The sequence below is a fragment of the Spermophilus citellus genome (genome assembly GCF_964194105.1).
Source record: "Spermophilus citellus genome assembly, chromosome: 17".
NCBI lineage: Eukaryota > Metazoa > Chordata > Mammalia > Rodentia > Sciuridae > Spermophilus > Spermophilus citellus.
Window position 1 is genome coordinate 57,104,910 of NC_138199.1, and position 230,027 is coordinate 57,334,936.

The 230,027-nt window shown below is 45.3% G+C and overlaps 7 protein-coding genes and 3 long non-coding RNA genes across 23 annotated transcripts; 5 read left to right on the forward strand and 5 right to left on the reverse strand.

Annotated features, from left to right (window-relative positions):
* The first annotated feature begins 1,095 nt into the window (after positions 1 to 1,095).
* On the forward strand, positions 1,096 to 17,135 carry LOC308636192 (ATP-dependent RNA helicase DHX58-like). The gene is made up of 12 exons (XM_081271425.1): positions 1,096 to 1,431; positions 8,370 to 8,571; positions 8,895 to 9,085; positions 10,161 to 10,277; positions 10,853 to 10,979; positions 11,105 to 11,296; positions 12,126 to 12,379; positions 12,915 to 13,064; positions 13,690 to 13,851; positions 14,737 to 14,927; positions 16,295 to 16,391; positions 16,681 to 17,135. Exons 1-12 carry the CDS (start codon positions 1,264 to 1,266, stop codon positions 16,864 to 16,866), a joined length of 2,037 nt encoding a protein of 678 aa, XP_081127551.1. The 5' UTR covers positions 1,096 to 1,263; the 3' UTR covers positions 16,867 to 17,135.
* A 2,303-nt stretch (positions 17,136 to 19,438) lies between these two features.
* Positions 19,439 to 70,742, forward strand: ZNF385C (zinc finger protein 385C). Of its 12 annotated transcripts, none has more exons than XM_081271338.1 (10): positions 52,017 to 52,605; positions 56,979 to 57,709; positions 59,009 to 60,065; positions 62,180 to 62,328; positions 64,543 to 64,653; positions 66,243 to 66,408; positions 67,628 to 67,909; positions 68,521 to 68,717; positions 69,009 to 69,104; positions 69,621 to 70,742. In XM_081271338.1, exons 2-10 carry the CDS (start codon positions 57,167 to 57,169, stop codon positions 69,855 to 69,857), a joined length of 2,838 nt encoding a protein of 945 aa, XP_081127464.1. In that variant the 5' UTR covers positions 52,017 to 52,605; positions 56,979 to 57,166; the 3' UTR covers positions 69,858 to 70,742. The 12 variants fall into 12 exon arrangements, with proteins under 12 accessions (XP_081127466.1, XP_081127459.1, XP_081127460.1 ...); XM_081271337.1 differs by having other exon boundaries at positions 52,021 to 52,605; positions 62,183 to 62,328; positions 69,009 to 69,119; XM_081271332.1 differs by having other exon boundaries at positions 52,022 to 52,605; positions 69,009 to 69,119.
* On the reverse strand, positions 33,128 to 35,750 carry LOC308636197. The gene is made up of 3 exons (XR_014019369.1): positions 35,667 to 35,750; positions 34,446 to 34,575; positions 33,128 to 33,500 (listed from the first exon to the last, which is right to left on the reverse strand). It is a non-coding gene; the product is annotated as an uncharacterized lncRNA (long non-coding RNA).
* Positions 70,743 to 70,892: 150 nt separating the features above from the next.
* NKIRAS2 (NFKB inhibitor interacting Ras like 2) lies at positions 70,893 to 74,315 on the reverse strand. Its single transcript, XM_081271421.1, has 4 exons — positions 74,202 to 74,315; positions 73,604 to 73,711; positions 72,987 to 73,228; positions 70,893 to 72,613 (listed from the first exon to the last, which is right to left on the reverse strand). The coding sequence occupies exons 2-4, from the start codon at positions 73,695 to 73,697 to the stop codon at positions 72,374 to 72,376; spliced, it is 576 nt and encodes a 191-aa protein (XP_081127547.1). The 5' UTR covers positions 73,698 to 73,711; positions 74,202 to 74,315; the 3' UTR covers positions 70,893 to 72,373.
* A 6,121-nt stretch (positions 74,316 to 80,436) lies between these two features.
* DNAJC7 (DnaJ heat shock protein family (Hsp40) member C7) lies at positions 80,437 to 116,427 on the forward strand. Of its 2 annotated transcripts, none has more exons than XM_081271395.1 (14): positions 80,437 to 80,715; positions 92,882 to 92,970; positions 94,662 to 94,786; positions 95,127 to 95,240; positions 97,485 to 97,559; positions 103,168 to 103,286; positions 105,811 to 105,964; positions 106,703 to 106,867; positions 108,316 to 108,407; positions 112,376 to 112,449; positions 112,991 to 113,137; positions 113,348 to 113,500; positions 115,502 to 115,564; positions 116,100 to 116,427. In XM_081271395.1, the coding sequence occupies exons 1-14, from the start codon at positions 80,639 to 80,641 to the stop codon at positions 116,135 to 116,137; spliced, it is 1,485 nt and encodes a 494-aa protein (XP_081127521.1). In that variant the 5' UTR covers positions 80,437 to 80,638; the 3' UTR covers positions 116,138 to 116,427. The 2 variants fall into 2 exon arrangements, with proteins under 2 accessions (XP_081127521.1, XP_081127520.1); XM_081271394.1 differs by lacking the exon at positions 80,437 to 80,715 and adding an exon at positions 90,232 to 90,254.
* Positions 108,641 to 110,541, forward strand: LOC308636196. Its single transcript, XR_014019368.1, has 2 exons — positions 108,641 to 109,065; positions 109,116 to 110,541. It is a non-coding gene; the product is annotated as an uncharacterized lncRNA (long non-coding RNA).
* Positions 116,428 to 118,319: 1,892 nt separating the features above from the next.
* Positions 118,320 to 124,809, reverse strand: CNP (2'',3''-cyclic nucleotide 3'' phosphodiesterase). 2 transcript variants are annotated; one of them, XM_081271396.1, is made up of 4 exons: positions 124,652 to 124,809; positions 122,748 to 123,417; positions 120,484 to 120,623; positions 118,320 to 119,167 (listed from the first exon to the last, which is right to left on the reverse strand). In XM_081271396.1, the coding sequence occupies exons 1-4, from the start codon at positions 124,652 to 124,654 to the stop codon at positions 118,721 to 118,723; spliced, it is 1,260 nt and encodes a 419-aa protein (XP_081127522.1). In that variant the 5' UTR covers positions 124,655 to 124,809; the 3' UTR covers positions 118,320 to 118,720. The 2 variants fall into 2 exon arrangements, with proteins under 2 accessions (XP_081127522.1, XP_081127523.1); XM_081271397.1 differs by lacking the exon at positions 124,652 to 124,809 and adding an exon at positions 124,478 to 124,616.
* Positions 124,810 to 126,905: 2,096 nt separating this feature from the next.
* LOC308636357 (RAD52 motif-containing protein 1-like) lies at positions 126,906 to 131,109 on the forward strand (the record flags this gene model as incomplete). The annotated part of the gene is made up of 3 exons (XM_081271772.1): positions 126,906 to 127,121; positions 129,973 to 130,095; positions 130,772 to 131,109. The coding sequence occupies 3 exons, from the start codon at positions 126,906 to 126,908 to the stop codon at positions 130,988 to 130,990; spliced, it is 558 nt and encodes a 185-aa protein (XP_081127898.1). The 3' UTR covers positions 130,991 to 131,109.
* Positions 131,110 to 209,624: 78,515 nt separating this feature from the next.
* On the reverse strand, positions 209,625 to 210,649 carry LOC308636358 (leucine-rich repeat-containing protein 37A-like; the record flags this gene model as incomplete). Its single annotated transcript, XM_081271773.1, has 1 exon — positions 209,625 to 210,649. The coding sequence occupies one exon, from the start codon at positions 210,647 to 210,649 to the stop codon at positions 209,858 to 209,860; it is 792 nt and encodes a 263-aa protein (XP_081127899.1). The 3' UTR covers positions 209,625 to 209,857.
* A 1,009-nt stretch (positions 210,650 to 211,658) lies between these two features.
* Positions 211,659 to 215,795, reverse strand: LOC308636194. Its single transcript, XR_014019366.1, has 3 exons — positions 215,766 to 215,795; positions 214,350 to 214,468; positions 211,659 to 212,221 (listed from the first exon to the last, which is right to left on the reverse strand). It is a non-coding gene; the product is annotated as an uncharacterized lncRNA (long non-coding RNA).
* Positions 215,796 to 230,027: the final 14,232 nt, after the last annotated feature.

A 230,027-nucleotide genomic window follows, 5' to 3' on the forward strand; every position in this document is an offset into this window, starting at 1 on the left:
TCAGGTGTTGTCATTGATGGGTTAACTTGCCCAAACAGTGAAAGAAAAAGCTGCTTTTATGTGAACTTTTGCAGACTGAACTTCTGAGCCCCTCCCCTTACATGCTGGGTATAAAACTAAAACTACCTGGGGTTCAGGGGATTGATTGATTACAGCAAAAGCTGTGCCCTCTGAACCTGGCTGCAGCCAAATAAAACTGTTTCCTACTATCTTTGGTGCCTTGCCTCGTTTGTCCCTACAACACGTTAGTTCACAGGAGTGGGATGGGGATGTGGCTCAGTGGTAGAGCGCTCGCCTAGCATGTGTGAGGCATTGGGTTGGATCCTCAACACCTCATAAAGTAAAATAAAGACATTGTGTCCACCTATAACTAAAAATATACATATAAAAAAGTCACAGGAGTGGGGCTGGTGATGTGGCTCAAATGGAAGTGCGCTTGCCTGGCATGTGTGAGGCCCGGGTTCGATCCTCAGCATCACATACAAAACAAAGATGTTGTGTCTGCCGAAAACTAAAAAATAAATATTAAAAACTTCTCTCTCTCTCCAAAAAAAAAAAAAAAGTTAAAAAAAAAGTCACAGGAGCAATGAAAACGCCTTCCTGTTAGTAACATTTTTTTGGCGGGGGGTACCAGGGATTGAACACAAAGGCGCTTAATCACTAAGCCACATTCCCAGCCCCCCCCCCTTTTTTTTTGGTAGTAGGACACAACACATTTATTTTTGTGTGGTGCTGAGAATCAATCCAAGTGCCTTACACATGCCAGGCAAGTGCTCTACCACTGAGCCACAACCCCAGCACCCCCAACCCTTTTTATTTTAAAACCGTCTGGCTAAGTTGCTTAGAACCTCAATAAATTGCTGAGGCTGGCTTTGAACTCGAGATCCTCCTGCCTTAGCCTCCAGAGTTGCTGGGATTATAGGCATGGGCTTCGTTGCTCAGCTGTCAGTAACTTTTCTATCTCTGCCCCAGGTGCACCGAATTCTTTCCCCCGAGGTAGGGATTGGGCTGGGCTTCAAATGGTCTGGCTCCTCCCCTCAGTTTCAATTTCAGTTTCTCTGATTCTGAAAGGGGCTTTCCAGGGCTGCCCAGAGAACCAGGCTGGGCTGGGATCCCGGGTAGGCTGTGTTACTCTGGCCTTTCCCCTCTTGGCCAGAGCAGCTTCTAGGTGGGTCCTGAGGGTACCTTGCTCCACCTTCCACAAATGGAATAGAGTCCTGTGAGGTTGGGAGCCAGGGAATCTGAGCACCATTCCATTACAGAATGGAGCTGCGACCTTACCAGTGGGAGGTGATCAAGCCCGCTCTGGAGGGCAAGAACATCATCATATGGCTGCCCACTGGCTCCGGGAAGACCCGGGCAGCTGCTTATGTGGCCAAGAGGCATCTAGAGACTGTGGATGGAGCCAAGGTTGTGGTGCTAGTCAACAGGGTAAGTGATCCACCCTCCCTGCAGTGGGGTCTCAGGCAATTTGTGGTCCTCTCCAGAGCTGCTGTGGCCCCTAAACTCACCTGTTTTTTTCACCCTCGTCCAGGACCCAGCCATGTCATGAGGTGTGGGGAGCCATTCTGACACGTGATTGGGTGACTCTCGTTAAGGGCCTGAGGCACTCTGGCTGTGTCGGAGTTATCCCGACCCTTTCCTGATGAGAGAGCCCATCCGTGTGGGGGTGTGCCTGACCACTGACCCTGGAGACCCAATCACTGACCCTGACCTTGGAGTACAGCCCCCCTCAACCTTCATTGGATGGAATTCTCCCCTGAATCTCTTGTTCCCCCAAATAAAAGGCTGCTCCCAGGCGTGTTCGCTCTCTCTCTCTCCTGCTAGCCCAGAGTAATCCTCGCTGCCCTGCTGGGCCGCTGGAGGCTGGAACCAGGGAGGCGAGCCGTCTCGGACCTAGCAATGTAAAATAAGGTACTGTCTGTGTGTTTTATTTTGATCTCTTCTAACTAACTTAATGCCAGAACCTCATTAATGAAACCACTGCGCAGGCCGCGTGGTAGAATTGGCGCCCAAGAGGGGGGCATTCTGAATTAGTTAGATTGAGTGGGAGCGCGCGCTAAAAAGATTAAGGGAAAGAATAAAAAGGAAGATAAGGAAAAGAATAAAAATAAAGAGAAAATAAGGAATAAAGAAATAAAGAGGAAATAAGGAAGATAAAGAATAAAGATAAAGAAAAGGAAGAAGTGACATTTGGGTCACAAAAGTACCTGGAGATATTGAAGGAAAGAGACGTTAAATTACTTAAAATGGGAAATTCTACTTGTTCGGATAAGGAAATGTATCTGACTATTTTAGACAGTATAATTAATCAGAAAGGAAAACAGATAAAGAAAACTCAGTTATTACAATTCTTAAAGATTGTAGGTGAATATTGTCCTTGGTTTTGTGACCAAGAGTCTCCAAATTTACTTACTTGGGAGAAATTAGAAAGAAAAAAAGTTGGTCTTTTTAAATATACGGGCCAGAGTTCGCGACCCCCTGAAGACCTTTTAAAAGGCATTCAAAGAGCTGTTAGGTCTATTCAAATGGAAAATCAGCCTGAGGCTAAGTTAATTTCCTTTAGTTTAAAAACAAAAGCACTAGGGACCAAGGTTAGAAATGTGAACTTAAGGTCGCAGCCCCATGGGGAGGATTCAAATGGCGCGGATCAGCCCGCTTTCTCACCGCCGCAGGCATTTCCTCCTGGCGGGAGCCCGGGAATTCCAGGGAAGGTCGCACAGTGTGACATCATCGCGCCAACCATGGGGGCCGCCATCTTTAGATTTACCGGAGCAAAACAAACAGTTTCCATGCCAACCATGGGGGCCGCCATCTTTAATTTTACCGGAGCGGAACCACAGTTTCCGTACAAACCCCTAATGATTTTCAAGGCTTTTAAAAGAGATATATTAGCCAAAATGAGACTGTTATTAGTTACTCCAAATTCTGTAAGATCAGTTGAGGAAATTAATCAGAGGTATTTTCCTGGAGATGATAGGGAGACCTTTCAGGAAGAATATCTGTTTACAAGCCAGTCTCCACGACAAGGATTAGTAAATACTCCAGACCAAAATTTTTACTAGGGGCCCTGAGTACTTCCCCGATCCCTAAGACAGCTGAAAAAATCACGTGGCTCACAGAAGAGCCTATATGGATTTCTCAGTGGCCCATCTCAGGGGAAAAGCTTAAAATAATTCATAGATTAGTTGAGGAACAACTTCAGGCTGGTCATATTGAACCAACACTCAGTCCTTGGAATACACCTATTTTTGTTATTAAGAAAAAGTCAGGAAATTGGAGATTGCTACAAGATTTAAGGGCGATAAATCAGGCAATTCAGCCTATGGGATCATTACAGCCAGGGCTTCCCTCCCCCACAGCCATTCCTTTAGATTATACCTTAATGGTAATAGATTTAAAAGACTGTTTTTTCTCTATAAGGTTACATCCTGAAGATTGTGAAAGATTTGCTTTCACTGTCCCAGCAATTAATTTTAAGGAACCTGTTAAAAGATACTGCTGGAAGGTGCTTCTTCAGGGAATGCGTAATAGCCCTACACTGTGCCAAAAATATGTTGACCAGGCAATAGATCCCATTAGAAATAGCTTCCCTGATGCCTATATTATTCATTTTATGGATGATATATTACTGGCTCATGCTAATCCAGAAGTACTTTCAGAAATTTTTACTCAGTTAGAGACTTCACTTACAACAATGGGTTTATGTATAGCTCCTCAAAAAATTCAAAAGGTATCTCCTTTGCAATATCTAGGTCAGATAATTCAAGGGAGTACAATCCGTCCTCAAAATCTTCAGATAAGAATTAAGGAGTTACGTACCCTTAATGATTTTCAAAAACTATTAGGAGATATTAACTGGCTAAGACCATCCTTAAAGTTAACTACTTCTGAGTTAAGTCCTTTATTTCAGATATTACAAGGAAATCCTTCTCCAACCTCTCCACGTCAACTAACTTTGGAGGCCAAGGCAGCCTTAAGGAAAGTGGAAATTGCAATTAAAAATGCACAGCTTACTAGAATAGATCCTAAAGAAATAATGTATTTATTAATATTTCCAACTGAGCATACCCCAACAGGAGCCATATGGCAAAGATTAGGAGTTATTGAATGGATTTACTTATCTCACTCCCCTCAAAAAACATTAATTCCTTTTCATGATTCTATAGCTCAATTAGTAATTAAGGGTAGGACTAGGATTTTACAATTAATTGGATCTGAGCCTGATATCATAATTATTCCATTTTCTGTTCAACAGACTAATTGGCTTTTTCAAACTTCTAGTTCATGGCAGATAGCTTTTGCAGATTTTCCTGGCCAGATAGATAGCCATTATCCTCGTGATAAGATTGTACAATTTGCATCATTAACATCACTTATTTTTCCAAAGATTGTACGTTCTCATCCAATAGAGGAAGCTTTATCAGTGTTCACAGATGGTTCCAACTCTGGTAAGGCAGGTTTCTTCAGCCGTGTTCACACAGAGGTAATACAAACTTCTTATACTTCTGCTCAAAGGGCAGAGCTCCAAGCTCTGATTTGTGCCTTAGATTATTTTTCAAATGAGCCTATTAATATCTATTCTGACAGCTTATATGCAGTCGGAGTTACCAAAAATATTGAAACCTCAGTTATTGGGTTTACTTCATCACAGGAGTTATTTGAATTATTTCATAATTTACAAAAGACAGTGCTAATGAGGAAGTACCCATGTTTTATTGGACACATCCGAGCCCATACTAACCTCCCTGGACCTCTAATTGCAGGTAATGACAAAATTGATAAATTAGTAGCTTTTTGTCAACAGATGTCTTCGTATGACTGTGCACTAGCTTCCCATTCCTTACATCATCAAAATGCTTCTAGCTTACGTAAAAAATTTAGTATTACCAGAGAACAAGCTCGTCAGATTGTAAGCCAATGTCCTAAGTGTGTTATTCACACTCCATCTCTGCCATCAGGGGTAAATCCCCGTGGATTAAAACCAAATCAGATATGACAAATGGATGTAACTCATATTCCTCAATTTGGTAAGCAATGTTATGTGCATGTCATAGTGGACACTTATTCTAGATTTATTTTTGCAACAGCACGTACTAAGGAAAATACTCAACATGTAATTTCTCATTGCTTAGCAGCCTTTTCCGTTTTAGGGTGTCCTATGCAGATTAAAACAGATAATGCTCCAGCTTATGTAAGCTCTTCTTTTCAACAATTTTGCCAAGACTTTAAAATTAATCATAAAACAGGAATTCCTTATAACCCCCAAGGTCAAGCCATTGTAGAACGAGCTCATTTATCTATTAAGCTTCAATTACAAAAATTAAAAAGGGGGGATAAGATTGTGACTCCCCTTGGGCTGGGGATGTGGCTCAAGCGGTAGCGCGCTCGCCTGGCATGCATGCGGCCCGGGTTCGATCCTCAGCACCACATACCAACAAAGATGTTGTGTCCGCCGAGAACTAAAAAATAAATATTAAAAAAATTCTCTCTCTCTCTCTCTCTCTCTCTCTCTCTCTCTCTCCTCTCTCACTCTCTCTTTAAAAAAAAAAAAAAAAAAAAGATTGTGACTCCCCAAAATAGCCTTAATCATGCCTTGTTTGTTTTAAATTTTTTAAACTGTGACACAGAAGGTCACACAGCTGCTGAGAGGCAAATGTCTCCCTCAGTAACAGGCCCCTTAGGCAGAGTTCTGTGGAAAGATTTACAGACTGGTCAGTGGAAGGGGCCGGATCCGGTAATATCATGGGGCCGAGGGCATGCTTGTATTTTTCCAGAAGGTGCTTTCCGTCCTATTTGGGTGCCTGAACGTGCTATCAGACATGGAGGAAATAGAACCCAGACTCAAGCAACTGAGGATCAACCCGGAGGAGCCACTACCCAGAAGGAGGAAATATCGGAAAAAGATAAAGAAAGACCAGATTGAACCAGCCGAGAAGCTGATTTCGTGGAAAGATGTGAAGAAGCTGACAACCCAGGCCTCCCAAATACTTCGACGCCTAGGAAAGAACAGGACCCCAGTCTTGATGGTAGCAACAGTAATTGCCCTACTGGGCTGTCAGGTAAAAGGGAATCAAGTAGACACTTATTGGACATATTTCCCAGATCCACCCCTGGTACACCCAGCTGTGTGGACTGGAGAATCTATTCCAGTATTTACTAATGACTCATTCATGATGGGAGGATTTACTGATACTCATATTACTCCCAATCATGTGACTAGATTTAATTATTCTGGCTACAGTGCCCAATTGCCTTTATGTTGGTCACATGATAAACATGCTGGCTGTCTGAAAGTATCATTTGAAGAAAAGACAGCAATTGGTAAACCTAGACTGACAAATAATTCTATTTATGGGGACTTAAAACCTAATACTAGATCAGTAATTAAGATGGGACTTTCCCATAACAAGCCAGTCATTTCTGCAAAACCTCCACCGGTACCCCACTGTCCAAATAGTTCTATAATTGAAATTGGCACCTTTCCTAAATGGATGGATTGTGTAAATACCTTTCCTGTACAACATAAGGTGTCTAAAGCTAGTGGGTATATTTTAGACTGGTCTCCAAAAATTGATAAGAGACAATTACGAAGAAATTCTGCTATGACACCTGCAGGATTTGTTAGTAATATTTTGACTTATAGTGAAGGAGGTATTCAAAAAGATATTTGGCGTTTAATTGCTGCCTCAGAGTATTTACATTTTACAGATAAACCTTTACCAAAGTTTGTCGGCAAGAACTGTAAAGAGGGATCTTGCTATGGCCTAAGAGCCTGTGTCCAATCTCCTTATGTTTTAATTATTGGAAATGTAAAAGTTAGATGGATAGATGACAGATATATTGTTACTTGTAATAAGTGCAACCTAACCAATTGTATTTCTAGGTATAATGGAAGAAAAGGAGTGCTGATACTTCATCAGCCCTCTTTTGTTTTATTACCTGTTAATATTTCAGCGCCATGGTATGCTGATGCTGGTTTACAAGTTTTGCAACAAATTCATGCCCAGCTAACAAGACCTAAACGTGCTATTGGAGTCATAATTGTTGGTGTCTTGGCACTGGTCTCATTTATTGCCTCAACTGTCTCTGCATCTCTGACATTGTCTCAGAATATTCAGCATGCAAAATTTCTTAATAATTTAGCTCAAAATACTTCCAAGGCTCTGCGTAATCAAGTAAATATTGATGAAAGGATTGAAACTAAATTAAACGCCTTAGAGGCGACTGTTATAAACATTGGTAATGAACTTTCAGCCTTAAAATTTAAAGAAAGGCTTAAATGCCATGCTAATTATAAGTATGTATGTGTTACAGCTGCCAAGTACAATGCTTCTCTCTGGGATTGGGAGAAGGTTAAAAACCATTTATTAGGTATTTGGCAAAATAGTAATAATAGCTTGGATATTCTGGAACTACATCACCATATCCAAGACATTCAAAATAATAGAGCTGATTTTTCAGATCCTTCTTCTTTGGCTAACCAAATATTGAAGGAATTAAATGGATTCAACCCTGGAAATATTCTTAAACACTCCGCTTGGTACATTATTGGATTATTCTCTTTGCTGTTAATTCTCTTTTGTATTGTAACTATAGGATGGCGAGTCTTCCAATCAAGAATCCGGGGACTCCAGAGAGTGAACCGCCGCCTCATTGTTAAGAATAGAAAGGGGGGGGGCTGGGGATGTGGCTCAAGTGGTAGCGCGCTCGCCTGGCATGCGTGCGGCCCGGGTTCGATTCTCAGCACCACATACAAAACAAAGATGTTGTGCCCGCCGAAAACTAAAAAATAAAGATTAAAAAAATTAAAAAAAAAAAAAAATAGAAAGGGGGAATATGTGGGGAGCCATTCTGACACGTGATTGGGTGACTCCCGTTAAGGGCCTGAGGCACTCTGGCTGTGTCGGAGTTATCCCGACCCTTTCCTGATGAGAGAGCCCATCCGTGTGGGGGTGTGCCTGACCACTGACCCTGGAGACCCAATCACTGACCCTGACCTTGGAGTACAGCCCCCCCTCAACCTTCATTGGATGGAATTCTCCCCTGAATCTCTTGTTCCCCCAAATAAAAGGCTGCTCCCAGGCGTGTTCGCTCTCTCTCTCTCCTGCTAGCCCAGAGTAATCCTCGCTGCCCTGCTGGGCGGCTGGAGGCAGGAACCAGGGAGGCGAGCCGTCTCGGACCTAGCAATGTAAAATAAGGTAACTGGTTTGTGTGTTTTATTTTGATCTCTTCTAAGTAACTTAATGCCAGAACCTCATTAATGAAACCACTGCGCAGGCCGCGTGGTAGAATGAGGGTTACCTTTCCTCTCACCCACTCCCCAGGCTGCTGATCCACCTTTCTCTCTCTTTCTCCCCCACACCCAGGTGCATCTGGTAACCCAGCATGCTGAGGAGTTCAGTCGCATGCTAGATGGACGCTGGACCATGACAACCCTGAGTGGGGACATGGGGCCACGAGCTGGCTTTGGCCACATGGCCCGAAGCTATGACCTGGTCATCTGTACAGCTGAGCTGCTACAGATTGCACTGACCAGCCCTGAGGAGGAGGAGCACGTGGAACTCACAGGTAAGACTGTGGGCATGGGAAAGGGCATACACCTGAGCTGTTCTTGAGTCAGATACCGGGAGTTTTTTTAGGGGGGTGTAAGTTCGCATTCGCCAAACCCCACCTATACTAGTGGAAACAGACCTGGCTGCGTTGCAGGATCTTGGGCACGTTCCTTTCCCCAGCTGAGCCTTGGTTTACTAATCTGTAAATTGGGAGGTAAATTGGCTGCATGTTGTGAAGGGAAGGAGTTCTCAGATGGGTGGGGGAGCTTCATGAAACAAAGCTTATTGTAGGAAAGGTTGTGCAAACCTAAGTCCCAGCTTTCCCTCTTGTGCCCTCAGCCTTCTCCTTGATTGTGGTGGATGAGTGTCACCACACACACAAGGATACCATCTACAACAACATCCTCAGCCGGTACCTACAGCATAAGCTGCAGAGGGCACGGCCCCTACCCCAGGTGCTGGGTCTCACAGCCTCCCCAGGCACTGGTGGGGCCTCCAAGCTTAGCGGAGCCATTGACCACATCCTACAGGTCAGCTTGACCCCTGTGGCCCTCCCACCATCATACCCACCAAGGACCTCCTGCCTGCCTGTACCCCATGCCCAGCAGCTCTCCCAGGCTCTCTGTGGTGGGGTCCAGGCCAACTTCCTCACCCAAGGTCCAGCCTCTAATGACTTCTTATGACATTTAGATTAAGCTCACTTAGAAAGTCCCCTGTGCAGATCTAGCCCCTGCCTCTCCAACCTCAGTTCCCATGCTGTCCCCTGCATGCAATCTACAGCTACACTGACTTTTTTTTTCTTCTGTATCTTGAACATGTTGTATTCGGTCTCATCTCCAGACATCTGCACTTAACCATCCTTTTTTGCCAGGAATGGTGATCTCCTTAAACTGACCCCACCTGATTTCTTCTGATTCACCCAGCAACTTCCCCCACACCTATACCTCACCCCCACCCTGTCCTGGAGTTGACCTCTGGGGCACTCTGCCACTGAATCACAGCCCTTTTCATTTATTTATTTATTTTTTGGTGGTGCTGGGGATCGAACCTAGGACCTTGTGCATGTGAGGCAAGCACTCTACCAACTGAGCTATATCCCCAGCCCTATTTTCTTTTTATTTTGAGACAGAGTCTTGTTAAATTACTGAGGCTGGCCCCAAACTAGTGACTCTTCTGCCTCAGCCTTCCAGGTAGCTAGGATTACAGGTGTGTGCCACCATGCCTGGCCACTGGACACTTTAATGTCCTTCTTCATAGTTTTCCTTGGTCATCCCCATGCTCTCTATCACATCATCCAGCTTTAGTCTCTTCTGAGCTCATTAATACTGACACACTCTTATTTTAGTATTCTTTTGACTGTTTATTAACCATCTCTCCCATCCCAGCCTAAGTTCCTTTCTGTCCCCAGTGCCTAGAATATTAGCAATGCAGAGAGGGCAAGCAAAACATTTGTGGAAGTGAATCACATGTTGAAGAATGAAACTCCCCATGACCCTGCTTCAGGCTCTCCTATCTTCAGCTGGGACCCATCCTGCCTCAAAAGTTCGGCTCACTGCCCCCATAGAACCTTCCCTTTTCCAGTGAAGCCTTCTCTGTTGCCCCCAGCTCTGTGCTAACTTGGATACATGGCGCATCATGTCACCTGAGAAATACCACTCCCAGCTGCAAGAGCACAGTCCAAAGACATGCAAGCAGTACGACCTCTGCCACAGGCGCAGGCAGGTATGTGGGGGGAGGGGCACCAAGTGGGCATAGGGTCATGTGTGCTGTTAGGGAACCTGGGTTTGAGCATTATTGACTAGACCCTCACTAGCTCTGGGACTTCAGGTCTCTTATGAACCTCCACTTATCCTTTCTGTGCAATGAGGCATATACAGCCCATGGCCACAGAGGTGCGAGCAGCCGACTGTTTGGATTGGCTCAGATGGCACTGGGGCCATCATCAAAGCCCTACGCATGCTGTGGGTTGCTCTGCAAGCTGTGAAGCTGGAACACTTTGTGATGAGGTTGTATCAAGTTCTTTCTTTCATTAGAGACACTGTCTGGGTCTGCTATGATAGGGCTGGACGAGGACTAGGCATCACTGTGCCCAGACCAGGGGACAAGGGTACGTAGTAGGTAAAAGAGCAGGAGCTGGATCCAGAAACCTGGTCCCAGCCCCCAGCCAGGGCTCCACACTCTAGCCCCGCCCCCGACGCTGGAGCGCTCACCCCTCAGATGAAATCCAGGGGGATCCCCTAGTGGGTGCCCATCCAGTGTGTAAGGGGGTCCCTTCACTCACTCACTCCTCTTGCCAGGACCCATTTAGGGATTTGCTAAAGAAACTCATGGATCAAATCCACAACTACCTGGAGATGCCAGAGTTGAGCCGGGACTTTGGAACGCAGATGTATGAGCAGCAGGTGGTGGAGCTGAGCAAGTCTGGTGAGACCCGCAGCTGGAGGGAAGGGCTATGTTACTCAATTGGCCGGCTGGGGGGGTGGGGGGCTTGGGACGGAGCTTAGCCGCAGCCCTGACCCTGCGCCCGCCCTTGCACCGCTTCTCCCCAGCTGCCGAGGCGGGGCTCCAGCAGCGACGCGTGTATGCCCTTCACCTGCGGCGCTACAACGACGCACTGCTCATCCATGACACTGTCCGCGCAGTGGACGCCCTGACCTCTCTGCAGGATTTCTACCACAGGGAACGTGCCACCAAAACCCAGATCCTGCGTGCTGAGCGCTTGCTGCTGGCACTGTTCGATGGTGAGGCATGGAGATTCAAAACTGGACCAGGGGTCAGAGACCTGCCAGGGCCCAGGTGCCAACACGGGCTGGAAAGGTGCTGGGGGCCCTTCTTTTCGAACCAAAATCCAAGGCCATGGATAGGACAGGTCTATTTCCTCATTTATGAGAATTTACATAGTTTTTTTTAATTAATATTTTGAGACATTTTAAGAACCAGTTAGTTGGGAGTGGACCCGAAATTCTGGGGTGTGTGTTTCCTTTAGGCTGAGAAAGCAAACCATAGCATCAGAGTGAAATTTAAGGTTGGAAGCCTCAGCACAGTCTGGAGTCGAGAAACCCAAGGTCAAATCAATCTGGGTAGCAGAGGTCATCTTGAAAACCTCCATGGTGGGGCTCCAGCCACCAACTCTGTAGCTGAGTTTAGGAGGGCTGCTGGCCAGAGATCTGTGAGCAAAGGACTGGTCTCGAGAGTTGGGCCTGACAGCCACCTTTAAGTATGCAATGTGTAGGAACAAGTGTCCTTCCCTGTAGCCCCCCTGTGCTCTGCAGTCCTATCTCTGTGGGCACCCCCTTCCCCAGTCCCCCCTTCCCCAGTTCCTCACTCCCCCCTTCCCCAGTTCCTCACTCCCCCCTTCCCCAGTTCCTCACTCCCCCCTTCCCCAGTTCCTCACTCCCCCCTTCCCCATTTTCCTCACTCCCCCCTTCCCCAGTTCCTCAGTCCCTCCTTCCCCAGTTCCCCAACCCTCCCTTCCCCAGCTCCCCAACCCTCTCTTCCCCTATCCCCCCTTCCCCAATCCCCTTCTTCCCAGACTTGAGCCCTGTGTCCCTGTTTTGGGGTTTTCTGCAGGTCACAAGGATATGCTGACCCGATTGGCAACTCACGGCCCTAAGAACCCAAAACTAGAGATGCTCGAACAGATTCTGCTGAAGCAGTTCGGGAGCCCTGACAACCCCCGTGGCATCATCTTTACCCGAACCCGCCAGAGTGCTCACTCCCTCCTGCTCTGGCTCCAGCAGCAGCCGGGCCTGCAGTCAGTGGACATCAGGGCTCAGCTGCTGATTGGAGCTGGGAACAGCAGCCAGACCACCCACATGACCCAGGTGGGGGCTGTGGAGAATGATGCTGGGGCTGCAAGGGTTCCCTAGGGGAGAAGTGGGGCAGGGTCTTCAGCACAGAATAACGGGGGCAGGGTGACCGTCAGGGAAAGGGATCTCGAATATCTCCAGGCAGAGAGCTGCAGCCAACACTGAGATCCCTGGCACTGAAGGTACCCCCAATGTGGCAGTCCCTGGGGCAGGGAGAGGGGTTTAGGGGCATATGGGGAAACAGGTAGGTGATGTAGTTCCTTAGGGCAGGGGAACGGGAATCTGGGGGTTTCTTGTGGGAAAACAGTGCCTGGAGTTCTGGGGTAGAAGAACAGGGACCTTTAGGGGTTCTTAGGGGAGATAGAGATTGGATGGTTATCTGGAAAGGTAGGCAGGATCCTGGGGCATTGGGATAGAGGTGGGTCTCTAGATTCCTAGGGAAATAGAACAAGATAGTGAAAGGGCTGTACCCGGAGAGGCTGTACCCGGAGAGGCTGCTCTGGCAGGTAGCAGGGCCTAACCCCACTAGTCTTTGTCCTCCTTCCCACAGAGGGACCAGCAAGAAGTGATCCGGAAGTTCCGACTTGGCTCTCTGAACCTTCTGGTAGCCACAAGCGTGGCTGAGGAGGGATTGGACATAGCCCACTGCAATGTGGTTGTGCGTTATGGGCTCCTCACCAATGAAATCTCCATGGTCCAGGTGCTCAAAGCCCTCCCCCTCCACAGCCCTCAGAGGAGCCCCTCATCTTCCTCCCCCTCCTCCCCCTCCTTCCCATCATCTTCCTCTCCCTCCTCCCCATCATCTTCCTCCCCCTCCTCCCCGTCATCTTCCTCCCCCTCCTCCTCCTCCTCCTCCTCCCCCTTCTCCTCATCCTCCTCCTCCCCCTCCTCCTCATCCTCCTCCTCCCCCTGCTCACCCTCCTCCTCCTCCTCCCCATTTTCCTCCTCCCCCTCCTCCCCATTTTCCTCCTCCCCCTTCTCCCCCTCCTCCCCCTCCTCCCCCTCCTCTCCCTCCTCCCCCTCCTCCCCTCCTCCCCCTCTTCCCCCTCTTCCTCCTCTCCTCCTCCTCATCTTCCTCCTCCCCATCTTCCTCCTCCCCTCCTCCCCATCTTCCTCCTCCCCTCCTCCCCATCTTCCTCCTCCCCTCCTCCCCATCTTCCTCCTCCCCTCCTCCCCATCTTCCTCCTCCCCATCTTCCTCCTCCCCTCCTCCCCATCTTCCTCCTCCCCTCCTCCCCATCTTCCTCCTCCCCTCCTCCCCATCTTCCTCCTCCCCCCTCCTCATCTTCCTCCTCCCGATTTCTTCCTCATCTTCCTCCTCCCCAGGCAAGGGGCCGTGCCCGGGCTGGTCAGAGCTTGTACTCATTTGTGGCCACAGAGGGCAGTCGGGAACTGCGGAGGGAGCTGACCAATGAGGCGCTGGAGGCTCTGATGGAGCAGGCAGTGGCAGCTGTGCAGAGGATGGACCAGGCCGAGTACCAGGCCAAGGTCTGTGGGCTGTCTGGGGAGGGACAGGCTGTTTCTGAACCATCCAAACCTCCACCTGGCAGGTCTGTGTACCCACTCACGCTCCCCGTGTGTTCCTTTCCCTTGGCAGCTAGCCTTGCTCACCAGGGGGAGGTTTGGATCCTTTAGAAAAAGATAGGGGTCGGGGCAGGGCTGCTTAGGAAGGCAGTGCTTGTCTCCAAAGGGCCATGTCTGAGGCTTTTCATTTACCCTTACCACTAGACACTTTCTATATCTGAGTCCTTCTGGAACCAGGCGGGGTAGGGGAAGAGAAGGCACATGTGCAAGACAAGCCCAGAATCGGGACTGTGTCAGCTCTCCAGAGGCAAAATCACCCTCATCCAGCCTTGTCCAGAGTGGTCCTGCTTTGTGCCTGTTGTCCCAGCATAATTATTAATGATGCCCCCTGACAGATTCAAGAAGCAGCTTTGGCCAGGAGTGGTGGCACGTGCCTGTAATACCAGCTGCTCAGGAGGTTGAGGCAGGAAGATCACGAGTTCAAAGCCAGCCTCAGCAACTTAAGTGCCAAGCAACGCAGTGAGACCCTGTCTCTAAATAAGATACTAAATAGGGCTAGGGATGTGGCTCAGGGTTGAGTGCCCGAGTTCAATCCCTGGTACCCCAAAACCAAAACAAACAAAAAAACAGCTTTGCATGAAATCCTAGAAAGAGGGGACAGAGATTCAGTATGAAACCTACTCTTCCCCCATCCCCATAAAATTTTTCTCAAAGGGTTTCAAAACCTCCTGGGAAGATTAAGGAAAGTTCCTTCTGGGTATAAATTATCTGAGGAGTCCTTTGGCCCCTGGAGCATTCCTGGAGTCAGGTCTTATGGGCTCCAGCCATGCCCTGGTATCCCCTTCCCAGATCCGGGATCTGCAGCAGGCAGCCCTGATCAAACGAGCAGCCCGGGCCGCCCAACAGGAGAGTCAGAGGCGGCAGTTTTCAGCGGAGCATGTGCAACTACTCTGCATCAACTGTATGGTGGCAGTGGGCCATGGGAGTGACCTGCGGAAAGTAGAGGGCACCCACCACGTCAATGTGAACCCCAACTTCTCGTAAGACCTGTGGAAGGGGATGGGAGGGAGGGAGGGAGGGAGGTAGGATGGGGGACTGCCAATCTCTTCTATCCAGACAGTGCCTTGAGGAGTTAAAGAACATTTTAATCAGTACTGAATTGGTACTGATTTTGCATTTTCTTTTTTTAGCATATATGTGTGGTGATGGGGATCAAATCCAGGGGTGCTTTACCCCCATGAGATGCATTCCCAGACCTTTTTATTTTTGTAAAATTTTGAGGCAGGATCTTGCTAAATGGCTTAGGCTAGCCTCAAACATGCAATCCTCCTGCCTCCACCTCCCTTATAGCTAGGATTACAGGCATGCTGTACTGTTCCCTACTTAGTTTTGCGCTTTCACAGTACTCTGGTCAGACAGGTTTATCCTCACCCCATTTTACAAGTGAGAAAATTGAGACCAGAGAAACTGAACAACTCGCCCAGCTTCCATGGCCACTGTGATCAAGAATTGGAGTTTGGGATGCATGCCCCATGTTGACTGTCCACAAACTGGCCCCCTGGCCCTACCTACTCTGAGGACAACAAGAGAAGCTGGCTTCTCAGGCATGGCGGTGTGTACCGGTTGTCTCAGCTCCTCTGGAGGTTAAGGCAGGAGGAGCACTTAAGCCCAAGAGTTCAAGGCCAGCCTGGGCAACCAAGATCCAAGCTCAAAAAGAAGGAAAAAAAGGAAGGAGAGGCTCAGTTGTCCCTGAGTCATCCCACATCCTTTGTCTCCTAGGGGGTAACCTTGCCCCAGCCTCCATCCATTCATTAGGTGCCTGCTGTATGCCAGGACACTCTGCCAAGGATCTTCACACAGGTTCCCTCTTTGGAGGAGGTAGCCTTTCAAATGGGTTGGATTTGAATGTGGCAAGATCAGAGGGACAGAGCTGATGGGACACAGGATGGGAATAATTCCAGTTGACCTGAGTGGAAGGGAACATGAGTGATGAGGTTCAAAAAGCAGATGGACCAGCCCATGGTGGATGGATGTTGAAGGTGGGCCTGGACAGTCCAGGCTTTATCCAGGAGGCAGTGAGGAGTGTTGGATGGATTCTGAGCAAGGGAATGTCAGGGAAGATATTTCCTTGGGGGTCGGTGGGTTCGGGAATAAGGATTGAAGGAAGAGATCCGTCAGACTTTGAAATTTTCCAGGTAGGGGATGCTGAGGCCTGAACATGGGTGGAGGGGAATGGCATGAGGCCACACAGGCAGAGCTTATTGAAGATCAGATTTCCTGGCCCTGGGAATTCTGTGCCTCTGGATAGGCATGTCCAAGACCGAGGCAGAAGCTCAGCCAACTAGAGGGCATGAGGTCTGGGTAGAGTGGGTCCATAAGGGCTGTGGCCATTCCCATTCCCCTTCAGGATCTACTATAATGTCTCCCGGAAGCCCGTCGTCATTGACAGAGTCTTTAAGGACTGGAGACCAGGGGGTACCATTAGCTGCAGGAACTGTGGTGAGGTAAGTGCCTGGGCCATGTCCCAGTCCCCAGAGCTCTGAGCCCTTCTGCAAAAGCCCTCATGTGGGAGAAGGCCTAGGGTCTGCCCCCAGGGAACCTTCATTAGGAAGAGGGAGCCAGCCCTGCCCCAGAAGCTCCCAGTCTGAGGAAGGTGGTCTGGAGCCCACATTTTGATGAGGGTGCTAACTCCCAATCTCGAGTGGGAGGCAGGACTAACACAGAATTCTACCTTGAGGAGAGGAGCCCAATCTGAGGCAAGAGACCAGATCCTGCACTCTGTCCCACCCCCAGGTTTGGGGTCTGCAGATGATCTACAAGTCCGTGAATCTACCAGCACTCAGAATCCGCAGCATGCTGCTGGAGACCCCCCGAGGGCGGATCCAGGCCAAAAAATGGTCCCGAGTGCCCTTCCCAGTGGCTGACTTCAACATCCTGCAAGACTGTGCCCAGGGCCTGTCTGATCTTTCCCTGGAATGACTACCTCATCCTGCAATGTCTGACTCAAACTGCAGGGGGCAGTAGAGTCCACAACAGCCATCATCTTTCTCTGGGAAAACCCTTGGTCCAAGCCTCTCCTTCCTGAGTCACCAGCCCTAGGCACTGTGCTGACCAGCTACAAAAGAACCCTTGGGCACCCTTGTTGTCTTCAAATCCAATAAAGAAGCAACTGGAAGGCCACAGCTCAGCCCCAGGCCCATGGACCCACATATACTCGCCCTTTCTGTGTCTGTCTCTCTGTCTCTCTCTCTCTGTCTCTCTCTCCCCCCCCTCTTCCTCCCCCCCCCCACACTCTCACACATTTGCACTGGATGGAGTTGGGGAAATTGAGGCAGGAGAATTGCCATACTGTACTAGGAATAACTTTTCTTTCCTGCCAAAGCCATTTGTTTTCTTGGGGTTCCTCATAAAGTTAAAAATAAAATGGAAAAATGGGTAGAAATGTGTAGTATTTTATTTTGGTACCATGGATTGAATCCAGGGGTGCTTTACTACTAAGCCACATCCCCAGCCCTTTTTTATGTTTTAGAGTCAGAGTTTTGCTTAGTTGCTTAGGTCCTCACTAAGTTGCTGAGGCTGGCTTTGAACTCATGATCCTCCTGCCTCAGTATCTGAAGCTGCTAAGAATCCAGGTGGGCACCACTGCTCCCAGCCATGTGTGGATTTTAAAATTAACTTGGTTAAGGTATAATAGATAGGAAACAAACTGCATGTATTTAGAATATGCGATTTTCTGTTTTAACATGTTGCTCTACAATCAAGATAGGAACATAGCTGGGCATGGTGGTGCTTGGATGTAATCCTGATGACTTGGGAGACTGAGATAAGAGGATCACAAGTTGGAGGTCAGCCTCAGCAACTGAATGAGAACCTGTCTCAAAAAAATTAAGAGTTTGCCATGTTGCTCAGTGATAAAGCATCCCTGGGTTGGACCCCATTACCAAAAAAAAAAAAAAAAAAAAAAAAAATACTGAACATAGCTATCACCCTCAAAGTGTCCTCATTCCCCATTATAATGCTTCCTCCTACCCCCCCCCCCACACACACTGATCTGCTTGTTGGTAATGTTTAATGTTAAAAAGTCCTTTAATGGGTATCATATAGACTCATTCAGAACAGCATCAATTATCTAAATTTAAGGGCCTGGGGGTATAGGTCAATGGTGGAGCACTTGCCTAGCACATGCAAGGCCCTGAGTTGGATCCCCAGCTTTTGGGTGAAGGGGAGACAAAACAGTCTCAAGTCGAGGCCTATCAAGTAGGTGAGGCCTTCCTCCTCCTCCTCTAACCCCTAACAGATTCAACCCTAATACCCTCCTCCCTCCCTTAACCCTCAGGTCATCTTCCCCCTGACTGGGGAAAGGTAGAGATCCAGGATGTAAGAGGTGGGCTCAGGTAATTATGGGGGTGGGGGCAATTACAAAGACCTAAATTTTTTTGTTCTCATTTTAATAATAAGAAAAAAAAAAAGGCAAGATCTAGGTTGATTCTTCAGGGAAAGGGCTATTTCTGTAGTAAGAGGCCCAGCAGGCAGGAGTCACCTTCAGAGGAAGGGAGGAGACTAGAGCAGAGATGTGACAGCAGGATGATGGTCCTTCCTGCCATCTAACCTGATTCCCTCCTGCTTTTTCCTTGGTCTTGCCTCAGATGAAAAATAATGCACTCTTCCTCTCCTAACATTTTTTTTTTTTTTCTGATCGAGGACTGAAATTTCAGTCCCAGTCTTTTGGGCCTCCATCCACTCCAGAGAGTGTACCTCTCTTTCCCCGGGCCCCTCTTCCTCTCCAGGAGTCCCCCCTTCCTCCCTTCAGTCCCAACTCTGCCTCCTGGGTCCCTTCTGCCCATCCGCTCCCCACTGTGCCTTGAGTTATTATCCCCTGCCAGCAACGTGCCTTTTACAGGTCAATAAAATTAGCGACGGGGGGCAGAGGGAGGGAGGCAGGGGCAGCGAGGTGCTAAGCTCAGTGGCCTTGAATGTGGCTGGACTCACGAAGTCCGGACGCCTGTCATTCCAGGGCTAAACAGTGACAGCTGAGCGACCTGCGCTGGTGTTGGGGGGGCGGGTTGTGTTGCAGAGGCAGAGATGCGTGAGGATAAAGATGATCTGGGCACCTAATTGCCCTCTCAATGGCCTAAGTCCCCATACAGCTGACCCCTGATGGGGAGCCTACCTTTAGAGGAGGTGTCCCATCTCCCACCCACCCTGTAGGAAAACTTCCTAGAGTTCAGATGGGGCAGACTCAGGCAAGGAGAGTGTCCAGTCTCGCTGCATCATGGAAGGGGTCTTCATAGGGCGTCGCCGGGGCTCCAGGGCCTCTGGAAGACGCTGCCTGAAGCGGGGATTTCATGGGGTCCTCAGGATCCATGTGACCCAGCCCCTCGGTCCTCAGAAGAACCAGAGCTCCTGGCCCTCCCCAGCGGCCCGGACGCGCCCCCTTCCTCCCCACCCGAAAGTGGCTGCCCACCCCACCCCGCGGAGACGGGGGTGGGGCTGGGCCGACCCTCCTCGCCACGCCCCCAACCTGGCCACGCCCCCTCCTGCCGGCCCGAAGCCGCGGCGCTCTGAGCTAGGCGAGAGCAGGTGGCCGCTGCGGGCTGCGTCTCTGCGGCTCAGGTAAGACCGCGACGCGGGCTGGTCCACGCCGAGGACCTCGAGGGCAGCACGGTAGAAAAAGGCAGCTCCTTCCACCTGCCCCGTCCTCTCGTCTCGAACCTGGGGGACCTCAAGGGACAAGTGAGGACATCGCTGTCTGGGCTTAGTGCACGGACACTGAGCATCTATTGGGTGCTAGTGAACCCTGAGGAAGTTTGAGGGTCCCGGCTAGATCTCCTGATGCAGCGGGGGGCTCGGAGGGATTGAGAAAGGACTGAACTCGGCATTGGGCACCCCAGTTTTCTGGAAGAGAGCAGGTTATGGGGAGGGGGTGACTGTAGAGCTCCGGAGTGAGCAACCTTGTTGACCTAGGGTGCCCGGTGCCTCATCCAGGCTCAACCTCTTCCCCTGCGGTAGAGAGTGCGGGGTGACCAGGCAGGGTCTGTTCTGTGGGTAAGTGAGGTAGGAGCCACTGCACAGCTGAGCTGGGGCCTCGGTTTTCTTGTGAGCCCCAGGACACCTGCATCATTTATTTACATCTGCGTACAGATGTGTGTGTGTGAGAGAGAGAGGTGAACCCAGAGAGCCTGGCCTGGGATACGACTAAGTGGCCATCTACCAGAGCCAGGCAGTGGACTCAATCACAGATGGGGACCTTATTGCAAACAGGGTGTGCATCTGCACCCCCACTATTGAGATTTGGGCTTTTGGAAAAGGATCCTGCCTCCCAGGACCTCAAAGAAAGCTTCCTGGAAGAGGAGATCCCAGGCTGACAGCTTGGATGTGACACTTAGAGCTCTGAGCCACAAAGGAGAGGCAAACTTTGGGTCTTGATGAAGGGTTGGGGTGAAGCCGAGAGTCCTGGATTGCAGAACAGAGCAGAGGCAGTGCTGGTATGTGGTTCCAGGTGGGACTCCAGGGACCCTCCAGAGAACATCACAGCCTTTGGACAAAAACAGGTCACAATTGGGAGAAAGGGGCTTCCATGTCTATCTAGATTCCTCTATTTATTGTCTCCTCCCACACAAACCATCATTGTTAGGAAGTTCTTCCTCCTATCTGACCTTCATCCTTTCTGCTTTGGTGTCAATCCCTTGCTACTAAGAGGTAGTGTGCTATAGTGGAAAAAGTAGAGGTTGGAGGGTTCATTAAAGTTGAGTCCTATTGCCTTTACCTACTTTGACCTTGGGCAAGTTACTTAACCTTTGAGTTTGCTTCCTCACCTGTAAAATGGGGATAATAATAGAATCCACCTCATAGGGTGGTTGCAGGGATTAAAGGAGAATACGCATGTAAAATGCTTAGCAAGGTGCCTGGCGCCTGGTGAGGCTCAACAAGTGTCCCCTCATGTGTAGGACAGCAAAGCCGATCTGCAGGGGGTGGGGTGGGGTGGGGTGGACATTTTTTTTAAAGTTTGGCCAGAGGAGAATGATGGCCTTCATCATCACCCCCACTAGCCCCTGCCCCCTGCTGGTGTCTGGATCTCTGGCCATGTCTGGGCTACCCAGGGCCCCTCACCTCCTTGCTTAGTCACTCTGTTTGTGTTGCCTTTTATCTCCAGGGTGGGGAGAGGGCCCTGGCCAGGGCAGGGACCAGTAAGCAGCAGGAGCCCACTTGGGGCCGCGCCTCAGTGGAACAAGCTCTGGCTTGGAGACCCAACTTGAGAAAAAAGTGCCCAGTTGGCACTACCTCCCCACCCTCCCTGCCTCCAAAAATCCGAAAGTTGGGATCAAGCCGCACTAAATTTTTCCAGGAAGATAAATAATACGAGTGACTGAAAGTCCTGCCTGGGGATTGTCCAAGCTGCCCTCCAATGGAAAGACAGCTTCAGTCCCTGGCCAGAGCCCAGAGAAGGCTGGGTCCAGTAGCACCCTTAAACCTGGTGAAGGGAGGAGGTGCCCATGCCCTAGGCTGGACGCTTTCAAGGGCTCCACTCCAGTAAGGAGGCCCCAGGGTCCAGGGGGTGAATGTGTCTCAGGACTCCGCTCTCCAGACCTGCGGCTTGGGAGGGCTCTGCTGGGATGCTCTCGCTGGATCCCAGTCTGAGCCACTGTTCTCTGAATCCGTTCTCCTGAGGGCAGGTCGTGCCCCTAGAGAGTGCACCTGTAGGCCTGAGGGACAGATGAAAGGGTGGCTGATTGCAGGTGTGAATGGCACTAGGACGCAAGGCTGGGTGTCTGGTCCATGCATGGAAGTCCCTGGCTGCACAGAAAGGACCTGGCAGTGGGACCTGGCAGCGGGTAGGGAGTGGCTGGGGCTAGAGGGAGAAAGGAGCTGTCTCTCTTTACACCACAGTGTCATTCTGGAGCATAACTCCTAAGTGGCAGAGAAATCTGAATTTGAACTTGTTCTTCCAGGTTGTTAGGAAGGTACATTGGTTCTCTTGCCCCAGGCCCTGCAAATGTTGTAGGTGGCATGACGGGGTCGGTCTAGGACCACAAGTGCCATTTAGTTAATTCCCTCCCTGCTCTCCCTGACCCCCAATATAGTAGTGCCCCTCTAAAAGTGGGCTTGGGACAAGCTCACCTAGACCAGGAAGGAGTTTGAAGGTGAAATGAAGATTGTCAGTTGTCACCAACAAGCAGTTCCCCCTTGGGCCTCCTGACCTCATTCTCTACCCCAAAATTGGGACAATTTATAAAAATGTCCTGTGATGCTTGGGTGGGAAAGGATGGGGCGGAGCAGTGGCTTGTCTCCAGAGGATGGCGAGGGGACGGCCCTCACTGGCCCCAAGGAGTGAGGAGGGAGCCGAGGAGGGCTGCAGCAGTAGGAGGGATGGACACAGGACAGGGGACACCAGGCTGGACACCACCATCCCTGCTGCCCTCCCAGAGGAACTGCACCCACAGGCAGAGGAGGGCCGTGCGTTTTTAATGTGGGTTCCCGAGAGTTTGGATCTTGGGCTTTGGACAGAGACGAGCGTGGGGGCCAGCTGGCTGGGCAGCAGGGGTCATCCCTGGCGGGAACGAATGGCATGTTGATCCCAACTGGAGTTCAGTGCCCTGTGGCACCTGACATGCCGTCTGTTCAGAAGACAGACTCACGCTGCCTCTTTTGTGGCCGTCTCTGCTCACTCATTGATTCTGATTGGGCTGTTTGGGGACCAACCTGCCACCTTGGCCTCATTAGCTCTGTGAGATGCTCAGTGTTACTAGACGCATACACACTCACCTCGGCCCGCATGCCCACCTACACTGACTCACAGTCACCTACTCAAAACACCACTTCAAGTGCCATCTCCGACTTTCCCTTGTCACACACAGTGTGCAGACCCCCAGGCCCTCCGCACAGTCTGACTCTCCCTTATCAGTGACTTTTCATTCACCTCAGGTGACCCGCTAGCTCCAGTGGCTAAGGGTTGGCTTACTTGAGGGTGGCTGGGGGCCAGACGCCTGCAGTGATTCAGCTGGGGACAGGAGGCGGCGGCTCCGCCCTCCTGGGACTCCCCCCAAGTCCCACGAGGCCTGCTCTTCAGCACTTGAGCTCCCCCAATCTCCCAGGAACGCCTGCAGGTCCCGAAGCTCTCTGTCTGTCTGTTCTTGCGAGCCTCTTCCTGCCTCAGTCTGTGTGTCTGTCCCTGCCCCTTGTCCATCCTTCTGTCCTGGCTCCTCTACCTGTCCTCTCCAGTCTCTTCTCTCCTCTTCCTGTCTTTTTCTGTGTGTGTCTCTTATTCTCTCTCCCCCTTGCTTTTTCTCTTTCTCACATGTTTTCCGTCTTTCTGTCTCTCTGTCAGTCTCTCTCACACACACTTTCTCACATTCAGTCTCTAGTTCTTTCCATCTTTAACTCCCCATCTCGGCCTCTGAGCCTGCATCTGCATTTGGTGGAGCGCCTTGCTGGCTTGAGGAGTCCCAGGGGAACCGGATAGCCAGGTGTCTCTGGGTTGCAGAAGAAGGTGGCTGCTGTCACTTCCTGGCCCTTCCACCTCCGGCAACAGGCAGGAGGGGATTGCCCTGCAGGGGCAGATGTTGGCTCCTCTGCTGAGAACTTGGGGACTCTGGCTTCAGACAATGAAATGTTCTTCAGAGACAAGGCTCACGGTCATAGGCCTGGGAGCAGAGCTGAGCGTTCAGAGTGACCAGCAGAGAATTCCTTGTCTGTCTAGTTGACCTGATTGACCTTGTGCTGATGGAAGGATGTTGGGACTGGGAGTCTCCCTCAGAAGAGGCGTTGACCAAAGTGGGGCTGAATCAACACTTTTTTCTTTTTCCTCGAAACAGCCAAACTCCACCCACCCACCCCAGGCCCCAGCTTCCTGCTCCAAACCACCAGTGAGCTCCCACCCTGTTCCAACATTTCCGCCAAGTGCCCTGGGCCAGGGGGGCCTGTTTAAACAGCCTCCTGCCCTCTCCCAGCCTCCCTTTCTCCGCTGGCCTCTCCAGTCACTGCGTGCTTCTCGCACAGGACCTGCTGTGTTGGCTGGTTTGTTTATTTGACTAACGTTTCCTTGGGTGGGGTGAGGCCTGACTCCACGGACCCTTCTCCCTACTCCAGAGGCCCAGGCAAGAGGCCAGGCCCAGCTGCAGCCTGCGCCCACTGTCCATGTCGCCCTCCCTCGGACCCCCAGTTCATTTCCCCACACCCTGATCTCAGCTCTGCCCATCCCTACCTCAGATGCCAGCCCACTCCCTCCCCTGCCCCAAGCTGAACACTTCGGCCTCAGAAGGAAGGCTGGTGGGTCCTCTGGGAGGGGACACCAGGAGAAGGTGCTGGAACAGTTGGAATCGGAACCCTTGGGTTTTCTAGGGGTTCCCAGAGAGGGACGTGTGGGGTGTGGCCTTCAGAATGCGAGAGAAGGCTGCCCACCTGCCTGCGCTCCCTCATTGGCCCAAAGGGAACAGTGATGACCAGAACCCTCCAGGGGGCTTAGACCCATGTCCCCAGTCATCTCCCTGGAAACCCCGGCCCTCCCCATCCCTTGGATGCCTATGGAATTTGGCCCATAGACAGAATTGCTTTGTCCCATCCTAGGGGCGCCTACAAAGGTGACAGTCCTCTTTGCAGATGACAACCAAAGCTCAGAGGACGAAGCAGTATGCCTAGACTGGATCTTCCATCAGAACCTGGCCTTGACCCCCACAACTCCAGACCCCCCAAAGCCACAGCTCCTCCCCGGCAAGGCCTGGAACTACCCCGTGGGAACAGGGGAGCCACAGACTACAGCCACCTGCAGCTCTCCTGAGCCTCCCCTCCCCCACCGCACCTCCCGCCTCACACACCTGCCATGGGTCTCCTGGTCCCTGTGTCTGGGCTGGGAAGGGAGTGCAGAGGCAGGTAGCATTCCTGTGACCTCATTCTGCGACTTGCTGTCCTAGTTACCAGCTTCCTGAGGGGAGAGAAACTTATAGAGATGACTTTAACCATCTGGGTGCTAATTTGGAATGCGACCGTCCCTAGGTTGAGGATAGGGACAGCTATTCCGGGTCTGCAAGATGAGGTGTGGGGGTAGAGAGGCCAGAGGGGGGATCAGGAAGTTTCCCCAAATAGCCTGGCCAGCAGCCAAATGTGGGAGCCAGGCCCCAGGGGGAGTGGCCCAGCTGGGGGGCAGCTGGCCAGTTGGCACATGAACGTGGCCCTTGGGATGTTGGGCACAGGGCTCACATGAAGCAGCGTTGTTTTGTCTCCTTTTACTCCTCTCCCAATAAAATGGGTGTCCCTAGAACTCGGTGTCACAGCTGAGGCCATGTGTCTCCACCCTGTTTTTCTTCTCTTCCAGGGTCCCAGAAACCCCAACCCACTCCCTTGTTCCTCACCCCAGGAACATTGACTAATTCAACAAATGTTTATTGAGCACCTACTAGGTATCACTTGCTAACTTCTGCCCTGGGGATTGAATGAGGAATAAGACAGGGTGAATAAGAGAAAAGAAGAATCCAGGTGTGATAGTGCATACCTGTAATGCCAGCTGGTGGGGAGGCTGAGGCAGGAGGATCACCAGTTCAAAGCCAGCCTCAGCAAAAGTGAGGGGCTAAGCAACTCAGTGAGACCCTGTCTCTAAATAAAATACAAAATAGGGCTGAGGATGTGGGTCAGTAATTAAGTGCCCCTGGGTTCAATCCCTGGTGGTACCAAAAGAAAGAGAGAGAGAGAGAAAGCAGGGAAGAAAATCTACTTTAGCACTGAAGGAAGGCCTCTCATAGAGGGGATATTTCAGCACCAGCCAAGAGAAGCAGGAGAAAGGACCCGGTAGGAAAATGGCCCACAAGGCAGAAAGAACTGGCCTTTGAGAGCTTGCTGGCTCCAGGGACAGAAAGAGCCCCAGTGTGGCTGGGGTATCCTCAGCAAGGTGGGGAGTCATACGAAAATAGATTGGAGAAACACAGAATATTTTGACCTGGACATTTTGACCCCAAGAATGTTTTGAATGCAAACATTTAAAACCAAAACATGCTAACACTGAAGATGTTGGGGTGGGGGGAAGGTGTTTTCCACTTTGAACTCTATTCATCCAACTTCATTCCTTGATATGATTTTTCCTTTTTCCCCCTATGATACAGTTAAATGGATGTCTATGTTTTTCATTCCATTTTAATTTCACCAAAACTATTTTTTTTATAAGCATCAATTCCTTATATATTTTGCTGCCAGAATTAGATTCATCCATCAGTTTGGGAGTTACAGGCTCTGTTTTTTTTTTTTTTTTTTTTTTTTTAAAGAGAGAGTGAGAGAGGAGAGAGAGAGAGAGAGAGAGAGAGAAAGAGAGAGAGAATTTTTAATATTTATTTTTTAGTTTTCGGCGGACACAACATCTTTGTTGGTATGTGGTGCTGAGGATCGAACCCGGGCCGCACCCATGCCAGGCAAGCGCGCTACCGCTTGAGCCACATCCCCAGCCCGAGTTACAGGCTCTGGACACGCACGAGGCTGTGCCATTATGTGATTGAATGGGTAACCCCCTCCACTTTTGGAAGATTTAAATTAAAAAATAGATATATTTGTGGCCAAGATTTGATGCTTCTGTCCGTTTTAGTCAATGATGAGTTTCCTTGCATGCAAGAAACTTCTAGTGGTTGTCAGTGCTACTTCTACCAGTAATATATTTAGTGGCGAGTAATATTTATATCCCAGTTAATCTGTGGGAGGAACCCAGTGGAAGGGGCAGCTGGGAGAGAAGGGTTTGAGGGAGGCTGGTGAAGCTAGATCTTCCAGGCTAGGGAAGGGGTGTTCCCAAGGTGGAGCAGACACTGTTGGAGCATTTAGGCAGATGAATAACATGATCGGAATTTTTTTTTTTTTTGCTTTTGTTTTTTCCTTGCTGTGCTGGGGATGGACCTGGGGTCTCATACTAGGCAGGTGTTCTACCACTGAGCTATATCCCCAGCCCAGATTTGGCTTTTTAAAAGCCTCCTTCAGCCAGGTGCAGTGGAGCACACCTATAATCCCAGCGGCTCCAGAGGCTGAGGCAGGAGTTCAAAGCCAGCCTCAGCCTTAAGCAATTTAGTGAGACTCTGTCTTAAAATAAAGAATTAAGGGGCTGGGGCTGGGGCTGGGGCTGGGGCTGGGGCTGGGGCTGGGGATGGGGCTGGGGCTGGGGCTGGGGCTGGGGCTGGGGCTCAGTGGTAGAGCACTTGCCTAGCATGTGTGAGGCCCTGGGTTCGATTCTCAGCACCACATACAAATAAATAAATAGAGATCCATTAATAACTAACAAAAATATTTTTTAATAAATAAAGAATTAAGGAGAGGAGGGCTGAGGATGTGGCTCAGTGGTTAAGGGCTCCTGGGCTCAATCCCTAGTATCCCGCCCCACCCAAAAAAAATAGTCCTTCAGGCTACGTGATGAACTCTGGTAGGAAGAGGAGGTGGAGGGTTGGAGAAAGGGAGACCAGGTGAAGAGACTACTCCCCACCCCCATTCAGGTGGTAAAGACAAGAATTGAGGAAAGATTAGGAGAGTAAAAAGGACGGTGCAGTCCCTGTCCCATTCCCCAGAGTCCCCACACAGCCCTCCCCACAGAACCAGAGAGACTCTGGGTCTTCCCCACCCCCCTTCCCCTTAGTATAAAGGCAGCTCCAGGCCTCTGACGCCCCAGAATCTGGCCCCCACAGTTTGCACAGGGTAGACACCAAGAGCTGAGGTGGCCTCCCTGGGACTCCCTCCCCGGCTCCCCGGCTCCCCCCAGGCTGAACATGGCTGCTGCCAAGGGTCTGGGAAGCCCTCCTGAGGTTGCGGTGGGGGACAGGAAGGGATGGGATGGGCCCTCCAACCCACCCACCCAGAGTCATGTGGCTGGAGCTGCTGGGCAGCCACAGACCTGGCGGAGAAACAGACCCAGACACAGGGTGCTTGTCCCACTGTGGCTCCGAGCTCGGGGTGTGACCCTGGGCAGGAGTACAAAGGGGCCTCTGTTGATGTGGGGCACGGAGCCCACCTGGGCCAGGCTAGGCATCTGAGCAGGGAGGGAGGTGGCCTGGGGTGCTGGAAGGGAGAAGGCTTGAAGGGACACAGACCTGAGGTTTGGAGTGTCTTCTGGGGCAAGTCACTTCTTGATGCTCACCTTGCTCACCTATAACATAGATATCTGAGTCCCATGTGGTCAGGACCCTCACATGGTGATCACTATGTGCCTATTTGCTAAAAGCTTTATTGACTCATTGAAGTCGAATAACGACCCACTAAGTGAGGTACTATTTATCCTTATTTGACAGATGGGGAAACTGAGGCACAGGGGTGGTCAAAGGCATGCAGCTAGGAAGTAGCCGAGGTAGGATTTGGGCCCAGGGGTATGGCCCACCACCCTGCTTCTGGGAAGGGATGGACATCTCTTAGACCAGGCACCTGAAGTGGATGGATGGGTCCTCCGTCTTCACCGAGATGGAGGGGCACTTCCAGGATGACCTGGCCATAACTGTACCTTGTCTCCTGTGCCTGGGTTTGACCCTTAGGGCAGAGCAAGGGGGCAGCAAAAGGGAGACGGTCCGACTTCCCAGGAGGAATCCCAGGACCAGAGCCCCAAGGCAGGTGATGGAGCCAGGATCAGGAATGGCAGGTCACAACCCGACCGCTCTTGGTCCAGTTGTGGAAACCATGTCCCCAGTGGAGGCTGGGACATTCCTTTAACAAGGATGGTTTGTAATCTATGAGGCGCCAGGCTGGCTGCCCTGTGCTAAGGACAAACCAGCTCTGCCCCCTGGCACCCAGGGTCCAGCCAGACACCAAGTACAAGGCCCAAGCTCGGGGCCCAGACATGCTCCCCTAAATCCATCCCTACATCGTCTGCCCTTCAGAATCATCGGGATGCTGGCTGAAAAGGCAGAACTCTGAGCTGGAGGCCCTGGGACCCGGCAGAGCAAGCCACAAGTTCCCCAGTGGCCCAGCGTGTACTCGGAAGCCTGCTGGGCGGGAGGGTCTCACCCTCAGCCTCAGAATCACCTGAGCACCATTTAAATGTCCTGATGCTCAGGACGCACCCAACCCAAGCCCGTCAGAACCCTTGGGACTCAGGCCTCAGAAGTTGACTGAGTTCCACTAAGTGACCATAGCAGGGACCCCCAGGTAGGCCTGTCCCTCTATCAGCCAGATCTGGGCTGAACTGTCCCCTCCACAGAGAGGCCCTCCTGACCACCGGTCTTCAAGCCCTGGTCCTCCCCAGCCTCATGTGTTTATGTGCTCATTGAAACCCTCAGGGTTCCAGCTCCGAGGGGCTCTGGGTACTTCTGCCCACTGCTGGCCTTGGGGGGTGTGGGATGGAGGGATGGAACATAGTAGGTGGAAGCCGACGTTTATTGAGCAAATGCATCGAGCTCCTGCTCCTGCTCCATGTCAGGCACCGAGGGCGACGCTATCCCTATAGGACCTCTCAGTTGTCCCCACAGCCCCACCAGGCACCCACTGTTGGGCACCCACTGTTTACAGAGAGGTGAAATGACTTGCTCCCGGCCTGACGGCTCCAGAGCCCAGGTTCTGTCCTCTGTGGAGGCTTAGAGCAGCTCTGCTGGGGAGCCTCTGGGGACTGCGGGGAGGGCCTGGGGCACAGGGCGTGTTGGAAAGGCCCCTTCTTCCTGCTCTGCTGTGTGCTCAGGCCCTCGCGCTGATCGAAAGGAGGCGCCTTGATGTGGTCAGAGCTGCTCCCTGGCCACCCCACGTCCCCCTGCAAGGGGCATGGAGGCCTCCCCTCCTTCCTGCCCCAGACCCGAGTCTCAGAGTCACGCTCAGCCTCCCACCTCCCTCCTCAGTGAGTTAGGTGGTTTTTCACTGTGAGGGAGGGAAAAGGACCCAAGGCCCAGTGGGGGGGACAGGAGAGGGTCGTGCTGGACAAACTAATTAAATAAAAGCTTCAGGAAATGAAGGGTGGGTCAGGGAGGTCTTAATTTCTGCAGGGTTGATCCTGGCAGCTTGTCAGGGCCTCTGCAGGCATCTTCTAAATGCAGCTCTTTAAGTAAGAGGGGAGGCAGCCAAGGTCCAGTGAGGACCCTAGGACCCGCAGCCTCCACCTTCCTTTCCAGGGGGCAATATGAGGAAGTCCTCTCGGTAAGCTGACCACCTCCTAGACTGCTGCTGGAAGAGGTTGTCCCTACTGTTAGACACCCCAGTTCCCAGCTTTGTTTCTTCCAGGTCTGGTTCTCCTGCCCCTAGGAGGCAGCTCTGCCAAGCTGGGTAAGGTTCAGATAATTTCCACTGCGTTGGCACAAACACAAATTGGGTGCAACTCTGGACTGGGAAGGAGTGGGGCTAGCTGGCAGCTTTGGGAGGCAAGATAAAGGGCAAGAGAGGAGGGGCCTGGATGTTACAACGGGCACCTGAGTTTGGGTGAGGGGATCTGGATGGAGTTTTCGGCATTTGATCCAGATCAGCTTGTCTTCCTTTTCCTTTTTCTCCCCCATTGGTTTCCAATGCGCAGCTGTGAGGAAGTTCTTTCTGCTGTCTAATCCCTCCTGCTGTAATTAATGATTTCATCCCTCATGTAGCAAGGGGTATTTTGCAGTTTGCAGGATATTTTTTACATGTTATCTTACTTAATTTTCTCAGATGTCAGCCTTGGGTCAGGGAAGTTATTATTAGGTCTTGTTGTTATTATTACCCCACTTTACAGGTTGAAAAAAAGAACAAAAAAACAGAGAGGGGCCGAGTCTGCCCGATTCCAGAGTATGCCTGTTCCTCCAAATTATACCGGCAGACACATTTACCCCTCTACCCTGCAACCTCCCCTTCCATCTCACCCCAATTCAGAAGCTGCTGGGACCTGGAGAGGTCACCTGGGTCATCCCCCTGCCTCTGGCTGTGCCCACGGGAGCCTCCTGGGACCTGGATCTGTAAACCCTCTGGCTGTGGCCAGGAGAGGGGTCGGTGGGGAAGTCAGGGAGTGAGGGAGTCAGCTGCTGGGCCTCATTTTTGAGCAAAGCCTTTGAAAGTTTAATGTGCTAATCTCTCCTGATTACTGCACACCGAGCACCTCCAGCTTGGACCTCCAGCTCGTCCAAGAACCCATTACACACCTCACTTGAGGAGCAGGTTGAGGGCGCTGGGCCGCGACCTCCACCCCACCCTCTGCCCCTCCTGCGCTGGGAAGGACCAGGCACCTCGTTTCCTAGATCTTCACAGGGATCATCAGGTGGGCCTCCTTTGAGGCCTGGACCAGGAGGTCCCAACCCTTCCCTTTGACATCGGGACATTTAATATTCTAGAAAGGTGCTTCTGAGGAGTCTGGTTGGGAGGCTGCTGGGACCCGGGAGGTCATCCTGTCGTCCCACCCTGATTGATGGCTGGAAAACCAAGGTGGGTTGCTGCCGTCTGGACATCACCTCTGCCTAGAAGCAAACCAATTAGCACCGTGTCTGATTCTGTGTTCCCAGCGCCTGTCTTGTTATTGGGGATTTATGTCCCGGTCACCGTGAAGGACAGACGAGCGTCCGGGTTTCCATTGGGGGCAGCCTGGCCAGTGATGGCAGGAGGTGGTGCCCGTCTTGCTTGGGGCAGGATGGGGATTTGATTTCAGGGGGATTTGCAACCAGTGGGGAGCCGCCCTGGCCACATGGTGGCTCCGGGCTATTTTAGGAGGCAAAGGATGGGGGAGGGGAGGGGTGGCCTTGTTCAAGTCAGGATTGAATCTGCCCTTTCAGTGGGAGCAGAAAGGACCCAGGATGCACGGGGTGGAGCAGGCTAGCCCACGGCTGGGGCTTCTCCCACCTTCTTGGAACCCAGAATTAACACTGCACATCCTGGCTCCAGCCTGGGCTCTCAGCAGATTGGAGAAACTGCTGGCGGGACAGGAGACCACGGCTCCTCACCTGAACCCTGGTTACCCGGGGCCCTGGGTGTTATTATTAAGAACAGTCACTGAAACCATCTCATATCCCTTTGCAGAATAAGTTATATTTATTGAGCCCTCAGGGGAATCCCCTGGAGCTGCGGCTCCCTTTCTGCATGGGCCCCTTCCAAGTCTGGCTAATGTTGGTTACATAAGTCTGTCCACCTCTTTGAGCCTCAGTATCCCTGCGTCCAAAGCGGGGACCAGGAACACCTAATTAGTGACACCCGTGTTATTTGGTCACCTATGATGTTGGGCGTTCCACAGGCATGATCTCACATCACCCTTTACCATGTATTAAATGTTTTACAGATAAGGAAACTGAAGTTCAGAGAGGGGAAGTAACCTGCCCAAAGTCACACAGCCAGAGCAAGTCACCTGATCCATTTTCTTTCACACCTGTAGTTGAGCTGCTTTGTTCCTCAAATCCAGCCATGTGGATTGGTTTCCCTCTGGGTGCCGGGCACTGACTTGCGGATGGGGATTCATGCATAGACAGAAGAGGGGAAGAGGAGATAAGGAGATGAGACTGGGCATTGGTAAGAACTGGACTCGCCAAACTGGAGACTCAGGGGTTTTATTTAGACTCTGGGTCATTCTCTGGCCGGAGGAGGGCAGTAACTGGAAAGGGGATGTGGGGACTGAATCCTTCATTGAGCCAGGGGTAGGTGGGCAAGGTAGAGGTTTTCTTCCTCCTCACCCCACCTTTATGGGGGAAAAGTCACTAGGCATACTGTGATGAGGCCTTTGGAGGCACCTTGGCATAGAGGAAAGAGCTGAGACTTTGACCCCAGTCAGATGAGGTTCAAATCCCAGCTCTGCCTCCCTAGCTGTGTGACTTGGACAGGTAAATTAACCTCTCAGAGCTTCTCTGTCTGCACCTGCAAAATGTGGAGAGTCCTGGTGACCTTTCGGTGGTATCAGGAGGATAAAACGAGTTGATAAAGGTGTGAGAAAGGTCTGGAACACAAGTAGCACTGTTTTGTGTGTGTGTGTGTGCAGGGTTGGTGTTTAGGGCTGTGTTATCCTAGGTATCTAGGTGAAGCCATGTCTTTGTGGGTGGCCCTAAGCTGGCACCTGTGGTCATGCCGAGTGATTTCAACAGGCTGGGCAGGACAGAGAGCCAGCTGCATACACATAAGTTCTGGTGCTTACAGATTGAGAAATCACTCTGGGCTGGGGCTGTCGCTCAGTATTCGTCCTGTGGCAGAGCCTCTCCTTCGGGAAGCCTTCTGGGATGTGGCTCCCTCTCTTGTAAAGTTGCCTAGCATGTGGGAGGCCCTGGGTTCCATCCCCAGCACTGAAAAAAAAAAAAAGAAGAAGAAGGAAGAAAAAGAAAAGAAAGGAAGAAGGGGAGAGAATAAAATGGAGGAAGGAAGGGGGAAAGAAAGAAGGAAGAAAGAAAAAATAAACTCCAAGGGATGGGGCATGGTGCACACACCTGGAATCCCAGTGACTCTGACTTGAGAGGCTGAAGTAGGAAGATCGCAAGTTCAAGGTCAGCCTCAGCAAATTAGTGAGTCCTTGAGCAACTTAGGGAGACCCTGTATCAAAATAACAAGAGCTGGGGATGTGGCTCAGTGGTTAAGCACCCCTAGGTTCCATCCTCAGTACCAAAACCCTGGGGGGCTGGATTACCTGAAGTTTCATGGACCCTCAGCTCAGTGTGGAGCTAATTCAAGTCTGCAGAAGAAGTTAAGGGGCGGCAGCATCAATAGAGGACTGGGTGGAGGCCCGAGGAGGTGCTGGTCTGTTCTCAGGAGGACAGGGAAAGCTGGAAAAAGTTCAGAGGGGTGTGGCTGGGGTAAAGAAGAACTTGGAAACCATCCACTCCACCAAGCTCTATTAAGTTGATAACTCAAGTCAGGTACTGCGCAGAAAGGAAAGTCCCAGAATGACCCTGGTTGGGGGAGGGGCTCAGTGTCCTGGGTCAGCTGATGCAGGGTTTGGGGGAGACAGTTGACTGGGTGATAAAGGCAGTAAATAAATGGTCCCAGGGGTGGGATGGTAGCTCAGTGGTTAGAGCGCTTGCCTAGTATGGGTGAGGCACTGGGTTTGATTCTCAACACCACATATAAATAAATAAAATGAAAGTCCATTGACAATTAAAAAACATTTATAAATAAATGGTCCCTAACCCACTCAAGATGCCCTGGGAGAATATGGGTAGCCACCTCTTTGAAAACTTCCTGGAGGAGGAGGCTGTGTCATACTACTGAGGGAGATGGGTCTGTTTAGCTGGGAGAGGAGAACTCTCTGGAAGAAGCTGGCAGCCATGCGGCCTGACTGTGAAGGTGGAGTGTACCTTTCCTGTCACCAGGAAGTAGATCTAAGATCCCTGGGTGGGCATTATTGGAAGACAGATTCCACCCCCCTCCAGGAAGGTATTAGTTAATAGTGCAATGGCCCTCTCTGGTGAGCTAGTGAGCTCTTTGCCATGGGCATGTTCAAGCAGAGACCGGAGACTCAGGGCTGCTACAAAAGGGACAGGGTGACCTCTAAGATCCCTTCCAAGTCTGAGCAACTGTAATTCTCCATTGACAGACACTGGGTGTGGACAGTAAGCAGTGTAGATCAAGTTCAAGGATGAAGGACCGTGGGGTGGCCAGTACACAGGGTATATACCGTGGTTGTCATGACCAACCTGGATTTACTTTTGTTGAAAAAACTTTCTGGCAACTGTTTAATTGAGACATAGTTCGTGTACCACACAACTCACCCATTTAAAGTATTCAGTCTTGGGCTGGGGCTGTAGCTCAGTGGCAGAGCGCTTGCCTAGCATGCATTCGATCCTCAGTACCATAGTAAATAAATAAATAAATAAATAAAGGCATTCTGTCCATCTATAACTACAAAAAGAAATTTTAAAAAATGAAATAAAAGTGTTCAGTCTTTAAAATGGAAATGAATTCATTCATTCATTCATCCCACAACTGTTTATTGAGCATCTGCTAGGCATGCATCAAGCTTTTGGAGTTTTGGAGGAAATAAAGGCCCTGACCTCGGGGGCAAGACAGGTAAATGTCCAAAGGAGAGAAATGCAACCTGAGAGCTGGACTCAGAGGGAAATATTCAGGGTGCTGAGATGAAGCACGATGGAGCAGGGAAAGGGGGGCCTGGGGAGGGAACACCTGAGCTGAGGCCTGAGTTTCCAGGAGCAGCTCTGTGAAGGTCAAGGGTGTGTTCCAGGCTGAGGGAACAGCCAGGACAAAGGCCCCGAGGCAGGCTGAGTCGGTGTGTAGAGGACCAGGAAGACTTGCTGGGAGTGGGTGGCAGCTCAGTGCCCTACTCCTGTGGTAAAGGCATGGAGGATGCTTCCACCTGGGACTTGTCTCTGGTCGCCTATCCACCCCGGCCTGCCCTAAGAACAAGGATGGTTGAGCAGCACCTGCGTCTCTCTGGATTCCAGGGTCCTTTCTCTGCCTTTTACTCTCTTACTCCTCATTTCCCTAATATGGAAGGTGGCAGGACTCTTGGGTCATGCCACCAGCTCTGCCTCCTGCCCTCTCTGGTGCCTTCATGCCCCTGTGTGCACGTTGGACCCTGGGCGCTGATTCTGTAAGGGAATCAGAAATGACCCTCAGCCACCCATACTGAAATCTCCCCAGCAGGCTTTCCTGCTGTCCCCTGACCCCAGGGCCCGTTCCTCGGAGCAGACTGGAGACTCCCATTTGGTGCTCATTTATCTTGTGACTTTGGACCAGCTACTTAAAGTCCTCATGTTTTCCTTTCCTGGTCTGTGAAATGCGGACCAAACCGCTTTGGGCAGAATGGTTTTGAGGATTGAGTGCATGGCTCCTGTCACCTTTTAGGTGCTTCATGAATGTCACCTTCCTCCTTTTCCTCCCCAAGTTTACCCCCCCACACACACACCCCGGCAAAAGAAAAAAAAAAAAGAGGGACCAGGCCCTGGTGAGCCAGAGGGAGGGCGGGTACTCACCCATGGGCCCTTCTCCCCTGCCGAGCCCCTCGGCGCCCCTCTTCCCCGCCGCTCTCCTGGCCCGGGCTGGGGCGGCGGCTCCTGGCACCTGCTCTGCCGCCCGGGGGCGGGCTCGGAAGACGCTCGGCTGCCTCGGGACGAGCCGGGCCGGGGACGGGCCAGCCGCGCACCTCCGCAGGTCCCGGGTGGCCGCGGGCGGACCGCGGGGTGCAGCCGGCTCGCGTCGGGACCTCTGCTCAGGCGGGAGCCCGCGCCGGACTCGGAACCGCGCTCCTGGCTCCGCATCCCCGGCCGACGCGCTGCCGGGACTGAGCCGGCAGGAGGGGACGCGCCGCGTGGTCCCCTGTAGATGGTTAGGTAGGTTTGGGGACAGCGGCGAGGCTCCTAGCCCGCTTTGCTTGGGGTGGCTGGGTGGGGACAAAACAGCAACTTAACCAAAACTAAGGTCGGGAAGAGGACCCCAAAGGGTGATGACGGCAAGATGGACTTCAGCTCCCGCTCTGCCGGTGGTCCCCAGCCTCCTCTCCCGGGGGTCCCCAGACTCCTCTCTCCAAGACCCTTCCCTGGAGACGGGCTTCACCAGATAACCCCCGTAGTTTCCCTCAGGAGTTGTGAGAGTCCAACTGTCCCCCGCCCCTAGGAGCCCCGGGATGGAATAAATGGAAGGGTGGGGGAGGGGAGAGCTAGGAACTCACCGGCCCCACCCCCACCTGCTCATCACAGGCGTCGGAGGCCTTATTCCCCCTACACCCCAGAGCCTAATACCCCATCCTCAGCCAAGAGGCAGAGGGGTCATTCCTGTGGCTGCCCTGCCCACATCACAGCTCCTAAACAGTCCTAGGACCGCCCAACCCTACGCCCATGCTACCAGGACTCGCTGGCTGGTGGGGTTATCATGGGGTTTGGGGATGCTGCTCTTCTTGGTCCTATAGGGAGGTGGTCTGGAAGAGCAGGCAATGTATGAGGCAGAGCTATGCCAGGATCCTGGCCCCTGGTGTGCCTAGGAAGGGCCTGGGGCTCCTGCATGCTGAGAGTTAGCGGGGCAACAAACTGGGTTTCCTAGGCTTTGCATGGCAGCAGAAGGAAGAAAGGGGGTATGGAGGCTACTCCTCCCACATCTCCTTAGAGGAAGATGCTCTAGTTTCCCACTGAGAGCCCTGGAAGGAGAGACCCAGGTTAGATAGCAAGAAGAACTTCCTGAGGGTGGATCTTCTTCAGGAGGAGCCTCACTGGCCAGGAGAGACAGCCCTATCTTTGGGGGCATCAGGAGGAAATGAAGCTCTCTGGAGCACTCAAACAATAGGGCATGAGGACAGCAGAACAGGGAGAGGAAGTGACTTGCCCATACTTCCTCACCTCCTAAGCCCTTTCTCTCCCTTCCTGGGAGCCAGCGTGGACTTTCAGTGCCTCAGCCAGCTTACTCCCAAATCCTCTGCACCCAGAAATCCCAAGGGAGGTGACAGGTTTCCTCTGTTACTACTCTAGATAGGAAGATAGACATGGTTGCCTTGATTTTGTCCCATGGAACCTGCACCAGTTCCCTGACGCCTGGTGAGCTATTGTCCCCTCCCAGTCCTCCTACAAGGCAGGACTGTGTGGGCTGGGGGCCTGCCCTCAAGGCTGACTCTATACAGGCCATCCCACTCCTCTAGGTGGGAATCCATGGCTTTTCTGGGGGTCTCAGGGTGTGATTGTGGGTGACCCCAGTTTCCTGGGCCCAGGATGGTCAGGGTGACTGTCATGTATGTCATGTACCAAAAAAAAAAAAAAAGGTTTTCCTTTCTTTTTCCTGGGAAAGTGTCAGCCCTGGGAGGAGGTGAGGGAGGGGGAGGGTAGAGAGGCCAGAATGCTCCGTAGTGACTCCTCTGGGACACTAAGGGGGCATCCAGGCCCAGGAAGGCCCACTTTCTGCTAGGACAGGAAAAAACAAAGCTTCCCGGGGTCGGTGGGGAGGGGCTGGGTCCCCATACTCCTGTGACCACATGAGTGACTTGGATGGGGCTGCCAGGGTCCTTACCCCGTCCCTGCATCTGAACAGGGAGACCTGACCCTATTCGCTTGCCAAACCTCAGCTGCCTCATTTGCAGGGCCTCACGGGCTGTTCTGAGGATGAACAGAGATGGTGTTTCTACAGCGCCCTGCGGGGTGATGGGCGCTTGCCACCCAGCGGAACTTTGCCCAGCCTGGGCCTTCCTATGGCTAGGGAAGGCTCCCGAGGCTTGGCCTCCAGCCCTTCCACCTGAGAGGCAGCTGCTGTGTTGCCACCACAACTCTGCAGGCAAAGGACCCAGGAGATTAGCTTAGTCCAGCCCTCTCTCTTTTAAGACGGGGAAACCAAAGCCCAGATGGGCAGGGACTGGCCCAAGGTTGGCCAGCCAGCCAGGCTCCCTGCTCAGAGCCAGGGCCTGGAACCTGGCTGGGGAGGGCAGGAGGGTGGCCACTGGCAGAGGTGGGGGAAAATGCCAGAGTGTAATTGGGCTCATTAAGGGTTTGCTGAGAGAGCCTTCATGCTCTGCCAAAGTCTGGGGAGAAGCCTAGAACCTTCCTCTCCAGTGACTCCTTTAGGAGAAACAGTCTTTTCCTGAGGACCCCCTCCCCAGGCTGCTTTGGAGACAACCGGCGCTCCATGCTTTGAGGCCTCCAAAGACCCTTCCCATCCCATCTTCTTTGGATGAACAGGCAGTGACTGAGGACCCCTCTGAAATCCAGGCCCTGAAGTGCCTTAGTCACCCAGTCAGAAGTGGTGAAGATGGAACCCCGGGGGCCCTCCTGAGTGCTCGCTCCACCCACTGCCCCCAGTTCTACACGGGGTCACAGGCAGACAGAGGCTGCCCACCTCTTGTGTGAGCCAGGCTTCCAGGGGGTGGCTGGCTGCACAGCCTCAGCCTACCTCTCAGGGAAGGTGGCAAGCAGATTTATCCCCCTTCCTGTGTAAATCCCAGAGAGGTTCGTGGGTCCACGCATGCTCTTTTTCTCTGCTCTCACTTTATGCTTCCTGCCTGCCTCTTTGGCTCTGGCCCTACCTCTTTCCTCCCAGGTTAGGGCACCTGACACCAGGGCCAGATGGGAGCTGCACAGGCCTGAGCCTCCTAGGATCCTCGCTCTGAGTCTGCAGCCCCTGCCCCCAACCCAGCAGTAGTTCCAATCAGGGCTTGGTGGGCTCTAGGGAGTGGTGGGGTAGTGCAGTGGTTAAGACCTCTGAGTCAGACAAGTGTAAGTCGAGGTCCAGCCCAAGATGTCCCACGGCCTGCCCACTCTGATCTGTGGAGTGACAGGTTGATAACAGTGCCCATCTCACGGGGTTGTTGTGAGGCCCTATGTAGGGGCTGGGGGTGTACTCAGTGGTAGAGTGCTTGCCTACCATGTGCGAGGCCCTGGGCTCAATTCCCAGCACCACAAAATATTAATTGATTAGTTAATTAATTAAAATCAAAGAGCTTCTATGGGTGAGGCAGCGGGCACACAGAAAGCCCTCAGTAAGTGTAGCGGTTATTACAAAGAAAAGGTAGCCTAGGCAGCTGAGGGGTGGAGAGTCAGGGAAGCTTCTAGAATCAGCTCTTGCACTGTCTTTCCATTTCTCCTTGAAGCAACTCCATGCCCTGTTCTGGGACTTGACTTACTCATCTGTTAAAAGGAGGGTGGACTAGGCCTTTCCAGTCCAAGTGGAGATCACGCTAGGGTGAGTCATGCTGGTGCTGAGTAGGGCCTGGGAGGGGTGCTGACCTACCCATGTTCATGGAGCCATTCCACAGGCCCAAGTTGCCCTAAGAATTGCCCACCATTCGTGTTTTCTGAGTGGGAGCCCTGAATCCTAGGAGCAGGCTAGCTCCTGAGGGGACAGCTGGGAAAGCTAGGTCATGCAGGACAGGCCACAGCAGGCCCAGAAGCCTGGCTGGGGGGACACTATTAGCCCAGAATCCAGGCAGCCCTAGGAGCCCAGAGGCTGTATATCATGGAGGTTTAATCAGCAGTGTGGCAGATATTTGTCTGCCCTCTTGGGCCATGTCCCCAGCGTGCCTGTCATAAATTGCACTGAGATTTCAAAATCTCCCTCTCCCTTTGCTGGCGGCCGGCAGCTCTCCTTGGCACCTCCAGGAAAGCCTCATTTCTCTGGGGCCTCCTGGCTCTTGACACCTGGGCCACTCCCCGCACTTCCCCCCTCAGTCCCTAGCATTAGCACCTGGGCCCTCCTTCCTGCCTCTTCTTCCTGCTGAGAGGGTGCTACTGGAAGGCTCCTGGAGAAGGCAGAAGAATAGTTATGAGGACTGCCATCTAGGGGTGAAAGGATGCCAAGTGCAGGTGGTGAAGACCTTTGCACACAGGGAGGGGAATGACCTCCAACCTGCCTCTTCTGTGGAAAGCCCTGTAACCCGGACCCCTTATGTGGCTATGGGGGGAAGCCTAGTTGCCTCTTGAGTGTGGAGAAATGGGGTGGCCTTGGACAGGGTCTCCACCTCTCATCTTCCCTGTAGATGCTCTCTGCGCCACCTGGAAGCTATTCCTGGTACTGCAGCCTGACCACACTGCCCTTCAGCAGGAAAGGGACCCTCAAATCACCAGGCATCTATGACCACTCAGACTTGCAGGCTGTATTAGTTTGCTAGAGCTGCCATAACAAAATAAAACAAATTGGGGATACTCTACGGATTGTTAATAGCTGATTTTTTTTTTTGGTACCAGGAATTGAACCCAGGGGCACTTAACCATTGAGCCACATCCCCATCCCTTTTTATATTTTGTTTAGAGACAGGGTCTCACTAAGTTGCTTAGGACCCCACTAAGTTGCTTAGGATATCACTAAGTTGCTGAGGCTGGCCTTGAACTTGCAATCCTCCTGCCTCAGCCTCTGAGCAGCTGGAATTAAAGGCATGTGCCACTGTGCCTGGCTTAGTAGCTGACTTTTGCAGGATGCTGAGAAGCATTTTACATAGATCAACTCATCTAATCCCCACAATGCATATATAATTTAGGGTCTGTTACTTATCACCCTGTTTTTCCAGATGTGCAGATAGAAGAAATGAGCTCAGTTTGCACAGCCAGTAAGTGCCTGAGCTGAGATTCAAACCCAGGTGTGGATCAGCATAGAGCTCTGACTCTACCAACTGTGCCCCTCTGCTCTGTCTACGTGCAATCCCCATGAACATAATGATAGGCACATGTTACGTGGGCCACTGCCCACAAAAACTCTGAGTGGTTTACTGAGACCTAGGGACGGGGGCATCCAGGGACTGCTGGTGGGGTTTTGGCTGTGGTTTTGGGAAATAATTTTCCTTGTTCAGATGTGGGCTCCACCACTAGATGTGTGGTCTCACAAGAGCATTATGGCATCACATGACTGGTCTTCTGGACAGGGTGAACATGGGCCTGAGGACACAGGAAATGCCACTAGGGAGAAACATTAATTTGCTCTGGCTTTAGCAAAGTACCACAGACTCCGTGGCTCAAATGACAGAAATTTATTTTCCCACAGTCTGGAAGTTCAAGGTCTGAGATCAAGGTGTCCTCGGGATGTTTTTTTTTTTTTTTTTTCAAAGGCCTCTCCTTGGCTTGAGATGGTCTTCTTCTCCCTTCATAAGATATTCACTCTGTAACTGTATCCAAATTTCCTCTTATAAGGACCCCTGTCATGTTGGGTTAGGGCCCACCCATAGGACATAATTTTAACTTAATTTAACTTCATTTCTTCTTTAAAGACTCCATTTTAGCCAGGTACAGTGGCACACGCCTGTAACCCCAGCGGCTCGGGAGGCTCAGGCTGGGGGATGACAAGTTCAAAGCCAGCCTCAGCAAATGCAAAATGCTAAGCAACTCAGTGAGACCTTGTCTCTAAATAAAATTCAGACTAGAGCTGGGGATGTGGCTCAGTGGCCAACTACCCCTGAGTTCAATCCCTGGTACCAAAAAAAAAAAAAAAAAAAAAGACCCCATCTTAGCTGGATGTGGTGACATATGTCTGTAACCTAGCAATTTGGGAGGCTGAGGAAGGAGTGTTCCAACTTAGTGAGACCCTGCCTCAGAATAAAAAATTAAAAGAGCTGGAGATGTAGCTCACTGAATTCAATCCCCAGTAACACACACACACACACACACACACACACACACACGGATCCTCTGTCCAGATACAGTCACATTCTGAGGTACTGGAGGTTAGTGCTTCAACATAGGAATCTTTTTTTTTTTTTTTGGCGAGGAGCAGGAGACACGAGTCAGCCCATAACAGAAGGGCTCAATCATGCTTCATGCCTGAGCCTCGGGGTTGCCCCAGTCTGAGGGAGAGAGAGAGAGAGACAGAGACTGACAGACAGACAGGACCTGCCCTCAGGAAGGCCCTCCTCTGAAGCACAGACAGGAAGTATAAGCACAGATTCAGGAAGTGGAAGACGAACATGTTTCAGTCTGAGAACAGGAGCTGGGCAGCCCCTGATTAGAAATGGTTAGAGGCAGGCAAGTCTCTAAGAAGTTAGTTGGAAAGAAGAGACTGCCTGGAAGTTGGGACCTGGAGGGGTGACCTGAGGGTCCAGGTTGGCGGCCTATGTGCTGTGTTCAGCAGACTCAGTCAGCTGGGCCCAGGTCTCTACCCAGAATACCAGCTGTTGCCTCAGCCTGGGTGGCTAGGACAGCAGGGAGCATCTGGATCCATGTGGGGCAGGGGTTGGGATGGCTTCACACACTGTCACCATTTGTGAATGTCACCCTGCCGGGCACAGGGCACAGGAAGGTTGGGTTTCTGGCCAGAGGCTGCTGTGTCTACAGTAAGCGCCACATGTCACAGGATTGTCAGCGCCCGCAGCAGGGCTGAGAACAGGACTCTAGGTTCCCAAAATATGACTCCACTGGCCTTGCTGCTATGTCCCCAGTGCCCACCTTGTTTCAAGACCTGAGTCTCCCTCTCTGAAATTTGCTCTGTGGCCTTGCGTCGTTGGGGTGTCTCAGCCTCCCCGTGTGTAGGCGTGTCTCACACCCTTCCCCAAATTTCTGTGTTCTAAGCTTCTTTTCTTGAAATAGACCTCATTATGTTGGCTTTTGCCATCCTTGGTTTGGGGGGGTCTCTGAAAACTGGGGATTCACCTGGGACACCCGACTGGGGCATCCCCTGGTTGAGGCTGTGTTCCCTCTCTATGTTCACAAACGTTCAGTCTTCATTGATTTATCCCCCTCTCTCTCTGCCCAGGTATGAAGCGGCCATTGAGCCCATCTCCCCTGGGTGAGAAGGAGCCCCCAACATCTGGATCTACTGAGTGCCCCCCTCGGCCCCCAGAACCACCAAAGCCCAAGCGGGAGAGAAAAAGGCCGTCGTACACGCTCTGTGATGTCTGCAACATCCAGCTGAACTCTGCAGCCCAGGCCCAGGTGCACTGTGGGGGGCGGGCCCACCAGAGGCGGCTGCGGCAGCTCAGCTTGGGGAAGACCCCCTCGGGGCCAGGTCAGTGTCAAGGGGCACTGCTCCCCCACACTTGCTCTGGGTCCTCCCCGGGGGATCTGTCTGGACCCTGCTGAGGGCCTCTGGGTCTGTGGTCTCCCTCTGTGGGGGTCTTAGGCTCTACGGCTCCCCCGATGGCATTGAGTTCTGTTGTGATCAAGACAACCCTTCTTCAGGATCTCTCAGTATGTGAGGGTCTTTAGGCCTCCTCTTGAAGTGGTTTTGGTCCTGGGGACTCTCCTGGGGGGTCTTAATCTCTAAGTAGCATTTCTCCAGTCTGGACCCTACAGGCTCCTGCCCTGGTTTCTGAAGATCAGGGGCAGCAAGATGCACAGCACTTCAATTGAGGCTCTGGGAGGCCCGTCTTCCCTTGGCTGCCAGACTCCTGGCCAGGATTTCCACCTCTCCCTGGCTGGGGTGATTCTGCAGAGGTTTGGCTCTGCACTGGAGGGGCAGCTGGCTCAAGGCAGCTTTCTGGGGGAAATGGGTGAGTGCATCCATGAGGGTGATGCTGGCTGACAGGCACACGGGCCATGGGCACAGTAAGAACGTGGGCTGCTGACCGACAGGGAAACAGATTCACAAGCAGGCCCAGTGTGCAGAGGTGGGAGACATCCTTAGCCCTGGACTGGGGTGGCTGGGGAAACTCCCCTTGCCGCCCAGCTTGGTAGCTTAGCCAGAGCTACACTGGACTCAGACACCTGTTGTTTAAGTGACACCATGTCCCCCTTCCACACAGAGAGTATCCTGGGGCTGGAGACCGGTAAGACCTAGTGTTCCCCGCCTACCACTTCACCCCAAGACTGGGGTTGAGCCCGATGTGTAAGGGAGATTCTTCTTGGGACACCAGGAAAGGCCTCTGGAAGGAAGAGGTGCTGAGCCTGGGAACATGGGTGATGGGACAGTCTAGGGGAACTCCAGGCAGAGGTTCCAGTATAGGCCAAGGCCAGGAATGTTCTGGTGGCAGGGACCAGCTCCTCCATCCAAGCATTTGGGGCTGGACACAAAGGGTGCCACTGAGAAAGAGTGTATCTGACAGGTGGATGTTTCCGGAGTGTATGCACATGTGTGGTATGTATTCAAAGTCACTCATTCATTCATCAAATGTTTATTGACATCTTAAAAGATGCAAGCTGCTGTTTGGGGGAGTCATGTTTTTTGGAAGTGGGTACAGGGGATTGAACTCAGGGGCACTCAACCACTGAGCCACATCCCCAGCCCTATTTTGTATTTTATTTAGAGACAGGGTCTCACTGAGTTGCTTAGCGCCTTGCCCTTGCTGAGGCTGGCTTATATATTTATTTATTTATTTGTAGATGGACACACAATATCTTCATTGATTTTTATGAGGTGCTGAGGATCAAACCCAGGGCCTCAAACATGCGAAGCAAGTGCTTTACCACTGAACTACAGCCCCAGTCCCCTGAGGCTGGCTTTGAACTCTCCATCCTCCTGCCTCAGCCTCCTGAGATGCTGGGATTACAGGCATGTGCCACCATTCCCAGCCTGGGGGAGTCATGTGTTTCAAGGTATCATATGTGCCTGTCAGGAATGAGCTGTCTAAATAACTCCACTTGCAGATAGAAACAGACCTCATGGAGGTGGGTCCAGGGCACTTCAAGAATTCAGAGGAAGGAGAGAGACATACTGATATGAGAAGTCAAGGAGAGCTGTGACACTGATGTTGGATTACTGGAGAGGGAAAGGGCCTCCCAGGCAGGACCACAACTAGAGCACTACAGGATGGTGAGTGGCCATGGAGTCACAGGACAGCAAGCACTGGGCAGAGGGCATGGGGTGAGCCCCCTGTGAGGGCCTTCTCACTAGGTGGGCCTTTAGCCTTTGTTCCAAAGGTGAATGGCATTTGGAGCAGAACTTGATGTCTTTAGATGTCCCTGGCAAGGGAGAAGGGTAAAATTTAGGTATACATGAGAAAAAAGGGGGTAGTGTCTAGAAACACATTTTGGAGGTTTTTTTGTTTTTTGTTTTCCTTTTGGTACTGGGGGTTGAACCCAGGGGCACTTAAACACTTATCTACATCCCCAGCCCTTTTTATTTTTTATTTTGAGATGGGGGTCTCACTAAGTTGCTTAGGGCCTTGCTAAATTGCTGAGGCTATCCTTGAACTTACCATCCTCCTGCCTCAGCCTCCTGAGTTGCCACCTCACCAGCTCTGGAGATTTTAGTGTAGCAGGACAGACATAGCTCTCCAGACTTGGTGACCTATGGGATGTGGGGTCAAGACAGAGGGAGGCATCATGGATGATTTTAGCTATGGCAATACTGCAGAGGGCAGCTCAGTTATCAGAAAGGGGGTACTGAGAGGGGAGCAGGACCAGAGGGCCAGAATTGGATCAGAATGGCTTGGAGGGGTCACCAGGAGACATGATACCTGGAACTCCATTGCAGACTGCAAAATCGGGCCTGGTACGTCATTATCCATCTGGGCATTTGCCCACGCATCACCACTCCGATAGCCCTGGCCTGGCCCTGTGTGGGATGCCGGGATCCCTGCCTCAGGAGTGCTGGGAGCTGCCTCTGGGCACTTATAGTCTGGGGATGAGCAGACCTGAAACCAGACCTTTCCACCATTCCTGCTGAGAGGAATGACCAGCATCAGGGGAGCATGGGAGAGTAAGGGTTATGCCTAGGGCCAAGGAAAAGGAGCCTCAGATTTCTGAGAACTCTGGAATTCTGGGGCTCCAGAAGGATAACCTGCTTTCTCCATTGGCCTAATTAAGTCTGGACCTACACTGGCCCCTGGCCCCCCAACATTCACATCCTCCACTGGCTCTCCCCTGTCTCCTAGGCCCTGGGCTGGCAGAGGCAGAGGATCTCAGGTGTCTGACTATAAATCAGCAAGAAGATGCCAGCAACTCTGCCTGAGCTGGGGGTGGGGTGAGGCTTGCCGCCCTCCTGAATACCAATTCTGGCTTGGTCCATGGTGGCGACTGGATCATTGTGCCCCTCTCAACAAACAGCTCTTAGGGTGAGGCCAGCTGGAGCTCCCTAGGGAAAATGGAGAGCCCCACACCTGGTTCAGGAAGGCTGAGGTTAAGTGAGGGGAGGCCTTGACACGCTGCTTCATTCCTAGCCGCTCGCTGTCTGAGACCCTGCGCCATGCCTAGACCTGAGGTCTCAGACCTATAGAAGGCAGGAGGGGCACTTGTTCCCTGGAGCTGTCACTTCGATTAGGGGCCTGTGATGCTAGAGGCTTCCACAGCGACGGGGAGTCACAGGCAATGAGGCGGGGGACCCTTTCCTCTCCCGCTCATGTCCCTGAGGCCATCTGAGGGAGGGAGATATGAAGGTGGGGGTGGCTGTCTCCTCTCTGAGCCTCTTGCCAGTGCCCAGGTCAGAGAGCTCCTTAGTCAACTCCTGAAATCCTCACTCCCAGCCCTGAGTGAGGCTGGCATCCTCTGGATGGGGAAACAGCAGGTACCCCATGCTTCCCCCATCTCCCCTCCTCCAGGCACTTCCCTAACTTCCCCTGGCCACCCCACCCACCTGCCCCCCACAGGAGGCCCTTTCATCCTTCAGGACAGTGTCTGAGGCCATCTTTCATCTCCCCCACCCCCAACAGGTATGGACATTGGAAACACATGTGGCACTAAGGATGATCCCAATGACTCCCTTGACATTCACACACACACACACACACACACACACACACACACACACTCACACACACTCACACACACACACACACACACACACACACACACACACACACCCATCCCTTAAGCAACTTTAAGTGTTTTTCAACATCTGCAAAGAGAGAAAAGTGTGCTGGCCCAAGCCTCCTGGCTCTAACCCCCAGTACAGACCTTAGGCCAGCACCATGCAGAAGGGACACTAGGGCAAGGAGGAGTGACCTCCCCACTCTGAGCATTGCTCCGAGGGAACTGGTCATAAAGTACTTCCAAATGCAGCAGGACATTCCTCTCCACCAGGCCATCCTAGGGACAGATGATGACATTCAGTCCTCACTCTACAAATTGGACTACTGGGACTCAGAGAGGTAAAGTGACATATCGAAGGCCATACGGCTGCTTTGGCATCTCAGGTGTCTGACTATAAATCCTGTCTCACTCCACGCCACCCATCCTGCCCCCCAGCCCCATTGAGGAGAGCTGCATATATATCAAGAGAGATTGGGATGCCTGCCTGGGAGTGGGCAGGAGGAATGCCCACTGCCCCACAGGCTGGTGCCCAGCAAAATTATTTCATAAGTACTCAGGGCCATGTCCACTCCTTTGTCCTATGCCTCCTCTAGCCCAGCTAGGGAGGGGAAGGGGAGTTTCCTAAAGCCAACCAGTTCCCACTCTCTTGACAAGACTAACTGAGCCATCCAATTCAGAGTGGGCCCACCTTCTGTCTCCCCCACCTCCCCCGCCATCAGCCATTGCAACATAACACTAGAGAGGGAGGATGGATTTCAAGGCTGCAGCTACTGCAGTTGGTGGCATGTGGAGCCCTATGCCTCCCACCCTGCACCCTACAGGCCCCCTAGCTCCTGTTCAAATTAGTCCCTCCATCTCCTTTCCAAGCTTTGACCACAGAAGTTGGCTGCACTCTGGGCCCTGGAGATCAAAGACGGCAAGCTCGGGTCACGCCTGAGTCACTGGCTTGATGAGCTCCTCACCCCGCTGCTCCCCACATATGGGTTAATTTCAGTCCCATCAGGAGGCCCCGGAAGCCCTCTAGCCTGCCCCCATCCTTTGGCATCTCCCTGGATTGCTGGCTCCCCCCTTATTGACCCCCCCAACATCCTGCGGCTCCTTGGGTGCAACCATTAAAGAAACTGTGCTCCTCCCAGGGAGCCACTGAGAAGTTCTTGCAGTCTAACCAGTGCCTCCTGCTGCATCCTTCTTTGATGGCAGGTGACAGGTGCCCTGGGCTCTCCCTGGACTCCTGGACTTCCATCACATTCCCTCCCCCAGGTATGACCCTGACCATCAGCACCCTCCCCCAGACCACCAGGAAAGGCAAGGCTGTCTGGGTAGAGAATTAGGGGGCTTAGCTCAGATCCCTGCCCTCAAAGAAGACAAAGATTCCATCTGTATCTCTGGGTGGGTTAATTAGCTCGGGGCTTGAGTTTCTTTCCTCTCCCCACATAAACAACTCCTTCCCCCAGAGCCCCTTCCGAACAAACCTGTTTTCTGGAGCTGCTGCTGCCAGCCCCTCCCCAGACCTGCTTTGTGGTCTGGGTATTGGCTGCTCCCAAGATTACAGGTTATTGTCTGGTGGAGACAGGATGCTGAGGGGGTGGGGGCCAGCACAGACTGGGTTTGGAATGCGAGACTGGATCCAGCTGTGGGTTGGCCGGCTGCTCTTCCCCCTCCGCCCCCCTGCCCTGCTACCAGGTGCTCAGGTGAGTCAAGAGCCACCTTTCAGCAAGAGGAGGGGGAGGAAGGAGCAAAAGGAGAGAAGGGACTAGGGAGGGGTGTGTGGGCCAGGGAGAGGTGTCTCAGATTCTGGTTGATCAGGTGACCGGCCTCCCTTCCAGACATGGTCCAAGCAGTACATCCAAAGGGGCTCCACTGGTCCCCCTACCCCACGGTCAGTGCTCTGTGACAAAGTGGTAACCCTCCCCTAAGCCTCAGTTTCCTCCTTCAGCAGAAGCAGATAAATGGCCAGAAGGGGATGAATACAGCTGGGCAGAGTGTCGGGGCTCCTACAGCATCCCTGAAGCAGCAGGGATAGAACCTTCCAGCAGGGAAAGTGGCCTCGGAACCTTTGTCCCTGAGGTCTCTGTGGACAAGGTCAACCCTTCACTTCAGTGGAAGAGGTGCTAGGCAGGGTCCCTCTGGGAGCAGGAGAGGGGGATGGTGAGTGGACACCCCTCGCCCCACACTTCCACCCTTGGGGAAGGACGTACTCTGCTCACGCCACCTGCAGTTGGGATGGGGGCAACAAGGAATGGGCAGCTCCTTCCTGGCAAGGGGGGCCAGGGCCCAGTAATGATGCAGCTTTCCAGCCAGGACCAGGAGTCCCTCCCTCGCGCCCTCCCCTTCTGTCCCTCACATCCCCCTTCCCTCTGTCACTCTGGCTGGGTTTCATTTGCTCCTGCTAGGCGCTCAGCTGCGGTGCCTCCAAAGGCTGAGAATGCTCTTGGGTGAGTGCTGGCCTGGGGAGTGGGAACAGGGATTAGAAGCTTAGAGGCCAGGGTTTCCCACCCTCCTCAGCCCTACCCTTTCCCTGCTACTTCTGGTCCCCCAAAGTTGTCTGCCTGAGACACCGTAGCCAGTTAGGTTCAGGGCTGGGCTGGTAGCCCCCCTCTGGTTGAGAATAAGGTTGGAGGGAGGGGACAGGGACAGGGAGGGGACAGGGAGAGCTGGAGATACCCTACAGGACTTCAGGTCCCTGCACATCTGGGCAAATGCAGTTGGGGAGCCTGGGTCAAAGTTTTTTTTTTTTTTTTTTTGTATGGAATCACACTTTCAATGCCTCTAAGGGGATAGGGGAGGGGGACAGATTGGAGGGGGCTAAAGAGGGAGTTGTAACTGCTTCAGAGGAGGAGACAGCCCTGCAGACAGAGAGGCTGGGGCTGGTTTCGGGAGCTGCTACTGGACAGCCTGCCCCAGCACTGGGATTGACTGCCCCCCATCTGTGGTCTCCCCATTTGCCTTCCCACACTGGGGGTTGCCTGGACATTGTCCAGGGAGACAGCCATCACCCCTCCAGGGAAAGGGCCCGGAGACAGTGTGGCTGGGGACAGCATCTCTGTGCCTGGGCTTTGGGATCTTACTCCAGCTTGAGGGGCTGGGCATTACACATCCAGAGCCCTAGAGGTGGGAGAACGTGGGAAGGAATCCCGGGCCATGATGAGAATCCTACCAGGCAGTGTGCAGTAGATCTTGGTCCTTCTCCCACCCTTGCCTTTGGCTCTCTCTCCCCTAGATTCCCATTTTTCTTTGCAGATTTGATTTGATGGAAACAGCAACATTATAATTTGCTATGTGTGTGTGGGGGGGGGACATGTGTGTGCCTCTGGGAGGACCCTGTCATGTGCCCTGTAACTTGGGGTGGGGGTGAGAGGAGTGGGAGACATGCCGTGTTCCGCTATATGATCTGACGTCAGAAGCATGTGATTCATAAGAGTGCTTGCACCCACCTGTCTCTGGGCAAATGTATCTGTCTAGGAACCCATGTGTATGCATGTTTGTGTGCTTTGTACACAGATATACAGATGCATCTGTAGGGGTCTGTGTATCTGCCCCTGTGGGTGTGCTTATGTACAAGTATGTCTTTGTTGACTATGTCTGTGTCTACATGCATGCTCCCTTGTGGCCTCCGAGGGTAAGTTTCTCTGCATGGGCACCACCTCCATGCCCGCACACTCCAGGGTGTAGGGTGTGCCAATGGAAGACTTGGTCTTGCTGTGGGGAGACGTATGTTTGTGTGTGCCTTGCTGTCTGTGCCTACTGCTCTGTGTGGGTGCCTGTGGTCCTCAGGGAGTGTGTCCCTGTGTGTGTGTGTGTGTGTGTGTGTGTCTTTTCTAGTTATGGCACAACAGCAGGATGTGGTTTCCCTAGATCCTCTCTGTTGGGTGGCAGCCAGGCTGATGTTATTTCATAAGACACCTGCTCTGTGCCCCTACCCCAGCCTTTGGTGGAGCCCTGGGGCAGCCTCCATTCCTCCATGTCAGGCTGGTTTGTTCCATCTGTGACCAGAGCCAGCAATCCACCCTCCTCAGGCAGTTGTCCAGTGATCTGTAGCTCCTGGCTGTGGACCCCTGGCCAGGGTTGGGGAGGGACTGCTCTGAAACACTTAGCCAGGGTATCTGTTCTGCTGCAAAATGCTATTAGAGAAAAGCCTCCATTCCAATGTTTTTTGGGGTGCAGATTCTAGACCTGTCAGCCATGTAGTGTGCCATCCTGGGGCAGGTGTGGCGACAGTGGCAGCTCCCTTCATTTGAGTGTAGCCAGGAGCCAGGCAGCCACACGTGTGTGTCCATGTGCCATGGCTCATGCTCCATCCCAGAGGCCCTGGAGGACAGGGATAATAATGGTGACTGTCAGAGGCAGACAGTGGGTGGTGGAGCAACGCTGTATGAAGGGTACTGGGGAACAGTGCCCAGTAGCTACTGGAGGGGCCCAGGCCTTGATGCAACTTGCACCCTAGCCCTTGTGCAGGAGAGCAATTATGGTTGAGGGGGCTGGAAGGCACTTCTGGGGGACTCTGCTGACTGGAAGAAGAGACTGAGTTGCCAAGTGCATTGGCACCTCCTTGATCAACACCCCTCCTCAATTGCCTCCACACCCGGCCCCTTCTGTGGTCTCCAGACTTATTCCTGTTCTGCCCTTCCTCCTTCCCTCATCACAGATGGGCAGCTCCTAGCTAAGCATCCACTGCACAGCTCAATATAATTGGAGCTGTCCCAGACTTCTGGGAGGGTTGGGGTACCACAACCCCTTATTCTTCCTGCAGGGAACCCACTCCTCTACCCCTTTCACATCTGGAGGACCCCAGACAGGGGAGGGCACCCTGTGCACCTGAGAACTCTAGGAAGAGGTCACTCAGACCTCCTGACCTCCCTCTTTTCCCCACTAATGTCTTCCCCTTACAAGGATCTCATTAGAAACAGCTTCCCATTGAGCCTAGACACCTCCTGCGGGATCCCTGGGGAGATAAAGGCACAAATCCCCAGGTTTCCCTGTGTGCCTTCCAACATTAGGCATTCTGCCCCTTCTCCCTGCCATGCCTGTTTTGTCCGGAGCTTTTGGAACTGCGGTGACCTTTCAAGTTGCTGACCCATTGATGGAACCTTGCTTTGTCATCTCCCTTCCTAGAACGCCCTTCCCCATGTCAATTTCACTTCTTGTAAAACTTCAGTTTTCTGCTCTGAAACCTAATGGACTCTCCTTGCAGACCTTCAGTTTTATGGCCTGCTTCTCTGATCCTAGAACCCTAGGGATCCCCGGTACTGGGAAGTGAACCCAGGGTGCGTTACCACTGAGTTATATCCCCAGCCTTTTTTATTTTGAGACAGGGTGTCACTACATTGCTGAGGTTCGATCGCCACAAATTTGCTATCCTCCTGTCTCAGTTTCCCTAATTGCTGGGATTACAGGTGGGATTACACCCCGGCACGTGGATCTCAGAGCTCTTGGTCCCAAACTTTGAGCACGGGGCTGACTGCAGCCGGCACAGCTTTTCCCGTGTCTTGCCCGTGAGCTCCTCTAGAAACCCACGGGTGGACGCGATGACTGAACGGACTCCTGTCCCTCCATCTTCTTGCGGTCTGACCTCAGTAGCTCCTGCTGCAGCGCGCGTGGTGGGAGGAGGCCGAGGCGAAGCTGAGCGCGCTGGCTGGGAGCTGGGCAGGTGGGCGCAGCCAGGTGAGCCCGGGGGGGGGGGGGGGGGGGGCGCCGCCTCCCTGCTCGCATTCCAGGCCGCGCCGGCTGCTGGCGCCTCTTCGCCCCGGTTACCGCTAGTGGCTGCTGTCGCTCAGTGGAGCCCAAGGAGACCACGGCCAGAGCGTCCACCGCCCAAGATGGTGGCTCCCGTGTCTCTGTGAGTGTGTGCGGGCGGCGCAGGGGTGCTGGGCCGGCGCCCCCTCCCGGAGCTTCCAGGCAGGGGGCGGACCAGTCGGGACTGGGGGCCTTGTGGCGGGCGGGGGCGGGCAGGTGGAAGCAGGGTCTCTGGGGACCCAACCCAGGCATTCCCCAGAGGAAGTCCCCCAGCGCTTTGCATCCCATAGGATGGGTGAGGCGTGCAAGGGAGCTGCATCTCACCTGGTCCCTACTCTGCTCAAAGTGTGGACTTCACTTGGTGGGGTCCCATGAAAGGGCCCACAGGAGCCCGAGGAGAAGGCCAGGGACCTCCATCCTGGGGGCACATCAGTTTGGGGTTTGAGGCTTACTGTGTCTGGGGGCGCAGACCAACACAACTGCCCTAAGGGAACCTCGGGCTGGTTCCCATCTACCCTGCCCCGTGTGGAGATGCAGGATCTGGGACCACACAAGGACTCCCACCTGGTCAGCCTTACTCACAACTGGACACACACAGTAATGTTTTATTTACACTCTACCCCTGGTAGCCTGGTTCCCTCAGACCTGAGGTGGGGGTAATGTCAATGGATTTTTTTTTTTATATAAATGTTTTTAGAGCAGCTGTGCCCTATAGAACTTATAGGGCATGATGTAAATGTTCCCTCTACCTGTGCCGTCCAGTCCAATAGTCACTAGCCACATGTAGCTACTAAGTGCCTGAAATATGGCTAGTGTCAATTGAATTTAAATTTTTTAATTTAATTCCAATTAAACAGCCACATGTGACTAAGTGGCCGTTGTACTGGGAAGTGCAGTTTTAGAATCTCCACGTTCCAGGCTTCCAGCTGCCTGCTCTTTGGTTCTTTCATCAAAACATCCTAGATCATATCATTTATCCCTCTGCAGAACAGGATGGGATAGCTGGCTTCCAAGTACATAGAAAGGATCTGAGAAACTTCCAGAAGGTCATAGTGGTCCTGCACCCCTCCCCCATTCTAACATCCTCTGTGCATTGGGCTGTGCAAGGTCATAGAATCAAGGCCTCTTAGAAGGAAAGCATAACAAAAGCAGCTATTTTAACCACACAGCAGGGGTCCAAGATCCCACTGCACTGCTCTGTCTGAAGCTTGCTCTTCCTTATTCTTTCACCCCTCAAATTGTGTGGCATGCCTGCTGGGCATGGCACTGTTCACAAGAAGAAGTTAGCTACCTTTCTAGCCCACTAGGAGTGTGTGAGAGGAGCGAGGGGGCCGAGGAGGAAAGGAAGGGATGTGAAGCCACAGAACTATGCAGAAGTAAGCAGAGCTTTGTAAACTGCAGGAAGCCAGGTAAAATGTCATAGGAAGGGTGGGAACATTTGGGCATGTGTGCAAAGGCCCTGGGGATGAGTGGCCACCAGTGGGGTCAGCAATGCTGAGCATTAACAGACTGCAAAGGAATTTGGGCACTTGACCTCAGAGCAGCAGGCAGCCTTGGAGAGATTTAAGGTGTATGTTTGTTTGTTTGGTGGTGGTACTAGGGACTGAACCCAGGGGGACTCTATGGCTGAGCTCTATCCCCAGCCCTTTTCATTTTTTGAGACAGGGTTTCACTAAGTTGCTACAGCTACAGCTGGCTTTGAAGTTGCAGTCCTCCTGCCTCATCCTCCCTAGTTGCTAGAATTACAGGTGTGCACCACCACATTTGGCCTAAGTGATAAGTTTTTAAAAGTCCCCCTGGGCTGGGCATGGTGGTGGTCGCCTGTCATCCCAGAGACTCTGGGGGCTGAGGGAGGAGCAAGTTCAAGGCCTGCCTCAGCAAGTCAGCAAGGCCTTAAGCAACTTAGCAAGACCCTGTCTCAGAATAAAAAGTGTTGAGGATGTGTCTCAGTGGTTAAGTGACCCTGAGTTTGATCCCTGGTACCAAAGCGGGGAAAAAAAAGTCCCCTTGGTCAGAGAAGAATAAGGATGGAAACCCAGAATGCTCTCAGACAGTGACTGTATTAGTACAGGCAGAAGATGAAGGTGGGCTGAACAAGACCACCAGGCAATACCATGGAGAGAAGGCATGCAATTGAGGTAGATTTTGGAGGTGGAATCTACAGATCCTGTTGGTGGACCAGGCCCTGGACTGGGAGAGAGGTGGGGTCAGAACTGCAGGTTTCTGGCCAGAGCACCTGGAAAGGAAAAGGGGCTATTTTCTGAGATGGAAAGGACTGAGACAGGGGCATATTTGTGAAGATCAATCAAGAGTTCTATGTAGATAAGCCAAGAAGGCAGCTAGAGGGAGGGGCTTGGGGACCAGGCTGGGGCTGTATATTTCAGAGTGGTCCACAGAGGTGGTTCTAAAACCTTTAGATAGTTTGAGCTTGGGAAGAGGATGAAGAAATGAACTCCAGAGGCCAAGGAGTGGCTCATAGTGGGAAGGGAAACCAGGGTATGTGGGGTCTTGGAAGGCAAGTGGTGGCACAGAGCTGTAATCCCAACGAGTCAGGAGGCTGAGGCCAAAAGATCACAACTTGTGAGACCCTGTCTCAAAAAAGGGCTGGAGATGTAGCTCAGTGGTACAGTTCTCCTGATTTCAATCCCAGTACAAAAGAAGAAGAATATTAGAATGTTTCAAGGAGGGCATAGTGAGAAGCACCAAATGCCACTCAGAGTACAGGGGAAGAAGACCAGGGAGTTCCCCTGCACCTGGTGACACAGAGTGGGCTGCCCCTGGAATTCTGCTCCTCTGCTCGTTTGACCTACTCACCACATGTATTCCCCATGTGCCAGTTGGCATGCAGAACTTGGCACACAGCAAATGGACAAGATGGTCATTTAGTGATGTCTCAGAGCTTAGGTTCTTCTAATCAGCAGTCTCAGACACAGGTAGTTCTTCCATGAAACCATAACAAATCCTTTTGTTCTTTTATGTGTTTCTTTTTGAGTCGGGGGGTCTTGCTAGGTTGCCTACACTGGCCTCCAACTCAAGGTCCTTCTGCCTCTGCCTCCTGAGTACCTGGGATCACAGTCTTGCGCCGCTGCACCCAACTCTGTAGTTGTTTTAAGCCATCAGCTTTTACTGTGAGGCATCTGCACCTAAGTACTTAGAGATACAAAAAAATGAACAAACTTGGTCTTGACTTTCTAGGAACCCAAGTGCAGTCATGTGTGGAGAATCCCTGCATTTACCATAGGGAACTGCAGGAGACTAGAAGACAGGTGCCAGCCCAGCTGGGGGCATCAGGAAGACAGGGGGGATGCCTGGGCTGCTTTCAAAGCAGGAGTGACAACTGGCCAGGAAAAGGAGGCTCAGAGGATAGACAGGGACAAAAGTACCAGTTCTGCATATGTGGAGAATGGCTTTTTTGGAATTGGCTTTGCAGATGGGAGCCTCTAGGTGGCTCTAGAGGTATCCAGAGGCTGTGGAGGGTCTTGTTGGCTCCTGGTGAGGTGCACAGATTTAGGCAATGGGGTACCACCGAAGAAGAAGCAAGGGAGTGACAGGTAGATCTGTGCCTGAGCTTTCTTTCTCAGGCTGTGGGATGAGGGACAAGTGTGAGGGGAATAACAGCAGAGAGATGGAGGCTGCAGCTGTAATCCACATGAGCTAGTGGGGCCTGAACTGGGCTGAGGCTGGAAAGATGGGAGGCAGAAGGTGGTGCAGCCAGGAGCTCAGGATGGCCTTTGGGTTCAGGAGGACTTGAGTTCTAATTCTGCCTCAGCTACTTAGTGTTTGCAAAACCTGGGATAGATCACTTAGTCATGGAGCCTCAATTTCTTTACCCACAGAGAGTATCTTGATCCTCTTCAGGAATCACTGTAAAGTACTCTGCACAGGGCCCGGCTCAATTCACACTGTGAGTGGTAGTTACTGCTTATAGTCACACCGTAAACTGCGAGGATGGGATTAGTCCCTGAGTCTAACCATCCTGCACTGCCTACCTCCCTCTCTCAGCCATGGAGATCATTAGATTTGAGATCATTAGGAGTTGGAGTTGGCAGGTTTGGTTGGTGGCTGGTCATCCTTTGGGCTAGGAGTCACGAGGTCTGCATTGTAATCCTGGTTCAGCTGTGAACTACTCATGAACCCTAAGAATCACTCAGTCTCTGGGACTCAATTTCCCCTAAAAATGTCCTATAACATGTGATTGCATAGATGGTGGCTCTGAGTTCTGAGATGCTGCAGCTGTCAAAGCCAAGCTATAGCGTGTCCTGGATGGAAGGACTTTGGAGGGGGTTGGGGGCCTGTACCTCCCTGACGTTGGCCCTTGGTATGAGTGCACACTCCCCAAAGCCCCTGCCCCATTGAGTCCAGTCTACCCCTCAGCCTGGGAGGACTCTGGGCAGGATGAACCCCACCACCCCACCAGAATCTGCCCCCACCATGACGGTCCCCCTAACACCTCTCCCTTGTCTTTTTCATCTCCAGTCTCCCACCGGCAGAGCAGGAATAAACTTTCCAGGCTAAGTTAGATGGATGGTGCCCCTTAGCCTGGTGGGCTGCCCCCCTCATCTCCACACCAGCTCCCCTGTCAAGGGAGGTGTCTGTGTGGTTGGGGAGGGAGGAGGCACAAGCATTTGGGTGGGGGTTGGGGGTCCCCTGCCCCTAGAGTAGGAATGGTGCCCCCGGGGAAGAAGCCAGCAGGAGAGGCCTCCAACTCCAACAAGAAGTGCAAGCGTTACTTCAATGAGCACTGGAAGGAGGAGTTTCCCTGGCTGGACTTTGACTATGAGCGGAAGCTGATGTTTTGCCTCGAGTGTCGCCAGGCCCTGGTACGAAACAAGCATGGCAAAGCTGAGAACGCCTTCACCGTGGGCACTGACAACTTCCAGCGTCATGCCCTGCTGCGCCACGTCACCTCGGGGGCCCACCGCCAGGCTCTGACAGTCAACCAGGGCCAGCCCACTTTCGAGGGCCCTGCTGAGGGAGGTGGGGCCTACAGCAGCCTGGCTGCCACCCCCACCTCCAGGGATGTCAAGGTAGAGGTGGACTCTGCCAAAGTGGCGGTGCTGACCACTGTGTACTGCATGGCCAAGGAGGATGTGCCCGACGACCGCTGCTCTGCCCTGCTCGAGCTGCAGAGATTCAACCTGTGCCAAGCGCTGCTAGGCACAGAGCATGGCAATTACTACAGCCCCAGGAGAGTGAGGGACATGCAGGTGGGTGGCAGTCAGAGGGTCTGGGAGTGGGGAGGGAGGACACTGAGCCACTTGGGAGCAGCCCCAGCATGCTAGGCCCTTGTGGAACAGCCAGGCACTTCACTCCTGTCTACATACTTTAGAAGCTTCACTGGGGGCCTACCACAGGCTGGCACTGGGCCAGCAGGGGGTACAAGAGTGAGAGGCCAGGCTGGCCTTGCACACGGGGCACTCCTCTCACTAGCTAGCCAGAGGAGGCAACCTGGCAGCCTGGGGGCTTGATTGGCCCATAGATGGGTTTTATTGGTTTTCAACTTTTGGGGGTGGGGGTACTGGGGATTGAACCCAGGGGTACTTGACCACTGAGCCACATCTCTAACCCTATTTATTTATTTATTTACTTTTGAGACAGGGTCTCCCTAAATTGCTTAGGGCCTTGCTAAGTTCCTGAGGCTGGCTTTGAATTTGATATCCTCCTGTCTTTGCCTCCCAAATCACTAGGATTATAGGCACGGGTCACTATATCCAGCTCACCCTATTTTCAAAAAAAAAAAAAGTGTTAACATCCAAGAGATGAATGTAAAGATCTAGATCTGTGGCTTCTACTAAAAAGTGAAGTCCCCGTGCTCTCAGGGCAAGGCATGGGCTTGCCATCATTTCCCCTTTCCCTTTGGCTTGCCCCTGGCCCACTTCAAGCTCAAACATACTCACATGGCCCCTGGAGGCTTACAAGTTGCAGCTGTGCCCTAGGTTCAGCTGTGTGAATCCTGGGGGGCTGGCTAGGGAGTAGGGGAGTTGCATATCATCTTATAGAAAGATGGCGAACAGCACCCAGCTGGCACTCTGTATAAAGTCAGGAGTTGCTAGTGAACGTGTCTATTGCTAATCTCTGAGATGAACAGTGGAAGGAGACTCCCAGTAATAAGGTAGACTGGGACCATGTGCAGAAAAACAAAAAGAAAAAAACTAGCCTTCTTAGAGCGCTTTATAGATCATAAAGAACTTTTAAATTTATGAGAGCAATAATGAAAATTTACATTTATAAATCATGAAAACCCTTTATAAAGACTGGGGGCAGATATTAACTGAGACCAAGTATTACAGCTGAGAAGACTGAATTTCAGAGTGGTGAAGGGACTTTCCCAAGGTAGCACACAGTGAGTGCGTGGCAAGGCCAAGATTAGTCCTAAGTCTGTCTGACTCCAAGAACTGTGCTCTTTTCACTACCCTGCATTGCCTACCTCCCTCTCGGGACAAGCCTAATTGTCCTCAGGACAAACCTAACTGTCCTCCCTCCCTTTCTCTCCCTGACTGTCCCAGGTGGCCATTGCCAGTGTCTTGCACACAGAGGCCTGCCAGCGCCTGAAGGCATCCCCATTTGTGGGGCTGGTGTTAGACGAGACCAGGGACTGGTCTGAATCCCACAGTCTAGCCCTGTTTGCCACTTCGGTGTCCCCATGTGATGGCCAGCCTTCTACCACCTTCCTGGGCAGTGTGGAACTACAGGAGGGCAGGGCCACTGCTAGTCAGCTCTTGGACATCCTGCAGGCCTTCGGAATATCTGCACCCAAGCTAGCCTGGCTCAGCTCAAGCGTCCCCAGTGACCGCCTAGGGAGTGTCAGCCTGCAGCTCCAGGCTACCTGCCCACTGCTCACTGAGCTGCACTGCCTCCCTGGCAGGACAGATCCTGAACCCCCTGCCTACCTGGGTGAATATGAGAGCATACTGGATGCCCTATTCCGCCTGCACGGTGGCCCCAGTTCTCACATGGTTCCTGAGCTCCGGGCAGCACTGGACCTTGCAGCAATTGACTTGGCAGGGCCAAGGCCAGTGCCCTGGGCCTCCCTGTTGCCTGTTGTGGAAGCAGTGGCAGAGGCCTGGCCTTGCCTGGTGTCCACCCTGGAAGCCGCAGCCCTAGCCTCACCGACAGCTGCAGCCCTGGCTTTGGCCCTGCGCCAGTTCACCTTCGTAGCTTTCACCCACCTGCTGCTGGACGCTCTGCCCTCGGTGCAGAAGCTCACCCTCATCCTGCAGCCGGAAGAGCCGGACCTGGCCTTATTGCAGCCCATGGTGATGGCGGCAGCAGCTTCCCTCCAAGCCCAGCGCTGCTCAGGAGGAGCCCGTCTCCAGGGCTTCCTGCGGGAACTGGCACTCTCAGACCCCGACCGGGGCGGTGGGCGCTGCGCTTACCGCAGCGTGGAGCTGGTCGGCTACTCAGAGGCCGCGATCAGGGACTTGGAGCGGCTGCGGGGAGCCTTTCTGGACTCCATGCAGAGGGGGCTGCGGGACTCCTATCCCGGGCCCTCGCTGGATGCCGTGGCTGCCTTTGCCGCGATCTTTGACCCCCGCCGCTATCCGCAGGCCCCGGAAGAGTTGGGTGCGCACGGCGAGGGGGCGCTGCGGGTGCTGCTGCGCGGCTTCGCGCCTGTGGTGGTGCGCCAGCGCGCGCTGGGCGACTTCGCTCTCTTCAAGCGCGTCGTGTTCAGCCTGGGGCGGCTCAGCCCGCGGGCGCTGTGCACCAAGCTGGCTTGTGAGGACTCGGAGCTGCACGAGCTCTTTCCCGACTTCGCTGCCCTGGCCGCTTTGGCTTTATCTCTGCCCGCGGGCGCCGGCCTCCTGGACAAGGTCGGACGCAGTCGTGAGCTGCGATGGTGGGGACAGAGCGGGACCGGGGAAGGCCGGGGAGGCCACGTGGTGAAGATCGCCGTGGACGGGCCCCCGCTGCATGAGTTTGACTTTGCGCTGGCGGCGGAGTTCTTAGAGAGTGGATGGGGAGAGGGGCTCCTGGGATCCCAGCTCACCTGAGGATGGCTTCCTCATTGCCCCTTCAGCCTGCAGCCCTGGATGCTCCAAGGGCCAAGTCAGACTTGACTATGCTGCAACCAAGCTGACCTACTAACTGTGGTCTACCTAGCTAACCCTCTACCCCTGCTGAGCTCCTAACCCTGGGGGCTGCATGGGAAGAGGGGCCTGAGCAAGTGGACAGAGACGCTAGCTACATAGGGTCAGGACATCCGAACCCCCCATTCCCACTTCCTCCCTTTCCAGAATTTGGTGAGAAGTAACTTACCCTTTCCCTTTCTGGACCCCACCCACGTTTGGCCCTAGAAAAGTTGGGGGTTCTTGGTTGGAGGAAGGAAAACCTGGTCTTGGAAATTGAGGGAAAGAATTGGTCTTTGTTTCCTAGCCCAACACTCAACAGTATTTCTTCTTTTCAGGTAAGACAGGAGAACAGATGACTGTGCTTACTTTTTGGGGTGCTGGGGATGGAACTCAGGTCCTCATGCACACTAGGCAGTTGCTCTACTATTGAACTACCCCCCAAGCCCTGTGTTTGTTTTTACAGATTTTTTTTTAAATTAAAAACTTTTTTTTTTTTTTTTTTTTGTTTGAGATGGAGGTTTTTGCCATGTTGTTCAGGTTGGCCTCAGTCTCCTTAGACCATGTTCTTTTTTGACACACAGCACAGCATACTCTGCATGTGCTCATGGTTCAAGGGCACAATGGTTCATGGAGATTGTGGTGTCCTTTCTCCCCTCCCTGCCAGTAGGCTGCCTGAGGGCCTTTCTGTATGTGACCATGTATATAAACATACAAATCTACAAATGTGAAATAAATCTATTCTCTCATAGTGTTAACACATAAAAATCAAAAGGACTTCTTTTGGTTTTGCAATGACAGGGTCTAAAAAAGATTTCTTTCTTTTATAATCCTCCCCCCATCCCCCTGGACTGGATTTATTTCTAATTTACTTAAAATCTGGTTGTTCAAATTCCTAGCTCTCTTTTGCCCTTGCCTCAGACCTTTTAGACCAAAGATTGCAGACCCATGGTGCTGCTGTACCTGCTGCCCCTAAGGGCTGGCTTCTGGCCTGACCCAGGATGCTTAGGGTTTTTATTTTACTTTTTGCCTCCAGGGAAATATTGTTGGGACCTCACCAGGGCTGAGGAACACATCCCTTATACTGATGGATTTTCCATTCCCTTTTGTTAGCCCTTCCTGTGAATGGTATGGGATATGGATAGAGGGAGGGGACAGCTAGAGAGTGAGAGGGAAGGGGGCTGACCTTTTCCCAAGCCCCCTGAATTTGGGCTTCATTTGCAATAAAGTGGAAACCCAGCACATTTTGCAGTCTTCATGGTGGTATGTATGTCAGGGGCCAGCCCTATCTCTTCTGTCCCCTGCCTTGATTGACCTCCCCTGGGGAGTACATTTGGACCATTATGCTGCTTTTGTCTATGAGTGTGGGAGGGTCATCCTTCTGGGCTGGGAACCTTCAGCTGTGGACTTCCTGCCTCTGCTTGCCCACCTGTGAGAGCCCACCAATGGGGCCTATGATTTCTGTCTGCTTGGCTGATGCTACTTTATGAAGAAACAGGAGTTTCTGCCCTGGCTCCACACCCAAGACCATCGGCCTTTTGTTCTGGCTACAGAGGTAGGAAAGAGCCCTGTGGTTCCCCATTTCAGACCCCGCCCTTCTTCCTCCTGCAGCAGGCCCAGCCTCCAGTGCCCCCAGCCCCCTGCTGGCCTCCTTGCCCCTGCCCACTCGGCCTCTGCAGCCCCCGCTGGACTTCAAGCACTTGCTCGCCTTCCACTTCAATGGCACCGCCCCGCTCAGTCTCTTCCCCAACTTCAGCACGGTACGGGTTGGGTTGGTGGGTGGGTGCGTGCGGCCAGCTGGGGAGGTGGGCAGGGAGGGTGGCTCAGAGGCCAGCCTCAGCATCTGGGTCTAACCAGGAGCTCATTTTCCTGCCACATCCCCTACAGTGGCTAGGAGCCCCCTGAATAGGGACCCCTGGGCTCAGTAGAGGTTAGGGAACAAGATGGTGTCACCCCTATCTTGCCATCACTACTGCCCAGAGATGGTAGGTCTCCCTTGAGTTTTTGGTGCAGTGCCTGTGGATAAGCCATGTGTCTCTGTGTAGTCAGTGTGCTTTTCTATTGTAGTTTGTGTCTTTGTAGATCTTTGTGTGTTGTGTGTGGATGGAGTTTGTATGTTGGTGTCCTGTGTGTGTGTGAGCAACTCTTTGTGCCTGGGTAATTGTGATTAATGTGTATGCCTGCGTATCTGAACGGTTCTAATTCCATCTCAGTCACCCTTAGGAGCCTCCTTCCTCCTGCTCTCCAGGGTGGTACAGAGATCCTAAGGAGTCAAGGACTTTTGGAGACAGGCCTCTGGACCAGACTCCTCACTGTAACTCACTGACCTGCTCATTGACTCTTAAGGGCAGGCACAATCATTGTTGTCCTTGCTGAGAGCCCTGTAGGCCATTTCCTCTGAGGTCTCATCCCCACCCAGCTCTCTCAAAGCCTCTGTGCTCTTCCTGTGGGACGGTTTGGAAAGTTCCTCTTGACAAAACCAGAGAACTTCTGCTTGTGGTCAAATAACTAAGCCCCTGAGAAAAAGAAACATAAAAGCTTGGTTTAATAGAGGAAAAAAATTATTTAAAATAAGCAAAATAAAGAGAACACCTAAGTTAATATTCCAAGGAAATGAGACTGCTCTGGGAACCCTCAGGCCTCTAGTTGCTTCTCTCCCTGGTCACCACCTTCCTGGCCATAGTTTTCAGACTCTTGACAAGCTATCAGAGCCTTAGGCCTAGTTGCAGGTAGAACTGATAAGACAGGACTAGTCCCTGCTGGCGCATGCCTGTAATCCAAGGGTCTCCTGGAGGCTGAGGCAGGAGGAGCCCAAGTTTATGGCCAGCCTGGGCAACTTAGCAAGATCCTGTCTCAAAATAAAAAATAAAAAGGGTAGGGATTCCACCTCTTGGGTCCCCTTCTTCCTCTGGAAGAAGTCTTTTCTGCTGTCCTTTAATAAACTTCTAATTTCTCCTCTGAAAAAAAAAAAATTAAAAAAAAATAAAAAGGGTTAGGAATGTAGCTCAGTGGTAGAGTGCCCTTGGGTTCAGTCCCCCAAACTGCCAAAACAAAAGTAGGGCTCGTCTTCCCAGGTCCGAGCACACAGGCTGGGTTAGAGGAGGGGAAATCCCAACAGGAGGATTCTTTGTCCCTTCCCTGCCTCTTCCTGCCCCCAATTCTTCTTTTTTTTTAAATTATTTTTTAAAATTTTATATATGACAGCAGAATGCATTATAATTCATATTATACATGTAGAGTACAATTTTTCATATCTCTGGTTGTATACAAAGTATATTCACACCAACTCGTGTCTTCATACGTGTATTTTGGATAATAATGATCATCACATTCCTCCATCATTTCTAACCCCACGCCACCTCCCTTTCTCTCCCACCCCTCTGCCCTATCTAGAGTTCGCCCATTCCTCCCACGCTCCCCCTCCCTACCCCACTATGAATCAGCCTCCTTCTGCACCCAATTTTTTTTTAAGAGAGAGTAAGAGAGAGAGGGGGACAGAGAGAGAGAGAGAATTTTAATGTTTTTTTTTTCTTAGTTCTCGGCGGACACTACATCTTTGTTTGTATGTGGTGCTGAGGATCGAACCCGGGCTGCACGCATGCCAGGCGAGCGCGCTACCGCTTGAGCCACATCCCCAGCCCTGCACCCAATTTTTTGTCCCAATAGTTGTGATTCTTGTAAAACAACAAAACAGAGACCAAAGGGACAACAAGAGATGCCAAGAGTTCACTAGCCCATGGTTCTAGTTCTCAAAATCATTGGGTTACCCTGGCCATCCCCCTGCCTCCAAACAAGTCCAGGCTGACAAGTGAGTCAGCCAGGGAAGAGGCTGTCTCTTGTCTATGTCTAACATCCACAGGATAGGAAAGTTCTTCCTAGAGGCTGACTTCTCAGTGGTCTTTAGTTTTCTGCATTTGGTACTGTCCTTCCTGAATCAACCCCAGAGTTACTGTGCCCTCCCATCCCCCTCACAGATGGACCCAGTCCAGAAAGCTGTCATCAGCCACACATTTGGGGTCCCCTCCCCTCTGAAGAAGAAGCTCTTCATTTCCTGTAACATCTGTCACCTGAGGTTCAACTCAGCGGTGAGAGGGATTCATGGGAACTCCTGGGACGGGGCTGGGCAAGGAGGGGGCTGGAGACTGGGCTTCTTCTGGGGTCCTTCCAGAGCTCAGGGACTGTGCTCCTTATTTTCCAGCCCTGGATGCATAAGAGACAGTTCTGATACTTCAACTGTCCCATCCTCTCCTCTCTCCTGCCTCTTTCCATAACCCTCTTCTGCCTACCTCTAGACAACTGGGGATTCCATCCCCCCCACCCTTTGCCACTTTCCTATGTTCTGGATCCTTCTGCAAGAGAGAAGACTGCCCTTACCCACTCTGGGTCCCAGGGGCTTCCCTGTAAGCTCCTGGTCTGGAGCTGAGGTGTTAAAGCACCTCAGAGTTTATAGAATGTGTTCATGCCCATCATCTTGACGGGTTCTAATGATACAGCTGTGAAAGAAATAGAGGCACTATTATCATCCACACTTTTCAGATGAGGAAACTGAGCCTAGAGAGGTTAAGTGACTTGCCTGAGGCCACACAGCTGGTAAATAGCAAAGCTGGGATTTGAACCCAGGCCTAGCCAACCCCAAGGCTGCATACTTTTTACTATAACCTACCCCTGGGGAGAGCAGGGGCCTCATGCTGGCCTCCTCAGAAAGGTTTACCTCCTGTCCAGGCAATGCTGGGGTTTAGGTTAGATGTCAGAACTGCTGTCATGCAAGAGTCTGTGGGGCGCTGAGAAGGCCTCTTTCTCACCTTTGAGGGAGGTGGGCTGGGAGCAATAAGCAGGGATCCCTGGCTGAAGCAGAGAAGACACTGACAGCCCAGATTTGAGGGTCCCTCCAGTCTATCAGGTCATATGAGGCCTGCCAAGAGATGGACAGAGAACTTGCTCTGAGGGAGGGACTCTGTCTTCCTCATGCTACTCCCTGGCACAGTGCCTGACAAAGAGCAAATGCTCTGCAGCCATTTGGTGAAAACATGAACAAAGGAGTGAATGTTTCAGGGCACATGACCCCCACATATGATGACTACCCTGTTGTCTTCATGCGTGCATCTAGAAACTTTTTTGGGGGTGCTAATGTTCAAACCCAGAGCCTTGTGCATGGTATGATACACATTTCCCCGCTTTTTAAAAAAATTTAAGACAGGGTCTCACTAGTTGCCCATGCTAACCTCCAACTCTCGATCCTCCAACCTCAGTCACCTAAGTGGCTTGGATTACAGGTGTGTACCATCACATCCAGCTGTCATCTATAAACTTGATAATGAACATCTACTGAGCAGCAACTGTATGTACTAGGCCCTGTGAGGTTGGCATTATCATCACAAAGTTTATGGGTGAGGAGACTCAGGCTCAGAGAGACGATGTGACTTGCTCAAAGATGAACAGCTCTTAAGTGGTTGAGTCAGAATTTGAAGGTAGAGGCCACTTGCCTTGGAGCTCCTGTGTGAAAAACATTCTGTAAACATCAGGGTCATCTATGTGCTGTGATGTAATGACAAGAGTGCACTTCGTGTGACCTGAACCCTGCATCCCTTTGACGTGTCCCTCTGCTTAGCTTCAGTCATGGGTGGGACATGTGGACCAGGCAAGGAATTATGACCCCAGGCCTTCCCCTCTCCAGAACCAGGCTGAAGCACATTATAAAGGCCACAAGCATGCCAGAAAACTCAAGGCTGTTGAAGCTGCTAAGAGCAAGCAGAGGCCACAAAGCCTGACACAGGATGCTGTGGTGGTGTCCCCAACCCCTACTCTGTCCAGTGGAGCACCTGGAGATCTACAGAACAAAGGTCAGTCCTGAACTCTTCTCTTCCTGCCCTAACTCCAGATCTAGCTTCTGACCAGAGTTTCAGAGATTTCTGCAGCTTATTATCTCTCTTGTGTTGGAGTATTCCGTACACAGAGTCTAAGGCACATGGGCTACAGCCTGGTGAACTTCCCATCTGAGCATACTTAGCTCAGGAAACATGTGACCAGATCCCCAGGAGCCTGCCTTAGGCCCCCTCCTGGTCACCATCTTTCTGTATTAGTTCCAGGGCCACTGTAACAAATGACTATAAATTGGGTGGCTGAAAACAGTAGCATTTTATTTTCCCACATCTCTAGAGGTCAGAAGTCCAAAATTCAGGTGTTGGTTCCTTTACGCAGGCTCAGAGGGAGAACTGTTCTCTGTCTCTCTTCTGTTTGTTGCTGGCAGTCCTTGGCCCCTAGACTCATCACTCCAGTCTCCAGTCTCTGCCTGTCTTTACATCAAGTTGCCTCCCATGTCTCTGTGTCTTCTCACGTGATCTTCTTATAAGGTCACCAGTCATTGGATAAGTCCCGCCCTAATCCAGCATGACCTCATCTTAACTAATTATATCTGCAAAGACTATTTTCAAATAAGACCATACAGATATGATTTTTTTTGGGGAAACTGTTCAATCAGCTATACTCTGGAGTAACTCTGATCTTGGCTTTTCTCATCATAAATTAGTTTCACCTGGTTTGGGTGGATCATACCAGTACACAGGTTTCTGTGTCTGACTTGCTTTTGTTCATCTCATGAACATTCACCAACATTCATCATGTCTATAAGGTGTTGTGTATAGGTGTATCTTCTTTTTCTTCATTACATAGTACTCCACTGCATGAATATATCACAATCCTTCTGTTTGATGGACACCTGGATAGTTTCCAGTTTTATGCTATTATGAATAGTGCTCAATGAACATTCTAGCACATCTTTCTGGTGACTTCTGTTTAACATTAGCAAATCAATGTTGAGTATCAGGGTTGTGCGGCTTCCTAAGACCACTTTGTTCAACTTTCTGATTTCAGATGGGGAAACTGAGGCCCAGGTCTGGCTAGTGAATTGGTGGTAAAGTGGGGCCTGGAATTCAGTGCTGGTCATCCCTGCACCAGGGACCCTTCCACCCTACCCTACCATCTTCATTGTTAGTGCTAAGAATCGTGGGCTGGAGAATCATCTTGGATCTCTACTCTCACCCATGCCTCCCTTCTCCCCAGCAGTTCCTGCAGGCCCTCCACTCCAGCAGCCATTGACCCTGGACCCCCCATCCAGGGAACCAGCCCCCTCAGACCTTTTGGATGCTGCATCTTCTTCTTCTTCCTCCTCCTGCCCACCCTGCTCCCCAGAGCCTGGCAGAGAGGCACCAGGGCCTGAGCCGGTGGCGGCAGCTGTGGGAAGTGGAGTGAATGGGGAAGGCAGGAGCGAAAAGGGGCGCCTCTACTGTCCCACATGTAAGGTGACAGTGAACTCGACCTCCCAGCTTCAAGCTCACAACACAGGTCAGTGCCCCCAAGGAGCTGGAGTTGGGGAAGGCTGGAAGGCTGAGCCTCACCAGGTGTGGGCAGGCTTGAGCTCCTGGGCACTCTCTTCCAGCTCCAGGTGACAAAAGTACTGTGCTCAGCTGTTACTGGGCAGGCATTTCTGGGTCATCCTGCTAATCCCTGGGGAGGGAGAACTGGGAAGAGAAGTCTGAGGCAGCAAGAATTGAAGGTCACAATCTCTGAAGTTACTCCAGACTCCAGAAGACAGGAGGCACCTCCTCCCATTTCCTCCATCTCTCCTTAGAACAGATCAGGAGGGAAATGAAGATATTGTGTCTACCTATAACTAAAAGTAAATAAATATTTTTAAAAAAACAAAAGATCAGAAGGGGTTGGGATCAGAGCAGAAGGGAACCTGACCAGTTGCCCACAAAGCTTTCTTTGGGGGTGCCTGGCACGAAGCTAGAGACACCAAGAGGTGAAGTCTAGGAGGCTGGAGGGCAAAGTGTGTGCTGAGTAGCCTGGAGGCTTCAAGGGACAGCCCAGCTAACCTGATTTGGAGGGGGTCCCCATGGTCCTTGAGACCCCCTGTGGTACTGACAGACTGTCTTCTTCCTTATTTCCTCCAGGAGCCAAGCACCGGTGGATGATGGAAGGTCAACGAGGGACCCCCCGAAAGGGCCGGGGCCGCCCAGTATCCCGGGGAGGGGCTGGACACAAGGCCAAGAGAGTGACAGGGGGTCAGGGTGGCCGGCAGGGCCCCAGCCCCCCTTTCCACTGTGCTCTCTGTCAGCTCCAGGTCAATTCAGAGACTCAGCTCAAGCAGGTGGGAGAAAGGAGTCTTTGATTGGGGGTGGAGCTGGTGAGAGGGTGGGCAAGCAAGGCAGGAGGGCACCCGCAGAAGCGGGCAGAGTCGCAGGGAGGGCTAAGGAGCTGGGGTGGGCTCCTTGACGCCAAGCCTGCCTTGCTCCCAGGGCCACCGTGGTGAGTTCCCAGTACCTGTGTATTCAAAGTGTGGTTGCGGGTAGTGGAAGGTCAGGCAGTCGAAGGTAATGGAGTAGTTTTGGGGTCCTTGGGCTTCCTTATTTTGTTCACAGTCTTTGCATCTGTCCACTAGCACATGAGCAGCAGGAGGCATAAAGACCGCTTGGCTGGGAAGCCCCCAAAGCCCTCCAGCCAGCACAGCAAGCTGCAGAAGCACGCAGCGCTGGCTGTGAGTATCCTCAAGGTATCTGTCTCCAGGCAACAGAGCTGGGACCTGGGTCAGGAGGGAGAGAGTGGGTGGAAGGGAGGGCCAGCTGGGGGCTTGGTGGTATGGCAGGAAGGAGGCCACCTCACTCTGAGGCTGTCTGAGCAGGGGGAGAGCTAGGGTTGGGCTTTGGCCATCCAGGGATCTGCCCACAGGAATTTCCGGGAAGGTGGGCTGGGATTGTAACCTTTGGGGCAAGAGTGAGGGGTGGGCGTGCATCTCCTAGAGACCATCTCTACCCCATCCCCCACAGCCTCCTCCCTTCTCCCATCCTGGGGTTGTCCTCCCTCTGGGCAGGAAGACAGGTGGTGGAGAAAGCCCTTTGGAATGACTATTTGGGAGTGGGAAGGGAGGAGGATTTAGGTTTGGAACTCTAAAAAGCACGCTCCATGAGGCAAAAAGCCCGCAAAATGGGGCCCAGACAGGGGGTGAGCTCTTTGGGGGTCAGAGGCCCATCACTCCTCTCTTGTTTCTTTGTAGTCTAAACTGGCCTTGCAGAAGCAACTCACCAAGACGCTGGCAGCCCGCTTCCTGCCCAGCCCACTGCCCACTGCTGCTGCTGCCATCTGTACCCTGCCAGGACCCCTGGCCCTCCGGCCTGCCCCCACAGCAGCCACTACCCTCTTCCCAGCTCCCATCCTGGGCCCAGCTCTGTTTCGTACTCCAGCAGGAGCCATCCGCCCTGCCACGGGACCCATTGTCTTTGCCCCCTATTAGCCCTACTGAGGAGGCCAAGGCTGATTCCCAAACAGCCACTTACTGTCTCCCCCAAGACACCTCCGTTTCCTGCATCCCACAGGACTGCCTTTTACAACTTGGGGGAGGGGGGTCCTGCCCAGTCTAGGAAGAACTGGGCTAGTTAAGGGCAGCTACCTTTGCTCCATCTAGACTGGGATTCACCAGGTGTCCGTCCAGCCCTCACCCTCCTTTTCAGGTCCTTCCGAGGCTAGTCCTAGGCTCGCCTGCATTTCCCAGCCTGATAAATCCCAAAGATTTATGCAGAACCCCAGCCTCGTGGTGCTGTCATTTCCTCGAGACCTATACCCACATGGCCAGGCTCTGGACATCTGAGCTCCCATAAGCAGCCTCGCCTGGCCTGCGGACAAGTCTCTGACCTCTACCCCATGCTTTGGAGAAATCACTGGAAATAGGGATGGGGTCTCAAGCTGGCGAGTTCAAGGCTTTCATGACAAGGTGACTCTGGGATGTGGTAGAGAACCATAGAGGAGAAAGAACTCCAAATACTCTGGATCAAGTAGTGCTAGGGTGGAGTAGAGCCAGGACAGGCCCACCTGCTTTCAAATGAGGCTAGGATAAGAGTAGGTCAAGGTGGAACTGTGTGTCCAGACTCAAGTGAGCCATCCCATACAGCTTTCTCTTCTGACTTCTGGACCCCAGCTCTGGGGGACACCGGGTCCCCCTTGGACTATGGATTCAGCTAACACCAAATCTGCCCCCCCCACCCCCAGGACTCCAACATGAATAGTTCCCCACCCCAGACTGGTCCTCAGCACTAAGTTCAGCTTTCCTTCTTCCCAAGCACCCCTCCCACTGTAAAGCTGAATGCTGGGATGTAGTCTGATACTCTCACAGACCCACTTCTGAGCTGCCAGTCAGTGTCAAATCCTATCCACCCGACCCCAGCACTGTCCCCTCATCCCACAATATGGGACTTTGCCAGTGTCCACCTGTATCTTTTTTTGAAAGGTATTTCCAATGGGAGAACAAGAAAAAAAGGGGAGGGGAGGAAACTTTTTGATAATAGCAATTGTGGTTTTATTGTGTCCAACATATCAATAAATGAACTTTGAGCCTGAGCCTGTAGATGCCCTCTCCTTGCCCAACCCAGGACATCTGCCCCTGCTTACCTCTCCCATTCTGGGGAGAAGGGGCATGTACTAGAGGTCACCTGGCTAGTGTCTCACCTGTTAGTGTGCACACCAGAAGCATGAAGAGGGCACTGGAAGGTTGGAGGTTTTAAGCTCACTTGATAGCACATCTGCGTGAGTAGCTACCCTTCCGAGCCCCAATGAAAGACCTGGGAGCTCCTAGGAAGCTGCTAGTGATTTGCCTGGTTCTGTTCAGACATCTGAGGTAAGAAGGGCTAGAGAAGCACCTTGTCCGGCCTTCACCATGGCAGCAAGCATATAAACATAGGTGATATAAATAGTCCAGCTACTAGCTGAAAACAACCAGAGGAAGGGATGAAGACCAGCCCTCAAGGGCAGGTGGATAGATTGGGCACTGAGTGGCCACTCTGGCAACTGAGAGTGGAGAGTGTACTCCTGCCCCCTGGTGGTTGGAGGAAGAGACATGTCCAGCCTCCAGGGCTGGCAGACATAGCACCTTGAAGAGGGAGAAGCAAGGGGGCCAGTCACAGGTGGCTTAAGCCTCTGGCTTTAGAAAGTCATCCAGCTGGAAAGGATGTAGATTGTCTAAGCAACTCCTATCACTTACAGATGAGAAAATCAACACCTAGAGGGGAATGACGTTGCTGGGTCATAGCTTGCTGCTTAGCCCAGTCATCTCTCCATTCAACCTCAACCAAAGAGGCCCATCTGCTCTCCAAACAGGAAGAGGAAGTGAAACAATTGGGAGCAGGGGAAGAATTCATACAGAAAAACGATACTCCTAGGTGACTAGTCTCTTCCAGCCAAGGATAGGCCAGGAAAAAGGTTAGGTGAGGGATGGAGCTTCTCCTAATGCTAATACAAGTAAGCACAAGTACGCCACGCATACAATACCTGGATACCCATTCTCAAAGTCCAGGATAGTGCCTTAAGAGTTTGAGAGAGAGAGAGAGAGAGAGTGTGTGTGTGTGTATGTGTGTGTCTGTTACTGGCAGGAAGCTCAGGAAGTTGGGACCCTATAATAGGACCCAAATCCTAAATTGGGCACTTTCAGTATGACAGCTCTATTTCCTGTCCAGGGCAGATAGAAGGGATGCCGACCCACAACTCTAGGCAAGAGTGGAGAAAAATCTGTCGTAAGTTGGGAGGTAAGGAGGGAGAGTATGGGAAGAGGGCACTAGTCAAAATTATCTGCATTTCTTAAGAGTTCAGAGAGAGAAGTGGCATGGGCCTGAGATAGCCCAGATGCCTAGGCTAGTGGGTTGCTCCCTCTGCTGACTGGGAAGGACAGATTGCCTACATAGCCGCCTTACGCTTAGCCTATCCTCTAGAGTTCCAGAAGCTAGAACAGGGTTGGGAGGGTGAAGAAGGAATGGTAGCTCTTCAGCCATCCAAGGAGCCACTGCCCTTGTTCTTGCGGCTGAGGGGGAAGGCAGACTTGCTCTGGGGCTGGGTCATTTTGCTGGCCAGGTAGACAAAGGGCTCCAGGAGGGAGCGGCGGTCAGCCACTGATACCTCCCACAGCTTCACCTTCTCTGACTTGGCCCAATGCTGAGCCACATCTGGGTCTACACGCCGCTGTTCCTGTAGGTCACACTTGTTGCCCAGGACCACAATGGTGACCTGGAAAGAGAGAAAGAACAGAAGCCTGTGGGTATACACTAGATCAGGTGCAGTTGTTGGGCTGTCAGTTTCTGGAGAAACAATTGGTGAGAAGCAATCCCAGGCTTGCAGCTTAGAGGAAGGTTTTGGGGAATTAAAGTAAGAGCATGAAATTACCAGGAAGATTAGGGATTCCTTAGACAGAAGTTTCTTTGGTTAAGTTGTCTCAACATGTGGCCACCCCTGGAGGTAACACCCTTCAGTGACTTTCTAGCTCATAACCTACCTCTTGGCAAATGAGTGAAAAATGGAGCTACCACAGGCCTCCTAAAGCCAGTCCAAGGCCCATACTCTCCCACCACTGGGGTTTCCAACGGAAGCCTGGGCCACACACCTCCTTCTTATCCTTAGATTTGTCAATCTCCTTCTTGAGTAGCTCCACACGCTGAAAGGACTCTCGGCTATCTGTGCTGTAGACCAGGACGTAGCCATCCGTGCAGGAGAAGCAGTGCCGGGGCAGCTCAGCCCCATCTCGAAGCCCCCGGGTGTCATAGAAACGCACCTGCTCCCGCACTCCCCGATCTGTCTCAATAGAGCCTACATAGATATCTTCCTGGGTTTCAATCATCTCAGAACCTGGGATAAAATGAGAAGATCTGATGGGAAGGGAGATGGGAAATGTGATGATGACATCCTGACAGGCTGACCAGACAGGGAGAGGAAGTAATGTGGGAACTAAAGAGAGTCTGGCAAGACTGGAATGATTTGGGGGAACAGACATGTGTATCGTACTAAGCAAAGTGTGACACAGGAGTTTTTCCTTCCTATCTTGGATATTGGGATCCTTCCCTCCAACATTTGTTCAATGTTGTAGAACTAGGGATTATGATGTTAGTTTTACCCTTCAGAATGCAAAAACCATTGGGGCAGCTTTTAGCCTTTGCGTGTTTTAATCAAATCTTCTTATTTTTCAACATCTTCCACCATTACCTAAGCCCCATCAACACTCACCCACTACATGGTTCCCGTACAGGAGCTGTTCTAGGATTGAAGTTTTACCCACGGATGCCTGACCACACACGACCACCTTGCAGCTCTTCCCCATGCTTAACCTTCCACCTAGAGGAACAGAAGCATCCTGAGTGAGGTGAGGAAAGAGAGGTTCAAAACAGGGCAGACCTCCCAATAACCGAAAATCCAAGTTTGGAACTGAATGCAAAGCTTCGGGGATTCAGGACAGCCCTTACTCAGAAGACATAGACTCAGACACCCTTTCTCCGAAGAGGCCCCAGAAGGAAACTTCCAAACACTGAATCCCCCAGGAGTTCCAAAGATTGCCCAGAGAGCAGAGATCCAGAGACTACTCCCTTAGAGGGTCCCAAACAAACCTGTCCAGAGGAAGCTACTGACATAAACACCCTCCCACACAACGAGTCCTGCAATTAAGGGATACCCAAGAGAGACTGCCAGAGGGGTCTGTCTCCGCCAGAGATTTCCCCAGGTAGGAAGGCTTGCAAAGGGAAAAAGAGGCAGAGATAGATCCCCTAAAGCGGCCGAAGAGCAGAGGACATTATCCACGCAGGACGAACCCCGCCTCCCAGCTCCGTACCTCCTAGGGCTCCCGCAGAACCCCTACCCGGACCCTCCCAGCTGGCAGAAAACAGGGCAGCCGCAGCACCGCTACAGACTTCCCTCTTCCGCGGGTGGAAGTAGACTTCGTGGGCTCCGCCCCCGTCCTCCAGCTTCCCCCGAAAGACGAGTTCCGGCGGAGGAGAGCTGGGCGCCGGCCACACAGCGCCCCCAGAGGCCGGCGGGGGAATCCCAGAGAGGACTTGGCCTTGTAGTGCGGGGGCTTTCAAGGCTCTAGGCTCCTGAAGGTAGACTGCCTGTGCTCAAATGCTCTTTCTAAAGGCTGGCATAGTCTAGTAACGCAGCGTTTACTCCATCATTTAATCGTCAGATGGTTTCTTTTTTCCTTTACGGTCAAGCGCTTTAACACTGAACCACATCCCCAGCCTTCATCAAATGTTTTCTGAGCACCTTCTAGGGGAGCTAGACCTCCAAACCAACAATTACAGTACATTATGGTGAGTACTGTTACAAAGGTGCAATGGAGGGCCCCAAAAAAGGGACATTTAACATGGGGGCAGCAACATCAAGCAGAAATTCCAGGAAGAGGTCGTGTCTGTGTAGAGGTTTGAAAGGCTTAGGGGGAAAGGGTATCCTAGTGATACCACCAGTTATAGGTGGAGTTCTGCTCCCTCACATATTGAACTTTGAACATTAGAGAAGCATGCTGAGGCAAGCATATAAAGCAGGGTTTATTTAAAAAGGTGTAACAGAAGGTCTGGGGCTATGGCTCAGTGGTAGTGCACTTGCCTGGCATGTGTGAGGCACTGGGTTCAATTCTCAGCACCACATATAAATAATAAAGGTCAATCAACAACTTTATATATACACACACACATATGGTAACAGAGCTGGGCATGGTGCCACATGCCTGTAATCCCAGCAACTTGGGAGGCTGAGGCAGTGAAAGGGTAAAGTTTCTAAGCTGAAAACCTTGAATTAAAATGTAAAAGATTAGTTATTATTAAGTTCCTCTGTTACACCCAGATTCCTGAGATAGTTAAGACAACGTCCTACTGGCCATTCAGCCTAGGGCCCTGTGCAGCTTTGTCACAGGGCCCGAACCAATCAGTTTGAATGTGTACCCAGTTTAGAAGTGACCAATCACCCCTGCCCAGCCTGTTCCCGCCAATGAATGGACTAATCATATATCAGAGTTGTTGTTCAATTTTCCCGCGCCTCATGATGATTTGTTCTGATGTATGCAAAGCCCCCCACCCTCTCCAAAAAGTGTACTTAAGCTCTGCTTGACCTCTGCTCTGGGCTCTGGGCTGTTCTCCCTTCTTGAGTGAGCACAGAGTCCCAGCGCGCTGGAACGGATCCAATAAATCCCCCTTGCCATTGCATGAAGCTAGTCTCGTGGTCTCTTTCTCCGACGTTTCGCCGGACCCTTACAGCAGGAGGATCATGAGTTCAAAGCCAGCCTCAGCAATGTTGTGGCACTAAGCAACTCAGACCATATCTGTAAATTTAAAGGGGGGGGGGGGCTGGGAATGTGGTTCAGTGTCGAGTACCCCTGAGTTCAGTCCCCTGTAACAACAACAACAAAAAAAACAGGGATAACAGACTTCCCCTAGGAGGGAGAAGGTATCCCAAGAAGGGAGGCATTCTGCCCTTTTTATATGTCCTAGACTTCCTTTGTTCTCCTGCTCTCTTCCTCTTATCTTTCTCCTTCCGGGTATGTGATGACTAAGCCCAGGAATGCTTGGTGGGGTAGCCAAAAGGTGGGAAACAGGTGGGCTGAAGGGGGAAGGGCAGGGTGGAGCAGCCAAGGACACATTAATTAACAATCTTATAGCTCCCTGGGATAAGTTGCTTTAGCAACAGGTTGGGGCAGGGGCAGATTCTTGATAAGGGTGGAGGAAGGGTTCTGAAGGAATTAACATTCAATCCCTTAGGGGACAGTCTCCAATTTCCCAGAATCACTCAAACTTGGCCTCCTTGATCTGACCTGACTCGATTTACCTATCTATACTGACTGCCTGTCTAATTCTGGCTTCACTAGGGGGGGCGAAAACATTGCAAGAGTCATGGCATTTTCTGGAACTACAAGCATTTGGGTTCAATATTGATGGTAGAAAGCAGCCATATAACCAAAAGTCTGTGTGGCAGTGATACCGCTGTTGACCGGTGACGAGTCCTTGCTTCCCCGATGTTGAAAGAATAACACCAAAGAAGCACGCCGAGGCAAGGTCAGAGGAGAAATTAGAAGTTTATTAAAGGACAGCAGAAAAGACTTCTCCCGAGGAAGAAGGGGACCCAAGAGGTGGAATCCGTGGAAGTGCGGTTGTCTCCCCTTTTTGTAGTTTTGGTGATGGAATGTAGGTGGGAAGGGTTAGGACACAGGTGGGCCAAACGGGCAGGAAGGACTTTTGGGATGGGCTTATCATTTCTCTGGGATGGGCTATCTCCAAATCTGTTGGGGGCTGTTTCTTTGAGGTGGACTTTGGCCTAGGGCCTTTTTGGGACTTCATTAACATTCCATGAGTTGTCCTGTGTTTTCCCTGAGTCATTCCCAGCATGGCCTCCATTTTAGATTTCACTTGATATTAGACCCGATTTACCTAACTACACTGACTACCTAACTTTAAATCTGGCTTCAGCAGGCTGTCGAAATGGGCAAAAGGTGTGACTTTTGCAGTCCAGGGGGAGAAATAAAGAATGTCCACGCACTTGTGCCCTAGTCAATGCTTTATTCACTCAAATCACTCAATACAATTTCACTCTATAGGTTCTTAATCAAGAAAACGACAACCCTTAATATTAGACACTGCAACAACATAATCAATTCACAGGAAACAATTCTAGATTGATTCCCAGCAAACCATTCTAGATTAATTCTAAGCACTGCAAACAATTATGACAGGCTAATGACAGACATTCCCTCTGCGTGTCAGATCAAAAGTCTCAAGCCTTAGGCTTTAAGTCCAGCAGATGCACACTCACTCAGACCGGAGTGATCAGGTCAGGAACCAAGGCAGGCTTCTCCTGAGGTGGAGCTGATGGCTGTTTGAGGAGAGGGTCATAGGGAGAAGTTGTGGCTGTCACTAGGGTCAAGATGTGGCTATAGAGTTTAAGAGTGGTGAGGAGGGCTGGGGATGTGGCTCAAGCGGTAGCGCGACCCAGGTTTGATCCTCAGCACCACATACCAACAAAGATGTTGTGTCCGCTGAAAACTAAAAAAAAAAAATTCTCCTCTCTCACTCTCTCTTTAAAAAAAAAAAAAAAAAAGAGTGGTGAGGAAGATGCAGAGGATCAGCAACAATAAAAAGTGTTGGGATACCAGTCCAGGTCCTCATCAGGCTCTCAGCGTGAGGGCATCAGTGTTGGCTGGCTGAATATCTGTTCATTTGCTTTGTTATTTATACCAAATTTGGAGCTTTTGTCCCCTTTTTAATCCTTATCAGCTGCCACCATCTCTCAGTGACATCATTTACTCTGGGGTTAAACCATCTGTTGTAGTGGTCCCCACCCTGATCTTTTTGCCTTTCTCTCTTTTGAGGTGCTTTTCCCTGGGCAGTCATGAACAGCCTGCCAGAGGCTTCAATCTGAGTTTATCAGGGTGGGGAGAAGTGCCTTGTTTGTGCCTGAGGGCCATACTGGTGGTCTCTCCATTAGGCATGCATGGTGAGACTGCAGTTTTCAAACTGGAGTTTTTAAAATGGAGTTGCTTAGGCTCAGACCTTAGGCCATCCTCACATAGGCCAGAGATCAAACTCACAGGAGTGGAAAACCATTGATAGGTTTCATACCAGTGAAATTTGATCAGTGTTTCCCTTTTTAGGTCACTTGTAGAACAGCCAAGACCAGAGAGAGATGAGATCAGGGAACAATTAGGGGACTACTGTTGTCTTCTCTGAGTGAAAAAAAGAAATGACAAGAGTCTGGATTGGAATGGAAAGAGGATATATAGATTTGGAAGATATTTGATAGGAAAATCAACAAGGCTTGGTAGTAAACTTGAAATCAAGAATGAGATGGGCTGGGGATGTGGCTCAAGCGGTAGCGCGCTCGCCTGGCATGCGTGTGGCCCTGGTTCGATCCTCAGCACCACATACAAACGAAGATGTTGTGTCTGCCAATAACTAAAAAATAAATATTAAAAAAATTCTCTATAAAAAAAAAGAATGAGAAAAAAATGAGGAATTCATGATTTCCTCTATGTTTCCCACTTGGTGGCCAAGTAGTTGATTCCATTCAACAATATAGGGAATTCAGGAAAGAGAATCTCGAATACAACATTTGTTCTTTCTGTTGTTGAGGGGTGGGGAGAGAATAAGTTCAATAAACATGTTAAGCCTTGGGAATTTGTGAAACATCCCAGACATATCTGGTAGGTAGTTGGATATACAGGTCTGGAACTCTGGGGAGAAAAAAAAAAAAAGCCTATGTTGGAGAGATAGCATGAGTTTAGAATCAGATGAAATTAAAGCTGAGGGAGTAAATGTGTTGGCTCAGATATAGAGAACCGAAGTGGGAAGATGGTCAAATTGTATGGAGTGAATAGTAGTTAAATAAGTATTAGGTATTGTATGGAGTGAATATTAACTTTAGGTAAACATGTTTTGATGTTGTGCCACAAGTGTGCAGCATGTTAGGTATAGATAATATTAACTTTAGGTAAACATGTTTTGATGTTGTGCTACAAGTGTGCAGTGTGTTAGGTATAGATAAGATAGCGATGAGTGCGAAGTGTGTTAGGTATGGATAAGGTAGTGAAAAACAAATGATGTAAGGGAAAAACCCCAATAAGATGTAAACAAGTTAGGCTTAGTATAAATATAAGGCACGGAGGACAGGCAGCACCTCTCAGGTCGGGCACTGACACCAGCCGCCTGATTGGTCCGTCCGGTCTCTGCTCCGCTGCTGCTGTGTGAGGACTGCTGTGAGAATAAACGAAGCATTGGAAAGACATCTCCGTGAGTTGGTGTGGTGTGTTCGTGTCGCCGGGGATTCTGGTCCGGGAAGGACACGGCCGGGGACCCGCCTGCGGTTGACCTCCGAGACCAAGGCCCGCTCCAGCTTCGGGAGCTGCTCCCGACACAAATACAGGCTAGCTCTTAGACTTTAAGATTGTGAACCACTAGCCATCAGGGCAAATGGTCTGTGAGTCTTGTGGCCTCCGAAGAGCACAGAGGAGGTATATAGGAAAGGGCTAAGCTACTGAATCATAGCTGGACAAATGACCTCTGCCATCCAAGCAACTGAGCTTCACCAGTCCTTTTCTACCCGGTGACCCTGTGGTTTTGGCTCCCTCAGCACTATGACAGGCAGAGATGTTGGCACTGTTTTCCTTAAGGAGTTAATTTTTTTAAAAATTTTTATTTTATAATTCTGGGTATCAAATCCGGGGCCTCATGTTTGGTAGGCAAGTGCTCTACCAGTGAGTTACTTCCCCAGCCCTAGATCTTTTTAAAATTCCCATGTCCCCTTACTTTAATTCTCCCTTGCTTTAAATTATAACCTCAAACTCTCCTGATTTAACTGCAGAACGACCCAATTTAATTCAACTTCACAAATATTGGTTTAGGTAAGGGAAATACTACAAAGATGATTAAGCTGTGACATGCCCTCTGTGAATTCCCAATCCACTCTGCATTCAGCCAGACAAGCGTGTTGAACAGAGTTTATGAGAGGTGGGAGTACTGGGGACACTGAGGAGCGAGGACCTCACCCCATGAGTTGCCTTATAAACTCCGGGGCAGGGTCTGGGGCGCCATGTCATGTCAGCCTCCTTAGGCTTAATGCTGAGATGGCACTCCCAAGCGGTTGACATGAAAGCAGCCTCATAAAAGGGTCAGCGTCATTAGGGTGATGAACCAGTTGGTGCTTGGAGATCCAGGGGGGATGAAAGGCGCGGGGTGAAGACGCCCTGCGTTCCCCGAGCTTGGTTGGGCAGGGCTTCCAGGGACCCAAGAAAGCTGGGGGAACTGGGCTCAAAGTATCTCTTCTTGTCTTCCCCGGAAAGAAGCTGTGGACACACTCCAAGGTCGAAAAGGTAGTCCTGGGGGCTCTACCCCTACAATCTTGGGTGACCAAGGCCCCACTCAACTCATACTCCCCTGAGCCTTTACAGGAGACTCAGAAGGATTGCAAGTTGCTATGGCAACCAGACATTCGGAATACTGAGGAAAGCCTAGGCCTAGAGAGGCAACATCCTGCTTTCCTCCTTTCCTTACCACGGATAAAGTGGCGCCCCCAACGCACAGGAGCCGTCCCTGGGCCCCCGCCCCGGCACGGAGACCAACGTGGACCTCCAGGGATGGGAGGTCGCTCTGGCCTCAAGCGGTGCCTCTCGTTGGTAGACGGGCCCGAGGGAGCCCCTCTGGGCGCGGCGCCGCTGAGCTGCTCGATGCTCCGGCCGGAAGTGCTCTTCACCGCCTGCCTCCCACCCGGCTCTCTGGTCCCGGCGGTAAGATGGCGGCTGCCGCGGAGTGCGATGTGGTAATGGCGGCGACCGAACCGGAGCTGCTCGACGACGAAGAAGCAAAAAGGTAATCGGATAGCAGGGTCAAGGAGGAGGCGAGCTGCAGCCCTCTGGCTCAGGAAAACCTGTCTTTGCTGTGATGCAGCCTGCAGATGTTGAGGCTATGCCCCGCCTTCTGCAACCCCCCCCCATCTGAAATGATGTCGGAATGGACCCCCTGAAGGGGCGCTCTCGGGGGTCAGCCTTCCCCTCCTGCTTCCGCCTGGCGGGGGAGCTAAGGCACGGCCAAGTTCTCCAGCGGAGAGGAAGGTCATCCTTATGGTGGAGGCTGGGTCTCTGAGGGGGAGTCTCAGAGGTCTGTTTTCGGGTGGGGGAGGCGGCGCGGCGTAGATGACGACTTCCTTACATCCCCCGACCCCCGCCTTCTCTTGTTAACTTCTGTGCATTGTTGTCAACACTGTGTGTCTCCAAAGCCCTCGCTCTCCTTCTCACCCCCTCCGCCATGATTACACCCCAGCGATCAGCAGCTGGGTAAGAGGTGATTGTGTGTCTCCAGTATTGACCTGGTCGCTCCCTGGTTAACCCCAGAAATTAGAGAGGATAGAGAAAGGAGGCAAAGTGAAGGACGCGTCTCATGCTCTACACGTCAGACTCCTCTTTGCCCTTCCTTCCTGTGTGAGATCCTTATTCCTCTCTGGGCCGTTCTTAAACAGCAAGGAGGAGGGCAGCTGCTGGAGCGCAGTTGGCTGTGCTGGGCAGCCGCAGAGGCTCGAGATTGCCAGTCCGAACTAGCCAAGGGAGTTGCTGAGCGAGTGGTTTTCGAGAACACTCTGGATTCTGGCACCAGCTAAAGCAGATTATTGGAAGTGGGTTTGGGAACAGAGTTTCAGTAGGTTCTAATACTAAAATCGAATTGATGAAAAGATTCTGGAAGTTTTAGTCCTTTTCTTTTTTCTTTTTCTTTTTTGGTGGTGCTGGTGATTGAACCCAGGGTCTCATGCATGCCAGGGAAGTGCTCTAGCACTGAACCACATCCCTAGCCCCCGGAGTCTTTTCCTTACCAGCTGCTGGTTAATTTGATCCTGTTGTTTAGGATGGACTACAGTACCCTCAGTCTCCTCACATATTTTATATCCTGATACCAAGCCCCCTGTTATGTTTTCAGTCTGGATAATTTGAGGTGGTGATGTTGGTGGTGCAGGAGATCTGAAATCGGGATTCTTTTTACTATCCCAAGTTAGGAACGTAAGAGATACTCATTGAAGCAAGAGTTGCAAAATGGGGAACAAAACTATTCCCAACACAGACAGAACTTTAATTAATTGTGAAGATGTAATGTACTTGTATTTGGAAAGAGTTGCTGGTTCTGAGTGCTATAAATAAGGACTTTAGCCAAATATCACTTAAGAAACTGTAAATCTTTGATGTAAGGAGTATACTCAATTAAAGCTTCACTTCAGGACCTTGTATCTAAAGCAAGTCTTTTTCCTTTAAAAAAAAATTACAGCCTTGGAGAATATTCTGTTATAAAATTAAGGTACATGAACTTGAAGATGTATTAAGAAACATAAAACAGGTAATTCTGTAATGTTACCACATCATGCAAAACATAAGACATTTGGTAGGGATACATTGAAATAACAGAGGTTGTTGACTTATTTAACTGCCTTATTTCATGGAATTTAAAATATCATTGATTGTAAAATGCACAATTATTTTATCAACACTAAGAGAATACAACTGTAAATTAAGTAATGAGAAAAATGCAGTATCACTTCTGTGCACAAATCAAAAAGAAAATAAGTGAAATTTTATTAATATTTTTAACCAAAAACATGTTTATTTTTTAGTTGCCAAAACCCAAACTCTTCTTTTTAAAAAAATAATCATGATTAACTTAGAAAAATTTATATATATATATATATATATATATATATATATATATATATAAAAAATACATCTTCAAAGCATTTTCCTTTAATGGGAAACTTAGTTTTATGTAATCTAAACATTAAAAGGTTAAGGAGACCTATTTTGTTGCCATTAAGAAACAAAATGGAATCTGGCATAAGTCAAGAAAACCCAGTCATGCTTCAGGTCCTTCTCCAGGAACCACCATTGTTGTATTATTTCCATTTAGCAAAATCTGATTTACTTTTCCTTCTTCTGCTGTGATCTCAAACGCAGTGATATCTTCCAGCACCAGTTTCTGCTAAGAAAGCTCAGACATTCTTAGAAGGGTAAACATTAAGACCTGTTAGTATTTAAAAAAAAAAAAAAAAGCCTTGTTTATGTATGATTTACGCATTCTAAAATTAGAGTAAAGATTTAGAAGTTTTTTGGGGAGGTGGTTTTACATTTTCCATACTCCTGGAATCCTGTGTAGCCGTACTAAAGGACAAGGAGAGGGACATCCCTTACAAATGCCCTTTTACTGTCTGGCTTGGCTAGAGTTACTTGGCCATGTTCTTGTCTCTCTTGTTACAGTCCTACTGGTTCACTTAGGGACATAACAGTTGATGGGTCCCATGGTTGTTTTTGTGAGGACCAGCAAGGGGTACTTTCTTCCTTACGTTTTGGCTCCAGTGCATCTTTCTCCGGCTGCTAAATTGTCATATTCCCACAGGGGGCAAGATGAGAGGAGATTTTAAGATACTGTTCCTCATGATTCCAGCATTTTAAGTGACCACATGTTTATTTCCTTAGCTTTAGTGTCTCATCAGAGAAAAGGATTTCAGTGTTTTGTTGTTGTTTGGTTGGTTTTTCTTTCTTTTTTCTTTTTTTCTGCTTGTCACTCTGATAAAGTTCACTTTCCTCCATGGCAGTCAAGAGGTTAAAGTAAAAAACATAGTAGTTAGCACTACTTCCAAAGATCGGGGTTCTTTTTTTTTTTTATAATAGGAGAAGAAAAGTTTATTTGAGGGCTCACAGTTTTAGAGGTCTCAATCCATAGAGAGCAAGCTTCATTCCTCATGGCTCAAGGTAAGGCAGGGCATCATGGTGGATGAGTATGGAACCAGCTCACATGATGATCAGGAAGCAGAATGGGGGGTGGTTCTATGCATCAATATTGTTTCTCTTTGCCCACCAGAACATAGTTTTTTTTTTTTTTTTTTTTTTAAATTTTTTTTTTTTTTTTTTTTAAAGAGAGAGTGAGAGAGGAGAGAGAGGGGAGAGAGAATTTTTAATATTTATTTTTTAGTTCTCGGCGGACACAACATCTTTGTTGGTATGTGGTGCTGAGGATCGAACCCGGGCCGCACGCATGCGAGGCGAGCGCGCTACCGCTTGAGCCACATCCCCAGCCCCAGAACATAGTTTTTTAGGGTGAAATTGAAAAGGTTTTACATTTGAACTAATGTAAGGCCTTAGAATTTCCTGGGAAGTTGCTGAACCATTTTATCTAATACCTGCCTTAAGTTAAGGCTCTCCAGTCAGTCAACTCCTAGGCTTGGAAGCAGCTTGATCTCTGCAGGTTGTCTTTTTTTTTTTTTTTTTTTTAGTTCTTGGCGGACACAACATCTTTGTTTGTATGTGGTGCTGAGGATCGAACCCGGGCCGCACGCATGCCAGGCGAGCGCGCTACCCCTTGAGCCACATCCCCAGCCCCCTGTAGGTTGTCTTTACTATGGTTCATTGAAGGATTTCAAACTGTTCATCCAAGAGAAAACACTTCTGGGTTTGTCTTGATGTGACTGGACAGTGAATTCTAAAAAGGGAGCTGTAGACTTAAGCGCCAGGACCTGTTTCCTTCAGATGATATTCTTAACTTCTCTGTTTTCCTGATGGACTCAGGCATGAGCAACTCTTACTAGGTTCTTTCTTCGTATTGAGGTGTTGTAAACCCTTTGTGGATTAGGAATGTACCTTTTATTTCTTTATTCATACTGTTGTTGGTGGGAAGAACTGAACTCTGAATCTATATCTCCAGTATTGCTGTTGTTGCTATGTTTTACTGCAATTTCTTAGAGCATTTTGGAGTTTGTGGCCTTTGTAACTGGAGAGCTTCTGGGAATGCATCTCCCTTTTCTTTCTTACCCTGTTTGACATTCTCAGGAATTTGTTTCCCTAACCTTCTCTTGAAGTTCCAGGGCAGGCAGCAATTTAAACTGGAACAATTTAAGCTGATATGTTAAGGAATTTTCTCATTCTGACATTTCAGTAAGCTCATAAGCAGAATAGGATTTATCTTCAACCTGGAACCTAAACCAGTGAGAAACACTTCTTTTTCATTTTGGTACACTAAGTGTGGATCAGAGATGAAGAGATGGGAGAAATGAGTCATGGTTAAAGAAGGGATAAACCTAGGAATACAGAATCCTGGACACAGCAAATTAATTGAACCCTGATACTATCAAGTGGCAAAATTATTAAATAATCATAACTGGAGCAAAGGTACACTACAGAAGGTCTCTTTTTCTTATTGCTGAAGTTCATGTTCTCATATTAACCAATGTCAAGAAAAGTGAGCAATTAATAAGAAAATGTTGGGTCAAGTGAATGGCAGTTGCTGTAGTGCCAAGTATATTCCCAACTGAACATAATTCTGATTGGCTTAAAGCCCAGCCTTACTGTACATTCCAGCCAATTGGGGATTAGTTTAGTCATTGAAGCTAGTGTTTTCAAAGTTTTTTAAAAGCCGAGTACTGGGCACTTGACTTTGCTTTCTTGCTCTAGGACTTTAGAAGACTGGAGGACAATGGTCAGCGACTATCTAGGTGCCTTTTGGCCTGATGCAAAGTCCCTCTGAGAGTCCACTAATGTTTGTTCCCCTTTCTCCAGTGCTGTGATGTGGAAGTTACTTAGAGGTCGTTCCAGGTATTTTTTTAATTTGTGTAAATTTCAGTAGTAAGAGCAGGATTCAAAGTGTGGTTATTCCAGTAGGCCATTCGTTTTTATTAGAGTGACAATTTTTTTCTTTCCTCAACGGATAAAAATGGCAGTTCCTATGTTTTATTCCATAATTGGCAGGAGGATGAATGGAATGGTAAAGTGAGGAGGAATATATGACTTTCCTGGTCCTACTCTGAGACCTGATATTCTGTTGGCAGGTGACTTTCAGTTTATTGGGGTGGGTGACAGATTATCATATAAGCAGTTAGTCTTCTGCTCGGATTCTAGTATTACTTTTATGGGGAAAGTGAAGGGGTGAGCAGGACTCTCTGTTTTGGTGTTTTGAGTGTTCCTTCTTGGTCAGTTTGCTCTTTTAATCACCTGTTGAACTATGGACCAAAGAAAACTTTGAGAAGTAGAATATCAGTGAATAGTCCAGACTTTCCCTCTGGTTGCTATCTCTATACCCCCTTCCCTCCAAAAAAATCAGGAAACAGACTGTTTCATTTCTTGTGTTTTTTTTTGTTTAGTTTGTTTGTTTTTAACTTTTTTACTTCAAAATAAAAAGAGTGGGGAATGAAGCTCAGCGTTAGAGCATCCCTGGGTTCAATCTCTAGTACTGAGGGGAAAAAAAAAAACTAGTGTAAATTTAAAACTCACAAATGAGGTACCATTTTCTGTGTGAATATCCTTCTGCCTGCAGTGATGGAATTTCTGACAGGATTGGTTTGGATGGTTGCTTCTTCTCTACTGAACAAGACATAGCTCCCTCAGGCTACCTGGTGTCCTTCCCTGCTTGAGCAGTAGAGAGTGCTCCTGCCTTACATAGACTAATCTGTGACTCTTCTTTGAGCTTCTAGGGCCCTTTCTGGCTTTGTTCCTTCTTCTTGAGGCTTCTCCCTGAATGTCCGGAGAACAATTTAAACTGATATGTTAAGGAATTTTTTTCATATTTGTCTTCTGCTTTCTCTCTCTTGTGCTTTAAAGTGAAAACAAAAGCTGTCCCAAAGGAAATTGGGTAAAGAAAGTTGGATAGCAACTGATTTTACTAACAGGTAGAAGCTGTATAGAGCCCAACCTCTGTTTTCTCTGAACAGTTAAGAAAAATCCAACATATAGTACTCTGCAAGTTTTCCAATATTTGTGAAATTATAAAGTTACATAGCTTCCACTTATATGAAATTTCACATTTAGGTTAGAATGTTTTAAAAAAGAAAGAAAGAAGTGGAATAGCTTGTTTTTAGTAAGATAGAATAAAAGTTAGGCTCCTGGGCTCCTTGTACTTACTTTATTATCTCATGAAGGTCATAGAGAGTACAACGTGAAACAGGCCCTGTGACATGCCTTTGGGGACAAGAGGTCCCCTGTGGGAAGAAGGAAAGAATTTCTACTCTTGAGACTGGCTAAGATCCCACAAATTCTGAAAGGCGGAGGGCATTTCTAGATCAACGGGCATCTAGTGATTTTGACTGAATAAAAGTAATGGGACGCAACAGTTCTAGAGTAGGGTGACATTTTGGAAATAATAAATACAATAGGAATGTCTAAAGAATATTTGACTCATTGACAGTATTATTGTTAATAGCCTGAAGGGAAAAAAAGGAAAGATATTTTTTCCTAAGGTTCTTCCTATCAGTAAAATATTTTCCAAAATCAGAAGCCCCTGAACACTCCTCTACTCTAAACAAAAGAAAACTTTTTAATTTTAACAAAAATGGATTTCTCTTTCACTCCAGGAATACTAGAATATGTGAGAAAAATGAAAAAACTGAAACAAACCAAATTCTAACTTATTCAAGCTGCTGTAACGTTTTGATTTAAATCATTATTAATGCTATTGAAATAGCTTAACTTTATTTAAAAATATTATTCTAGTCAAATAGTGTTGTGTGTATGTATATGTGTGTTGTATATGTATATGTGTGTTGTGTATGTATATGTACACACACACACATATATATATGTATATGTATATATATATATATATATATATTGTGTGTGTGTGTGTGTATATATATATATTTTATATATATATATATATATATATAATATATATATAATTGTACAAAAATGTAATTAAGTTGGGCACAGTGGTGCATGCCTGCAGTTCCAGGACTTGGGAGGCCAAAGCAGGAGGATCAGAAGTTCAAAGCCAGCCTGGGCAATGCAGGGAGACCCTGTCTCAAGAAGAAGAAAGAAAAAAGAAAAAAAATTAGCATTTCCTAGCTTACAAATGTTGCAGACTAATGAAACCATGCTAGTCTTTATTTTTAGTGCAATAGAATGGAATTAATCTTTTTTCTCCCTTCTACCCTCTCCTTCTGGAATAAATCTTTTTTTTCTTTTAATACCTTTTTTTAAAAGATATTGTTTATTCATTTTTAAACCTCTATTTCACTTATTTATAAATACCTTTATTTAGTGTTACTTTTTTTTTTTTTTTTTAATGTGGTGCTGGGGATTGAACCCAGTGCCTCATGCATGCTAGGTAAGCGCTCTACCACTGAGCCACAACCCCAGCCCATGGAATAAATCTTAAAAATGATACTGTACAACTGATGTAGAGATTCATCCCTTTTAAAATAGTATATAGATATGTGATGTGTCAAGTAAATCCAGAGAGAACCCAGCCATGTTAATGACATTTTAAAACTACCTCCCAGTGAATCTGGTATTAGCAGAGGTTGATTAAAATTTTTGAATACCTCTTTAATTGCTAAAAAGTTAGATCAATTGGCCTAAGGCAGAGATCTTGCATGAGTGTTCAACATGGAAGTACTTTGAGAGAGAAATAGCAATTTTTATAGGACTTCTAATTTGGGGCGTTGCAGTGTCTATGATGGTATTTTAATGTGTTTTTAATTTAGCTGAGCTGTAAATGTGCAAAGTTGGCTAGTGATCATAAGCCCAAGTTGTCTGATTTGATCACATGATCCTGAGCCCTGCTAAGACCTGTGTGATACCAAAATATTCCCTTGGCAGTATTGTCGAAGTAATTAGAGTCAGCAGTGAATGAATGCTAAATCAGGAGAGAATGCTTATATGATGTACAGACTTTAATAAACATGTAATATAGAAGAGTGGATTTTCAAAGCTGCAGTTTTCTGAGTTGTGAGGTTGTTTCTGAAAAATAAAGATATACATTTTAAAATGGCAAAGCAGACTGGTCACAGTGGCACATGCCTGTCATCTGAGTGACTTGAGGAGGCTGAGGCAGGAGAAGCACAAGTTTGAGGTCAGACTCAGCAACTTAGTGAGAACTTAAGCAACTTAGCAAGACCTGTCTCAAAAAATAAGAATGGCTGGGAATGTAGCTCAGTGGTAAAGTGCCCCCTGGGTTTAATTCCCAGTACAAAAAATAAAATAGCAAGGCAGATCAAGAGTGGAATATATTCTTACCTATATCTGTCAGAGGGAAGGCCAGGCTCTTCAGAGTTGATCTTGTTGCAGGCAACCCTCCCATCATGCGTGCACACAAGACAGATTTTGGGAGAGGGAGAGTACTGGGGATTGAACCCAGGGGCATTTAACCACTGAGTCATATCCTCACCCCCCCCCCCCCCACGTTTTTTTTGAGACAGAGTCTTGCTAAGTTGCTGAGACTGGTTTCCAACTTGTGATTCTTCTGCTTTAGCCTCCTGAGCTGCTGGGATTGCAGGCGTGCATCACCATGCCTGGCAAGGACAGATTATTTTGAAAACCTTTCAGTAGTTGTTTTCACAGAATTTGTTGCAGGTAATTAAAGTAGTAGAGATATAATCATTCCCAGCATTTTTGGTGCATCAGAGCTGTAGTAGTTACTCCGCTTAGAGTAGACTCAAGGATGGGTCGGGGACTGAATAAATCAGTTTTAATCTAAAAATCTTGATACTAACAGGATTTTTGGGAAAAATGGGTCTCCAAAGAAATGATAAATGTCTATGGTGGTGGATATGCTAATCACCCTTATTTGATAATTACACACCATGTACGTGTATTGAAAATGCCACAAGTAGTACCCCATAAATAAATACGTACTTTGCTTCCCCCTCTCCTTACCCCACAGTGCTAGGGATCAAACCTGGGGCCTCGTGCAACAGTAATCCAGGAGTTAGGAAACCTATGCAGCTACCTTAGGTACCTCACTAGTGCTGCCTGCCTCTGTTGGAGGAGGACAGGTAAAATTATTGCCATAACCACCTCAAAAGGCCTTTTGAAAGTCTCCATTGGAAACACTTGAAATTTAAAAAGCACCACAGATAATATTGTAGTTGTTAATAGCACCATCAGGACAGTTATGGCCAAGTCTGTATTTTGCTGTGATATTATATTTTGAGGGTTAGTCTGACTTTTTGTAGCCGTGGATAATAATAATATATAGCTGAATTTAGTCCTTTGAAAAATCTTTTTAGTTAGTACAGGTGAACTCAGTTAACCCTAATCTTTCCTTTCTCAGTACTAACATGTTTCAGTAGGAACATGTTATAACCTCACTTTGTTATCAAATGAACTGACCCTGGCAATAAGTGGAGTGAGATGCCACCGCCAGGTTGCCCTCACTTCATTGTTAACTAGCTCTTCTCCTTCTTTTCCAGTCCCACGCCTTTGACACCTTAGCCTTCAGTCACTTTGCTGTAAGGGCAGCTTGAACAAGCTTCAGCCCTTTCTCAGACTCCCAGGGCAGGACTTGAATGGATTTGACCCTGGAATTGTTCCTGATACAGCCTGGTTCAGTTCTTGCTGCTGCCATGCTGGATTCCAAAGATCTACTCTTTCCTCGGCTGGTCTCGCAGGGTCAGGCCCCTTGGTTAAAGCTTGTTGTGTATTTGGTGGGGAGGTTCAAAATGAAGGAGGGACTCTACTTTGGGCATTGGACCTGGAGGCAAAAAATAAGCGTTCAGTCTAAAAGTACTAAGTGCCCATTGTTTGGGCAGCTGTTAATCAGCCACGTTTCTATGAAAATAAGTCCTTTTCATGAGGCAGTTGTGTGGGAATAGCTAATTCTGGCCTGATGCTGTGCAATGTGAGGTTAAAAACATGGTAACTTGTCACAACACAATTCTTCTTGTTCTTTTTGCTGTGGGCTGACTCTACATTACTTGCTTTGTTTGCTCTAGAATGGAATCTACTCACCATTTACTAAAATGAAATGCATTTCTTGGGGGAGGCAAAATCCAGTTCACTAGGTCTTGCATCTTAAAGAGAAAGGAACCCTTCTCCCTCTATGACCAATGTTAGGAATGTCAGCTTACTTAAATCCAAATTTAAGTTCTGGGTTTGGATTTTTATATGTAGGAGCTATTTTGTGTCTTAATTTAAAGAAATTTGTTTTTATTGTTCATGCTTTATTTTGAGTAGTACAGATTAATTTTTAAAGTATTTATCAATAAGACGAAGTAAACTTTAGAAAGCTTAACATAGTATTTATCAATAAGATGAAGTAAACTTTAGAAAGCTTAACATAGTACAAAGTGCACAAACTTTAGAATGTGACAAATGAGGGTCACATCCTGACCTTGGGCAAGTTATTTAGCCTCCAAACCTTAATTTCTTCTGAAAAACGAAACTCACCTGACTAGTTGTTTATAATTTCCATATAAATCATCATTTGCATTTTTACTGGAAGCCAGTACTGCACTTGCTTCCACGAGAGAACTTTTCAGAAAAAATTTTTCATAAGCTCTAAATCTTACTTAATTTGTGACTTAACAAACTTTATACTGCTGATACAATATCTGCTTCCATGTCTAGGTGCCTTTGGGTTTTCCTCAAGGATTTTTATATTCTTAGCCACTATCTAGATCTTCTTAGATACACCTTAGGTCAGTGTCTGCTTTGGAATATACTATTCCATTTCTTCACAGTGATTTCACTCAACTTCTGAAATCCAGTTTTGGGAGGCCTTTCAAATCTCTTGACTACTTGTAGTTTTTATAATACTTTTCTAAGTTAGATTTATAGGAACTTGTACAGCATATAGAAAGATTTCGGGTGTTGCTTTAAGTCTTTCAATTGTAGGGGGTGTCCTTCAGGACTTTTAATAACCCATGGCTTTTTTTTATAGCATTGTGACAATTGACATAATCAGATTACTCAACAAATTTATATCTATTGCATTTCAAATCTATCAGCATTTGTAAGTTACACCCTTTTTTTTCTTTTCCTCCTTTCTTCTAGCAGCCTTTTCGTGTTAGTAGGACTTACCAGGACAGTGATGGAGAAGAATGGAAAGGGAGATTTGCCTGAATAAAAAGAGTGTGGCTTTGCCAATTTGTAATTTAAAATACATAAGCAAATAAATCACAAATCTTTCCAATACCTGTGTCCATAGATTCAAGCTGTAATCTCTATATAATCATTACTGTTAAAAACATTGGTTATTGTCGCCACTCCAGGCAACCCTGAACTTTAGTCCTTTTTTGCATGTAAAGACGATGGGAAGATTCATCCTTATAACAAAATGTTCAGATATTTAATTATGTTGCATTAGTCATTTCAGCAAAGAATTATCTTTGTCGCTGAAGTTGGGCAGTAGAATAATTTTGAGTATCTTTGATAGAGGTTACTAGTTTGTTGCTCTTTTAAAGTACTTGTTTGTCATGTCCTATTTGTACCTAGTTATTGGATGGATGACAAAGGGAGGAGTAAATACCCACATAGATGTACATGATGGGCAAAGGGAACACCAATAGATGAGTACTCCTTATAGCCTGGTACTGGCAACCTATACCTTACATGTCCCTGTCATCCAAGTTCTAAGTCTCTTGCTGTCATTCAACTCTGTCCCATCTTAAACACCAGTATGCTATGCTTTTAACTCTTTTGCTTTTCCTCTGCTCATCCTTCCAGGGACAAATGCATGAGCCACTTTTCAGGAGACTAAATCATTAAAACTCTTAAGGGATGTGGCCCATTTCACAGTCAGTTGACCATTGAAATTACCCATAATTGTTTTTTCTGGAATTTTGCAAAAGAGCAAGCTGTTGTGATAACCCTGGAAAATAAATGAATCTAAAAATTCAGTTGTTGACTGGGGGTGTAAGCTCAGTAGAAGAGTGTGCAAGAACCTGAGTTCGAGTCCCAGCACCACATTTTTGTAAAACATTTCAGTTGCTGGGAGTGAATGTCTAAATTTGCCTGCCCCATGAGAGAATGACAGTAGGCTGGAACAGTGAAAAGTTAAGGCAGGCAACGTGAAAGGAGTTTTCTTAATTTAGTTTGAATGTCTCTACATGACAGAAAATAGCATTTGAAGAACTTAGATGCTTTTATTAGCACCTTCTTCTTTTGGTTCATCATCCTATTGAACAAATTTATAAACTTCCAACTGAATGTGCCAGGGGCTGTAGACCAAAGATTGCTCCTATGAGATAAACAGATCATTCCTGAGGTGTAATAATGTAATTGTTTCTCCTTTTCAGGGAAGCAGAGTGCTTCAAGGAACAAGGAAATGCATACTATGCCAAGAAAGATTACAATGAAGCTTATAACTATTATACAAAAGCCATAGGTAAGAAGGATCTGGTAGCTATTCTAGAAAATATTAACTTGCCAAATACTCTTCTCAGTAGCTTCTCCTTATAAAGTAACCATTTGCTTAGTGGGCTGATATCTGTTACTGTGTGAACTCCTTCAGGCTTAATGATCTCCTGATGGATAACATTTTTAAACTGAAGGTGAGTAGTTCTTTCTTTGGCAAATTAAAGTTTGCTAAATCCTGAAATTCTGAATGCTATAGCAAAAAGATAGCCACCCAAATGCAACAAATCATTGCCCATTCACTTACTATCTTACAAAATGGCCTTTGTGGATTATCTCATCTCCATACTTAATTTGCCAGCATATTTTTTTTTTTAATTTTTATTAGTTATTGATGAACCTTTATTTGTTTATATGTGGTGCTGGGAATTGAACCCAGTGCCTCATACATGCTAGGCAAGCACTCTATCACTGAACCACACCCCAACCCCAATTTGCCAGCATATTTTAATTCCATGTTGGCATTTTCTTTTCTTTCTTTTTTTTTAAATATTCATTTCTTAGTTGTAGATGGACACAACACCTTCACTTCATTCATTTATTTTTATGTGATGCTGAGGATCAAACCCAGGGCCTCGCATGTGCTAAGTGAGCACTCCACTGCTGAGCCACAACCCCAGCCCCCATGTTGGCATTTTCCTCATCTTACTTGCTCACGTGCTCCCCATCTCAATTCAGAAAAATCAAATTCATTTTAGTACCTCATTGATATTGCTTGCTAGGCGATGAGCTCCGACAGTGCACTTTAAGACCATAATTTAGCTGGCATGGGTGGTGTACACTTGGAACCCCCAGCAACTCTGGATGCTGAGTCAGGAGGATCATGGGTTCAAGGCCAGCCTCAGCAACTTAGTAAGACTCCATCTCAAAAAAAAAAAAAAAAAAGGACCGGGAATGTGGTTCAGTAGTAGAGTGCCCTGGGTTCAGGCCCCAGTACTGCAAAAAAAGAAAAATCATAACTTGTTTTCTTCTTCTTCTTCTTTTTTTTTTTTTTTTTTTTTTTTTGGTTGGATTGGTTTGGTTTCTCTTTTGTTTTGTTGTTACCAGGGATGGAACCCAGGGGCGCTTAACCACTGAGCCACATCCCCAGGGTTTCGCTGAGTTGTTAGGGCCTCTCTAAGTTGATGAGGCTGGCTTTGAACTCAGATCCTCCTGTCTCAGCCTCCCTAGCTGCTGGGATTACAGGTGTACAGCATTGCGCCTGGCCTTTGATTTGGTTTTGATGCTGGGGATTGAACCTAGGGCCTCTCTGATGCTAAACATGTGTTCTATTCTGACCTATCTATACTGACCTATCTATACTTCCAGTCTCTAAAGTTGTATCTTGTTTTCTTTTAAAATTGGTTGCTGCTGTCCATTTGCACAGATAGTTAAAAATTTAGCTGTGGCCTTTTAGAGTTTGTCAACATTCTGTCTGTGTGTTTGTATAAACAAGCGTGTGCTGGAGATAGAACCCAGAGTCTCATTCACAAATGCTGGGCTAACACTGTGCTACTGAGCTATATCCTCAGTCCCCTTCAGCATTCTTATAGTTCTTCAGCATTCTTATAGTCCCCTTCAGCATTCTTATAGATTCTTGACATAGTTCTGAGAGAGATGCCCCTAAGTTTTCAAATCAGTGACCTGTATTGAACTTTTTGTGTTCTTTTACCTTTCCTATAGATATGTGTCCTAAAAATGCTAGCTATTATGGTAATCGAGCAGCCACGTTGATGATGCTTGGAAGGTTCCGGGAAGCTCTTGGAGATGCACAACAGTCAGTGAGGTTGGATGACAGTTTTGTCCGGGTATGTAATGTGGCTCTAGGGGGAAGGTTGAGTAGCTACAGTTGAGGATTTCTCTTTCTTGACACTGTTGTCATTTGGGATTAGATAATTTTTTGTTGTGAGGACTACCCTGTGCATCTCTGGCTTTTAACTACTAAGTATCAATAGCATTCCCTCTCCTCAGTTATATATGGATATTCTAACAGCCATGAATATCCCCTGAGGCACATTGCCTAGATTAACAACCATTGCTCTATTGTTTTTATCCTTTGTTGGTTTTGTGTGGGTGGTATTGCTGTTGGTTTCTTTTTGTCTAGCTAATCAAGCTCCTTTCCTTCCTTCTTTGTGTATCTTCTTATAGGGTCATCTACGAGAAGGCAAGTGCCACCTCTCCCTAGGGAATGCCATGGCAGCATGTCGCAGTTTCCAGAGAGCCCTAGAACTGGATCACAAGAATGCTCAGGCACAACAGGAGGTAAGAGTTGAATCTATTAGTGTCAAACAACGTGGTGTGATTGGAAGAAATAGTGACTTAAAAGTCAGAACTGAGCAGCACAATTCACAATAGCTAAACTGGAACCAACCTAGATGCCCTTCAATAAATGAATGGATAAAAAAAAATGTGGCATATGTACACAATGGAATATTTCTCAGCAATAAAAGAGAATAAAATCATGGCATTTGCAGGTAGAGTTAGAGAAGAGAATGATAAGTGACATTAGCCAATCCCCAAAAAACAAATGCCAAATGTTTTCTCTGATATAAGGAGGCGGATTCATAGTGGGTTGGGGAGAAGGGAGCATAGGAGGAATAGACAAACTCTAGTTAGGGCAGAGGGATGGAAGGGGAAGGGAGGGGGCATGGGTTTAGAAATGATGGTGGAATGTGATAGACATTATTATCCAAAGAACATATATGAAGACACGAATTGGTGTGAATATACTTTGTATACAACCAGAAATATGAAAAGTTGTGCTGTATATGTGTAATAAGAATTGTAATGCATTTCACTGTCATATATAAATAAAAAATTTAAAAATAATTTAAAAAATAAAATAAAAGTCAGAAGTGAGATCTAGTACTCCTTCTTCCATTAGCCACACTTGGGGATGATTTTAGTCTCTCTGATCCCCGGCTTTCTTATCTATAAAATGGGTTCTGAATATGATTTACATTTTTTAAAAGTCTAAAAATTGAAGGGTTTCTGAGATATCTGAGAGAGAATAGATAGAAGCTTTAAGCAACTGATTTGAATGAGGTTATTTTTGTGTGTGTGTGGTGCTGGGGATTGAACCTGGAGCCTTGTGCATGCAATCACTCAAAAGTTTTATTTTGTTTTGTTTCTGGTACTGGGGATCTAATCCAGGAGCACTTTACCACTGAGCTCCATTCCCAGCCCTTTTTATTATTTTTAAATTATTTATTTATTTATTTTTAAAATATTTTTATTTTTTGGCATAGATGGACACAACAAAATGCATTTTTTTTTTTTATTTTTATGCGGTGCTGAGGATCGAACCCCGGTCCCGCCCGTTCTAGGCGAGCACTCTATATGCGGAGCCACAATCCCAGCCCAACCCCTTTTTATTTTTTAAATTGAGACAGGCTTTTGCTAAATTGCTGAGATTTTGGAACCTGAGATTCTCCTGTTTTAGCCTCCTGAGTTGCTGGGATTACAGGCATGCACCACTGTCCCCAGCTGAAGTTAAAGAGTTTGAGTGAGCCAGTTATGGTGGTGCATACCTGTCATCTCAGCTACTCGGGAAACTAAGGCAGGATGATTGCAAGTCTGACACCAGCCTGGGCAAATTAGCAAGACCCTGTGTGAAAATAAAAATTTAAAAGGGCTGTAACTAAGTCATAGAACACTTGCCTAGCACAAACAGGGTCCTGGGTTTAATCTTCAGTACCCCCCCCCCCCACCCACACACACAAGAATTTGAGTAAATTCTGAACGGGGGAGGGATGTAGCTCAGTGATAGAACTCTGGCCTAGCACATTTGAGGCCTAGGACTGCCAAAAAAGTAAAAACAACACTGCTTATTGTAGTGGTGCACACCTGTAGTACTAGCAACTCAGGAGGCGGTAGGCAGGAGAAGAGCAAGTTTGAGGCCAGCCTCAGCAACTTAATGAGAACCTGTCTCAAAATTAAAAGGGCTGGGGATAGAACTCAGTGTAAATCTGGGTTCAGTCTCCAGCACCAGAAGTTAAAAATAAATAAAACATGTCTTAGTTCCATCTCCGTGTTTATTCAGTTTACCCTTGGATACATTTCATTGGTAATCTAAATTTTCTGCTTAGTTCCTGGCAATACATTGCCTTTATTTTGTATATGTCAAAGCATGACTCTTGTATTCTTGCCTTAAAGTTTAAATTGAGATTTTTGTTTTGTTAAATTGTTTTTCTTTATTATTTATTTTTGGGCTTTTTTTTTTCAGTCTTAGACTCAAAATTGGTGCTGGACAGGCACTGTATAGACACTGAGCTGTATCCCCAGCCTGAGGGTGAAATGCAGGCTTCAGCTTTTCTGTTAAGGAATGTTTGGCTCTGTCTTTACCACCTTGATTTTTGAAAAATCTCAGATTCTGATTTTCCTTTTTTTTTGTGGTGCTAGGGACTGATTTTTTTTTCCTTCAAAGAATAGATTCATCAAGCCCTTGTTGATTGTTGTGATTGTTATATCTACAACTTCATTAAAACTTATTATTTTCCGGTGTAGTTCAAGAATGCTAATGCGGTCATGGAATATGAAAAAATAGCAGAAATGGATTTTGAGAAGCGAGATTTTCGGAAGGTAAAGTACAATTTACCCGTTCTCACAACGTTCCCCTCTGTGTGTGTCTGTCCTGTGTTAGTTTTGTGTATGTGTTTGATATTGCTGGTTCCTTTCTGTCTAGCTAATCATGCTGTCTCCTTCCTTTTTTGCATATTTTATAGGGACATCTACAAGAGGGCAAGCGCCACCTCTCTAGGAAATGCCATTTCTCTGTGATAATTAAGAGAAATAGTGTGTTAGAAATAGTAAATTATTACTTGAATTTAGCTTTTGACCTGTTTTTTTTTCCTCCTAAAAAACCTTGTTTTTTTTTTTTTAATTTTCTTAATTATATTTGGCTTTATGATAAAAAGCAAAGTGAGGGCTGGGGTTGTGGCTCAGCAGTAGAGCACTTGCCTAGCATTGTGAAACACTGGGTTCTCAGCACCACATATAAATAAATGAATTAAATAAAGGTTCATCAACATCTAAAAAAAAAAAAGCAATGTGAATTTGAGTTTGTCCCTGTTGTTGATAGAAGGTAGTATCCTAAAACTGTGCAGGTTGATAAAGAAAAAAAAGTCTGAATTAAATATTGGGATTCGTTAATCCTTTTTTTTTTTTTTTTTTTTTGTACCAGGGATTGAACCAGGGGCATTTAACCACTGAGCCACATCTCCAGCCCTTTCTTATTTTTTATTTTGAGACAAGGTCTCACTTAGTTGCTTAGGGTCTCGCTAAATTGCTGAGGCTGTCTTTGAGCTTGCAATCCTCCTGTTTCTACCTCCCAAGCTGCTGGGATTATAGGTGTGGGCCATTGTGTTCGGCTGGATAATTAATTTTTATTTTAATAATAAGAATTGACTTTAATTCCTGCTTTAATTGAACTTGTGCTGTAAATCACAAGTGGGGAGGGGCCCTGTTTACTTTTTCTGTGTGTGTGTGTGTGTGTGGTGCTGGAGATTGAACCCAAGTCCTCATGCACGTGAGGCAAGCACTCTACCAACTGAGCTATATACCCAGCCCCCCTCTTTACATTTTTGAACAGCAATATGACCTGTCACTACCACCATTTTTTTTTTTAGCAAATCTTTTTTTTTTAATATTTATTTTTTAGTTCTCGGCGGACACAACACCTTTGTTGATATGTGGTGCTGAGGATCCAACCCGAGCCGCACGCATGCCAGGCGAGCACGCTACCGCTTGAGCCACATCCCCAGCCCACTACCACCATTTTGATGCCAGACTGTTGTTAAACCTTAGACTGGGGGCTGGGATTGTGGCTCATTGGTAGAACACTTGCCTAGCATATTCGAGGCCCTGGGTTTGATCCTCAGCACCACATAAAAATACATACATACATACATACATACACATACATACATACATACATACATAAAGGTATTGTGTCCGACTACAACTAAAAAATATTGGGGGGAGAAAAAAGACTGTGTTGAGTTCAAGCCCCCCCCTTCCTTAAGGGCATTTAGAAATAATTTTCATTTAAGTTTCAAAAGGTAAGATAGGTGGTTTTTAACCTTTTGGGGACCATCTATCAGGAGAGATTTTTGGAATCACTTAAGTTAGTAAGCTGAGCAGGGTGGTGCACACTTATAATCCCAGCTGTTTGGGAAGCTAAAACATGAGGATAGCAAGTTCAAGACCAGAGGAAGCAATTTAGTGAGACTCCATCTCAAAATAAAAAATAAAAACCAGGCATGGTGACACACACCTATAATCCCAGTTGCTTGGGAGGCTGAGGCAGGAGGATCACGAGTTCAAAAACAGCCTCAGCAACTTGGCAAGGCCCTAAATAACTTAGTGAGACTATGTCTCAAAATAAAACATAGAACTGGGAATGTGGCTCAGATGTTAACCACCACTTGGTTCAATCCTTGGTACCAAAAAGTAAAAAGAGGGGGATATAGCTCTGTGGTAGAGGGCCCTTGGGTTCAATCCCCAGTACCACAACAGACAGGGGGGTGGGGGTGGGGCTGGGGCGGCTGAGGTTGTGGCTCAGCGGTAGAACACTCTTCTAGAACACAACAAAAAAAAGTAGTGAGCTCCATCCAAGGAAGGGGAGTTGGTGCTTTCTGTGTCAGAGGCTTAATGTTTGATAAAAGGGGATGCAGTTGAGAGCCAGCCATTCCTAACTCATACACTGTGAAGGTCTTTTATTTGGTAATAAATATATCTGATAAGCTTATGCAGAGTCCCAGTATTGACATCCCTCCCCTGTCTACTGGTTTTAATAATCACAGTGTCTTTGTAGTGTGATTCATGTTTTATGTGTGGGTTTTTGAAGAGAATTCTGCCTACTGTCACGTTTTCTGAGGTTTACATAGGCAAAAGCTTTGTCTCAGAAGGCAGTCTTTTGGGTTTCTTTTCTCTCTTACCCATTCTGGAGCCAGAATCCCGAGTTTCTGACAGAATCCTCTGTTTGTGACATCCCAGCCCCCCCACTGTAGCTCATGGTGATGTCACAAATGAAGAATTATGATCCTGGCAGGGGAAACAGATGAACTTGGAAGAAACAAAGATCTTCTTTGCCTGCAGCTGTCCCTAGTGGGGACGTGGGGAGTTGGGGGTGGAAAGTGAAGCATTGAACCTCCAACTGACACTCTCCATGATGAGTAGAGCCAGCTCTGCACAGACCGTTGTTCTTGTGAAGGCAAAAGGGTGTGGCTGCTGAAATTTTTACTGACTTCTTTATACTCTCCTCCTTTTTCTTGAGGGGGGGAAAGCACCACCACTCTACTTAATACCTAAATGTTCATTATTGTCCTTAGAATTTCCAGGAAAGTAATCTAGGCCACTGAAGGAGAGACATGCCTGTTACTGCTGTGTTGCTGCTGTAGAAAGTTTGGTGAACATAGTGTTGACCTGCTGCCCATGTTTTTTAATTTCTTCTTCTCTCCTCTCTTTTCTTGTAATACTGGGAATTGAACCCAGTGCCTTGTGGATGCTGAATTATATCCCCAACCCTTAATTTCAGTTTTTTAATTGGTACCATTCATGGTTCAAAAACTAGAAAGTATAAAAAAGTATTCAGGATGAGTGTCCCTTTAAACTCGCCTTCTGTTTGTCCCATTCTCTCCCCACTCAGTTATCTATTGCTCTCCCCCTCCCAGTGCTGGGTGGGGATCAAGTCCAGGGCTTTGCATATGCTAATCAAATGCTCTACCACTCAGCTAAGCCCCCAACCCCTATCCATTGTTCTTGGGTCTCCTTTTTGTTTTTGTTGGTGGTCTTCAGTATCAAACCCATCTGCCCATCAGATGGTCTGCCACTGAACTACATCCTAAGCTCTTCTACTTCTTTTTTTTTAATTGTTGATGTACCTTTATTTTTTATTTATTTATATGTGGTGGGATCCAACCCAGTGCCTCACACATGCTAGTAAGCGTTTTGCCACTGAGCCACAACCCCAGTCCCTCTCCTACATTTTTGTTGTACATAAATTCTTAGTTTTCTTTTTTTTTTTTTTTTTTAAAGAGAGAGTGAGAGAGGAGAGCGAGAGAGAGAGAGAGAATTTTTAATATTTATTTTCAGTTCTCGGCGGATACAACATCTTTGTTGGTATGTGGTGCTGAGGATCGAACCCGGGCTGCACGCATGCCAGGCGAGCGCGCCACCGCTTGAGCCACATCCCCAGCCCCATTAGTTTTCTTCTTTTTTTGCATGAAAGGTGTCATTCATAATTCTCTACCTTTTTTCCCCCATTGAGTAGCTCTTAGAAATCTTTCCATAGTAGTACACGGAAAACTTCATTCTCTTTCAGAACTCCATAGTATGCCATTATATGAATGTTTGTGTTGATGTAATTTGAGTTATCTCTATTTGTAACTTTTCAGACTGCATCTATCTTTTTTTTTTTTTAAAAAAAGAGAGAGTGAGAGGCAGAAAGAGAGAGAGAGAAAGAGAGAGAATTTTTTAATCTTTATTTTTTAGTTTTCGGCGGGCACAGCATCTTTGTTTGTATGTGGTGCTGAGGATCGAACCCGGGCCGCACGCATGCCAGGCGAGCGCGCTACCACTTGAGCCACATCCCCAGCCTATCAGACTGCATCTATCTTGATGGCTATAATCAAGTTCTTGGAGGGAATGGGAATCCCTTAATTCTAAAATTCTTCTTTGAGTCAGTTTTTCTCAGGGAGAATCTTCCAGAAATAGCAGCTAAGCCAAAAATGAAAGCTAAGAGAACTTCTAAAAACAGAAAAGAGGAATATATTGAGACCCTTTATGAGGCTGGAAGAGTAAATTAATCCCAGCTTAATTGTGTGTGTGTGTGTGTGTGTGTGTGTGTGTGTGTGTGAGAGAGAGAGAGAGAGAGAGAGAGAGAGAGAGATAGAGACTGGAGATTGAACCCAGGACCTCAAACATGCTGGGCAAACACTACCATTGAGCTTCATCCCCAGCCTTTTTTTATTTTGAGAAAGGGTCTCACTAAGTTGCTTGGGTCCTTGAAAAGTTTTGGGGATTCACTAAATTGCTGAGCCTGGCCTCAAACTTGTGATCCTCCTACCTCAGCCTCCCTGATCACTAGGATTACAGGTGTGAGCCACAGTCTCCAGCTGGATTATTATTGCTGTTCCTTGTTTTGTGGTTGATAGGCTAAGCCTGATGAATTATACAAAGTAGTAAATAATTATAATTATGAGGAAAAGGTGGCTTTTGATCAAAGTCACTTTGGGTTTGGATTCACTGGAGGCAGCTTAGCATAGTGAGTAAGGCTATTTTTAATCATCTACTAGCTTTGGTAACCTTGAACATTAGCTCTCTGTTTCTTTTTTTTTTTTTTTTTTTTTTTTTAAGAGAGAGTGAGAGAGGAGAGAGAGAGAGAGAGGAGAGAGAGAGAGAGAGAATTTTTAATATTTATATATTTTTTTAGTTCTTGGCGGACACAACATCTTTGTTTGTATGTGGTGCTGAGGATCGAACCCGGGCCGCATGCATGCCAGGCGAGCGCGCTACCGCTTGAGCCACATCCCCAGCCCCTAGCTCTCTGTTTCTTAACTGTCTTACCATTAAAGTAAAGATTATAATACTAACTTACTTTATAAAATTATGAGGAGCCAGGAGTGGTGACGCATGCTTATAATCCCAGTGACTTGGGAGGCTAAGGAGGAAGATCACAAATTTGAGACCAGCCTCAGCAATTTAGCAATGCCCTAAGCAATTTAGTGGGACCCTGTCTCAAAATATAAAACAAAATAGGGTTGGGGATTTGCCCAGTAGTAAAGCACCTCTAGGTTCAATCCCCAATACCCTCCCCCCAAAAAAATTGTAAGGATAAAACGGGTTAATATGTAAAGTGCTCAGTAAATGTTTGCTATTGACATTAAATGAGAGCTATTAACTGCTCTCCTCTTTTCAATATTTTGATTGAATGAATTAGGTATGTTTTTAAACTTCAAGCTGGCTAGGGGTGTAGCTTAGTGGTAGAGTGCTTGCCAAGCAAATGTGGGTTCAGTCTCCAGCATCACAAAAGAAAAATAAATAAACTTTGATATTACTTTTTTTGCTCAACAGTGGATCCTGGGAACTTCTTTGAGCTTTTAATATGTTGCTGTGATTAAACTATAAAGTTAAAGACATTTTTAGAGTCTAAGATGAAGGGCCTTATTTACTTTCTTCTTCCCTATAGGTTGTTTTCTGCATGGACCGTGCCCTAGAATTTGCCCCTGCTTGCCATCGCTTCAAAATCCTCAAAGCAGAATGTTTAGCAATGCTGGGTCGATATCCAGAAGCACAGTCTGTAGCCAGGTATGCAGTGAGGCCATTTCAGAATTGAGCTGCCAGATACTACTGAACTGATGTTGGCTGGTTGCTCTTTATAACAGGAATTGTGGGTATGCCAGCTAGGGCTGATCAGACCTTCCTGGGACATAAAGCCAAAGATTAGACCAAATTAGAAAATCCATAAAGTATATAGGATATAGTAGTATAACAGGTATTTGAGCTGGGTATGTGAAAGAACAGATTGTATTATGTGAATTTTTGGGTTTGCTTTGTTGTTTTTTTTTTAAGTCAGGTTATCTTTTTTTTTTTTTTTTTTTTTAGAGAAAGAGAGAGAATTTTAATATTTATTTTTTAGTTTTTCGGCAGACACAACATCTTTGTTTGTATGTGGTGCTGAGGATTGAACCCGGGCCACACGCATGCCAGGCGAGCACGCTACCGCTACCGCTTGAGCCACATCCCCAGCCCCGGGTTTGCTTTGTTTTAACATAATCCTTTTCCTTCTACTCCAGGGGTTGGCAAACTCTATAAAGGCCAGATAGTGAATATTTGTCTTTGCAGGCCATAAGGTCTCTGAAAGGACTCATCTATCGTAGTACAAAAGCAGCCATAGATAATAGATGCATGAATAGGTACAGCTATGTTCCAGTAATATTTTATTTACGAAAGTCAGTGGCACTGAAAGGACATAAAACCCAACTATTTTTATTTTTTAGTTACCAGTGGGTTTTCTACTTTATTTATTTGTCGGGCTGAGGATTGAACTCAGGGCCTCAAACATTTCCAGGCTACTGCTCTACACTGGGCCACAACCCCAGTCCTAAAACCCAACTCTTTTTTTTTTAATTTATTTTTTAGTTTTCGGCAGACACAACATCTTTATTTGTATGTGGTGCTGAGGATTGAACCTGGGCCGCACGCATGCCAGGCGAGCGCGCTACCGCTTGAGCCACATCCCCAGCCCTAAAACCCAACTCTTTAATCTTTTTATTTTTTAAGTAATTTTTCTTGACAATAAAAAAAAAAAGTCAAGGGGCTGGGGATGTAGCTCAGCTGGTAGACTGCTTGCCTTGCATGCACAAGGTCCTGGGTTAAATCCCCAGCATCACACACACAAAAAAAAGCCAGTGGCAGTGGGGCTGGGGTATGTAGAACACATGTTTATCTTGGCGTGCACAAGGCCCTGGGTTTAATCCCCATTACAAAAAAAGGAGAAGGCGGGGAAGCAGGAAAAGAACACAGTGGTAGAAAGGATTTGCCCTCTGTCGTCTTTAGTTTGCTAACCCCTGTTGTAGTTTAAAAAGAATTGTGAGACAGAAATGCATTGATGCTGGGCACAGTACTGCATGCCTATAATACCAACGATTCTGGAGGCTAAGACAGAAGGATTGCAAGTTTGAGGCCAGCCTCAGCAATTTAATGAAGCCCTAAGCAATTCAGTGAGAATTTGTCTCAAAATAAAAAGGGCTGGGGATGTAGCTCAGTGGTTAAATACCCCTGAGTTTAGTCCCCAGTATCCCAGAAAAAAAAAAGAAATGCATTGGGCTGGGATGTAGTTCAGTGGTAGTGTTTGCCCAGTGTGTGCAAGACTTCGGTTTAATCCCAGCACCACCAAAAAAAAAAAAAAAAAAAAAAAGCGTGAGAGTTGTATTAAAGATGAATATAAACTGGGTGTGGTGGCACACCTGTAATTTGGAAGGCTGAGGCAAGGGGATCATGAGTTCAAAGTCAGCAGCTTAGCAAGGCCCGAAGCAACTCAGTGAGACCCTGTCTCTAAAAAAAATATTAAAAAAGGGCTGGGGATGTGGCTCAGTGTTGATTGAGCACCCCTGGATTCAATCTCTGGCACCCACCCACCCACCGCCCCCCCCCCCAAAAAAAAAAAGAATACGCTGGTCTATTTGGCAAGATTTGGGGAGAGTTCTTAGGAATCTTGACTACATTTTAAAAAGTTTTTTGGGTGTGTGTGTGTGTGCGCGCGCGCAAGGCAAACTGACTTCTGACAGAATGGAGTGCTATAGAATCTAGCTAGCAAGCAAGCCTGGGTGGGCAGTCCACCTATTTATATACCTAATACAGGGCTCCTCTTCATCCTGATTGGAGGTCTCAGGGATACAGTCTACACGATTGGCTAATTTTAAAATTAGGGCAGGCAGAGGGGAGGACTATAATTAAAATGGCTACAATTGAATCCACTTAAGGCTGAATACTCTATTTTGAAAATGGACCACCAGACTTTGTTCCTCACATTAAAATATTTCCAGTTCAAGGGCTGGGGTTGTAGCTCAGTGGTAGAGCGCTCGCCTCGCATGTGCAAGGCCCTGTGTTTGATCCTCAGCACCAAAAAAATAAATAGAATAAAGTTATTGTGTCCAACTACAAAATATAAATATAAAAAATATTTCCAGTTTGATAATAACAGCTTTACATTTTATTTTAATACGTTTAATAATAGATATGTGATAAGGAAAAAAATGGCCACAAATTGTAGTAAATGGTCAGGATATTCCAAACCACAGCTAAACGTGACTCTTTCTGGCTTTTGCAGTGACATTTTACGAATGGATTCCACCAATGCAGATGCTCTGTATGTACGGGGTCTTTGCCTTTATTATGAAGATTGTATTGAGAAGGCGGTTCAGTTTTTTGTACAGGCTCTCAGGATGGCTCCTGACCATGAGAAGGCTTGCATTGCTTGCAGAGTAAGTTCTAGGCATGCTAATCTGGATGGGAAAGAAAACTTCCTTTCACTTTTTAGATGGTTGGAGTAGATGTTTAAATCACAAGGAATGTGATAGCTCCTCTTACTGCTTTATAACGATGCTTGATCTTTTCATAGAAATTATTTCAGGACTACTTTTATTTACTTAAAGGTAAGTTTGATTATATGGGTCAGATCCTTTTAACATCTAAGTTTAGTTTTGTTTTGTTCCTTTTCTCCTTAGTAAAGAAGTTAGTAATTCTTGGTAGGCGTGGTGGCGCATGCCTGTAATCCCAGTGGCTCAGGAAGCCGAGGCAGGAGGATTATGAGTTCAAAGTCAGCCTCAGCAAAAAGTGAGGCACTAAGCAACTCAGTGAGACCTTGTGTCTAAATAAAATATAGTATAGGGCTGGGGATGTGGCTCAATGGTTGAGTGCCCCTGGGTTCAATCCCCGGTTCCCCTTGAAAAAATAATTTTTTTTTTTTTTTAATTAGTAACTCTTACTCTGGAAAATTTAAACCTGGGCAACAGTTCTCACTAGTGGTGTTTTTCAAATCTTGGTTTACCCTGTGCACTGTACTGGAAGCACCAGTGAACAAGTAGTCCAAGCGGTAGCCGTAGAGGCTGTTGTGGGATGCTAAACCCTGGGATCCAGAAATTGAGACTAGATTCTGTCCTCACTGTGCAGTGATCAGAGGTTTTCTGGCTGTGAACTGACGTCGCCTTGTTCATCTCTAGAATGCGAAAGCACTCAAAGCAAAGAAAGAAGATGGAAATAAAGCATTTAAGGAAGGAAATTACAAGCTAGCATATGAACTGTACACAGAAGCCCTCGGGATAGACCCCAACAATATAAAAACAAATGCTAAACTCTACTGTAATCGGGGTACGGTTAATTCCAAGGTAAGTACTTGGTCTAGGTCTTGGGACATATGAAGATATATATAAATATTTATTTTTTAGTTGTAGTTGGGCATAATACCTTTATTTCTTATTTATTTATATGTGGTGCTGAGGATTGAACTCAGGGCCTCGCACGTGCTAGGCAAGCACTCTACCGCTGAGCCACAACCCCAGCCCCTGGAGATATTTTTAAGGGATATCAAAGAGATCTTAGGAAATCTGCCCAATAAGGGTAAACCAGCTGAAAGAGGGAAGGATGTTTTGGAAAAGTATCTCAGCTTGTTAGGACCTACCTTCTGAAAGGCAAGCTTTTATCTTTTCTGTCGAGTTTAGAGGTACTTTAAAAACAATTTGGGAGGATATTCCCACCTGTTCTTTCTCAAGGTATCTTTCCTTCAGGAAGAGAATGGCTAGGGGTTTGGGATAATTTTAAGCAAGTATTACTGCTTCTTTTTGCTTAAGCAAGAGATCATTTATTTTTTTAGGAGTGATTTGGAGGAAATGGGAATATGAAGAAGTAGATTTTTCCTCTACTGTGACTCTGGTAACCATGTATGATTGAAAATGACCTGAGTATTCCTGAGGCCCTTTACAGCATAAATAGGCGTCTTGCTCTTGGCAGACTTCTAGTAGTTTAAAATTGAAGTCATAGGAGGATGGGGTTGTGGCTCAGAGGTAGAGCACTTCCCTGGCATGTGAGGCACTAGGTTTGATTCCCAGCACCATAGATAGATAGATAGATAGATAGATAGATAGATAGTTATCCATTGATAACTTAAAAAAATAATTTAAACTGTAGTCATAGCTGGGTGCAGTGGCATGGCATACGCCTATAATCTCAGTGACACAGGAGGCCGAGGCAGGAGGATTCCAAGTTCAAAGCCAGCCTGAGCAATTTAGCGAGACCCTAAGCAACTTACCAAGACCCTGTCTCAAAAAGTAAAACTGGTTGGGGATATAACTCAGTGATTAAGCACCTCTGGGTTCAATCTCCAATATCAAAAAAAGGAGGGGCTGGGGATGTAACTCAGTGCCCTGGGTTCTATCCCCAGTACCACCAAAAAAACAACAACAACAAAAACAAAACCACAGTCATTCCCTCTTTTTTCTATTGGCCTCTGAAAAAGTAGAGGGCAGGAACCATCACTCCTGTTTTCCATGTTTTGGTTGGATACTGATGTGGAGTGGTAGAAGTGGTTTATCATTTCAGATAACTACTTGGTTTGCATCACATAGTATTGAAACCAATTCCAAATTTGGTATCCTTAGTCTTCTGAGATAATGGCTTTTTCAGTGACCAAGAATACTTATTCACAAACAAAACCTAGTGTGACAGTTAGGGGTCTGGCATTGAGTTGCCCTCTTAGAATTTTTAAGCCATGCTCACAGCTTTTGGGCTCCCTTGGTCACCAAAGATGTGAAGTATGACTGCTCTCTCTCTCCTGAAGCTTAGGAAACTAGATGATGCAATAGAAGACTGCACACATGCAGTGAAGCTCGATGACACATATATAAAAGCCTACTTGAGAAGAGCTCAGTGGTAAGTGCCTCTGGAGGGTGGGGGAAGAGGGAGTTGCCGCTGGCCTACCAGGGGCATTGCACTGTGGATGATGAAGCAGACCCGGGGATGTTGTGAGGTCATTTGGTCCTTCCCCCTGCCTCTAGGTGGGATTGTTCCAGCCCTAGACTATCTTTATAGACCTCCAGCGGAGGAGATTGCACAAGCTCCCTCAGTCTCCCATGCCTGTGTCTAACGCCCCTCACGGTCAGTAAGTTTCTTCTGATGCCTGACCCAAATTCCTTTTTGTTAAAAGTTTAAATCCATTTCCTTTGGAGAGTTTATTTTGTATTGTACACTTTTGCTCTAACTTAGCACAGTGCTTGGCACATAGGTGCTCACCCATTAAATGTTTTGTTGAAATGAATGTGTGGTGCTTGGAAGAGAGGAATAAAAGTATCTCAGAGACAGTTGAAGATTGTATTTACCCTGTTTGTTCTGGTTGAGGGAAAACAATCTTAGGGTTGAAAGGGGCTTAATCTGGCTCAGTCTCTCAGCAGTATAAGGAACCTCCTTTTGAAATATCCTTGAATGGGTAGTCTGCTGGGTGTTTTAAGCAGAGAGGACTCCCTCACAAGGTGATTTATGAACCTAGATTATGCCTGCCAGGTCCAGTGCCCTCATTTGTCCCAGAGGCTGGGTGCTTTCCGGCTTTCTTCTGCATCTTTTTATGAACCCACCAGAGGCTAGGATGGACCTTACAGAAATTATTTCTTCTGGCTGGGTATGGTGGTACATGCCTGTTAATCCCAGCAACTTGGGAGGCTGAGGCAAGAGGATCATAAGTTCAAGGCCAACTTCAGCAACTTAGCGAGACCCTGTCTCAAAAAGTAAAAAGAACTGGGGGTGTCGCTCAGTGGTTAAGTGCCCCTGGGTTCAATCCCCAGGACCAAATAAATAAGATCATTTCTTCTTGCATCATATTATTCCCTAAGCAGAGAAGAATTTCTGTCTTTAAAGAGTCTAAAGGGAGACATATTTGTTTTATGCCAGTCTTCCAACACCTACTCCATTCTTATTATAAACTGTCAGATCCAAAGAACAGGTGCTGTTGTGATGCCTCATGAGTCACTATTTTAACTTCCCCTTGTCGTCACTGGTACAGGATGCCTTGCAGACTACCTCCCTTTCATTTTCCTAAAATTGTTGCACTTAAAATAAGAAAACTGATGCCATTTGTGTGTGTGTTTGGGGGGGGGGGTAATGAATTTTTAAGTGGATGACTAAGTCCAAAAGTCTGTAATTCCATGGATTTAGAGACTGTAAAAACCAGCCCTCATTGCATCTTCTGCATTTTGGTGGCAGACAAAAGCAGAAGCTTTGGAAGACAAAAAGTGTCCTTTGACCCAACAAGGGTTTTTTTTTTTTTTTTTTTTAGAGAGAGAGAGAGAGAGAGAATTTTTAATATTTATTTTTTAGTTCTCGGCGGACACAACAGCTTTGTTGGTATGTGGTGCTGAGGATCGAACCCGGGCCGCACGCATGCCAGGCGAGCGCACTACCACTTGAGCCACATCCCCAGCCCCAAAAGAGTTGTTTTAACAGACACAAAATACTTTATACAGGAAGTTGTTCACTGCATTTTAATGTAAAATACTGAAAAAGAAAAGGAGAATATCTAGTGGGAAGGGGTTGGCTGGATAGTTGACTGTGTATTGACCCAAGGTAGTGCTTTACAGTGTTTGAATAGGGAATGGAAGGAGAGCGGTGAATTCTTGATTTGTTAGAGAATGAAATAAAGGATTATTTTCTTCTTTGTATGTATACATTCAATAATAAGAAATCGGGTATCACTTTGATCAGGTAGCTCCTTATCTTTGTGGTAGAACTGTCCTTGGAGTGGATTGGCCTTTGAGATTTTACCATGGGGAGAGCGTGCACTATTGGCACAGTTGCTACTTGACAGCAAACCCCTCAATCAGCTGGGATTGTTTGGACATAACTAAAATTAGCTCAGGCTAAAACTTTACCAGAGGCCTAACCATTATCCCATTCTGTCTCAATTTACCCTTAAGTTGGGGAGATGCTAGATGTTTGCTACATACCTGATCATAAGTGAGAGTTCTCTCTTTTCCACTAAAGGCTTATTTACTTTTCTACCTTTTTCCCACATTTATTTATTTATTTATTTATTTATTTTAAAGAGAGAGAGAGAGAGAGAGAGAGAATTTTTTTTTTTTTAATATTTATTTTTTAGTTCTCGGCGGACACAACATCTTTGTATGTGGTGCTGAGGATCGAACCCGGGCCGCACGCATGCCAGGCGATCGCGCTACCGCTTGAGACACATCCCCAGCCCTTTTTCCCACATTTAAAAAACTTTAAATATGAGGTTATTATTGGATTTTAAAAAGTGTGACATAAAATGTAAATCTCTGTAATATGACTATTCAATATATTATGTCTGGGCCTAAAAAGGTCATCAGGGTTACTTATTTGTCAGAGTACTCTACACCCAAGACTGTCAGTTCTCTGTTTTCTTTTACTTTTATTTCAAATTATATTACACTTCATTCTGTAAATTGTTTCTCTGAGCTCTTTAAGTAGCTTTTATACCGTTTTCGCCAATCATTGGGCATTTGTTTTTTTTTTTTTTTTTTTAAAGAGTGAGAGAGGGAGAGAGAGAGAATTTTTTTTTTTTTTTTTAATATTTATTTTTTAGTTATCGGCGGACACAACATCTTTGTTTGTATGTGGTGCTGAGGATCAAACCCGGGCCGCAAGCATGCCAGGCAAGCGCGCTACCACTTGAGCCACATCCCCAGCCCCATTTGTTGTTTTTGTTTGTTTGATTGTTTGTGTGCAGGACTGAGGATTAAATCCAGAGTGCTCTGCCACTGAGGTATATCCTCAGCCCTTTTTATTTTTTATTTTGAGACAGGAGCACACTAAGTTGCTTAGGGTTTTAGTCTCCTGATTAACTGAGATCATTGGTGTGTGCCAACATACTTAGCATGGCTTTGGTTTTTTAAGGTCTTGAATCAAGATGTTTCCTGAAAATCAGAGATGCCTAAGATGTTGAGCTCTTTTGGCCAGCCATGTTGTTATGAGGTTCCCTGCCCTGGCCTCCAAGGCGAGTGGAGGTCTCCCGTGATTGCAAGATGTGCTTGGGTAGTAGTAGTACATGTCTCTTGTCGAGCAGCATAAATTGCACTGCATGATTTCTTCCCATTGCCCAGCTGCTGGTGTGTCTCTGGAACAACTGCCACAGTCTGTTAGATTGAGAGGCGAGTCTTGGTCCTGGTGACCTTATCAGGACATGGAAAATGCCACTTGCTTCCATGAAAAAGATAAAAGAGCTGGCAGTATGACTATTAAGTTAGATTCTTCCCATCGAGGCCCGGAGGCCCTTCTTTTCTTGTGTGCTATTGAAGTAGAAGCAAACTTGTGTTTAGAGTTTCCTTTTCTGTCACTTGACTTCCATCTCTCAGATTGACTGGTGTTATGGAAGCATTTGCCAGCAGCTATCACCTTGGACTTTATCCTACTAGAGGCTCACTAATCCCGCTTCTGCCCTGGATCAGAGCTAGCCCTGCATGTTAATGGCACGAAGATTTCAAAGCTCTTTCATATTCTTTTTTTCCTCACTTGGATACTTTCTCATGTGTGTTTTAGCTCTGAGTAATCAACTGGGCCTTCTCCTTGCCTTTCCTACAGCAATCCTTCTGCATCTTGGGTGGCTCTGTGTCATGAGGACCTTTTCCCCTTGATTACTCTCCACTCAGAGCAGAGCATCACTTTGCTGGTTGGGTGCAAGTGCCATGAGGCCTCTCATTTTTTTCTCTGAGGAACTGATAGCTAAATTTTTTTTTTTTTTTTTTTAGATTAAGGACTCTCTGTTTCATGAAGTATCTTGCCAAAGTGTGTGTCTCTTGCTTGAGCCATGCCTTTTCCCCTAGAGACCATTGCTATCTATGTCTGAGCACTATTGCCCTGTACTTCCTTCTCAGTTACATGGACACAGAGCAGTATGAAGAAGCAGTGCGGGACTATGAAAAAGTGTATCAGACGGAGAAAACAAAAGGTAACCTGGTACAGAGCATTTGTTTCTTTGTCAACTATGTGATCTTATTTATAGGCCCTAAAACACAGACACAAGGCTGTTTGATTCCTGCCTCAGGGGTGTATGCATGTGGAGCTTATTTTAACCTCCACCAGGAGGAAGTGAACAGAGGTTCTTCCTGGTTGGGGGCTTGGGCACCTGTGTTTTGGTCCCAACCCTTCCTTGTTACTTTCACTTCTTTTTCTGTGTGGTGAAGCTATTGTGAGGAACCTAAGTTTAAGATTTTTCTTTTTCTTTTTTTTAATATTTATTTTTTAGTTTTAGGTGGACACAATATCTTTATTTTACATTTATGTGTGCTGAGGATTGAACCCAGTGCCTCGTGCATGCTGGGCGAGCACTCTACCACTGAGCCAGTTTGAGATTTTTCTTAGTTTCCAAAAGAAAACATCCTAAAACCCCTGGTATAATTAAGTCTTCTATTTCCAAGGCAGCTGGGCTGGGCCCTGGAAAGGGAAACCAGAATCACATTTGTCTATTGATGCCACATGTCTCCCTTCAGAACACAAACAGCTCCTAAAAAATGCACAACTGGAACTGAAGAAGAGTAAGAGGAAAGATTACTACAAGATTCTGGGAGTGGACAAGAATGCCTCTGAGGATGAGATCAAGAAAGCATATCGGAAACGGGCCTTGATGCACCATCCAGGTTAGAGCTTGTGGGAGAGCGGCATGCTGGGAAGAACCCTACAGGCAGGCACACAACTTTGCTCCGTCCTGGGGGCACCTTGAGAGGGTCTTCAGTAGGAATAAGGGGGTTCCAGAACCAGAGTCCAAAATCAGAAATGATGAAGTGGTCTTTTCTTTTAAACTTTGTTTTCTTGAGACTCTAATTTCATCTGAGTTTTGTTCCTTTTAGATCGGCACAGTGGAGCCAGTGCCGAGGTTCAGAAAGAAGAGGAGAAGAAATTCAAGGAAGTTGGAGAGGCCTTTACCATCCTCTCTGATCCCAAGAAAAAAACTCGTTATGACAGTGGACAGGACCTGGATGAAGAGGGCATGAATATGGGTGGTGAGTTGATTGGGGCATCTGGGATGCATCTAACACCTATGGAACTTTGACAGCTTTCTAAAGATGCTCCAGAGGGAGAGTCTATATGTAATCAGTTCAGGACAACACAGTAATTTGTCAGCCTTCCCTTGATGAGTACCTGTGTTTCAGGCACTGTGTTGAGCCCTGCAGATGAATTAGGTTGGTTCTCTAATGTCTAGGAACCCACTGTCTAGGAGGTCACAAATGGATGGATCCTGGGCCTAATCTGATCCTTAGTCTAAGCAGAATAATAAACATAGACTCAAACAAAAGCAATCAAGTACAGGAGTTCACAGGGTGCAGGGTGGGCTCTAAGGGGTTGGTGAGCACTAGCAAGGAAAGGCTTGGAAGTATAGAAAGTGACCCCTTCAGGGATCTGTAAGGGGCTTGGTCTGGAGGATGTAAGGATAGGGTGCTAGAGGCAGGCAGTGAGTGTAAGAGCAGCAAGTAGCTGGATCAGATCTCAGAAGGCTACAAGGGTTATATGCAGTAAGGAATAGCCGAATGTTATCTCCCCCCCACCCCACTGCAAAATATGTGCTGTTATTTGTGTGTGTCATACATTCCTGTAAACCCTCAGAGATCTTAATTCCCAAAAAAGACTTAGCATGAAGAAAAGTACAGCTTTTGTCAGTGTGACTGAAGGGCTTGATCAGGGATAACAGTGGTCCTGAACTGCCCATAGCACACAGACCACCTTCTGTGCTACCAACCCTTTGTCTTCAAATAAGAAAGTCTATTATAGGCCTGGGGATGTGGCTCAAGCGGTAGTGTGCTCGCATGGCACGCGTGCGGCCTGGGTTCGATCCTCAGCACCACATGCAAACAAAGATGTTGTGTCCGCCGAGAACTAAAAAAATAAATAAAAAAGAAAGTCTATTATAATTTAAAATCAGAATGATGATGCTATGTAGATAATCCTGAATCCTCTCAAGTCAAGGTTGGAGTGTTGCTGTTTACCAGTAATAAACATGTTGTTCTGCCCTGAAGTTGAGAGGATCTAAGCAGTCAAAAGCTATTGAAGTGGTGGGGTTGTGGCTCAGCAGTAGAGCACTCGCCTTGCATGTGCAAGCCCTGGGATCGATCCTCAGTACCACATTAAAAATAAATAATTAAATAAAATGTATTGTGTCCAACTACAACTAAAAAATAAATATAAAAAAAAAAAAGACAGCCATTGAAGTAGGGCTGGGATTGTGGCTCAGTGGTAGAGCACTTGCCTAGCATGCGTGAGGCACTGGGTTTGATTCTTAGCACAGCATATAAATAAAGATACATTGACAACTTAAAAAAAAAAGCTATTGAAAGGTTTTAATTAGAAGTACTGTGGGCTAGATTTAGGCTCTAGAAATTTACATGTGGTGGTAGTGAGGAGGGGGGTGAAGGAGGATAGAGATTCAAGGAAGACATGAAAGTAGTGTAAGTAGTAAAGGTATGGAGAGCACAAATGGCAGATGGTGGCAGACTCAGCAGGAGTTGGTTGCTGATCAGCTGTGTTTGGGAGATGGAAAGGATGTAAATTGAGAGTGATTTTGCTATAGACGACTCGGGACCATTCACTGAGCCAGGACACCAGGTATAGAGGAGGGTGTCACAGATCTTGCTCTTAAATTTATTTGGATAGCATTGAAATGATACATTTTAGCCCTTTCAGTAGCAGCCCTAGCATTGTAGGGGGCTGTGTTAAGTGCAAATGGCATCTTAAGTTGCTCAAGGAGACTGCCTGTGGAGTGGGTTGAGGCAGAGAAAGCTTTCCCCCTGGATCTCACTTGGAAGGGGATGGGAACATGTCCTTGGAGCAAGAGCAGGCACTGTTTTGCATGGGGTGGGCAGATTTGCCAATCTTTAGGCTGAGGTGTTGGGAAAGGAAGGAAATGATACTTTAAAAGTATGACTTGGAGACCTGTGCTCAGGGTCATAAGTTCCTTTTCAGATCCTTCTAATTTTTCCCCATTTTGTCCCTTCTATGTTTCTTGCCAGATTTTGATGCAAACAATATCTTCAAGGCATTCTTTGGAGGTCCTGGGGGCTTCAGCTTTGAAGGTGGGTATGCCTGCTGCCCTCAGAAGTTCCCAGTTTACAAGCCAGCAATTAGGCAGCTCTTTGGATCAGAGGTGCCCAAGAGTGGGGGCAGTTGAATCCTGAAGGACGTCTGTCCACACAGGTGTTGCTGAGGGAGAGAGATTGGTTCTCAGACACATCTTTCCTTGGGACTATTAGCAACACATCTCTGCAGGATCAGAGAGGAAGTTGCCTTCTACCAAGGCTTCACTGCAAGAGTAGAGGTGTTCAGAAGCTATATGCATAAAATGGGCTCACAAATGGGGTGTGACTCAGTGGCAAGGCATTTGCCTGGCATTGGTGGTGAGGCCCTGGATTCCATCCCCAGCACTGCATGTAAATGAAGAAAATGCATTCACATGTTCCTCTGGCACCCTGGGGCTGGGCAATTTTAAATTCTTAGAGTTTCTTTGTTTGAGTTTGAAGCAACCCTTGAAGACTTTTTCCATTATCAGAGAAGTGATCTTCCCTAGAAAGTCCACAGAGCCAACTAAGAAGCCCTTCTTTTCCCTTTCAGCCTCTGGTCCAGGGAATTTCTTCTTTCAGTTTGGCTAATGAAGGGCAACCACCAGAACCCAGAAAATGCAGACTCACTCAGTTCAACCTCGAATGTGGACACAATTCACCTCCTTCCTTCATCATGTCTCTGTGTACTTAGAGCAGTTTCGTTTTCTCAGTTGGATGCCTGTGTCTGTGAGTGTGGTGAAGGAAAGGGAGCCAGCGCCCAAGATTGGGGAGGGGAGGGAGGTAGGGGGTGGACAGGGAGGCAGCTTGTGAATTTTTGTTGTACTGTTTAACTTTATTAAAAAAGGGGAAAAAAAAGAAAATAAAATGTTTTGACCCTTTCTGGCCCTTTGCTTTGGCAGCTGCTTTATGTCCCTCCACCGCCTATGGGCCATAGCTGAGTCATCAGCGTGGAACTGACCTTGACACAGACTTGAGGTCCTGCAAGCTGACATAAGGGCTTGGGTACCCCAAGCCTGGTAGCAGATGGTGCTGCTGGGTTCTGCCTAGTGGTGGTTATGGGGAAGTGAGTTCAGAATGCATGCTCATCTTATAATGAGATGGCCAGAAGTCACTAGAAGCTGTGTCTAGAACACAGGAGTGTAGGTGGTGTTTACCTGGGTCATGTGATTCACACAGGCGCTCTCAGTTCTTCTTAGACATGGAGATGAGAATAAAACCTGCCTCCTAACCTCCAGACTCTCATGTGGGTCAGGCAACTCCCAGGCCTCATCTCTGGCATTAGACTCACATGGTGGGAAATACCATTCTTAACAACTGCCCTTGGCCTTCTGCATTGGTCCCCTTTCTGGTGTGAACACAGGCTGAGGAGAAGCAGCAGTATGTGTCGCACTGTTCAGTCCAGCTTCCTGTTGAGGTGAGAAGCCTCAGGAGTTCTGGGCAAACATGAGAGGCTTGACTGAAGCTTGTTTTTGGTGCTCTGATAGTCTCAATGGCCAGGGAGAGGCCTTGAGCCAGAGAAAAGACTTGATTTCTTTTCTAAGCTCTGCCTTTACCCCCTTTGGTGCATGGGGCAGTAGTGAAGTGGTGGCTGAGTTAGGCCTGGGAAGTTTCCCATGAACTAAGCTGTAGGAGACTACTGAGTGTTAAATCATCCCTTGTGTTTTAAAGTAGCAGTGACTTGAAGGTGGACTCTCCTAGAGAACTGGGGAAAACCCATACTAGGAACATTGGCTCTTACAGAGAGATCTGATCAGACTGGTCTTGGGACACCTGTGGGCCTGATGCCCTAGTTAATGGAGGACAAGAGGTTTTGTGCTCCACATCTCTCCTGGTCAACCCCCACGTTCTGTACGAGTCTGAGGCCAGCCTCTCTCCTTTCTGCCTCCTCATGAAAGCCAACACTGTTCAGTTGCCCAGCCTTACCACAGCTGTGCCCAGCCAGCAGCGAGGAGACAGGACCGATGGCCCCAAGCTGTGGGACAAAGCCAGTCCTAATATACCCTGCCCTGGATGCAGGAAAGACTGAGCTGGGCATAGAAGGGTGAGAGAGACTGCACACAGCTAGGATTAACATGATTTATTTCATTATCAGTCTTACAAGTTGACGAGGCTGGGCAAAACCCAGATAGTAACTTAAATCCAAAATACTCTGTTGAGTGACAACCTGATTAGCAAGGTCCTGTTATTGAGCAGAGGGCAGTGGAAGAAGGCACTCCAGGAACCAGAACCCATGGAGCAGTGTTAAAACCCCTCAGAGGCAGCAGGTGGGGTTTGCCTGGCCAACTAGAGGTTCCCTCCATTGGCTCTTGGTACCCAGTAGCCTCTTTTAGAAAAGGCTCAGCGGCCTCCAGAGGCACCAGGGAGGCAAGGTGGACTGGGCCCAGCAAGGCTGGATCTCTCCCCTGCTGTGTCTCTGGCCTCTATCTATCTCCTTGGCTATGCAGCAGAGCCACACCACTGGGAAGGACAGCCAACTCAACCCCTTCCTGGGGTGGGACCAGGAGGCAGGCTGGGAGGTGGCGGCTGCTGCTGAATCAGTTATCAAACTGTTACCTAGTTATAGGGTAAAGGAGACAGGGACTTAGGACCAAAGGTGGGAGGTAAACCCCTTTTTCTACCCTGGCAAATAATCCCAGGGGTTACAATGATTAAGAAATGGGATCAAAACCCAGGGGCCCAGGGCACTCTTATGCCTCCCAGGTGCTGTGCTGCGAGTTCTAAGCCACCTTTTAAATAAAATTCCTGTTCACTTGCTTTTATTAAAAGAAAAAAAGAAAAAAGCCCGGGGGATCCTCCCTCCTGTGGCAGTGGGCCCCAGACTCCAGCCCCACTGCCTTTGGTCCTTAGCAGGGCCTGGGCTGGGGGCAGGGCTGGCCAGTTCCTGGAGGTGGGGCAAGGTGGGGTTCTGACTGGCTTCCGGTCCAGCACAGCCTTATCAGCTTTGATCCAGATTCCTGAATGGGGTCAATCCACCCACCTTGTGTTGGGACTTGGTGTGTTAAAGGGGAAGAGGGCAGACAGCAAGGGAGAGGCAGTTATTTTACAAGTTTTTTAAAAAGTTATATGTAAGTTAACTTTGAGTAAAAAAAAAAATCTTACCACATGGAGCACATGTAGCCCTCTCCTCCCCCTCCATTCTAAAGAGTGAGGAGCACACTGTGGCACAAACCCTCAGATGATGATACAGGACTGCAAGGCGCCCCCCTTCCGGCTGCCATGAGTGGGCACAGGTTTACCCTTCCCGTAGTATCCTGTGAAGATGGCCTTGACCTCCATCTTCTTGGCCAGACTTAGCATCCAGCGCCCACTGCCCAAGGAGTAGAGCTTGCCCCGGGTAAGCTCACCCACCTCCTCACCATGGCTGCCCCCCTTCTCCTGCCGTACAATCTCTAAGAGGTCAATGCCGGTCTGCACGGCCTCCACGTCGGCCGCACAGCCAAGGGTGATATGAGCACGGCTCCCCCGGGGCAGGTTGTCAGAGGACAGCTTGTCCACGTCATCTGGCCACAACAGCAGCTCCTGCTCCTTCAGCTCCACCCGGGCCCCAGCCGTCTTGGGTGTCACAAAGAGGGCAGAGATGGTTAATGTGAAGGCCTTGCCGTAAGATTTCTTCACCACCTAGGGAGAGTGAGAAAGAGGAGCCCAAGCTAGAAGGACAGCTGACCAAGGGTGGGTTACTCCTGGAGGAAAGGTCAGCTTAGCAGATGTGATCACAGCTGGGTGGAGGTCTGCATATCTGCCACAGATGTGTGCAGCTGCAGCGTGTGGCAAGCAGGGTGCAGGCTGACAACCATAAGGTGCTCAGAGGCAGGAGAGCAGGGGTAGAACCAGACTGGTGTGCAGACCTTGTCCCTGCTCACCAGTTTCAGGGCTTTGAGAGAGCTGTTGAGCCTCTCAGTTTATCCACCTGTAAACCACATAATACTAGAAGACACCTCAGGGTTAATGTGAGGACTAAAGGAGTGACCAGGTGCAGAGCCAGGGTCCAGGTGCACAGAACGTGCCATTGCTCTTCCAATTCACCTCAGTCTAGGCTTAGGCTACACCATGGGGCAGTGATCAAAATCTGCTCTGTGTACTGTGGTTTCCACCCACTATATGTCAGAGTATATCTGATTTCTTTAAGAAACTTCATTTCGTCCATCTGACCTGACCATAAAATCTAGTTTGCTCACAAGCCTCTGTTCCAACATTGTCTGGCACGTAATAAGTGCTTAATAAATAAGGCTGAATGAACAAATAGTTAGATACGGTAGTGATAACTTATATATTCAGTCATTCTATGCTATTCAGTTAACTATGCTAGAATTCTGGAAACACAGGGGTGAACAAAATTAAGAACTCCTGGCCCCCAGCTGCCATCTGAATAAGAGGACACCAGAAAGCAAACATATAAAATAGTTATGTTAGTCTGGGCAGGGAAGCGGGAGAAGAACAGGGATCAGGGAAGGTTTGGCAGAGAGGATGACAGTAGAGGAAATGGGGAACCAAGTTGTGCAGATCTGGGCGACACATCTGGTGTTTCAGGATCACCGTATCTGGCTGTGGGTGTGCAGTGCTATCTGTGTGGTGGTGAAGGATCTAGAACTCCTAAGCCAATGAACTTCACCACGCTAAGCCATTCTCTCTTTCTGGGGCAAGGCCAGGCCTCAGACCTAGACAAGAGCCTCAGTGCACCAGGCTACCTGGGACACAGGACTCAGCCATTAGGACTTAACATGGGTTCCCCATGAATCCACAGAAGGAAAAGACTCATGGGTAGGCCTCAGGGACAAATGCACAGGCGAGCTCTTAAGAACTCTGGTACCTGAGGTCTATAGACTAAGCTTAGGAACAGAGAACTGAAGGAGGGGAGGCCATTTTTCTCTAGCTGCTGTCTGGGTCTACTCCCTGCCTGGTCACACTGCAGCCCTGTCCCCCTGGGGAAAACTCACATCCTGCTGACCGTAGTCCTCGGCCCCTGCGGCCTTTCCGTATTGACAGAACTTGGTTGTGCAGTGCAGCACGCCAGGGGGTCTCTTCCCAAAGTAGGTGATCAGATCGATCTTCTCTTTGTGCTCATCCCCCGAGATAACTGCCGGACAGAGAGGGAGTAGTCAGGGCAGCAGAGCATACCAACACCCACCAGGGAGGCCCGGGGGACAAAGCTCCATTCCGCATAAATTCTAACAGTCCACTACAATTCATTCATTCTTGAGTTGGTCAAAGTCATGCCAACTTTAGAGCTATAAAAAGCACTTAAGGGCTGGGGATGTGGCTCAGTGGTACAGCACTTGCCACATGAGTAATGCCCTGGGTTTGACCCCTGGCACCACAAGAAGAAAAACTGTTTAAATTCCCTCTTTTTATACCACGCAGAGCTTTACATCTCTTCCCCCCAAAATAAGGCATCTAAAACTCAGGGAAAGCAGCACAGGCCAAAGAACACAGATCCACCAGCAGCACGCCTAGCAGGGGAAAGCCATGAAAAAAGGGGTGGGAAAAAAAGAGGGTTAGGAACATTATGAGACACTGGAGAGGGCCAGAGTAGACACAAACATCTGCCGCTGCGAGCCACTGGGCCTGGGCCAAGAGGTTGACCCTCCTCTATCAGTCCACCCCAACGATGAGGGTCACCATACACCCCAATTTCCTGAGGACCACTGAGTAACAGTAGGACCCCATTTCACCCAGGGGCTCACTTATAGAGCAGTTATTTGGTGCCCATAACAGCACACCCTGCGGGCTGTTTGGGAGGAGACCTTGCAAAGGGGTTAGGGCAGAAAGGGTCCCCGGGTATAGCAGGATAACATGGCTGGCAGACACCACGAAGGGTGAGTTCATTTCCAGACTCCAAGCTTTGTGGGCTGTCCTCAGAGTCATGACCTTTAGCCTGATGGTTCCCAGAAGTTAATCCCTGTGGGCACTGTCACCCTCCTTGGGGTAAAGACCTCTATTCTGAGAGCAGGTCTTATTCCCTGCTCATGACATTTTTCTTGCCAAATGCTGGACAGAAAAGCATTCCAGTTTTTATAGTACCAGCAGCTTCAAGCCACAGCCATGCCCAAGCAGGACCGCAGCCCTGCCTCTCCTGGTTCTCCCTGAAGCTCTTCCAGGGAACAAGGCCAACTCTTGCCAGGGCTAGTGCAGGCATGTTTCCTGACAGGATCCAAGCTTTAGGAGCCCAGAAAAAAGTTCTTTGAGAACCCAACACGGACACAGAGCACTCACCCCTGAGCAGTAAGGGCTAAGTAAAGAAACAGGTTATTTCAAGTATACAGAGGATCTAAAATTGAGGCGAAGGTTGTATCAGAATTGGTTTAAAGTCACAGATAGATTACTGGGTGACACAGCCCTAGTAGGCCACTGCAGAAGAATGAGGCCCACTTAGACCCTTTCCTATCCCAAACCTACCCTATCACTAGACCTGAGAGCCCTTGCGAGGACAGAACCCTGCTGGTGTGGCCAAGGTCCAGGGCTCCAGGTAACAAATCCCATATCCCTTCTGGGCCTGTTTCTCCTCCATCTGGAAAGCAAAGGATTTGGGACTAGGTGTGAGACTTGGTTCTCTGGAGCCATAAGATGTCACAGAGGTTTGGGGTGCACAAGGTGACCCTGGATGATGTGGACAGGTAAGTCATAACAGTCCTAGTTATAATTTTTTTTGCAGCTTAGGATTCCATGTAAAATCTTGTTTTAGAACATGGTTCTCTGCTAAAAATGAATTTGACAACCCTGAACCAGATTCTGTCTCAGGTTACATTACATGGTGGTATTTCCTGTTAAAACCTACATCCAAGACAGGGGATGTGACCTGATCCAGGCTGGGAGAGGAGGACTGGGGGAAACAGAGGAAAGGTGCTCTGGACAGTGCCTCCCACCGTATTTTCACCCTGCATCTACTATTTGTGTGTGTGTGTGTGTGTGTGTGTGTGTGTGAGATGTATGTGTGTGCTTGTAAGAATAGGATTTTTTTCAAGTGTGAGCAGAAACAGAACTCCTGCAGGGCAACAGGGGACCCAAGAGGGGTTGCCCTGTTCTACTTCTGTTCCCACTGAAGCTACTCTGTTAAGTGCCCACTTGCTTCTGGCTGGTCCAGGGCAGCCTCCATCTAGCTTCCCCATCTCACCCGACCCTCTGAGTGGGGGCTTATGAACAAGGAGATCTGCGCGGAGTTGAGTGTCCCTGCCTCCCCGCCTCTGTCCCCCATGCCACCTACAGTGTCGCAGCTCCTTCTTGAAGGCCTTGTGGTTCCCCAGCTCCTCCAGGAAGACCTGGCCAACTTTTCGGAGGATCTCAGAACTCTTACTGGTCAGGAACCAGCCGAAGTAGAGTGGCAGGAAGTCCTTCTCCAGCCCAGGCTTCAGCTTCTTCAGATCATCGGCTGACAGCTGCCACTGGTTCTTCTCTTTGAGCTGGGTACAGTCCAGCCGCCACGCCGTCTTGGGCTCCACCAACACCACCTGGTACTGGTACTGGTCGGCCAATTCAAAGAGCTGCTCCAGGCGCTCTGGCTCATGGTTGGTGTCGTCTAGCACGAGCACTCTGATGTTTCGGCGGCAGTAGGCAGCCAGGTCCTCATCCAGCCGCTTGTACTCCTCGGAGAAGGCTCCTCGGGCGCCGGGCGTGATCTTGTAGGCATCAGCAGACACCATCTTGGTGCCATCGTGGTATTTATCCACAATGACCCGGGACAGCGTGGACTTGCCGCTCCCTGGCAGCCCTCGCAGGATGAAGAGCGTCTTGCACTCGTGCAGTGCGGCCACCGTATCCTCATCCTGAAGGAAGGGAAACTGCAGCTCAGGCTTGTCCTTGGCCCCGGAGGATGACATCTTTCGAAAGAAGATCTTGGGCAGGAATGTGTGGCTCTTTCGGGAGATGCTTCTGTTCTGTGTAAGGAGGGAAGGGATGTCAGCCCAGGTCTCCTGCAGCCAGCCCAGCAGCCCCTTGTCTCTAGCCTAGGTCTAGAGAGAAGCCCCGGCTCAGGAATCTCTGGGCCTGACTTGAAGCACCCTTGGGTGGTGGGTGCCTTCCCCAAGCAGACCAGTGGTGGCCTTTTTCTCCCTGTAGGTCTGTGTGGCACAAGAGGGAGTCTGTCTGACGCTCCCTAACCTCTTACTCTCCTGGCCTCAAGGATCATCCACTGCTGCCTCTCTGAAAGGGACACTTGGTGGAAGTCCATGCAGGGGAGGCTGGGGCCTGTGCATCCAGGCCTGGCCCTAACTTTTATATTCCTGGCACCTCTTAAGGATGTTCCCTTTGGAGGCTGGGGACTATGTCTGGGCAAAGACACAGCTGCCCTGGCTATGTGTGTGCGGGAGCAAAAAAGAGTGTGGGGGTGGAGGAGGGTCACCCAAAGACCGCCTCCCTTCCCCCAACAATGGCAGCAACAGATAATACTCTCTTGTCTGGTATGGGGGGACAATGGTCCCACAGAGGGCTAGTGGGGGGCAGGGCAGGAGAGCACTGGACAAAGGGCCTCATTCACTGCCTACCATCTCCTCCTCTGCCCTCTTGCAGGCCCCCTACAAAGTCGAGGTCTTTGTGCCTGCTCTAGGACTAGGAGGCACAAGACACCTGTGTTCAGGATCTAGTTCTGCCCTCCATTTTGCTGTGTGCCAGCAGCACCTCTCTGAGCCTCTTCTTTTCCTGTTTGCTAAAAGCAACAAGTGACTAACAGTTTTTACTGTAAATATCTTCTCCACACTGGCTCTGCCTCCCATCTGCATCCTGAGAGATTAGGTGGCCTACTATTCCATCAGAAGGGGACTTGGACAGGCGCAGTCAGCAATCTTGGGGCTCGTGGGTCCTCTAACTCAGACCCAGGTCCACCCTCCAGCTGGGTGTCCCCGGGAAGCAGCAGTTGCTGCCTTTCCCAAATTCTTTCCTCCTAAATATCACCGTTTCCCTTCTCCATGGGCGTGCGCGTTCCCCCAAGCTTCCCCCTACCTTCGGGCTGCCCTGGAGTCACCAGAAAGCTGGAACTCAACTCCGGAACTTCGGGTCCTCATTTGCATAGCACATCCTCCCAAGAATCCTCAAATACTCTCGCTTTCCGTTACGATACCCCACCCCCACCCCGCGCCCGGCCCGGCCCTCTCTCCAGTCTACACGTCAGCTCACCATGATGAGTGGGGGGCGCCTCCGTCCCGCCTTTGCAGGCACTAGCTCTCCGGGGCCACCCGCCTGCGCGAGGGACACGGCGTCTCGCGGTGACCCACCCCAGGGCCGGCCGCTTTACATAGCCCGGGGGGCGGGGCTTCGGCCGACCCTCTGCGCAGGCGCCGCTAATCGAAACTCAAACCTCCCTCCGCGCCAGGAAGGAGCTCCAGGCCCTGCTTAGCGCAGCTGCACACCTGGGCTGCACCTGCGCCCCCGGAGCCACCGATCGGCCTCTTCTGCTTAAACATGTTAATGATTAATTCTTCTCTTTCTTTCTTTCATTTTCTTGTGCTGGGGTGTGAACCCAGGGCCTGGTGCATGCTCTCACTGAGCTAGTCCTCAGCCCCCATTAATGATTAATTCTTGAACTAGGGATCTAATCACCTTTCCCCAGCAGCCCCATGGAATTAGGATTCAGTGAGAGAGATAGGGTCTAAACTGCAGAATAGGATCCTGTCTTTAAAATTTGATATTTATCGTGCATCTTTGCATTTATTCACTGATTTTTGCAACAGTTCATTAAAACTTGATCTGTGTGGTTGGGGTGTAGCTTAATGGTTGAGCTACTTGACTAGCATACAGGAAGCCTTGGGTTCCATCTCCAGCACCGCATTCAATCATAATAAAAATTTTAAGTGGAAGGCTGGGGCTGTAGCTCAGTGGTAGAGCGCTTGCCTAGCATGTGTGAGGCACTGGGTTTGATCCGCAGCACCACATAAAAATATATAATTTTTTTTTAATATTTATTTTTTGGCTGGACACAATATCTTTATTTATTTTTATGTGGTGTTGAAGATCAAACCCAGGTCGTGGCGCATGCTAGGCGAGCACTCTACCGATGAGCCACAACCCCAGCCCATAAAAAATTTTTTTAAATGAAAATTTAAAAAATTGTTGAGTTTTTGGTCACTGCGATAAATTTTTACAACCACCTCACATTTCCTGAACATAGTCCTGACTCCGATTCAGCAAAAGTCAGCCTCATCCCTGACCCAGGACCACCGTGGTAAAGGAATTACCCTCATTGGCCAACTGCTCAGCCGCCACCTCCTCGGTAAAGCCATTGAATGCTTGGATTTTGTTTCTTTGCACTCATAATCCTCAGGTCAGTCCTGGAGGCAGGTTCCTTATTGTACAGAGGAGGAAACAAGCTTCAGTGATTTTCTTGATTGGACCACCCAGAGGTGGCAGAGGTGGAGTCCCTCTGCAGCACCTACTCCCAGGCTCCCCTGCTATTCTGTGGCAGAAACCCTCTCTCTTCCTCTGGGTCCTTAGAGCAACTATCAGCATCAGCGTTCCCTTCGTTCCCTTCATTCTGCTTTGGGGCCTAGTCAGCCCACAGTATGATTGCTGATGATGGCTGAGGCCTTTCCGGCCAACACTGATCCTTCCTGTGGTGTGGTCTTCTGTGGGGAGCCATTCTGACACGTGATTGGGTGACTCCCGTTAAGGGCCTGAGGCGCTCTGGCTGTGTCGGAGCTATCCCGACCCTTTCCTGATGAGAGAGCCCATCCGTGTGGGGGTGTGCCTGACCACTGACCCCGGAGACCCAATCACTGACCCTGACCTTGGAGTACAGCCCCCCCTCAACCTTCATTGGATGAAATTCTCCCCTGAATCTCTTGTTCCCCCAAATAAAAGGCTGCTCCCAGGCGTGTTCGCTCTCTCTCTCTCCTGCTAGCCCAGAGTAATCCTCGCTGCCCTGCTGGGCGGCTGGAGGCAGGGAAACAGGGAGGCGAGCCGTCTCGGACCTAGCAATGTAAAATAAGGTACTGTCTGTGTGTTTTATTTTGATCTCTTCTAACTAACTTAATGCCAGAACCTCATTAATGAAACCACTGCGCAGGCCGCGTGGTAGATGGACCCACAGCCGAGGCCTTGCATGTGAGCTGGGGCCAGGGTAGAGGGAGGAATGGAACAAGCCCTTCACCCGCTGACTGGGAGCTTCAGCCCCTCACCCGCCTCGGAGCCCTGCTGAGGTGCTGTTAGCTCTAGACTGGACCCCAGCCGCCCATTAACCCCAGCAGATTTTACCGCGACCCAGAGAAGTACCTCCTAACAACCATTACCTGTTGCTTTGTATTGCTTCTCAAATAAATGTTGCCTCGTTGGTGAAGGGTGAAGTGTTTTGAGTTGCACAGGTCGTGTAGAAGGGCTTGGAGCACCGGGAGGGGGGCGGGGGGACACGCAGTTTTGTTTTCGGGGCTGAGAGTTGATGCACTTAACTTGGCGGCGTGGGGCCACCCCACAGTATTCTCTGTTCACAGTATTCTCCCGGTTTGGCCTTCTATATTCAGTCCGGGTCTTCCCAAACGCCGCAGTGGCCCGCCCAGGTTTCTATGCCGTCATTAAGTTTTATTCAGCAAGGGATGCCAAAAGAGCCCAGGTAGCATGCGACAGGAAACTGCTTTTTCAGAAATCTCCATTGAGGGTGAGTTCAAATGTGGAATTCCTAGCTCCAGCAGAATGAAGTGTAGAATTCAATAATAGGGTAGCATTTTTGCAGCATTCTTATCTTTTAGTTCCAGGTTTTGGTTTTGTTTCTGTTTTTTGTTTGTTTGTTTTTAGATGAAGAAACTCAAATTCAAGACAGTTAAGTGACTTGCTTAAGATTCATGACAATAACCATGCAAGCTGGAGGTCAAACGCAAACTTACTGTTATAAAATTTCATGTCATTTTATGTGGCCCTGTATGAAACTTTTCCATCAGAGAAGGTCTGCTTATATTTACTTTTGGGTGGATTTAAAATGTGTGAGCTTGACAAACTATTGTCAGTTGTAACATAAAGGGGATGCGTTTTCATCATAACTTTCAAACTACTCATCAGAACTCACTTCATTTCCCAGAAGATGGGCAAAACTTTCTTTAGTGCATTGTAGAAACCTTATTCCATGTTAGTGTGTCAACCAATTTTGCTTCTCTAGAGTCTCAGGTCAATATCTCATTATACTTTAATTCAACCACCTTTCCTTTTTCTGGGACCATTTCAGTTCCTGATTGGCTACTTGATCTGACTGCTTGCTACTGACCTTACTGCCTATTCTTGTTCATATTGCTTGTTGATTTAAACTTGATTGAGTCTGAGAAACTCCACTCAGTAGGAACTCTTGGTATCCTTCCTTCACTTCTGTACTCTATTCAACACCCTCTTCAATCCTGAAATTACTTCCTGTGATTGAAATGATCACCTGTCAGACTTTTAAATTTGGCGGCTGTGATCTTGTCCTTAAATACCTGCTTCTAACTTGTGACCATGTTTCATAACTACTCAGTACAGATGGTACTGGAAAGATCATGAAACAGTTACTTGGTATAATTTTGTGAATAATGAGTTTTACTGTTCTTTGGACATTGAGACCATCTCATAAGCTTTGGAGAATTTCACAATGTAAAGCCCATCACTGATGGAATGGTGAAAGAAGTGTTCAGTAAGTCAATGTATAGTTGGCAGAAGGCATTCATATTAGATTTATTTATTTACTTAACACAAAGCCTTAGCCCCCCCCCCCCACCCCATTGTTATCTAGTTTAATTACAAATGTTCATTAGTGTTTTGGCAAGTGAACATAGGTCCTATTTTTTTTTTTTTTTGCCTTTTATAAATACAGAAAAGAGAATAATGTTTTAAAATAAAATCAAGGAAAGGCTTAAGGCCATCAAGAGTGGTTTTTCTCAAGTGGCATGAAGGAAAATGATTGCCAGCAAGAACTGTGGCAAGGTTATCCAAGATGTCAGTAGTGTGTTCTATCCAGGAGCTTAGAGCCCTTCAAAGCTTCCTGGTTCAAAAAAAGGCTCCCTTCAGAGCTTTTCCTGTTCAGAAAAGTACCACTCTGACTCTAAATAGAGGCCAGCCTCCCCTGCAGCACTGAAATATAAAAATTAGCCTTCATTTGTCCTTCCCAAAAGGCAGCTTCAGTTGAAGAAAGAAATTTTATTTTCTTAACTTACTAATTCTTTCATTCAGTCAGTCAGCAGACCAACACTTTTCTATTAAATGCCAATAACTGTTCGGTTTTGGGAATGAGAAAAGAATCAGATCTTGGTCCCTTTGGTACGTAAGGAACTTGTAGACTAGTGATACAATATGCATAAACAAATCAATAAAGAATGATACTTTCAGGCTAGGGTTGTAGTGGCAGAGTGGCAGAGTGCTTGCCTAGCATGTGTGAGGCACTGGGTTCTATCCTTAGCACCACATAAAAAATAATAAATGAATAAATAAAAAATAAAATAATTTAAAAAGAATAATACTTTCACTTTATTTGTATTGTTAAAATTTTATGAATATATTCATATTCTGTACTCTCTTCAAAAATGAAATAGACATTCAAGAAATGTGAGAATCTAAGAAATGCAATGTAAGAAATCCACAGTTACATATAAAAAATTTAGAGAGCTAACACTTAGGAGGTATTTACATTCTCGGAGAAGATTGTTAATACAGCTGAACCATTAATCATTTTAGTGGCCTGTAACATTCATAGAGGTATGTGTAGTCTCACCTCTAATATGGGTTTGTAACTTGGTGAGTGCAGTTCATCTAAACTGCTTCTTAGGTCATATTCTCAAGCAGGAGCTACATGATGGGTAGACAAATAATTTATTTTTCCATATTTTTATTGGTGCAAAATAAAATTTCTTTGCTCTCTCACAATTCTATATTTTTTCTGCAGGACTCCCTTAGTTGATTTCATTATCACTTATCACCACCAGAGGTCAGAGGAACCTTCCAATTAATCAGGGGTCCTGAAAATGATGAAGCAAAGTACTGTGGCTTAGAAATAATAAAATAACATTTGTTTAGGGCTTATTAGGAATGCAATACTTAAAATGTTTCTTCTACCCCATTTAATCTTTTTTTAACCCTTTTTTTAATATTTATTTTTTGAGGTATAGATGGACACAACACAATGCCTTTATTTTTATGTAGTGCTGAGAATCAAACCCGGGTCCTGCCCATGCTAGGCGAGCACTCTATTGCTGAGCCACAAATCCCAGCCCTTTTTTTAAACTCTTTTTTCAGTTGTAGATGGACATTTTATTTATTTATTTGTTTGTTTTTGTTTGTTCGTTTATTTATATGTAGTGCTGAGGATCAAACCCAGTGCCTCACACATGCTATGCAAGTGCTCTATCACTGAGTCACAGTTCCAACCCCTCTTTCTATCCCATTTAATTTTAACAATCACTCTATGAATTCAGTATCAATGAATGTCAGGTGTATCCAAGATAAAATCTCTGGCAGGTTATGATATTTGTGCATCTCTTTTATGACTTTAGGTTCGTCTTGGCACCAGACATAAGGTAGTTCAACATCAAGCCTTTGCCCTAAACAGTTCACAATGCCAAAAACTGGCAAATTACTACTTTGGTTTCAATGGATGGTCAAAAAGGATCATTAAGGTAAACTCTATAGACTTTCTTTGAGTACACTCTTCTTTCAACATTATAATCCTAGACTCTAAAAGAAGGATTGAACTGTATTGTAGAGGGAGATGTGAGAGGCTACCTACCACTGAATGTGAGTGGATATATTTGAATTGGCCCACAACCTAGAATTAATAATAATTTCCAGGCATGGTGGTGCACACCTGTAATCCCAGCAGCTCAGGAATCTGAGGCAGAAGGATTGCAAGTTCAAAGCTAGTCTCAGACACTAAGCAATTCGGCAAGACCCTGTCTCAAAATAAAAAATCAAATGGATTGGGGATGTAGCTTAGTAACTAAGTGCCCCGGTTCAATCCCTAGTACCAGATAAACAAATAATAATGATAATCACCTTAATCATCTGAATGGTGTTGTCTGTAGTTTTCTCCAGTGTCTGTGTATTGTTTAATAAAAAATGCTTTCCTATATCTAGTAATTTAGATCCAAATCTTATCTGATTTTGAAGCTGTGGGATATCTCAGTCTGTGATTATTGGAGTTTAGTTTTATTTCTGTATGTTAAAATGGGGAGGGAGCGGGGCTTAGCATGTACCTCAGTGGTAGAGCACTTGCCTAGCATGTGTGAGGCCCAGCGTTGGAAAAAAAGAAAAGTAAAAAATCCTAGAAAGGCATTTTAATTCAAATCCTAATAGCTTCAGGAGCTTTCTGACCTGGAAGAAAGGGAAAATGATGCTCTGGAGTCACCACTGGAGAAGCGAAGCCTGAAGTTCTTCTGTGCTTTAGAGGTGGTGTTGCCATCCTGTGCATGCAGGAGTCCGGGAGTAGGCATTGTGGAGGAACCTTTGGATCAGCTGGAGGAAGGTCTGTTCTCAGTTGGGGAAGGGAAAGAGAAGGGTCTCTCTTCTTTCTAAAGCTCACTTTTTAGCTACCCATCAAGTCCTTCACTTGCTAAGCTACTAAAAATCCTAGGAAGAATTTTTGTGCCTTACAATACAGTTTTTCACCTTGGGCAATACCTAACAGAACCTTAAAATTTTTTTTTTTTTTAAAGAGAGAGTGAGAGAGGAGAGAGAGTGAGAGAGAGAGAGAGAGAATTTTTAATATTTTATTTTTTAGTTCTCGGCGGACACAACATCTTTGTTGGTATGTGGTGCTGAGGATCGAACCCGGGCCGCACGCATGCCAGGCGAGCGTGCTACCGCTTGAGCCACATCCCCAGCCCCAGAACCTTAAAATTTGAGACCGACCTCCTGCCAAGAAGCTTAGGAAGAGGAAGGAGATAATTTTCTCTAGTTTTGAGTTGAGAACTTGCTTTATGCTAAAATAGTTCTTCAACTATAGATTTCTTGTGGTCTTCACTTACCTCAGCTAATTCTAGATAAGATTTTCATACACTTATATAAATATTCAGTCCTTTGACTACTCATGAAGGGTCTTGAGCAGAAAAAGAATCAAAGATACCTAGAAAGGATACTGCAGTTTATAACTGAGTTTTTCTAGAATCTATGACACTCAGGCTTAGGGTTTTAACTCAGAAGCAAGGCTGTTAGTGGAGCTGAGTAGGCCGCTGTGGCTGAACACAGGCAGGAACCAGGCCCTGCATTTCCACCAAATCTTTCTCAGGGTGTAATTCCGGTCCTGATGCATTGGAGGCTAGGGTCTTTAGGAGTGTAACTTCCAGTTGTCCATTTAAAATCTGAGTGATGTGAGACTTATGTCAATTTCCTGGCGTGGGTATCCCTTCTAGCACATCAAGAACTTCCATATTGGCTGGGGATGTGGCTCAAGCGGTAGCGCGCTCGCCTGGCATGCGTGCGGCCCGGGTTCGATCCTCAGCACCACATACCAACAAAGATGTTGTGTCCGCTGAGAACTAAAAAAATAAATATTAAAAATTCTCTCTCACACTCTCTCTCCTCTCTCACTCTCTCTTTAAAAAAAAAAAAAAAAAAGAACTTCCATATTAGGTTGGGGCAGTGAAAATGGACCCTATCAGGATGCATCTACAACAGCCATTCAACAAAACTCATGTGGTATGCTGCTTTTAATTGCAAGGATAATGATCTCAGAATTGTGGATGTATTTTTTTTTATATTTTTTTAGTTGTAGATGGACACAATATCTTTATTGTATTGTTTATTTTTATGTGGTGCCAGGGATCGAACTCAGTGCCTCACACGTGCTAGGCAAATGCTCTACCACAACTCTCTACCACCGTGCCTAGCTTGTATCTTAGATTTTTAAAGTAATTTAGGTTTTATAGTCAGACAGATTTTAGGTATTTAATATCTCTAAATTGCAATCTCATTATTGTAAAATAGGGCTAGTAATTCTGCCTACCTTATGGGGGATATTGTAAGAATAAATGAGATTATAAATATCATTCATACACATATTTTAAATCCATTTGTTTTGGTTGGATTTAGGACCATTGCTTCCGTTCTTGGGCAGGGATTCACCTGGAGAGCCGCCCCCAGAGGTAGATCAGTTTGCTGTTCCACGTCAGGATCTGCATCAAGACAAACTAATTTGGCAAGAGAGGCTCCCAGAATTGGTTCCAATGCTAGATGGGGATCAGAATCAGGTCCTAGCTCTACCTTCTCGACTCAAAAGTAAGATTCATACTGTCAATCTAGATCAGTCTACAGATCACCAGTCATTTGAAGTACTTGTTCCACCTCTAGATAGCCAGAGTTGAAAAGCAGCAAAGTTTATTGTTTCACCACTGAATCTGAAGAAGGATGTAGCTCAGCATCTGAGATTTGCTAAAGAAGTTGGTGGAACTCCAAAGCAATTTGCAAAACTTCAGGTTCAAAAAAACTTGGATGATTATGTATATCCAAGTACAGATGTAGCTTATTCTGGCAACCTACCTCCGGAATCCCAGGAGAACTCAGATGAGTCTCCAGAAACTCCTGACCAGGTTGAACCTTCTCTGGAGGCCCAAGAGACTCCTGAGGAGCTCCAGTCCTCTTCGTCCCAGCAAGAAGTTCCTGAGGACCAGGAGGCTCTAGGAGGTGAAGCATCAATGCATCATAAACTTTCATCTCTAAGAAGTGACACTCAGCCAGTTGTCACAAGTAAACCTGCAGATCTGGTTACCGTAACTCCGCAGGCAGATAAAGAGATTCACCTTCCTTCAGGCCAGGAGCAGGCCCCAACCCAGCCTTCAGAGGGTCTTGAAGTAGTAGAACCTTCATCAACCCAACAAGAGGCTCCAGCTCAGACTTCAGAGCTCTCTGAACCCTCTTTATCTGAGCAAGAGACTCCAGTTCAAGCTCCCAAGTCCCCTATGGAGAATATAGCTGAAACTCTACCAACTCTACCTGTAGTTCCATCTCTAGGTCAGGATCAAGTTTATTATTATAACTTGCCCAGTGTTACAGGTAGGCCTGCAGACGTGGAAATTACCATAACTTCGGAACCTACCAAGGAGGCCGAATCTTCTCTAGCCCAGCAGGAGGCCCCAATTCAGCCAGAGGCCTCTGTTCAGGAGGCCCCAGTTCAGCCAGAGGCCCCAGTTCAGGAGGCCCCAGTTCAGGAAGCCCCAGTTCAGCCAGAGGCCCCAGTTCAGGAAGCCCCAGTTCAGCCAGAGGCCCCAGTTCAGGAAGCCCCAGTTCAGGAAGCCCCAGTTCAGCCAGAGGCTCCAGTTCAGGAGGCCCCAGTTCAGCCTCCAGAGTATGCTGAGGAGGTAGAACCTTCTCTAACCCAGCAAGAGACCCCAGCTCAGCCTCCGGGCCCTCCTGTGGAGACTGAACCTTCTCTCAGCAAGAGACCCCAACTCAGCCTTCTGAGTCTCCTGGGGAGGACCAGTCTTCTGAAAGCCAGCTGGAAGTACCAGTGCAACCTCTAGACTTGCCCAGTGTGACCGGTAAACCTGCAGATGTACTGATTACTATAACACCTGAATCCACTACAGAGGTGGGAACTTCTGTGATCAATGGTGAGGCTATAGTTCCTCAATTCCAACTCATGAGTTAGGACCTTCTGCATCCCAGCCTGAAGCCCCAACTGTGCCTCCAGAGCTCCCTAACGATGTAGGTCAACCTCCAGAAGGTGAGGATGTGACAGGTTCTTCTCTAGGTTCTGATCAAGCTGAGTCTCCTACTCCAGAATTGAATAATGAGGTTGAAACTTCAGCGCAACAGGAGACCCTAGATGAGTCCTCAGTGTCCCCTGAGCAGTTGGAACCTCAGCCAAGCCCCCCTCTAGAGGAGGAACAACCTCCAATTGATCAAGAGGTCCCCAGTCAGTTTGAAGAGCTGCCTGAGGAATCTTTATCAAGTCAGCAGGAGAGCTCATCTCTGCCCTCAATGCCCCCCGTGAGTGTTGAACTTCCACCAGTCAAGGAAACACTCCCAACTAAACCTCCAGAATCCACATTTGTCTCGACTATTGCTTCATTCAGTGATTCCATGTCATTTTCACCTCAAGATCTAGAAGTAATGTTCAGAAGTGGGTCTTCAGATTTGCCTAAAACCACAGTTCAACATGTGGCTCTGATAGTTACTGTACCTTCAGAAGCCACTAAAGAAGTTGAGCCAGTTTCCACCCAGCAAGTTACATTTTATCCAACCCAGTCTAATGCCCCTTCCCAGTCTCCAGGATTCCCTGAAAACTTTGGATTTTCTTCAGCCCAACAAGCAACCACAACTCAGATGGAAACTTCAACTCAGGTCCTAAGTCAGAATAAAGCTCAGGATTTAACATCACCTGTGGAGAGCCATTCTGTCACGTGATTGGGTGACTCCCGTTAAGGGCCTGAGGTGCTCTGGCTGTGTCGGAGCTTACCCGACCCTTTCCTGATGAGAGAGCCCATCCGTGTGGGGGTGTGCGTGACCACTGACCCCGGAGACCCAATCACTGACCCTGACCTTGGAGTACAGCCCCCCCTCAACCTTCATTGGATGGAATTCTCCCCTGAATCTCTTGTTCCCCCAAATAAAAGGCTGCTCCCCGGCGTGTTCGCTCTCTCTCTCTCTCCTGCTAGCCCAGAGTAATCCTCGCTGCCCTGCTGGGCGGCTTGAGGCGGGAGCCAGGGAGGCGAGCCGTCTCGGACCTGGACCTAGCAATATAAAATAAGGTACTGTCTGTGTGTTTTATTTTGATCTCTTCTAACTAACTTAATGCCAGAACCTCATTAATGAAACCACTGCGCAGGCCGCGTGGTAGAATCACCCAGTGTTACATTTCAACCTTTGGACCTGGAACTCACCTCAACTCCAAAACCCACTAAACATTCTACAGCTGAGAAGAAGCCTGTAGCTCTTTCATTGTTCCCTATGGCTACTGGAACGTACCATATATCTCTTCCAACGGTTCCAACTTCAACTTTGCTTCCAACGTATCAAGAAGGAATAATTCCAACACAAGAAACTTCAACTCAGCCACAGGTCCTAACTGAGAATCAAGTTCATTTTTCAACAGTACCCAGCTTTACATTTAAACCTGTGGAAGTGGAACTCCCCATAACTCCAGAGCCCAATGTGGTGGTTGAAAATCCTCTACAGCCCCACCATGTAGAAATCCCCATAACTCCAGAGCCCAATGTGGTGGTTGAACATCCTCTACAGCCCCACCATGTGGAAATCCCCATAACTCCAGAGCCCAATGTGGTGGTTGAACATCCTCTACAGCCCCACCATGTGGAAATCCCCATAACTCTTATGAACTAAGGTATAGGCTTTGTCCTAAAAAGACCAAAGGTGCACATTACAAAAAGACATGAAAAATGGCATCCATCACTAATTGTCTTGTGCATGTGTTTCCCCCCAGGAGCTGTTTCGGGTCTCTGTGTAGGAGAAGCTCAACGGAAAGTGAAAATCAGGTAAATCTGAAGAGGACCCAGTGCTGTGGCCAGGGAAGGCAGTGGGAAGCAGAATTAATGTTCCCCTTTCTGTTTTCTAGGAGGGCTTTTTCTGGTTAAGGCGGCCACTTTGGCTTAGGGATATATACAGACCTCTCAATGCCACACGTAAGAAAAACATGGCACAGAAGCTACATGACAAGGACTCCTCTGATGAGTGCTGAGGGCTGTTTGAATCGACAAAGCTGTGTGGTGGCTCGTGATTCTGTGCCCAGCCAAGACTGCGGCAGATGAGGATGAGATTTTCAATAAGGATGCTGGGTAAGTGACTGGGGGTGATATAAATTCTCAAATGAAGAGGTAAGGAAAAGCTTAATTGCTCCTTTCAAGAGTAACAACCTTGGCTTTGTTCTTCTCCCAGGGATGAAGCCCCATCACAGACCTCTGCTCCTCCTGAGGGTGGTGAAGAGGGCGGAGAGTAAATCTGTCTTGCCTCAAGCGACTGGCACATTTTATTTTCTAATATTGGCTTCTCATCAGTGCTTATTTTAAAATACTTATTTTTCTCATATTAAAAGGTACAAAATTCACAACCAATCCTAGCCATGTGGTAAAAAGTAACATGTAAGTAGTTAAATATGTGTGTATAAACAACAAGGGCATAGGGGGATCCAACATGGCCGCTGAGGAGGAAACAGCGATTCTAATGTCTCCACTTTAATGAGACCAAAAAGACCCTTTGGAACAGCGGCAGTCTACATATAGAGGAACTTCTAGCAAAATTCCGTGAAGAGAGGCCCTGCCGGGAATTGGTAGGTCAATTAGAAGTGTCAGTTTGTGGCCAGAACATACGGCTGTTCCCCAGATCAGCCCGAACAATTTCAAGGGCACTCCTTATAAGCCTCAAAATGCAAAAGGGGTGTTTGGGGGTCTAGCCAATGCAAGCAAGCCAGGTTACAGAAGTGGGAGAGTGCAGTCAGGTGGAGGGAAGCCTAACCAATCACAGTTAGCCCAGTCACCCCAGTTACAGAAACAGAGCCCCGTTACCCTAGTTACAGAAACAATGCCCCATTAGGTAGTTCCATGTTCTTAAAGGTTTCTATAGCAAAAGGAAAAGAACATCTTGCCCCAGTCATGACCCTTCTACTTGGCATGGTTGTTCTACAGGATGAAGTCACAAAACAAAATGGAGTCACATTTGCTTCTACTATCACAGTCCAACGTATGTCATGCCAGTATCTGGTGAAAGATTCCATGCTGTGCCATCACATGTTAGAAGGACAAGTGAGCATACCAGAGACAGAGAGAAGATCAGGTTGACCTTTCCTTTTTATCAGGAACCCACTCCCATGAAAATGGTATTAATCCATTGCTTACATGGATTAATCAGCTGTAGTCCCTCAAAGGCTGTGTGTTAAAGGCTGGGTTCCTAGCTTGGTGCTATCAGAAGGTGGTGGAAGCTTTAAGAGGTAGGCCTAAATGGAAGTCTTCGGGTCATTGGAGATATGACCTTGAAGAGGAGAGTAGGACTCCAGACACTTTTCTTCTCTCTTTTGCTTCCTGGTCATGATGTGAGAATTTTTGCTCTACAAAGCTCTACCACCATGAAGAACTATTACAAGCCCAAAGCAGTGGGTCAATTAACAATAGACTGAAACCTTTAAAACTGTGAGTCAAAATGAATATTTTCTCCCTCTCCATCCCACTTCTCCCTCTTAGTACTGGGAATTGAACCCAGGGGCCACTTAACCACTGAGCCACATCTCCAGCTCTTTTTATTTTTTATTTTGAGACAGCATCTTTCTTAGTTGCTTAGGGCCTCACTGAGTTGCTGAGACTGGCTTTGAACTTTAAAAAAAATTTTTTTTTTAGTTGTCAATGGATCTTTGTTTTATTTATTTATATGCGGTGCTGAGAATTGAACCCAGTGCCTCACACACGCTAGGCAAGCGCTCTGCCATTGAGCCACAGCCCTAGTCCAAAGCACCACCTCTTAGTACCATCATGAGGGCAGTTCAATTTCAAGGTGAGTTTTGGAGGGGGCATTCAAACCATAGCACCTAGGGAGGAGGGCTGCGTAGACTGTAGAAGTGGGCAGGGAATTCTAGGGTCCTAGGCACCCAAAAGTGGCTGGGCCTGAGGTTTGTGGGCCCCAGGTGGGCACATCCCCTCATTCTCATTCTGTCCTCATTCTGTAGGGGTGCTGCCACAGGGCAAACAGCAGGCCCCCTGAAGCACCCAGTGCAAATCAGGGCCCTGTTTGCCAGAGTCTAATGGGCATATGCCTGACATATGATCAAAAGTTCAATGGGCATATGTTGTCTTGACAACCTTGGTCTGTGGACATGGGTTGGGGAACCAAAGGGTGAAGGTTGCAGTATCTCTCTCTATTGCACCTAATAGCTTACGAGGATAGTTTTTGCTTCCCATCCCTCAAGACTCTCAGTTTGGGGGGATATGAAGATTCTAGTGCACAAAGAGGAATGTTCTTGTTGGGATACAAAATCATGGTTCGATTAAATTAGGAAGCCAAAACTGCTTCGTGGAGGTTTGGAAAGAGAAATGTGGTGGGTGGTAGGTGACTTTCTGCTGAGGGCCATTGCCAAGTAGAAATGACGCATCGAAATTTCCTTGCTAGCGTACCCCATGTTAAATGGATTTCGCTGTTGACATTGCATGTAAGGTGACCTTGCTCAAGCAGGGCGGATCCGGGTTTAGAGCTGATCAGGTTTGAGGAAGTATCCCGCTCCTTGAGTTTAAGGCGTTCCCGGTTTAAGACAATATGGGTTTTAGGGAAGTTGGATGTTGAGGATTATTGCTGCTGGAAATAGGGCGTTCCTGCTGCCTGAGCTCCCTTTGAGTTCTCATGAGATTCAGAGAGTATTTTGGGAAAAAAGCCTCGTGGAGTAGGTGAATGGGAGGCAGCAGAACTGGGATTTCCCCAGAACGTGTGTAGAGGCCGGTGTGAGTTCGGGAATAAAGAATTGCTGTTTGAATCTACAAAGCTGTGGTGGCTCGTGATTCTGTGCCAAGCCGAGACATTGGCAACTTTCCACATTGGTCCCCTTGCTTTTGTACCTGGCTTGTCCTGATTTTTTTTTTTTTTCCAGTGGACAGACACATGGAGCAGTGGAGTTGCTGCAGGTTTGGGGCCAGCACGATTTGTCCCAAGGTAATGATAAGAGAAAAGCAAGAGCCTAACTGATAGTTCCTTGCCTAGTTTATACACCCAGATGACTGTTCTCAGGCCAAGGTTCCTACCTACACCACCCATGAGCGCTTCACTTCCAGGCTTTTTCACTATCTTGCCATTGTGTGTGTGTGTGTGTGTGTGTGTGTGTGTGTGTGTGTGTGTGTTTCCTCAATGGTTAGTTTGGTGTATTGGTAAAAATCCGATCCACATCATAGTTCATTTCTAAATATTCAGCAATTTTGATTGAGATTTCCTCTTTAATTCATGTATTATTTAGGAGTATGTGTCTCCATTTCCAAACCAAGAAGGGTTTCTAGTTGTGTGTGTCTGATTCTAACTGCTCTGCACTGTGGACAGAGAATATGGTCTGCAAGATATCTTCCCCTCTCACCCCCAGTGACACTGGGAATTGAACCCAGGCACGTTCCACCACTGAGCTACATCTCCAGCCCTTTTTATTTTTATTTTGAGACAGTGTCTAGGTTGCTGAGGCTGGACTTAAACTTGTGATCCTCCCAATTCAGCTTCCTGAGTTGCTGGGATTACAGGCATGTGCCATGGCACCTGGCAAGATATCCATTTAAAAAATTATTTGTTGGGCTTGGATCATAGCTCAGTTGTAGAGCAATTGCTTGGCACAGGGTTTGATTCTCAGCACTACATATAAATGAATAATATAAATGGATAAAGATCCATTGACCACTTAAAAAATATTTTTTAAAAAATCATTTCTTCCTTTCTTCCTTCCTTCTTTCTATCTTTCTTTTTCTTTTTTTTTTTTTTTAATGCTGGGGATTAAATCCAGTGCCTCATGTATGTTAAATACATGCTGAACCACTGAGCTACACTCCAGCGCTGATAATCTATTTATTTTTTAGATTCCTTATAGGTATAATAAATGATGCATTTTGTAATACTTATGAGTGTGCTTAAGAAGAATGTATATTCTAAATGGAAGCACTGGTGAATACCTATAATTCCAGTGGCCTGGGTGACTGAGGCAGTAGGAACACAACCTTAGCAATTTAGCAAGGCCCTAAGTAATATAATGAGGGGGCGGGACTGGAGATGTAGCTCAATGGTAAAGTGCCCCTGGGTTCAATCCCCAGTGCCAAAAATAGAATGTGTATTATTCGAGGCTAAGGGTAGGGCTAGAAGATTGTGAAAACCCTGTAGTGGAGGAGTGTTGTGTGGCTGAGGCACAGGGTAGAAGCCTTGGGATAAGACCACTCATCTGGGTATATAAACTAAAAGAGTGTAGCTGCTGTCCAGCGCGGGTTGTGGAACCAAAGTCACTCAATTGGATTTGGGGTGACATGAAAAGATCACGCAGACATGGAATACCTTTTTCTGAGCTTCAGGGTGGCTTCCCTGGCTCCTGGCCTCAGGCTCCCACAAAGAGGTGCAAGAGAAAGGCACTGGAGACTGATGAGAGATGGGGGGCACGTTAGCCTTTTATTGGGGGCACTATTCCATGGAACATTCTATTCAAAAAAAGGCAAAGGGTAGGATTACAAAGGAACAGGTGGGTGTAAATTAACCCCACCGGGTGACGGCTACTCCTGGAGCCACGCCTCATTACCTGAGTGGAGGTAAAGTCCAATGTATGGCGGGTTGCAATAACTTTACTCTGGACCTAAAGGTGTGCACATAGCTCCTATTCAGAGCAGCTCCAAACCAAGAGAGTTATGCTCTCCCTTCTCTGTTACCTGCCTTGGGACAAATAGTGCTGGCCCCAAACCAACTCAGCTGGTCCTCATTCCATGCCTAGTGCTACAAAACAAAAAATCCCCAACTTGGAAATTTGTCAATTTCTCCTTGTAATTCCATTTTTTGAGGTTCTGTTTTAAGGGGACAAGTGATTTCCTGATTGCTATATAGTCTTTTTAAAAATTTTTTTTTTAGTTAAACATGGACACAATATCTTTATTTTGTTTACTTATTTTTATGTGGTACTGAGGATGGAACCCAGTGCCCCATGCATGTTAGGTGAGTGCTCTACCACTGAGCCACAACTGCAACCCATTATATATATTCTTATGAGTATTCATTTTCTCATTTGAAAATATGACTCTATTATTCTTAATCATCATTGTCTAAATTCCTATTTTTCTGATTTTGGTATCGCTTTACCAGCTTTTAGTTATTTGTCTAATAAGTATTTTCCATCATTTTGTATTTAACCTTACTGTGTACTTTTTGCTTTGTTTTAATTTTGTTATTAGGAGTGCCTTACAAAGATCATATAGGCCATTTAAAAAAATACAAATTTTTCTGCTGTCATGTATGACTAAAAAAAAAATAAAAATAAATCGTATGGTAATAAAAAAAAATTAAAAATCCAAATTGATGGACTACCCTTTTTTTTTCCACCTGGGAAAATGGGCTGATGGGGTTACCCAGTATTGCCCAGGGTGGCCTGGAACTCTTGGGCTCAAGTAACTCTCCTCCTTCAGTCTCCCAAATAGCTGGAACTATAGGCATGTACACCATACCTGGCTGATGGACTGTCATTCATATATATATATATATATATATATATATATATATATATATATATATCCTCCACTACTGGACATTGAACCCAGGGCCGCTCAACCACTGAGCCAATCCCCAGCCCTTTTTATATTTTATTTTGAGCTCACTAAGGTGCTGAGGCTGGCTTTGAACTTGTGATCCTCTTGCCTCAGCCTCCTGAGCCTCTGGGATTACAGGCATGTACCACCATGCCCAGCTTGGACTATCTTTTTTTTTTTTTTTTATATAGTTGGACACAATACCTTTATTATTATTTTTTTAATTTCTTCTAATTGGTGCTGAGGACAGAACTCAGGGCCTCACACATGCTAGGAGAGTGCTGTACTGCTGAGCCACAACCCTAGTACCTTGGACTGTCTTTTATATGAATTTAGTCCACCCATATTTATCATCATTTCTAATATGATTGACATATTTTAGCAACTTAAAAAAATTTTTTTTAGTTGTTAATGGACCTTTATTTATATGTGGTACTGAGATTCGAACCCAGTGCCTCACACATGCTAGGCAAGCTCTCTACTGTTGAGCCACAACCCCAGCCCATATTTTAGCATCTTTTTTTTTTTAATATTTATTTTTTAGTTTTCGGCGGACACAACATCTTTGTTTGTATGTGGTGCTGAGGATCGAACCCCGGGCCGCATGGATGCCAGGCGAGCGCGCTACCGCTTGAGCCACATCCCCAGCCCTATTTTAGCATCTTATTTGAAGTTTTCTTACACCTATGCTTTTTACTTCCCCACTTCCTATAGTTTTTCTGTTTTCTATTGGATTGGTATTTTTTTTTCCATTTTCCTCTTCTTTATTGGCTTAGAAAATATGCATCTATTCCATACTGTTAATTATTAGTCTTACATCTTTTAAAATAATGTAATTATCCTTGTAGTTTTTCCACCAAAAAAGCTTTCCTCCTCCTCCTCCTCCTCCTCCTCCTCCCCCTCCTCCTCCCCCTCCTCCTCCCCCTCCTCCTCCTCCCCCTCCTCCTCCCCCTCCTCCTCCTCCCCCTCCTCCTCCCTCTCCTCCTCCTCCTCCTCCTCCTCCTCCTCCCTCTCCTCCTCCCTCTCCTCCTCCTCCCTCTCCTCCTCCTCTTCCTCCTCCTCCCTCTCCTCCTCCTCTTCCTCCTCCTCCTCCTCCTCCTTCTTTTTGGTGGGGGCTCCTGAGAATTAAACTCAGGTGACTTGACTCTGAGCCACATCCCCAGTTTTATATTTTATTAGAGACAGAGTCTCACTGAATTGTTTAGTGCTTCGCCTTGCTGAGGCTGGCTTTGACTCGAAATCCTCCTGCCTCAGCCTCCGAGCTGCTGGGATTATAGGTGTGCCTCACTGCCTCCAGTGAGCAGCTTTCTTCTTAACTCTTTTTCTTTTTAAATTTCATCCCAAACTTTCCCTTTCTATATTTTATGCTCTTGTTTTCTAATATTTAAATTTCAAATATTTACATATTTTAAGTGTAGGTTTTTAGGCACACCCAAATTCGTCATTATTTATAATCTCTAACTATTACAGCAGTCCCCTTTCCCATGGGTTAGTTCCCTGCTATCAACAGTAGTCTGAAAATATTGGATGGAGAATTCCAGAAATAAATAATTCTCGTCTTCAGTTGTGTATCATTGTGAGCATTGTGATGAAATCTCGCACTGTCCTGCCCCATCCTTTGTGGAAGGTGAACTTCCCTTTGTCCAGCATAGCCATGCTGTAGGTGGCTTATCCATCTCAGTGATGAGTTTCTTTCAGTATGGCAAGTTTGTGCCACATGCCTACGGCCTTCATCTTACTTCATCTCGTCTAGTGGGCACTGTGTCATCTCACAGAATCACAGGAAGAAAGGCGAGTACAGTGCAGTAAGTTATTTTGAGAGATACCACATTCACATAGCTTTGTTACAGTATATCTTTATGACTGGCCTATTATTGGTATTGTTCTCTTTCTGTGCCTAATTGGTAAATGAAACTTTACCATAGGTATGTATATAGAGGCAGAACCAGTATATATAAATGGTTCAGTGCTAGCCACAGTCTCAGGCATACACAGGGGGTCTTGAAACTTTTCCCCCACAGATAAGGGGGAAATTACTGTGCCAGTTTATTTTATTGATTTCTGTGCCTACTATTTACCATTGTATTTCACCAAAGTTCCTTTTGGATTTATTTTCCTTCATTTAAGTATTTCTATTAGTAGGAATTTCAGAGGGAATCTGGGAGTCCCCCCAAAAAAGCCCTCTTACACTTTCTAAGTCTGAAAACATCTGTTTCGCCCCATCTTTAAAGTTGCGTAGAAGCTTCTAAACTGACAGCACTTTGAAGATACCATTTTCTTGTCTTCTGACATCAATTGCTGCTAATAAACAGGAAGTGGCTGCAACTCTGCATATCTTTTTTTTTTTTTTCCTGTTAAAATCCTTTAGTATTGTCCCTTTTCTGGTGAAGCTTTTTATTTAATCATTGATCTTCTATTGTTTCACTATAATATATTGATTTGCTTTTATTTATCCTGCTCCAAATTTTGAATTGAGGGTGTGTACTCCTTTCCTCAGTTCTGGAAAATTCTTAGCCATTAACTCTTTGAATATTGTGACTCTCTGCTATGGTTTGGCTGGTCCCTCCAGGGTGCATTTTGATTGAAAGCTTGGTCTGCCAGTGTTGCTAGTGGGAGGTGGTGGAAACTTTGGGAGTCACCCAACCAGGTCCTTGGGTGACTGGGGGCTTGCCCTTGGAAGGTAGTTCTCTTGTGGCCTTTTGAATTCTTGGAAAAGGAAGCAAGTCTGGCCCTTTCCATTCTATCTGCTTCCCGATTTGCGATATGCCTGCTTTCTCTTGCACACTTCTGCCATTGCTATCTACCATTTGCCATGAAGTCCTCAAGAGAACTGAGCTGATGCAGGCACTATGACCTTGAACTCCTAAACAGTGACGTAAATAAACCTTTCCCTATTTATGAAGTTGGCTTCCACAGATATTTTGTTGTAGTAATACAAAGCTAATACACTCCATTATTGCTATTCTTTTCTATTGGAACATCCCTTAGATGTCTTCTGGAACTTCTCATTTAATCTTCATGCCTTGCCAGGTGTGGTGCGACTCACCTGTAATCTCAGGGACTTGGGAGGCTGAGGCAGCAGGATCAGAAGTTCGAGATTAATCTCAGCAATTTAGCAAAACACTGTTTCAAAAAAAATAATAAAAGATAAAAATTTTAAAAGGACTGAGGATGCAGCTCAGTGGTAAAACACCCCCATTTTTAATCCCTAGTACTAAATAATAATAATAATAATAATTTTTTAATGCTTCTTAACCTATATTTTGCTTTTTTTTTTTTTTTTTTTTTTTTTTTTTGTACTAGGACTTGAACCTAGAGGCACTTTACCACTGAGTTATATTCCCAACACTTTTATTTATTTATTTTTTTTATTTTGAGACAGGGTCTTGCTAAATTGCTTAGGGTCTGGCTAAATTGCTGAGACTGGCCTTGAACTTGTGATCTTCCTGTCTCAGCCTCTCAAGTTGCTGGGATGATGCCAGGAGTGTGCTACTGTGCTCAGTTACTTTCTTTTGCATTAAAAAAAAAAATCAAGTTCTTTAATTCACTATGCATCTTTCTGGAGAATTTCTTCTGATATATTCCAGTTCATATAATCTTTTGGTCAAATTCAAATTGTTTTTTTATATTTCTACAGGTTTTCATCTTAATGATATATTTAATTTATTGACTTTCCATTTGAATCTTTTTCAGATCTGCCTATTATGAAATGTTTTTCTATAATGGTCCAACTTTGGTCTATCAATTCAATTTCTTCTTTTTTTTTTTCTAAAGAGAGAGTGAGAGAGGAGAGAGAGAGAGAGAATTTTTAATATTTATTTTTTAGTTCTCAGTGGACACAACATCTTTGTTGGTATGTGGTGCTGAGGATCGAACCCAGGCGGCAAACATGCCAGGCGAGCGCGCTACCACTTGAGCCACATCCCCAGCCCTCAATTTCTTCTTTATTCTCTTTGAAAAAATGAAAATACACTCTAAAATATATTCCAAATTGTATTATTAGCTCTAGTTCACAATTTATTACATTTGCTAATTATTTCTTATGGAATCATGTTTCTTCATATGCTTTTTAAAAATATCTTTATTTATTTTTATGTGTTGCTGAGGATCGAACCCAGGGCCTCACACGTGCACATCGGGCGCCCTACCACTGAGCCCCAGCCCCAGCCCCTCCTCATATGCTTCATAATTTTTATTTATGGGTTCAACTTGGGTGGGTACCTGAATGTTTCTTCTTGTGGAAGTCCCATGACTATCCTGTTAAAATATGTCCTTATTGTACATTTTTATGATTGTCTCTCATATAAACATGTCCTTATTGTACCTTTTTATGGAGTTATACAGAATCTGCCTGTTCTGAGTCATTTTTTACATTAATCTGACGGTTTGGGATTCTCACAGGTAAACAGTGCACATATAGTCCATGGAAGCAAATAATTAAAAACAATTATATAGGGGCTGGAGATGTGGCTCAAGCGGTAGCGTGCTCGCCTGGCATGCGTGCGACCCGGGTTCGATCCTCAGCACCACATACCAACAAAGATGTTGTGTCTGCCGAGAACTAAAAAATAAATATTAAAAAAATTCTCTCTCTCTCTCTCCTCTCTCTCTCTCTCTTTAAAAAAAAAAACAGTTATATAGTTGGCTTTATAGGAAAAAAAAAGTAAATGTTCAATAAAAGTCTCAAATTCAAGTCCTGTTTTGGGCAAAATGTAGGCAGTTCTTAGGGAAATTAGAGTGGGCTTCTCCTCTTAGGTGTGTGTGTATCCCCGAATCCAGGGTCAGAGTTTTTTCTTGGGTGGCAGGGATTGTGTGTGTCTTCTAATCTCCATTCTCCCCTCTTCTCTTCACAAGAGAATCTCCATTTTATTCTGGGTGTCAATAAAATCAGCTAAAAAAAGAACCACACTTCCCAGCCTATCTTGTAACATGATTCTGGCTAATGAGATATCACTGGGAGTCACTGGATGGTTGAGGCAGGCTCCATTGGCAATCTCAGCTTTTTAAAATTTGTTTGTTTATTTTGTACTGGGGATTGAACCAGGGGTGATTTTCACTTTTTATTTTGAGACAGGGTCTCCCTATGTTGCTTCAGGCCTTACTAAATTGTTGAGTTGGGCCAGGGACATATTGTGGTCCTCCAGCCTCAGCCTGCAGGATCTCTGGAGATTACAGGTGTGCACCACCGTATCCACCTACATCTCAGCCTTTGTTACTGGCCCTTTCTTCCCTCCTTCCCTTCTCACGGCTAAAAATGCTTCAACTTAAACCATGATGTGAGAGGATGAAGAGTCACCCTAGGAAAAAGAGTGGGAGCTGGAGGGACTGAAACAGACCCCTTTTAAGATTACAAACTCCTACCAGGTACATGCCTGTAATTCCAGCAACTCATGAGGCTGAGGCAGGAGGATTATATATTTGAGGCCAGAATCAGCAATTTAGCCAGATTCTGTCTGGGGGTGGGGAGACAGCGGTGGGAGTGTGTTGAGGGCGCTGGGGAGGGATGTAGCTCAGTGGTAGAGCACCCCTGGGTTCAATCCTTAGTACCAAACAAACAAACAAAGAAACAAACAAAAAACCCCAACAACACCAAACTCTAAATTGTTTTAACTTCCGACTTTCAAACTGAGAATGGAGGCTGAGGGGCTGTCCCCAGCCCTGACTGTGACATGTTTCTGATGAATACAGTCTAGCCAAGTCTACCTATGTGTATTTCCTGCCCTCTGTCCCACTGCGCCTCCTCTCCTCCCAGAGTCCCAGAAGATGAAAGAAAAAAAGTCTCTTCTATCTTTCGCAAAGGTAACTTTGAATAAAACTTGTTCCCTCTGCCAACCTGCCCCCCAGAGTTTTAGTGGAGCGCCACCAACGGTAAAGCTGGCCCTACCGGGTTTCAGTTTGGGAACGCTCGCGGGTAGGGTCTGCCCGGAGCAGCCAGCTCTAGAAAGAGGGGGCTGGAGCGCTCACAGCTGGCTGACCCTACCCTGGGAGCTTCAGGGAGAAACAGCAGCAGCTGCTCAGAGACGTTTAAAATCCCGTTCCCCCCACCCTGCTTCCTTCTCTCCGTAGCATCAACGCTTTGTTGGCGAGGAAAAAAGGGGATCTGGGGATCTACGGGTTCCTCTGAATGTCACCGCAGGGTGCACATTGCAGATTCATTCTCTCCCCCGCCCCGCCCCCTCTCTCTATATTTGGGGCTTGAATAAGCCATTTGGTTTTGGGGTACAGGTCGGTATAGGGTATAATTCAAAGGGCTAACATGCCTGGCAATTATGTGGATTTGTTCATTTGGAGAGTTTGTTAGATTTTGCTTTTACCAAAGAAAATTAATACAACATCGTCTGTATGTCTAGAAGCTCATTCTGGGTCAATACGACTGCTTTCTGTGTTCTTTAGCTGACAGTTGGCTTAACAGGCTAAACTTCAATGACTACAGCAACAGATTTATCTGCATAGATAGGGAATTTCATTTTTCCCAAGAATGATCCTTGCATCAGTCATCACATGAGCCTTTGTCAAAAAGTGGACAAATTTTATATGCAGTTGCTTTATTTTGAGCTTAAGATCTCTCCCCCTCCCACCCCCGTGAATTCACTTTTTATTTTGCATGCTTAAATTATACATTTTTGTTTTTCCTGATTAAAAATTTTTCATTTTCTCTATCTACTTGAGGGTTTTTTTCCTCTCTCTCTCTCTCTCTCTGAAAAACTGCTTATTTTAAGTTTGCCGACCTGAATCTTCCAGATGTAATTTTTCTACCTAGTCTCAATTAAGGATTTTACCTTTATCAATAAAAACCTAAAATTTCTAGACTGCTTAGGGTGATATCAGATCATGATCTGGCTTTTATTTTATTTTTTGGTACCGGGGATTGAACTCAGGGGTACTTGGCCACTGAGCCACATCCCAGCCCAGGGTCTGTTGCTTAGTACTTTGCCTTTGCTGAGGCTGGCTTTGGATTTCCAATCTTCCTATCTCAGCTTCCTGAGCTGCTGGGATTACAGGTGTGTGTCACCACACCTGGCAACAATCTGGCTTTTAAAACCAGCAAATGAATTAGACATAACTTTCCTATGTTCATATATGAAAACACCCCCAGTGAAACTCCATATCATGTACAACCTCAAGACTGGGATCCTATTAGAATAAGTTATACTCCATGTATGTATAATATGTCAGAATACACTCTATTGTCATGTATATCTAAAAAGAACAAATTAAAAAAAATAAATAAAAACTGGCAAATGATAAGTTTTGAAATTGTCTTGTTGTGCCTATACGTCTGTATGCTTATAAGTTGTTTGTTGCATGGTACCAAATTGGCTTATAAGAAAAGTAAGCCCATAACTTAAAACTTAAGTTAGCCTAAATGACTTCTTCTTCTTTATTTTTTTTAAAGAGAGAGAGAGAGAATTATTTTTAATATTTATTTTTTAGTTTTCAGCGGACACAACATCCTGGTTTGTATGTGGTGCTGAGGATCAAACCCGGGCAGCATGCATGCCAGGCGTGCTCGCCACCGCTTGAGCCACATCCCCAGCCCCTCTAAATGACTTCTGATTCACATAACTTTAGCAAATCTGTGACAAATAAGTTAATTTCAATTTGTTAGTAATTAGAATGTCTTCAAAAATTGGTAGTATATTTTATCTTTTGGCCTGGAAAACTTGATTCAGAGATAAAAAGTCTTAGACTTTTCACACATCAAATATGTTTTTTTTTTGATAAATGTGTAATTCTTACATCTATATATAATATTCATAGTTTACCTGAGATATTAATTGTTTAATAGATCTTGAAATTCACAAGTGAGTTTATGCACTAAAATGCCTAGACTGAAGTTTGGACTGAATAAGAAAAGAGTGTATAATTAAATTTTATTAAGAATGTATTAGTAGAATTCTTAAAACTCAAAGTTTTAAATTTTATTTAGTATTTCTTTGTTCAGTCCCATAATAAGCCAAAAGAAATAATAAATGACTTTAAAATGCTAATTACCTATTGGTGGTTTCTGTTTCTGATTTTTGGAATAGCATAATTTTATATATATTTTTTTGTTATTGTTGCAAATTGATTATAAATTCTAGCAGTACTTTCAGAAATTAACTATCAGTCTACCTTCATTCAGTAACCTAAATTTCATGTACATTTCCAAAATAAAAAGTATATAGATTTGTTTAGTTGTAGATGGACACAATACCTTTATTTTTACCTATTTATTTTTGTGTGGTGCTATGGATAGAACCCAGTGCCTCACATGTGCTAGGCAGGTGCTCCAGCCCTGAGCTCCAGCCCCAGCCTACTTCCAGAATTTTGATTGTTGTTTTCTTTATATTGTGTACAAGAGAAATTTAATGTTTTGTAAGTTTTTAGACATTAGCTTTTAAAACTAGTTTGCCATTTTTATTTTCGTCATTCCCTTGTTTAAAAAAAGGTTCATATTGAAATACAGAGGTCCTAAATTTGTGATTGTTAAAAATAAAATTGATGTTCATTATCCCTCAATAAAACAGATTAAAAGCCTGTTCTCAATTCTCTGTAAACTAACATTGTCTCTTTGTTAACCTAGAATTAAAAGTGAGTTTATATGGTGTTGCTTATAAAGTAACTCAGACACTGGATTTATGGTTTCTGTACAAACTACTTGGGTTTTATGTTTTTAATCAGCAAGATGATTAACTGCCTTCATATAATGACTCTAAAAACTGTGAAATGGATCTTATGCTATGTCTGAAGTTAAAAAAAAATCTAGTTTACTTTTATTGAATTTTGTAGAACATTTTTTTTTACTAAAAAAATATTGTTTCTTTTGACAGTAAATGTAGATCTATCTTTCTAATATGTCATGCCTGTTTTTTCTTGAGGATCTGTATTAGTTTAAAAGTCTTATATTTTCTCCATTTTTAATTACCTAAATATATAGGATAAGGGCCTGTAGCTCAGTGGTAGAGCACTTGCCTAGTATGTTTGAGGCACTGGGTTTGATTCTCAGCATCACATATAAACAAATTAATTAATTAGTTAATTAATTTCCATCAACAACTAATATATATATATGTTTTGGCGCTTTGATTAATGGTTAAATCCCAGAAAAACTTAAAGTAGCTTTAAAAATACATTTATAGGTAGGCTCTAACAGTTTGGCAATAACTGACCAGCTTTTAAGAAAGTTTACAAAACAAGTGACTTAAAGAACAAAGATTTTATGTTTTATCAAGATAATTTCCTATGTTTTTTGCTAATTTTGTTAGGATTTTTTTTTGTGTGTGGTGCTAGGGATCAAACCCAGGGCCTTATACAAGAGAGGCAAACACTCTACCAACTGAGCTATGTCCTCAGCCCTTTTGTTAGGGTTTTGATTGCTTAAAAGATAAACTAAGGGCTGGAGTTGTAGCTCAGTGGTAGAGCACTTGCCTCGCAAGTGAGTCTAGCACCACATAAAAATAAATAAAGGCATTTTAACTAAAATAAAAAAGGATAAACTAAATCCTACAGGAGTTATAGTTTATTCAATTCTTTATTCTAAAGTCTCCTTTTGGTTTATAACTCTGGTTAAATAAACTACTATTTTTATAATAATCAATATTTTTCTGGATATAAATACTCTAAACCTTTAAAAAGTCTGATATGGGGCTGGAGTTGTGGCTCAGCGGTAGAGCGCTCGGCTAGCACGTGTGAGGCCCTGGGTTCGATCCTCAGCACCACATAAAAATGAAATAAAGATATTTTTTAATAAAAAGTCTGATAGCCCAAATGTAATGCTGTAAACCATGCTTATTGTCTTAACATATTGTAGAGGTAACTAAATTATTTTCCTGAGTTGCTAATCTCTCTATGTAATAATAATACCTTAAATGTTTATAGTTATTTTAGATCTCATGAGTAATGTCTGTGTAGTTCCTAAAGGGAAATCCTGTTTTATCCATCCTCTATCTCAAAATGAATTTAAGGCTAAAGATCTTGGCATATGTATAAGATTGGCTATTTTTAAAAGGTTTTCTCAGTTATACTATTTGCATTGTGACTTAGTTTACAAAATACATTTGAGTATGTGTATGTTCTTAATTAGTGGGCTGACATTAATTCCTGCAGACTGTTCAAGGTTATTGTAGTTCTTTGGAATGTACATAAATTTTTTTTTTTTTTTTTGATTCTGGGGATTGAACCCAGGGGTGCTTAACCACTGAGCCACACCCCAGTTCTTTTCATTTTTTAAAATTTTGAGACAGGGTCCCACTAAATTGTCTAGGGCCTTGCTAATTTGCCGAAGCTGGTCTCGAATTCGCAATTTTCCTGAGCCACCACACCTGACTGAACATTCTAAACGTGTTATAAAATGTGATGTTGAACTTTCTACCCAGATGTCAATTAACACTGATTTGCATAAGAAGGACCCTAGCTAACAGGTACTCTTCAGTGAAAAGCTGACAGAAGTATTTTACAGACAAGTTGGTTTTCTTTGATTCAATAAAATGATAGAATTAAAGAGATTATGCTTATCAGTTCAAGTCTACTATACAGACTGGATTCCTTCCCCTTTTTTTAATGTTTTGTATTTTTGTGGCCTAAACCTTCTAAAACTTGTTGCTTAAAATTGGCTATAGGAGGGTCTTCAGATGCTGACCAATGAGATCAAAGAATTCGAGAAGGCTCAGAGCCAGGAGATCAAATTTGGAATTGTTTGTCATTTCCATAATAGCTCACGAGGTTATGGAGAGGTTTTGTTTTGTTTTGTTTTGTTTTTTTGTACTGGGGATTGAACCCAAGGGCACTTGACCACTGAATTGCATCCTCACCCCTTATTTTTAAAATATTTCTATTTAAGACAGAGTCTCGTTATGTTGCTTAGGGCCTCACTATGTTGCTGAAGCTGGCTTTGAACTCCAATCATCCTGCCTCAGCCTCCCAAATTGCTGGGATTACAGGCATGTGCCACCTTGCTGGGCTTATTTTTTCATTTCCTTTTTTAGAATTTTAGTTGTAGATGGACACAATACCTTTATTTTATTTATCTATTTTTATGTGTTGCAGAGGATCAAACCCAGTGCCTCACACATGCTGTTGAGTGCTCCACCACTAAGCTACAACCCCAACGCCAAATTTTCTTTTGAGACAGGGCCTGGCTAAGTTGCTTGGGGGTCCGGAGGATGTGTGTATAAGCCAAGACAGGGCATATACAAGACTAAATAAGGGAACAGATGAGCCCTGGCTAATCTTTTACAGATAAAAACGTGTGGTCAGAAGTGCCCAGAAGTTTTCCTATGACTAAAACTGAACAATACACAACTCTGCTCTAGCTCATCATCTGATTTTTCTTTTGCTCCCAGGCCTGAGACACTGTTCCAGGTACCCAACCAAATACTGTGGTATTGGATTCCCTAAGATTTAAGCAGTGACATTTGGTTGGAAGAAGAACCTTTGTAAATTGTGAAGGTAGAAAATATGCTCACAAAGAACTGCAAACTCTCTACACTCATTGCCTGGCCACCCGAATTCTCAATGCAGCCTCTGAATTACCTATAGCATAGATCCGGTTGTGTTAGATTCCCAGGGATGTCAGTTTACAGGCAGACGTGCCATTAGATACCTGTTGGGTGAGAGTCATTTCGTTCCTTGGCACCCTGACACTAGAAAAGTTGGAAGTCAATGGGATTATCTCTGGGTAATGGATAAAAACTGCCTGGGCAGCTGTGTAGTAACTGCGACTGGTTCATCTGTCATCATGTTTTCTTTTATGAGCTTTAGAAGGAGGATGCCAGGTCCAGGGAATGAAAACGAGTACTCCTCAAATATCTCTGCCCTGCCTCTCTGTCTGGGCCTGTTCTACAAAGCAGAACAGAACCACTTACATGAGTCTCGGTGCTGAGATACCAAAAGAAGTTCTTATACATGCCCAGGGACTATGAGTAGAACCTGGAGTTGGTGGTAAATGGAGAGTTGGAGATTTATGGATGGAGTGGATATTTAATTAGTATTTCAAATTCTGACAAACGTACTGAAATTCATGGGCATGATGACATAAAAACCATGTGGTCCCACGACACAGGACTGCAGACATGTGAAGGGCTGTAGGCACCTGTCAGGTGTTCTGATTCAATCAAAATGGGTAATACAGCCAAACAGAAGAGGCCACAAGGGTAACCCCATATTAAATTTCATGTGGCTGCTTACTGCAGGGGAGGCTGGAAGACACGACATTATTGAGCTGTGTCAAGAAGAGGATATTCCTGATACCAATGAGCACTAGTCATCTCTGACACAAGGATTCTAACCTAATGTGGCTTTTAATATTCTCATTTGGTCATGGAAATCCTCTTTATGGCTAGGCAGACAAGTCAAGCTCATGTATAAGAGTCAAGTTTATATATATGAAGGGCTCTTCTTTAGGAAGCCGGTTCAATTCTACCTTACAAGTTTTTTAGGAATGGGCCACATAGATTAGAGAAAGATCACTAAGAACAATGCTAGTTTGGGATTGCAAAAATGGAATAATGTAGAAATTTTTAAACAAATACAGATCCCTTCACTGTGCAATATGACTGAAACTGCTGCTGACTGACAGAACTCCCAGGCTGGTGGTCTATAACTCAGAAACCAGAGACTGTTGGATGGGGTTTCAGAATTTAATAATGAAATTTTATTGTTTTCAGAAGTATGGGAAACTTTGCTCATGTTCATGAACATCAACCACTGGGAATTTATGGTCATGAATTATAACCCAGGAAATAAAAGGGTACCCATGCGTGGAAAACTAAACCAAAACCCAGTTACCTGCAGTTCCAGATGGTTGGTTCCTGGACCAAAACACTGTGATGTTAATCATCGAGGTCATTTCTAATGAGACCCAGACCCATAAATTCCAGATCTCAAACTCTGATGTGGAAATATCATAAAATTCCAAAAGCTGTCAGGCGTGGTGGTGCACGCCTGCAATCCCAGCAGCTTGGGAGGCTGAGACAGGAGGATTGAGAGTTCAAAGCCAGCCTCAGCAACTTAGCAAGACCCTAAGCAACTCAGTGAGACTCTGTCTCTACATCAAATATTAAAAAGGGCTGTAATCCTAGCAGCTCGGGAGGCTGAGATAGGAGGATTGTGAGTTCAAAGCCAGCCTTAGCAAAAGTGAGGCACTAAGCAACTCAGTGAGACCTTGTCTCTAAATAAAATACAAAATAGAGCTGGGGATGTGGCTCAGTGGTCAAATGCCCCTGGTTCCAAAAATAAATAAATAAATAAAATTCAAAAGCTGACAAGTCTTCTTCATAGAACCTTCCATTCTTCTTCCATTGCTAAGATACAGGAAGAGGAGAAATGGAAAAAGAGTCTTAAGAAAACTGTTGGTCAACAGCTTTAATTTCTCAACTGTCTGCTCTTTGAGGCCCATGACTGTCTCCTGGGGAGGGCATGGTGTATGGCTGCCATTGTTACAATGGTGCTGTGGGACCACCTACCCCACTCTGGGTGGGCAACAACAGTAAGCCTTCACTATCACACACATGCTCATAGGCTGGTCAGAGCAACTCTGTTCTGTGTTACTCTCATTCTTCTGGAATCAGGGCATTTTCTTCCCATGACAATGTTTGTGGCACAAACAAAGCTAAGAGAAACACACAGTGCCTCTGACGTCCTGGGTTCCTTCAGGCACACAGTCACGTCTTCCCTCACTGCACTGGCTAACCTAAATCATATGGCCAATCCCTACACCAGTGGAGTGGAGTGTACAGGCCACCTCTAAAGGGAGGAGCTTCGAAGTCACATTACAGGAGGGCACAGGTCCAAAGAAGGGTGAATAAGCGGGAACACTGATGCCACCTACTCTTTGTGGTATGGTCATCAGCGGCTGAGTGTGAAGAGATGTGTATGATCCAATTCTCTGGATTTGGCCTCCCGGGACACTGCCCAGAGGCTGAGAAAGATGAAGATTGAAGGGACTGTTAGAGTCAACAACGTGAAGATCATCGGTGACGGTGTTTGTGACCAGTGGGGTAGAATCCACAGGGGCGGAGGAGGACTGTGGCAGGCGGAGGCGGGGTGGGAATGAGGACAGACCATCTTGTGGAACTGTGATGGGAGGAAGAACAGTAGCTGGAGAAAGAACTGGGAAGGATTTTTTTCTTTTTTAATGATAGGTGTGAGCGTGTTTGAACAGTGCTAAAGAGTCCAGTAAAGAGGGAAATTGAACATCCAGGAAACAAAGAGTGGGTTGATAAGGTGAGGCCCCGACCAGGCTGCAGGGAAGGATCCAGGAAACAGGTAAAACTTGTACTGTCAATAGGAGAGGGGCCCCGCACCCTTGATTCATGATGAACTTTGAGGTGACACCAGCTCCCTGTCTCTTTCACTGCAGGTATGCAGAATCCCTCCTCCTGTCCTGGAACACTAGCGTGCACCTGCATGTCCCTCTGGACATTCAGCCCTATGAAGTTCATCAGAATAGGCTCAGGCATAACTGGACAGAGCCAACACTCGTCTTGTTCCTATCTTCTAGGCTAGTAGCTACGCCTCTGGTCTTGGAATCATCTACACATTCTCACAAACATGAATTTATTCTTTTTATCTTTATCCCAATTCTGAGTGTTGATGGGAGAAGAAGGAATAGACTTTAAGAGTCCCTGCATGGGGCTGGGGTTATGGCTCAGTGGTAGAGCGCTTAGCTACCATGTGTGAGGAACTGGTTTCAATCCTCAGCACCACATAATAATCAATCAATCAAATAAAGATATATATAAAAGAGTCCTTGCATATTATAGGGAAAGAATGGGGCCCCGAGAGGTGAAGTGGCCTGCCCAAGGACACACAGAGAGCTGGAGCTGGAGTCTGAATTGGGTCTCTCACATCTTGGCTTAGGACTCTGCCACACTTACTCTGCTGACACTGATCACCCCAATCAGAAACTGTGGAGGCTCCTGAACTCCTCTTTATACTTTACTCTTTCACTTACTTCATGTCTAGTGTGTCATCTACAGATGGATATCTAAGAGCTGAGCCAACTACAGGGTCATAAAAATGAAGTGCTTTTTTTTTTTTTTTTTTTTTACATCTACAATTAACACCTTGCTTAAATAGCTGAACAGCTGGGTCATTGATATGGGCTTTGCCTAAAGCTGGGGAAACCTGTTCCTGGAAGGTGTCGTGACTCTCAGGAGACCCAAGCTCAAGCTGTTCTCCCTCTGAAACACCCAGGCTGGTGTTTCTTTTCTTTTTTTTTTCTTTTCTTTTCTTTTTTTAAAGAGAGAGTGAGAGAGGAGAGAGGGAGAGAGAATTTTTAATATTTATTTTTGAGTTCCCGGCGGACACAACATCTTTGTTTGTATGTGGTGCTGAGGATCGAACCCGGGCCACACGCATGCCAGGTGAGCGCGCTACCGCTTGAGCCACATCCCCAGCCCCCTCATTTGCTCCTTATTGGATTGATTGTACTTTGTAGAACTTCTCTGCTTAGGCACCCCTTTCCTTAATCCTGACAGGAGGCATCATTTATCATGATCTAATTGAATCATCATCCTTCCATCTTTTGGGTTCCAATTAGTGCTATTAATGAAACAGCTCTTGAAGGGCTGGGTGTTCCTCTGAGATCTTCCTGATGGAGATTCTGTGCCTCTGCATTGGGCACATAAGACTCATGTCTAACATGAGCCTTCTATAATTTGCAGTCAGTGAAACATTTAAAAAATCTTGGATATCCACCCAGGAAGGATGGTGAGAGGCAAAAGTAGAGATAAACAAATTGGTTATTTTCTACGAGTTGCCTTTTTATTGTGGATTAGAATTTTTTCAATTTAACAAATCTGAAGTTGAGAATGGAGGGTAATTCTAATACAATTCTGCCGGCTGGCTGGTATGGTTCTATTCTCTGATGGGAGCCTGTCTTAGAGGATGTTGTCCCGCCCTAAAATGGGATGCTCTCTGGCCAAACACAGTGCCCTGTTGGATTTTTTTTTAAGTTATACTTCATGTATACAACATATGTCAAAATACATTCTACTGTCATGTTTAACTAGAAAGAACAACAACAACAAAAACCCTTAAAACATCAAGTCACTCAAGACAAAATACAACTCCTTTCCATATGCCTCAATAGGATCTGAAATTTCTCAATTTTCCCAGGCAAGAGAGGTGTTCCCAAGCAAGGGCAAGTCCTCAGCTGTGCAGGTCTGAGACACAGCTCAGGGTGCTGTGCTGAATACCTTGCTCCATTCCCTTTTCATCTGGGGCTCTGGGAAATACAAATCTAGATTTGTAGCTTCTCTGAGTGATGCATAATGCAAGGGACTTTTGGATTTGACTTCCTGTTCCATCACGCAGTTTCCTGGATGCTTATGTTTTTATCATTTTTGTCTTGCTATTTTAATTTCCATGTTTCCAATAACTGCTTCTACTCAACAGCCAAACATGAATACACACATACTGTATGTTTATCATCTTCTCACAGCACTCACTGGTTGGGACCCAGTCTCACTGAGAGAGTCTTTCTTGTGGTGTGACAATCAGGATAATAGATGTGATCAGTAGGATCACTCCAGGGTCTTTGACAGGATGTCTTCACCTTGGAATACTTTTTTTTTTGTTGTTGTTATTAGTGGTGGTGGTGGTGCTGGGGATTGAACCCAGGGCCTTGTGCATGCATTCGAGGCAAGCACTCTACCAAATGAGCTATAGCCCCAGCTAGAACACCCTCTTTTGTTCAATAAATCTATAGTAGTTCTGCCTTTAGGCTCTGGAGAGCATTCCTTATAAGAACTAGTTATGTGAATTTTCTTGCGGGGGTTACTAGGGATTTAACTCAAGGGCACTCAACCACTGAGTCACATCCCCAGCCCTATTTTGTATTTTATTAGAGACAAGGTCTCACTGAGTTGCTTAGGGCCTTGATAAATTGCTGAGCCTAGCTTTGAACCTGAGATCCTCCTGCCTCAGCCTTCTGAGCTGCTGGGATTACAGGTGTGTGCCACTGCACCTGGAGTTATGTGAATTTTTATTTTTATGTAATGTAACTTTGTGTCCTGGGTTTATTTGTTTATTAAAAATAGGCTTTAGGTCTGGGGCTATAGTTCAGTTGGTAGAGTGCCTGCCTCTCATGCACAAAGCCCTGGGTTCAATCTCCAGCACCACACACACACACACACACACACACACACAGGCCTTAAAAGCACCCTTGTTGGGGCTGGCCTGTTGGGTCTTAAAAGGGGAGAACATTCCTGCCTCACAGTGGGATGGTCAAGGGATGCAGCTCCAGTGACCCACTCCTTGTCCAATGACCTTGTTGCACCATTTGGAGGGAGGCAGATTTGAAGCATTAAAAGACCAATTTCTTCATTTTCCATTTCCTCCTGAGTTTCACTATCTGGGAAGGGGAACTGTTTTCCCTTCCTATTTGAATAATCAACCTATTTCCTTCTTCATTGGAATGCTCATTACGCAAATCCATGAAAACTTGTATATAAGGGATTTCATACTATTTACATGACTTTTAAAAAATATTTATTCTTTTAGTTTTAGATGAATACAATATCTTTATTTTATTTTTATGTGGTGCTGAGGATCGAACCCAGTGCTTCACATGAGCTAGGCGAGCACTCTACTACTTGAGCCACAACCCCAGCCTGCTGATATTTTTAAATATGTTTCGATCTTTTAAAATACCTTTTTAAATATGGACACAATACTTTGTTTTATTTATTTTTATGTAGTGCTGAGGATTGAACCCAGCACCTCGCACGTGCTAGGTGAGCACTCTACTGCTGAGTCCCAGCCCCAGCCCTACTTGAATTGATCTTTGACAGAACAATTCCTATTGTAAAATAGTATATAATCTGATGATCCATGAAGCTGTCATCTTTCATCAGAATCTAGCACATACGTGGGCCAAGCAGTGTTGTGATGGAGTTCCAATTCTTTTTAGTAAGAGGATTACAGCTATAAGTTCTTCAGTCAGCTAGCATGTGACCCAGAGGACAGGTGGTTATAAGACAAAAAAAGAGAAAAAGTCAAACAAAATAAAGGAATACTCTCCAAACAAATACATTTTCCCCAAAGGAGAACCTGGGAATACTAGTTCTTAGACTCTTATCTGACATCAACTGGTACTACAAATGACCCATGCATTGTCCAAATGGCTACTTAAGTCTCAACCAGGGGAGACAGAGGATTCCCAGTGTGCACACAGGTATGATTTCCCCATCCTGTAATCCACTGACTTCCCCAAAAGATCACAGACTGTTCTCTTCCATTTATAAGTAGCTGGTGCCGTAAGGAAGAGAGAAGGGAAAACCCCTGAGATGAAAGACTCCCAAAAGCTGCTGGTAAGTCCCCACAATCCCAAATATGTGGTCCCCTTGTCACACATGAGCAGCTGAATTTTCATGAGCAATCATCATTCCTCGTCATAGAAACCAAGAAGGCTGTGCTGCTCAGGAGGCACCCTCCTGGCTGGCTCACCAAATTTGTTACTGAACCCAAGTCTGGAGGTCACCACTTAACAGACAATATTACAGAGACAAGAGTTGGTATGAAGGAAATAAATCAGTTTTATTTAAGGGTTTGCATCCTAGGAGATGGAGAGGGCTGTCCTTTTTAAAGCTCCATTTTGTGGAACTTAGGAATATGAAAAGGGTTTTATAGGGAGAAATAAAATGCAGGGGGTAGTGGGCAAGATTTTTCTCATCAGGGAATGTGTCTCCTTTTTCCCTCTTTCTCTGACTGGCACCCCAATGGACCTTGACCTCTTGGGACTAGCCTGTAGTTCTTTAGATGGAAGTATTACTTTTCTGCAAGTTGAACCTCAAAGCAATTTACATGCTTTCTGTTAGTGAATGCACAGAACTAAAGACTAAGGAGGGGTGTTATATATTGTACTGTAATCCAGATATTCTGGATCTGTCAAGCTAAAGAAAGACTATTGAACTGTAAACATTCTACTCATGTTGGTGTGATTAGTCTTTAGAATTTAGAATACCAGGAAGGGGAAGTAACCTTGCAAAAGGTAACTCACCAAGGAGTAGTCACTTGAGATCACATGCAGGGGCAGGGATGATCTGGTACAGGTGGACAACTACTGACAACTACTCCTAAACTACTTTCTTTGGGAGTCAAAATTTGCCTTGGGAACTTACTAACCACACCCATTTGAAATCCTTCCTTCTATGTTTCTTTTTGTCTTCCTCTAAATAGGAGGGGGCAAATTAGTAGAGAGGCAAAGAAGGGATTAAAGATAGTTGGGAGGGCTGGGGATGTGGCTCAAGCGGTAGCGCGCTCGCCTGGCATGTGTGCAGCCCGGGTTCGATCCTCAGCACCACATACCAACAAAGATGTTGTGTCCGCCGAGAACTAAAAAATAAATATTAAAAAAATTCTCTCTCTCTCTCTCTCTCTCTCTCTCTCTCTCTCTCAAAAAAAAAAAAAATAAAGATAGTTGGGAAATCTCTCTGGACAATGCTGCACCTTTAGCTGTAGCGTGGGCTGCCTGGTTTTCCTTTATTATATCCTTTATTATTTCTTTTGTTAAATTTCTTTTTGTAGTTGTAGATGGACAAATGCCTTTGTTTTATTTATTTTTATGCAGTGCTAAGGATAGAACCCAGTGCCTCACACATGGTAGGCAAGCGCTCTACCATTGAGCCATAACCCCAGCCCCTCTCCTTTATTATTTCTGAATCTCCACTCTGATGTTCTTTAAAGTGTACAACATCTACCTTTGAGGGGTGTTTACTGCCTGAAGGATTCTGAGAATCTCCTTTTCATTTTTTTTCCCTTGCTGGTATTGAAGATGCCCCTCCCTCCCTCTCTCTCTCTCTCTCTCTCTCTCTCTCTCTCTCTCTCTCTCTCTCTCTCCCCATATTGTTCCATGAGCATGGATCACTGAGAAGGTATATCTAGATTCCGTATATACATTTAGTAGCTTTTCTTTTTCCAGTTCCAAGCCCCAAGTCAAAGGTATTATTTCTCCCTTTTGAGCAGAGATACAAGGAGGAAGGCTTCTTGCTTCTGTGGTCCCATGGAGAGGTAGCACAGGGTAAGCAGCCCCTCTGTGGCCATTTATTATGGAGTTACTTCTGTCTATAAACCATATGATTTCAACATTAGGTAGAGGCTCACTTGGAAGGTCTCTCCTGGAGCATACCTGGCTGACCAGTTCTGAGCAGTCATATAGTCATGGGATGCAGGCAGCAAGATGTTAGGGTTAAGTATCTGTCAGAGTTTTAAAGTTGGAGTGGGAGGAAGAGTCTAGCAACAGAGCCTGGTACTGTAACATTCTCCTCTCTGTCAACCAAGGTGACCCTTGGTCTCCAAGGTACTGTTGAGTTGGTGTGGGGCAAGGACCTGTCCCAAAGTCAGTTTTTATACTTCCTTAATAAGCAGGAAGATAGATGGCACTTCCCACAGGCAATCTGGTCATCCTTTGGCAACTGTCTCTTAAAGGGGTCCAGAGTTTGGGTTAGTACCCCCACTGCTGTCTCCTACTTCTTATTTACATACAAACCAAAAAGTGGAACTTCCACTGGCAAATCCTTCCTTCCTTTACTTATTTTTCAATCTGGAGATTGAACCCAGGGCCTTGTGCAGGCCAGGCAAGTACTCTACCACTGAGTCATGTCCCTAACCCTTAAAAGTCTGGATCTGATAGTTCATGCCACTCAAAGTAGTCAGCCTCTTTATTCATAATCTAAAGGTTTAGCTATTAAGCCAAAGTTAGAGACCCAGATGCAGCAGAAAACAGCCTTCCCCAAAAACCTCTTACCTACTTTCAGAGTTTTGGTGGTGACATTTGGCAATGATCAACTTTCTTTCCTAAGGTATGCTGAACTGTTCTTGTGAAATAATAAACCCCAGGTACCTGAGAGTTTCCTTAGGTGTCTCTGCCTTTTCTTTTGATACCTTTTACACTCTATCAGCCAAAGAGTTAAGGGCCTTGATGGTAGATATTTTTGGAAGACATTGTTAATGTACATTATCAACAAAGAATTTGCTGTCCAGAATATAATAAAAATGCCTATAAATCAATTAAGAAAGAAAATGTCAAATAAACCTTTAAAAATATATTTAATTATTAAAAAACTGTAAATGAAAACCATAATTATATACTAATACATACTTACATCCTTACTAGGTTGACCAAATAATTTTGTGTGTGTGTGTGTGTGTGTGTGTGTGTGTGTGGTGCTGGGGATTGAACCCAGGGCCCTGTGCATGGGAGGCAAGCACTCTACCAACTGAGATATATCCCCAGCCCTGATCAAAAGAACTCTTATTATGATTTTTTTTTTTCAGTACTGGAGGTTTAATCAAGGGCACTTTATTACTGAGCTACATCCCCAGCCATCACCCACTCTTTTTTTTTTTTTTTTTTTCGTATCAGGGATTGAACTCAGATCACCAGATCCCCAGCCCTAATGAACTCAGATCACTAGATCCCCAGATCCCCAGCCCTATTTTGTATTTTATTTAGAGACAGGGTCTCACTGAGTTGCTTAGCACCTCACTTTTGCTAAGGCTGGCTTTGAACTCTCAATCCTCCTGTCTCAGCCTCCTGAGCCACTGGGATCACAGGTGTGGGCCACTGTGCCTGGCCATCATCACCCCCTCTTTAAAAAAAAAATTGAGACAGGTTCTCACTAAGTTGCTCAGGGCCTCACTGTGTTGCTGAGGCTGGCCTTGAACTTGCAATCCTGGCTCTGCCTCCCAAGCAGCTGGGACAGGACTTTAGGCACATACCACCACGCCCAGCTGGCCAAAAGAATTCTAATATTCTTAGCATGTTCAGGATGTTCAGTAATGAGAATTATCACATGATTTTAAGGTAAAATAATTTGGAAAATCCAATTAAATTGAAGGTGCATATACCTTATAAACTTAACTTTCATAAATCACTTTCCCAAATCTCCCAAAGATAGTGGAGGAATTTTTAAAGCCCTGTGGTAGGACAGTCCAACAGTACTGTTGTCTCTGACGCATCTTGGGGTCCTCCCATTTAAACATAAATAGCTCCTAGGACTTAGGATCTAAAGGAATCAAAAGAATCAACCCTTCAAGTTTATTACAAGATAAAAATCTACTTTCTCCAGGCAGGTTGGCCAGCAAAGTATAAGGATTTGGAACCATGGGGTGTATGTCCCATGTTGTTCCATTTGCAGCTCTGATCTGCACAAACTCATATTCCTCAGTTTTAGGCTTTTCTCCTGGTAATATGGAGGTAATATAGGGGATCTGCAGGGTCTTGTTAATCTTCATGCCAGCAACCTGTGAGTACAAGCAGAACGCCCTCAGTGACTTTGGGCTTGAAGGGTATTATTTTACCTGTGGCCATTTGTCTATATGTTTTAAGCCTCACTGGTTGGATATTTATGGCTCAGAATGCTTGTCCCTGTGACCATATGTTGGGGTTAACTTTAGCCAAAATCTCCTCCAGGTGCAGTGGTGCAGGCCTCTAATCCCCAGTGGCTTGGAAGGCTGAGGAAGGAGGATAGCGAGTTCAAAGCCAACCTCAGCAATTTAGTGAGGCCCTAAGCAACTCAGTGAGACCCTGTCTGTAAATAAAATACAAAAAAAAAAAAAGAGCTAGAGATGTGTCAGATGTGTCTCAGTGGTTGAATGCCCCTGGGTTCAATCCCCATTACTGCCCACTTCACCCCCCAATCTCCTTCAATATTAAGGATGGGGCTGAGGGGCTGGGGATGTGGCTCAAGCGGTAGCGCGCTCGCCTGGCATGCGTGCGGCCCGGGTTCGATCCTCAGCACCACATACAAACAAAGATGTTGTGTCCACTGAAAAACTAAAAAATAAATATAAAAAAATTCTCTCCTCTCTCTCTCTTTAAAAAAAAAAAAAAAAAAAAAAAAAAGGATGGGGCTGAGAATTTCCTTTGCAGGAGGAGTGTAAATTGCCTCCCCTGTTATGTTGTAGGTTTACAGTAGCTTCTAATTTAACCATCAAGTATCTTTCCAACATGGGATTAATCACTCAAGCACATATAAAAAAGAGTGCTTTAATATCCTAGTTCCCAGTTCCCAGTTGCTCTACAAATCACTGAGTCCCTCCTCTTCCTGATACTCCTTTTATGTTACATCTCTTGTCAGTCAAAGAAGGCTTTCTGGCTGGGGATGTGGCTCAAGCGGTAGCGCGCTGGCCTGGCATGCATGCAGCCCAGGTTCGATCCTCAGTACCACATACAAACAAAGATGTTGTGTCCCCCGAAAACTAAAAAATCAATATTAAAAAAAAGAAGGCTTTCTGCTCACCATCACAGAATAAGTGACTCTTATATTAAGCAAAAATGTAATTTTCTTTCCAGCTTTATCAAATTAAACTGGGACTACTTGGGAGAAATTATGATAGATCTTAGTGAAACCACAAGTCCCCATCAGTCCTCTGGGTAGATCAGGGGCAACTGGTAAATATTAGGTCTGGCCCTTCCTTCCCTTTCTGGGGACAGTTTGGACACTTCTATTTCCATGTCCCTCTCGTTTACAGTAAGCACATTGGTGAGACCTCCAACTCTATGGTTTGGATCTAGGAATGTCCCCTAAAAAACTCATGTGTTAGGCAATGCCGCAGTGTTCAGAGGTGAAAAGATTGGATTATGGAGCTGTAGCCTCATCAGTGAATACATGCATTTGATGGATTAATAATCTGATTGGACTACTGGTTGGTAATTATAAGCAGGTGGGCATGGCTGGAGGAGGTAGGTCACTGGGTGTGTGCCCTTGGAGACTATATCTTGTTCCTGACCTCTCTCTCTCTCTCTCTCCCTGTCTCTCTCTCTCCTCTCTCCCTCCCAGCTGCCATGAGATGAGCAGCTTTCTTCTGCCATGTTTTTTTGCCATGATGTCTCTGCCTTGGATGAGGATGGAATCTCTGAAACTCTGAGTCAAAATAAACTTTTCCTCCTCTAAATTGTTCTTTCCAGATATTTTGGTCACAGCCACAACAAACTAACACACCAAACTTGTTGGTGGTTCTCAGGACCACACTGGAGGCTGAGAGTATTCACCTAGGGCATCCTCCTGTCCCTTTCTGGAGTAGTCTGGAGGCAACAGCCAGCAGGGAAGCCTGGTTTTTCGTTTTTTAAAACTTCTTTTTTATCTTCAGTTATATTCCTGTTATTGAAAACCTTAAAGGGCCACCTCTATCAATAGGGAAGAATCAATATCAGACCCATGGACAACTTTTGCAGTTTTCTGCTGATATGTGGATCACTCAGAGATAGAAGCACCCAACTAGCTGAGGCACAAGGGTCCTGCTTGAGACACTCCCTTAATCTAAGAAGACAGAAGAGTTTTCCTCCCTTGGTTTGCCCAGATTTACCCAAGATCTGCTTATTTTTCTCACAGCTCTGGGAGGTAGCTCTTTCATGACTCCCTGTGTCCCGAATCACCGGTCCCAGTTCCCTGCTTTATCACCCGTGCTCTTGATTCCAGACTGTTGGACTCTTCATCGGTTAGTTTCTTAGCTGTTGCCAAAACTGCTGACATTTCCTCAGCCTTGAAGAGGGTCATCTAAAGCCTTTGGATATCTGCCCAGATGGAGTTATGAATGGAAAAGATTTTATCGAAGTGATGAAGTCCTCAGGGTTTGTTCTTGTTCACTGGTCGGGGCTTTCCAATTGTATAGATCTCAGGTGGTGAAAGGCAAGTGCACTTTGATTAGATTTCTATCAGCTTCCAGTATAACTATCCCTCGTGCCTATTGTAGTTGTACGTGCCTATTGTAGTTGTACTGTCAGGCAGGGGAGGGCTGGGGCAGTAGGTGACCCTTGTGTCTGGGCTGGGGTCTGCTGGCAGGGAGAGTAAAGGATTAGGTTCTATCTGTGCAGGAGTTAGGAGCTGTGGGTTTGACAGCAGAGTCTGGGGAATAGGTGGGGAAGATTTCCCCCGTATCACTTGTCTGTGGTAGTGCTACAGGTGAGACAGAGGCTGTTTCCTGGGACTCAGAGGTTTTTTTTTTGTTTTGTTTTGCCTCTGGCATATAAAAGCTCCTCCTTATTCACAAGACTTTCTAGCGTAGGCAGTTTAAACTCTGAGCTTAATAGCCCATTTTTTTTCAAACTTTGATTCTGATATATAGCCATGAAGCTCTGTATAGAAGGGATCTTGATTCACTTTCCTGCCCTTTCATGGAGCAAAAAAAATCAAGCTGAAATATATTATAGTTAAGAGATTAATTTTCTGATCATTTAATTTTTTTTTTCCCCTGGAGAGTACTGTGACCAGGCTGTGATGCAAAAGAAAACGATTTGCTTTCGGGTAACTGGGAGTACCTGAATACCTTCCAGTGTTGGAGGATATACCCCAGCAGGCTCCTTCAGATTCAATTGCATTTCCGACCCCCCCTCCCACACACCGGACCCCCACCAGACTCCAGGGTCTCTGATTAGGGTTTATCTCCAACTACCTAGAGGAAATCTAACAAGGTTGGTGTTTATAATAATCTTACAATTCTTAGCTCAGATCTGGTTGGATGTACATCTGATTTGTAAGTTCAGCAACTGTATATGAATTCAAAGGTACATATTTTCTTAGTCTGTGAGACAAATACCTGGGTATGTTCCAACCCATGTCAAAATGTCACAAAGCCTCATCCTGACTTCTTAGGCTATCCCTTTGCCTAACATTACTACTAAGCTACCTAGACCCCCAGGTCCCCTTAGATACCCTTCACAAGCCACAGATTTTTTTTTTACCTGTACTTCCCAGCATACCTTCATTGGGTTTGACTAATTTGCTCCAGAGGTTCACACAACTCAGGGGAGCTTTTAACACTTGTAGGTTTATTATAAAGGATATTACAAAGGATACAGATGAAGAGATGTATAGGACAGGGTGTGGGAGAAGGGCATGGAGATTTCATGCCTTCTCGGGGTGCAACACCCTCTAGGAATTTCCACATGGTTAGCTACCTGGATTTCTCTCCTTTTGAGTTTTTAGGGAGAATTTACTGCCGAAGTCTTGGCTGGGCACAGAATCACGAGCCACCACACACCTTGTAGATTCAAACAGCAATTCTTTACTCCCGAACTCACACCGGCCTCTACACACGTTCTGGGGAAATCCAAGTTCTGCCGCACAATTCACGTCCCAAATACTTTCTCAATTCCTTGAGAACTCAACGGGAACTCAGGCAGCAGGATACGCCCTATTCCCAGCAGCAATAACCTTAAACCTGGAACTGCCTTAAACCCAGATTGTTTTAAACCGGGAACGCCCTAAACCCAAATTGTCTTAAACCGGGATACTTCCTAAAACCTGCAGGATACACCCTAAACCTGGATCCACCCTCGTCCTTGAGCAGGGTCACCTTTCTCAAACAAACATGCAATGTCACAGCGAATTTCCAAGGCAAGTCCATTTAACATGGGGTACGCTGGCAAGGAAATTTCGATGCGTCATTCCTATTTGGCAATGGCCCTCAGCAATTTACTACATATTCAACTCTAATAGATTGGGTGGGAAAAACCAGCAAGCCTGTCTGTTCAGATTCTTCTCAACCTCTCTGCATAGTATTTCTTACTCCTGGGAATGGGACAGAATCCCTTCTGAAATGGGGGTCTTATCTACTATCAGACAAAGTAGACCAGAAAAAGGGAGGAAAGATAAACATTTCTAGAAGTCTCTGTCAGAAAAAGAAATTTGAATCTCAATCACCTGCCTTGGGAGGGAGTTATGATCAGGAACTGTGAACAAAACTAAAATATCTATCTATCTATCTATCTATCTATCTATCTATCTATCTATATATCATAAAATCAGATGTTGGGGCTGGGGTTGTGGCTCAGCAGTAGAGCATTCACCTAGCCCGTATGAGGTGCTGGGTTCAATCCTCAGCACCACATAAAAATAAATAAATAAAATAAAGGTATTTAATTTTTTTTTCTTTTCTGGAGAGTATTGTGACCAGGCTGTGATGCAAAAGAAAATGATTTGCTTTCGGGTAACTGGGAGTACCTGAATACCTTCCAACTACAACTAAAAATAAAAATTAAAAAAATTAATCTTCTAAAAAAAATCAAATGCTATTTGTACCGCACATCCATAGCTTAATCATTATCCTTGAGCAAGTGACAATGCTTCCTTTTCTTAAGGATTATGACAAGTCAGGGCATTTTGTCCTTCAGTCCTCTGAAGAACATACCCTTGATGAAGAACATCACCTTATTTTTCTTTCAACATACATTATTGAGCATCAGCAAGGACTGGATTTGGGGAATAAGAAAGGTTAAAGACTATGTGTTAAGAAAACAACCCCATCACTCCTGGCAGTTATTCATTCAGTCAATCAATAAATGGTGCCCACTCTGAGTCAGACCTGTGCAAGTCTCTTGGCGTTGAACATTGACTCAGAAACGCCCCACTCTGGACTGAGGATATAGCTCAGTAGAGTGCTTGCCTCCCATGCACAAGGCTCTGGGTTCAATCCCCTGTACCACAAAACAAAACAAAACAAAACAAACAAACAAACAAAAATCTCTTTGGTGGTATGGCAAAAATTATTTGACTTCCCTTTTCCGCCAAAACACTTTTCTTGGTAGAAAGTGCTATCTTAACTGGACTGGAATGCAAAGCTAGTTTATTTGGTCTTCCAAGAACACCTGTCAGAAAACTCAGTCACAACACCAGGATCTGCTAAACGGATCTGAGTACCATGCAGACCACTCGAAGTTTCTCCCACAGGAACAAGAAGACAGGAGCCCAACTGTGAAACACAAGGTGTTTGACCTTATTAGTTATGGTGGCTCATGCCTGTAGCTTCAGCTACTCAGGCAGCTGAGGCAGGAGGATCCCAGGAGTTTGAGACCAGTCTGGGCAACTTAGTGAAGCACCATTTCTTAGAAAGAAAGAAAGAAAGAAAGGAAGGAAGGAAGGAAGGAAGGAAGGAAGGAAGGAAGAAAAGAACAGAGTTTGCCTTTTAACCTAGCAAGATTAATGTTAGAGGCAGGTGTTCTGGGCCCTGGGAGTAGCTGAAATTACCCAGGCAATTTTCCAATTACTTAAGAATTTGTCAGTGGGGCTGGGGATGTGGCTCAAGCAGTAGCGCGCTCGCCTGGCATGCGTGCGGCCCGGGTTCGATCCTCAGCGCCACATACAAACAAAGATGTTGTGTCCGCCAAAAACTAAAAAATAAATATTAAAAAAATTCTCTCTCTCTCTCTCTCTCTCACTCTCTCACTCTATCTTTAAAAAAAAAAAAAAAGAATTTGTCAGTTTGCCAAGGTGAGAGCCAGAAATGCCTACAGCCTTGCGGAAATGGAAGTCCATATGGTGATACATTACTACCAGCTATAGCGATAAGGAAGTCACTGAGAGAGGCTACCTGTGGGCTGATCCCAGAGAGTGACTAACGGGATGTGCACAGACATGGCAGGTTTGGGGCTCCAAGGGTTTTGAGGCCCCTTTAGTCCTCAGAGCAGCAGCAGTAGACACCACCTGGCTCTGGGAGGGCAACTGGCTCTGTCATGGAGAACAGATGCAGAGTCCCTGTTCAGGCAGAAAAAGAACAACCTCACTTGACTTTCACCTTCTCTTCTTTTCTATTCTTCCCTGGAGCAGGAAGAGACTCAGCAACCACAGAACAATTGCCAATCACAGCACTGCTTTGAGGTAGAAGTTTAGGGTTGAATTAACCCCTTCCCCACTTCCAAGTCACAAGAAGAGGTGATAGATAGGGCAAAGAGCTTTTCTATATTTTTTTTTAAAAGAGAGTGAGAGGAGAGAGAGAGAGAGAGAGAGAGAGAATTTTTTTTAATATTTATTTTTTAGTTCTCGGCGGACACAACATCTTTGTTGGTATGTGGTGCTGAGGATCGAACCTGGGCTGCACGCATGCCAGGCGAGCGCGCTACCGCTTGAGCCACATCCCCAGCCCGAGCTTTTCTATTTTGACAGTGCTGAGCCAACACTGGTCCCTTCACTGGCCACAAAAATCCAAATGAATCTTACAGTCTCTCACAGGTTGGGTCTTCTCTGGCAGTATTATTAGGAGTGTTGAATAACAAATAATGTTAGGGAAAGCCTTAGTAAGCAAGGAGGTCTTGCACCAACATTCTTTATTTAATGCACACGCATGGTCAGTACAACATTTTGCTGATTGGTCTTGTCAAAGAGAGAATAACATTCCTCTTTCAGTCCAGAACCGGGAAATTACTTATCTGCAACTGTGACTTCCAACTCCCTTCTAGCTGGATATCTTGTCTGCTGGCTAAAGGGAAATTCCCAAGGGATTCCGGAACTCACTGGCACCAAGGTTTAGATCATTCTGGGAATCTTTCTATTGCACTAATTTCAGACTTGGTTAACTTATTGATTGCCACTTTTATCTTTTAGTTACACTACCTTGTATTTTATATTTCATTATCTTACATCCTTTTTGGGACACTGGCAAGGTATAATTAAATATACACATGGGAGCATGGCAATGTTGCATACCATCATTGTGTCTACTTGAAAAACAATCCTGTTTTCCACTTAGCTGAGTCAGAATAAAATACAGTACAGTTACAGTAGAGATGGCTTTTGGAACCCCCAACACTGAGCTGGCTTATGAAAAAGGTCCTGAAAATGCTCATTTATTTTTAATACATTTTATTTGTTTTAATTAGTTATACATGACAGTAGAATGCATTTTGATACATCATACATAAATGGAGTATAACTTCTCATTCATCTTGTTGTACACCATGTAGAGTTACACCGGCATGTAATCATGTCTGCACCTAGGGTAATAATGTCCGATTCGTTCTACTATCATTCCTACCCCATGTCCCCTCCCCTCCCTTCACTCACCTTTGTCTAGTCCAAAATACCTCTATTCTTCACCCCTCTACCCCCGCTTATTGTAAATGAGAAATGCTAATTTCGTCCAAGATTCACCACTCACTCTTCCAGGCATATAGGAATTATGTGGCTGCACAGGTCCCTTTTAGAAGAATTACAACGCACTTCAGTTTTCCACTGCAGACAGCTTCGGTGGAGTGTAGGGCGAAGAGGGTGGAGGTAGGGCAAAGGACGAATTTGGGCTGTGGGCGAGGCTGAGAGATGGGTGGACGCAAGGACCGAGCCTAGCCAGTAAGGACAGGTAGGCGCAGGGCAGGGAAACTAGGAGTGTGCGCCGGAATTGTTTCTTTGTAAAGTGGAAAGGGAAACCCATTAACCCACAGAAAAGGATAACGAAGCCTCAGATAGATACGGGGTCAGGCAGAGTTGTCACCTGAGAAATGAGGAAGCTGTATAGGCGCGGGCGATAACCGCTGGGTGCGACGGGCTCCCGAAGCCTGGGGTGGACGCCTAGAAGCAATAAAAGAAGGAAGGTGACTTGTGGGAAGTGGGGACCGGACCGTGCTGCCTACCCAGTCTCACCCTGTTCCTCTCGATCCTGAGGTTTGGGAAATACTTGGAAAACACGCGGTCCCCAGCAGAGAGTCCCCGAACTTTCCACTCAGACCACTAAGCAGAGCGAAGGCGTCTTGTTTTCTTAGCCCTGGGTCCGAGGGACAGAAAGCGCTCGGCTTGCGGGCTTCAGGGTCACCCAGATTCGGTTTGAATCCCACTTACTATCCGGTTATCCCACATAGCCTCAATTCCCTCAAGTGAAAAATGGGGCTAACATCTGTACTCACCGGTTAGGGCTGTTGTAATGAATAACTGACAAGTGGACAAAGTTTTTAGGGCCCTGTCCACTACTTGTCTAGTAAATAGCAGAAACAAGGTCCGCGATCATCGTCTTTACCTTAAGGAGTTCTGTCGGGCGTGGGCCAGTGGCGGCTCTTTGCACCGGGAAGTCCAGCAGAACCAATCCAAACAAGCACAAAGATGTTTCCATGAGCCAGGGAACAACCTGGGCGCACAGGAAGATCCAGGACCTGGGCGTGCACCGCCCCAAGCTCCGGCGGCTTCCCACACCTGCCGGGCCTCCGGAGAACCTGGTTGAGTCTGTACCAGCCCTGGGCGGTCGGTGGAGTGGCTGCCTCGCCCCACGATCTCGGCCATCGGAGAGCGGCGTGATTCGGGATGACTTTAAGCAAGTGAGTGTCCCCGAAGCAGAGAAAAGTGGGTGCACTGCGTCGGAAGGAGCAGACGTGGGCGCAGCAGGCGCAGCGCAGTCAGAGCGGGGAATTGGTGTTAAGTCCAATGCGTCTCGCGGGTATGTGGCAGCCTCAGTAACAGGGGACCGCGCGTTTGGAAGCGGTTGCAGTCCAGGTTGGGTTCCCAACGCGGCGCCCGCAGGAACGAATAGGGAACTGATTTTTCCGTGAGAAAATTCGATATGGAGGTAACCTCTCGTGGCCAGGAACGCATTGTGGAGGAATTAGAGCATGGCATTCGGCCTTGGAGGCACTGGCTACCCGGCTCGCAGCCTGGGAACCCACAAGCGTTGAGCTGGGCTGGGGCTTCTTTGCGGTGCCCAGGACCAAGTGGCCATCAGAGGGATACAGTCCCCTGGCGCGCGGGCTCTGGGCAGTCCAGGAGCTGGTTTTGTCCCTTCTGCAGCTTTTGAAAGCATCTTGCTCAGAGCCTGGGATTTTGAAAAAATTGGTTTGCAGATCCAGGCGTACATCCACAAGACAGATTGAGAGTCCGCTCTGTAGCCGGAGCGCTAACACGTCTTTAAGAATTAGCATAATAATTAACGCAGAAAACTAGTCTTGGAAGTGTAAATTAGTTTTATAGACTGTGAAGAAATCGTTTGCGGGTTTTTGTTTTTCCCCAAAGCATACTTTGTTTATATTTCTCAAAACTCTAGAACAATCTTTAAACACGGACAAGGAAGTCATCTTGTGAAAATGCAAAAAAACCGCGTTCGTGAGGTGACATTTTACACACATTAGAAAGAAGCACACGTTGAACACAGGATGTGGGGAATGAGGGAAGGAAGGCAGCGGTTGCATTTACTCATGTTCCTGGCTAACTTTCATTCACACATTCCCCCAACATTTATCGCGTCAGATGCCAACTAATCCTTTTATAAACAATTGGAATCAGGCACAAAAATCTGCAGGAGAACGGCACAAAGGGCCTCTTTAGCACTACATCCTCAGCTTATTTCTTTATTTTAAAGCTTTGGGACAGGGTCTCCCTAAGTTGCTAAGGCTAGCCTCAAATTTGTGATCCTCCTGCCTCAGCCTCCTGACTCGCTGGGATTACAAGCATGTGCAACAGAGATAGACTCCTTCTTCCGTGGTTCGATTCTCAGCACCACATAAATGTGAAATAAAGATACTGTGTCCACCTAAAACCTAAAGAAATAAATATTTAAAAAAAAAAAGAATGGTTACTAACATCTAGACAATCAATCTCTGACAGGGTATGTAGTCCAAGAAAAATGGGAAACAGAGAGAACACTTTTACTTTGTATAAGAATTGCCATTTTGTGTTGTCAAACATGCTATGCTAAGCAACTGATGATGGGTACAGAGGCAGGGCCTTCCCATGGAAGGAGCATTTCTTTCTTTTTTTTTTTTTAAGAGAGAATGAGAGAGAGGGGGGGACAGAGAGAGAATTTTAATATTTATTTATTTATTTTTTCTTAGTTCTCGGCGGACACTACATCTTTGTTTGTATGTGGTGCTGAGGATTGAACCTGGGCCGCTCGCATGCCAGGCGAGCGCGCTACCGCTTGAGCCACATCCCCAGCCCCTGAAGCATTTCTTATATGGCATGGAGTCTCAGCAAAATGGAGTCTGTTGGTCATTGCCCATAATAGTATTTTCCTTGTACATTTTAGAACTGTTGCCTACTTATTCTCCCTATGATTCATGGTCAACTCCTCTGACTCCAGAGACTCTGCCCCCACCTGAAACCCTCCCTGACCCCTTGAATGAGATTCTGGTGTATAGTGTGGTCTTTGGACTTTGTGTGGACTCTACAAGTGTCCTTTCAATGGGTAACTGTAAAATCATAGATATTGAAGTTATAAACTGTTACTCCCACTTTAAGAATGTTGAAACTAAACTGCTGGGTGTTTAAAACCAAACACTTGGAAACCAAAGTCAAGGAAGTAAAAGGACTGAGGAAAATGCAGCCAACATTTTGGGCCTTGCCCTTACTTTGGCCCTAAGCCAGAATCCAGAAAATGAAGGAACCCCTCTTTGGGCCCTGCAAGTCTCATGAGTCACCCAATCTGCTGATCAGGAGGACCCTGGAGAAAAAATAGAAAAACAATTGAAAAGATATCTTCCCCCCAAAAAAAGAAGGGACCATGGAAGCCAACCAGTGCACATTCTGCAAAGAAGACAGTCATTGGAGGTGGAAGTATCATTGATGCTTCCAAGAGAAATCACGTACGGTTAACAAGACACTGGCCCATCCTGGAAGATGGCACCACTGGTTAAAGGAGCCAAGAGACTTCTCACATGTCCCCAAGAGTAATCTCTGAGGAATCTCACTGACTCTTTTTTTTTAATATTTTTTTTAGTTGTGGTTGGATATAGTAACTTTATTTTATTTATTTATTTTTATGTGGACCTGAGGATCAAACCCAGGGCCTCACACATGCTAGGTGAGCATTCTATTGCTGAGTCCACAACCCCAGCCCTCAGCTGACTCTTAAGGATAGATAGGAACAAGGTCAGTTTTGACCAACCTGGTCTTAAACACCTGACAGAAGAGTACAACCTGAGCACAGTCCTACATGGACATTTAAAAGGAAAAACAATGTTTTTTTTTTTTAATGTAACTTAAGAGGTACACTTGTGTCAGTCCTACCAAAAGAAAGTGGTAATGACTATCTCCCAAATTAACAGTGAATTACAACTCCTTTGAATTATCTCTTTAAAAAACTCCTATTCCTGTTGTTGGGCAGAATCACAGCCTCTGGGACAGAAGTCTCCTGTAAAACAATAAACCTTCTTTTTCCTTTTTCTCAAAACCGTGTCCTGGTTATTGAATTGGCTTTGGAGACAGGGACCAAGATTTTGGCAACATTACTCTTTTTTACTTCAGAGTTATTTTTCACCATGCAGATATCTTTAAAAGGAAGGGTTCTAGGGTGGGAGTGCCTAATAATGATCAGAAAGGACTGAGTCACAAGTTTGTCCTGAGTTAATTTGAGCCTGATTTCATAGACCTATAAATCTTCCTAAATTCCTACGTTGATAAACTTGATCTGTTTTTCACTGATGTGATAATGAGTTACTTCATGGTTTTCAGAGACTGGCTGAAACACTAATTGCTTTTGTGACAATTATTTACAAGAAAAAAAGTCAATTCTTTACTGTCCTATCTATTGTTGTCTTAGCAAGATTCCTGCCCTATTATATGCCTGGTCAGTCACCTGCTGTTTGCCACTGTGAACCTCTGGACGGATCTGATGCTGAATACCCTTAATTGTTCATGCCCCACCTGATAGTCAACAATTTTGGGTTCCCCCAATTTTGCCCCCTTTCAGCAGGAAGCAGTTTGGAGATATTGTTGCCCATTTTTTCCATAGGAATGGAATGTAGAAATGGACAGTGAGGGGATGTAACAGTGGTCCACTTTATGCTTCGAATATAGCCCTTGCTGCTCTGCCACTATGACTTATTTTTTTGAATGGACATGTTTCTTTCTCCTCCTTTCTCCTTGCTCCTGCCTTATGTCTCCCCTTCTTTAATCTCAGGAGAAACAGGATTACCTTTCTTCCCCAACCTAAGGCAGAGTTATCTGTCCTTGAGTACACACCCACCATGGGAACTAAGGAATTCATACTTTGGGGTGGCACCTGAAGATCTCAGAAATGATTATCTATCTCCCAAATTCACAAGTGAATTACAACTCCAACAGAGAACAAGTAGAATGTAGCCTTTGAATCATCTCTTTAAAAACCCCCTGTTCCTGCTGTTGGGCAGAATCACAGCCTCTGGGACAGAAGTGTCCTGTAAAACAATAAACCTTCTTTTTCCTTTTTCTTAAAACCATGTCCTGGTTATTGAATTGGCATTGGAGACAGGGACCGAGATTTTGGCAACATTACTCTTTTTTACTTCACAGTTATTTTTCACCATGCAGATATCTTTAAAAGTTCTGATGCATATTTAAACATTTAGACTTTCCTATTGAAAGGAAAGGGAGAAAGCGGGAAATGGGCGAGCAAATAATGAAACACGGAGACCAGGCAGAGATACACATGAGAGAGTTTATTTGTCAGAGCTGACAAATAAAAGCAACATCCCTCCATAGTAGAGACAGGCAACACAAGCTTGAGTTCTGGGAATTTTTTTTTTTTAATATTTTGTCTCTAGTTGTAGTTAGACCCAATGTCTTTATTTTATTTTTATGTGGTGCTGAGGAGCCAGCCCAGCCCCCTGCATGGGCTATGCAAGCCCTCTACCACTGAATCATACCCCAGCTCCAAGTTCTGGGACTTTTATGAGAGAGGCTCAGGCATTAGAGCCAGGTGGGTCCGAATGTGGGTGATTAAGGGTGAGGTTGGTTTGAGGGAGTGATAATATTCCCTTGGGCAGGAAAATGGGGGCTGTTACTTAGGATGGCCACCCAGATGCTAAGCAAGGACCTTACACCTATTAAAGGTGTTTCTTTTCCTTTCTCTTCCTCCTCCTCCTCCTTCTTCTTCTGACTGAAGGTTGCTTGAACCTCATTCTCTGTGGTAGCGAGCTGGGATTACAGGTGTGCATTACCACACCCAACTCCATTGTAGATGTATCTGTGCTGTCAAAGTGTCATGAATCATAAAATGAATATGGTGACAAAACACACAATCAAAAGGTATCTTTGTTTTTCTTTGTGGTGGGAATCAAATCTAGGGCTTAGCACATATTAGGCGAGTATTACCAAAAGCTTGCTTCTTGTCCCTGATGCCCATGCAATAACAAGGACAAGGTTTTGAGTAAAAGGAAAAAGAAGTCTTATTGCTTTGCTAGCAAAGGAGAAACACAGCGAACTCCTGTCCCAGGGCCTGTGATTCTGCCCATCCAGGCAGTTTTTAAAGAGGTGACCCAAAGGCTACAGTCCATGTGTTCTCTGTTGGAGGTGTAATTCACTTGTTGATTTGGGAGACAGTCATTTCTGAGGACTTCTGGTTCCATCCCTAAGTCTGAATTACATTGGTCCAGTGGCATGTGTGTATGTACAGATAATTCTGCCTAGAATGGGGAAGAAAGATAATCCTGTTTGCCCATGGGGTTAGGGAGGATCTAGAGAGGAACAGAAAGAAACGTGTCCATTTAAAAAAATAAGTTAGAGTGTCAGAGCAGCAAGGGCTATATTCACAGTATAAAGTGGACCACTGTTATATTTTTTTCTTCATTTTTTGGAGACAGTTTTATTCACTTTTATTTGAAATGTTTCTGAATACTTTTATTGCAACTTGATTCTTTCACTCTCTATCAGAAACCAATTTTGGTGATCAGTATAAGAAGCACGTTCAACTTGCATTTTTCCTCAAGTTACTGTTCTCATATATGTCATGTAACCATGCCATTTATTATGAAGTTAAAAAAAAAGAGATTTTAATGAGTCTGGGGATGTAGCAAGAGCAGAGTCCCTGGGTTCCATTCCCAGCCGCCCAGAATAGAAGGAGGAAATGGAGGAGGAGGAGGAGGAAGAGTTGTTAAAGTGTTTTGCTTTTTTGTATTTCCATCATCTCTAGATATCTGTGGCTCCTCAAGGCGTCAGCCTTCATCTTGGTACTTAGCATTGCCCTAGTTGTATTCAGAAGTGTGTCCCTTCCAGTAGCATTCGGCAGCTTCAAGCCAGAGCATGCACACCTGCCGATGAAACTTCTTCCTGAGGAGCGCCTCCGGAAACTGTTTTCCTATGATGGAATCTGGTGAGCCATTGAGTGTTCTCTCTCCACTCTCACCCTCCTGCTCTCTCTTCCTTGCCTCTCATGTGGGCAGAGCCCCGCTATGCCCAGTGTACAGACAGCTCCCTGCCTTCCTGAACCTCTGCTGATCTGCTAAAGTGATTCCTAGTTGTAGGAGCCAGGAGAGAGCCTGGTCTACAGAGCACAATCTCTGTTCTCTGTAGCACTCAGCAAAATCCCTTAATACTTGGAGGACCCAATGGGCCAAGACTAAAGGGAGACATTTTGTTCCTATTGCTCTGCCTTCCCTCCTCATGGGACTGGGACATTGCTGAGGTTCCTGTGGCTCTCAGGATGAAAGAGGCCAGGTGAGGGGGAAAATTCAAGAGAGGAGAAGCCAGATGCTGAGGTTCATGCCTGTAATACCAGTGACTTGGGAGGTTGAGGCATGAGGATTGCAAGCCCAGCCTGGGATGGATGGGGATATATATATATATATATATATATATATATATATAGAGAGAGAGAGAGAGAGAGAGAGAGAGAGAGAGAGAGAGATCAATGTCAATATCATGAGAGAGAGGAGAGAATCTTCAATCCTCCCTTCCCTCCCTACCTGTGTCTCTGCTGGAGGATTCCAGGAGATCTCAAGGGTGTGGTAAAGGAGATCCTTAGGGAGAAAGACACACTGAATTGGACCTCAGGTTCCCTCCCACCCAACCCAAGTTTACAGCCCTCTTGCTTCCTCTAGGTTGTTTCCTAAAAAGGAGTGCAAATGTGAAACCACCCGACAGCAAGGAGGTTATAACTTTCAGAATTCCTATAATCAAAGCGAGCTTCCAGCGGTGAAGGCAAGGAGACAAGCTGAATTTGAACACTTTCAGAGGAGGTAATGCGGGCGGGTGCGGATCGTGGATCTGGGGAGAATTGGAGTGGATCCTAAGAGAAAAAGAGGATTTCCTTCTCTTGGCAGGAGCTATGAGAAGGGAATTGAGGACATGGTCCTTAAGAGAAGTTTTATAGAACATGCATAAAATATTTCATAACAGAAGAAGAAAAAGGAATGGAGGTATTTTTTTTTCTTTTTTTTTGAATGGAGGTATTTTGAAACTAGTTGTTAGGGTGCTGGTGGGAGAGCCTCCATGCACCCAGGCATCTCAGCGGGTCGCTCTGTACTCATCATCAAGTTGCACTATTTTATTCATTTGTATATTGGGAACATACAGTTCACCTCCATTTGTGCAAGGGGGCATGACACTTTTTTTTTTTAATTACAAGAGGTGCAAACATTCAGCGGGTGTATCAACCAAGACTCTTAGTTGAAAAGGGAAGAAATTGATTCTCTGGCTGATATCAAGAGGGAATTGGTGGAAAGGATTCTGGGGTTTCACCAAATCTCTAGATGGTAAAATGGGTAGGCTGGAAGCTGGACAAGAGCCAAGGGGACACTAAAGGTCTGGTCAGGCCCCAGAGCCATCTGGTGCCTATGTTGTCGTTAACTCTGCAATATACTGTCCCCAGGTCATTGCCTTAGTGTTCTGTTGACTGAGCCAAAGTCATGAATCAAAAGTAAGAGAAGGACCCAGCCAAATCCCTCTGTGTTTGATTTTTGGAGCGAGCCACTATCCCCAAATCACATGCAAGTAGAGGAGTCCCTGGGAGAGAGATTCAGGCACCAGTAGGAAGGGAGTGTTGAAAAACACATAGCCAATGGGATACGCAGGTGATTCTGCCATGGATTTGAACCTGGCACATCTGACTATGTGCAAAGCAATGGGGCTGGGTGGGGCATGGGAGGCAGGCCAGCTGCACTCAGGTCCTATAGCCTCCACCTTCTGCTAGCGACCTTGGCCAATCTGCTTAGCCTTCTCTGTAACACAATAATGGTACTTAGCTCTCAGGGTCATCCTAAGGATCTAAGGAGTTGATAAATGGAAAGGGCTTAAAACTGTATCTGCTTTGTAATATGATTGAACACCTTCATCATGATCATTCTGTTCTCTGTGAGATTATAGGACAGTGAGGAGATATGAAAAGGGCTGAAAATACAGCTTAGTGGTGGGGCACGCACCTCACATATGTAAGGCCTGAGTTCTATTATCAGTACTGCAAAATAAACAAATAAACAAATAATAACAATCTAAGTATAGAGATGGCCATACATTGGTGTGACAAGTTCTCACCTTGAGACCATATGTCTGATTGTCTCCCAGTTTCTCTCTGGCACTGGTTCATGACATTTCTGTACACAGAGACTCCAGACCTTAGACAGTGGCTGACACAAAGAAATACTCTGTAAACATGCATAAAATGAGAGAATGGTGTAAGGGGAGGCACAGGGGACATGCTCCTAGCCAGCTTCTGCCTCCACCCTGGGAACTGTTGGTTGTCACCAGGAGGGAATATCCCAGGTGGGGAAGGAAAGAAAAGAGAAAGGTGTTTGAAGAGTCCCAGGGGGGTGAGATGGGGAGAGCCAGGGAAAGGTTAAGGGTCCTGGGTGGAGTGCTAGGGTGGAGGGAGCTGGGCAGAGGAATTATCAGAAGAGACTGATTCCAAGCAGGGAAGGCTATGGAGCTGGAGAAGTTCCTGGGCATGTCCGAATCTTCCCCTCCTCCCCCTGTGGAAATGCCCAGTGCTCTTGAGATTATACTAGACAATATAGGAATGAACAAAAGCCAACAGAGCCCAATAATAATGGTTGACGTGGATGGTGGTGAAGACAGGTATGCATCAAGCAAAGCCTAAGTGGTCAACAGAGGGACAGAAATAAGGCTGTAGGAGACATATCTGTGACAGAGGAGAAATAGACACTGCTTAATACATTTAAATATACCGAGAGACTTATACTATTGGCTCAGACTTCCAAGGTCAAGTATCAATGACGTACAGAAAGCTTTTAAGCAAACGAGGAAGTATAAGTTTGGCAAAGAAAATGTAGCAATTGGCAAAAAACAAGCTATGGCTTATTCATGATTAATGTGAACATAGTTTCAATAATATACACAGTGAATATTATTCTATACCAAAATCATGATGCAATTATTATGTGAGGAAAGAAAGTAAAAATTAGCTGGGCAGAGAGATGCTCAGTTCAGCTCCTCCATGATGTTCCTCGCATCTTTCTTTCTTTTCTTTTTTGGTTCTGGGGATTGAATTCAGGGGCACTCGGCCACTGAGACACATCCCCAACCCTATTTTGTATTTTAATTTAGAAACAGGGTCTCACTGAGTGGCTTAGGGCCTTGCTTTTGCTGAGGCTGGCTTTGAACTCAGGATCCTCCTACCTCAGCCTCTTGAGCCGCTGGGATTACAGATGTGTGCCACCACACTCAACTCCTCACATCTTTCTTATTTAACTCTTGAAATACAGTGAATGCCTGCTTTGAGCAAGGTGTGAGTTAGGTATAGAGATAAATCTAATGCAGACCCTGCACTCAAAGAGCTGATGATAGTAAGTGCACCCTAACCCATAATCAAGTGTCTATTCACATTAACACTCCCTGTGTGCCCCTATAGCGACAGAGTGACGGAACCCAGTGTTGAATTGTGAGTGAATGTGAACAGTCAGTGGTCCATGGAATGTATTTAACAAGTTGGGTGGAAGCTCAAGAGTTCAACTCAAAGCTCAGTGTTATCATAGTAGTTAGAGGGAGTGACATGGAAGATCTTGGGAGGGAGAATGGATTCCATATCTGATAATTGAGAAAAGAATATTCGAGAACAAGTTTCAGTCAAAGCCCAGCTTTCTCTTTGTTATTGAAAAGAGGGCTTAGTGTTCTCATTATTGGCATCTGGGCCTGGGTCTGGGTTCCCATTCTTCCAGGAAAGGGGCTTCGTGTATTTCTGTGTCTCCAGTTTAGCACAGGCCTGGCAGACAGGATGCTATTAAATAATGTGGGACTCTGGGCAGAACTCTTAAGTGTGGTTCACTTCCAGCACAGAGGAGCAATTCTGAGGACAAAAGTTTCAGGTAGTAAAAGGAATTTGGTAAATCTAGATGCATTGGTAGGGAACAGAGCTCTATTAGTTTAAAAAAAGCAAGATGTAAGAAGATTTCACAGTATACCATCATTTGTGCTTTTAAAAGTCTAAAGGATATTCGTGAGTGTGAGTGTTATTTATTGAGGGTGTTGTTAAATGGCCTCCAAGCAGGGCCACCCTGATTTGGAGTGTTTGCCAGGTTCCCTGGTGGAAAAATACCCATATCATAGCTGATTTTAAGTTACCAGTATGACGTTACTGGATGTGGAGTTGGAAAGAGACATCTAGTAGGTCACAATTCTAAAATATCTCCACTGTACAGAAAGAGGTTCAAGATCAGAGTTAATAATAAAATACTTAAGAAGTGATGAGCTTTGAGTATTTGTTACCATGTTCTCATTACACTGTATTCATTTTTATTTATTTATTTATTTTGGCACCCAGGATTGAACCCAGGGGCCCTTAACCACTGAACCACATCCTCAGTCCTTTTTTCGAGAGAGAGAGAGAGAGAGAGAGAGAGAGAGAGAGAGAGAGAGAGATAATTTTTTAATATTTATTTTTCAGTTCTCGGTGGATACAACATCTTTGTTTGTATGTGGTGCTGAGGATCGAACCCGGGCCGCAACACATGCCAGGCGAGCACGCTACCGCTTGAGCCACATTCCCCAGCCACTGCTTTTACCATTTTAAAATTTCAATTTGAAAAGTATTTCATTATTTTATTTATTTATTTTTGGGGGGGTACCGGGGATTGAACTCAGGGGCACTCAACAACTGAGCCACATCCCTAGCCCTTTTTTGGATTTTATTTAGAGACAGGGTCTCACTGAGTTGTTTAGGACCTTGCTAAATTGCTGAGGCTGGCTTTGAACCTGCGATCCTCCTGCCTCAGTCTCCTGAGCCACTGGGATTACAAGGTTCATTATTTTTTATTTATTTTTTATTTTTATTTTTTTATTTTTTTAAAGAGAGAGTGAGAGAGGAGAGGGAGAGAGAGAGAGAGAGAGAGAGAGAGAGAGAGAGAGAGAGAGAGAGAATTTTTAATATTTATTTTTTAGTTCTTGGCGGACACAACATCTTTGTTGGTATGTGGTGCTGAGGATCGAACCAGGGCCACACGCATGGCAGGCGAGCGCACTACCGCTTGAGCCACATCCCCAGCCCCTTCATTATTTTTTAAATACACATTTCTTGATTGATATGGTAGTGAAGCATGTTTCACATGTTTATTGTCATTTGCCTATTTATGCCCTTTTTCATTTAAAAATTTTATCCTTTTTTTATTTGCATGCATATTCACTGGAATGGTCTAATTTTTCCCAAGGTAATTTAAGTGATATGCTTAGTTAACTGGATCCCTCAAAGTTACATTTTAACCACAGTTTTGTCCCTCAAAGACTCATTCTTCCTGGATTGGTATGCTTTTGCCATTGACTGAAGGATATCAACAACTATAGCAAACCATAAAAATAGTTACTGGGTTTGCTCTACAAATATTGAGATAACAACCACTCACAATCAAGTTTCTTGTGATATAGCTAATTTTTTAGTTTAATACTGGATAAAGATTCCTTCCCTTCCAGAATGGATCTGCATCTCCCTGTTGATAATAAGGACAGTGTACTGTCAATCACTTTATACCTGGCTACCAGGAAGTTCAGATATGACCTTGGTTTGAGCTACTGCAGGAGAGTTGACCCCCATCATCTGATAATTTCATTTTTTTGTTATGATTTTTAATATTTATGTGCTTTGTTGTATACTGCCCCAGTACCTTTGTGGAATAGAGCTTGAGGTGAGGAGTGAAAATAAAGATATGGGGGAGGGTGACAGGAACAATCTACTTTTGATTTCTCAACATGGGAAGGGCAAAGCTGTGTGTGCAGGGACCACTTTGAGGACCAACCACAGGACCAGCATCAGGGCAGCTGCTCATGTTTGCATTCTCCTGCAGAGAAGGGCTGCCACGCCCACCACCCCTGCTGGCCCAGCCCAACATCCCCTTTGGGTACCCAGTGCACGGAGTAGAGGTGATGCCCCTGCACACGATTCTCATCCCAGGTAGGTATACCAGCATCCTAGAGGCTGCAGACATTATTCTTACTCTCCTTAGGGAAAAAGGAGGGAGAAGAAGGAGTCACTCATTGAGTGCCAGTTGTATACACAGCACAACTCAAGAAGCTTGGTGTGATGTCATTTAATGTTAACCTCCCTGGTTCCACAACTGGCAATCTCCCTTAGTGGCTGTGATCTTCCTGGGGAACAAAGAAAATATAGAAGAGGACAGAGAGCTGTGTGTCTCTAAGAATCTTAGGGCAAAGTTGACTCTTGGGAGTATTTTAGCATGAAGGGCAAAGGCAACACATAAGCCGGTCTCCAGGGAGGGCATTTTGAAAAGCTTATTTCTGCTGGTTAGAACTTCCTCCATGGTAGATTTTTACACATCCCTCTAGTTCAGCATCACATCCCTTTTCAAAGCCAAGTGCAATGTTACCAGAAGAGACAAGAAGCATGAGCCTGCATGTGCACATGTCTTCCCCCAGTGCAGAGATGGTGGATTCAGTGGGCTGGGCTGATGGACTCTTTTGCTCTGGGATCTTGAGGCAAACAGCCCCACCATGAACTCTTCAAGTATATGCTGGGTGGCAATGACAGCTGGGATGGGGCATGTCTCCTGGAGCCAGATGAGCCCTCTTTAGGTCCTGTATCAATGAGCAAGAGCCAAATTACCTAAAGTCACAAGTCAAACAGGGAACAATGAGTAAGTGCCAGAGGCAGGTACCAGAGCTGGGGCTGAGCCTCCCAGATGGGACAAAGGGAAGGGAGTAGCAGGGCTGAGCCTCAGCCCCTCCTCCAGGTGAGCTGGCTCCCTTCATTTCTGTTCCTGCCCTCATGCTTTTCAAACGCTCTACAGCTGAAATACAACCCCGGCCCTGAAATAAACTATCTATATTGCCAATTCTCTAGATGGTAAGTAAGCTTACTTGGGCCACATAAAGAAGGTGTGTCTGAATTACAATTAAACATATTACAAAAATAGAGATTTTAAAGTAAATACATTTGGAGTGAATTGATAATGGATTTGAATAGTTTTTTGTTGTTGTTGTTGTTATTGTTGTTTTTTGTTTTTTTGGTGCTGGGGATTGAACCCAAGGTCTCCCATATACTGAACAAGTGCTTTAACTCTGAGTTGCAACCCCAGCCCTTTTTATTTTATTTTGAGTCAGGGTCTCATCAAGTTGCCCAGGCTGGACTTGAACTTCAGATCTTCCTGCCTTAATCTCCCAAGTAGATGGGATTTCAAGTGTGTGCCACCATCCCCAGCTTTTGAATAGCTATTTAAAAACGCTTTTCTATTTGGGATGATACTTTTTATTATGGTAAAATATGTACAACACAAACTATCATTTTGACCATTTTTTGAGAAGATAACCTTTTTTTTTTTTGGTGCTGAGGATTGAACCCAGGGCCTAGTGCATGCAAGGCAAGCACTCTACCAACTGAGCTATATCCCCAGCTCCAGAAGATAACTTTTTAAAATATATCTTTATTTTATTTATTTTTTATATGGTGCTGAGGATTGAACCCAGTGCCTCACACATGAGAGGCAAGCACTCTACCACTGAGCTACAACCCTGACCCTCATTTTGACCATTTTAAAGCATATAGTTCAGTGGCATTGAGTATATTCACACTGTTATACAACCATCACCCATCTCTAGAACTTCTTCACAATTCCCAACTGAAACTTTTTATTTTATTTTTATTTTCCACAGTGCTGGGGATGCAATTCAAGGCCTTGCACATGCTCTGTAAGCACTCTACCACTGAGCCACACCTCCAGCCCTCCAATTGGTACTTTTTTTTTTTTTTTTTTTTTTTTTTGGTACTAGAGATTGAACCTAGGGACGCTCAACCACTAAGCCACATCCTCAACCCATTTTTCATATTCTATTTAGGGACAGACTTTTGCTGAGTTGTTTAGGGCCTTGATAAGTTGCTGACTTGATAAGTTGCTGACGCTGACTTTGAACTCAGGATCCTCCTTTCTCAGGCTCCGGAGCCTCTGGGATTACAGGCATGCACCATCGTACCCAGCTACAATTGGTACTATATACCCATTTAACAACAACTCCTCATTCCCCAGCCTCTGGCAATTCCCATTCTCCTTTCTATCTCTGTGAATTTTACGAATCCAGATCCCTTGTCTAAGGATGTCTCCATTGCTGCCTTCCCTTCAGTACCAGGAAGGAGCTGAGTGAATTCCCAGCATCCAAAGCTGAGGAAGGGCCCTGGAGGCCTTAGAACCACTTGGGTTTGTGAAAGACTGTGGCACCATCTGACAGCTTTGGAGAGAAGAGGTTTGTCAGCCAACACTCTGGAAAGCTGGTGACACTTAGAGTCTCTCAAGCATGTGTAGTTAGGGGAGAGCATCAGGGATCCTTGGCATCCTCTCAGATGGCGCTTTTTGTCCTTTTCCCTGTGTTCTCCAGGTCTCCAGTTTGAAGGTCCAGATGCCCCAGTCTATGAGGTAAGATTCCCCTTCCCAGCATTTCACTGGGCATCCTGCCATTACTGCCCTTATCCAGATGAAATAGCCCGTGAGCCCAAGGTGGGCCATGAGGAGGATGGGTGTAGAAGCATGATCTTCTCAGCCTTGGGGGTGGCTGGAGTTGTGGGGAGAATTCCCAAGGTCACACAAAGCATTGGGCCACCACAGAGGCTGCTATTTCTGCTGCAGAGAAAGCTGCTAGCTTGTGTGGCCTCTGGCTTGTGTGGCCTCTGTTGGGGTCAGAGCTGGCAGGACAACAGTGCTCAGTGTCCTTCTTTCCCTACTGAATGCTCCAAGTTGAGATCTTTTGAAGGGATATCTTATTGGTGGGATGTACCCTGGGTGAAAGGTAACTTTAGTTTTCCTACCTCTGCATGCCAGATAGAGGCTGGAATGGTGATGAGTGAGCTAATTCTGTCCTCCGTGGGTCTTCTCTGGTTCCCCCACCCCTTGAGCACATCCCCAACCTTGTTACTGTCACTTTCTTGTTGCACTGTTTTTTGTTGTTGTTGTTGTTGTTGTTGTTTTGGTGCTGGGGATTGAACCTAGGGCCTGTGTATGCAAGGCAAGCACTCTACCAACTGAGCTGTATCCCCAGCCCCTTTTGTTTTGTTTTATTTTTACATTTTTTGCTTGCAGTGCTGGGGATGGAATCCAGTGTTCTACCCATGAGCTATGCCCCAGTTCCTTCTGCTACCTTCTTTATGGTCCTTATCTGTAGCTGAGTAACTGTGTGTGGCTCTGTGCTGGTTGATGTCTTCCTCACTGGAATACCATGTTCATTCTCAGAGAGTATCTGTTGATTAAATCATGTTTTAAGCAGGAGTGACAATCCAGTTGATTTTTTTTTTTTTTTTTTTTTTTGTACTAGGGATTGAACCCAGGGGCTCTCAAATGCTGAGCTTTATTTAGAGATAGGATCTTGCTGAGTTGCTTAAGGCCTTGCTAAGTTGCTGAGGCTGGCTTTGAACTCAGGATCCTCCTGTCTCAGCCTCCCAAGCTGCTGGGATTACAGTTTATTCTTTGTGTGTGTGTGTGTGCGCGCGCGTGTGTGTGTGTGTGTGTGTGTGTGTGTGTGTGTGTGAGGTGCTGGGGATTGAACCCAGGTCCTTGTGCATGCAAAGCAAGTACTCTACCAACTGAGCTATATCCCCAGCACCTACAATTGATTTTTTACTTGTTATTTTTAATTATACATGACAGTAGAGTATATTTTGACATATTTATACAAACATGGAGTACATCTTATTCTAATTAGGATCCTAGAATTGTGGTTGTAAATGATATTCACTGTGGTATATTCATATATATACCTAAGAATATTATGTCAGATTCATTCCGCTGTCTTTTCTATTCCTGTCCCCCCTCACTTTTTTTCATTCCCCTTTGTCTAATCCAATGAACTTCTATTTCCCACACACACACCTTGTTGTATGTCCACAGATCAGAGAGAACATTCAACCTTTGGTTTGAGGGATCGGCTTATTTCACTTAGCATAATAGTCTCCATATCCATCCATTTACTGGAAAAAAAAGTCATAAAGTCATTCTTTTTTATGACTGAGTAATATCCCATTGTGTATATATACCACATTTTCTTTATCCATTCATCTGTTGAGGGGCTCCTAGGTTGGTTCCATAGCTTAGCTCTTATGAATTGAGTTGCTGTCAACATTGATGTGGCTATGTCACTGCAGTATGCTGACTTTAAATCCTTTGGGTATTTTCATAAAGATACCTGACTATCGGGCTGGGGATGTGGCTCAGCGGTAGCGCGCTCGCCTGGCATGCCTGCAGCCCAGGTTCGATCCTCAGCACCACATACAAACAAAGATGTTGTGCCCGCCGAAAACTAAAAAAAAAATAAAGATTAAAAAATTCTCTCTCTCTCTCTCTCTCTCACTCTCTCTTTAAAAAAAAAAAATTCTCTCTCCCTCTCTCTTTAAAAAAAAAAAAAAAAAGATACCTGACTATCACTGGGTGTGATGACACACAATTGTAATCCCAGCAATTCAGGAGGCAGAAACAGGAGGATCGCAAGTTCAAGACTAGCCTCAGCAATTTAATAATGCCCTAATCAACTTAGTGAGACTCTGTCTCAAAATAAAATATAAAAAGGGCTGGGGATGTGGCTCAGTGGTAAAGAGACTCTGGGTTCCATCCCCAGCACCAAAACCAAACAAACCTACTTGATTATTGCAGAAGACAAGAGCAGAGAGTAGCGTGGAGGGTGGCAGTGGGGGTGGAGAGAAGAGGTGTACAGCTAGCTGCATGTCTAGGAGAGTTGGCAGGGCTTGCCCACGATGGGCTGTAGGTGAGAGGAGAAGAAGAGAACAAGAAAAACTTCCTTTGGGGGGCTTGAGCAGGTGAGTGGATGAAATGCCATTCATCAGGCAGGGAGAAAGGGGGTGAGTGGGCAATGGGTATCTATCCAGTTGTTTCTATCAGTATCAAAACTATCAGTAATTCGGTGTCTAAGACACTGAGTTGGAGTTGCTTGGGAAATTTCCTAACAGGACCACCAACCAGGCAGCTAAAGACATAAGCTGGTTTTGAAACCATTCATAAATAATTGTTTCTTTAAAGTAATAAGAATGGATGAAATCCTTTAGCAGGAAAGTATAAAGTAAGAAGGGAAAAGGGTCTCCAACCAAGTCACTCCCGGTCTGAGTGAGCATAATAAAGGTTGAGCCTAATAAAGGTTGCGTAAACAAAGGTGTCATAAATAAAGGGCGGGGCGGGGCGGGGCGGGGCCACGGGGTTGCCCAGGCGCCAGTGTCAAGGGGCTGCCATAACGGTTAGGCCCGCACAGGCACGGCCCCATTGGCCTGGGGTACTTCATGGAGTATTAAGGTAATATGAAACCAAAATGAGTTTCCATTAGTATGATAGAAAGTACAACTCTGAATTAGTTCAAAGACATGTATTAATTAGAGGAGTAACTGTCTTTCAAATGATTGGAAAGGTATCTTTTTCTTCTAGTATTAAAACTGGGTTAGAAAAATAGAATAAAGGACTAGGGGTATAGCTCAGTGTTAAAGTGCTTGCTTAGCATGCACAAGGCCCTGGGTTCAATCCCCTGTACCACACACACACACACACACACACACACATGCACGTGTGAAAGAAAAACCAAATTAAGCCAGGAACATGAGAATATTCCCTTTAATTTTAAAAATTACATGCAGAAATTAATACTTGTAGCTCATAATCTTGAACTTGATAAAACTGTAAAAGGTCACATAATAATTATCCTACTGTCAGGAAAGACTATCTCAAAACCTGTCAAGATATAAAGTTGTATATTTTACTTATGAAAGTGAGACTCAAGAGAAAAGTGGGCAGGGTTAAAAACTCTAAAAAATTAAAATATAAGTCCAAAGGTTTAGAATTTAAACAAAAACTAGGTATTCAATATTATCAATTCTGGATTCTATTTATTCATACTGATAAGATAGCTAATATCTAATCAAGGCAATATTTTCCTTTTACTTTTCCTAGAGATTTATCCTGCAATAAAATACAATCTATCGAAAGACGTACATTTGAACCACTACCTTTTTTGCAATTTATGTAAGTTACAAGTATAACTTGATGATATTTGAAATTTTATAAACCCCCTTGCTACTCATTTGAAATTATGATTAAAAATTTATTAGTAAAAAGTTACTAAAGTTATATAGCAAATCTTTTTAGTATCTAGCAAAGATAAGTATGAGAATTATTATACATAGATTGAAATGAGTCATTACAGAGCAGTGGTTCAATTAGTGTGATTTTATACCCAGGTGACATTTTGGCATCTAGTGGCCAGACACCAGGGATGCTGCTAAACATCTACAATATACAGGACAAAACTCCACAACAAGAATTTTCCAGCCCAAAATGTCAATAGCATTGAAGTTGTGAAGCCCTGTTTTAGAGAAGTAAATATCACAAGTATTTTTTGAGCATTCACTGTTTTATAGCTAAGGCTCTGCATGTATAAACGCAGAAATATAAGTCATAAGTCAGGATCTTCCACAGCAAGATTTCTTTAGTGTGTGGAAAAAGTATTGAGGTTACATTTCATCATATATAAGTTAGAATCACTGCCAAATGATAAATGTTCTGAAAGAATATCTTTTTTCTTCTCCTTCTTCTTTGGCTTTCTTTTTTGTAGAAACCTTGGTTGCAATTTACTCACAGAACTGGGCTTTGGAACATTTCAGGCATGGCATGGACTGCAGTTTTTACACAAGTTGTAAGTGAAATAGAAGATACACGCATGTACAAAAAAAAAAAAAAAAACCCCAAAACTATGTGTTAAAAACGTTATACAGTTATTGGTTAGCTTGATGTAAGCCCTGTCTTATTCTGAGAAGTATGTCTTAAGATCCATTCATTCTTTTCAAATGAGGAAACTAAGGTACAGAGAAGCCAAGAGACTTGTAATTTATATAGGACATGCTCTGCTTTCCCTAGCACTGATCTCTGGCATAGATAATAGAAAGCATCATGCAAGCAACACCCAAATTAGCATTGCCATGGTAGTCTCAGTGATGATGCTCTGACATGTGAATTGTCCTTGAATTTCATTTTTGAGTTTAACTCTGATTCAATCTCACATTTAGAGTCCCTAACTGCTTAAATATATGCAACAGGGCTACAAAGAATGAAGTTTAGCATAAAGCCCTCCAGGGAGCACAGATGCAGGTGCTTTCTCAATGGAAAGCAGAAACGAATTGGCTCAGGGGACCTCTCTCCCCAATCACCCAGAGCATTATTTTTCTAAAAATACCTGCCTCTGAAGTCATGAATTGTATGTAGGCAGCAAGAGGTGTGAGAAAGATGATGTTTATGATATAGTGTAAAAAACATTTGTAAAGAAAATACATTGCTCTGACCTAATTACATATACTTTCTTTCCTGACTACCCTCAACAAGAAGTATGGGTTTTATTTCCTTTCAGCTCAAAAGGAAATTTTGTTTTTACTTATTTATTTGATTTGTTTTGTTTTTCGGTGCTGGGGATGGAACCCAGGGCCTTGGGCATTCTAGCCAAGCACTCTGGCACTGAGCTGTAACATATACCCCTAACCCCTGAAAGGGATTTAAGACTCAAGGTGAAAGTTCTCCCCTCAACTCAATTTTGGAAAAAATTGTTCACCTGTCTCGTGGATCAGAAATCCAGGTTCACATGGTTCATTTTGGGTTCCATGAAGGGATGGTTATGGTATGCCTGGAGCTGGATTAACTTTTCCTTCAGATGCTCATTTATTGCAGCCACCTCCTCCCCCTCATCAATTTGCTGAAGCCTAACTTGGGGAAAGAATATGGAGAGTCTACTTTTCAAACAAAGCAGGGATGGGTGGTGGGTCAGAAAGACTCATAATGGAGGAGGCACCAACTTATCTCTAGTTTCTGTGTTCATCTGAACAGAAAAAGGCATTTGCTTCATGATGAGAACTCAGAGCCAACTGGCAATGGACATTAACACTCATATCATGCAATGCGAATGGAGCTCTGCCTCTCAGACCAATTCATAGTTGCTTTCATAGATTGGCACATTGAGCCAGACAAGGTGCACAGCTGTGGTCCCAGCCATTTGGGAGGCTAAGACAGGAGTTCAAGGCCAATCTGGGCAACATAGTAAGACCTGTCTCTTAAAAAAGGGGTCAGAAATGAGTTCAAATTCCAGCTTTGCTTCTTACTAGTTTGGTGAACCTGAAAAAAGATGTGCCAAGAGCTTATTAGTAAAGTACCACTGTTTAAATGGTAGTAATAATCATATCTCTTCCAGATGAAATCAAAAATGAAACATATTATATGGAAAACTAGTACTGGTTGATAATCCTAAATGTTAAGTTTACTTTTTTCCCCCTGACTTTAAAGTGCTTCTCCTTCATTCACCTACACAGGTCCAGATGGATGGCTTATGTTTTTAAATATTCTTTTAGTTACTTCATTGGTTCTAACAATACAAGCTCCATGAGTTTAGAAACTGAAGGACTCTCCAAGGTAGAAAGGCAGGCTCTATTCAGATAGAGCATATTCACATGCTGACTTGTCTATGACACATCAATATTGTGCCAAGAACATAAGCACAAAGAACAAATAAGAGGGAAATCCAAGATTTATCCCTGTTATTTATTCCACTACTGAGAATATCCATGAGGTAGGTGTGCCCTACTTCTAGGGTTTTTGACCTGAAAATTCTTTGCCATATTTTTTTCTTTGTGTTCACTTTTTTCCCCTCCTTTTTTCTTTTTCTTTCTCTTTTCCACTTTATCTTCTAGAGAGCTGGATAATTCCCAAATAAAAAAGTGCCTTATAAAATTCTAAGGGTGATTTATATATAAAGACAAAATATTTTTTAAACATATAAGTTCTTTATAAAAAAGTAGTCTCGGGCTGGGGATGTGGCTCAAGTGGTGGCGCGCTTGCCTGGCATGCGTGCGGGTTCGATCCTCAGCACCACATACCAACAAAGATGTTGTGTCCGCCGAGAACTAAAAAACAAATATTAAAAATTCTCTCTTTCTCTCTCTCTCCTCTCTCACTCTGTCTTTAAAAAAAAAAAAGTAGTCTCATGCATGTTGAAAATATAATTTTAATTCCATTGCATGTTTCAGAATTCTCAGTGGTAATCCTCTGACAACTGTTGAAGATTCATATCTTTTTAAATTGCCAGCATTAAAATATCTGTAAGTATTACAACAATTTTAAACTCAAGATATGATTTCTGCTCTTCTTGTTTACTTCATCAAAGGGTTAAGTATTTTGTATTAATACTAAAAAGTCATAATTTTAATTTTAATTAGTTACTGGAGAAAAATGTTATGGTAAAGAAGAGTTAAGGAAGGATATATCATGGGGCAAGACAGCCATCAGAAGAAGGCAGCCATATTAAAGAACACTTACAGATATGGAACATGTTAACACATGTAAGAATATATTATTTATCCCAGAAAGCAAAGAGGAATACATGTATATTATTTTTAAAAAAGAAAAAAAGAGGGGCTTGGGTTGTAGCTCAGTGGTAGAGCGCTTGCTAACCGCCCCTTCTTAACCCTGTCTCCGGCGGGTAACAGCCCCTGGAGGCGGGTGCCCATTGGCTGGGCAGCGGGCCAATGAGGGGTGCAGGGCGAGAAGTGAGCCTCACAGGAGGGGGCGGGGCGCGGCCGGCCGGTGCGGGGTCGCGTGCCGGGTCGCGAGCCGGGGCAGGCAATGTAACGGCCTCTTCCCCGCCCCACCCTCCCGGCTCCGGCCCCCCCCACAGACCGGCTCCAGGCAGCGCCCGGGGCGGCAGCGCCCGGGGCGGCAGCGGTGGGGTGCAGGCTGAGGGAGCCGGGCCTCGACGCCCTCCCTCACCCCGTACCCCAGGAGCCGTACCTAGTCCAGGAGGGGCTGGGGGGTCCCCATGGAGGTGAGAGACGGAGACACCTGCCCTCCCCCTCACCCCCAAGGCCTGAGGGAGGGATTTGAGGTGGTGACGGGCCGGGCTCCCAGGGATGTGGGGGCGGCCAGGCTTGGAGGATGGCGACGGCAGGAGAAGCTGACGGGCTGGCGCGTCCCCAAGTGTGGTTCTTTAAGGAGGCAGGGACCACCGGGAGAGGGTGGGTCCTTGTGAGGAGCACCTACGGGGCGCCGGGTCTGTGCCGGCGAGCGGGCGGGGGGGGGGGGGTTCCGGGCGACAGGGTTGGCCGCGGCGAGGAGTCCCTGCGCGGGCTGAGTGGACTGGCAGACTGGGTCCGGGGTCGCTACGATGCCCTGGCGGGGCCCTGGTGGTGACCTAGCGCTGACGCCTTGAACCCGTCGGGTGGCACAGACGCTGGGGCAGGCTGGCGTCGTGGGCCTGTGAGGGTTGTCGGTGCGGCGCAGCGGGACTGGCACACGGGGAGCGGGAGGGTGAGGGGGAATCCCGGGGACAGAGCTGGGGCACCGAATTGGTGTTCCTTGAGAGCGTTTGGAATTGAGTTAGTTGAAGAATCCAGATGGAACAGTCATCTGGCCGTTTAGGCCTGGCTTTGCGCTGCGTGATGACTTTCTCCCATGTCCTTGTTTTCTGCAGCCTAAAGTAGCGTTCCGTGGAGGTGCGAATCGCTGCTGGAACCTCACTGTCGACACCAGCAGCAGATTATCTGATGTATTCAACAGCGTGATGTTGACTGGCTCCACTTCCTTCTATGATTGCTACAAATCGCAGGTCCATTAATAACCCCAACCCTTGGTTAGACAATTCATTCTAAATCAAATTCATGCACCCAGGATGATTCATGGGTGTTTAAATGGCTCCACAGTTAGGACCAGAAAGCCGGTTACAACATTTTAAATATGCAAGAATACATACTTAGGTGTCTATTTTTTATTTTTATTTTTTAAGCAGGGATTGAACCCAAGGGCATTTTGCCACAGAGACACATCCTAGCCAGTTTTATTTTTTCTTGCTAAATTGCTTAGGGCCTCTGAGCTGGCTTTGATTTTGCGATCTCCTGCCTCAGCCTCCTAAGCTGTTGGGGTTTCAGGCAGGCACCACCGTGCCCAGTTCCTACTTAACTTTGAAAATAAGGTCAGGAATAAGATTTTTTATTGACTCTTGTTTCCATCTTGTCTTCAGTATAACATGACATCAGAAATGAGTTCATACTTACTAAGACCAAAGTATACATTTTTAATTTCAAAGAATTTATTGCAGGGCTAGGGTTGTGGCTCAGTGATAGAATGCTCGCCTACCACACGTCATGCATTGGGTTCGAGCCTCAGCCCCATATAAAAATGAAATAAAGATATTGTGTGTCCACCAACAATAAAAATAATGTATTGCAAATATATTTCTCATTTCAAACATAGTTTTAATCATTTAAAGGTGAATTTTTCTTTATTCTTTGGTTTTGACAGTGTCCTTAGTTAAATGCTATGACATTTATTTTTGTTAATGTATTAAATAAGGCTTAGGGTAATATAAGTCATGTTCATTTGAAATTATTTAACTGGGACATCAATGTTGGTATTGTTATACTTTGAATTATAACAATATATCAAAATTATTTAACCCACATTACAACCTTATATAGTATTATGCCCACTGTACAGATTGAGAAACTGAGGCACAGAGATTTTTGTCCTAAATGACAAACCCCAAGTGGAACCTAGCTCCAGACTTCTGCTGCTCTCTGTAAAGTTTACAATTCTATTAAATTTTACTAGGATTTAATTTCAATGAACTATTTGAAGTATATCAGTGATATAAAGTGATACATTTTACAGTTATCCTAATATGTCCACCCCAAATATTTACATATTTTCAGTAAATATTTTAACTGAAAAGGATTCAGATATTTCAAATAGAATTATGTTTAAATCCACATTATCTTATTTGCTTGTTTTATCCAAGAATACAAAAATTAAATATTCTTTTAAAAGGATTTAACTTTTCTTTTTTTTTTTAAATATTTTTTAGTTTTCGGCAGACACAACATCTTTGTATGTGGTGCTGAGGATCGAACCTGGGCTGCACACGTGCCAGGCGAGCGTGCTATGCTTGAGCCACATCCCCAGCCCCCGACAATACCTTTTGTATTTTATTTATTTATTTTTTATGTGGTGCTGACAACCAAACCCAGGTCCTTGCACAGGCTATAGGTGAGCACTCTACTACTGTGCCACAACCCCAGCCCCGCAAAATTTAAAATACCTTGATTAATAAATGTGTCTTTTCTCCTTGTATAAATTTTGATTAGACTAAAAACAACTTAAAATATTTTTAACCACATGCAGTGGTATGTTCTTGTAATCCCAGCTATTCAAGAGGTAGAGAAGGAGGCTCACATGAGCCCTGGAGTTCAAGGCTGACCTGGACAACACCTCTTAGAAAAAATAAAGTAACATATAGTGGCTGGGAACTCAGTGGCAAAGTGTGTACAAAGGCCTCACCTTCAGTCCCTAGTACCCAAAACACCCCTGCATCACATCAACACATTTTTAGCCAGAATTATATTACTTCTGAATAAGAAAATACTGTTTCCATCTTGTTTATGTCAGGATGTAGATATTACATCTCAAGTTTTACTATTCCCTTGTTTAAGGAGTTAAAAATTATAAATCTGGGGCCAGGTTGTGGCTCAGTAGTAAAGTACTTGCCTAGAATGCGTGAGGCACTGGGTTAGATCCCTGGCACCACATAAAAATAAACAAGTATTGTGTCAATCTACAACTAAAAAAAAATATTTAAAAAAATTGTGAATCTGTTCTTTCAGACTTTTTTTTTTTCCTCCTTTCCTTTTTTTGCAGCACTGGGGATTAAACCCAATACCTTGCCCATGCTAGGTAGGTAGGCAAGTGCTGTACACTGGGCTGCATCCCCAGTCTACTTTCAGACTTTTCCTCCCCTGTACTAGGGTACTAGGGATTGAACCACTGAGCCATATCCCCAGACCTTTTTAATTTTTTTATTATTTTTTTTTTTTCTTTTTGGGATAGGGTCTAAGTTTTAGGGCCTCAGTAAGTTGCTGAGGCTGGCCTCAAACTTAAGATCCTTTCGCCTCAGCCTCTTAAATCATTGAGTTTATAGGCATGTGCCACTGTGCCTGCCCAGCCAAACTTTTGTAATGAAGCAGGTTTTTTTTGCTTGTTGCCTGTTAAATTCATTGAATTTTAAATTATTTTCACAGCACTTAATACCTTTTGGAAGGAGGCAGAATTTTAAATAATTTATTAGACTTTTAAAATCCAAACTTTTTATCTTCTTACTCAGTTGACTGGAAAAAGAAAAATGAGTTTGTAGAGAATTTTTCTTCTAATTGAGCATTAAAATTTCTGTAGAAATCATGACATTTTATTTACGACTTCATTTTTACAATATCTCTTGGATATAAAAAGTAAGCCAAAAAGTAAAGATAGCTATATAAAAGATCCTTGACTGAAAGTAAGAAGAATTAGAGTTTTGGTTTATTTTTATCCTATATTGGTTGAATAACTTGTTGCCATAGTTTCCTTGTTTTTGAAATAGAAATAATACTAATGTCACAAGGTTGACTAAATATAATAGTGTATGTATAATTTCTTTGAAACTCAAAAAATTCTCTATAAATGTACATCTTTCACAGATTGGAAGCATTGAGATAAAATTTGTATGGTTTATTTAAAATAATATGGTATCATCTACAGATCTGACCAGTACACATTTCTAAAGTTTTATTGCAACTATATATTTGCTAATATATAGTCTGTGCTAGAATAACGAAGTTAATGAATTTCAACTGAAATCTTACCAGCAAATCCAGAATTATTACTCTTTTGGCCTTTTACAGAAAAAGTTCACCAATGTCTGGTATAAAGTAAGGTTAAGGGCTGGGATTGTGGCTCAGCGCAGGTGGGACCCAGGTTCGATCCTCAGCACCACATAAAAAAATAAATAAATAAAGGCATTGTATTGTGTCCATCTACACCTAAAAAATATTTTAAAAAATACTTTTAAAGTAAGGTTAAGTAGCTAGGTCTAGATTTGAAAGTAATTCTCCAGACTCTTAACCTGTGTTATTCTAAATTCTTCTATAATAAACAATGTTGGGGCTTTTTCTTTCTTTCTTTCCTTTTTTTTTTTTTGGTTATTGTTGTAGTACTTGGGATTAGGGATTAAACCCATAGTCTCATATATGCTAGGCAAATGCTGTACTACTGAGCACATTCCCAGTCCTTTTAGTGTTTTTTTTGAAACGGGGTCTTGCTAAATTGCCCAGGCCAATCTCCAACTTGCAATCATCCTGCCTCATCCCAGGTAGCTGAGAATGCACCATCATACAAGGCTATAAACAAAGTTTTGATGTGTCTAATATACAAACTTTTCTTTAAAATTTCAGAATGAAGACAATATAGACCTAAGGCAGACCTACACTCCACTTTCTTCATCCACAGAATATGCAAGTTCTATAGATTCTTCACTTTTCTATGCACCATGGTCTACTTATGGAGATGATATTAAACAATCTTCTAATTCCCAGATCAATGTAAAGAACAGGTAAATTAATAAGTTAGATTTCTCAAGCTAAATGTGTTGTTTCTTTTTATTACACAGGAACAAAGGTGTAATTAGCTTTCTGTTCCATACATAATAAGCATTTTAATGTTGAGACATTATACTTTTATGTTTATCAAACTTTTAGGAAAGTCTAAAATTAGCCTTGTATTTATTTATGTTTTAGTTTATCACTTGTAAAGTTTATTAGAGAGAATCTTTAGTAAATAAATTTTAAACTCCTTTTTCTAAAGATGAGTTAAGCCAAATTCAGCAATGGCAAGATGCTAAGCAACTCGTGAGACCCTGACTCTAAATAAAATACAAAATAGGGCTGGGGATATGGCTCAGTGGTTGAGTGCCCCTGAGTTCAATCCCCAGTACCAAAAAAAAAATAAAGAGTTAAAAGTTTTAGATTTTTGTTATTCACTTCTACATTTTCAGTAATTTTTTTCCTTCACTAATGTACAACAAACAGGGTTTTACCAAACAAAATTTTAAGATTGTTTTTTGATTATATTCTATAAATAATAAGGAACTACTCTATGTGACAGAGTCTTCTACTGGGGATACTAGAATTAACATGGCAAGTATTTTACCTGAGTTTATAATATTACAATCATAATGATAATGACGTGACATACTAGTCACTGCTAGTATAGTGAGGGTTAAAAAAAGAGGGTGGATGGGAGCCTGTTGAAAAGAGAAATTTAAGGGAATGACATTCAACTTTATTTAATTATAAGGCAGCTGTTATAATTTAACAAATAAGAGTTACTTTTGAATCTTATTCATTAAAAAATGTTAAAATTTAAAATTTATGATAAATTCTCTGATGATTTTATTAGAAAGCATATATAATAATTAATTCTCCATATGTATACAGATATATAATATATACTTTTTTTTTTTTTTTTTTTTTTTTTGGTACTGAGGCTTTAACCCAGGGATACTTTACCGCTGAACCACATCCCCTGTCCTTTTTATTTTTATCTATTTAAATTTTTTTGTTCTTGCCAATGAATTTTTTAAAATATTTTAATATTTATTTTTTAGTTTTTGGCAGACACAACATCTTGGTTTGTATGTGGTGCTGAGGATAGAACCCGGGCCGCATGCATGCCAGGCGAGCATGCTACCGCTTGAGCCACATCCCCAGCCCAGCCAATGAATTTTTTACTTTGGGGCACCAGTTTCCTACGGACAGCTGTAGAGACACAAAAGTTTGCATGCTTCAGGGTACGGTCATCACTTTTTGGTTTGTACTGGAATCCTGGCAGCTTCTTTCAGATTCAGAGAGGCATAAACATTAAAGATGAAAAAAGAGCTCAGTTCTGTCCTTTGGGGTGAGTTAGATTGGTTTAATTTGTAATGGTTCAAAAGTTTTGAGAGTCTCATATCCAGTAACTATTATACCTTTCTTCTCCCAGTTGCATCTTATTCTTCCCACCTGTGGAAACAGGCATCTTCTCTTCTCTCCTCTTGGAACCTTAGTAATTCTTCCTCTGCCCATTACATTTATTTAATGCCTAATTTACTAGTTGTTTATTATGTTCCAGGCACTATATTAAGTATTTATGCAAATGAGATGACATACCAAAAAGCCTTAGAATAGTGCTTGGCACATGATAAATATTCAAAACATGTTATCTTATTTTCCCAAGAACTCTTGCAATGTTGATATTATTATTCCCCATTTTTCAGATGAAAAAGTTGAAATTCAGAAATCTTGCCTAGGTTCACACTGTTAGTAAGTGGCAAAATCACAAACTTTACAAATAATTTTCCATGCAGCATTTGTTTCCTTGTAATAAAAGCTGGCTGATAACAATTTGGCTCTTTGTGCATTGTATCTTGAAGTTGGCTTCTGACTTGCGTAGGACTTTTGGAGCAGAGAGCTCTGTTTCCCTTTGAGAATTCTGTACTTCTAGAGCTATGGCCATACCACCTCTGGGCATCCCCAGGGTTCCTGTTCATTGGCCAGTGCATATTTGACATCATCACAGCCTTCTCTGGGCCCAGCCCATCCTAGATGCCTTAACATGTTCTTTCATTTAATCCTCAGACTGCCTGGTGTGAGGAAAATGCTACTAATAAGGCTCACAGATGTTTGTGACTCAAGTCACTTCAGTAGAAAGTGACAGAGTCAGAATTCAAACCCACATCTGCCTGATTCCAGGGTCCTTGCTGCTTCTTCTGTTCCTCACTGCCAGGGAGTCTTCTTCAAGGCTCTTCTCAGCACTTTCAGATACAGGCTTGCCATTTCAGATTCCTTTAGAATTGCCTTTAGAAAGGACTGACGTGGTGCAGTCGGAGGTCTTGTATTGAGGAGCTTCATGTGGGGAGTCATTTTCTTATGGCTCATGGACCTATATAGACGAATAAAGGAAAGGGGTTACTCCATCCCCAAGTACTTCAAACATGCTGGAACAGGGTGAGGGCTACTCTGCTTATTTCTTTGATTACCTTCCTCAAAGGAACCAGTTTTCCTGCCTGCCTTGTGATTCTAGCATAGATAGATAGTGTTGGAGTTTGTCCTATTTTAAGTTTGTTTTGACTGCCTGCTTTGGACATATTTTCAGCTAAAGCTGTTAGGATTTCAGTACATTCAGGACAGTGATGACGCTTCAGTCCTCAATTCTTCTCTGTCTCCTCAGTTAATAGAAAGGAAACATAGCCCATCTGTCTGGACCTGTATAGAAGAATTTGGAGAAAAAAAAATAACAGGTAAGAAATGTTCCCTTATTTTGTGAGCTTACCTTTATTCTGTCCCATTGTTCCTACAGCAAAAGGCTTGAGCAAACATATTTGAGTTTTCCTTTTCCAATAAGGTATATTTTTAAAATCACTTAAAACTGTACTTCTCAAGCTGGGCATAGTGATGCACATCTGTAATCCCAGTTACTTGGGAGGAGCCTACAGCAGGAGAATCGCAAGTTCAAGGCCAGCCTTAGCAACTTAGAGAGACCCTATCTCAAAATAAAATAAAAAGGGCTAGAAGCCGAGTGCAGGGGTGCATGCCTGTAATCCTAACAGCCCAGGAGGCTGAGGCAGGAGGATTGCAAGTTCAAAGCCAGCCTCAACAATTTAGTGAGGCTGTAAGCAACTGAGCAAGATCCTGTCTCAAAAATTAAAAGGGCTGGATGTGTAGTTTAGTGGTTAAGCACCCCTGGGTTCAATTCCTGGTTCCAAAAAAAAAAAAAAAAAAAAGTGGTGGCAGGGACAGGATGGAGATGTGGCTTAGTGGTAGAACACTCCTGGGTTCAATCCCCGGTAACACAAAACAAACATACAAACAGGCAATGCATCTCAAACTTTGCCTCTGAGACAGTCTTTAAGGCAAAAAAAAAAAAAAAAAAAAAAAAATTAGCCACTGGTACTCCCAGAAAGGTATCAAAAAGGCAATGGATGAGGAGTCAGTGCACTTTAGTTTATCTATAAAATCAGGGAATTGAGGGAGAAATGGAAATGATCTCTAGGGAAGTGTCCACTCTGAATCTACAAATGTTCATATGTTTGGTTCATGAAAAAGAGTCACTATAGCAAGTTCTAGCTTCCCCCTCACTCTCTCCATTGCACAGGCACAACCTTAATGAAGAAAATGATGCTCTAATACAGGAGGAAAAAAATAGGATAATCTAGACTGTGGCCTCATGTTTTTATTTCACTAGGGACAAATGCAAAGACCCCAGTGTTAGTTGTAGAAGGGCTGCCTGTTGAGAGGAAATGCTGAGATGAAGGGCACAAAGCCATGTGTGAACTGCTAAAAAAGAGAGAAGCACTGAAGAACTGAGATCATTTTAAAGGAAAGATAATAACAAACTTTGCTACATTCTTCTGGCTACATATTGCTTTACAGTCATTCTTAAAGGCTAGTGGAAAGGGAGCTTACTTTTACAGAACACACCAGCCACCTTACAGGTTTTAATGCCCCCACTCATGGCAGAGAATGTTTAAAGCCCAAGTTTGGGAACAAACCTGTGTCATTCAAATTTTTTTGTCTTCATAACATCACAACTAGTGTTATAAATTGGGTAAGTTAATGAGACTGAAAAATATCTGGAAAAATGCACTAGGCAAGAATAAGCTATGTGGCTGCTGGCTTCACCAGTTAGTCACTTTGACCTTAGTCATGGAAGAGTATGAAATGTCACTCCTCTTTATTCCATCTACTGACATGATTAGGCTTATAGCAGTTGGTATTCTATACATTAAAATATTTAATATTTTAATAAAATATTAAAATATGGTTCTTTTCCCTCCTCTTGCTTACTACAGGCTGTGTTCTTACATTAACTATACAGAAAGAGGGAGCAGAATAAACCAACCCCATGTACATTTCAACCCAGGCCCTGTGCCTGCTCTGTCTTGTGAATGGGGAAACATGGAAATAAGAAAATTGATATAACACACATACCACAAAAAAGCAACATTACAAAGCACAATCAGGATATTCAGTGCATTCCTAAGGTTGTGCAACAATCGCCATTATCTACCTGAACGTTTCCATCACTCCAAAAGGAAACATGGTTCCAGTTAGCTATCACTTTCTCTTTCTTTCTCCCCACAGTCCCTGGCATTCACTACTTTCTGTCCTTCTGGATTTGCCTATACTGGACATTTCACATAGACAAGTTATATTGTAATGGCCTTTTATATCTGGCTTTCACATGGTTTATTGTTTCCTAGGTTCACCCTTGAAACAGTTATCAGTACTTTTTTTTTTTTAGAGAGAGAGAGAGAGAGAGAGAATTTTTTAATATTTATTTTTTAGTTCTTGGCGGACACAACATCTTTGTTTGTATGTGGTGCTGAGGATCGAACCCGGGCTGCACGCATGCCAGGCGAGCGCGCCATGGCTTGAGCCACATCCCCAGCCCAGTTATCAGTACTTTCTACAGCTGAATAATATCCCATTGTATAGATGTACCATTATATCAATTCATCTAAACATTAATTAATAGATATTTGGGATGTTTCTACTTTGAGGCTATTATGAATAATGCCAGTTTTTGTGTAGACACATGTTTTTAATTCTAGGGTGCATACCTAGGAAGGGAATTCTAGGGTGCATACCTAGGAAGGGAATTGGTGGGTCATGTGGTAACTATAGTTAACTTTTTTGAGGAATTCCCAGACCGTTTTCCACAGTGGCTTCACCATTTTACATTCCCAGCTACAAAGTATGAGGGTTCAAGTTTCTCTGTATTTTTGTCAACACTTGTTATTATCTGTCTTATTTTTATTTAAAGCCTTAAATTAAGGAACAATGCTTAGCCAGTCTTTCTCTTCATAACATTATGAGTATAAAGTAGTATCTTGTGGTTTTAATTTGCATTTTCCTAATGACTTGAGAAACTGAGCATTCTCTTCATGAGCATGTTGGCCTTTACATATCTTATTTGAAGAGATGTTTATTCATGACTTTCCCCATTTTAAAATTGAGTTCTTTTTTTTTTTCTGAGTTATAGGAGTTCTTTATACATTTTGGGTATTCTGTGTATTATCAGCTATATGATCTATAACTATTTTATCCCCTTCTATAAGTTGTCATTTCACCTTCTTAATAGTGTCCTTCAAAGCATAAAAGTTTTAAATTTTGATACAATCTAATTTACCTAATTTTTCCATTGGTTATTTATACTTTTGGTGTCATATCTGAGAAACTTTTACCTAAAACAAGGTCGTGAGCATTTACTCCTATATTTTATCTTAAGAGTTTTTTGTTGTTGTTGTTGTTTTGGGGTACTGGGGATTGAGCTCAGGGGCACTCAACCACTAAACCACCCCCCAGCCCTATTTTGAATTTTTTTTTAGAGACAGGGTCTCACTGAATTGCTTAGCACCTCGCTTTTGCTGAGGCTGGCTTTGAACTCATGATCCTCCTGCTTCAGCCTCCTGAGCCATTGGGATTACAGGGTGCACCACCGCACCCAGCTGGGCTATTTTTCAAAGCTATCACTGAGCTAGAGAGTGAGGAATGGAAGAACAACACAAATCACTGTTCTTATAGAAATTCAGCTGTTTTTCTGGAATAAATGCTTCTTAATTTGCCGTAAGCCTGTGATTAAATTTCCAGAACACTGGAAAAAGTGATTTTGACCATTTTGCCATTTTGTTGTTGCCTTTGTGGAGGGATGTATTTTCAGATATCCTTACTCCACCAATTTTCACTGATGTCACCTATAAAAAGGTTTTAAATCTCTACAGTCTCAGTTCTGTGGGCTAATTATTTAATCATGGAAAATAATTAGGGAAAAGAAGTAAAAGTATAATTCTCATAAACTTTTCCAGATGAGCAGATGAAGTTTACCAAGGCATTTCTGAATTTAGTTCTCTCAAAGCTAAGGTTAAAGTAACATCTGTCTTCTGTCTTAAACCCACCCCCCTTTTTTTTCTTTATATGGGCTTTGGGGTCAGAAATGAGTTCAAATTCCAGCTTTGCTTCTTACTAGTTTGGTGGCCCTAGGACAAGTTATATAACCTCTCTGTGCCTCAGTTTCTTCATTTGTAAAATGGGGTAATGATAACATTTACCACATAAGCTTATTATGAGGATTAAATATGAAATGCTGATCATAGATGCCTGGCAGCCTAATAGATGTTAGCTGCAATAATTATTCTTAAAAACTATAAGTAAATAGCAGAAAGATCAGTAGAGTAGAAGGGAGAGAACAGGGGGAAGGAGAAGAGGGGGAACAGAGAGTACTAGGGACCGAATTAGAGCAAATTACATTACATGCTTTTATAATTATGTTAAAATGAATCCTAAAATGTTATGAATAATTATAAAGAAACAACTAAAAAAATGTTCTAGCCAGGTTTAGTAAGACATTCCTATAAACTCCAGTAGCTCAGGAGTCTGAGGCAAGAGGATCACAAGTTCAAAGCCAGCCTTAGCAACTTAGTGAGGCTGTATCTCAAAACATAAAAAGGGCTAGAGATATGGCTCAGTGGTTAAGTTCCCCTGGGTACTATTTCTGGTGACCCCCAAAAAAAGTGTTCTGTAGGAATACACTAATGATTCTTGAGTAGAGTTAAGCTAAAGTCAGATTTTCTTTTTCTTTTTTCCTATTTCTTTTGTCTTTTTGTTTTCTGTTTGCTTGCTTTAATGAATTGAAGAAATATCCTTCAGTATTTGAAAGTAAACATTTGCATAAAAAATAAATTTACACTGGGAGGCTGAGGCAAGAGGATTGCAAGTTTGAGGCAATTTTACTAATATTTTACTAATATTTACTAATATATTTTACTAATAAATTTTTAATCATAATTTCAAATGAGTAGCAAGGGGGTTTATAAAATTTCAAATATCATCAAGTTATACTTGTAACTTACATAAATTGCAAAAAAGGTAGTGGTTCAAATGTACGTCTTTCGATAGATTGTATTTTATTGCAGGATAAATCTCTAGGAAAAGTAAAAGGAAAATATTGCCTTGATTAGATATTAGCTATCTTATCAGTATGAATAAATAGAATCCAGAATTGATAATATTGAATACCTAGTTTTTGTTTAAATTCTAAACCTTTGGACTTATATTTTAATTTTTTAGAGTTTTTAACCCTGCCCACTTTTCTCTTGAGTCTCACTTTCATAAGTAAAATATACAACTTTATATCTTGACAGGTTTTGAGATAGTCTTTCCTGACAGTAGGATAATTATTATGTGACCTTTTACGGTTTTATCAAGTTCAAGATTATGAGCTACAAGTATTAATTTCTGCATGTAATTTTTAAAATTAAAGGGAATATTCTCATGTTCCTGGCTTAATTTGGTTTTTCTTTCACACGTGCATGTGTGTGTGTGTGTGTGTGTGTGTGTGTGTGTGTGTGTGTGGTACAGGGGATTGAACCCAGGGCCTTGTGCATGCTAAGCAAGCACTTTAACACTGAGCTATACCCCTAGTCCTTTATTCTATTTTTCTAACCCAGTTTTAATACTAGAAGAAAAAGAGACCTTTCCAATCATTTGAAAGACAGTTACTCCTCTAATTAATACATGTCTTTGAACTAATTCAGAGTTGTACTTTCTATCATACTAATGGAAACTCATTTTGGTTTCATATTACCTTAATACTCCATGAAGTACCTGCTTCGGTTGTGTAGTGATGGGACAATGAAAAACAACATGGAACTGGATTTTTATTTGAAAACACCCATTCTGATCAGGTTTCTATTCAAGTCTGAGCCATCTGATCCTTATATATCTCTGTTCCACTCCATTAATGGAGCAGAGATGTTGGTGTTTCTCTCTCCTATAGCCATCTTTTAAAAAATTGTTTACCAAAAATTTAAATTCTGAGGGGAGGGACAAAGCTTCACAATCACCTCAAGAAATGGAGACAAATCTCATAGTTGGCATAGGTCCAGGAGAACTGGGGTATTCAGAGAAGGCTTTGTGAAGAAAGATGAACTTGAGTTGGTTTTTGACAGATTCATAAAACTTCCACAGACATGGCAAAGTAAGGGAATTTTAGATAGGCAAGGAATGAGCATGGTGTGACGGGTATATGGAGAGGCTGCTCTGGCTGGAATGGAGGACTGCTATTACAGTAGAAAAGGCAAACTAGCTAAGTTGGGTGGTTGAATTGGGAGGGTAGAATCAAGATTGTCAGCTTATTAAATGACTCTTAATATTCTAAACCTGCCTATTGAGAAAAGTAATAAACCATCATGTAAGCAAACAGAAGGTAAACAGAAGCCAAAGCCAGGAATATACTATTATCACTAGGACCTGCTCTGTAGTAGCCTGATGAGAATTTAGCTGCAGTGCTTTAACTGAACACCTACTCAGACAATACCTCACACACTGGAGGAGGAGGAAGCTGTGTGGATCCACTGAGTCTACATATAGCACTTTTATCTTTTAGCCCTCTCCTTTTACCCCAGGGTAATGACTGCTGCTTGAGAGTGAAGTCATCTCTTGTCATTTCAGTAACAAGGAAAGAAATCAGTGGTAGAATGAGAGTATATCAAAACTTTACAAAAATGAGAGTAACAAATTGTGGACATGGTTTTGGGTTGGATAAATTTTGCTACGATGACATCTCTGGCCACATTAGTCTTAATTTCTTAAGAAATTATAGCTTGTTCTCTTGGTTTCAATTTCTCAAAGATTCCCTGGAAATGAAGTTCCTTTAAAAGTCTCTGGGGCTGGGCACTGTGAAGCACACTTATAATCCCAGCTGCTTGGGAGGCTGAGGCAAAAGGATTATGAGTTCAAAGCCAGCCTCATCAATTGATCGAGGTACTAAGCAACTCAGTGAGACCCTGTCTCTAAGTAAAATACAAAAAAGGGCTGGAGATGTGGCTCAATGTTCAAACACCCCTGGGTTCAATCCCTGGTACCAAAAAGTAAAACAAATAAAAATCCCTAGAATATATTTTTCAATAAAAGAACAAAGCATAACTCAGTGTTAGTGACTGAAGAGAAATGTCAAGTAGTAGGTGGGGAAGGAGCTTTGATTTTCAGGGTATACGTTCTAAATCTATTACAATGATAAGATGTATTCTGGAACCTGAATTGATTGTTGTCCTTACCTCAATCAGACAGAAAATTATAATCAAAATCGTTGTTACTACTGTTGACCGGTGACGAGTCCTTGCTTCCCCGAGTCCTTGCTTCCCCGATGTTGAAGAATAACACCAAAGAAGCACGCCGAGGCAAGGTCAGAGTAGAAAGTAGAAGTTTATTAAAGGACAGCAGAAAAGACTTCTCCCGGAGGAAGAAGGGGACCCAGGAGATGGAATCCAGTTGGCGGGCAAATGTGTTCCCCTTTTTATAGTTTTGGTGATGGAATGTAGGTGGGAGGGGTTGGGACACAGGTGGGCCAAAGAAGTCATCTGGGCAGGAAGGACTTCATTATCACTTCTTTGGGATGGGGTATCTTTAAGTTTGCTGGGGGCTGTTTATTAACACTTCTTTGTGATGGGCTATCTTCGAATCTGTTGGGGGCTGTTTCCTGGGCTCCATTAACATTCCATTGTCCTGTGTTTTTCTTGAGTCATTCCCAGCATGGCCTCCATTTTAGATTTCACTCGGTATTAGACCCGATTTACCTAACTACACTGACTACCTAACTTTAAATCTGGCTTCATCGTCACCACTATAGTCACAGATATTGCCAATGTCGGAGAAAGAGACCACGAGACTAGCTTCATGCAATTGCAAGGGGGATTTATTGGATCCATTCCAGCGCGCTGGGACTCCATGCTCACTCAAGAAGGGAGAGCAGCCCGGAGCCCAGAGCAGAGGTCAAGCAGAGCTTAAGTACACTTTTTGGAGAGGGTGGGGGGCTTTGCATACATCAGAACAAATCATCATGAGGCGCGGGAAAATTGAACAACAACTCTGATACATGATTAGTCCATTCATTGGCGGGAACAGGCTGGGCAGGGGTGATTGGTCACTTCTAAACTGGGTACACATTCAAACTGATTGGTTCGGGCCTTGTGACAAAGCTGCACAGGGCCCTAGGCTGAATGGCCAGTAGGGCGTTGTCTTAACTATCTCAGGAATCTGGGTGTAACAGAGGAACTTAATAGTACCTAATCTTTTACATTTTAATTCAAGCTTTCCAGCTTAGAAACTTTACCCTTTCACCAAGATGAGTTTGTTGTTATAACCATATCCCGGGACTCCTTTTGTAAGCTAAAAGTAAGAAAAAGAATAATTTTTATTAAGTAAAAAAGAGACTGGAAAGGATGAAAGTTAACTATTCAAAATTTCCATTCTTCCAGGTGAATAGCTTGCAGTTTCTTAAAGAACACACCAAATTTAATATGTTACATCTTATTATCACACATTTTTTTCCTATTATTTGTTTATCTTGTGTGTTAAGTCCACTTTATTCTCTAATGGAACAAAATGGGGATCACTGTCTTGGGCAAAGTTATGTGGCCAAGACAAGATGTGAACTAGAAGCCCCTGGTCTTCCTGCTTGAATGCTTCAATTGTATAACCTAAATGATGAAAAAGTCTGGGCTTCTTGTTCAATAGTTGCCCTCACCTCACTTGTCTCCTCATGCTCTTTGTTATCACCCTGGGCTTCTGTGCTCTCATTGATATAGTTCTCAGTTTTCCACTGGTCCGTATCCCATTTGGCCTTGGACACCTTGATTTCTTGCTGCTCACTGAGAAGCTTCATCAGGAGGCCTGTTCTGGAGATGAGCTTGGCACAGGCCAGTTGCACATAGGGCTCAGAGCAGTCCAATTTCAAAGTCCGAATAACATGAGAAATGAGCCTTCTCACGTCATTGTTGGGGATGAGGGACCGAAGTTGCTGGTTTAGCTGAATCTCAAACTGATCACCTGGGGATGCCCTCAATGGGTAGGATAAGTCTTCAGGCTTGGGTTGTGAGTCAGTGTTCGCGTTGAGGTATTCCCATTGTGTCTCATTGGTTTGTTGAACAGTTGGCATTATGTTGAAAGGAGTCACAGCAGAATCTACAGCCTCTGCAGCAGCGTTTTCATAGGTTGCATTTTCAGAGGTGGGTTCATCCAACACAGTAATGTTTGCTTGAAAAATAATACTTTCAGAAGGAATTTTTGCAGTATTGTTTTCTGCAGGAACACTTTCTATAGGTTCTGAAAGAGCATGTAATCCTGAGAAAGGATTCTCCTGAGAATTCAGGTCTCCTAAAGATGAAAAGGCCCCTCGTGGGGGGGAATTTATGAGGCTCCTTATTGCAGAGAATGGGGGCCTCTTTGCAAGCATCAGTCTGAAAGACCCCAGCCCCATAACCTAAGGCCTGATTATGAAAAGTAGAAAGTATGTAGTAAACAGGTGAGCTCACCACATGACCTGTTAGAAAGGGCACCCTGACCACATCACAGGACATGCTTGAGCAAACTGGGATCATAAGCGGGAACAGGGAGGAAACACAATGTAAACCTGTGAGATTTATGAGTTTTTCGGGAACCTATAGTGAAAAACAAGTTTACCATAGTGAAAAACAAGTTTACCCTTTAAGTGACGTGTATGCTGGATTCAAAAACATCTGTTATTGTACTAGGTGGAAAACAACTCCTTTTTCCCTATAAAAGATCTGTACCCCAAAGCCCGGTGTGCCAGTTCACCAAAGCTTCGGCTGAGGTTTTGCTGTGCACCCGCAGGCGCCTGTGTATTAATAAACTTGCCTCTTGCTTTTGCAGCCAGTGTGACGCTAGTTCTTTTGGACGGGGGATTTGAGGGTCCGGGGGTCTTTCAAGTCTATTGTGCAAATTATCCTTTCTGAAGACTCACTTTGGCCTTGGGTATTCTGTGGGCTGCAAGAGGGTAAGTTTTATGAAAGCTGTGAGTTTTTTTGGAACGCGTGACTGGTTTATCAGCCTTCCTGCTTTTAACTCGAGCATTTGCACCTTCTAAAACAAAAAGGGTGTAGGTTAAGTCTTTTGTTTTGCTTCTAATCTCAGGCTGTAATTTTGAAATGCTGGAGGTGGGAGATTTGCCCAAGGAGTATTGTTTGAAAAAAGAAGAGACTGCTGCCTTACGTTCATTTGTAAATGAAGCGTCCAGGAGGGAGTTTCCCACTGACTTCCTGGGCCTCCACACCTTGTGAAGCTGCTCTAGTTCCCTTGGGATTGGTCTCCTGAGCCTGCCTTCTTGGGCAACATTCTCCGCAAGTGCCCGGGCACTCTGTTTCCTTCCCATACTCTGTTTTCTCATTTCATTGAAGTGTCTTTTCCATATGCCCTTCGGCCCCTTGAGGACTCTGTTCACTCTCTGCAGCCTTTTCTCTACACTCCCAATCTCTGCTAGGCTGTTTTCCTGTGGTTGGGCAGTTTCCAATTTCTTTCGAAAGATTTGGCGTTTAAATTTGGGACCTAAAAGCCTAGATTGCATAAGCATGGCAGTTTTTTCTTTTTTTTTTCACCTCATCAATTTTTTCCTGAATTTCTGCATCTAACAAATTTTCCAGAAAATAAAGCTTCTTTAATTTGTTTTTATAAGTTGAATTGTTGGATGCAGTTGAAAGAGAGGAGTTATTTGTATTGTTCTTCAAATATTCCATGGCATTACCTCCATCTTGTACGTTTGAAAAAAGCAGTTTAATGAATGGGAATAATGTTGACTCTACATCTTCTAGATTTCCCTCTGAGAAATATGGCAATATGTAATTTAATGCACTTATAACATCACTTTCATCATTGAAGTCTAGCTGTTCATTTAAGAATCCCGAAAAGGTGACACCATTTTTATCTGAAGCTGGCTTTTCAGGCTCAATAGAAAGCTCAGTGCTAGTGTTCTTCTTCCGGGCCTGTAACACCTTCATGAATGATCCTTCTGCATTCCCTACAGATGCATCTTGAACTGTCAAAAAAGAAGAGACTACTTTTGATAACAGAAGACTGATGGACAGCTTTTTGTCAGTCCACAGCCATACATTCCAGCCAAACATTTAAGTGTCATTTGGAAGAAAGAAAAATAATTTCATAATTAAACCTATGAAATGGCAACAACACAAAGAAAAAAAAGACATCTTTTTTGACAAAGTGCTACTTAACTCAGAATATTCCACACTGTATATAAGAACTCTGTTTAGGACAGCCAATTGCCCAATACTCAATAAAAGCCCAAGACTAGAAGAGAAATATTCATGGGCTCTGAGAGATTCTCTACAGATCAGCTGTGTCTCCTTACATTTACATACCCCATGCTGTCCCCGCTCAGATACAGAGGGGGCACAAGGCTTCCTCTATCCACCTCTTCAGTGTGTCATGTTCCTGCCACCATCACAGATGATCATGACAAAGGACATTCTTCCAAGGAGAATAAGAACCAAGATGCTAAAGCACAGGCTCCGCTCTTTCTGTTAACACATCCTCCCTCATCTGAACATGTCCTTTCCACCTACTCACCCAGTTCCTTCACCTGGCCCCAGTTCCCCATACATCTTAGGCTCCATAACAGATGCCTCTACACAGAAAACAAAACAACAACAACAACAACAAAAAAAACCCCACCATATCCATACTGGTTCTTTCCCTAAATTAAGGCAGGGATCTGGGATGTGAGTTAAAAGATTTTTAAGTTTGCCTGGTTCTATGCCTATGCTGAATGTGCAATAAATCTACAGAATAACAGCATTTTCTGGATAAACAATACTTGAGGTTCTGAAGTACAGTAATGGAAAAGCTATTTTTGTCAGAAGCCTTCCCTGTTTTCATATTAGATGTGAAAACTAGCAATTTTAGCTCTGGGAATCATCCAAAGCTTCTAACTACATGAGGTCAAGTGTACCATTGTGTAGCTGGATTTTTCTTTTTTCCTTTTTTTTGGTACCTGGGATTTGAACCCAGGGGCACTTAACCATTGAGCCACACCCCCAGGTCTTTTTTATTTTCTTATTTTGAGACATGGTCTCACAAAATTGCTTAGGGCCTCACTAAGTTACTGAGGCTGGCTTTGAACTTACAATCCTCCTGCCTCAGCCTCCCAAGCCACTGGGATTGCAGTCCACCATACCCAGCAATAGCTGGTTTCTTTCCCAGGAGAACTAAAAGTATTTTTTGTGTGGTGAGAGTCAAAGAGGAGGTAAGGTTGGAGACAAAAGAGGAATGTGGGTTAGAATTGGGTACAGAAGACCTGGGTTCAAGGCTATAGCACTTGACACCTCCCATCTTGTTTTCCTTATCTGTAAATGGAGATGAAAAATACTTGTTCTGCTCACCTCTGGGGGAAAAGGAAATAATGTAACTGGTAAAAAATCATTTTGAAAAATAAGTTATATGTATGTAATAAGTAGCAAAGTGCTATTAGTTATAATTTGCCCAAGATCACTGGTAGAGACCTATTTTTGAGCTATTTGGATATGAAAGCAACCACATTTTGAAAGTCATGAAATTAGTGCTAATAAACCTAATACACACAAAAACATTTGAAAGCACATGAATTACCTGAGGATAGAAAAGTTTGAGATTAAGAGAAGTTCAGAGTTGGATGGTCTAGGTGCAATTTCTTATTATAGAATCAGAAACTCCTAGGCTTCAAATAAAATATTTATTCTCTTTTATAAAGTTGCACAAACAGATCAAAATAGATTGATGCCTGCACTATAAGGCAGAGGACACTTGAGACCTAGTGTATAAAAAAAATAGCTTACTAACTGCATTGTACTATATGAATAAGTTATCACTGGAAGACAAAGTACCAAGCAGAAAGCACAGGACACCATGTGTGGCCATTAATATTATTCCTTCTCCCTTCTATTCCTTTCTCTTCATCCTTAGGCATATGGAATAGCTATATTATTAAATTATAGCTGAAAACCTCACTTTGAGCAAGAGAGCAATCCAGAAATTTAGGGAGTTGAATTCTAGATAAATAAATAAAAATAAAGCAGTTTCATCATTAGTTTGAAAAAATCTATGATCACCAGTTAAAAGTTGAATAACAAAACAAAAGTTAAGACATTTCTCATCAGGCAATTCAGACTCACGGCAACGTGTATTGTTTGTCCGACATGCACTGTCACATCGCAGCTTCACTGTCTTGCAGACAACTTCAATATTATTTTTAAACTGGCAGAGGCAGCAGGCCAAATGGCTAGGTAAGATCCTATAAATAGAAACACAGAGGATTAAGTTAATGGAAAAGGAGTTACTTGAGTAGTAGAAGAACAGTCCAAGGCTACCACAGGACAGTGTAGAAAGGAGTTCTTGATACATATAGCCTGGACAAGAAACCAATGGTAAACTGCTTTTTTAATTATTATTTTTGTACCAGGGATTGGATCCAAAAGTGCTTAACCACTGAGCCGTGTTCTCAGCCCTTTTTATTTTTTGAGACAGGGTCTTACTAAATTGCTTAGGGCCTTGCTAAGTTGCTGAGGCTGGCTTTGAACTCATGATCCTCTTGCCTCAGCCTCCTGAGCAGACAGGATTATAGGCATGTGCCATGGTGCCTGGCATGTGGCTCTTGAATACTGTAAATATATAGGAAGGAGGAGGGAGATGCCCACCAGAAAGGAAAGCATGGCAGTGGGTATGGAAGGCCTAAATAAAAAAGAAATTAGAATTGGGTGACAGTAAAAACATCTCCTTTCAACTTAAAATCTTGCTCTGGGTTAGGAGTGCACAGAAAGATAGAATTCTAAGAAGGATCTGAATAAGTCTCCAACTACTAGAGTCCATATCTCAATTCTGTTTGAGAGTGGTAAATGGTAGACATTATTCTGGGCATAAACAATAGCTTAGTTTAACTCACATTGTGTGGTTAAACAACAATAGAGATCACATTGGCCAAATCTGGACACTTTGAACATGTAAAAGCATAAAGAGAAGAAACATGCATAAAAATAGATATTAAATATCATCAGCTATTAAAGAAATGCAAATTAAAACCACAATGAGATACCACTACATTCCTACTAGTAGAAAGGCTAAAAAAATATTATTCCTTGAAACAAGGAATAACTTGAAACAAGGATTAGATGAAGACATGGAGAAACTGCAACTCTTCTATTCTGATAGTAGATATGCTAAGAATTATGCTAAGTGAAAGAAGCTAAAAATCTACTACTAGATGATTTTATTTATAAGACATTCTGGAAAATTTTAAACTATAGGGAAAGATAAAAGATTTGGTGGTTTGTAGGGGCTGGTGTAGGAGGAGTGGATGAATGCAAAGCAATGTAAGGGGCTATTTTGGGGATGACAAATGTTCTATATCATCAGGTGGTGGTAACTACATTACTATACATCAAACTGTACGCTTACAGTGTGAATTTTATTACATGAAAATTATACCTCAATAAAGTTAAGAAAATAATGTATTAAAATAATTTTAAATTCAAGATATGAAAAGAGACCTAAAAAAATCAAGTAAAATAAATCTAAGAAAAAAAATAACTTACAGTTTTTCCAATTCAAGAGTCATCAGGAGGATATTCTCAATTGTTGAAAGCGATACTTGAGTTGTTCCCATGTCTCTGAAAGAGAAAGCCAAGATATTCATGATGAACCCCAATAAATATTCTATACTTGAAAAAATATTTCAAGGACATGTGATAACTTCTATTTTGGCTTCTCATAAAACAAGCTGCCTTAAGAGTTTATTTCGCATAGAAGATAATTCCATAAAGCTCTTATTGAAGATATGTAAGTTTACTATTTGCACCATCAAATAATGATCTTGGCATTGAAAAATAGAACTTACATCTTTTTTAAATCATCATCTTACTTCTTATTTTCATATTGCATCATTTCTTTCTTTTTTTTTTTAGATATAGATGGACACAATATCTTAATTTATATATTTTTATGTTGTGTCGAGGATTGAACCCAGTGCCTCACGCATGCAAGGCAAGCGCTCTACCACTGAGCTACAACCCAAGCCCCTCTTTTTTTCTTTTTTAAAAATAATATATATGTATTCCTCTTTGCTTTCTGGGATAAATAATATATTCTTACATGTGTTTACATGTTCCATATCTGTAAGTGTTCTTTAATATGGCTGCCTTCTTCTGATGGCTGTCTTGCCCCATGATATATCCTTCCTTAACTCTTCTTTACCATAACATTTTTCTCCAGTAACTAATTAAAATTAAAATTATGACTTTCTAGTATTAATACAAAATACTTAACCCTTTGATGAAGTAAACAAGAAGAGCAGAAATCATATCTTGAGTTTAAAATTGTTGTAATACTTACAGATATTTTAATGCTGGCAATTTAAAAAGATATGAATCTTCAACAGTTGTCAGAGGATTACGACTGAGAATTCTGAAACATGCAATGGAATTAAAATTATATTTTCAACATGCATGAGACTACTTTTTTTTTTTAAAGAGAGAGTGAGAGAGGAGAGAGAGAAAGAGAGAGAGAATTTTTAATATTTGTTTTTTAGTTCTCGGCGGACACAACATCTTTGTTGGTATGTGGTGCTGAGGATCGAACCCGCACGCATGCCAGGCGAGCGCGCCACCACTTGAGCCACATCCCCAGCCCGAGACTACTTTTTTATAAAGAACTTATATGTTTAAAAAATATTTTGTCTTTATATATAAATCACCCTTAGAATTTCATAAGGCACTTTTTTATTTGGGAATTATCCAGCTCTCTAGAAGATAAAGTGGAAAAGAGAAAGAAAAAGAAAAAAGGAGGGGAAAAAAGTGAACACAAAGAAAAAATATGGCAAAGAATTTTCAGGTCAAAAACCCTAGAAGTAGGGCTGGGGATGTGGCTCAAGAGGTAGCGCGCTCGCCTGGCATGCGTGCGGCCTGGGTTCGATCCTCAGCACCACATACCAGCAGAGATGTTGTGTCCGCCGAGAACTAAAAAATAAATATTAAAAATTCTCTCTCTCTCTCTCTCTCTCTCTCTCTCTAAAAAAAAAAAAATGAGTATATCTTTAAAAAAAAAAAAAACCCTAGAAGTAACTATACTAGTAGGAAGCCCTTGCCCTATAGGAAACAGTATTTTTAGTGCCTTCCATAGTTCAAGGTGTTTGTCTTTCATTTTTAGAAATTTAAAACATTTCATGGTCTAATTCACTTAGTTAAGAAAAAATATAGAACCAATTCCTTGGCTTGGAAGTCAAAGGAAAGAGGATAAAGTTTTAAGCAATGGAACTGGTAGAAGTCATGCTCCCAGCACCTACTGTCACTGGTATTTTTCTATCACTTCAGAGCCTTTTCCCATAGCATGTAATCACCTGCTGACTTGTCAGTCTCCTGGCAGGGAGAGGGCAGGGATCTCATGTTACTATCATTGTCATTCCTGTGCCGGGTATAGTGCCGCAAATTTTCTAGGTATTAATAAATGTTTGTTGAATAAATAAATAACATTATGTTTACATGTAAATAAAATGAATAAATTCTCTCTTTTTGAGATGGGATCTCACTATGTTGCTCAGGGTGGCCTTGAACTCCTGGGCTCAAGTGATTCTCCTGCCATAGCCTCTGGAGTAGCTGGGACTATAGGAATGTGCCACAACACCAGAAATAAACTTTGTACGTAAGCCCAAGGTACTTTGGAAAGATATTCTAACAGGACAATGGAAAGGTCCTGACCCAGTAATTGTCTGGAGTCGGGGGTCTGTTTGTGTGTTTCCACAGGAAGAACAGCAGCCGATTTGGATTCCGGAGAGATTAACTAAGGTCCTGACCCAGTGATTGTCTGGAGTCGGGGGCCTATTTGTGTATTTCCACAGGGAAAACAACAGCCGATTTGGATTCCAAAGAGATTAACTAAAGCGATTTCTACAGACCAAAAAGAAGATGATTTGGCTCAAATCCATAACAGCTGATATCCAAAACTCCAATGTGACTATCCTTACATCTGCGACAGAACCAGGATGCTTTTTTCAATATCTATTTTATTATTGCCCTTTCCCATATCATGAAGTTCTATTTTGTTTTTTGAGCTCATACAGACCTAGGTTAATGTTTTGCTGATCAGTTCTATTTTTTTTTTTTTTGACTATAGAGTTTTTAAACATTGCAATGGAGATTTCACCTGTAAAAAGTTATAAGGCCTTTACTATTATGTTATGTGTTGTATGTATTATATTATGTGTGCACACTTGTGTTTTGTGTTATATGTTTGAATGTACGTATGTCCATATATCATATATGATGAGCGCTCATGAAAAAATGGATCCAAATATTTTTTTTTATTCACGTGATTTAAATGGTTTAATTTAAATTGGGTAAATAACTATTAAGAATTGTTTTAATATGTAAACAAAAAAGAAGGTTAACAGATCTGTTTGTTTACTTTCACCTTTCCTTTTCATTATATTTAATAATTCTCTTCAAGATAATGTAAATTGTTAAGAAAATTGTTTTCTTTTCTCTTCAAGATAATGTAAATTGTTAAGAAAATTGTTTTCTTTTAGTGCCTTCTGGAATGTTACATAATTTTTTCTTTAGCCATTATCGCTAGAATTCCTATCTTCATCCCAGTGCTGGTGAAGACAAAGATAAAACTAATCTACAGTTTCGGCAATAGCCATCACTGAACTGCTTACAGAACTTGCCTAAACTATGTGTCACTTGTATGCATTGTGAACTCACTTGTATGCATTCTGAACTATCTGTTGGTGCAGCGACTTGTGGTAGTGTTGGGGTATTTTTGCTGATGATGTCATCGGTTGTACAATTTTTCCAACAAGAGCCGTCAATTGCCTTGGTGTATCTTCCTCCCTTCTGCTTGTCATGACAAAGACCTCTCCACAGGTGTGGCTGTATACTGGACCGGTAGTCAATGACGGGTAAGATCCAATTACAATGGTACCAACCTAAGACAGGAGGCTGACGCCCTGAGGTCAGCTCATCCGAAGACGGGTAAGGACCATATGTAGTATTGGACAACCTAAGGCAGGCACGGTCCCCAAGCCACATGCTTGTTGTTTAAACAGAGAGGGGGAGATGTTGAGAGCCACAGCCAAAGGGGCCCCAGCAAACTTCCAGCTGCCAGCAACTAGCTGCCAGCTGATGATTGGCTCACAGCGGCCCCAGCAACATCTAGCTGATTGGCTCCTCTGCGGTGATGTTCATTGGGCTGTTTCCCTGCCCTTCAGACTGCCAGCTGATGATTGGTTCACATCGGCCCCAGCAACATCTAGCTGATTGGCTCCTCCACGGAGCTGCTCATTGGGGGACTTCTTTGGCTCCGCCCACACGACCCAGCCAATCGGCCTCAAGAACAGGAGGATTGTGGGAGGTGGTGAGGGTTGTGTGGGGGTGAGAGGTTTTTGGGAAGCCGGTGGTGGCAGTTGGGCTCTGAGGGGTTTTCCCTGAGGAGCTGTTTTGTTTGGCGGTTGTAGTTCTAAAAATAAAGTTAGTTTCTTTTGACAAGTGGCTCCTGAATTGTGCCCAGCCAGAGTGCGGCATTTGGTGGCTCGCACGGGGAGCGACTGAGGGTAAGTAAACTGCTCGCCCCTGAGGGCAGGGCGAGAGGATGGATAGCCATTCTAAGTTTCCTCTTTTGTTTTGCTTCATTTTTGTTTTAACTTGCCTGTCCCTGGAGATGAGTGAGGCGGAAGAAAAACCGCTCACATCTGAGGAAAAACTATTTGCGTCTGAGGAAAAACTATTTGCGTCTGAGGAAAAACTATTTGCGTCTGAGGAACAGATAGGGAGAAAGGACGGATGCATATGTCAGGAGGATAGAAAGGCTGTCATAATGATTTTGTGTGGTTCCATTTTTATTTCATTCTGTCTCAGTTTTGTTTGGGGTTATCTTGTTGGGTTGTATTATAGTAGAAATACGGGATCAGCAATTAGTAAAAAACAAACCGAAAGACTGTTAAGTAAATTGTTAGAGGAAGGAGGCATCGCAGTAAAATCAAGAACAGTCAGGGCATACGTTGATACAATACAACAATGTAGCCCATGGCTTTTTAAGGAGGAGTTGTTAGATATATCACAATGGAACCATCATGGTGAAGATTTAAAAAGAATAGAAAAGAACAACCCAGGGACTCTGCCAGTTGGCACATTGCCATTGTGGACGTTCGTATCTGGTTTACTTAGTCCAAAGCCTTCAGTTCAGACAAAGGTAGAGGAAGGAGAAGACATAAAGATTCAAGTAAAAGAGAAGGTCTTTCGAGCTAGTGAGACAGAGGAAGGAAGTTTAGAGCAGAAAAAGCCATCAGGGGAAAAGTTACAACAGGAGACTGCTAATAACACCTTTCTATCAGAGAGCGTAAGTGTCCAACCATCAGCACCACCTCTACAGGAGACTGCTACTAACAGCATTCTATCACCAGAGGACATATCAACAGCACCACCTCCATATGCTAGGAGACTCCCAACCCCCGCAGTTGATAGTTGGGATCCTGAGACAGGATCTCAAGTATGCCCTGTATTTGAGGTAGGAGGGCAGCGAATTTACCAGGGTTTAAATTTCAAAACAGTGAAGGAGCTAAAAGAGGCTGTAACAACCTATGGTCCTCAAGCACCCTTCACTGTAAGCTTAGTCGAATCCATTACCAACTTAAGCATGACGCCAGCAGATTGGGCTAATATGTGTAAAGCTGTGCTAAATGGAGGACAATACCTGTTATGGAAGGTTGCCAATGAGGAATTTTGCAAGGAGATGGCTAGGCGAAATGCAGCAGCTGGTTATTCTCAGAGAAATCTAGATATGTTGTTAGGAAAGGGACCTTATGAGGATCGGCAGCAACAAATTGCATATGATCCTGGCGTATACTCACAAATTGCTGTAGATGCAGTTAAGGCATGGAAGACTTTACAAGGACATGGAGGTTTACAAGGTCAATTATCTAAGATAATACAAGGAGCCAATGAACCTTACGCTGAATTTGTAGATAGGCTTATTCAAACAGCTACCAGAGTTTTTGGGAATACAGAACAAGCAATGCCATTAATAAAACAATTGGCTTATGACCAAGCGAATCGTTGGTGCAGAGATATCATGAGACCATGGAAACAGGAAGATTTAAACACATATATTAAATTATGTAGAGACATTAATGAACAAGAGCAAGTCATGGCAGCTGCAGTAAAACAGGCTTTAGATGCCAGAGACATTAATGAACAAGGGCAAATTGTGGCAGCTGCAGTAAAACAGGCTTTATATACCAGGCCAAGAACATGCTACAATTGTCAACAAACAGGACATTTTAAAAGGAATTGCCCCATAGGAGGAGGGTTTAACAAAACTAGGTATCAAAGGAGTAGAATACCGGGTATTTGCCCACGATGCCGTAGGGGGAGACATTGGGCTAATGAATGCCGTTCTCAAACCACCATAGAGGGTACTCCATTACATTGGGCTAATGAATGCTGTTCTCAAACCACCATAGAGGGTACTCCATTAAAAAACGAACAAGGACAAGGTGTTTATCCACAATATCGTGGACAAAGGCATCGGGCTCCGTTGCCAAAAAATGGACAGGAGGCCCCAATGCTCCGGGGCCCCAAACCACAAATATACGGAGCACTGGAGGAACCCAGCAACCCCATCAGGGTAGTGCCCAGGACACATTGTCCATCAGATCCCTCATCAGACAAACCAGAGGGAGCGCAGGGTTGGACATCTGCGCCTCCACCAGATCAGTACTAATTCCAGAGATGGGAGTTCAAATTATTCCCACAGGGGTAAAAGGACCTCTTCCCAAAGGAACAGTAGGCTTATTATTGGGACGCAGCTCTTCTACTCTAAAAGGACTTTTGATAAGTCCTGGGGTAATTGATCCCGATTATGAAGGTGAAATAAAAATTATAGCCAGTTCTCCAAAGGGTATATCAGTAATTTCACCAGGAGATAGAATAGCACAGTAACTAATAATACCAAGCCTACATGATAAATTTTCCAGTCATGCTGTAGAAAGAGGTTCCAAGGGATTAGGCTCCACAGGTGTAGATTGGGCTATGCTTTCTTTAAATTTAGATTCTCGCCCCATGCTAAAACTAAATATTCAAGGACATGAATTTAATGGGCTACTGGATACAGGTGCAGACCTTAGCATCATCTCTCGCCAAGAATGGCCAAAACATTGGCCATTACAACAAGCCACTCAAACGCTTCGAGGCCTAGGAGTGGCGACTAATCCCGATAGAAGCGCAATGGTATTAGATTGGAAGGATCCTGAAGGATGTGAAGGAACTATACAGCCATATGTATTGGATCATCTTCCCGTAAATTTATGGGGACGAGATGTCTTAGATCAATTAGGTTTGACATTAACAAATAACATCAATCAAAATGCACCCACTATTATGGCTAGACAAGGTTTTAGGAAAGGAAAAAGATTAGAAAAACAAGAACAAGGTATAGCAGCACCAATACAAATAGATCAAGGAACAGACAGACATGGGTTGGATTTTCACAAAGGGCCACTGAGACAATAAAAATTACATGGAAATCAGAAAGACCAGTATGGGTTCCTCAGTGGCCCTTGACTAAAGAAAAGATACAAGTAGCCCATGATCTGGTCAAACAACAATTAGCGGAAGGACATATACAACCTTCTGTATCTCCCCATAATACTCCCATTTTTGTCATCAAAAAGAAATCTGGTAAATGGAGATTATTGCAAGACTTAAGAGCCATTAATAATGAAATGGTCATTATGGGACCTGCTCAATTGGGGATTCCTCAATTGTCTGCTTTGCCAAAAACTTGGTATGTTTTAGTTATAGATATTAAAGATTGTTTTTTTCAATTCCAATTCATCCTGAGGATAGTCCACGTTTTGCATTTACTATCCCTGCACTAAATCATGAAGGTCCTGATCAAAGATATGAATGGAAAGTACTCCCTCAGGGGATGGCTAACAGCCCAACTATGTGTCAAATTTATGTTAACAAAGTAATCCAGCCACTTAGAAATCAAAATCCTGAACTAAAAATATTTCACTATATGGATGATGTGTTATTGGCACACAAAGATAAAAACACATTGCTAGAATGTTATGCCACACTTACAAACTTATTAAAAAATTATAATCTAGAGATAGCAATAAAGTACAATTAAATTTTCCAATTAATTATTTAGGAGTTCTATTATCCTCAACCATGGTCCGTCCACCGAAAATTCAAATACAAGTAGATCAACTCAAATCACTTAATGACTTTCAGAAGTTATTAGGAGACATAAACTGGATAAGGCCTTATCTAGGTATTCCAACAGGAGAATTGGGACCTTTATTTGATATCTTAAAAGGTCCATCAGATCCAAATTCACCCCGAATGTTAACGCCTGAAGCAAGAAAGGCATTAAAAATCATTGAAACATATATGGAAAATATGCATTTGGATAGAATTGATATAAGTTTGCCTGTATTATTTATTGTACTACCAACAAAAAATATTCCTACAGGAGTATTTTGGAAAGAAGGTCCATTATTATGGATACATTTATCTTATTCTCCTAACACTATTCTTACTAGGTATCCTGAGGCTGTAGGACAATTAATACTCAAAGGAATAAAAACAGCAAAGGGAGTATTTGGAATTTCTCCCAATAAAATTATTACTCCATACTATGAATCAAATTGATGAATTAGCTAATGAGTTAAATACTTGGGCAATAATCATGTGCAAATCTAATGTTTCATTTGATAACCACTTACCATCTAATCCTTTATTGTCTTTTTGGTCATTGCATCCTGTAATTTTTCCAAAAATGACAAGAAAAACACCTATCATGAATGCTCCAAATATATTCACTGATGGGTCAAATAATGGTACAGCAGCAATAGTTACACCTGATCAAACTTTTACATTTTTAGTACCCAAACAATCAGCTCAAAAGGTAGAGCTTAATGCAGTATTACAAGCTTTTGTGATGTTTAAAGATTCTGTATTTAATTTATTTTCTGATAGTCAGTATATAGTTAACGCTATAATATCCCTTGAAGATGCTGGTAGGATTTCCCCTTCTTCTAATGTTTTCTCTTTGTTTTCCACTATACAAAGTTTAATCTGGGACAGAAAAGATCCATTCTTTATAGGACATATCAGGGCACATACAGGAATGCCTGGAGCCCTTAGTTTGGGCAATGATTTAGCAGATAAAACTACACATGACATACATATTTTCTCTACACTAGAAGAAGCTATAAATTTTCATAAAAGGTTCCATGTCAATGCTAATACTTTACAAAAGCGTTTTAAAATAACTAAGGAACAAGCTAGACAAATAATAAAACAATGTCAAAATTGTGTGACCTTTTTACCACAAGTTAATCTTGGAGTCAATCCTAGAGGATTGATACCTAACCATATTTGGCAGATGGACGTCACACACTTGCCAGAATTTGGAAAATTAAAATATTTGCATGTTACAGTTGATACTTCTTCCGGATTTTTGATGGGCTCCCTTCATGCCGGAGAAAAAACTAAAGATGTTATAGCTCATTGCTTACAAAATTTTGCCACTGTGGGCATTCCAATACAGTTAAAAACAGATAATGCCCCTGGTTATACTTCTACCTCTTTTAAACAATTTTGCTCATCATTTGGCATTACTCATATAACAGGAATCCCATACAATCCACAGGGACAAGGCATAGTTGAAAGAGCTCATCAAACTATTAAAATGTACTTATTAAAGCAAAAAGACGGAATTGGGAAGGGGTATATATTCCCCAAAGATAAACTTAAAATAACCCTTTTTACTCTAAACTTTTTAAATTTGGATTCATCAGGACTTAGTGCTGCAGAAAGGCATATGTGTCCAAAAAATGTACATAAGCCCAAGGTACTTTGGAAAGATATTCTAACAGGACAATGGAAAGGTCCTGACCCAGTAATTGTCTGGAGTCGGGGGTCTGTTTGTGTGTTTCCACAGGAAGAACAGCAGCCGATTTGGATTCCGGAGAGATTAACTAAGGTCCTGACCCAGTGATTGTCTGGAGTCGGGGGCCTATTTGTGTATTTCCACAGGGAAAACAACAGCCGATTTGGATTCCAAAGAGATTAACTAAAGCGATTTCTACAGACCAAAAAGAAGATGATTTGGCTCAAATCCATAACAGCTGATATCCAAAACTCCAATGTGACTATCCTTACATCTGCGACAGAACCAGGATGCTTTTTTCAATATCTATTTTATTATTGCCCTTTCCCATATCATGAAGTTCTATTTTGTTTTTTGAGCTCATACAGACCTAGGTTAATGTTTTGCTGATCAGTTCTATTTTTTTTTTTTTTTTGACTATAGAGTTTTTAAACATTGCAATGGAGATTTCACCTGTAAAAAGTTATAAGGCCTTTACTATTATGTTATGTGTTGTATGTATTATATTATGTGTGCACACTTGTGTTTTGTGTTATATGTTTGAATGTACGTATGTCCATATATCATATATGATGAGCGCTCATGGAAAAATGGATCCAAATATTTTTTTTTTATTCACGTGATTTAAATGGTTTAATTTAAATTGGGTAAATAACTATTAAGAATTGTTTTAATATGTAAACAAAAAAGAAGGTTAACAGATCTGTTTGTTTACTTTCACCTTTCCTTTTCATTATATTTAATAATTCTCTTCAAGATAATGTAAATTGTTAAGAAAATTGTTTTCTTTTCTCTTCAAGATAATGTAAATTGTTAAGAAAATTGTTTTCTTTTAGTGCCTTCTGGAATGTTACATAATTTTTTCTTTAGCCATTATCGCTAGAATTCCTATCTTCATCCCAGTGCTGGTGAAGACAAAGATAAAACTAATCTACAGTTTCGGCAATAGCCATCACTGAACTGCTTACAGAACTTGCCTAAACTATGTGTCACTTGTATGCATTGTGAACTCACTTGTATGCATTGTGAACTATCTGTTGGTGCAGCGACTTGTGGTAGTGTTGGAGTATTTATACTGATGATGTCATCGGTTGTACAATTTTTCCAACAAGAGCCGTCAATTGCCTTGGTGTATCTTCCTCCCTTCTGCTTGTCATGACAAAGACCTCTCCACAGGTGTGGCTGTATACTGGACCGGTAGTCAATGACGGGTAAGATCCAATTACAATGGTACCAACCTAAGACAGGAGGCTGACGCCCTGAGGTCAGCTCATCCGAAGACGGGTAAGGACCATATGTAGTATTGGACAACCTAAGGCAGGCACGGTCCCCAAGCCACATGCTTGTTGTTTAAACAGAGAGGGGGAGATGTTGAGAGCCACAGCCAAAGGGGCCCCAGCAAACTTCCAGCTGCCAGCAACTAGCTGCCAGCTGATGATTGGCTCACAGCGGCCCCAGCAACATCTAGCTGATTGGCTCCTCTGCGGTGATGTTCATTGGGCTGTTTCCCTGCCCTTCAGACTGCCAGCTGATGATTGGTTCACATCGGCCCCAGCAACATCTAGCTGATTGGCTCCTCCACGGAGCTGCTCATTGGGGGACTTCTTTGGCTCCGCCCACACGACCCAGCCAATCAGCCTCAAGAACAGGAGGATTGTGGGAGGTGGTGAGGGTTGTGTGGGGGTGAGAGGTTTTTGGGAAGCCGGTGGTGGCAGTTGGGCTCTGAGGGGTTTTCCCTGAGGAGCTGTTTTGTTTGGCGGTTGTAGTTCTAAAAATAAAGTTAGTTTCTTTTGACAAGTGGCTCCTGAATTGTGCCCAGCCAGAGTGCGGCATTTGGTGGCTCGCACGGGGAGCGACTGAGGGTAAGTAAACTGCTCGCCCCTGAGGGCAGGGCGAGAGGATGGATAGCCATTCTAAGTTTCCTCTTTTGTTTTGCTTCATTTTTGTTTTAACTTGCCTGTCCCTGGAGATGAGTGAGGCGGAAGAAAAACCGCTCACATCTGAGGAAAAACTATTTGCGTCTGAGGAAAAACTATTTGCGTCTGAGGAAAAACTATTTGCGTCTGAGGAACAGATAGGGAGAAAGGACGGATGCATATGTCAGGAGGATAGAAAGGCTGTCATAATGATTTTGTGTGGTTCCATTTTTATTTCATTCTGTCTCAGTTTTGTTTGGGGTTATCTTGTTGGGTTGTATTATAGTAGAAATACGGGATCAGCAATTAGTAAAAAACAAACCGAAAGACTGTTAAGTAAATTGTTAGAGGAAGGAGGCATCGCAGTAAAATCAAGAACAGTCAGGGCATACGTTGATACAATACAACAATGTAGCCCATGGCTTTTTAAGGAGGAGTTGTTAGATATATCACAATGGAACCATCATGGTGAAGATTTAAAAAGAATAGAAAAGAACAACCCAGGGACTCTGCCAGTTGGCACATTGCCATTGTGGACGTTCGTATCTGGTTTACTTAGTCCAAAGCCTTCAGTTCAGACAAAGGTAGAGGAAGGAGAAGACATAAAGATTCAAGTAAAAGAGAAGGTCTTTCGAGCTAGTGAGACAGAGGAAGGAAGTTTAGAGCAGAAAAAGCCATCAGGGGAAAAGTTACAACAGGAGACTGCTAATAACACCTTTCTATCAGAGAGCGTAAGTGTCCAACCATCAGCACCACCTCTACAGGAGACTGCTACTAACAGCATTCTATCACCAGAGGACATATCAACAGCACCACCTCCATATGCTAGGAGACTCCCAACCCCCGCAGTTGATAGTTGGGATCCTGAGACAGGATCTCAAGTATGCCCTGTATTTGAGGTAGGAGGGCAGCGAATTTACCAGGGTTTAAATTTCAAAACAGTGAAGGAGCTAAAAGAGGCTGTAACAACCTATGGTCCTCAAGCACCCTTCACTGTAAGCTTAGTCGAATCCATTACCAACTTAAGCATGACGCCAGCAGATTGGGCTAATATGTGTAAAGCTGTGCTAAATGGAGGACAATACCTGTTATGGAAGGTTGCCAATGAGGAATTTTGCAAGGAGATGGCTAGGCGAAATGCAGCAGCTGGTTATTCTCAGAGAAATCTAGATATGTTGTTAGGAAAGGGACCTTATGAGGATCGGCAGCAACAAATTGCATATGATCCTGGCGTATACTCACAAATTGCTGTAGATGCAGTTAAGGCATGGAAGACTTTACAAGGACATGGAGGTTTACAAGGTCAATTATCTAAGATAATACAAGGAGCCAATGAACCTTACGCTGAATTTGTAGATAGGCTTATTCAAACAGCTACCAGAGTTTTTGGGAATACAGAACAAGCAATGCCATTAATAAAACAATTGGCTTATGACCAAGCGAATCGTTGGTGCAGAGATATCATGAGACCATGGAAACAGGAAGATTTAAACACATATATTAAATTATGTAGAGACATTAATGAACAAGAGCAAGTCATGGCAGCTGCAGTAAAACAGGCTTTAGATGCCAGAGACATTAATGAACAAGGGCAAATTGTGGCAGCTGCAGTAAAACAGGCTTTATATACCAGGCCAAGAACATGCTACAATTGTCAACAAACAGGACATTTTAAAAGGAATTGCCCCATAGGAGGAGGGTTTAACAAAACTAGGTATCAAAGGAGTAGAATACCGGGTATTTGCCCACGATGCCGTAGGGGGAGACATTGGGCTAATGAATGCCGTTCTCAAACCACCATAGAGGGTACTCCATTACATTGGGCTAATGAATGCTGTTCTCAAACCACCATAGAGGGTACTCCATTAAAAAACGAACAAGGACAAGGTGTTTATCCACAATATCGTGGACAAAGGCATCGGGCTCCGTTGCCAAAAAATGGACAGGAGGCCCCAATGCTCCGGGGCCCCAAACCACAAATATACGGAGCACTGGAGGAACCCAGCAACCCCATCAGGGTAGTGCCCAGGACACATTGTCCATCAGATCCCTCATCAGACAAACCAGAGGGAGCGCAGGGTTGGACATCTGCGCCTCCACCAGATCAGTACTAATTCCAGAGATGGGAGTTCAAATTATTCCCACAGGGGTAAAAGGACCTCTTCCCAAAGGAACAGTAGGCTTATTATTGGGACGCAGCTCTTCTACTCTAAAAGGACTTTTGATAAGTCCTGGGGTAATTGATCCCGATTATGAAGGTGAAATAAAAATTATAGCCAGTTCTCCAAAGGGTATATCAGTAATTTCACCAGGAGATAGAATAGCACAGTAACTAATAATACCAAGCCTACATGATAAATTTTCCAGTCATGCTGTAGAAAGAGGTTCCAAGGGATTAGGCTCCACAGGTGTAGATTGGGCTATGCTTTCTTTAAATTTAGATTCTCGCCCCATGCTAAAACTAAATATTCAAGGACATGAATTTAATGGGCTACTGGATACAGGTGCAGACCTTAGCATCATCTCTCGCCAAGAATGGCCAAAACATTGGCCATTACAACAAGCCACTCAAACGCTTCGAGGCCTAGGAGTGGCGACTAATCCCGATAGAAGCGCAATGGTATTAGATTGGAAAGATCCTGAAGGATGTGAAGGAACTATACAGCCATATGTATTGGATCATCTTCCCGTAAATTTATGGGGACGAGATGTCTTAGATCAATTAGGTTTGACATTAACAAATAACATCAATCAAAATGCACCCACTATTATGGCTAGACAAGGTTTTAGGAAAGGAAAAAGATTAGAAAAACAAGAACAAGGTATAGCAGCACCAATACAAATAGATCAAGGAACAGACAGACATGGGTTGGATTTTCACAAAGGGCCACTGAGACAATAAAAATTACATGGAAATCAGAAAGACCAGTATGGGTTCCTCAGTGGCCCTTGACTAAAGAAAAGATACAAGTAGCCCATGATCTGGTC

Coding starts and splice junctions, on each gene's coding strand:
- CNP (XM_081271396.1), bottom strand. Junction 120,624..122,747: donor CAAGAAGGAGCTGCGACACT/GTAGGTGGCATG, acceptor TCTGTCCGGCAG/TTATCTCGGGGGATGAGCAC. Junction 119,168..120,483: donor AGGACTACGGTCAGCAGGAT/GTGAGTTTTCCC, acceptor CACTCTCCCTAG/GTGGTGAAGAAATCTTACGG.
- ZNF385C (XM_081271332.1), top strand. CDS start 57,167: ATGGTGCCCCCGGGGAAGAAGCCAGCAGGAGAGGCCTCCAACTCCAAC. Junction 60,066..62,179: donor GCAGGCCCCGGAAGAGTTGG/GTGCGCACGGCG, acceptor TTCCTCCTGCAG/CAGGCCCAGCCTCCAGTGCC. Junction 68,718..69,008: donor CAGAGACTCAGCTCAAGCAG/GTGGGAGAAAGG, acceptor TCTGTCCACTAG/CACATGAGCAGCAGGAGGCA.
- LOC308636192 (XM_081271425.1), top strand. CDS start 1,264: ATGGAGCTGCGACCTTACCAGTGGGAGGTGATCAAGCCCGCTCTGGAG. Junction 11,297..12,125: donor GCTGCTGGCACTGTTCGATG/GTGAGGCATGGA, acceptor GGTTTTCTGCAG/GTCACAAGGATATGCTGACC. Junction 13,852..14,736: donor AGGCCGAGTACCAGGCCAAG/GTCTGTGGGCTG, acceptor TCCCCTTCCCAG/ATCCGGGATCTGCAGCAGGC.
- NKIRAS2 (XM_081271421.1), bottom strand. CDS start 73,697: ATGGGGAAGAGCTGCAAGGTGGTCGTGTGTGGTCAGGCATCCGTGGGT. Junction 73,229..73,603: donor GTACGGGAACCATGTAGTGG/GTGAGTGTTGAT, acceptor ATTTTATCCCAG/GTTCTGAGATGATTGAAACC. Junction 72,614..72,986: donor AATCTAAGGATAAGAAGGAG/GTGTGTGGCCCA, acceptor CTCTCTTTCCAG/GTCACCATTGTGGTCCTGGG.
- DNAJC7 (XM_081271395.1), top strand. CDS start 80,639: ATGGCGGCTGCCGCGGAGTGCGATGTGGTAATGGCGGCGACCGAACCG. Junction 97,560..103,167: donor AGAAGCGAGATTTTCGGAAG/GTAAAGTACAAT, acceptor TCTTCCCTATAG/GTTGTTTTCTGCATGGACCG. Junction 115,565..116,099: donor TGGGGGCTTCAGCTTTGAAG/GTGGGTATGCCT, acceptor TTTCCCTTTCAG/CCTCTGGTCCAGGGAATTTC.